Source organism: Saccostrea echinata, unplaced genomic scaffold (genome assembly GCF_033153115.1).
Source record: "Saccostrea echinata isolate AGI-Se365-2 ecotype Australia unplaced genomic scaffold, CSIRO_AGI_Sech_v1 ptg000019l, whole genome shotgun sequence".
In the NCBI taxonomy this organism is placed as follows: Eukaryota; Metazoa; Mollusca; class Bivalvia; order Ostreida; family Ostreidae; genus Saccostrea; species Saccostrea echinata.
In genome coordinates this window covers 1,721,731-2,010,088 of record NW_026889768.1, presented here as the reverse complement: position 1 = coordinate 2,010,088, position 288,358 = coordinate 1,721,731, and the positions used below count along the sequence as shown (strand labels likewise).

Genomic DNA, 288,358 nt, shown 5'->3' with positions numbered 1-288,358 from the left:
CTGAGAACTGTTTAAACTACCATGGCTTTCCATCTTTTCAATCTCATCTATTTCTATTGTGTGTTCGTCATTACTTTTCCTCAGAAATTTGACTTTCACCACTCCATCAGAAGCCGAAAGTTCTTGTAGCTTGTCCTCCAGTTTACTTGGATTAATTCTGGTAGTTTTATAACAACACCTAAGACCTTGAATTGGAAAATTCATGAATTTGGCAGGTAGAGATAATAATTCATTGTGTGACTTTGATTCTGAATTTCCATAATCTACAAACTGCACAAGGCATTTGTCTGAGGTGCTTGTTAATATCTGTGACCTATATGGTGCCTCATCTTCACTGTAATAAGCCAGACAAAATTCTCCCATTTGTGGATTACCAAGTTTTTCAGCACTACTTGTACAGTATTCTGCAATTTGACTCATTATATTGCTTAAGTCATTTTCTGTTTCTTGAAGTTGCACCCAGAATTTATTAGCACTTTCAATGTATGAAATATAACACTGATGACAAGAGTTTGTATTGACATTTTGCAATGTCATAGAACTGGGTGAAGAAATACTATTGGCCGATGGACTGTGCAGTCTTACAGAAAATCCCTGTGGAGATTTCTGAATAACTTCTACCATGTATTCTTCATTCAGTAGTCTCTCTCTTACCGCCTCCTCTTCCTCTGGTGTCCATTGACCTCTTGCTGGAGAGAAATCAACAAATACACACTTTGTTGCCAATGGTTCTACATGCTTCAGCAAACTAGGAAGTTTCCTAATATTGTCTGCACTAACAGTTTCTGTGTTGCCATAATCAACAAAAAAGATGGACAGGTCGTTGGCGCCTTTTCCGACAATCTTGCCTCTGTACCAATTATCATCCTCGTGAAATAATGCTAAAACGATTTCATCATTCCCCAGGCTACCACCTAACACTGCACAATTTCCTACACTACTCTGAATATTTTCTGCAAGTTCTTCGACAACGTTTTCCTCACACAACTGACAATATCCGTTACACACACCTGCGTCAAACTCCACGTGGGTGACAGTTCCCAAAATTCTTGAACCTGGCACTACTCTGGACATTTTGCCTTTGTAATGAAATTTTAAAAATTGTACTTAATTTGTAATCTTTCAATATGTGTTCAAAAATCTACCCCTGTCAACCACTGCACAGTTACTCCTCATATTCGTTTGTCAATTTTCTCGAACTCCCTGCCATGTTTGTTAATATGTCACGTGATCAAATATGCCGCGAAATAACGAACGTTTATTTATTATATCGGAGTCTGAGGTTTCGATCCGCCCGTTTTAAAAATCGGCTCCTGTTTTCACTTTTTTTTAATAATGTGGACCATACATTGGAATCAGTGAAGTTAAATCTTATGAAAGTTCATCACAATATTTATTTTTAAATAAGGAACTTCGAATTCAACATTTTTTTCGTTTGGGGGGTGGGGGTGGGGGGGGGGGTTGGAAGGGGGAGGGTCGTTGTACATACTTGTATATAGCTTTCGCTTTAGCGGTTACGTATATGCTATAGGTCCCTGGCTTTAGAACATCAAAATTCCTCCTTCTATAACACTAAAATTTTTTGCTTTACTCTAATTTGCTTTACTTTGCAACACGCCTAGAAATTTACCATAGTTTCGTGCGATCTAGATTTAGGCAGGCTAGGTGAGCTCAACAAAAATGTAATTAACGCTAATCAACCCAAGATCGAGTCGCGCGATGGAATTGATGTCAGCAGCTTTGGGGGAGGATGGATTCAAAATTTTACAGATTTTAAATTAAAACTAGCAAACTAATGTAGGACTTATAATAGAAAAAATAAGACGCCGGGGTGGGGGTGGGGGGATCTCACGCCGGAGTGGGGGAGGATCTCATTGTATACTCATAAATAAATATACATCAAGAAAATAAATTTTAAAAAGATATCAAAGTTATAGGCCTAAATAAAATGAAAATGAAATTCAAAAAAAAAAAAAAAAAAAAAAAATGTTCGAAACTGCGACCATTATTACTAAGTACTTCTGATGTTACTTGAGAAAGCTATCTAGATTTTGACACTCATATATATAGGTCTACCGTAAATTTGAGGCCTTTTTTGGTAACAACTCTTTTGGAATAAAAAAGTTCTCGATTGAGACGTAAAACAACATACAATCAATCAATATTCTTCTGTAATTTTACTTGTTCTTTCTGGATACGCTAGGATATATCCCGGCCTTACTTCATAGATAGTATCGCCTTTGCATTTCTTGTCCATTTCATTGCACTAAACTAAGTATATCTTAAATTCAGATTAATTTTTTTTTTAATTATACATGAATAATGTCTCCGAAACTATTTTCTTTTCAGGTCTGACGACGACGTTCCTTAAATATATGACTCTCTTTGTAGTATACCAAAATATTCATAATTATTGTCTTTTTATTTCTAAACTATTTTAAAAATTATCTTTAATGATAAAAAACACCAAAAATTGTTAAATCAGCAAATCAAGTTATTTTCAATATAGGACTTTATAAGAATTACCATCCTCTGGTATCTTGGACGAATGCCTGGTAAGGTAAACCTCAATTTTTGGTAAGGAAACTTGTTAAAGAAGCAATAGTTCAGTTATCAGATTCTTATAGATTATTGAGGAAATAACATATCATCTGACTTTAATTTATTTGTATATTTTTTCAAAGAATTAAATAATTTTAAAAAAGCCGATTTTTCGATTTTTAAAAATCAGTTCATGCATTCATTACCTTTGTCGCCATTTTTCAAGATTATTTACTTATAAATCGAAATGAAATATACAAATAAATTAATTCCATATGCAAAATGCAAAATAGAAGAATGTCCAGCAGCAAAACAACAAACTATATCAGGGGAAATGAATGCCATTATTATTAATGGCATCTGAAAAAATTCCCGGTATAGATGTATATATTTTACATACTGCTCATCTCAGATGATGACGGAATGTATTTGTGAGTGGAGGAGCAGAATAACACGGGTTGGGGAGAGAGGGGTGGGTTCATTAAGTAACATTTACCAGGGACTTATATACTAATATAGTATAGTATATAGGTCCCTGCATTTACACACAGGCTGTTGTACTTTTACTTTCTTTCATTCATGACATATTATTACTATAACATCATTGCTTTTAAGAGATATCAAGCCCCCCCCCTCTCCCCCAAAAAAGTTTTATATGGAGTATTAAAGATTCATATCATAGTAAGTCAACTGGTCAAAGTATTAAAATATTTACTATAAATTACAGTAAAATTTCTGTTAGCATGGTTAGGGTAAAAAGTAATCTTTCAAGTTGACTCACGTACCATTCCCCTTTTCATTTAATTTTCAACATCAAAAAGAAACAGTGGGATGATGCAAATTTATTAAACAATATACTGTATACATGTACATTGCACTTAGTGTTTAAGGGTTTTATTCAGAGTAATAAACTTTAAATTTTCCTGAATCTCCTTTCTAAAGACAATTCTGAGGAAAGTTTTGTAAACTGCAGCGCTAAACATGCCTGCTGGTGATCTCTTCGATGTTTAACGTGGGAGACCACCCAATCGCATTTGGCGCCTTTTCTACCTATGTTATGAAAATGGCATCGATATCATCCGCATGATTAAAAATATAATAACTGGACATATTACTTTCTAAAATAATAGTTTTATAATGCTTACATTTATTTCTACCTGGTTGAGAATATATTTTCGAGATAAATTCCATATATTTTGTGTAATATGCTTGCACTATACTTTGCGTAGTAAGTACTTTCGGTGTGAGTGGGCTTCATGAAAGTAGGAAAGCAGCCGAAAAAGAATGGTGAATACTAGACACCGAGCGGAAAATCGCTCGGAAGTCCCGTTTTTGTCACATGAAGATTTCGGCAAGAGGGACCATGAAGCAAACGTGAGATTTCATCTGATCTAAGTGTGAATTCGCACATCCTTTGATATCGAACAAAGGGTTTTCATTCATTTCGAATTTCCTCGGAAACATAGATGCTACTTATTTATTACTTTCACTTACATGTATATCGTAGCATCTTTAGTTATTGGCAAAATTAATTAAGTTAATTTATAGTATTAAATCTTGCAATGGTTAATACTTGATTTGACAGTATTTGAACCTGAATCTTGAATTTATTTTATCCGAGACATATTTATGAATGCACCCAGGGAAACAGGCTGAACTGCTGAACGATACAGCCAAAGAAAATCTGTGCACATTTATTGTGATATGTCGCTGACTGATTCACTTAAGTTGATGACTGATTCACTTAAGTTGACGTTACCACAAAAACTATGCACATTGATTCCATTACACAAATCAATGAATATTTTCACTTTTCAGGGTGAAGAAACAGATGAGAGTAGTGGTGTTGTTGATTTCTCACCAAGGAGTCTCAGAAAGTCTGTAAACCAGAGAAGTACTAGAGCAGCTACCAGGCGCAGGTAAAACAGTCACAATTATTTCTACGTTCATAGATATGTAACATTTATTTTAATGTAGAGCAATCATTTAACATTCAGTGAGTTAAAAACTTTAATATGTAGTACTTCGATTGTAGGTTTGTTATACATGATGATGACCCAACAGATGAAGAAAGTGATTATGGTGAGCACAAACATGGAGAAATTTATGGTAGATTTACAAAATTAGCATTTAAACTTATATCAGAGATATAAGCAACATATTGTGTTCATATCCATTTGGGCAAGCAGGTGTCAGATTTTCAATTTTCTGTTATCAGTGTTTATGTTAACAAATAAATGTGTGTAAATATGTATTAAAAAATAAATTATACCCCTGAAAAAAAAATCTCAAAATTATTCTTAAAAAAAAAATTCTACATAAATTTAAAATTTTCAAATTATCTAGCCAATTCTATAAACAAAACCTGGCTTTGGGGCCATAATACTTAAATTGAGCTCACTTTTGATCTCAGTCTCCCTTTTCCACTATATATTCCTTTTGTAAAAGTGAGACTGAGGTTAAAGATGAGCTCGTCTAAGTGTGATGGCCATGGACCAGATATCCTGTTAAAAGCATGTCAGCGTCTTAACTTCAGTTTGGCTCCGTTAAAAAAGCTGTTGGTAATTAGTTGAAGTGCTTGACTAACAATCTGATGTTGTTTTTGTCCTCCGTCAAAATCAAGATGGTGGAATCGGTAAAAAGTTTAAAAATGTAAATTTACCCTCCCCCCCCCCAAAAAAAAACAATATTTTTTTTCCTCATTTTTAAAGCCTTAGGAAATGTAACTACAAAAACAAAACAAAGCCAGAATGCATTTTCAATGATTCATTTTGAAGTGGGTTCTGCATAATATCAGTGTTGTCCCTAAGAACCGGCCACCAGCCAAATTGACAACTTTAATTGATAAAAATGCTGCTTTGAAATTAAAAATTTAAAATTGAATTCTTGTAAGGTCCACAGAGATTTGTTCATAAACCTCATCCCATAACCTGTTACAATTAATCTCTAACCCTTTACTTTAAAATAAAGGGAAAACACTAATATTGCTCAAGATGTACAATTTCAATAAATGTGCATACCAGTATAAGCAATAAAATTAGAAAGTTGTGTATAGTTTTCATGTTTTCTTGATATTGACTGAATCACAAAATTGTTGATTGCATCCAGCAATTAGGAATGGGTCCAGTGCTTTTTCAACTGGGAAAACATCTACATGACGTAAAGGATGAGTGCACTTAAGCTATGAGAGCTGGGTCCCGGTGTTTTGCGCAAAATAAAATTCCAAAGGTCATAAACTTTATGTTTTATAGGTATTAAACAATGTCTTAAGAGCAGGTTTTGGTATATTATACTACATGAAAGTATTAAATAATGCCGAGCGACACTAGCTTTTGAGACGGGGGTCTAACAGTTTTGTCACATTTCTATTGTTATTCATATGCATACCAGTTTTCAACGACATTGTTTACATCGAGCCGCAACTTGTCCATTGGACTCATTTGCACAGAATGTGTATTTTGATTTAAACTTCAACATATCCAAAGGACAATGTTGGACAAATTGCGGCTCATATCTAATTTTTTGAAAAAGTCTCCAAACTACGGTCGAATTAGCCACTAAATTAACAGTTCACCGAGTGTCAACGATTGATATTATAATCACTTTACTCACGTGACATTCCACTGTTCGATACGCTAAGGCTTTCATTGAGCATTTCATTGTGTTTGTTATTGAAAGTTTCTATTGTGACAGTATCTATCGTACTTTCAGCTTCAAACTATGGAAGATTTTTGCGCAAATTTTAATAGGGTTTGAAGATTATATGTCTCTTATTTTACTTTGTATTTTTCATTACGGGTGTTTTGAAAGAATTCTGGTATTGACAGTGTGATTAGTAAGTACATGTACATGTACAGGCTCATGTCGCCTCTGTATAATGGTCTGCAGGGCGAGACATCTTCCCCATCCCTAAACACTAGAATCATTTATTATTTGTGCACCATTAAACTACACATTCTCTCTCTTCTCCATTTAAATTTGCAGTGCGAAAAAAATCATATATGTGCTAATGTTTACATTCCACATCCATGCGATTTAAATGACTCCGCCTATTTGCGGATACCTTAAATTTGTAAGTGGTCCCGTTCAAATTTCCGGAATTTAAGGTTTGTATATGTTCTTTTCAATGACATTGTCTGTAATTATAGAAATATGTATGACAAAAAATTCAAGGAATAAATATCAAAAGAATATGCTTGCACAATAATCATAGATTAATTAAGCGATATATTGTAATGTAAAGCTTAAAATGGGTAGCCGAAAAGGTTCCAAATGACGTACTTAAGTGCACTCATTCTTTCTTTTCTTAAACAAAATTGTGTAGACTTCAATAACTGCACAGTATTTGACTTCAGATTGGACTGGAAAAGGATATAAGATCAAAATACAGATGTAATAATAAAATGTATCTCATCAAAATGCACAGGTGTGAGCTAAACCAGTTTTTACAAGAAAAAACTAAAATAAGATGAAAAATATGATCATGGGACTCAAAAGCATGGTCATCCAGCTAATTTCATATTTTTGGTAAGATCACTTTAGGTTGAAAGTTGCTGGGTAGCCACTAGCCAGTTCTGTAGACTGATGTAAAACTTTTTTTCAGAATCCCATAAAAAACCATCACCAAGGCCAGTACGATCTGTTCGTAGAAGTCGGCCAATTATAGAGGAGAAAGAAGAGGTGGCTGTGCGCCGCAGTAGTCGACAGAAGAATTTGCTTTATGGGACGTTTGACCCCAAGATTTTGGATAGGGCCTTGTATGTTGATAAGCAGAGCTATGATCATGGTGAGGACAATCCCAGAAAGAAAAGAAGAGTGGAAGAAACAGATAATGTATGTTATTGTTAAAGTATAATATATACAATATCAATTAAGTTGTTTTTTTAAAAGGAAACATTATTAGTAGAAGGTGGTGACAAAATAACCAGATATTACCAAAAACTTGATTGAAAATATTTATTTAGCAAAATTTAAAAAATGTTTTGTAGACTTTTTCTATACTTACAAAAATTTATAGCGCAACTGGAAAAGTGAAAGGTTTTTGTGGATTTGTGTTTAGAGCAGTTAATTTGTAGTTTGTGGTTTTATGAGACATTAAGGAATAAATGCATTGTATCACATGTTTGGTTTTATGAAACATTAAGGAATAGATTCATTATATCACATGGTTGAGTATTTGTTCACAGGTTGATGACATGGAAGAGAGCATGTATAGCAGAGTAAAGAGAGTGAGGAAACCAGTAAAGAGAGATATGTATGGAATGCCTGTACACGAGTCTTCAGAAAGTGGTGAGTTGTTGGATGGAAATGTCAAGAGAGACAAATAAGGACAGAAAAAAAATAATAAAATTCTTCCTTGCCCAACTATTGGTACCTATGGAAGGTATAATTGGAAGATTTCTTTTGAGAATTTAATGAATACTATTAACACAAGTAGATGAATGTATACTTTTACCTGTATTTGAAAAGAAGAAGCATCAGAGACTTTCAATATTTGTGTTGCATAGAGTCCAGTGAAGAAGAAGAAGAAAATGATGAAGAAGGAGATGAAGACGGTGAGGAAAATAATGAAGAGGAGGAGGAAGATGAAGATGAAGAGGATAAGAAGTCAGACAAATCACAAAGACGCTCATATTATCTCAGGGAACACAAACCTAGAACACAGCTATTTGAAGTGCCAATAGGTAAGTTTAGGAACATTTAATAATGTTAAGGTCAGTTGAATTGTAAGAGTGGTCTTTTGATTCTTCCATGTTTTGCAGAAGAGAGACGGCGTAGGAAGCCCACAATTTTTGCTGATGCCCCAGATTCACCTGTGAGACGGAAGAAGAAGCACTCGCCAGTTTATCGTTCTCCAGCACATCGACGTGTCAATATTAGGTATGTTGTCACCCTTAAAGAACACAATAAAAACTAGATAATTTGTCTAAGGCGTACAAGAATTCTTACAGGCATTATCACATGTTGTTACAGTACTCTGTTCCTTTTAAGCTTGTAATTCCTATCCATGTCCTACAAGTTGCTGAAGTAATGCTCGTTACAATACTTAACTAAAAAAATGGAGTTAATTTTACCTACAATACATGTATTTTGCATTTTCATTGCATATTTGCACAAGGATTTTAAATAAGATAGCGTCCAGTATCCTTTTTTTAAAGCAATTTTATATTTTGGAAGTGGGCCAACTAGAATCATATCTAATTGTGCAGGTAATTATTCCCTGGAGCATTAATATACATGTATAATCTGAAAATCTTCCTGATTTATAGAAGAAAGAGAGCTTTTCATGGCAGCTCCAGCACCTCTTCATCATCTTCGGGGTCTAGCAGTGATGAAGAGCACTTCCAGAGAAGGAAGGCCAAAAGTATGGCAAGGGCACGGAATCAGCTCCTGCCTATGAACCTAACAGACAAAGATATTGTTGGAACCATGAAGGACAGACAGAGGATTGGAGCCAGTCTGGCTGATATTGACCCTATGACAATTGATAAATCTGTAAGATTTTTATATACATGCAGTTTGTTGAAAACTGTCCATACAAGTAGCATATTTTGTCAAAAGTCATTCAGTGTATTTTTGATATGAATCTGTGGAAACCTGTTTAGTTTATACATGTAATTTTGATATCTAATACATGTACATGTATTTCCTTCCTGTGATATTCTGTTACTGTAATGAAGTCATTTTTCAGTGATTGTCTTCTGCAGGTAACTTTTGAGAGTGTTGGAGGCCTAGAGAAGCATATCAGAGCTCTGAAAGAAATGGTTGTTTTCCCACTTCTCTATTCTGAAGTCTTTGAGAGATTTAAGATAGCACCTCCTAGAGGATGCTTGTTTTATGGACCACCTGGTAAGGTTGCATGGATTTGATTGACTGATTTTGGAAATTTAAAGATATTCATGTTACTGGATTAATTTTACAAGGAATTGTAATTTTTCATGTAATATACAATGAATTTTCTTCAGGTACAGGAAAAACTTTGGTAGCGAGAGCCTTGGCAAATGAATGCAGCAAGGGAGATAAACGTGTAGCTTTTTTCATGAGGAAAGGTGCAGACTGTTTGAGCAAATGGGTTGGAGAGTCGGAGCGTCAGCTTCGCCTTCTCTTTGATCAAGTATGAGGGCATTTTATGTACATGTATTTATTTGATTCATTTTAACTTCAAAGTATATACCAGAAACAAAACTAGTGCAATTCTGAAACCAACAAGGAAATTTGAGGGTTGAAGGGGAGGAAGACAGGATGAAAAAGATTTGACTTTATCATGTTATGATGTACATTATACAGGGTTCTTCATCTTCATATTTAACCATGAACAAAGAAGTTTTGGTCCGAATCGGATAAAACTTGGTACACAAGTAGACTTCACTAAGACACATAATCCTGTGCATTGGTTTTTAATTATAACAAATGTCATGGTAACTAAAAATAGAAATTTTGGTGAATTCTTTCAAAAGGCTACTTCTAGTACAGTTTTTGTCCAATTGCAATTAAACTTGACACATAACAGTCTAAACCAAGGTTCATTATTTTATTTATTGCTGTTTCCAAAATTACAAGTCCAATTGCTACTTTTGTTAAGCAAAAACCAGTAGAGCTACAGTCTTGTCGGAGACTTCTGGATTTTGACATCACATACAATCCCCAAATTATATGCCCATATGTTAACTCTTTTAAATCCTATTACTTTGTGAGAGCTGTTGGGTAGATAACCAAAAAAAAATTAGCAAGAAAAAAAGAGCTTCAAGTGGTCAGTTTTGTAATTCAACTTTATGTGAAAAAAAAATCCTACTTATTGAAACTATATTCTTTTTATTACCATGTAATTGTAAATAAACATATTCTTGTCTTAGGCCTAATCATGGCGCAGATAAATTTAACCCTGATTATGATGATTCTTTGAATTTGTTACAGACTTCACAATTTTTAAATTTTATTATGTTACAATGATACAGGCCTATCAGATGCGGCCCTCTATCATCTTCTTCGATGAGATAGATGGACTAGCACCTGTCAGATCTAGTCGTCAGGATCAAATCCATAGCTCTATTGTGTCCACACTCCTGGCCCTAATGGATGGGCTTGACAACAGAGGAGAGGTAATTGTGATTGGAGCTACCAACAGAATTGATTCCATTGACCCAGCCCTCAGAAGACCAGGCAGATTTGACAGAGAATTTATGTTTTCTCTGCCCTCAAAAGAGGTAAGAATCATTGAGACATTAATGAGGAAAGCATTTGTATACAAAATCAGCAGCATATACATGTACATGTATGTGAAGTAATTTGTTATGTTTTCTGTTTCTCCTAGGCAAGAAGACAAATTCTGTCTATACACACTAAAGATTGGAACCCCAAATTACTACCTCAGTTCATCAACAGTGTGGCTGATCTTTGTGTTGGTAAGTCTTTAGTGAGTTATCTAAATTACCCACATAAACTTATAAAATGAAGCACACAACTCATGATTTATTAACCGTTTTTCTTCAAACTTTAGAAGGTAAGTTTTCTCATTAATTAGACTAAAACTGTGATTTTGTAGGCTACTGTGGAGCAGACTTGAAGGCTCTCTGTACTGAGGCTGCTTTGCTTGCTCTGAGGAAGAGGTACCCTCAGATCTACCAGTCCTCAGAGAAGCTGCAGATTGATGTGTCCAGTATCAGTGTCAGTGCCCAGGACTTCCAGGGAGCCATGCAGTCTATTGTCCCAGCTTCACAGCGATGTGTAGCCTCCCCAGGGAAAGCCCTCAGTTGTCATATCAGGCCACTGTTACAAAACATTCTCTCAACTGCCTTAGAGGCCTTACACAAAGCCTTCCCTGTCAGTATTGCTCAGATATCTCAGGACTCTAAAAGTAAGATATGAAATAGAAATATTGTGGCTTAACTGGGAGATAATAATCTGGGTCAAATTACACATTTTTTTCTGGATAAGATACTGGGCTGAAGTGTGTTTTTTTTTTCTGTGTAGCCCAGTCTCAGGGACTGTATGATGATTGGAGTGATGAGGAGAATCAGGAGATGCTGACAATTTATGAGGGAAAGAGAAGAAGTAGAGTCACAGATGAAGAATTCATGGATAATCTTATCAGGTATCCACAAGTGCACTGAAATTTCTGCACATACTGTATATGACTGATCAGCTCTTGATCTAAATGCTGTTGTCTTTGAATCTTTGAAATGCTTTTGAACCTTTAATTGATGAGAGAAAATGGAAAAAATTAAAGCACTTAAAAGTACATTTTAGGTATTGAACTAATGTATATGCTTTGAGGTGTGTTTGTTATCCTCTCTTTTAACTTTTTTAACAGTTATTCTAGCAGGAAGCCGTGCTTGTACAGACCCCGTTTGATTCTGGAGGGACCGGCTGGTAGGGGACAGACCACTCACCTGGGTCCTTCTCTGCTACATCATATGGAACACCTGTCAGTTCACCTGCTGGATCTGGCCACTATGTTCTGTATCTCCTCCAGGACCCCCGAGGAAGCTTGTGCTCATGTAAGTTTATAGAGTTCAGATGTGGGCAATTGATAGTGTAAATGTATTACATTAAGACTACATAATGCCTATATTGCTTTTTGAATTTTGATGAATGGTTTTGTTGTTTGCTCAGAATACAGTCAAACCTGTATTAAGCAGTCACCTTTGGGAATCATTAAAGTGACCTTTATAGAGAGGTGATCTTTGAAGAGAGGTTCATCTTTTTCAAGAAAATTCTTTTCCAATTTATGTTAGTTCGGTGTTTTACAATACTACATCATAGAATATTAAAGAAGGATGTGTATTGGACATCAATGGTCTCACTAAGTTTTTTTTAAAAATAAATTTTAATAGTCTCCAGATTAAGTTCAAGCTAAATTTGATGACAAAAAAAATATATGAGTTTAATAGGGCATTGCATTATCCTCCATCCAAACAATAACAAAACTTTCTTTTATTATAAGAAATTATCATGCAATGCCATGAATTAAACATAATGTATTTTTATCTAAACGGCATCTTTAAAAAAACATGTTTAGTTACGTAAAATTAACAATTGTATGTTTAAAAATACATAAATCATTGCGTAATAAACAGACAAGTCATATACTCTCAGTTGATCAAAGCAGTGCACAATACAAATTAATATCAAATTCACAAAGCGTGACTAATCCTAACGGTCGTCTTACCTAGTTGAAAATCATGAGATAATCAGGACACATTGTGTATACAAAACAGTTTTAGGGTTTCTACAAATAATACGTTTCCTAGGTGTTAAAAAATGCCTGCCATGAGTTTACACAATAACACCTATCGGAGTTGGGCATGCCAAATGTGAACTAATAATTAGGAAACACCTAAATATTTTACCCATTAATAGATAAATTAGGATGCATTGTTTTTTTTTAATATCACTCAGAATTTTTTAAACCAGATTCCAATTCCATAATGTAAGATTTTCATAAGTTCGTTTTCCTGATAACCATTTTGGTCATTAACACCCTTGTTTGAGTTTTCTTTAAACAAAAATATATTATCCAATATTTTAAACGGTTTTAATTAGGCTAATTATTTTTCCATGATCTCGCCATACTAGACTAATATTTACATTAGTGACAAAAATTGGGGGTCAACTGACTCTAGATCTGATCAAGTGATTGGACAAAATGGCCGCTATATACAAGGTAAAACGGCGATTTTAAATAAAGTTTGATGACTGCTGACCGCGTTACGCAGGTGACCGCTTAATAGAGTTACATTATATAGGAAAATTCATCGGGAGGAAATAAAATGACTGCATAGGACAGGTGACCGCTGGATAAAGGTGACCACCATGACAAGTTTGACTGTAGATTATAATGTGTGAAATCCATCCAAAATGCTATTCCTCCAAGAGTTTTGGTCTAGTTTCAATAAAATGTGGAACAAATATACTAATTCAAAGTACACACTTCTGCTTATCGATTTTTTGATTTCAGTAAATAGTTTTGCCTGATTCCTTAAAATCAGTAATATGTGAAATTCACAGAAAACACCGCTTTTCCAACAGTTTTGGTCTAATTTCATTAAAACTTGGTATTTCAACAAGTGGCTTTAGATTCGGGTTAGAAGTGTTGCAATGGTTACCTAAATACATGTAGAATTATCTCAAAAATTCAAAATACTACTACTTCTTACAGTTTTGGTTTGATTTCAAAACAATTTGGTACAAGTTTAGAGAACATGATATATATATCTAGTTTACTAGTATTATACTACTAATTATAATATACTATAATTTACTAAATGATAAACTGAAGTGAATGGTGTAAGTAAGATGCAACTTTTCCCCAATTTTAATAAAAATGGGTAGAGCTATAGTCTCATCAGAGATTTTTGGCTGTCTTACCCCATAAGATGTTGGTCAAGACCTGAGGTCCAATGTTTTTCTTCAGTTTTGAAGATGACAGTATACTGTCACATGGGTATTCATTACATATCAGGGTTTGGTATGGAAGTTAATGTGTGAATTGATGACTTATTTTCTGTTTCACCCCAATAACAGATTCTGGTGATTTGTTTTTTATAGGTATTCCGTGAGGCGATGAGAACCTCCCCATGTATTGTTTATATGCCTCGTATCAATCAGTGGTGGGATGTCTTGTCTGAGTCCATGAAAACAACATTGCTTACCACCATCCAAAATCTGGACCCTTCATCTGCTATCCTACTCCTGGCCACAAGTGAAGAACCTCTCAAACAGCTTGATCCCTGGGTATGTAGAGTCTTTGTTGACTTATCATTAATATTAACTTACATGAGAATTTATGCTAGTCTTAAAATGGCAGATTTTGAAGGTGGTATTCTTTGTATTCCACTCATCTTGTCTTTTTACTGTATGCAGAGCACAAAATTGAGAAACCCTGGTCTATTTTGTAGGTTAAGGGTATATTTGGACAGCACAGCAGTGAAGTGATTAATGTCAGTAATCCAACTGCAGAAGAGAGGAGAGAATTCTTCCAAGATCTGCTGCTCAATCAAACCACAAAGATAAAGACTGCCAAGAAAAATAAAGGTCCAGTAACTATATGTGTCATTTACTTAGAAAAGAACTACATGTATTTAATCAGAATAATTGAAGGCAAATTTAAGTAATGCAATTTTGAGTATATCTTAATACATTTTAAATAATGATTTTGCTGATTCAAAGTTATTAGAAAAACACATGAAGAATCAAACATAATACATTTATATTATAAATGGTCTGTTAATTGTTTTAATGATGTTGAACAAATTGAGATTCAATAATAAAAAAGTAGGACTAAAAACAGAAGCTGTACCTGGAAGTTTTTTGTCTAGGTGTAAAAAAGAAAAAGAAGGGTGAGATGTTGGATGTTATTAATGTTAATGGTTTGATATTTGTTTGTAATTATTACAAGTCTGTATTGACATTCTTATGAGCTGGCCACATTTTTTCAAAAAAATTCTATTTGTCAAATTCGATTTTTCAGGAAAAAAAAGGATCATAAAATTTCAATCTGACATATTTGTAGTATTCAGTGCATTTAAAAGAAAGATGATAGCACTGCAGTGAAAGATAACATTGATCTTTAAGCAATAAAAAAATTTAGTGATTCTACTTCAAACTCAAAAGTGATCAATTTTCAATGATAAATATTGGTACTGTAATACTTGCCTCGCTCTTCTGTTAAATTACAAAGTTTTGATTCAATTCCACACACCAACCATTGTTTTATTTGATTGCTGATTAATATTGTAGTAAGGGATTTAGAAGTTCTACCCAAAGCACCTCTCCCTCCTCCCAGAAAACTGACGGACAAAGAGCTGAAGGCTCTGAGGGACAAGGAAGAGAGTACACTTAGAGAGTTACGTATATTCCTTAGAGAGGTTATCAACAAAGTAGTCAAAGACAGAAAATTCTACATCTTTGCTCGACCTGTGGATATAGAAGAGGTAGGTATTTACATGCAGTCTAAGAATTAGCTTATTCTTATTGTATTTATTTGCAGACATTATACTATTAAAACATAAATTTTGAATCAAAATGAGGCTTATCTTCTGTAATATTATCTTTGTGGGGTCAAATTTTCGAGGTTCAAGGAAAACTGATTAATTCATGGGGATTTGATTTCATTTGTACAGAAGTGCTGAGTTGTTATATATTTGAAATTTATCATGTACATGTATTTATGAGTCTCTTCATATCATGAAAACAATGAAAATCATACTTCCACAAAAATTAGTGATTTCACAGTATATTTAATAATATAGTATTATCTGCTTAATATCATAATACATAAACCTTACCAAGGGACAATTGAAAGAAGCTCTTACTTTTTAGCTCACCTCGACGAAGTCGAGATGAGCTTATGCTATACCCCCGGCGTCGGCGTTAGCGTCGGCGTCCCAGGTTAAAGTTTTAGGAGCAAGTCCCATTCCCAAGTAACTATAAGCCCTACCTGGACCAAACTTGCATGGATGATGCATCTAGGGATGGACACTACCACACTTGCTTCGGATGCTGGATCTGACCTAGATTTTCCAGATGAGTGACCAGGTTAAAGTTTTAGGAGCAGGTCCATTCCCAAGTAACTATAAGCCCTACCTGGACCAAACTTGCATGGATGATGCATCTAGGGATGGACACTACTACACTTGTTTCGGATGCTGGATCTGATGTAAATTTTCCGGATGAGTGACCAGGTTAAAGTTTTAGGAGCAGGTCCATTCCCAAGTAACTACAAGCCCTACCTGGACCAAACTTGCATGGATGATGCATCTAGGGATGGACACTACCACACTTGCTTCGGATGCTGGATTTGACCTAGATTTACCGGATGAGTGACCAGGTTAAAGTTTTAGGAGCAGGTCCATTCCCAAGTAACTATCAGCCCTACCTTGACCAAACTTGCATGGATGATGCATCTAGGGATGGACACTACCACACTTGCTTCGGATGCTGGATCTGACCTAGATTTTCCAGATGAGTGACCAGGTTAAAGTTTTAGGAGCAGGTCCATTCCCAAGTAACTATAAGCCCTACCTGGACCAAACTTGCATGGATGATGCATCTAGGGATGGACACTACCACACTTGCTTCGGATGCTGGATCTGATGTAGATTTTCCGGATGAGTGACCAGGTTAAAGTTTTAGGAGCAGGTCCATTCCCAAGTAACTATAAGCCCTACCTGGACCAAACTTGCATGGATGATGCATCTAGGGATGGACACTACCACACTTGCTTCGGATGCTGGATCTGACCTAGATTTTCCGGATGAGTGACCAGGTTAAAGTTTTAGGAGCAGGTCCATTCCCAAGTAACTATAAGCCCTACCTGGACCAAACTTGCATGGATGATGCATCTAGGGATGAACATGGCCACACTTAGTTCGGATGCTGGATCTGATGTAGATTTTCCAGATGTGTACCAGGTTAAAGTTTTAGGAGCAGGTCCATTCCCAAGTAACTGTAAGCCCTACCTGGACCAAACTTGCATGGATGATGCATCCAGGGATGGACACTACCACACTTGCTTCGGAAGCTGGATCTGACCTAGATTTTCCACATGTGAGACCAGGTTTAGATTTAGGAGTAGTCTCGTTCCCAAGTAACTATAAGCCCTACCTGGACCAAACTTGCATGGATGATGCATCTAGGGATGTACACTAACCAACTGCTTCGAATGCTGGATCTGACCTAGATTTTCCACATGAGTGAATTTTAGCCATATTTTAACCAAATTAGCATGGATGATGTATCTAGGGATGGATACTTCCAGACTTGCCTTGGATTCTGAATCTGACGTACATTTTCCAGATGAGTGACCAGGGTAATTTTTTGGAGTAGCTATATAATATTATGGCCTGTTATGATTAAACTTGCATAGATGGTGCATCTAAGGATGAAAACTTCCAGACTTGCTTTGGATGTTGGAACTGACCAAAATTTTCTTGATTACTAAACAGGTCAAAAGTTTTTTGAGCAGATCTATAATTAAATCAAACTTGCATGGATATTGATCTTGGGATGTACCCTAACTAGAAAAAAATATGATGTGAAATTTGCCTTACATGTAGATAACATTCGTCGAGGTGAGCTTCGTAATCTTTGATTACCTATGTTTATGTATTTAGGTGCCTGACTACTATGATGTAATCTCTAAACCAATGGATCTGTCCACCATGATGTCCAAGATTGATATGCACCAGTATCAGACTGGCAAGGAGTTCCTGGAGGATGTTGACTTGATTTGTAGTAATGCACTGGAATACAACCCAAACAGGGACACAGCTAGTAAGATTCTATACATTAACAGACATATGATTCAAAGGCTTTTAAAATCACACTTTTACGTAAATGAAAATTATGCTGCTTAAAATAGAAAGAAAACTAAGTACACTACTATAATACCCCATCAACTAGTATACTGGTAGTTTTTAAAGAGGCCTTTGGATGGAGAGGTAATATTCTAAAACTGCAAAGTTTTGATCTACTACAGGTCGAGCCATTCGTCATAGGGCCTGTGCTCTGAGAGACACATTCCATGCCATTATTGATACAGAACTGGATCCTGAGTTTGAAAAACAGTGTGAAGACATTGTTGAATCAAGGAAAAGAAGAGGTAATGCATGAGTCCACACAAATTAAAACTTTATAAAATGCAGACATATCAAAATATTTCAATTATGTATTTTTAACAAAAAATGCTATAATTATTATAAAGCAAGTTTATGTTTATTTGGTTGATTAAAGGAGATGCTGAAACCGGTGATGTTCCTGCCTTTTATATGACCAAATCTATGATGACAAATCAAGAGAGGTTCAGTCGTCGTGTTAGAGGTCTAGACATTGAGAATCATCAGGATCTAGATCAGGTAGAAAAGAAGTGGTCCGAGGAAAAGAGGAAACGGTCTCCAGTCAAAAATCAAGAGCAAGAGGGAGAACAAGGGATGGGGGAGGGCTCCTCAAAAGAGGAGTCCATGGAAATCAGAAACACAACTTCTCCAAAAAAGAAAACAAAAACAGCTCTGTTCACTCAGAGAGCATTCACTGTGTCTCCCAAAAAACCAAAGAGGAAAGAGGTTTGGAGTTACACAAAGAGAAGAAGGTTCAAAAGGTTTGGTAGATATTCCCTTCCCTCTGTCAAAGCACAACTGAACAAAAAATTTGTGATGAAGAACAGTACACAAAAAAGTCCACTTCCACATTTAGAAACCCTGCAAGTGGATGTCACAGAACTTGAGAATAGCAAAACCCCCAAAAGTTCCAAATCACCCTCGGTCCATGCTCACATGTCACCGTCGAGCAGACAAGTGAAGGCTTTATCTCCCAGAATACTGACTACTGTCTCAGACAAAAAGGAGGACATTGAAAAGGCCAAGGAGGACCTGCCCCCAAACACAGATACTCTCAAACCTTCAGCCATAGAGGTAGACAGTGGAATCAGCAGTGCTGTAGATAGTAATGGTGATTCTGTAGACAGTGTGGAACAGGCAAAACAGCTGGCAAAACAGAAATTGATCTCTTTGGATAATATAGAAACTCCTCCAGAGAAAGGTATAAGTTTTAAGTATGAGTATGTGTTCCTGACATCAATTTTAATGCAGAAAGAGCTTTTTAAAAAATACTTATTACATTATGGTAGTTATGACATGTACAGTAAACTTGCATCTGCTTGGTCATGAAAATTAAAAGGTGGTAATATTTTAGCCCCCCCCCCCCCCCTCCCCTTGAAATGGGAAGCATATAGGGTTACCCTTGTCTACTAGCTAGTTAGACTTCTATACAGCTTTGGTTTCTTTGCAATAACTTGAGAGGAGTGGGTTGAATTACAATTTTATAATTTAGCCTTGGGTGGGCTCAGTGGATTTGAGATCATGGGTCAAAGTGTGTGGCTTCTGTGTGACTTGCATCCATGGACACTTCTAGTGTAAAAATGTTCTTAAATTTTGTGAGTAAAATTACACATGATGTTCACTACCACTGGCAGATTTATATTTCATTAATACAATTTTCTGTTTTGCAGAGCCCCCTGTATTGATACCTGAAACGGAACCAGACAAGTTGACCAAGGTGGTGATAAATAGAGAGGCTCTGGAACAGCTGTTGGAGAGGGTGGTGGCTAGTACAGAAGGATTTAATGTGGAGAGACTACAGAAACTTTACAGTGTGTTCACTCAGTGTATTGTACGACACAGAGACAATCATGATAAAGTTGCTTTAGTGCAGGTAAGATTTTTAGTGAACTGGCTATCTAAATATTTAGTTGTGAGTATTCAACTAACTAATCTAATGATATTGAAGTGCTATTATGGTTTGTCAGATTTTTTTTAAGTGAATAAAACTAACTGGTAGACTTAATTTGGAAAGTTTATGCAAATTTATGCAGAATAAGTAAAGTCAGAACACCAAGAGCTCGAGCATTGGTAGAGTATGTTGGCTGTTATTTTTTTCAAAATTCTACCTATCTTAAAGTATTTGTCAAATTTCAGTGAAACTTGATGCACAAAGATTTCATAAAAGTGTAACTTTGTTTTTAATTATTATGATTTATGTTGCCATGGTTTCTAAAATTTATACTTGATAAACTGTAAAGTTACTTTTACAGTTGGCTAGAATTGAATAAAACTTGGTACACAAAGACTATATTGAAATAAATATTACCCGTCATTTCAATTCCACCTGCATTATGTAATCATGAACAAAATCCTCTGTAATAGTTTGTCTTCAATTTTGGTTTGCCAGTATATATATATATATATATATATATATATATATATATATATATATATATATATATATATATATATATATATATATATATATATAAGCACTAAAAACCAACAACACTGTATATCCTAAGTGTCGGAAAAGTTCTGGATGCACAGGCTGAAGTCATTCCGCCCTAATGGTATTAACAAACTTAATGACTTCACCATGATGAATGTGTAAACTTTACTGTTAATTGGCATTAGCAACTCTGGAACAACCTACCCAAATATTTACAGCTTACATTTTTGTTTATTTCTTTTATCAGATTACCAAATTTATAATATATCCAAATTCATATTTTAAAATTGCCCTTCCATATTATCTTTCTTTAATTTCTTTTTATCATGTATAGTTACGCTATTTTGAGAGAATAAGACAATGTATGATTTACTGCTTGGTCGTAATTAATTAGATAATTAATTCGTTCAATTATGTAAATCGCACTTCACGAGAGTACACCCGATAGACCGGACGCAATTCATAGCGCTCCGGATTTCTTTGTTCACAACTGTTTATAAACTTCAAATTAAACATGTAACACTGTAAATATTTAGTGTTTGGTAGTTTAATAGTAGTGCTAGTTGTTTTTGTTTCTCTATTTCCTTTGTTTTTATGACTTCTTAACTTTTTTCTTTGTTCTGAGGAAGGGACAGGTCGTCCCAAAAATTTGACAGTTATTATTGTTTGTGTCGTTGGTCATTTTTAGTGCTTTATATATATTTATTATACCTCTATTTAGAATACTCAAATTTGATTGGCTTGTTAGACTCCAAAAAGTACTGTTTACAGCAATAATGACTTAGGAATCTTTGCACGTGGGGTATAATGACCCGGTCATTATAAATAATGACCGCTAAAAATGACCTGTTAATCTAAATTACATTCAAATTAAAAATTTATGCATACATTAATGATTGTTCATTACAAAAAATGCTGTTATAAAAATTTGTACAGTCTTTTTATGATACGGAATACGATTGGCCTTAAGATGCGTCATAAAATTTATCGTTTTCATTGAAACTTTCATTACAATGTCAATTCAACGAATGCAGACTCGGCTCTTTTGTACAGTAAAAGTCTGCACCAGATTGTCATTGTACTCGGGAATGGTATTTGTGAATTTATAAAAATGCATGTTACTGACAATCACAGAGTGTTTTAATAAATCGGCGGTGCAAAAACTTACAAGACTTGCAGGCGAAAAGTAAACAACGTCAATAACGAATCCCGATCCCGATGGAACACTGATAATAACAGTTCGTAGGTCATATGCAAAATTGATTATTTTAGTAATTAAGCCTACAAAATTAATTGTCTTAACTTATATCGGTATAATAAAACAATTGATTACCCATTATGAGTTCAACATGGTGAAATAAGGACCCTTGACCTGGCCCACTCGCTGACCTGACCTGACCTCAGCTGCTACGCGGCCTCGGTCAGGTCAGGTCACCTCGTGGGCCAGGTCTCAGGTCCTTATTTCACCATGTTGACCTCATAATGGGTAATTAATTGTATAATATATATATTAGGGATGTCAACGAATAGTCGACTATTCGACTATCAGTTGAATGGACCGACGATCGAATAGCAAAGTGCTCACTGCACAGCGTATTTCTTATGTCAGGGTCCTGAATTTGTTGTTTATGGACTCGCACACGTGCGTTCAGTTTGCTTGTTTGTCCTGTGTAGTATTCATCACAGGTTGGACAGGTTATGCAATAAATAACATTTTCTGACCTACTGGTCATGTTGGCATTTGGTGTTATTTTTTACAACATTTCAGAGTTTTTTCACTGCCCTCCTCCAGATATTCACATGTTCCACAGCGTGGGTCACGGCACTTTTTGACGACTTTGGCATTGTCCGATGCAAATCTTGCTCTGGTTAGGATTTTCTTTAGATTGGGTGCCTGTCTCCTGCTGTTAATTATTTGTGACTCCTTGATAACATCTTTTAAATTTTGAGACTGTTCTAAAATGGGAAAAAATCTCCTGGCTGTTTTCAAAATATTGTGGTTGCATGGATTGTGCGTTACAACAAAAGGGATGTTGCTTTTTTCACTATTATCCTTGCGGCAATTGTTCCTTAGTAAAGAAGTAGGAATGCTTTTTGCCTTTTCAGTTCCGGCATTTATAAGATTCTCCAGATAATGTTGTTTTTTGAGATATGATTTAAATTCTTCCAACCTTTTCGACCTTAAAGATGTATCAGTTACTATTGTGCATATGCGTCTTGCTATGTTGTATGGAATATTACATTTAGTATGCGATGGGTGACATGAATGAGATTCCATATACTGGCTACGCCCGTTATGCATAAATTATCCCACATTTCCAACTATTGTTGATGTCCCTGGCATACTAGCGATTCCTTATATTTCTATTCCATTATGAAATAAAATTGTAAATTTAGATTTTAAAAATGTAGACTAATAGATTTAAATAACACAAGGCCTCCCATGTCAATTTCAATAGTACCCTCCCACTGACGTCAAACACAAAGACGGCCACACGAGATTTACATCTTTACAGATGCTAAGACGGACGCACAAGATTTACATGCATATTAAGCTTCCTTAGCTCCTTGCCTATCGCTTGGCGAAATTTACATTCCGGTAGAATGATCAAGAAATCAACTAAACTAACTTTCAAAGAGTTATCACAGAGAAAACAATTAGAAATGGAAATATATATATATATATATATATATATATATATATATATATATATATATATATATATATATATATATATATATATATATATATATCTGTGTGTGTTGTGTGTTAGTCAGGGTACCAGTTAAGTATGATAAACGTTGTTCTTTGTTTATTTTCAGGAATTACAAAATATAACAGAAACCAGTGTCACATCATCCTGATACGAGCAGATCTGAAAATAAAAACGTGTAGTAGGGGCAGATAATTTCAATCCCCATTCCATGTATGAATGCTTGTTAACTTGTAATTTCTGGTCAGATTTATGTCAAATGTATTGTTCAATGATGTTTAGTATTCAGTTTGTCAGATCGTGTAAGAAATAATCATTTGATATACAGTATAAAGGATACTTTTTTAAAGTTGTTTGTACAGAACAATCTTCGTAAATCCACTACAGTCATTATGCATACAAGACTGTTGAATACATTTTATTTGTAAATATTGGAAAGAAAAGCCCTGACATTAGAAAAAAGCTGCATCAGTATGTCAGAAGAAAAAACCCAGAAGGAATATATCCCAGTGCTATTCTGATAAGTTGACTGATACATGTTTCAGCATTCAAGTTTCTATGAACAATTTAGATGAAACAGCTTGTCCTTCTTTTGATTATTAATATTGTCCTTTACATGTCCTAGTTTTGCCAGCTTAACTTTTAATTTAACTAATGTACTTTCTGTGAAAATAATTTAAAGCATCAATTGAATATGTTTATTATATTTTTGTATGGATATTATTTGTGCAGTATTTATTACTGAATTAACTTGTTGACATCTACATGTATATACAATTGTTTAGATGTGAGATTTGCTGTTCAGTTGATTGTCATTTCCACTTAATTTTACTGTGATGAGTTATACACTTTTCTTGGGTTTATATTTTACATTTCTTGATTTACATGAATGTGTGTAAATTTTCATCCAAATACATGTAAATGATATGATAAATGTTTGTAACATTTTACTTTACCATGTACTTTTAAGTACTTAATTTTTTTTAAGTACTACATGGATCAGGACGAGAATACCAAGTCTGTTAACGTCTATAAAATGCTATTTACATGATAAATTGAATTACGTATGTGGATCCACATAGGAAATTGAAGTAAATATGAAATAGCAAGACATTTAACAGAAATATGTAATTTAGACTGCAGATAAACAAAACTTCATCTTCAGTAGCATGTTATACAGCATCAAAACCTATAAATTTTTATTAATTTATGTATTTTTGGGGTATTAGGTTAAATCTTGGTATAAATTTTTTTATGTATTGTTGTATTTGTTTATTGGGTTCATGTTAATTTTTTCCTATGGTACTTCTTAGAAGGTTTTATTGCACAAATTATTTGCATGGTCTTGCATTGATGTCTTACATGTATTGTACTATACTATTTATTGTTAAAATGTGTAATAATTATGCATGAAAGATCTCCATAGTAATCCCAAAAATTAACATATTTTTGTTGCCAGTGTATAAGAAGTCGTAAATGTGGGTCATAAATATCCTTCAGTTATATTTGACCATCATTTATACGCCTGAATGTTCCATTAACAAATACATAGACAATATTACAGAAATTCAGGACTTAACATCAGGGACTTAATGTCAAGGAAAAAAACATGCTGGTTCCGCACACAGCCACGAAGTTGTGGTCCAAGTCTCAGGAACATCGCTCAGAACTCTTATTTATTGTATTTACACCAATAAATTATCAGCAATTGAACTTTTCTTGAATATATGAGGTAATTAGCATCAGTGGTAAAGTGTATGTATCAAGATGAATCAGTTTGATATGGTATATAGTTATACTTCCCGCAAATGAAGTTTTTTTTTGGGGGGGGGGGGGTATATTGGAATCGGCATGTCCGTCTGTCTGTCCATTTGTCTGTAGATGTGATTTTGTGCAGACCTGTTTTTGGAGACTATTTCTTGGATTTTGTCTGAAAATTTTTACACTTATTATTCACTATATAAAGATGTGCACCTGTTATTGGATGACTTTTCTTCATTTTAAAGGTAACAGAGCATCTCTGGCCAAGCAGAGGCTATCTAGAGCTCCTGGAAATTGGGCAGAAGGATTAAGGAAGATCTGGTCTCCCTCTTAATTGCAATTGACTGTCAAATTAAAATGCATAGTTACTAGATGTGGTTGTAATGGATCCTCTCTACCTTACCTTTTTTAGCTCTACTGGTCAGAGACCAGAAGAGCTTATGCGATAGTAAGGTGTCCGTTGTCCGTCCATCTGTCTGTCTAGCTGTCTGTCTGTCCGTCTGTCTGTAAACAATTTTTCAAAACAGTACTCCTCCTACAGTTTTGGTCTGATTTCAATATAACTTGGCACACAAGTAGACTACACTAAGATACATAATTTAAAGCATCGGATTTTGATTTCGATGAACTTTGTTGCCATGGTTACTAAAAATAGAAATTTATGTGAAATTCCTTTAAAATGCTACTCCTCCTACAGTTTTGGTCTGCTTTCAATATAACTTGGCACACAAGTAGACTACACTAAGATACATAATTTAATGCATCAGTATTTGATTTCGATGAACGATGTTGCCATGGTTACTAAAAATAGAAATTGCTGTGAAATTCCTTTAAAACGCTACTCCTCGTACAGTTTTGGTCTGATTTCAATATAACTTGGCACACAGGTAGACTACACTAAGATACATAATTTAGTGCATCAGTTTTTGATTTCGATGAACGGTGTTGCCATGGTTACTAAAAATAGAAATTTCTGTGAAATTCTTTTAAAATGCTACTCCTCCTACAGTTTTGGTCTGATTTCAATATATATTGGCACACAAGTAGACTACACTAAGATACATTATTCTATTTATTGCTGCATGTTGCGAAGTTTCAAATCCAAGTGCTACTTTTCCTTTGTTATATGTATAGACCAGTAGAGCTACAGTCTCATCAGAGACTTCTGGTTTATATAATACACCTGTCTTTTGACTTGCCATATCATGGTATGGGCTTTTCCATCTATCTAGATGTTACAGTATGTCCTAAGACCGTCAATCCATGTCAACTGAAGCATCTTTTTTTTTGGGGGGGGGGGGGGGAGACTGAAGCAATTATTATTATAATTTAAAATATTTGTATAAACATGTCTAATCTGGACACTACTGTTTCCATAGAATGTGACTGGATTGAACAACATTCCGGATTAGACAACATTTTAAACAATTTAATTTAGCCAAAGGGACAAAAAGTTTTCATCAGTATAGACTAGATTTCAGATTACACAACATCTGGAGTAAACATGTTTGTAATATACAATGCATAAAGGCTGAGTCATGGATAGAAAATGACCATTTCTTTGGGATCATTTTTGTTCCATCTGCTGATGGAAAATTGTGCATATTTTTTTAGATTGCCTCTATATGCCTTAAATGTACTTAAGTAAGCTTGGACAATTTTATGCAGAAAATTTATGACTGCATACATGTGTAAATTAATACCACACAGAAAAAAGTGCTTCTGCAATACTTTAAGGTTAGCAATCATTAGTATACATGTATATATTTACAAATGAGACTGTACCTCAGTGATTGTATTGATTTGCTTTAATAAGACCCATGAAACATCCCTTAATACATGTATGAACATTGCAAATATGAGAAATATTTTTAACTGAACATACTAAGTAGAATGGAGTCATGTTTAATGAAATAAATACAAGAATGATATTCTGTACAAATAGAGTGCTAACATTATGCACTGTAGTTCTTCCACTAGACAACACACCAGAGGAAGTCCAACATATGAGAGTTTATATCACAATCTGCATTGATCAAAGAGATTTTCACTTTTGTGGATATCTTTCTACAATCATTCCATGCCCCTGTAAATAAAGAGATGCTTTTTACACTTAATTCTTAAGTTTTAATAAGAATATCTTTGTTATGAAATGCACTGGGTTGTAACATCAACACTAATTTATACCAAGATGCAACTATTACTAGTAATCAGATTTCCCAAATTTTAATTTCGTCCAATTCCTTTATACATCAATGTCTAGTACATAAGAGTCACACTTACTATGCCCCCCGCTGCACAAGCTGCTACAAGGGCCAACTGTCCATCCTCATCAATAAGTCTATTGGCTGCTGTTGTGACCAGTCTCACCCCGGTGGCACCAAAGGGATGACCAATTGAGAGGGAGCCTCCCCAAAGGTTAAACTTTGACAGATCTGGGGTCCCTACCTGAAGTTTAATCGAAGTTAAAACTCTATAGCAATAGATGAAACAAGCATTAAACTACTAATTTTTTTTTCTATTGTTACACCCACCTTTTCAGATCTGTTCATGTGGTTTTTAGCAAAGTAGTCGGAGTCCATGGCCTTCAGGTTCGCTAAAATCTGACCCTGTCAAAAAGAGTAAAATAAAACTGTGAACTAAGGATACCAAGTGTCACACCAGCAACAAAATCACAGGTAAAACAAAACAAGAGGCCCATGGGCCACAATGCCCACCTGAGTTACTTTGGCCTTTTCACCTGATTTTCCCCCTTGTAGGACTTATTGTGGCCCAACCCTATCCCCAGGGGTCATGATTTGAACAATTAGAATCTACACTACCCCAGGATGCTTCCACTCAAGTTTCAGCTTTTCTGGCCCAGTGGTTCCTGAGAAGATTTTTAAAGATTTTTACTACATATTTCAATGTGAAAATTGGATTCCCTTTTGTGGCCCCGCCCTACTCCCTGGGGTCTTGATTCAAACAATTCAGAATCTACACTACCACAAGATGCTGCCACTTAAGTTTCAGCATTTCTGGCCAAGTGGTTCTTGAAAAGAAGATTTTTACAAATTTTTACTACATATTTCAATGTAAAACTTGGATTCCCTATTGTGGCCCCGCCCTACTCCCTGGGGTCATGATTCAAACAATTTAGAATCTACACTACCCCAGAACGCTTCAACATAAGTTTCAGCTTTTCTGGCCCGGTGGTTCTTGAAAAGAAGATTTTTAAAAAATTTTACTACATATTTCAATGTAAAACTTGGATTCCCTATTGTGGCCCCGCCCTACTCCCTGGGGTCATGATTCAAACAATTTAGAATCTACACTACCCCAGAACGCTTCAACATAAGTTTCAGCTTTTCTGGCCCAGTGGTTCTTGAAAAGAAGATTTTTAAAAATTTTTACTACATATTTCAATGTAAAACTTGGATTCCCTATTGTGGCCCTGCCCTACTCCCTGGGGTCATGATTCAAACAATTTAGAAGAATCTACACTACCCCAGAATGCTTCCACATAAGTTTCAGCTTTTCTGGCACAGTGGTTCTTGAGAAGAAGATTTTTAAAGCTTTTTACTACAAATTTCAATGTAAAACTTGGATTCCCAATTGTGGCCCCGCCCTACCCCCGGGGGTTATGATTTGAACAATCTAGAAATCTACACTACCCCAGGATGCTTCCACCAAAGTTTCAGCTTTTCTGGCCAAGTGGTTCTTGAGAAGAAGATTTTTTTAATGACCCCACCCAATTTTTGTCTTTTCTTGATTATCTCCCCTTTAAAGGGGGCTTGGCCCTTTATTTAAACAATTTAAACTCCCTTTCACCCAAGGATGCTTTGTACCAAGTTTATTTAAAATTGGCCCAGTGGTTCTTGAGAAGAAGTTGAAAATGTGAAAAGTTTACAGACGGACAGACAGACAGACAGACGGACGGACGGACAGACAATGAGTGATCAGAAAAGCTCACTTGAGCTTTCAGCTGAGGTGAGCTAAAAAGTATATCATATACTTGAACATTGTAAACTTCATGTGTACTCACAGCAAATGCCTCATGGAACTCAAACACATCAATGTCAGACATGGCCAGTCCTGCCTTTTCTAAAACTTTCGGGGTTGCATAAGCTGGACTGAAATTTATGTGACAGTTTAAAACACACCAATAAGTACACATAAAGCACCTCCAACTGTTGTACTCTTTTAAACTCGGAGAAAAAGAACATGTATCATTTGAATTTAGCAGTTAATATTTCTTCAAGAAATAAAGAACACATTTTCATGAATGTTACAGTATAACCTCTGAGGTCAGGAAATAATTATTAAGGCGGAGGCTTTTAAATTTCAAACAACATTCAAACTAGAAATATGTCCCTAGGACATGAATGCCCCGCCGAGGGTATATTAGCAATGCAACATGAAAATTTGTATTAGTGTATGAAATTTGATGAGAATATCTTGAATAGTTTCTTTAAATTGAAATTGAAATCTAAAAAGTTGGATATAGATGATAAATTCTAGCCAAATTATGTATATGTGCATAAACTTACATAAATATATCTTAAATGATTTCTTTAAAATTAAGGAAAATGCAAATCTAAGAAAAGTGAGGTCAAGATCACAGGAAAGTTCAAGGTCAAATGTTTTGATGCAGTTGAATACTTCTCACAAATACGTATCAGCATATTTAAGTTTGATAAAAATATTTTGAATGGTTTATTTAAAACTGAGCTAAACACTAATTTAAAATAAATTAAGTTAAGGTCAAAGGAAAGGTCAAGGTCAAAAATATTGATGCAGTTGAAAAGCTCTCATCAGTATGTATCAGCATATGAAGTTTGATAAAAATATCTTGAATGATTTCATTAAAACTGAGCTAAACACTAATTAAAGTAAAGTGAGGTCAAGGTCAAAGGAATGTTCAAGGTCAAAAAATGTTGATGCAGTTGAATAGCTTACATCAGTATAGATCAACTTATGAAGTTTGATTACACTATCTTGAATGGTATCTTTAAAACTGAGCTAAACACTAATTTAAGAAAAGTGAGGTCAAGGTCAAATGAAAGGTCAAGGTCAAAAAATGTTGATGCAGTTGCATAGCTCTCATCAATATCTATCAGCATATGAAGTTTATAAAAATATCTTGGATAGTTTCTTTGAAACTGAGCTTTGAACAGAGCTAAAATGGAAGGCGGACATGACAAACACTATATGCCCCAACCATATTCATGGTGGGGCATAAAAACATGATTTCTTTGATCTATGCAATAAGCATAATACAATAATACTATTTTCTTTCCAAGAATCACTGATAAATATATTACTTTCTCAACTTTCCATGTCTTTGTTTGCATGACAGCCAAAAATCCTTTATCAAATATTAGTTAAAGAAAAGTATTTTCCAATCTAAATTAGTTTCTTGCTGAGGTAGGATGTGGTTGTTTAGAACAAATTGTACAATGAAAGGAAACTAGTTTCTTACCCCAGCAAGAGCTGATCTTTAGGGTCTTGAGACACATATACAAACTCTCTAAGATAGGCCTTGGGTTTAAATCCCAGCTGTAAGGCCTTCTCTTCTGACATTATCAAACATGCTGAGGCTCCATCAGTCTGGTTAAAAGAAAAAAAATGGACTTGTGTACAGTACAGAAGTTTGCTGATGGTTCTCTCTTGGGCTCTTACACATGTAATTACCGGTACTATCAAATTTCTTGACACTTCTTTATGCTCAATTTAAACTAATTTGTATATAACCAACATAACTGTATTTGGTAAGAGCCACTGTTGACAGGTGCCCTGTAAACTTACCAGGAAGGAGGAATTGGCTGCTGTAATTGTTCCGTGGGGCTTGATGAAAGCTGCCTTTAGTTTACTCATCTGCTCCACTGATGAGGGTCTGATGCCATTATCTTTTACTACTGTTTCAGCAACACCTGTCAATATTGATAATCAAACTGTAACACACTGAACTAGAAACGCTTTCCTTTACGTGCAAAGCATCCAGCAAGTCAGAATATTTCTCCAAATAGCTCAACAGTATTAATAATGTTCTTATGGTGATGTACATGAATTTCTACTTCATATTACATGTTTTGAACAGTTTGGCATCCCATTACCTGGCACTTTGTATGGTATAACATCAGACAACAGGCCTTTTTCTGATGCCCAGTGAGCTTTGGTGTGTGATCTCAAGGCATACTCATCCTAATAATAATGGTATATAAAGTGAATTACTAGAGATATGTATGAAATTTTGCAAATGCATTCTGTGGTATATTATTTTCTGATCAAACCTGTTCAATTCTGCTGATTCCAAAGGCAGCGCATAGTCTGTCAGCTGAGTGGCCCATGACTTCACCCGTGGAGAACTCAGCCACAGCAGGAATCTACAAAATGGCAGTTACAAACTGTTGATTAAAAATAAACTATGAAATAAAATGGATTCTCAAATGAAATAAATTTTGTGAATTTTGACCACTTACACATTGGAATCTACAACATTTTTAAAAGGATTCCAGAAGATTGGATATTACAAACCTCCAGAAGATAGAGAATTACAAACCTCCAGAAGATTGGATATTACAAACCTCCAGAAGACGGGGTATTACAAACCTCCAGAAGATAGAGTATTACAAATTCCACAAGACTGAGTATTACAAACCTCCAGAAGATTGGGTTTGGTGGCCAGTGTTCTGATGAGGAGGGACAGCTGAGCCTGGGCCCCCTTTGTTCTGTTCATTTTTAGAGCCATTTGCCTAAGCTTCCTCCCCCATCTGATCGGTACATCTGACATAAACTCCACCCCTCCTGCTATCACTGCATCCATCTGTCCTGAGGCAATCATTCCAACACCTTAAATCAGGAAATAAACTATCACTTATTTATTGACATTTTGTCAGCATTTACAGTGCCATAGCAAAAGATTGATAAGATATACAATACAATGTTTGTTAAATTTAAACAAGAGGCCCAAGGGCCTTAACAGTCACCTGAGTATAATGCAACAATTTAGAGGATCCATAGAGTATAAAATGAACTGAAAGGTGAAGCTTTGTTACCCAAAAGCAAGAAAAATAGGGTGATCAGGATCAACAAAATAATTAATCTAGTATTAATTAACAGTTCATAAATTAGGTTCTAATCTGTTCCCCATTTATCACTATCACCATACAGTATATTAACAAACTTATCAATAGAGCCCCCCCCCCCCCTCCCCCAGCGAGAAACACCAGAGCCTCTCACCCTGGGACCAGAAGTTTGCCCATCATAAGTAATCACTTTGTTTATCTGCTTAACACTAAGAGCAGACAGGATTATTTAATAGAATTAATGCATTTTCACTATATTATCAAGAGCCCCACCCTTACACCAGCACATCTGACCCAGGGGTCATGCAATTCACTACTCTGGAAGAAGCATTCTTGCTCATCATAACTATACATTTAGCTTCTTTGCTTTTTAACCAGGAGAAGAAAAGAATATTTTCAAGGAAATTTTGCTTTTTCACTATATAATCAATAGAGCCCCCCCCCCCTTTTTTTCACCAGAACCCTTGACCCTGGGGCCATGAAATTCACAATTTTTGAAGAGGCATCCTTGTGTATCATAACAATGTACTTAATTTGTTAAAATAATACCCAGGGGCAGAGAAGAAGATTATCAAATAAATAATTCACCTTCACTATAGGATCTATATAGCCCCACCCTAACACCAGAAACCCTGATCCTTGGGCCATGAATTTCACAATTTTGGAAGAGGCATCCTTGCTCATCATAACAATTTACTTAGTTTGTTTAAATAATACCCAGGAGCAGAGAAGAAGATTTTTAAACATAAATGCATTTTCACTCTATAATAAATAGAGCCCCGCCCTAACACCAGAACTCCTGATCCAGGGGCCATGAAATTCTTAATTTTGGAAGAGGCATCCTTGCTTATCATAACTATGTATTTAATTTGTTTAAATAATACCCAAGAGTAGAGAAGAGAATTTTCAAAGAAATAATGCACTTTCACTATAAGATCTATATAGCCCCACCCTAGCACCAGAAACCTTGATCCTGGGGCCATGAATTTCACAATTTTGGAAGAGGCACTCTTGCTTATCATAATTATGTATTTAATTTGTTTAAATAATACCCAGGAGTAGAGAAGAAGATTTTCAAAGAAATAATGCACTTTCACTATATGATCTACATAGCCCCACCCTAGCACCAGAACCCCTGACCCTGGGGCCATGAGTTTCACAATTTTGGCAGAGTCATTCTTGCTTATCATAAATATATATTTAATTTGTTTAAATAATACCCAGGAGTAGAGAAGAAGATTTTCAAAGAAATAATGCATTTTCACTATATGACCTATATAGCCCCACCCTAGCACCAGAACCCCTGACCCTGGGGCTATGAATTTCACAGTTTTGGTAGAGTCACTCTTGTTTATCATAACAATGTATTTAATTTGTTTAAATAATACCCAAGAGTAGAGAAGAAGATTTTCAAAGAAATAATGCATTTTCACTATATGATCCATATAGCCCCACCCTAGCACCAGAACCCCTGACCCTGGGGCTATGAATTTCACAATTTTGGTAGAGTCATTCTTGCTTATCATAACTATGTATTTAATTTGTTTAAATAATACCCAAGAGTAGAGAAGAAGATTTTCAAAGAAATAATGCACTTTCACTACATGATCTATATAGCCCCACCCTAGCACCAGAACCCCTGACCCTGGGGCCATGAATTTCACAATTTTGGTAGTATCACCCTTGCTTATCACAACTATGTATTCAGCTTGTTTCAATAATACCCAGGAGCAGAGAAGAAGATTTTCAAAGAAATAATGCACTTTCACTATATGATCTATATAGCCCCGCCCTAGCACCAGAACCCCTGACCCTGGGGCCATGAATTTCACAATTTTGGTAGAGGGCTCAATGCTAATTACAATCATGCCAACAGTTTGACTGCTTGATGTCCAGGAGTAAAGAAGAAGATTTTTAAAGATAGCACTAATTTTGATGGTTTTAGCCCCACCCCTCAGGCCCCAGGTGGGCAGGGACCATGAAATTCACAATTTTTGTACCCCTTCACCCATTGATGCTATATGCCAAAATTGGTTGAAATTGGTTCAGTGGTTCAAAAGAAGAAGCTGAAAATGTTCAAAAGTTTACGACTGACGGATGAAAACAGATAGCAATAGGTCACCTGAGTGACTCAGGTGACCTAAAAAATAGTCTGGTCAAATGCACTACAAAACTGTTCAGTAATGGCACATTTTGCATCATCTGAAATGTACATGTACATGTATGTACAGAAAACAACAATCACTGATTACAAACTGGTAGACAGTGACTGTACAATGATATATATGTACAGTATATTTTTAAAAGTAACCTAGTTTACATGCCTGTAGATATAGCTTGATTGGAAGAAATGCAGGCTTGGGTCACTGTATGAGCTGGTGTCCTCTGTGAAAATCCTGCCCCCAGAGAGGCCTGTAATCAAAACCAATAAATATCATGTACTGAGGGAACTGTAAACAGATTCTATGTCTTTCATTCATGAAAATAGCCACAATATCTACTTAATACAAATATTTGATGGAAGAATTGTACTGGAACAGACCTCCCTAGCTATGTTGCTGGTGTTGACTTCCTGAATGACCGTTCCAATCACTACATACTCAATATCAGCTGTAACAACACAATTCATAATGATAAATACAGAATTTATCTACATGTAAAACACAGTTCATAATGATAAGTACAGAATTTATCTACATGTAACAACACAATTCATAATGATAAATATAGAATTTATCTACAGGTAACAACACAGTTTATAATGATAATTATAGAATTTATCTACATGTAACAACACAATTCATAATGATAAATATAGAATTTATCTACATGTAACAACACAATTCACAATGATAAATACAGAATTTATCTACATGTAACAACACAATTCATAATGATAAATACAGAATTTATCTACATGTAACAACACAGTTCATTATGATAATTATAGAATTTATCTACATGTAACAACACAATTCATAATGATAAATATAGAATTTATCTACATGTAACCACACAATTCATAATGATAAATACAGAATTTATCTACATGTAACCACACAATTCATAATGATAAATACAGAATTTATCTACATGTAACCACACAATTCATAATGATAAATATAGAATTTATCTACATGTAACAACACAATTCATAATGATACATACAGAATTTATCTACATGTAACCACACAATTCATAATGATAAATATAGAATTTATCTACATGTAACCACACAGTTCATTATGATAAATATAGAATTTATCTAGTATGTGTAACCACACAATTCATAATGATAAATATAGAATTTATCTACATGTAACAACACATTCAAAATGATAAATACAGAATTTATCTATGTGTTTGTCTACAATTCATAAAATCTCCATTACTAATTAAGTACCAAAATGTTAAAATTAACTTTTTTTGACTCTGATAGGCCTAATATCATTCATCAAAGATAGATATAAACTTACTTGTGTTAACAGCTGTTCTTTTCAGTAAACCTCTGAAAAAGATAGTGTGAAACCTTTCTTTGTTGCAATAAACTTAGTGTGTGCACGTAATTAATAGGTAAAACAGATTTAAAATAAATAATGTAAAACTTGCTTGTAGTGGGCATGGTTAAAACAATCATTTTTTTCTTCAAAATTTCATTCCAAAACATTATGCATATACATATAACAAAGGAATTACATACCTATGTCACCATTTGCTATAAGTTTTAGATAAACCTTGATTTGAAAGGATATTTTCTTTTCCAAAAAAGGTAACAAAGTTTTAATTTTTGTTTTCAGTGAAATTTCTTGAACAGACATAATTACATGTACTAACTTGAGAGCTGTTCTGGCTAGATCATGAGGCATCAGGTTTTTGTAGGTGGTACTGGACTGGAGGAAAGGTGTACGGACTCCATCTATAAGGACAATGTTTCTCCCTCCAGTTTTAGGTCTCCCTAAAAAAGTACAGCAGAAAATATTCAAACCTGTTTCCTTTATTTAAAAATATAAATCTTACCTATTGAACATGACAAAAACTGACAAGTAACAATAATGAACAAATACAACAAAATGTAATATTAATACACTTAGCCCCCTTCTTCTAATTTATCAAACCATTTAAATGGAAGTCACAATGACAAAGACACATAATTTTTTTTTTAAGATGAAATTCAGAATTAAATATCATAAATCTGGACAACTGTGCTTGCCAATAAAAAAATATTGTTGACTTCATCAAGTTTTGGACAAACTAGTATATGAGGAAAACAATGATAACGGATGCACTCTAGAGAATTACAAAGTGGCAGTAGCATTTTCAATGGCTTTCTTGGTAGCTCAGTGGGGTATACAATTTTGTCTGCCAAGTATCACATCAGATCTGAATAATGATACACCTAAGTCAAATACACTGTTGTACACTGTAAACCTAAGCCAAAAGATAAACAGAAGGAATAACCCTACAAGCTTTCTTGCCTTAAAAAATGACAAATTTACTGTGACTTCGCTGTCAGAGGTTAATTTAAATGTAGGTCCTGGCATATATTGTATTATAAATTTAAGATTGTACACAAAAATATCATAAGCCCAAGTTCAAAGATAAGAAAAAAAGTAATGGCCCTGACTAGCTTCCTTGCAAAAAGACTAAGAAATTGACTTGGAAGTCAAAGGTCAGGGTTTTATGTGAGTCATGATAAGTATCAAAAGCACAGATGATTAAAAGAGATTTCAAAAGTTCTGGCCCTGGTATCATCATAGATTTTTCCCAGAAAAAAAAATACAAAAATACAGTATCACTGCAGGCAATTTTAATTTTAAAAGAAGAAAATACGAGGTTTTGGGTCTTTATTATCCCCAAATCAAAATCTGTTTAATTTGTACCCAATCCCCATTAAAATTATAATTCAGGATAACATAAAAGGTCTCAATTCATCAAAGGATTAACACACACAGAAATACTTTCCAATTTAATTAACTAAAGGCATTCCAATTAAAAATATGACTTACGGGGAGACTGTAGAGAAGAAGTGGTGCTGACACATCTAACTGCATCTGAAAAAAAGAGTCAAAGTCTGAACAAACTACAGTGACTTCACTGTGAACAAGAAACAAGGCAATTGTTATTGTCTTTCCCCCTATTCTTTTTTCTCTCATTTTTTTAGGGGGGGGGGGGTGTCAATGAACAGGTTTTGTCTTCTCATCACAACTACCATGCCAATTTATTTTCTTCTCAAAAGACACAGTGCAAAGTATATACATGTATAAAAAAAAAAAAGCAAAAAATTGTCACCACAATGCTGGTTTGTTCTTAGTGCGAAATATCTGACATTTTCCAGGTGTTTTTCACAATTTTGATACCTGATGTGCCAGGTGCCATTACGAAAAGTGGAAATTTCAGTGCCCCAAACTGAACTCAATTTTCGATGCCTGCAAATTGAATTAAATGTCAAACTCCTAACTTATTAACAGCACAATGCTTCTAGTTCTTGCCAATATTGCTTCAAAGAAAATATCACTCCACATTTTGATTCAAGTCTCACAAGATTTCAAAATGCAAGAAATCAAAGCTTACCTCGACAGTTTGATATAAAATTTTCACCAGACACTTTATATTACAAAAGAACAATAAAAGCGATATTGGTAAGTACTAGAAGCATTGTACTGTTGAAAACATACGAGTTAGATATTAAATTCAGTTTGCATGTATCGAAAATCAACCCAAGAATGCTGCCTCCTGTGAGGCGATGAATTTCCACTTTTCATAATGGCACCGTTTCTGACGTTTTCTTGGCACTTCAAATATCAAAATCATGAAAACGCCTGGAAACGTCAGATATTTCGGACTATTTTGTTCCCATATAGTTAGAATATTCTAACTGTGTATCAGGACAGGCCCTCACCAGGTCCGTAGGACATGTATCATTTTAACGATAGAACCTTCTACTTAGTTCCCATACTGAATAAATTTTGATCCCACACACCTGGCTTGCACTGTTTTCCTAATTTGGTTGAAAAATTAAAACAAAAACATCTGAACACATCATGTTCTTCTATCCAGATTTATCAACTGCGGTTAATGAAGTAATGGTATGGAGAATACTCTACTTATGTTGAACATTGACCACTCTTCAAAGTCAAATTCTACCAATGCCATGGTTTCCATTTATCTAACTAAATTAACACAAATTTAACTCGATATATTTACAATAAAAATTTTACCTCTGAAAATGCACCTTGTGGCATTTGCATACTTCACAGCTGTTAAAACGGGACTTGCCATTATTCTTCCAACCGTCCTCACTCAATTTGTTGATGTCGTCCGTTTGCTTGCTCTTTGGACCCTAATCTAGGTTTAATAAAAGCTTGAGCACTTGTAGGAATCTTCTGTGTAAATCAAACGTTACAAGGATAGCATTTTTCCCGTACAATCAGAGTGATTTGTGTGTTTAGAAGTAATACTGTTTTATTGGCACCCTTTGAAGTCTTGGTTGTATATGATTTGAGTCCAAAGAGCAACCGGCAAGTCCGTGAAAGAAATGGCAACGTCTGTTTTAAAGGCAGTGAAGTTTGCACGACTACGGAGTCCAAGCTTCTTAGGTAAGTGTAAGGATATTGATTTTGGACAGTTGGTTGCAATATTTTCAGAACTGAATATGGACACTTTTGTATGACCAAGTTGTTTTGACAAGGGTAAATGACACCCAAGGTTACCTGCAGAAATTAGCATTGAAGAAAAATTCTTAATTTAATTTCATACAGAAAAGTTTATTACAGATAGTTGATAATGGAACCCACAAAGATACAGCTGGATTAAGAGAACTTAAGATACGTGCAGGTCTAATGAGGCACAAGTCTGTCACTTAAAAACTATCTAAGCTTGAACAATCTATATTCAAAAAAGCTTGATTTAGCTAGATGCATGGAAGTCTTTTTCACAATATGTTGATGGTGTGACTGTTGGGGCAAGCACAGTTGTGTATTACCACAGGCCTCTGAATTTCTATCAATAAGTCGTTGTATGATTGATCAGAGTGATATATATACCCCTGCTATATATAAATACAGATGTATTTATATAAAGAGGGGGTATATATATCACTCTGTTTATATATTGAGAGGGTATATATATCACTGTGTATTTATATATAGAGGGGGCACACTCTGATCAATTATATAACAACTTATTGATAGAAATTCAGAGGCCTGTGGTATTACTGGACTGTTCACTTTTAACTTAGATCCACCTCTCCAAATCACACATTTGGAATGGATGACTGGGCTTGCAATTATGATTATAATACCTTTTACATAAAATTAACAAACTTTGCAATTATTTTTTGAATAAACTGTTTAAAAAGCAATCCAAATCAAAGATATTTTCTGCTTTTGAATACTTTTAAGCAAAAGATCAGGGCTCAAAAAAATTGATAGCCCGCTGGTCTGGGGCCAGTTAATTTTTAATCGGTGCTAGTACATTGTAGAGGGCATGTGCCCTTTGGGCAGAGAACAGAGAACCCAGAGAAACCTTAGAGAATGTCCTTAGAGAACTTAAGCTATATTTAGTAAATTTAAATATCCTTAAAATCAAGCCCATGTTGAGCTATTAACATGTCATATACAAACATTTTCTTTTCCAGCACAAAGACATTGGTTGAGTACCTCATCAATTTTACAAAGTAAGATATTTGAAGTTGCGTTTGGAACAAATAATCTGTAGGTGCATGGTGCAGATTCTGAGCAATTTGATCCATATTAGCAATGCTTCTTAGCTTCAGTTGCATATCAGAGAATAACTTAAACTTTTCACAACAAAGGTAGTAGACTTCATATATTAACAAATAACAATTAAGTCTGTGTAATGATAAATTTCACATATTTTACCTCCACTTTTAGTTAAAGTAATTTTGTTGCTAATTCCATAGCAACCATATTTGAGTTTTAAAATATTTGGCTTTTCTTGAACATTAGTAGATATAGGTTTGAATTTCTTCTCTCCTCACTTGTTAATCTTTACAGCTATAAGGAATAAACAATTTTTCTTTGTCATTTATTGAGTAAAGTGAATAAGCATAAGCTTAAACATGCCAACTGCAAATAATTTTTTTTATTCAGAGCATCTCAAATATGAAATCAAAGATGATGTTGCTGTGATCACATTTGATACACCAGGATCAAAGGTAAAATAAAAACATTAATTGTAAATTAGACATTTGGAAGAATAAATTAAAGATCTATGCTTCATAGAAGATAAACTTGTTGAAGATTATTTCAAACATTTGTTTGAAAGGTGAATGCACTGTCAAGAGATGTTCAATCAGAATTTGAAGAATGCTTCAACAAGGCTTCCAAAGATCCCAATGTCCACAGTATGGTCCTCAGGTCAGGGAAGCCTGGGTGTTTCATCGCTGGAGCAGACATTGGGTCAGTCATCTACTATCACAGTGAAAAATCTGATATCTCAGTGACAGAAATTGTAAATTGTGGCTTTAAATTTCTTTAATAATTAAAGGATGCTGGAGGCATGTAAAACTGCAGAGGAAGTAGAGACTCTTGCAAAAAATGGACAGGCTCTGTTCCAGAAAATGGAGGACAGTAAAAAACCAATAGTAGCTGCCATAATGGGTCAGTGCTTAGGAGGGGGACTGGAGGTGAGTTACCATAAAATGTAAGCACTACAAATAAGTCAAATAAAACCACATGTTTTTTTCTTTATTTACTGTTTAAATAAAGATATAAATGTATTCTTACAACACTATGTAAAACACTACGAACAAGATGTTTTTCAAGGAATAGGGAACATACAAATATAGAGCAGTTATCATTTCATTTCATACAATAGAATTATGTTCTTTATTTCATATTTATGATAAGTTTTGAATAAATGAGCAAGGAAAGTTAATGTATAGATATGGTACATCTTTCCCTTCTCCTGTCTGCTCTTTGGGCTTGTTGCTATATTTGATACTCTTTTCAGGTGGCCTTGGCTTGTCAATACAGAATTGCTGTGAAGAACAAAAAGACAGCACTAGCTACACCAGAAGTGATGTTAGGTCTCTTACCAGGAGCAGGGGGAACTCAGCGACTCCCAAAACTGGTCAGTATTTGTCATCACAGGAGAGTTTATATCTAACCTGGTCAGTATTGGTCATCATGGGAGAGTTTATATCTACATGCACATTGGTCAGTATTGGTCATCACAGAAGGGTTTTACATTTTACCTTAACTGATCAGTATTCTGTCCAGTCATTTCAAAAGATTTACACATTAACTGGCCAGTATCATTCCAGCCATCAAAGGAAAGTTCTATTCTAAAACTGATACATTATTCTCTTTTGTCATCTCATGAAAGGTTGATTTCCCACTGTCCAGTGCATATCAGATTTTGTTATGAGTAAATGAATGAAATATCAAAAGATACATGTACATGTAATTCAGTATATTCCCAGACCATTGTAGGTCATTTTTACACTTTAGTACATTTTAATTTGTGTTGGCTAATTTTCCTGGATTTTTAAAAATTAAAATGTACATTTGTGTAGGGAAGTAATTTAATGGGTGAATGCCTTGTTATGAAAGACATACACTTAGGTTATAAATCAGTATTCCATGAGGATGTAATTTCTTGGTTGATGGCATCATCTCAAGCCATGGTCCGGAGTCTGCATATAGCTCTTTCCTACCCGTGGCTGCTTGATCACAAAAATAGTCGTAATCTTGAATATTTACACCTCTATGTTGTGACGTCCTGTTCAGCCAATGACAATTTTTGTTTCCATCGCAATTGAAATCAACAATTGACATCAACAGTATACAAGAAATGTTTCGTATACTGGGATGGGGTATTGAAAGGTTGCATCAAAGTTCATTATCCAACTATGCTTTACTCGCATTGGTCAGTATTTTAATGAGCTACGAAATATTCTTTTCTCATTCAACCACAGCCAGAATGGGAGAGGATCATACATTTTGGCTGTGGTTTGCGACAATGGGTTGATGGGTACCCTTGAAATCTTTGAGTTTGAAGCCAATGATATTTTAGTCTGGTTAGTATTTTCCCTAGGCCATTCAGAATAGTTTTATAACAGAACTTGCCATGAATATGTCTACCATCCCAGGAACGGTTTATCATTAAGAGAGAAAAAAAGCTTTGTAATTTAATGGATATACATGTATGTATTAGTACATTGCTCTTAATTTAACTTCTACTGCAGGTCCCAATGCAAACTGCATTAGATATGGTGCTGACTGGGAAAAACATAAAAGCAGACAAAGCCAAGAAACTGGGACTTGTTGATCACCTGGTGGATCCATTAGGTGTGTAGTGTTTAACTTAGCCATGGGAAGTAAAACAGATTTCTCTGAATTCTGCTTGTTGATATAAGATTAAGATCTTTCTTTATTGAATGTATTATGTTTGCAGGACCAGGCATTGATGACCCAGAAGTCAGGACCCTGGCCTATCTGGAAGAGGTTGCCATTGGAGAAGCCAAGTATATAAATTCAATATCAAATCATTATGAGTGTGTTCTCTATAAGCTTGTTTTACTGTACTGTGGTTTCTGTATGAAGTTATACCATGGTACATCAATATCTATTTCATCCAGAAACCAAAGTACAGTAAAACATGCTTATAGAGAATCAGTTTGTCAAAATAGACATAGAAAAAGATTTGGGAATAGATGCATGTACATTAGGGGTGCAACGATACACTAACCTCACGATACGATACGTATCACGGTATTCAATTCACGATACGATACGTATCACAATACATGACAACTGAGGTTAAAAAGTCTTTCAAGTTTGTCATCATATTTTTTTAAACTTGGCAGGGTTATACAAAATGTTCACATTTTTTAATAATAATCAAAATAACATTTTGTTAACTTGAATTGGATTGTTAGGTAGATCTTTGAGTTGTGACAACATTCTAAACCAATGATAAACATTTACAGGGAACTACGTGGACCTTTTCTAATAATCTTCCTTTTAAATTGGAATGAAAAAGGAAGACATTCATTCTTTTATTCCTTTTATTTACGTAGAAAACCGGTTGTCATATTTCTTGTGTTAATACGTTTTAGTCAACAAGACAGCGAATTTTCATCGAAATACACACGTGATGGAATATCGTGTATTACCAAAGAATACGTTTATAGATCTAAAGGGTTTATCATTTGTCTCAACATCTATGACTTATAATCACATTAAGTCCTTCTCCGTGTTAAATCTGAGGTCTGTAAGATGCTGGAGATGAGTTTAACTGCCATAAACGCGTTATCGGCGACCTCACGTTTTGCACGGAAGCCATTTTGAAATAGTAAAGAAGGAAATAAAACGGACAAAACGGATAATTCTGGACCGATTGAACCGAACCGCGATATCAGTTTAGCGTATCGTGAATTGAACCGTGGAAAAATATACCGCGATATACCGTCAAACGGTTTATCGTTGCACCCTTAATGTACATTGTATTATTAAGCATACAACTGATGTATTGAACCGTAGACCAAATATCAATTTGGATAGTCTCTCAGACAATTTTTATGCCCCGCCATGAATATGGCCAGGGCAAATAGAGTTTGTCATGTCCATCCTTCTGTCCTTCCGTCATGCTTTGCATTTAGTTCAGATCAAAGCTAAGTTTCAAAAAACCCATTCATGATATTTTAATCAAACGTCATATGCTGATACATATTGATGAGAGCTATTCAACTGCATCAACATTTTTTGACCTTGACCTTTCCTTTGACATTGACCCCACCTTTCATAAATTTGTGTTTAGCTCAGTTTTAAAGAAACCATTCAAAAAAGTGTAATCAAACTTCATATGCTGAAACATACTGAAGTTAGCTATTCAACTGCATCAACATTTTTGACCTTGACCTTTCCTTTGACCTTGGCCTCACTTTTCTTAAATTAGTGTTTAGCTCAGTTTTAAAAAAAACCATTCAAGATATTTTTATCAAACTTCATACGCTGGTACATACTGAAGTAAGCTATTTGAATGCATCAACGTTTTTTTGACCTTGATGTTTCCTTTGACCTTGACCTCATTTTTCTTAACTTAGTGTTTAAGTTCAGTTTTAAGTAAACCATTCAAGATATTTTTATCAAACTTAATATGCTGATACATATTAGCTATTTAACTACATCATAAGTTTTTGACCTTGAACTTTCCTGTGACCTTGACATCATATTTCTTAAATTTGCATTTTGCTGATTTTTAAAGAAATCATTTAAGATATTTTTATGTAAGCTTATGCAATTGTACATAATATTGTGAGAAGTTATTATCTTAATCCAAATTTTTAGATTTCAATCTCAATTCTAAAGAAACTATTCAAGATATTCTCATCAAACTTCATGCACTACAGTAATACAAATTTTCATGTTGCATTACCCTCGGCGGGGCATTCATGTCCTATGGACATATTTCTGTTGTTTTTTTTTTAATTTTGTCAAGGATTTGGTGTCAAGAATATTGGATATGGTTGGGAACATGTGTTCTCTGGATACAATGAATAGCATGTAACTGATTCAGTCATTTTGTGTTTCAATTACAGAAGGCTGGCAGTGTCAAAAACTCCAAGAGTTCCAAGAAAGAAAAAGTTCATGGAAAGTAAGAAGCTTGTGTTTGTCTTAGGGCAGGGGTAAGGGGTCGAGTAGAGAGGGAGTTCCCTTTGGGCAGGGGAAAGGGATAGAGTAAAAAGAGGTGTTAAATGCTTTGATTTTCATGAGGAGATGGGTAAGGGCTAGAGTAGAGAGGGAGTTTAAATTAATATATTTTGACTATAGTAAATCAGAACAGGATGGGCAGTAACTAGAGCTGATTATCAAATATCTGGGTAATTCAATTGCTTTGCTGGATTGCAAACATAAATATACAAGTACATGTACATTGTATATATTTATCTGCACTAAAACACTTTGGAAATGACATTTTGATAGATGTGGTTTAATTTTATGTTGTCATTGTAGAAGCCATAGATTTGGTGTTGGCTGTGCCTGCAGGGAGGAATTATTTTTTTGACAAAGCTAAGCAGGCAGTTAATAAGAAAACAAAGGGACTGTACCCCGCCCCTCTAAAAATCATTGATGTTGTGAAAAATGGCATAGAAAATCCAGCTACTGGATATGAAATGGAGGCAAAGGTAGAAAGTTATCTGCTTAAATAATTTGATACCAAGTGTCAAAAGAAATATATTGCTTAAAGTAAATTAGAATACATGTAATTTCATTTGTTACTTCATTGTTATTGAAGATTTAACTTGAGTGGACAATTTTTTTTAACATTCTGATATGATTTGTTAATTACAGAATATTATTATTATAAAGATTGTTGTTAGGACTTTGTGCAGTTGTAATAGCAGTGAGAATTGTTAAGGTTACACTGTATTTACTGTAGGCATTTGGGGAGCTGGCAATGACTAGTGAATCCAAAGCTCTGATTGGTCTATATTATGGAACAACAGCCTGTAAAAAGAACAAGTTTGGTGCACCGAGTCGTCCCTCGCAGTAAGTCAAGAATTATTAAGAAGTCAAATACAATTACTTTATAGACATAGTATTTCTTCAATATACATGTAAGTGATAAATCTTTTAAATTTGAAAGTGTCTATAAACTCTGTTATGTCACAAGTTGTTTTTTTTTCAAGTAATACTAGTGGGTTATGTCTGAGTCATATTTATATTTTTGATGACTTTTGAAAATACAAGGAATATTATGTTTTGGTGGTTTATGGGTTATATATGTATATACATTGGAGCTTTAATATTGCATTGTTTGTCATGTGCTCCACTGTATATGTATCTTAAATATGTACTTATACCCTCCTCTGATAACTTATAACCCCCCACCCCAAATCTAGAAAATTACATGTATGTATACTCCTCTCTTGTTATCTTATTTTTACTGAGATTTTAAAATATTAATCTTGTGATGGACATGAAAACTTTCTATGTGAAATTATGAATGTCTTGATTTGTAGATCAATTGGAATCCTTGGGGCAGGTCTGATGGGAGCCGGCATTGCTCATGTCTCAATAGATAAGAATATGCATGTCTATTTGAAGGACATGTCTCTGTCTGGACTGGCTAGGGGCCAAGAACAAATCTACAAAGGTTTGCAGACTGACGTCAAGAAAAAGAAGATGACTAGGTGAGTTATAGTGTCTCATTAAATCTCTCAGGAATTTAGTTTTCCAGAAGCATATCAAAGAATATAATACTTAAAGTACCTTGTAGAAAAAGGAAAATGAAATTCAGTATGCAACATGTCAAATTTTAGAGAGCATTTACAGAGTGGATGTGATTATCTTTCAGTTTTGAGAGAGACTTGTTTTATTCTAACCTGGATGCCACATTAACTTACGATGACTTCCATAAATGTGATATGGTCATTGAGGCTGTGTTTGAGGATCTGAATATCAAACATCATGTCATCAAGGAGGTGGAACAGGTGAGTATAAAACCTAAATAATTATCTGGGAGTCAGAAACTGAATATCAAACATCATGTCATCAAAGAGGTGGAACAGATGAGTGTAAAACCTAAATAATTACCTAGAAGTCAGAGTCTGAATATCAAACATCATGTCATCAAGGAAGTGGAACAGGTGTGTATAAAACCTAAATAATTACCTAGAAGTCAGAATCTGAATACATGTATCAAGCATCATGTCATCAAGGAGGTGGAACAGGTGAGTATAAAACCTAAATAATTATCTAGGAGTCAGAATCTGAATATCAAGCATCATGTCATCAAAGAGGTGGAACAGATGAGTGTAAAACCTAAATAATTACCTAGAAGTCAGAGTCTGAATATCAAACATCATGTCATCAAGGAAGTGGAACAGGTGTGTATAAAACCTAAATAATTACCTAGAAGTCAGAATCTGAATACATGTATCAAGCATCATGTCATCAAGGAGGTGGAACAGGTGAGTATAAAACCTAAATAATTACCTAGAAGTCAGAATCTGAATACATGTATCAAGCATCATGTCATCAAGGAGGGGGAACAGGTGAGTGTAAAACCTAAATAATTACCTAGAAGTCGGAATCTGAATATCAAACATCATGTCATCAAGGAGGTGGAACAGGTGGGTGTAAAACCTAAATAATTACTTAGAAGTCAGAATCTGAATATCAAGCATCATGTCATCAAGGAGGTGAAACAGGTGGGTGTAAAATCAAAATAATTACCTAGGAGTCAGAATCAGAATATCAAGCGTCATTTCATCAAGGAGGTGGAACAGGTGAGTATAAAACCTAAATAATTACCTAGAAGTCAGAATCTGAATACATGTATCAAGCATCATGTCATCAAGGAGGTGGAACAGGTGAGTATAAAACCTAAATAATTACCTAGAAGTCAGAATCTGAATACATGTATCAAGCATCATGTCATCAAGGAGGGGGAACAGGTGAGTGTAAAACCTAAATAATTACCTAGAAGTCGGAATCTGAATATCAAACATCATGTCATCAAGGAGGTGGAACAGGTGGGTGTAAAACCTAAATAATTACTTAGAAGTCAGAATCTGAATATCAAGCATCATGTCATCAAGGAGGTGAAACAGGTGGGTGTAAAATCAAAATAATTACCTAGGAGTCAGAATCAGAATATCAAGCGTCATTTCATCAAGGAGGTGGAACAGGTGAGTGTAAAACCTAAATAATTTATTTCATGTACATGTATTTGACCTTAGTCTTAAAAATTATGATTTTACAAGAGTATGTATTTCAAAAATGATGGTAATACCTAATACCAAACCTTTCTTTTTTAGTGTATCCCGGAACACTGTGTTTTTGCCTCTAACACATCAGCTTTACCTATAGCTCAGATTGCAAAGGCCAGTCTTCGACCAGAGAAGGTTATAAAAGATTATATCAAATTACCGAACCTGTTGATTTTGCATAGATTTAATGACATCTCAATGATACATATATCTCTTCCACTGATAACTGTAGGTCATTGGAATGCACTACTTTTCACCTGTAGAGAAAATGCAACTCTTGGAAATTATCACCACACCAGAGACCTCAAAAGATACTGTTGGTAAGCTAACGTGAAAAATTCAATTGTATAAAAACAGTAACACCAAAAAAGAATTAATATTTTGAATAGATCTTAATATTTCTAATGGATGGTGTTAACTGCTGCTATGGAGATTGTAAATCATTGTGAGGTTGATTTTTTAAAAGTTATGTAGGTCATTTAGAACAAAAAAAATTGTCAAGGAAATTTTTCAATGGAGATTTTTTACGGTAACACATGTGTATGGTATTCTTGAAAGTTGTTTTCTTATTTAGCACTTAGAAGTAGAAAGATATTTTTATTTTTAAGCCACCGCTGTTGATGTGGGGCTCCGTCAGGGGAAATTGGTCATCATTGTTGGTGATGGTCCAGGCTTCTACACGACCAGAATCCTGGCTCCTATGTTGGCTGAGGCTGTTCGACTCCTACAGGTGAGTAGAGTGTGATGTCTGGGTACACAATTGTGTTAGAAAATGAAATGTATTGTAATTTAAGAAAATAAAATAAAGTACCAAATTTTTATCTCTTAGCTTGCTCCATTAGTAAACTTATTTATAACATACATATACATGTGCATGTACATTTACAATTACTTCAAACTGTTGTAATCCTGAACCAAGCACTTTCTGAGTGCAGACTTTCTGTTTATGAATATTAGGCATTATGAAATAGTTTCTTGTACATGTATTGATATGAAAAGCTATGAAGAATGAGTTACATGAGACAAGTAAATTGTTCAAGTAAACATAGGACAAACACACCTTACAAAGAGAGGTAGAGTGTACTTTAAGATTGTCTGTACCTGTATGATTATTTCTGTAGGAGGGTGTCAGCCCACAGAAATAGAGTATACTTTAAGATTGTCTGTACCTGTATGATTATTTCTGTAGGAGGGTGTTAGCCCACAGCAGCTGGACAAGGTAACCACAGGCTTTGGTTGGCCAGTAGGAATGGCAACACTGGCCGATGAAGTGGGCATTGATGTGGCAGCTCATGTGGCCGAGGATCTTGGGAAGGCTTTCGGCAGTCGCTTTGGAGGAGGTGATCCTGCCGTCCTGAAAGAAATGGTAGCAGCTGGGTGTTTAGGTCTGTGTTGATTGTTTTTAGTGGAGAAATGAGTATTATGTTATGATATTATGTTATACTTCTTGTTCATTTAGAGCATTCTTCATTTAATTGACATGATATACATGTATATATGTTTTAAGCCCTTTATTCAAAAAGTTTCTCAGTACACAAATTACAAGTACAAATAAGTATGAGACTGGTACTGATAGGGAAAGACTAAATATTTGTGTATTGAAACTGATAGATACACAGGCATTTCTACTCGTTTACAGGTAGGAAATCAGGCAAAGGATGTTTTGTGTATGATCCAAGTAAAGGCAAAAAGAAGGGAAAAACAGAAAACATGGAGGCCCTAGCAATTCTTAACAGACACCGACTAGCTCCGACAGAGGCGTAAGTTGGGGAGAATTTATGGATTACTTACTTACTTATCCTCTTCCTGACCAGAGGATGCTGTTCAACAAATGATACCACCTAAGACAGTCACTGACAGAGTTTATGGATATTTTTAATTTTATAAACTTGAACCATATTAAGATATTTTATTTTTATTTACATACAATTACAGAAAGTTTGCTATAAAATTCAACTTGATAAATTGCAGATGGAAAATGTAGGTTTTATGGTAATATCACCCTTTCAGTCTTTAATTTAGTTGGTATGTTGTATTTTTACAGAAATTCAACAGAGGACTACCAATACAGACTGTTCTCACGATTTGTCAATGAAGCTGTGATGTGTCTACAGGAGGGAATTCTCACAACACCCGTAAGTTTAACTACACCAGGAGTAGCACTGTCATTAATCATAATTGATAAGAAAGTCTGATGATGAACTTTTAACACTGTCTAACTTGCCCATTATCACTAAAAAGTAACAGTAATTTTATTGAAGGAACTCTTCTTTATTTTCTGAAAATTTACATTTTATCACATTTATTAATATAGTCTTGTGTGAAAGCATTTGTACATACATTGTAAATAGGTTCAGCATATTTTGAGGGGATAATAATTTTATCTTGCAACTCTTAATGTGACTTTAGTCTATATGCTAGCATTGTGAATTCTCAGATTTACATTGTGTAGTATGTATTCTTTAGATAAATTGGGACCAGCTTGGGACATGTATTACTTTTTACATGTAGCTGGATATTTTTGCAGGGATATAATTTTGGTCGATTTTGATGATTTTTAAAGATTCACCAAAATAAAAATCATGAATTCAGGTTCTATATGTGTATACATTTGAACTTGCTCTAGGTGTTGCTTGAGATGTGTATTTGGTTTCATAGGAAAAATGCACGCCTTTGTAATGTTAGATGAAATCATTGTTACCTTCATACTTAAGAACATATTTTTTGCCACAGCTCGTAGCAGATATTATATTCACAATAAAAAATGCATCCCAAATAAATGGAATAGGATTCACCAAAATCAAACTTGCAACTCCCCCCCCCCCCCCCCCTCCCCCAAAGAAAACGGCTGTACGGTATAATCTACAATACATTGTCCTTCAAAAATGTTTATTTGAAAGTAGATTAATTCTTTAGCACTCAAAGCATTATTATTTTTAGGTGGAGGGTGATATTGGAGCTGTATTTGGACTTGGATTCCCACCATTTTTTGGAGGTAGGCATCATAAAATCGCAACCCTACGTTGTGTTTTTTTCCTGCTTAGATTTTAATGTTTCTTAATAAGTAAATTGTCTTATAAGAAGCATTGATAAAATTGTTTGCCATTTACCATTATGTCATTGGTCTGTTAATTATTCCTAGGTCCATTCCGCTATGTTGACCTTCATGGCGCCGGACAATTAGTGGACAGAATGAGGCGGTATGAACAACTCTATGGAGAACAATTCACGCCGTGCCAGTTATTACTTGACCATGCTAAAGACTCTTCTAAGAAATTTCACCAGTCCAAGTGACCTCTAGATCTAGCATAATCAGACTTGAACAAGTGATGTCATGTGACATATCATGTCATGTGACATGTCATGTGACATGAATCAGGTCATCTATTGACATAGACATTGTGATATCTGTTCTCATTGAATTCTCATTACCTGTTTGATTGTTGGGAAAACTTCATATTATTTTGCATTATGACTGATCATATATTTATGAATAAAATTATTTATAAACATTAAAAGATTCTTCATTTTCTTTCCTAAGCTCACCTCAGCAGAGTGCGCTGGGAGGGTTGTGCAGTACTCTGGTATTTTCATGGTATCAGTCAGGATCCAAGAATATATACAATTTTGGGGGGGAAGCAAACTTGTCTGAATGAAGCATCATTTGATGCATAGTACTAGGGCTAGGTTCCAGATTGTAGTGGCTATATAGCTCTATGCACCTAGAGCTACAATCTTGATTGACATACTAGCCTGTCTTTGTTGTGATTGATGCAAGAATTACTTTTAGTGAATTCTATTTCAGTTTGTGTGTCATATGATATATGCATCCTATGTCCAAATTTTTGATTGTGTGAGTATTGTGATTTTTGTGCTATTTCATTTTTAAACTGTGACCCATATGCATGTATAAAAATATTTGATATAAATAATTCACTTATAGGGAAAGGGTGTATTAAGTTTTTAAAACTTTTGCCAGATCCCAGTTGTAAAAGACAATAAAATATGAGGAACATTTTTCATGAAGAAATATGTCCTGGTACCCTATTTTGAAAATGAACAAGATAATTACTCGGACCTTCATAGGACACAACTTTCTCAAAGTCCAAAAAACATTTTAGAGCTTCCTCAAGCATATTTATCCCAGTCTTTTTATTCTTAATGAAATTTGAAATTCGACTTTTAAATATTCTAAATGCACATCTGACCAAAAAAAAAAAAAAAAAAAAAACACATACAAATAATCCGGACCCAGCTACGATATTGGTTTCGAATCCTAGATATATATCACATGGATCACATGATATTTTAATCACATGACTCAAAGATGGCAGCATCCAACTTGAAATGGTTTGTGTTCCTTTTTGCGTTTTCCTTCATCGGTGAGTAAATAATCCTGAAGGAGAAAGATATTTGTTTAAATACATGTGTGTAATTAAGTGAAATATTTTCTTAAAAAAATTACCATATATGTCAGTTCATTGGATATACATGAAGTTGACATCTCGCTTTTTAAAAACATGCATACCTGCATGTACAGCCCTCTCTTTAGTTTGAAACTCTGACAGAGCTGAAGGGGTTAATAAATACACACTCATGTAAGGTACTTAAGAGATAGTGCAAGTCAGCAATACGATAACCGAACTTAACAGGTTATCAGGGACCTATTTATACTAGACTAGTATAGTTATTATGTAGGTCCCTGAGGTTATAAATTAATGTTCTTTAAAAATTATTTGATCATGATGATGTCTTTCCATGCCATTTCAAGAGAGACTGTCCAGTGTCCTGGCATACTAGTATTAGAACAGCTGAATAATGTCAAAATGTGTATACCTGGGAACGACTTTACTTTACCGGTCCCCAGAAAAACGCGCTAAAATATAGTGTCGCTGTAGGCAAATTCAATATATATGAGATCGCGTGAGCGATTGGAAAAAAAAAAAGTAGGAGGTTTAAAGCCTTTTTGTCCCCAAAATCGAATTCTACGGTTAAAAGTTTAGTTTAAAACTTCGTTTTTAACTTCGTTCTCTGAAGAAAGTAATAAATATTGTTTATTCATTGAAAAGGAGACAAAAAATAATTGTTAACGAATTAAGCGCGTGCGGCGCATGCTTAGTGCCGTTTCTTTTGTACTAAGCCATTTTTTTCATGTAAACAAACCAACGAGATGTCGTTGAAGCTGAATTAAGATATTACAAAAAATACAGAAGCATCTGAATTTCCTAATTAATCTAAAAAAAAAAAACAAGACACTAACCCTAATCTCTCGGATGGTATGCGAGGACTAACACAAATCTCCCGGGCGGATGCTAGACTAACCCATGTGCGAGGACTAACCCTAATCTCTCGGATGAATGCGAGACTAACCCTAATCAGTCGAAAACTTGTGCAAGGACTAACCCTAATCTTTCAGGTGGGTGCAAGACTAACCCTAACTAGTCGAAAAATGTGCAAAACTAACCCTTATCAGTTGAGTGACATAAATCTTACGTCATAGTGCAATGAGCACGTGGATCTTGTGGATCTGGGGACCGGTAAAGTAAAGTCTACCCTATACCTGTATGTCCCAAATTTACTGAATACAAAATCACGTTATGATTATTTATATTTGATTTTGCATAGAACCAGGAGTACTTCACATATGCAATATTGTATTGTCTCAATTACTTGAATAAGCCACGAACTCTAAATTTATCTAAAAGGAATCAAAACATCATTCTATTATATATTTATATAGATATTAAGCCATGACCTACCGGTACATTTTTGTAGTCTGAAATCGTAATGTATGTCTTGTGAAGTAAAGGTGAAAACAAGCAAATTTCCTCAATGTGATATTTAGATAGCCTCAAATTGAAAAATTTCCTTGTAATAGATATATAAATCAGGGAAAATGCATAATGCAAGATAAAATTGTGGGTATTATACTCTGTGATTTGAAAAATTATCTGAAGGTCTTGTGAGGGTATTTTAGTTAATGTAGTAATTTATGTTAAGGCTCATGTCTGGCAGTGGACAGTGTTCGACTAATGATTCTCGGGGACTGGGGAGGTCTTCCAACTCCCCCCTACCACACTGCCATAGAAATGGGTGTGGCCAAACAAATGTCTGTTGTGGCTAAAAAGTATGGTCCAGAAGCTATCCTGGCTCTGGGGGACAATTTCTATTACGATGGAATAAAAGATTCAAATGACAAAAGATTTGAGGTAATAAAATTATTTTCACTTTCAACTTTATTCTTAAAATAATGAGTCAAAAATAGGAAAAGTTACTAAAATAATTTCAGAGCTTTATTTATGGGTTGACAAGTGGTATATTAGGTACCATTAAGTCTTTGGACGATACACAGCAGTAAGACATATTACCTATCAATTATAAAATATGCATATCTTCTATCAATGTACTACATTGTATTAGTCTTGAAGAGTTATCCTTTTGTTTTTATACTGTAGATTGGCAAATAATCACGATGGTTTTAATTTCACTATGTTCGCGATTCATCATTTTTCCGCAAAATTAAACCCATCGTGAATGCTACATTAGTTTTTAAAAACGTTTAAATGCTTATATGAAATCTAAATTCATTTCTTGCAGCGTTAAATTAAAACCATTGCAATTGGTACTTTTTGAGAAATCGTGAAATTTTAACACAGTGGAATTAAAACGACTTACAGTATTTAACTGTGTATTGTTGTAGGAGACTTTTGAGAAAGTATTTGCTGCTCAGCCAGGACTGGACTCCATCCCCTGGAATTTAGTGGCAGGTAACCATGACCACAATGGAAATGTATCTGGGCAGATTGAATACTCCAAGCGTTCCAAAGTCTGGTAACAGAACTTAAAAAGATTTATGCTCTAAGATCTTTCTGTATGAAAGTTGAATTTTTGTGAAATACTGTATATGTACTTTTTTTCCATGGGGTCATAATTACACAGAATCACAATTTCTGTTCAATCAGCAGGTAGAAAATTATTTTTTGGACTGCCATAGTATCCCTTACATGCACTTAAAGTACACTTTCACAAATTTACGTGGAAAAATTTTTGACCGCATACATCACGTAAATCAATCCCATGTGAAAAAAAGTATGTCTACGGTAGACTTAACTGATTATAAAAATATTTAGAAGGATAAATTCCCATTAATTGTTATGAACTTAAGGATAATGTAGGTTCTCTTAATTCAGAGGCTGAGATAAGTTTCTGAAAATTAGATTTATTTTTGTCATTGGAAAGGTTAGTGAGAGTAAGTGTCACATGTTACCACAAACAAATGATCATTTAATTACAACAGGCGATTTCCAAACTACTACTATCCTTTGACCTACAACATCCCAGGAGGGGGTGTGGTCCAGATTCTGATGATTGACACTGTGTTACTGTGTGGGAACACTGGCGACGATTTCCTACATGACCAGCCACATGGACCTGTTGACCTTGGGGCAGCAGATGACCAGCTGGCCTGGATCACACAGAACCTGAAAAGTAGCAGGCAAGTGTACTGTTTGTCTGTCTGACAGTTACTCAGGCGTGTTACTAATGCATCAAGGAAATGTTTATGTGCAACAGTACATATACATGTACAACTAGGATCTATGTTTTAGCTACGGTATATTGTATGATTATACTGTAAACCAACTGCTGTTTGCTACAAATGTACTGTAATTGACAATCTGAAATCACCATTTGTGACTTTTTTTATTGTCACAACTAATGAATGAAACATTCTTCTTAGGGTCTGATGACAAGTTCCTCAAAATCATTTTTGTAATAATTTTGTAATATATTATACCAAAATTATTTACTATCATTATTACCATGTGATTTTTTATGAAAATGCATCTATTCAAAGAAATATTCCTGGTAAAGTTCCTCAATTCTTAGTGAGGAAACTTGGTAAAGAAGCAATACTTCAATCAAAAATTCTTGAGAAGAGTAAGAGATAACATTGAGGAAGTCATGTCATCAGGCTTTAAATAAACAATACACAAGAGAAATGACTTCCAACAACAGATATTTGTGAGTAATTAAAGGTAGTTAAACTTGCAGATATTTTTAAAAAATAAATAAATATTGATTTACAGTACTTTCTGTACATTGGCTTTTTTATTTATTTATGTATTTTTTTCTGTCTGCAACCTTTTTCTACTAATTTTAAGGAAAACTTGGGAATCTGTTGATCTGGTTGTCACAAAATTTTATATGTATACTGAGTATGTATCATATTCCTGACAGCTATTTTAATATGATCTCAAGTAGTGGCAGTGTGTTTATAAATGTGTGGGTTTTTTTCAGTGCTGACTATCTGTTTGTGGCTGGACATTTTCCTGTGTACTCCATTGCTGAGCATGGCCCCACCCAGTGTCTAATTGACAAACTGTTACCCCTTCTTCAGCAATACCAGGCAGTGTATTTGTCTGGTCATGATCACAATCTGCAGGTAACTACAGTGACATAGCCTAGTCATTAGTATTATATTTATTTCCCAAAGAGTAGGTTCACTTTAAGCATAAAATGGCCCTATCTATTTACCAGTTAATCAGTTTTCATCTAATATTAAATTTAAATATTATTTTAAAGAAGAGACTTTATAGTCTTTCTTTACATATAAAGACAAAGTGCACCCCCTTGATTCCAAAAATACAGTAACTATTTTATCCATAAATACTTGATTAATTGTACTTTTCGGATCAGAGATTGTGCTGTATTCAAATAGTAGTTTTGAAAAACAGCTTGAAATACATGTATTGGAGATTTTGGTAGACAATTGCAGGAAATGGGAATGATAACCCAATTCATAGTGTCATAATACATCAACTAGTGGCCATGACCAAATTATGTCATTTAAATATAGATAGGTTGTCACCATGTTTCCAAACTATATCGGAAGAGCTGTCAACTAAAAGTGATTTTTACAGGGCCAAAAAGGCCCTTATAGTGAACCTTGTTCTTTGAAGAGAGTTTAGGATTATGGGAAAACAAGATTTCCATTGTTCCTTGCAAATTTTTAAGTCTTTCTGTTGCTCATAGTAATACATTGCAGAGGAAATTGCTTCTTTATTACAAGACTCCTGTGTAATTACAAAACAAATTTCCTGTTTTATCATTACAGTTTATTACACGATTTACAAATGTTGGTGTAGACCAAAGTTATTTTTTCCAGCATCTACAAGTCTCAAGGCCTGGCCTGACTATGAACTTCTTTGTGATTGGAGCAGCCAACTTTGCTGATAATAGCAACGCTCATGCAAAAGATGTCCCTGCAGGGTCGTCCAAGTTCTTCTGGGCCAAGATGTTGGATCTGGGAGGGTTTGCTTACATGGAAATCACAAAACAGAATGCTACTTTCACTTTCATCGATGGTGTTGGGAAAAATCTGTACCAAAAGTTGTTGTTACCTCGCAGGATCCCCATCAACTAGTTATACTACTGTTTAGTTGGGGGGGGGGGGGGGGGGACTAAGTCAAGATGAATGATAGCATTATTTTTCATGAAATGCTGGTGATTTATTCCACTTTGTAGATGTGCCAAAATTCATTTCATATGTACAGTATAACTCAGATATAAGGAAGTTACAGGGACCTCAAATTTTGCTTCCTTTTAACCTAGATTCTTTATATCTGTGTAAGGAACATAGTGAAAAGTATTATACAGGATTCATAAAAAATTCCTTCTAACCGAGATTTTCTTGTAAGTGAGTTCCTTATAAGTGAGTTTTACTGTACTTACATTTTATGTACAAGTTCAACTGCTCTAAGGCCTTATCAAGATATCATAATTATAGAAACACTATGCAATACATTTACCATAATCAGTAATTTTTGTTTGCATTGACACACATTAATATCACATTATGTTTAATTTTCAGTGACACACATTAATATCGCATTGTATTTATCTGCACTTTGTACATTCAAATGTCACAAACAATTTATCTTTATATATTTTTAGGTCACTTGAGCAATGGGCAAATTTATGTTGGAATACTTTTAATTACTCAACAGGAAAAATTTTATTTTTTGAAAATATAAATAATATTGATATTGTGGCCTTTTTCTTTATTTGAAGCTTTAGTATGGATTTGCTAGCAATAGCAATACAGGTGAGTGCAATAGCCCATTGGTCTTTGCCAATGAATGCCCTAGGTTGTTGTTTGTTTATACAAATTTTATACAGAATTGTGCCATATGAAAAACACAGACCGCTCTATGCAATTTTGATATTAGATAATCTTTATATGCACATGAACCTTGTAATAGGTAGAAAAATTTAACTTAATTAAGGACTGTACATAAAGCATTGTGATTACCGTAATCAACAGTTGTAAATAAACAACATTTTACGTCATCAGCTATGGCTGTGATATTGTGACAACAATTTTTTATATCAAATGTTTATATCTTTAGCTGCACATTCCCTATTTATACTACATTTTAATGCCATTATATGCACATTCTTATATATGTATATGGATATATGTTTCCTGGGATATTCTATATTTGAGATTCATTTTATATACATGTACAACTTGCCTTTTAAGGGCAGTGTGCAAACATGCTGTTAATAAATCAAATCAAAGAATCGCCATTTCTGGTCTCTTTTATGACTAATAACAATTTTGAAAATATTAGTGTAAGTGGCCCTAAAGGCAGAAGAAGTAAATGGTACATTGCCTGCTGTCTGTTGGTTTGACTGCAATCTTTAGCTCTTCTGCAATGTGGTTAAATTTCACTGACATGTCACTAAACGCAAACATTACCGGCTACTAGAGAAAAAATGCTTTGTTGAAATCTTTTGCAATGTTTAACCCCCAAAATTTTGGTTTTATTTCAATAAAACTTGGTACTGCAAGTAGTTGGAAACTTAAAGATACATAATTCTGTAAAGATGAGTCTAAAGAAGAGGCCCATGGGCCTTACCGGAGTTACCTTGTTCTTCTTCAAAAGATATTTAAAAGACCCCAACACCAAACTTACTTGAATCCACACAACACTGGGATGTTTCAATATCAATATGAAAAGAGAGACCCTTCTGTCATGGAAAAAATGTTTTTTTTTTCAAGATATTTATTTTTGTAAAATTTGATCTCCGATTTTAGTCCCACCTTACCCCCTTGTTCATGATTTAAAAACAAAACGAAACAAAAAACAAAAAAAAAGTCTGCACTTAGGAATTTTGGCAAATTTATGATGTAGTGTGGACGTAGTGTCATGAAAACAAGCAAATTCAAAGAAATGTGGTCCCCTGCTATCAGTGCCTTAGCGGTTGGGATGCCATTATTTATTGTAACTGTCTTGTTTGTGTGTCCTGTCTTTCTGTGCATCATACAAAAAAGACATAAATTATTGAATTAATAACAGTTATGGCAAAGATTATAGCTTCTCAAAACTACATCAAACTTTAAGATCAAGGTCCTGAGGTCAAATATCATAATACAATCTGAAAGGTCTCGTCACAAGTAATGCACATGTGAAAAAAATATCAAAAACCGGAGTATACAATTGGAAAGGTCTTGAAACAGGTAATGCACATGTTAAATGTAAATGCCATATCTTCTCTGAATCAAAAGTTATCGGCAATGTTAAAATTTTTGAAATTATGATTTTTTAACCTGTGACATTGACCTTCATGTATGACCTAATTTTCAATATTTAAACTTTGGTGATTACTTTTGAGTGAGATATGATATGGCGTTCTTATCTGACAAGTGCATTACCTATGACAAAACGTTTTCAAATGTACTATGATTTTTGACCCTGTATCAATGACATTTGACCTAATTTTCAAACAAATTTTAACATAGATGGTAAATTTGGAGTGAGAATAAGGGGTGTTCATATTTGACATGTGCATTACCTGCGACAAGATGTTTCCAAATGTACAATGATTTTTGACTCCATGACCTTGAAGTTTGACCTAATTTTCCAAATTTATTACTTTGAATGAGAGAAGATTTTTAAAGAGAAAAGATAGGGCATTCATATTTGACATCATGTGCATTACCTGTAACAAGATGTTTCCAAATATGCTATGATTTTTAACCCCATGACTTTGACTTTAATGTTTGATCTAATTTTAAAAAAATTTAACATTGCCGATAATTTTTGAGAGAAGATAGGGTTTTTATATTTGACATACATGTACATGTGCATTACCAGTTACTTGATTGGAAACTTTCCGAATGTACTGATTTTTAATCTTGTGACTTCAACCTTAAAGTTTGCCAAGTCTTTTTCAAAATTTTTAATATTGGTATTAACTTTTGAATGAGAGAAGATAAAGCTTCTATATCACATGAACATTACTGCCTTTCAGAATGATTTCATGACCTTGACCTAGACTTTGACCTAAATTTTGCTCCAGAGAGACAGAGCTTTCATATTTTATTCACATGTGCATTACTCATGACGAGACCTCTCAGACTGCATTATGATATTTGACCTCATGATCTTGAAATTTGATGCAGTTTTAAGAAACTTTAATCTTTGCATACTTGTAAGACAGGACACACAAACAAGACAGTTACAATATGCCATAAATAATTGCATTCCAACCACTAAGACACTGAAAGTAGAGGACCACAATTCTTTGCTTGTTTTCTTGTAAAAATCACAGCTATTGTAGCTCCTTCCTGCCCCTGGGGGCCATAATATGTCTTGTCATGACCTTGCTGTTCTTGAGATTTTCAAAGATCTTTTTCCTAAATATTTTCATGTTAAACCTTGATTTCCATTTCAATTTCAATTCAATTTTCAATTTTACTTATTGACAACACCATCATACATTGGCATATAGTCATGAATACAACAAACAATAACATACATAAAATCAATAAAATGTTGAAGTTTTTTCTTTTCTAATATTAAAGTATTTTTTCAGAAAGTTACATAGTATGTAACTTTCTGAAAATATACTTTAATATTGGAAAAGTAGTATGTCATACTTTTCTAGCAATTTTAATACTTGGAGAGTTGATAATATCAATAATAGGGTTTTCCTTCATATAACATTGAGCATTAAATATATCACAATATTGTAATCTATACTAGGACAATAAAGTATAAAATGTTTTTCATTTTCAATAAAAAGTTTAAAAGCATGACATACACGTTTTTCTGTAGGAATAGGTGGCCTTGTGGTCCAACCCTACCCTGGGGGCCATAATTTGAACCTGCACTGTTTGAGGCTGCTTGCATATTTATATGACTAATAATCATGGACTTGCTGTTCTTAAAAGGAAGATTTTTTCCTCTAAATATATTCCCATGTAATACTTTCATCTCCTATAATGGCCCCACCATACCCCTTGGGGCCATGATCTGAACAAACTTGAATAAACAAGACCTGAGGATATTTGTGTATTAATTTTAATATTAATATTAATACATGTATGAGTAATCATGGCCATGCTGTTATTGAGAAAATTTTTCCTCTGTGTTTCCATGTAAAACTTGGATCTCTTATTGTGGCCTCACTGTACCCCTGGGGGCCATGATTTGAACAAACTTGAATCTCTACTACCAAATTATGCTTGCATATTGCTTTGACTAATCATGGCATGATAATTTCTTGTGCATTGTAACATGTGTATTCCTATGTAAAAATTTTATCTTTTGTGACCCCACCCTGTGGGCCATGATTCGAATTAAAACTTGAATCTTCACCATGTCAGGAAGCTTTTACATAAGTTTAACTTTCTCTGACCTAATGGTTCTTGGGATTTTTAGGTCACTTGAGTCACTATGGTGACCTATTGCAATCTTCAACACACTGTACACTTTTGATTATTTTCAGCTTCTTCTCTCCAACCACTGCACCAATTTCAAACAATTTTTGTATGCAGTATAACATTTCTAGGTAAAGAAAAATGTAAATTGTGAATTTCATGGGCTCTGCCTCTCTGGGGCCTGAGAGGTGGGACTAAAACCATCAAAATTAATGCAATCTTCAAAAATAGTCCTCTTTACTCCTATATTACTTCAAAATATGTTTTACAACTACAGTCGAACTCGATGGGACCAAGAAAAAATTTCAATATATCTGAGGGTTCGAGAAAAACGAGGGTAAAATGCTAAAGAAATTTGTGGTTTGGACTTCCCAGTCACTTTGACATATTCATGGTATTCAAGATGTCCATGTTCGAGATACCTAAGTTCAACTGTACAATACATTGTACATAAAAGTACTAGTGACTCTTAATCAAGATTGCACCATTTGTGATGAAGTAGTACTTAGTACATATACACAGCTATATATGAGGTCCCTGCCATATGAGAGATAAACTTTCCTATGACCTTGAAAGTTACTTTTCCAAGAATTTTTTTGTCAAACTTCATGCAAAGATACATAATTATTAGGGATGTCAACGAATAGTCGACTATTCGACTATCAGTCGAATGGACCGACGATCGAATAATGAAACGACATTCGAATATTATTATAATTTAAAAAATCCAATAATAGAGTGATAACGAGATGGAATTCTCACTACTAAATTGAGAAAACTCCTTTCCTCAGAGACAATCAATAATTTTCCTCAACAAAAAACGATTGACTCCATGTACGTATAGAAAGCACAGTAATTATATGTGCTAGAATTATTTGTCAGTTACCGCCTGTGTTGTTTTTGTAATAAATTACCCACTCCATATACTGGGCTTTGTTTGTAAATTTACTAATTGAACTTGATCTTATACCAGGTACCAATTATCTTTTGTTATCTTTCTTAATTCGATAATTTTTAAAGCAATTCACTTACATTATAAACTGTTTAAGGACATTTTAATAGCCGGAGCAATCAATTATCTAACTGTTTAACAATTTCATGGGCACTGTGTGAGATCCCCCCCCCCCTTCCCCCAATTTATTTCATAATAATCTTTAAAAATATCGCCTGGCAATTTTTTTAATGCTTACTAAATAAAAAACTGACTGCATGTACTGACCGATCATACATATTGGAGAATTAGGAATCTAAATTTATTTCATATGTTACTTTTTAAATTTAACTAAAAGGTTTTTGAGTTATAAATACGTCCTGTTCCAGTGAAGTTTGAAATAAAATTTTATTTTAAGAAAATGTTCCGAATATTCGACTATCGTTCGAATAACGCAATCGAATAATCAACTAAGGATAATAAATATTTTTGACATCCCTAATAATTATATAGATTAGAGCAATTCACTGTGTCATGACCTTCCTTTAGACCTCACCCTTCTTTATTTTACATTTACTTTAGTTTTACAAAAAAAAAAACTAATCATCAAACATAATTTACTGATACAAATTGGGGAACAATTCAACTGTGTCTTTTTTTTTTTTACCTTGACCTTCCTTTTGACCTTGCACTTCATTTTTTTTCATTTTGCTCTAAGTTCCTACCTCATTGAATTCTGTAAAGGATTACATTAAACAACAATCACAAATAAAATTGTCACAAATATTATTGGGAACACAGCTGAAAAGATACACAATAAGAAGATAAAACCTCTCTGTTTATAATTTATTTCTATTGAGAAGATTTTCCTGTTTCTCTCCTAGTCTAAATCACATCAAAATCCTTAACCGCCAATAAATTATACAGCACTTGAGAAACATTTAACAGAACGTCATTAACAGATTATTACAATTCATACTCAGAACTATTTCCCTCTTTCAGCAGTATCAAGTTTTCTTATACAATATTTGGCTCAATATACATGTACTATAAATAAACACATAAAATAAACTGTTGTAGAAAAAGTGCAACATTGTGCTTATAAATGAATAAATATTACAGAAACAGTGTATTTTATATATTTTACCTGGGGGTTCAGTAACTTGGTAACTTTTTTCAATGATTTGATTATGGCACACACTTAAGACACATTCACATTAACAAAAAAATAACAAAAAACCACAATTTAGCACTTTCCTATAAACTCCAAGTAAAATATGATTAATGAGTAACAAATTACATGATATTAAAGCTTCACACTGTCATTGCTTGTAGAATAATGTTTTGAATCAGGGAGAACAGGCACTATATATATGTCAGCAGAGTCTGTATAAAGGGAAGTAACTCTTATACGAGTCAGTTATTGTATATATACAAGTCAATATCTACAGTCACTTTGGGTCAGCTGCTCTTTGTTAATACTCAAATCTACACGATTGTTAGGGTCTAATACTGGACGGAGTCACATTAAGTGGTGCATGCAGTGCCGGTCTATCTGTTCTACTGTACAAAAATCAGAACGTAATCTCAGTCACTTGGTCTTCTGTAAATAAAAAAACATTTGACAAAATATTATGAAATAAAACAGTTTTTATTCATTCCATTCAGTCATCTGAAACAATGCAACTGGTAGACTACAATATATCTGACTGATATGCTGGACTTACTACGGCATGGGTCGTCTGCCTGGATCCCCTGATCTGGAATATTCCGGATCATCATAACGTCTATAGGAAGCCTCCTCTCTCCTCTTTCTCTGTAACATCTCCTCGTATGTCGGAGTTTGGACTGGTTTGTTACTCGGTGGTCGGCTGTTGGACCTTTTTATATAAAATTTAATATTTATAAAGAGAGGTAAAAGAAAAGGAAATAGAAAAGTTCACACAAATTTAGATACGTAGCCATTAAGATGGAACTTAAATGCTGACCTTGATCCTCCAGCTTCCTTCTGCCAATTATCCTAAAAATAGTACACAGCATTTTAAAAGTAAATACAATCAACTGTTTACTTGAAACTGAAAGATCTAATATAATTTTAATTTCTGTTATGACTCATCTTAGTGTATCAAATCTGGTTGTGGATGCTGACCTTATATTTGAAAAGGTCAAGAGCAAAGGTCAACATAATTCTGAGTCTTTTACACTTGACTCAGATATACATGTACTATGACATATTTTTCAAAATAAGCAAAGATTCTGTAATCTGATAAATGAAATAGGCTTGACCTACTTCCATAATTTTGGGATCCACCCACTTGGGTCGTTCCAGGGGGCGCTGCTGTGACTGTGAGTTATATTTCTGCAAGAAGCATGCAAACAACACATACAAGCTGTTAAACCTCAAACTTCCCATACATGTATCTATTACCATTACAACCTTAATGAATACAGTGTTCCCAAACACCAGGGAGTTGAAAAGGTGCTGTATCTACTAGGGTACTAAACAAAACTAGATCAAAAGTACAATACAACTGTTTTTTTTCTTTTGGAGACAGTAGTTCTAGCAAGGAAAAGCAAAAAAATATTTGACAAATGCAATCTTCAATTAAAATATCAATATCTCTGTATATAGACCAAGTGAAAGTACATGTATAATGCCATATAATCCTTTTAAAGGTTTTTACATGGATCAAAATTTGGAGAGTTTCTCAAATAAGAAATGTAAGTTGGTGTTTCAGATCTATATTTCAGAAATAAAAAAGATACGTAATGCAATAATTCAGTATTTAGCAAAACATCATGATGTTTTAGTGGCATTAAAATTTAATTTTTTTCTAGGAGAATTTTTTTCAGGACAAAAATGCAGATTCTTTCCATTCTTGTGAGTTTATCTATGCACAACCTATTAAAAATATATGGAGTGTAAAATAATGATCTAGGTCAGCCTGTCCTTAAGGTGGCTTCACCCTTATCTTTGTGTAATCTTTCATTAATTAAACTTCTTGCATTATAAAAGTATATTTTAGAAACGTTTCCGAATTGTTACAATAACGAATACAGTAAAAGTTAGAATTTCCTGTAATTTAAAAATGATGACGAGGGCAATAACTCTTACTTGTGGTTTTTCATTTATGCATGTTCTCCAAAATATCTATGTCATATACGGTTTCTCTGATATCCACAATTTACATTTCAGGGTGGAGTTAATGATATTTAAATCCATTTAATGCAAGTGGAACAGATAAAATGTGTTTTTATCATTAACATCTAAGTAATGATACTACTGCATCACAATATATTAAAATTTAAAATGCTGACATATACATTGTATATTTATTTGCACTACAAGAAAAATTCTAGTAACTGACACATAATTTCAATGTTTTTGAAGTTCAAATAAATTCATTTTACTTATCTTCTATTCGTCAATTAAAAAAATAGGGTATACACAACATTACATGTGTAACATTAATTTAAATGAAGACTTGAATCACATATCTTTGGACAGGTAATGATGTACCACTTTCACAATGTCAATGTGACATGATTAAACCCCTTTAATCAAGTTACTATAGTACATGTACTTATGTATCAATACAACCCTAGCTGGAATTCAGTAGAACAGCACCATCACTCCCTTGTATTGGATATTATGTAAAACACTACAAATTGTCTCTGATACCTTCTTTGTTTATGCAAACATATAATTATACTAATCTACATTAATATATATACACACTATAAACAGTTAAATATTTAGACTTGTTAATGATGTCAAAAAAACTTTACCGTGATTGCTGTCTAACCTGTACCCAATTAACTGTAACTATATCTATCTAGATTGCTTACCTTCACCATAGCACATATCCAGTCCAGTGTTAGTTAATCATTTCTCTATGAATTAATTACTACTTGTTGCATTACTACTACGGTGTACTGGAATAGGCTGGGGAGGAGGGGAGGGGGGGGGGGGGGGCTAGGTCTACCTGGACACAAGTATGACAGATGTACTTCATTTGATCTCCAGACAGAGGATTTTTCATTTCTTCATTGATATTTAGGCAGTTGGGTCTAAATTTTTTTCTAAGGGACAGATGATATATATTTACTGTGATGTATGCAGACAATCGTGAATTTTACCAATTCAATCATAAAAATCTTTGAATTGTTACAGTACTCTGTCAGTATTCAGATTGGTACACAGGACAATTCTAGGTAGCTAAATGACCAATAGGGTCTGTCATGACTGTGACCAAAGTCACCTGAACAAGTTCAATGTCATAGGAATTGGAAGTGTAAAAATTCTTGTCTGATCCATATTAGCCCTGGAATTAAGAAATATTTGAAGCTCATATTTGGCACAAAATCAGAGGATGTGTCAAGGTCTTGCAACAAAGTATGCATTCTAGACATCGATCACAACTGCGCTTGATGCAGTGATGCATCCATGGGAAAAAAAACACCCTTATTTCATGTGAGGGGGGATAACAAATAGACAAGACCTGGTACATGTTCTTTTTATTGGGGAGGGATGGGGGTGTGGGGTTGTGGAGTGTTAGATACTTGTGGACAGACAGGGAGTACTTGTCTATTTTAAGGTTGGAGTGGTGTGTTGGGGGATGGGAAGTCCTAGACAGAGAGCCTGTACTCACACTTTGTAGATACTTATTGTAATCCTCATGCCTCTCCTTAGCGAGCCTCTCTCTGATCTCCTCCACAGGTTTACCCAGCTGTGACATGAAACCGATGCGATTCTCCGATCGCGTGTTGTCCTGCTTCCTGTATCGTTCTGCCTCTTGTTTCTGGTAATAAATGATCATGGTGGAATTAGATTGATAATATATACTGTACAAAAGCGTACACCAATTAACACTTTGATATTAGGCTCACATTTAAATTTTCCTTGATTACATACCAGTAAATCCGTTTATCATTGTTTTTAAGAAATTAACTTATTCAAATTTTGATAAAAATTTTTAAAAATATACTCCTATTCTGATAGTTTAACTTTAAGACAGAAAAAAAAAAATTTATTTCAATACAGCATTCCTAACAATAAACGAAAATGCTAAGTTTTAAAGATTTGAAACATTTTAATTCAGGCCTTAATAATAAATAATGCACTACTTTTTAGATACTGTAACATGCATGTGCAAATAAGTTGTATTTATTGCTACAAGTTTTAGGATAATAAGAACATGCAAACATACTTTTATTGGTAAAATATATCATTCAGGCTCTTTGAGCATGCTAGCAAATGTTTTAAGGAGTTTACATGAAAAATATCATTTGAAGGTTAAATTATGATATAAATCATTTAACCATTCCACAATAAACACAATTTTACATGAAGTTTAATATAAGCTAGTAGTAATCAAATCTGTACAGAAATGACATGTGACACAATATTTCACATACCATAGACATTTATTACATATAAGAAATGCTGAATCTTGTTACAAACAAGAGGCCCAAGGGCCTTAACGGTCACCTGAGTACAATACAACAATTTAGAGGATCCATAAACTGAAAAATGAAGCTTTGTTGCCCAAAAGCAAGAAAAATAGTATGATTAGCATCAACAAAATAATTGGTCTAGTATCTATCTGCCTATCTGACTTTCCAAGTCATTAAATCTATGAAAGTACATTTTCATTATACAATAAATTATCTTGCATAATTCTCTTATTCTATTAAGCTTTCAAATACATTATTTACATTGATTAATTATCAAAGGTGAATGGCAAAGGGGAATAACTTTGCTCAGCAGAATACAAGTTAATAGAGCCCTGGCCAGGACTAGAACTCTTGACTAAATGGTCCAGGTGTTCAAAAATCTGGTAAAAATACCCTTGCATATTAAAACTTTTACTCTGTTTGCCTTGAACATCCCCAGAAGCATAGATGATTTTCAAAGAAATGCATTTTCACCATAAAATTAAATAAATAAAGCCCCATCCTTACCCAGAACATCTGACCCATTGGCCACGAACTCACAATTCTGGAAGAAGCACCCTTTCTCATTATAACTATACACTTGTTTCTTTACTTTATAACCAGTAGTAGAAAAAATATTTTGAAAGAAATTATGCATTTTCACTATATATAATCAATAGAGCTCTTTCCCCCTCACCAGAACCCCTGACCCAAAGGCCATGAGGCATTCTTCCTTATCATAACCATGCACTTCCTTTGTTTGAAAAATACCCAGGCGCACACAAGATTTTGAAAGAATTCATGCCAATTCCCTATCTAATCAATAAAGCCCCGCCCTAACACCAGAACCCCTTACCCAGAGGCCATTAAATTCATAATTTCTGAGGCAGCCATGCTCATCATAACTATGTACTTAGTTTATTTAATATCCAGGAGCAGAGAAGATTTTCAAAGAATTAATGCAATTTTACTATATAATCAATGGAGCCCATCCCTAACACCAGAACCCCTGACCCAAGGGCCATGAAACAATTTCTGAAAAGGCAGTCATGCTCACCATAACTATGTTCTTAGTTAGTTTATTTAATACCCAGGAGCAGAGAAAAAGATTTTCAAAGAATTAATGCAATTCTACTATATAATCAATAGAGCCCTGCCCTAACACCAGAACCCCTGACCCAAGGGCCATGAAATTCAAAATTTTGGAAGAGGCACTCTTGCTCATCATAACTATGTACTAAGTGACTTTATTTAATGCCCAGGAGCAGAGAAGATTTTCAAAGAATTAATGCATTTTAACTATATAATCAATAGAGCCCCACCCTAACACCAGAACCTCTGACCCTGGGGCCATGAAATTCACAATTTTGAAAGAGGCACTCTTATTCTTCATAACTATGCACTTAATACCCAGGAGCAGAGAAAATTATTGCAATTCTACTATATAATCAATAGAGCCCTGCCCTAACACCAGAACCCCTGATCCTGGGGCCATGAAATTCAAAATTTTGAAAGAGGCACTCTAGCTCATCATAACTATATACTAAGTTAGTTTATCTAATACCCAGGAGCAGAGAAGAAGATTTTCAAAGAATTAATGCCTTTTCACTATATAATCAATAGAGCCCCACCCTAACACCAGAATCCCTGACCCTGGGGCCATGAAATTCATAATTTCAGAAGAGGCACTCTTGCTCATCATAAATATGTACTAACTTAGTTCATTTAATATCCAGGAGCAGATAAGAAGATTTTCAAAGAATTAATGCATCTTCACTATATAATCAATAGAGCCCCGCCCTAACACCAGAACCCCTGACCCTGGGGCCATGAAATTCACAATTTTGGAAGAGGCACTCTTGCTCATCATAACTAAGTACTAAATTAGTTCATTTAATAACCAGGAGCAGATAAGAAGATTTTCAAAGAATTAATGCATTTTAACAATATAATCAATAGAGACCCGCCCTAACACCAGAACCCCTGACCCTGGGGCCATGAAATTCACAATTTTGGAAGAGGCACTCTTGCTCATCATAACTATGTACTAAATTAGTTCATTTAATACCCAGGAGCAGATAAGAAGATTTTCAAAGAATTAATGCATTTTAACTAATGTATATAATCAATAAAGCCCTGCCCTAACACCAGAACCCCTGACCCTGGGGCCATGAAATTCACAATTTTGGAAGAGGCACTCTTGCTCATCATAAATATGTACTAAGTTACTTTATTTAATACCCAGGAGCAGAGAAGAAGATTTTCAAAGAATTAATGCATTTTAACTAATGTATATAATCAATAAAGCCCTGCCCTAACACCAGAACCCCTGACCCAGGGGCCATGAAATTCACAATTTTGAAAGAGGCACTCTTGCTCATCATAACTATATACTTAGTAAATTTATTTAATACCCAGGAGCAGAGAAGAAGATTTTCAAAGAATTAATGCATTTTCTCTATATAATCAATAGAGCCCCGCCCTAACACCAGAACCCCTGATCCTGGGGCCATGAATTTCACAATTTTGAAAGAGGCACTCTTGTTCTTCATAACTATGTACTTAGTTACTTTATTTAATACCCAGGAGCAGAGAAGAAGATTTTCAAAGAAATAATGCACTTTCCCTATATGATCTATATAGCCCCACCCTAGCACCAGAACCCCTGACCCTGGGGCCATGAATTTCACAATTTTGGTAGAGGACTCAATGCTTATTACAATGATGCCAACAGTTTGACTGCTTGATGTCCAGGAGTAAAGAAGAAGATTTTTAAAGATTGCATTATTTTTGGTGGTTTTAGCCCCACCCCTCAGGCCCCAGGGGGGCAGGGACCATGGAATTCACAATTTTTGTTCCCCTTCACCCATAGGTGCTATATGCCAAATTTGGTTGAAATTGGTTAAGCGGTTTCAGAGAAGAAGCTAAAAATGTTCAAATGTTAACACACGACGCACACCGCACGACGCACGACGCACGCCGACGGACGAGAACGGATAGCAATAGGTCACCTGAGTGACTCAGGTGACCTAAAAAGGGAAAAACAGAAAAATCAACAAACCATTGAAATATATATCTCTATATTTATTATGAATCCCAACACACTAATTATGATAAAATGCTATGCAATGAATAAATAACTATATAAAAGCTAAGGAATAGACAGAGTAAAAGGCATTTTTATTACATGAAGCATGAAATATGATTGGTTGTAAAAGGGGATCCCGCCACCATCCAGCCAATCTTACGCAGTGTCTTATGTTACCTCCAGGAAGTCCTGGAAATCTTTGGACCTCTCCTCTCGAACTCGATTCTTGGTGTCCTTATTATACAGTGGATCAAACAAGACGGCCCCTTGCTGCCCAAACACTTTAAGCCGCTCTTTAGGGGGAGTTTTCTGGTTAATAAGGTCAAAGGCATGGATGATAATGTGGCCAAAATTTCAATTGAGGATTTTTTTGAAATATATGTAACCACTTTTTTTTCAATGTTGTCTATGAGTTGATGTTTCCCTATTCTTTTACGTGTTCCTTGTGATAATGAACCCCCCCCCCCCTTTTTTTAATCTTGAATAAAATTTTATTTAAATCTTATTCAAATTTCAGAATTGAAGAATTAGACATTGCAGAGCCTTTTGTTTATTAAATAAAGTTTTCTAGCAAAAAACATGATCATTATTTGGTGATAAGAGTCTGGCATACTTATAATAAACAAAAATGAAAATGTGACGACCAGAAAAAAGATCTGTGTAGAAGCATTCACAAAATACAGAAAGTCAAAATGGATCAGTTAAACAGGAGAAGACAACCCAGTAAGAAAGTGAAGAACCATGCAATCTGATCAGAATTGGTGCTAAAAGGAATATCATTGCTGAAATAAAATGCAAAAGAGTGACATGCATATTGCAATCAGTTAATTATACCATTGCAAGGGACATTTAAACCAGGCCTGAAATGAAATTAATGAGATTAGGTTACCATGGATGTCACATGGCCTCAGTTTGATTAAGATTGGGCAGTTGATATGGCATCAGCAGATGTAAGAGTTTTGATTGGAGGAGAGTACCTGGCTCAGATATTCTTTGAACTCCTCTCGTAGTGCATTATTCAGCCTTTCTCTGCGACCTTTGTATTCTCCGGACTGTGGTATGGTGTGAACAGGTTCATCCTCCTTCCAAATCTCTTTTGACTTCTGAACCACAGGGTGCTGCACAAAGACAAGGTAACATTCTATCCATGTCTTTACACCATTCTCAATACACAACAGCTCAACCTCATGTTAACTCACTTTCTCTCATTCTGTTATATTGGTACATGCACCACTGCAAACCAAGCCACTTGTTAAATGCCTCGCAGATTCTGTTAATTCCACATGAATTTCCAGGCAGTCATTTGATGACTGTTTTCTACATCAACCATAGGAAAATTTCCATTATAATATTGTGTAGCATGATCATGCACACCTGTTGAAGCATGCAAAGCAAAACATTTTCACGAAAGTTAAATAAGCTGGTATCATCAACACGTGAGGATGTTTTCTATTATTAGACAAACACCTCACTACATGCCAGTGTTAGTATGAGCCCTGAATCTCTGTCGGATAAGTAAGACCACGTAGTATTACCCCTGAGTAATAGTCCCGACATTCCTCTCGCCACTGCTGCTGGAAAAGTTTCTGTTTGTCCTTGTATTCCCCGACAGGCAGGATGTGAGGGTTATCTATCTCCTTACGGTAATATTTTGCTAGTTCCTGCTCACGTTCCTCTAGCTCTTTCTTTACTATTTCATGCTTCTGTTCAGTATTAAGTGATCAGTGTTACTTTGGTTATTTAGGGGGACATTTCATTAATGAATATTCAGATTACAACTCTCTTAAATCTATGGGAATGGTTACTACGGTAACTCATGTGACCAACCTTAGCAGCGAAATCGCGGAAGTTTTTTCTCCATTCTTCCTGTAATTGTTTGTGTTTGTCTTGATATTCTCCCTGAGGGAAGATTCGGACTTTGTCCAAGTCTATGCCTTCAGATTCAATCTTAGATATTGCCTCCTCTCTCTTTCTGTGGATGTTCTTAAGATCTTGGGGCTAAGAATAATGTGTGACTTGTTATATGAAAGATACCATTTTATTTTACCAACCAGATGCATGCATGTACAGAACCTATCATTTTGCCATGATAATAATTCTGAAAGTAAACCTTATTCAAACTCCAACTAGCATTCTACCATAGATCTAACTAAATGTATTTTGTATATATATATATATATATATATATATATATATATATATATATATATATATATATATATATATATATATATATACCGTAAGTTTTGGGGTATATGTCGATGGGGTATATAGGTCGAAAGGCTCATTTTCAGCCATGATTTTTTAAAAATCCTTAGATAGGACGATTTGGAAGATAGGACGAGGCTTTGTTTATCGACTTTCTAGAGATTCTTACGTAGAAACTACGTATCAGAACATGTAAAGGTCTGTAACTTAACCCGTGATATTAACGTATGAAGAAAATAAACTGGTATTTTTATGAGTACAGCATTTTAATAGTGTTTTACACAAACATAGTTAAAACTTCCTTGAATTGTGATATAACGCATTTTCTCCAACTTGCCTGTTCAACGCCGTCGTTGTTTGACTCCGTCGTTAAACACATAAATACGGTAGTATACAACAGCTATAATTAGGGAAATACCCGAAATCAAACAATAATCATTTCCATTTTAGAACATCGTGGACACATTCTTTTATTCCAACATTATTTACCGGGGTACAATATTAAGTGCGATGACCGCCATTTTTATATTTCTTGTTCAGGGATTTGCTAAAACACGCAAATGACTATTACATGTAACAGTGAGCAATTGAAATTAATCATATTAACATGCTATAATTTGCTTGAGATATTGTTGCTAAAAAATAAATTTAATTGAGAGTACATTCGCAATTTAACAGTCATCAGGAATTTCACAGTTTTGTTTGTTCAATGATGTATAGCACTAATACCCCTGTAACGGCACGTGGATCTGTTAATCATGCCCCGCAGGTGTTTAAACCTACAGGTGTTAACACCTTTGTGTACACAGTGTATATCCCTCTATCTGTCAGACAATTAAAATTCTATTAGAAGCCAATCTTTGTATAATTCGGTGTACCCCTTGGATATAAAACAAAATAGTTATGACTAGCGGTATTTTAGGAATTTACCGGCAACAGTTTATTTCACACATTTTACATTTAAATAAATATCACAAGACAATGAAAAAATATTTAGGTATACTATTTCAATTAATCATTACAAATAAATGGTAATAAAAAAAAATTCAATTGCGATTGTGAAAACTCCTCCGTATTTTAAACTTTGATACGGTTGCGGTTTTATTTTTAGTAAACGATTGCGACTTCCAACTTCACAAGATGGACACAGCATGTTGTAAATATACTTTGAGACATTATTGATGATATAATAAGTTTTTTTGTACATCGACGGATATTTAATGGAACTTATTTTGTAAGAAATCAATGGAATAAATATTTAATTCTTTATTGTTTATTATTTTTTTCTCGGTAAAGTAATTTTAAAAAAATACGAAAATGGCACAGATTTGCTTTAAAATTGATGTAAATTTTACTGATTTTGGGGCATTTTTCGTAAACTTGGGCCTTAGATAGGTCGATTCGTTAAATAGGACGATCCCAGCGGTTCTGAGAAAAAAAGTATCGTCCTATCTTCCAAAACTTACGGTATATATATATATATATATGGGGATGGGATTCATAGCTAGATTAAACATGTAAAAGTTTTGATTGTTCAAACTAATAAAGTCAAAAGAAACAATATACTTGAGGAAAAATAAAAATTCATATAATTAATCACAGAGAAAGAGGATTACATTTTACCTACAAATGTTACTGTGAGCTATGACAAAGAAAAACCATTCAAGTGACTTGAGGTCATATGTCATATTCTGGAGGTCAAGGGTTAGACTGGAACAATCAGTATTAGTGGATGGTTAGTCTACAACAGCAATAATGATACCTTAATGTATTCATTGTACTCCCTGCGACGTTCATTGTTAAATTTCACATTAGCACTGCTGGGGTAGTCCACCCTGTCTCCCGTGATTAGGGACCCCAGGGGTACATTCCTCTGGGACTGTCTGCCTGCTGGCTCCTGTCAGGGAGAAACCCATTCACAATAATACACACAGTAGACCACTAGGAAACAACACACAATTGTAAAGAAAACACTAAGAAACAACACAGAGTTAGATTTGAGAACTCTTCCATTGCTGGCAGGGTCAGGAATTGCTCAGAATCAAAAAAAAAATTCCCAAATCATAATGGATAAAAGTGTTTTGTAGAGAAATGATATACATGTAAATACATTGTGGGCACTCTATGATGCTGGTGAAAGAGCTTTTCATTTTTTGGAACACTGGGATACAGACTTCTCATAATTGTTGCATGTGCAAAATTCTCTAAATTTTAATAAACATCAGCTAGAAAAAAAAAAATCAACGTCTGGATCTATAGTCTATGATGTATATTATTCACTTTGTCTTCATTGGCTACAAAGCAAATCTTGATACTTCTGCATTAACAAAACCTCACAGTACACAAATATTCAGCACTAAAAACAACAGATTTCCATCAAAACCCTCATTAACCATAAGTTATTGTGTCTGAATCTAAATGCAGTACAAGCAAAGATCAAAGGGGTTTAAAACAATATCTTTGCTAATTATTAACAAAACTTTTTAGATACAAAAAAAATGTACCAACAGTTTCAAGGCCCTCTATTTCTGCAAAATAAAAATGTGCCTCATACCAAGGTTCATTTGCCAATGGTAAAAATATACAGTCCAACTCAAACCACTCATTACTTGGTAAGGAGGTGAAATAAATATAAACTGGGGAAGATATGCCTGGAAAAATGACAACAACAAGCTAACCTCACAACTGCCACTTGTCTTCAATGCAAATCACACATACTGCAAACAATTACCCGATTACCAAGGTGAGAATGAAAAAAATTGCAGTGTTACCTGATCCAACATTTCTTGTCTTTTAATAGTTGGGCTTCTAAACTATACAATCATACAACAATATGTAAAACTTGTTCAAAAATTACCTACGAATCAAGATGACAATGAATTTGGGCCAAGGTCATCTCACCTGATCATGTGTTTCTGTCATCAATCCGTAAGATTGGAGCTTGCCACTGTGGGTCCGAGCATAATCACTGGACACAGCCTGAGGGGCAATCTACCGTAAAGTTCACATTTAGAGACCAACAGAAAATGAACCCAAGCCCCATATAAGCAAGCTACCATCTACATCAACCATCATACAACAACCAACAAAACCACCATACAACAACCAACAAATACAGATCAAGGTCAAGGAATACAGGTTCAAGGAATCTGGTCTAGCACCAGTGGATCATTTTTCAAGGTGCGAAAAAATCCCACAGTGAATCTCCAGATTACAGAAGCATTGAAACCCTCCACAATGTGAATAATGCACTTATCTTATTCAAAACTAAGCTGTGAAACATTTCATACAGTGTAAATTAAGCTAATCAATTCCCATAAACAATGTCTTGAACTTTAGCATATTCTTTAAATGATAGTTATATTTAATCAATAAAATTACTGATAAAAATTAACTTACTTTCAATCAAATGTAATAAATATTGTTTTGGAAATATTTATAACAAAGCTGCAAATCTGATTCTAGATGTAATTAATCAAGTTTCAAATGAATAAATACGAATGTATATACCAAAATTTAAAAACTGAAACTGAACCAACGAAAAAAAATTCAAAGAACTTGGAAGAAATAAAAATGTGCTTGACAACCAAATCTATAAAACCAACAAATTCAGGTGATCTAAAAAAAACTCTTATAAAACATAGACAAGGAGAGTTCAAAACCCAGTAAACCCAGACTATCTCAACACATTGCAGAGCCTCTAAACATGGGAGGGGGTATTTAAGGAAGAAATGATGGAAAATGTTCACCTGAGTCACATTGCTCTCCCTTTTAAATCAGTATGTACAGTGAAGCCTCATTATCCCGGACACCAATAATCTGGATGATTCACCTTTTGCCCAAAGTTTGTGAGGAACATTTTATTTTTATATTTTAAGACATGCTTACTCCTTTATACATGTGATATATTGTTTTTATATCAACAGTTGTGATGTCACAATGTTTTTGTATAAAAGCCATGAAGTCAAATGAAGTGGATTAATTAAAAATAGTGTAAAACCTGTCAAAGCTTCCTGTAAAACATGTGATAAAACAATCTCCCATTGGTTTGTGGTTGGATATGATTTTTATCCAACTCCTGTGATTCCTATCCCTATGTCAAGGAAGAAAACACATATCTCATTGGATCAAAATCTAACCACAAACCATGGGAGATCCTATATATACCAAATCTGTTTTAGTAATCTGGAAACTTCATTAATATAGAGGATTTGCTCGATAACACAAGTGTCTGGACTAATGAGGTGCAACTGTATTAATGAGATTCTTTTTACATGGCTTAAAACAAAGTCCATGCTGACGAAGACTGCATTTCTTGACACTGTGTTAATGTTCTTTAGGAAGTCTATACCGTAAATCTGGAAATTTTTGCTGTAGATAAATTTTTAGCAAATTTGCGCATGCATTGCATTCGCAAAAATATTTTTCTTAAAAATAAATCAACAACAAAAAATGTTTTTATATAAAGATTACTTTAAGATTACATTGCTATATATATTTTATGTACATGTGTGATTTGTGAAAATGCTATGAAAACTTTCAACACTTTCAAACTTTTTTATCTTATTATTGAACATTGGCGTAGTTTAATATTGTATGTTTATTCGTAATTTATTGTATGTACATACATTATTTAAAACGTTTAAGAACATTTTAAGAGCTTTTTATATATTAGTTCAAATGATGATTCGCAAAAATTTCAAACGTAAAAATTAATCAACAGACTTTTGACCCAGTTTCGCAAAAATAAATCGACGTAAAAATTTCCAGATTTACGGTATTTTTAATTAAGGAATGAATTTGATAGCTACTCATTTTATACGGTATAAACTGGGTTGGGACAGTTTACGCTTTATAAACCGCGAAGCGGTTAATAAAAAAGCGTAAACTGTTCCCAGTTTATACTGTATAAATTGGGTAGCTGTTAATTTCATTCCTTATAATTTAATTTTCATTCATTTAGTGTAAGAAAAAAAGATGACTGCCCTTGAAAATGACTTCAATTTGTACAAAATTGAATGTAACGTCAGGCAGATCGATACGTTTTTGACGCAAGTCATTGTGACGTAGGCAACCCAATTTATACGATATAAAGTTATTTTTTTAACCAATCAAATACGGCGTTACAACCAGAATTAAATTATTTAACTTTAACCCACTAGTGTCCCTGTCTTGATCTGAGAGGTAAGTGATTGTAGGTTTAAAAGTAAAACAAAAATTACATCCATACATGTGCTGCTCAAAGGAAATATAAATTTATTGCTATATGAACTCTCTTTTGTGGCACTGGGACCATGAAATCTGATATGTTATATCAAAATGAAGTTTTTTTTTATACATATTAAATTTTGTGTTTTCTCATGTAATGGTTCTATAAAAGAATTTTGAATGATCTTTCTAAAATAATCATCTCCCTTTGGAAGGCAACTCTTGTGTTACTTCTTCACTAAAGTATGCTTTGTGGTAAATACATTCGAAATTTGCTCTGTATTCCAAGATATGACAAGATGACAGACAGATGGACGATAGACAAACTTCTACCAGAGAATCTCAATTAGTTAGAGTTTATATATGTATGTCCTAGTCTGGGATCATTTTATGTCAGGAACTCTGCAAGACATGTTGGATGGCACAGAGGAAATAATACCTGTATATGTGAATTCAGATTAAATCGGGCCTGATTGTCAACGCGACTCATATATTGTTCCATCTCAGAGGAGTGTGTGCTCCTGTTAGCCAGAGGGTCTTGGAACTATTTAAAGGAAGCAGAGAGTGAATAAAACTCAATGTTTGTTCCTTCTCTATCAAATCCTACTTATCTGCCTAATTATTTATTTACAAAGACAAAAGCACAAAAGAACTTTGGAAAGTTATAATGGTGAGAGAAAAATCTTCATTGTAGATGAATGAAATTTATGATTAAATACAGTTGAATGCAATTAAATTATTTTTTAGAAATGAAAGCAATGAAAGATTTTTTTTCATTTAAATCAATCTTATTAAGTTTTACATGTACTAAAAGGCTAAATTTCCTCCAAACCAGTCTGAAGCAGCAAGCAGATCATCTTTTGCAGCAGATTTAAATGACAAAGAACTCTAGTGGTGAAGAGGGTAAGTGGGATGGAAATTTCTATTCATGTGTATGTATTGTACATGTATTTATATGTTCCATTTACATGAGGAATTGTTTCTATGGTTAACAACACTGTACTAACCTGGTCCTGGAACTCGCTTCTCATCCCTAGCTCTGGTCGCCGATTTGTCTCCGGAGGTTGGTGTCTATCAAAACCTTTCTAAAAAAATCAGAAAAAAAACATTCCTTCTGCTTGATTTGTTTGAAATAATTTTAATTTCAGTACAAATATATCTCTTTTTTATATAGATTTAGAGACTGAATTATTCCTAATTTGATATTAACCCTTAATCAAAATTATGAAAGCAACCGTTACAGTCATATGACAAGCATGAGGCTATGTTCCTATTTTTCAGACAATAATAGGTTTTGCTAATTAGCAGTATATTCAAGTATTTATTACTGAAGTTTTACTTTTCCTAGACTCGTGGTCTTTTTCCTAAAATGAATTTAAGGCATCATAAAATTAAATCTTCAGTGAAAATAGACCTGTACAGTAGTGCTTATACTGTTTACAGGGAAAATTTTGCCCCCATTTTATTTTCGTCCCTTTTGCCCTTGTTACAAGTGGGCGAATTTAAAACAAGGCAAATTCAAGAAAGGCAGCATTATCTCTTAACCACAACAGTGTCTGGGCAAATTTAAAAAAAAAAAATGAAACGGGCAAAATTGTTTGCAAGGGTGGAAGTTCAAAAATAACATGGGGCGAAAATAACCCTGTATGGTACTGTAGATTATGTTTCCTTAAATTGATGAAACTTGAAGTATTCTTTCTCTGATAGTGTTGGAAATGAACTGTTGAATTTTATACATATATTGGTTTCAGTTTCTGTTCAAGCATGCTGTTCATTAGTTGTGTAATATTTATACACCCCTTTTTTGGTGACTTAGCACCTACACCCTTGTGTGCATACAGTGAATGCATTAAGTATAGATACATACGTTAAATCTGTTCAAATATACATTATTGATTAGTTCTGAATTAGTGAAAAGTTAGATTAAACAAAAGACAGATACAAACAGATATACTACCATTTACCACAGTCTGATTTCTCAAAACAGAAACTGGATTAGAAAGTTGATTATTTAAATATATAATGGTCAATTCTATTGTAACTGCATACTTAATTAAACATTAATTATATTATTGATATAATTCTATAATTGTGATCTTTCAAAAAAAACTGCACATGGAAAATTGATTTCTTTTTATCAGTATATATATATTTTAGGAGTGTGGTAAATGTTGTATAAAATCTTACAAATTGTTGGTCAATGCAAAAAAAAAAAAATATTAAAAACTCATTGAAGTATTTATCAGAATATTGAAATAAATTATTGGAAATGTTATTTTATAAATCAAGAAGATAATTAGAATAAGTTTTCCTGTTTTCCTCATCGAAGAAATCCAATATTAAGCAAGAGACATAAATATAACAGAGATTCACAACTGTTTGAAATCTTGAGATTTCTCGTGTGCCCTATTGGTTATATAGTTTTTTTTTTCAAAACTCACACCATTTAAAATCGCAAATCTTTAAAATTATCAAGGATGACAAAGTAGAACTTTTTTTTATTCATTTTAACAAATTATTCAGAATGTTATGGTTTCATGAATTTCTTTAAATGATTAAATTCAATAATGAAGGAGAAATATAAAATAGCAACACTGGTGATCCATGGTCAGCCTTCGGAGATTTCACCAGCTACACAACCAATGATGAGTGATTTTTAGAATAATGCTGGGACTTGTCATATATTTCAGCTCTTAAAATCTCTGTTATTTCTGTATCTTGGTGAAATATACGTTGAAATTCCATACAAATTTTATATATATTTATTATAAACAGTTCTTCGTATTTATTTATATTCTATATAAAAACACAAGGCAAATCACTTCATAACAAACATTTAGGAAAAGCTTTTCTAATTATACAGCAGATTCTACGAAGCATTAAAAAGCCCTTGACCACATTTGTAATTGTCTAGTACACTTGTCAGACCTCCAGCTGGACTGGTCAATTTTAATTTACTTATAATGTCACATATCTAAAGATTGAAAAATATATATATATAGAAAGAAGGTTTGGGAACTTATTGATTGAATTTGAAAAAAAAAATCTGCAAAAATTATGTAATGAATTTCAAAGAAATGAATTAAAAATTATTGAAATGCAAAAACAATTAATTTCAAATATCTGTGAAGAAGGTAAAGATATTAGCTAGAATGACAGTGCCCATTCAAGATCATGTGCAAAGTGCCACAAATGAAAACCAGGAAAGATTAAGATAGCCAATCAAAATCCACAAAAAAGATGTCAAGTCACCGTGCCATCACACCCCGGTATACCTTTGCCAGCAGTTGGTTGTATTCCTGATTTCGTTGTTTTTCCTGCATTTTACGCATGTTATCATATTGCCGTTGACTGAGGGGTAACCCCTGTAGGTAATCTGGTGTTGGGGCTCGCTTACTTTGCTGTTCATGCTGTAACATTACATATAAATATCTACAGTCAAAACTTAATTATCCCCGAAAACTGCAGTCAATAGGTCAAGGTCATATCTGTTCTAAACCATCCCATATTTTTACACTGTGCATGTAGTTAGTGCTTTGTGCCCACTACAGAGCTGGAGTGAATTTCTAAAGCCCGGTGCTACCACAAACCATGCCTACCACTATACCATACAAGATTCTCAACCATCACCAATACTACACTAGTATATATATACTACTTGTTTTTACACTGCTGTAATGGACCTCTTTATTGGAATGAGTCTTAAATAAAATTATAAAATACATTTCTAATGGTGTTCTATTTTGTAGATATATATCAAAATGTGAGATAACAATGTCCAATTATACCATACATCAAGATGCCCAAGAGATTCACCACCAATAAATGTCAAACTAGAACCATGATGCCTATTTCCTACCACCATGTGTGGCACAACAAATGGTTACCATAATAAATATGGCTACCTTGAGATGAAAATTGTAGTCCCTATTTCTCTGTTTTTCCTGCATTTTGCGAAACTCATTGTACCTGAGCTCACTTTCTACCATAGGGAGGCTGGTAATATTACCCTTCCACATTGGATTCAACAGATCATCCTTCAGAAACACGGAAGTGGTTTATGACAAACTCTCGTATACAATACATAAACATATGCCTACCACATGTATGACAATGAATACAATAAATGTCTCTAAAACTCAATTCTCTCTCAGATTCCTTTATTCTAAATTTTTAAATCTGATTTGGTTTATTTTATTTGAGTTCCGCATCATCCACCTGAATACACCATGTTATATGCCTAAGAAATTCTTGAGTATAATATAACACTTCTAAAGCTGTTGAACACAATTTATACCTGCTTTTTCAACAACTGGTTGTATTCCATATTTCTCTGTCTTTCCATCCATTTTTGTTTGGGTATATAATGCTGTTGACCTATCGGGAGCCCATAAGCCTCTGGAGGTGTGGCAGGCTGCTATATATAGAAATCGTTTAACGTCCACCCAGCAGTTAGTGGCCCTAACCTCAACACACAGCTCTTAACATGCAGCTACTAACACTACAGACCAAACAAAACTAGACTGCATGCACCCAAACTCACAGCACTTTAAAACACTACATGCTGTAGGCAGATCTCTAGTCAATCTGCAAGCAGCATGCAGAGCAGCATAGGAAGCAAAATGCTCTCAATGATAGCATTTATGTCACACTTGTAGGTTAATTACAGGGTATTTAGTCATATATTAATGCTATCTTAATTTCAACTATGATTAATTTCACATGCAGTAACACAGTCACTTTTAGGACAATTTGGATTACCAAGCATTAACTTGGGTAAGTTAGATTGTAAGTTCACAAAACTTACCTTCGGACAGCTTGGCTATAACTATAGGACATGAATTCTACAGTTTTACAGGGAAGGATTAAGAGTTAGTCCTTTAAGACTTACGCTTTTGAGGTAATTCTGATACTCTCTGTGTTGCTGGTCTCTCAGTGCCTGCCTTTTGTGGTCGTACTGTTCCGAGCTGTAGTAGTCTCCCTTGATGATCGGTGCCGGAGCCTGTCGACGCTGCTCCACTAATTTTTGCCGCCTCTCATCCTCCAAATTTTGTTTCTAGAAAAAAAAAATCAGTATAAACCTCAGAGGTAATGAGGAAGTAATTGTGTTATCAATATTTCTGGTTTTACATAGAGGTCACATGCATCAAGATCAACAGAAGTCAAAGATTGATTCACTAAAAATTATTATTTCCTTTCTTCAAAATCTCTCATAACATCTCTAGCTAGTAATTCCTTGTATTTCATTAAACTGAAATGTATCTTAATTCTTATTGGTAGGTCATACAAATATTTATGACAGTAGAACTAATAGTACATACTTTGGCCAGGAATTCGTTGTACTCCTTGTTTCTGACTTCATGTTCAGTCTGTCTGCGGTATGATCCGTAATCATCATGGCCGATGTTAGCTTGGTGTGGGGGGGATGTTACTCTCTGTAGTTATATAAAGCCATTCAGTTTTCAAACCATTATTAATTTTTCTAAACACATGTTGTTCCAGCAGTTCAATGTAGGCATGCTTTATATTTAACATGTCACACATTCTTAATATCACATCACAAAAACACTTGTTTTTATTGAACAACTGTTATCACAGATATGGTACACAGTACATGGTAATTGTAGTCAGTCTAAATCATTTAAGGTTCACCCCCCCTCTGCTCATTAATATAAAATTTTGCTTTAATGCTTATGATTCTCCAAAAAAAAAAACATATAATTTGTAACTAAAATGTGCATTATTTCAGCATATCTAGCAAGGCAATATTTGACAGAAATGGCAAGTAAACTTGACAAATTTTAAAGGAATAAAAGTCATTTATCCCATTGAGAGTTATCTCTCTTATAAGGAGGGTCAGTGAACCTTAAGCCTCTAAAACATTATCTGATGGTAATTGTTCCATGCTCATCATAAAACTTCATCTTAGGGACTATTCCTAAAACAAATACATGTTGCAAATTCTGAAGTGGTTGCCAAATCTACTTGGGGATCTGGTAATGTGCATGTTGAAGAGGTTGAAAAAGAGGATGGCAATGGTGTTAGATAATGCATTTCTCATCAATGTTCATGCCTGTTTCTAAAATATTGTGTTCTTGTGTCAATTATGGTACAATTTAGGCCCATCAGCCACAATGCTCACCTTAGTCACAATTCTGACAATTGTTACAGTAGATAAATGAACCCCTTACTGTAGATCCCCTCCAATAAATCCATGATTTCAACAATTGTAATTCAGAGTATATGTACATATTACACTAAAGCTTGATGTCTTGTTTAAAATTGTACTTTGATGTTGTACTTTGATGTTCTTATGGACATCTTTATATTAAATTTTTCTATTCCTACATTCCTCTGTTGCAGCCCCAGGGGTAGCATTTGGAAAAAAATGAGTCTATATAACAAGGATATGCTTATTAATATTTATAGTTCTTGGGAGACTGTGGTCCCATTTTTGCCCCTGGGCCCATAATATAGGGTCCTCGAAGTAAAAATATTTACTAATTAGATAGGGGTCACGTGGAACTGAAACATCATAGGTGTCAATGGTCAATAAACATCGTAAAGCTTATCGTAAGAAAAAACATATTGAATAGATTTTTACGCTAAATGAACAGAATACACAATATGGCCGGTTGAAATTTTGTCATCGACTACATTCCTTTGGTTATGGACAGTCAATCTTTTATGTATGAACGTCTAGCAGAGAGAAATAATCAGAAAATAATTATGCTGACAATTGGAGAGGCCACCGAAGACGAAGCCGTTGAAAACTCAGGACTGCGACTTAATAGAACGAATTACTAAAGTTTAACTTCGTAAACATTTATAAATATAGGAATTTTAATTTCTCCTTCTTTATTATTTTAATTAATTATATATAAATAAATTCTGTATATCTTCTATCTGTCCCAGCAGTGAATATCATGTACTATGACATTTCTTCAATGGCGCCGTACGCCATTACGAAGTTCACAACATTCCTACTAGATTCTGTGCGACTTTTAAAAAATGTGTGTTTGTAATTTATTATTTTTTTTAAAAGGTATATTTCCTTAAAATATTTTATAGGACAGAAAAAAAATTGTGATCGATTGGGCATAAACGATTGTTCTGACTGGAGATAAAAGCCATTGCATTTGCAGAATATCTCTCGACCAAGTCCAGGAAATGTGGGGAAAAAAATTCTTCAATAAACCTTTCTTGTGCACATTTGTGCATCGTAAAGCCACAAATTATACCTTACTAGCTGTCAATTATCCAATTATCACTTAATTATTTTCTAACAGGTTTAATAGACACAAGAAATGAGCCCTTTTGTATACACAATAAGTACTTCGCTTGACCAGGGTTGACACCTATGACGTCAGAGCAATGGCGCGTAACATCGGCGATCAAAATATGCATATTGAGAAATTCAAACTTTGAATTGCTGAAACATCAAAAATATTAATTTTCTAGCGAAGATTTTTAAATATATGATTTTAATTGCATGTAAACTTTTTCATATCAAAAAATTTTGAGACGTGATAAAAACCCTTTAAGCTTTAAGCTTTATTAATAATAGGTGGCTTAATAATTTTTACATTTGAAAATAAAATCAAAGCTAAAACCCAGCCCCATTCACATTGTGTTGGAAATATAAATCAAATACATATAAATTCCACCTCTAGTATGTCTGTAGTTTTAAAAAATGATTATCTGAGTACCATTAAACATTCTATCTAGATGTCTAAAAGTATATCCATTAATGGCTTCCAATTTATTATGCAAATGATAGCTTAGGAACAATTACTCAAGAGTTCTGGAAAAACACTTGAATTTAGAGTTAATTTTGTTACTTCAATCTCATCAAACATGCAATTTTATTCAGACTCAAAGTTTTAGAAATAAATATTTGCTTTAAATACATATATGATATTTCATTAAAATTATGACCATTTTAATATGTGAGGAATATTACTGATATATATTTCAGTGAGGTCTGAAAAGGAATTACACTTTGTTCACACATACTTATGCAATTTAAAGTGCAAAGATGCTATAACATTCACCCAGCATGCACAAATCAAGTGAATACCCCCTTACTTTCAATTTTGATAAATAATTACAACATTTATTGGGGCTGAAACAATCAGAAAGGAATACTGGGTAGTGAAACTATTCTGAAACCCTGAAAAAAATTTTCAACTTTAAAAACCATATTTCCTAAAATCTGGGCTGTTTCCAAAAAAGTTGATCTTACAGTGTGATAAGGAGTGGATTAAGGCAGCATACCTTTACGGCACCGAAATTGGGCTGTCTGTAAGAATCAGGGTCCCATCTCCCTGAGGGTGGGCGATCCTGGGACAAATCAAGGGGAGGTGGGGGGTCAGAAATTGCCTGGCGACGGTCAATCACCGGAATTTCCAGTTGGTGTTGAGCTCGGTTCAGAATTTGCTCTTTTTGTTGCTGGAAGTTTAAGAAATTTATTTTTTGCAATCCAAGCTGTTTCCAGATAATCAAATTTAAAAAGATAATTGTAGTTCTAAGCAATTCATATATTATCAGAGTAGTTTGAAGATTTCCATGACATGTTTGAATAAGATTTCAATCTTATGTTATCTATAAAGTAAAAAATTAAATTGTGTCTTATCTTATAGGCTGCCTAACAAGTTTAGGGTATCATATTCCAATCAAAAGTTCAGAGTGGCAACATTTCCAATTTTAGAGACAATAACCTAGGTGAAAACAGACAGAAACTGCCTGTCTGCTAAACATGTCAACTTGCTCATTTCATTTTATATGGCATATCAACATTAAATTTCAAACACTAATTTTTCTTTGCTTTGATAGATATTATTTCTCTTTTTAGGTTGCAAAATTTGGAATCACTGCTAAATTTAGATATTTCTAAGACAATTTTTGATTTTCATTCAACCTCTGTTTTATATTTAGGAGAAGTCTTTTTTTTATATAATTAATTCTAAGTAAAGCGTAATTGACTGATTCTTAGTAGGGCAGGACTGAAACTGAGAAAAGCATGACTCATACTGAGTAAAACTTGATTGATACTGAGTAAAGCTCAACTGATATTGAGTAAAACTCAACTAATACTAAGCAAAACTCGATTGATACTGAATAAAGCACGATCTGAGTATACCCTCAGTAACTCCTCTCGATATTGCTTCTTCTTGAGCTCAGCAATTCTGTGTCTCTCAGCTTCCGTGGGTATATTGAGGCCCACAGGTGGGGTGGGAGGGGCACGGGGGGTACCATTAACCTCTTTCTAAATCAATACATTGTGCAAGTATTAGAAGTGTTATTTCACTGCAAACAAACATATAACAATCCAAAACGTGAGTTTAATGACACACACTGAAAACAATACATTTATATATTTTCAGAAAGTATGGTAAATGAAAGCACAAAAGTTATTACCTATGTTACATGCTAACATAGGACAATTCAACTGTGCACACAAGTGCAACTGTATAGTTACTTAGGCGTGCATACAAAATGATTTTACAATATACCCATGTCAACATATTATATATGTCATATGGCAAATTATACAGTTGTGAAGTTAATTAATTAATATTACTAATAATTATCATTCATATCATTTTCATATATTTTCCTAAGTCCTTATATTATTGTAACTAGTGAATTCCATTATCAATACATGTACAGAATTTACTAAGTTTATTCACTGCCATTATCATTCATGCATACATAAGGGTGAATATTCAGTGCGAGTTATAGGGACTGTGTTGAGCGGTCAAACTTTTTTCTGTTCTGGCATTTGCACATTTATACTAATGCTCATTCTCCCAGGGACTCCAACATTTGACTTCAGGGAGAGACATTCTCTCTCCCCCCAAAATACCCGTCTTGTGATATTTTTGGTTTAGAAAGTTAAAGAATAATTTTAAAATTATTTCTCAATATTCAATTATTGTTTATTGTCTTTCACACCATTTTGTTAAATCAAGTAATTCATAGATTATCCAAAATTTATGAATTTAAACAATATGCTTAAAAGTAGGGATGTCAACGAATATTCGAACATTCGAATATTCATTCGATGAGTTGATATTCGAATATAAATTTAAGATTCTAATATTTGGTGTTTTTCAGATTTCACAAAAATTAATAAATTTTAATTAGGACAGTGCTGGAATTATCCCCGTTTTATTTACTAGCGATCCCCAGATTTCTTTCACTACTTTCTTATCTTATAGATATTCTAAATTATTTCATTTTGAGTAAGGTATAAAAGAAATAAACAAGCATTTTTAATATATAATACAAAAGGTACTTTCAATAGTTTAATATGATTGGATCTAGAATCGAGGACAACGAAATGAAACCCTTCTTGAATGTCTAAGAGACGTGAAGAGTGTACTTATGAAAATAAATTTTATTGATCATTTAAATGCATCTTCGATAGAATCAGCCTGTAATACCGTAAAGGGCTCAATTTTAGAATAATGCATCAATTACTTGATTATCTCGGGTTGAATACTTAGTATATTCCTAAACTTTAAAATCATTATCGGAAAATTAATGACCTAGGACAATTGTCTATGGAAGTGTTTGTTTATATTTTCAAAACATTATATTAGATCTCTTATTAATCAGATAATTGTACTTAATTACATGTATTTAAAACTGTAGAATAAATGACAATCTTTCCCCTAGTTAGATTACTGGTTCGTCAGTTTGAACTTGCAATTTGTATACATATCATTTGTTAAAATTATATTTTGGTTTTATACTTAAATCAATTATTTATTTTAAACATTGACAAATATCAATTGTAGAATTTCTTATTGTATACCTCCAAAAGTCTACATCCATTTTACTTCCAAATACTGACGCAAAACCTGCCATGAGAGTTTGATGATGTAAATTTGAAATTAACCAGATTTCATTTATTTTATCGAATATTCAAATATATTCGAATACTTTCATTGAATATTCGAATTTGAATTATTGTCAAAATTTACATCCCTACTTAAAAGTACGAGCGAGGCGAGAAAGAATGTTCATTAATATTAGATACCTGTTCCTTTAATTATTATTTTTTCAGTCACCCTTCATTGTTTTATATTCTATATGATAAGTATACACTGAACTGAACAGTTGTTCTATTATTTCATATATATTTTACAAAGCTGTGATATACTGGTATATGATTCTATACTTGCAGATCCGAGTTTTATTTGAAATTCTTTCCATTGGAATGCATGCGCTTATGCAGTAAGTTTGGTGTGCATTTAATGAACTTAAATTTACCTGTGTATTTTCAAACTTTAAATAAGAGTTAACAAACACAAACACATTGTGAACTTGATTTATTGGGTGTAATTCTAAGAGTAATTTGTAGACAGCAGGTTAAAGCTACATTGTCATACAAAAGAATATATTGTCACTAAGAGTGTACACTATATCTATAAAGTAGAGAGATATATAGGACTATTCTATACTGGCAGTATCTTAATTAGTAATTGGTTCTTAATCATTTTTTATTTACACTACTAGAGTAAAGATTCTATAAGCTCTTATATCATACACAGAACTATGATCATGCGTGGACACCTAGCTCTCTAATTTTAAGATTTGAAATTACCTGTTCCAAAAGTCGATTATAATCATTCTTACGCTCTGCTTTTAGCTCTTCTTTAAGTTTTTTATAATCTATGATTACGTTCCGCGGAGAGCCCACTAGAGGGCGCTCAGAATCCAAGTGCCCTTCATGGCTTGGGGAGGTGTCCAATTCAAATTCTTTTGCTCTTTGCAACCATTGCTCATTTTGTTGCTATTCATTTTAAAAATAAAGTCTAATTCACTTTCAATTTTATTCTTCAAGAATTAAACTTAAGAGGAAAAAACTTAGCATGATTTCAAGAAGACCAATGAAAGATTAACTGATTGCGTAGAAAAAATGTAGGCAATTGAAATCAGTCAGAAAGATAAGCTATGAAGTCCAGTACTTAAATGACCAATCTCTCATAGAAGAAGAATGGCACTGCTGCTTTACCTTAAGCAAAGACTCCCTATATTCACGCACTCTATCTGCTTTGAGTTGATTGCGATATACATCATATCCCCCTATAGCCAGGCCACCAGGGGGAGTTACTGGTCGATGAGCGTTTTCATGCTCCAGAATCTCCTTCTGTTTCTGTTATCAGGACAAATTAAGGTTAAACAAAGCTAACTTCATGTTAATTAGCTCCTTAACCACAAGCATGATGTGATGATGCACTAATACAAAAGCCCCACCCACACTCAGGCTCCTCCTCCACCTGGTCACATGATTGTCACATGACTTTACCTGTGATGGAGTACCCAAAGGGCGATCATCCCTGGCTGGTTTTAAATCCATTTGCCTGGGATTCTCCTTTAGAAATTATTTATCATTATTGAACAATGTCAGTCACTCTCACTTTTTTACAGAGTATGAAAGGTATGCATGCACAGCACTATAGCAGATTTGAATACAGTAGGAAAAAGTGCTAATTGACAGTGAGTGCCTCTATCATATGTAAATAGACAGTATCAGTTTGATGTACGCTACAGGTAAATCAATGTATATGTACAGTTATTTGAAAATATTGTTAACATAAACCCATATGTATGTACTTAGAAATATTGATTGTTAACAGAAACTTTTGTTTGCCAACCTCTTAAAAAGATATTTATACAGTTACATATATAGAATAATCATTTGATATTCATATGCATAACAATTTATTTATTGTCTACTGTTGTAGTAACTGAGCCAGCAAGAATAATTCATCTTTCTTAATGGGCATTTCCCAAGATTTAGAGATTCTGAGAGATGATGATATGGGGTCAATTAAATGGAGACATATCTCTGACAATTATAACTGATTAATTACAGTTCCCATGCAGAAAAATAAAAAAGGAATATTAAGCGCCTACAATCAGTGTAATTCTTTCTATTTTCTATATTATTTTATAAACTTATTTTTGTAATAAACTTTAATTACACATGCAGGAATTTCTATTTGATTAAGATAAATCTTAGTTTCACTACAATCTCTGGTTATTGATGTCACCACACAGGTACGCGACCACTCACCAGGTAATCATTGTACTCTTTCCTCCTCTCCTCCCGGAGTGTCTGTGACATCTGATTGTGGTCGTACATCTCAGTCTGGGGCTGACGTGGGGGTGAGGCTTGTCGCTGCTGTAACACCTCATCTCGATGTCTGTTTACTTGTTCCTCTTTCTAGTGTGTGAAAAAAATTTATACCCCTAAATGAAATACTTTCTTTTATAAATCCTAACAATATTTTTTTTTCAGAGATTTTAACTGAACATAAACTCTGGTTCATTGAATTTTAAACTGAAAATAGTGCAGAAAAGAAGTGATAGTGTTTTATCTGAAAGAAACAAAGAAATGTGCAAAAATAACCAGACAATTTGTTGAAATAAAAATATGATAAATAAATAAACAGAAAAAAATAAATAAACCACCAAATTACCTTCATTCAGGTAGAGAACTTTATCAGTTAAAGAAACAAGAAATGTCTAGCATAAAGTATTAACTAGCACAAAGACAAAAATATGTTAATCAATCAAAGAATATACAATATTTAGCTAATAATTTAATATTGTTAGCAAACACCTGAATGAAGACCTGAAAAAGACTCTTTAGTAGAAAGTTTATAACTGAAATAAATAAAATGATAAAAGTATATTGTGCAATTGGTGCGAGTCTACAGGACTACAAATACTTTGTACATGTATAACTAGCGCACCAGTATACCTCCTTTATAAATTTATTGTAGTCTCGGTGGCGTTCATCGTTCAGAACCTTGCGAGTCTGGCCATAGTTTCCTATGGGGAGTCCCTGCTCTGGGGCTCCTGTGGTATAATACACAGGCTTTTGCTAAAAACAGATAGTATATTCCAGACTAAAGTACCATACAACCATTCGCCTTAATTTCAGAAAGAGGCAGTCTTTCCCAATAATCGGGATTTTAAGTAGACTAAAATCTTCCTCCTAGCCTTGCTCCCTTGTCTATTTTTGGAGATTCCCAGTCAGTTCTCTACCATGTCTACAGTTTATTTACTTAAGAGTTACAACCAAGACACTTGACCATGCTGATAAACCCCTAAAATTAACCTCTTCATGTCTTGACAGCAGCCTTATACAAATTGCTTGGTATTTATGTATCTGTGGCCCTTTTCATAAAAAATCTTATGACTATGATAAAAATTTGATAACTCTTAATATCTTTATTTTAAAGATTTTTTTCCCTAAATATTATTCACAATTGTAATCTAATGTAATAGAAATATAAGATTTTTTGTGACACACTACAGATGTAGGATTGGTGAATAGGAAAATTTTGTCTTAGTCTTAACTTGTAAGATCTTTTGTGAAAATTAAGGGCCACTGTTTTTAAGAGAAAGAACAGTGTTAGCTAACCTGTCCTTTGTTCCTTTTGATTTCTAACATATGTATCTACATAACTACAGATACACTTCCTAGCAAATGAGATTGTAAAATCTGTGCTAAACCTGACAAATTATTGAGGGAGACAACTCAGACTGCATTTATTTTAACTTTGATTATACGTAAGCTGATAGTTCAAAATACTTCTACATGCATACTAATTAAATTTAAAATTCTTATTCATGCATGTATTCTACTTTATTCATATCAAGTTTTCTTTAAGTAGATGTAACTGACAAAGTTATATAAGTACTCTGCATGCAGTGTGCTTATTTCAAATGACAACATTATGATGCTATGACCTTGGCTCTAGTCTCTCTCTCTCTCTCTCTCTCTCTCTCTCTTTTTCTCTCTCTCAATAGTATTATTGATATAGGGAGGATAAAGGTTGAAGCTCCCTCAAGTTTTGGAGTCAAATAAAATTTTGCCTATCAGAATATACAAAATTTTGACCTTGAATTTTGGTAACCTTCATCGACAGAACTTTCTAAACTTTTACTAAATTGGATCAATGATATTTGTAAGTAAAACACATTATAGATCCTAAATTACGTCTGTAAAGAAATATATAAACTTGTAGTAATTTGATCTGCCTCTGAGCCTGATCTAAATTATAAAAATTATGTTCTGGACCATCTTCAACATGCAATTTTTTGTTGTTGAGTTTTCCAAAATGTGATCTCATCATGCCTTAATGATCTTGTTTGAAAATTGATTTAAAGTTTGGAGTCTCTAACATTTTAAGTCCTTCAAACATAATTTCACAAATTTTCACAACCCTTCCATTTAGCCAAATTATGTAAATCTTTAGGTTAAAAATAACTGAGTAATTGTATCAAATAAACATATAATGATCTAATCAATACCCGTAGTCTAAATCCTAAACTTTGTTTGAATGCCATAAAATTCTGTAGGACTGTCATTCATTTCTTCATGCAATTAATCTGACATCTATTAATTGACTAAAAAATATCTGATCTATTGCATCACAATGAGCACATCAGTACCTTTCCCCTGGAGTCTATTGGCCCCAAAATGTATAGCCCCCCTCCCCCTTCCTCTAACCATATTTCTACCTATTTAGTAAATATGCCTGTAGTTTAAAATGTATTCAAGACACACCTAGTTCTGACACTGATATGGGGTCCAACCATTACTTTTGCATGCCCACATTTTGATTTGAAACCTACTTAATCAAAAACTATCAAAAATTGACTAGGGAAAAAAATCATTCTAATTGCATTAACAACAAGAGTGAAATGTACATGTGTTTTATAATAAAAGGTGAAAAATATATGAACATACACTGAACCATAGATATAAATGACTTACAATAATGATATTGTGAAGTGAAATATGTTAACAAATCAAAAATTTATAAGCTGAGTACAAATCAGTCTTAAATTATTCCTCTAAAAGCTTCAAAATTTGTTATACATGTATTTATGTGACAATCTATTTACATTTAATCACAGTCCTAGGTGATTATGATAAGTCTAACACTAAAATGAGATAAAGATAATTTAATCATGCTCTGACTAAATTCAACTGATCATGCACTAGATACAGAAGCATTAGGAAGTCAGTCCTCTGCCTATAGAGGGCGCCGGGAGCTACATACTCGCCGTATGTGGTCCTCGTATTCCTTACGCATTTCCATCTGTATCAGATGTTTGCGCTCTTTGGCTTTTTCATCACTTAAACTGACTATCCCAGAAGTTATCTGTAAATCATCAGCTTGTATCAAATATGCAAAGGTTTTATTTTTAAATAATCTTATATTAAACATAAAACACTTAAGAGTACATGTAACTTATGGTATTTAAGATATCTCATGAATTATTCTGCCTTGCAATTCACAATATTCAAAATGTAAAAAAAAATCTCTTTTTTACCCAAACTGTTAAATATCTAAAGCTATGATGATCAAATTTTAATATGATTGACAAAAAGGGATCAATTTTGTTGGTACCAATGTCCCCAGCTTTTAATCTGGGGTTGAGAGAGGGTAAACTAAGATAATGTTTAAAGATGGTCTTTTATAAATTCTTATCTTGCATACAATAGCTGAACCAAGAACTGATGTTAACAAAGTGTTTACTTTCCTAAATTTTAAATGGACATTAAATTGTTATTGTTTGTTAATTCTATGTAGTGTTTTAAGCAGGTTTTCTCTGATAAGATCTCTGTGTTCCTTTTCCACATTTAAAATGTTCCTTTTCAATTATATCTAAATGTTAAAATTCAATCAACACACAGTTTGCACAGAAAATCAATAGTTCTTATAATATGTCAAAAGAGCAAATATATAATGGCTGTAGATTTTTAAGCTGTGAATAGATAGATATACATAATAAGGTGTGCAGTGAAGGATCGATTCCAGGCATCTTAAGATTTCTTCCTTAAAGCAGTGAATTTATTATTATGCCATTAATGATCAAGTTGACATTTATGAAAATTACAGTCAACATTCCCTCTGTAGAAAATTGATATCATAAAACAGTTTATGCCCTCCCCTGCCAGCATTTAAAGCATCATTAACAAAATGTTCCACTGTATACCTAGCTGTGATCATTCTCAGAATTAACTTTAACATTTTTACATAAGTCTGTTAATTACAAATTCCATTAACTCCAAACAGAGTCCTCTTATGATGGGATTTACAAATCTTTAAATATGCTATTACAATAAAAGTTTCCAGAAATTAAACTTGGTATGTTTAAAAATGTAGGATACAGTAAGTCTTTCACAAATATGAAGTAATTCTTTAAAATTAAAAAATCTCATATTTTCTCCAGTTTAGAATATCACCCAATATACTATATTTTGCTACAATTACGAAGTAGATAATATACTCTATGAATGTATGATCATTACCATGAAATGTATTTAAATGTTATCAAGGGAAAAAAACCTAACAACTGTTAATCATTCAAAAAACAAATACACCAAATGAATCAGAAACATTCTTACCACTGGTGGGTCAGGGGCCCTCTGGTACTGTGAGGGTTGGTCATACCTCTCCTGGGCCCGGGGAGGGTCATAGGATGATCGGTTATAGTCCCCAGGTTGCTGGTACGAATCATAAGTGGGACGACTGTAGTCGTATGATGGACGTCCATAATCATTCTGTGGTCTGGAGTCGTACATGGACCGACTATAATCAGCTGAGGGGTACTCTGGATTTCTGTCAACCATCGCGGCACTCATTTTGCCACCTGTGGATGAATTCAGTGTCATCAATGTTTCATTTACATATCACACTTTTTCTTTCTTTTTTTTTTTTTAATTATTCACAATTAAAGGTGCTTGGACAAAGATTTGAAGTTAATATTTTCTCAAATTTTCTGTATAATTTCATGACTTGTATGTTGCTATAGCATTTCATACTAAAATATAATACAAATCTTATTTCATCTCGAAGTTATTAAAACTTCGAATTTCTGGATGCGTTGGATTGACACATCCTTGCGCTTTCATATATTTTTATTTTATTCTTAATACTTAAGAAAAGTGGCATTTTTGTTTTGTATTAATGAAAAATATTAAAACTATAACCCAGAAAATTCAGAGTAGAAATGTTCGAAAGCAAAACCCACTCACAGTATTGTAAGTCCGTGCTCAGTGGTGTGTGCAGAGTTTTACAATTGAACACACCCGGTGAATCGTAAACATTAACAATAACAGAGCTCGTGCCCTGTTTACAAAAACAGTTTACGCTTCATGGGTGTGTTCAATTTGTTAAACTCATACACATTACAGAGCACGGACTGACAATACTGGTGAGCTGGTTTTGCTTTCGAACATTTTTACTCCGAGTTTTCTGGATTATAGATGTAATATTTTTCATTAATACGTAACAAAATCGCTTCTTTTCTTAAATATTAAGGATAAAGTTAAAATTTGTGTAAGTGCAAAGATGTGTTAATCAAACGCGTCCCGGAATTCGTAGTTCCAATAATTTCCAGATGAAATAAGTTTTTAATTATATTTTCGTGCGAAATGCTATAGCAATATATCGTGATATTATCCAGAAAATTTGAGAAAATATTAAGTTCAAATCTGTGTCTAAGCACCTTTAAGAGTATTTTGTAAGGTAAACCAAACCATAATCATTTATGTTACACTCATTTTCAATACATTATAAGGTTCAAGATTAATAATTTAAAAAATCTACCTCATTATTCAGATACAAGCATGTAGTTAAGACAGAGGAATAAAGTAGATATCAACCTTTTACACTGAAAGTGCTGATAATACAAATGTAAATATTTTAAATTTGAGGCAGCATAAAGAATTATAATCTAAAATTTTAATAATTATTCAAAGATATGCCCAAAATTGGGCATAGTTTTGGTACACCTATTTTTCACTTGTTAAACTTTAGATACTTCAGGTTTACATGATCTGATCACATCAACAAACAACAATACCCACACAATAAAGCCTTGAAGTATCAATGATCATAAATGTTTAAATACCACTTAATGCTTTGTTTACTCCTAGCCAAATCTGTTTTTATCCCATTTGTGTGACACAAATCATTATGACCAGGGTATGGGAAGATGACAAAGGATTTTAAATCATTTTAATATTATATGTGCTCATTTTACAAAAGCATCAAATTACTGCGTATTAATGATCCAAAGTAAAGGTGGTAAATAATTTAACCCAAATTATCGTATTTAAATTACCTGCTATAAAAAAAGTTAAGCTCCTAAAAAAATTTCTGATTTAATGATTATGAAGACATTTACGGTGGTGAAAATATTCAAATAAAAGCTAATCTGTTGTTCTTCTAACAAATTTCTAAAAATATTCTACATATGATGTTTTATGTTAATGAAAATGAATAAACAATATGCTTTTTTTAATGATTCTTAAAGTTTTTAACCAGAACAAGTTAATTATTTCGCTATTTTTATTTCTAACATTGTTTTATATATATAAACGATACACTATATATAATACTTCTGGATTCAAACAGCGTCGATATTCTCTTCAATAAGAAAGGAATTTCTGAATACGTTAGAATTTTTAATTTAAAGTTTTTATCTATTGAGAGGTTAATTAAAAGATTAATACTGACCCTTAAGGCACGTGTGTGCTGCTCTCTACGTAAATGGAGATTGTTGACAAGGTGCGATACACAATAGCGTGGTTAGCAACAAGTGTCTCTCACATGAATAACGACCTAGTACAGGTATATTAATCAAGAGATGTATAAATTCAGCTCTTAGATAATAAAAACTAAGTGTTGTTCATCTAAGTTTGCAAACTATCACATGTATTTCAGTTGTAAATCAAATAAAATGTAACGCAGAATTAATCGGAAGTAAACAGAATACTGCAATGAATGAAAATAGTAACAGAATGATATGCGTGTAGCATATAAAAATCCGGCAAAATGTTTGCTTTGCCATGGGTGATGGAAGACGACCAAGAAATGTTTTCATATTACTGTGTTAATTTAAATTCCACTTCCTTATCACTTATATGCTGAAGTGCTGCTTATATTCTACTGCAGTTCTTACAGATAAAATTTGCTTATATATTTAACGAGAGAGAGAGAAAAAGGGGGGGGGGGGCTGCCACGTGCAGTCGGGTAAAAAAAAAAAAGACAGCTCATCACCGCGTGATGAGTAAAAGACAAGATTACCCGTGGGTATCCGACGATGAAGACGGCTGTGGATGATTGGATACGGGAAAATGGGACAAATTTGAATTCATTCGCTTTTTATTGCTTGCAAAAAATATTTAATTATTAACCTGTTTAAGTGTTTTGTTTCTGTTTTTACCATTAAAAGGAGGTGGTGAACAAGGCGTGCAGAATGCCTATAGCTTCAGATATAGAAAAATCATATTCAGTTTATGAATTATTGAAATTAATGAAATTATGAAAAACAAAACTTTTCTGAGGAAAAAATTCTCGGCAAAAATTATTCTGTTATTTAAAAAATAATGTGGTATTCGTGGGGCTCGAACCCCAATCTAATAAATTACAATCAGACTTCTTTGATCCCCGCCGTATACACTTTGCGTAAGAGTACGGCGCGGATCTAAGAAGGCCGAGTGATTTTAATTAGATTCGTTCAAACCCTATAGCTAGCAATAAAAATCCTAAGTATCATTTTCTTTTGAGACTAAACTCTAACCACTACACTACACAGATCCTGATGAATATTGGTATTTAAATCATGTTTGTGATATGACCCTTGGCTAATTGGACATCAAGTACTTCTCGGAAAGATGCGATTGCTGTGTTATCAAAATGTATTTTTAAGGTATAGTGGGTCTTTGCTCCATGTTTTTGATAACCAGAAAATGTATATTTTTACACAAACTTGGAGGATATACTTTCAAAATATGGAGCGAAGACCCACTCATATCGAACAATTGTGTTGTAGTATGAGAAAATGATCCCTTTTGCATTCTTTAGTATGTGTATGCTATTTCAAAGGCAAATAATTTTAATCTTTGTGAGGATTTTGCAAATTGTGAAGATTTTACATAAAATATACTTTAATTTTACATGAAATATCAAAGAACATTTTACTATAATTGAGATTTTTTTCACCTTCGTGCTTGTCGCACTATATATAGGCATTTCGCTGGCCCATCTTCTTTGTGCCACGTAAAATTTGTCTACAGTTGGTATAATTCTAACTTCAATCTTGGATTTTCCAAATTTTTAGGGCTTCATGCGTTTTATTTGTATACTTTGTAGCTGGAGTTGTGTTGCTGTTTTATAATTACAATGGAAAAAGAAACGGTTAAATTATGATGAAAGAAGGGGTAAATTTTATGTTTTCAAATGCAGATTGATACTTTAATTATTAAGTACATTTGTCTTTGTAGCATGAAAAAATAGAGTTGACTCAACCTATATATCAAACACCTAATATGGTCTCATTTGTTTAGATTCATTCTTAACAACTCTTTATATATCTGATCTCTTGAATAGGTATAGTTGAAATGCTCTAATGTGTGGAATTGTGTGAAGTTATCCTCTATAAAATTATATAAGATAAACCAAGAGAAATATAACCCTAGGGCTTTAAAGTTGAAAGTTATATGTAAGGTCATGGGAAAGACCAAGGTCAACAATAAATGACACAGTTTAATTCTCACAATTTGTTCAGTGTATTGAGTTTGCATAAATTGTCAAATAAGGGGGGGGGGCTAAGAAAAATTAAGTTAGAAAACCTCAAAATTAAGGTCAGAAAAGAGAAAATGAAACTTTCCATAAGGGGGTGCGCCTTTGATTTTATGGTGCTAAATATTTACGTGACATGTATATTGCTTTACAAAACAACTTGTAAATATTGACAAAGTATAGATATGTTCTTGGGTTTTTGGTTGAGTTTTTCAAGAAAGCATTCACAAGCACCTAAGCATTTGAAACCGACTAAATGGTGAAAGGGTGTGTGTGTGTCCATAAATGAAATGTTTACTGTTAGAAAATCATAGTTTGGTTTTTCAATTCAATCCTTTGTGCAAGAACACAGCTAGAAAAGTAATAAAATTCAATCATATGAAATAATACCCCCCTTTCCATATGGACTTCCATGGATACATTCTCTCTCTCTCTCTCTCTCTTTAAACTGCGCTCTAAAATTTTCATTTCTCCTTAGTACATTTTTTTGTCAATACACACAGCAAATTTCAAATAGATTTAAGCTCAATCAACAAACTTCTGGAACACACAGCAAAGTTCAAATAGTTATAAGCTCAATTCATGGGCGGATACAGGCCCCCGAAAGCTCCTGGGTTTTCGTGAATTTTAAGAGTAAAACCAGGCATAAAATAGTGGTATTGGTTAGTTATGTACACCATGATATTTCACTTTTTAGAAGAAAAAAAAAACGAGATCGGGAAACGATTTCCGGTTTGAATAATTCTGTAAGTATGCGATGATTGATAGCCTATAGGGGATACAAGGTTTCCAGACTTGATTTTTAAGAAAACCGATACTTGGTCATTAAATAAAATCACCATTTATTAATTGACCATTAATTATAAAACCAAAGTATGGCATTATTAACAGATTAATATTAGTCATGTCATACTTTGAAAATTTTTTTTTGGGGGGGGGGGGCGTGCGCCCCCCACGTCCCCCTTAAATCCGCCAATGAGCAAACTTTGGGAGTGTATGTCAGTTATGTGTGGTATCGCCCTTTTATCCCAACGTTATCTATTTAATAATTTTATTTCGAAATAATACTCTGATATTCTCTGATGGTTTCAACTATGAGTTTTGGTTGTGCGCCGTAGGACCATATGGCATAAAGTTCTGCATTACCTTTTGCACAGTTTTATAGGCCTACATTGTATTCCTTTTAACTGAAATAGTACAAGATTATTGTTGAACTGAGCAATGTAATTTACTAATTCTTTACTATTCATTGGCATATCTTTTTATTATTGTAATAATTTCATAGTTGTCTGTTCTGGGCTCTAAATTAGAAATAAAATATTCTGTTCTGTTCATTCAAGTATAATACAATCTTTATTTTGTTATAAGAAAAAAGATGTACTCAAATAGTACGATAAACCTTTGCTGAAATTTTTAGCTTAGGGCATGTATTTTTTTTTCAATAAAAATGGTTTGTCCACGTTTTAATTGGACAACTCTCTACCGTAAATGACACTTCGATGAAGTTGCAGCGTGTACAAATCGAATATTATCCACACGCATTAACCATCACTGCACATTTAGGCGCATGCGTATTCATGCGCGCCATATTTTAAGCTAACTTCAGAGAACGTCATGTAATATTTTTCATAGTGATAACTGTCAACAATGTATATAAAATCTATGGTTATCGATGGCTTTAAGTCATATGCACAGAGAACGGAGATAATTGGATTCGATCCACTTTTCAATGCTATAACAGGGTTGAATGGGAGTGGAAAATCCAACATTTTGGATTCCATTTGTTTTCTTTTGGGAATCACCAACTTGTCACATGTAAGTAGGCATGACTTGTGTTTCGACTAGTTGTTTTTCTATAAAATATCTTTATCAGGTATAGATAATCAACTTTTAATATTCGAATTTGGGTGTCTCTATAGTAAAATAAAAGAACAAATCTTGGAACAGGTACCCCCATAAATGAGATTATTATTGTAGAATTTATTTTCAATATCATACAGGTAAGGGCAACAAATCTCCAGGAGCTTGTGTACAAAAATGGACAGGCGGGTGTCACAAAGGCAACTGTCAGCATCACATTTGACAATGCGGACAAGAAACAAAGTCCTCTAGGTTATGAACAGTATGATGAAATCACCATTACACGACAGGTCTGTTGAAATCATTATCATAAACATGTTTATTATATATACATGATATTATATATTGTAAATTGTATTTGTGAGAATTATAAACAAGTGATGGTAAAAGCTCAAAATTCAGAACCGTGAAGGTGTTAGGGTTGCCAGGAGTTTTCCTGGTTTGTTTTTGGGTCCAGTTACCAGACTCATTTCCAATCCAAAAATCAGCCATATTTTCCCAGTTTTTAATCTTTTTTTTCCCAATTATATGGGTGCAGAAAGAAGTAAGTCTGGCTACTCTTACTATTTTAAATGTTTTGAAATGAATGTCATCAAAGCCATATGTAATGTGTATAAATTTGACAAGTGACACAATATAAATCAGACTATTACATGGAGATAGAATTCTTGTAATTTCATAAATATTTCTTTGTTTTTGATATAGGTTGTAATAGGAGGAAGAAATAAATACTTGATTAATGGCAGTAATGCCAACAACACCAGAGTGCAGGATCTGTTTAGGTCTGTCCAGCTCAATGTCAACAACCCACACTTCCTCATCATGCAAGGAAGAATCACAAAAGTCCTCAATATGAAGCCTCCAGAGGTATTACAATGAGGCATACATGTAATTCTCATGTCATTTTCTGAGGCAAAGCCACATTAGAATTCTTTTTAAAGTTGATTAAGCTTCTGATTTCTTGTGTTGAATTGATGTAAAATAACACACTCAAGAAGCTTGCTTTAATTCATTGCAATGACCAATCTGTTAAACCAATGCCCTTTTTATAGTCATCAATGAAAGATACACAGGGCAATCATTAGGATGAATACAGGTTTATTTTATGGCACTTAAATAATAAAACCAATAAAACTGGTCTATGGGGTGAAGAAAAATTTTTGTTTGTTTGCAATAATACACTGAGCGAGTCAGTTTACTAGTTAAATTTTCATTCATTTAATGTAAAAATAAAAAGACGATTACCCATAAAAAATGACATTAAATTGTACAAAATTTAAAGGTAATGTCAGGTGGATTGATATGTTTTTGATGCAATTCTTTGTGATACAGGCAACACAGTACATATCTGAAATATATTAAATAATCTATTCAGTCAAATGGTGTATCACAACCAGAATTAAATTACTGCACGATATTGGAAATTAAATTGCAGAATTGAAATAGATGAATAATAGCTAATGTTTGAATAATTATGTAGGGTTTAGTGTTAAATCACACATTTGTTTGTTGTTATGCCTTTATAGTACAAAATGTAAATATCTAAATCCATATTGTTATTTTTTAAAATCACAAATTTAATTGAAATATTTTTTACTTTAAGATATTATCAATGATTGAGGAAGCAGCTGGCACACGACTTTATGAAAGTAAGAAAGAAGCTGCACAAAAAACTATTGAAAAGAAAGATGCAAAACTTCGAGAAATTGACATGGTACAGTACCCCATTTATTTTTATTTAGTACTCTTATTTAGAAATGTACATGCAGTTGCTTGCATTCATAAAAGTGTAGATTAGCCAATTCAAAAATTATGTTTCTAGCTCTAAGAAATTGCATTTATAAATAGGTTTTGAAAGAAGACATAATGCCAACACTGTCGAAGTTACGAGAAGAGAGATCTTCATATCTGGAATATCAGAAAATCATCCGAGAACTGGAGCATCTAAACAAGCTATACATTGCTTACCAGTTTGTTTGTGCAGAGGTATGACTGACAAAGAAATAAACTGTACTGGTTCAATAAATAGAATAAAAAGTTTGCTTGCATTGGAATTTTAGCTGTACTGGAAATAGTCACATGTAACTGTGTGGTTTTTGTATCTTAAAAAATTCCAAGTGTTTTAGTCATTATTTTTTAAACAAATCAAAATCAGTATAGATTAACTTTGATTTTTTATATTGTAGGAAAAGAAAAAGAAGAGTGCTGAAGAACTACTAGAAATGCAAGAACATGTTAAGAAACTGAATGCTCGAATGAAAGAGGTGGGCTTTTTTTTGGAAACTTTACTGCTCTGATCTCAAGTCAGGGTTAGAAACTCCCTAAAATTACAACTCGCAAATAATTGCGAGTACCAAGAAAGTGAACTTGCAATTTTATAAGACTACTCGCAATTTTCATATAAAAGCCTTTTTAAAATTAAAATTGAATACATGTAACTTAATGAAAAAGTAACTACTGTGTAATACACAAAATAAAACTACAGTGTGACTTTTATTTATATTACTGATTTAAATTAAAAGCATTGTGTTCTGTCATTTTATATAATTTTGCTACAGTTTCAGTGCATGTTTTTTTCTCACTTAATATCTTGATAATTTATCTGCAATATGAGGAATTAAACCTATGCTACTGTATTTAAACATCTATTATTATAAAGTGACAAAGTTCTTACAAATTTTATGATAGAGTTTCACAAATAAGTAATTCACAACTGTTTTTTCAAGGGTTACATTTAACCCTTTTCCCATCCCTATTATTTTTTAAGATTTCAAATAAAACACATGATCATCATTGTTGGTGCTGTTCATTTGTTTTCAGCACCCTCTTCCTACTGCCGTTTAAAATAAACTAGCCATGCTGACATTCAAAGAAGTGGGAAATAAAATGTATAATCAAAATGAAAACTATAACCAAGAAGGAATTGATTTTTTCCCAAGGAAAAAAATCAACTCGCAAGTTTTTGCGAGTTACCTAATTTTTAACTTGCAATTTGGGAATTCTAACTTGCGTTTTGTGAGTTGTATAGAGTGAATTTCGAACCCTGCAAGTTCAAAATAGGAACATTTCAAATTTCTAGTTATCGAGCATATTCTTTGTAATATGTATGACCTCCAGTGGATGTTGAAGTACATGAGAGAATATTGTATTCATAACAGATTGATGAGAAAGTGAAAGAGCTGGATGGAGTAATCAGAGAACTAGAGAATAAAAGAGACCAGGAGTCAGGGAGTGTCATGAAGAAATTAGAGGCCACTCTGGCAGACAAACAGAAAGTAGAAGCTCTTGCTCAGAGTGCTGTGGATGTCAAAAAGGAGGGACTAAAAGCAGAAAACAAAAAGAAAAAGGAACTCGCCAAAAACATCCAAGATGTAGGTTTTGGACACATTGTTAGGAATGTTATAATTTATGTACACTAGTGAAAAACATACTGTGAAATCACTTATTTTCCTGGGGTTTAATTTTTTTATTGCTTTCATGAGATCCACAAATTAAAGTCCTTCATGCAGTGTAAAATTCCAAATATTTGTCAACCCTCCATCACGAAGGTCTATCCCCAAGAACCAATATTTTGTCTTCAAACCACGAAAATTTTACCCCATGAAAATGAGTCATTATGATTTTGAATCCCTGTAAATAATTTTTTAAGTTTAAAAAAAAAATATTCTTAAAAAATCTGTGAATCTTCGAACCATGTCTGTCAGTCAAAATAAAGAATGTTTCTAGACAAATGAACTAAGGACATTGTTTTATTTTGTAGGATAAGAAAGCCCTGGCCAGCAAGGAGAAGGACATGGGTAAAGTGGGGGAAGAATTAGAGCGCCTTCAGTCCCAGAGTAAGGTAGACCAGGAAACTCATGACTCCGCTCAGAAACATTACCAGGCAGTCAGTGCTGGACTGTCCAGTAACACAGATGGGGAGGCTGCCTCTCTCAATGACCAGCTAATGAGTAAGTGATGCTCAATGGGATCTTGTATAATTGTGTGTTGTTGAGACATATTACTCTTTAGTATCTAACATTGATCATCTTCAAAAATGATGGTCAATTGATGGTATATATTTGAAAATAAAATTATTAATCAGAATATAGATTTAGGACGAGATGAAATTTCCAAATATGAACATGAATTCATGTTGATGACATCTAATAATGACTGGTATTCGATTTTTTCTTCAGCTGCTAAAAATGAAATCAGTGTGGCAGAAACAGAAACTAAACAAGCTCAGATGAGGTAACAGACAAAAAAAAAATCCTCTCTCAGTATCCAGTTTCCACAGAAAAGGTTAAGAAATGAATTATATTTTTTTATATTTCTCATTAATAGACTGAAACATGCCCAGCAGGAAATAAAAAAGAAACAGTCAGATTTAAAGAAAACAGAGCAAGGTTACCAGAAAGACAAGAGTGCTTATGATGACATACAGAAAAATATGAAGGCTTTAGAGGTACTTTAGTCAGGTATCTGGACACTGATGCATGTTTCTTCATCAAGATGGAAAATGACAAGATTTAATACTTTTGGCATAATAATTTTAATGTAGGCTGAGATGAGTAAGCTGGGTTTTAAGGAAGGCCGAGATGAGGAGCTAGCTGCTGAACGTAGAACACTGTCCCAGGAAGTACATAAACTGCAGGTACAACTGGAAACACTAGAGGCCAGGTAATTAACAGATTCATTATAGACTTGCAATGTCTTATTCTCTAATTTACTCTGCTAAATGTTTTGTTTAAAATATGGTTAAAATGTTGAAAAGTAAAATGTTATCAATGTTTGGACTCTTATAAGGTCTAAAGAGTTGAGAAAATTATTCTTGTGTATAATTGATAATATTTAAGAAACTAAAAACAAAGGATGATGAATTCATATGTAGAAAACAGTAAAATGTGCTTGTGGCAAAGTGCCAGGGATGAACATTTTTCATTTGTTAAAAAACTTCATTCGTTATATCAGATAAGATCACAATACACCATATACATGTAACTACAGGGAATGAAAGTCACTTTGCTGTAAGCATGAATTCATTATAAGTATGCTTGCTTTAAGTGTGTTTAACTGTATGTACATGTACATTGGTGTTTTTATAATTTTTTTAAGATTTCCACAGCTGCAGTTTGATTACAAAGACCCTGAGAAGAATTTTGACCGAAGTAAAGTTCATGGCCTAGTATGCAAATTGATCAAGGTCAAGGATGTTAAGATGGCAACAGGCTTAGAAGTATCAGCTGGAGGAAAGGTAAGGATTATCCTTGGATACAATGTACACATATCTAAAATCTGTAACATCACAGAGCATTAGACTGTGATAAGTAAGGATTATTCTTGGGTACAGTGTAAATGTATACTGTAGCTATAGTCTATAGTATCATAGAGCATGACTGTGTTAAAGCAGGGCCATAATTCAACTCTTGAATTTAGTACATGAATTAAAGTGCATTTACTTTCATGTACATTGTATATGCATCCCCTTAACCTTCAACTGTCTCTAAACTTTCAAAGACGTATTGGCATAACTTTTGCAATTGAACATCTCTACCTGAGATTGAAACTTGAAATTGGTCAAGGTCATTGTTCATGATTGAACAGAGGTCAAAGATAAAGGGGGAATTTAATAAGCAGCAAGCACATTGTTTCACAAACTTCTTTTGAAACAAGTTAAGACTGTACTTGTACATTGTAGTTATATAATGTGGTGGTGGATACAGAAGTCACTGGAAAGAAGCTGATTCAGAAGGGAGAACTGAGGAGGAGGTACACTATAATACCCCTCAACAAGATCTCATCACGAAGCATAGCACCTGATGTAGTCAGAAGAGCTGAAGATCTGGTCTGTCTAGTCATAAACAATATTCATGAAAAATTCTTAGATTTTAATTTGTAAACTACTTTCATTTATGAAAATTTTGAATTTTTTTGTAGTAAAATATTGTGGATATTTGTGTCGAATACATGTACGTATACATTGCATTTTGAAAAATTATTTTAATAGGTTGGCAAGAAAAATGTGAGCACTGCTTTGTCTTTGATTGATTATAACAAAGATTTAAAGGCTGCAATGGAGTTTGTATTTGGGTCAGTATTTGTGTGTTCAGACATGAACAGTGCCAAAAAGGTGGCCTTTGATGAGAAGATCATGAAAAAGTGTGTGACGCTGGACGGAGAATCGTTTGATCCAGCTGGAACCGTGACTGGAGGTGAAGGAAAAATGAAGTTAAACATCTCTTAGAAATGAAAGATTTGTAACATTTATTTGAAATGGGGCAGAGATGATTATTAAGTTCTCAAAGGAAAGTAATTTATTCCTGTATTATATGCATGTATATAAAAACTTGATGAAACTAGAATACCTTGACATTTACAGGTGCTCGAGCCCAGACCAGCTCCATCCTGGAGAAACTTCAGGAGTTCACTGAAGTGGAGTCAAGACTTCAAGAGAAACAAAACAAACTACATCAGGTGGAGAAAGAGCTCAACTCACTCAAACATGTTGTAGAAAAGTAAGTCAGATCTACATAGTGAATTCAGTACTTGTATAAAACTGGATACAGTGTACTGTAATAGTACCCATGCAGTGAATACTTGTAAATGACTGCACAAAAAGTTAGGCCAAAGTTTTTATTTTTTTTGGTTTACGATTTTCTGTCTCAAAAAAATGCATTGGGTGGTCGAAAAATAAAAATAAAAATAATTTAGGATTCAACAGTTTCATTTTAAAATACCAGCATTGTTTATTTTATTATTTTAATAAAAATAATACACGTCAATAGTACTTTTAAGTTTTATTGTCTAGATCACATAACTCTTTTTAATATTTAATTTTGAATCATTTCTAACTTTAGACTGAATATCATTTTCATTTACATATAGTTCTGATTTTTGTTTGTCAATCAGTGCTTGGTTCATGATGTTCAACTTCTTTTTGTGCTCTTCAGTGATATGTGATGTGTTATAAACCTCAATATCCCCACAAACTAAAAATAAGGATCCAAATTTAAGTTAAATTTAGATTGAAGAAAAATACAATTTAATTGTTTAACAATATCAAAAGTAATTGACGTTGAAATAAAGGTTATAATAATTTGATCATGCAGCTATCAAATTTAATGTTCAACCTGCAGCACAAAAGCCTAATAATTTCTCAATCAAGTCCTTCTTTAAATTTTTGTTATGTACCTGCACAGTAGGCAATGCTCATTATTTACTTAGTAATTCAAAGGGCTTTGATCTCAATTGAGTATGAAATTTGCAAAGATTTGTATATTGAATTTACTTCTATAAATTAACAAATGTTTTATACACATTTGAATTCATCCAGTGAAATACCGGTCAGAGTTACTTCAACTAAGATGTATCTCTCAACACTAAATTGGCCTAACTATTATCCATGGATTTATCAGCCTATTTTGGGAAACACCATTTTTGGGGAATTGGGAATAAATTATTGGCTATTTGATGAAATTGGAAAAAATTTTAAAATGTTACTTAAATCCTGTATTCAGGGGTAATTCATTTAAAATTTCAGCATGAACTCTAATTTGGGCAACCAAACAACATTTAAATATGATCCATCTTCATCATACAAGATCAATTATGAATAATAGACTAATAAAAGTAAATTGGACTTCAATAAGTGTAAAGTATTTATACAACTTAGGGTAGTACATGTGAGTATGAGATTTCAATTTAGGTCATATAGTATCTGTTTCTGGAGATTATAAACCTCCTGCAAAAATACTAAGTACACATTTTCTAAAAGTCCTCTTTTAATATGTATTAATGCATTGAAAATATATTTTTCTATCTGAAATGATGCCTAAAGTCCTTATCATTCACTCGCAGATCAATTGAGTAGGTAGAAATAACTTAATAAATCTACATAATCACACAATATCATCTTTTTTAGAAAAAGGGAGGAAATTCGGATTAAAAGTTGGCGATGTTTTTACAGTGTTTTTAAACATGTGTTATGACTGTAGCTTTGCTAAATGAGTTAAATAGATGAAAATTACAGACAGTCTGACAATTTTACTTTGTGTTTTTTCAAGATAATTAAAAATAAAAGCATTGTTCACCAATTGGCAAAAAAATACTGCCAAATTGGGAAAAACTGAACTCATTTTCAATTGGGAATAGGGCCACATTTCGGCCTCTGAGAAGGCACTAATAAATCCCTGTTATCTATAGGTGTAACCGTGTATGCTACATGTAGGTCGATCAAGGTTGGGCATAAACTCTCCAATATTACGGTATGAATTTAGCCAATTGAGACATTGCAATTGGAGAAAGGGATCATGCATCCAAGATTTTATTCACTTTTCCATGCAGAAAAAGTTCTTTAAGTGTGCGTCATTGCTTTCAGTGAGGAATTACCTTGTTACATGACAGAACCGCCATTTTTGGTTTGCACATGTGTTTATTTACGGTCACCTAAATGTTTGTAAAGGTCTCATATATTTATAAGCGCTCATTCGACTAAGATGCATTCTAAAATTTAAAACCCACCAATTCAGATGAGAAAAATCCGGAAAAATATGTCGAAAAAAGACATTATTTTTATTTTCATGATTGGTGAAAATTAGGGTCGGCGGAATCGTAAACCAAATGAAAAAAAAACTTTGGCCTTAAAGCGTTGTTTGCTTGCACCACATGCCCTGAATACAAAGTACATGTAAGTACTAATAAGCATATGAATACAATCTTGGTATGCATAAATTACATATTTATCTTTACACTGAGTTCAAGGCAAAAAAAAAAACCTGTCCATATTCTGAATCTTGTGTGTTTAAGGAGTCATTTATATCCTGTGTTTATAAATCAGCTTTTTGAATACCCCCCCTGCCCCCTTCCTTTTTTTCCATTCAGATAGTTGTCTAGATGTATTGCTTTTATTTCAAGGTACACTAAATTTAAGCAGCAATATGACCTAAAAGTCCAGGAAGCGGAACTAGTGAAAGCTCGTCTTGAACAAGGCTCACATCACCAACAACTGGAGGAAATAGAGACTCTAAAAAAATCAATAGGTACGCAAAATGTCTGATGAATAGTCAAAAACAGATTAATTTATAATTGAATGTTTTACAATTATGTATTTTGTGGCATGTTTTAAGAAAAGAAGGCTGGTCATATTTGCAGGTGAGCAAGAGGAAATTTTGAAGAAGGCTGAAGAAACTCAAAAGAAAATGTCTAAAAAAGCCAAGGATTTGGAAGATAAAATAAAGAATGCTAAAGCGGTTAGGGAGAAGGAGCTGAAGGAAGCAGAGAGTCAGGTGACCAAGGCCAAGAAAAAGATGGAGGAATCTAGCCGCAAAATGAAGGAAAAGTACCAGGTAAAGGTTTTCATAGAGTTGCTCTTAAAAAACTGTTGAACTTTGTTATCTTTAACACTTATATCTCGAATACAAGGGATATGTCAAAGTGAGTTGGCAGTCCCAACTACTTTTTCTTTATGTTTTTAACCTTTTTATCTCAAATTCTCTGATATCTCAAAGTTTAACTTCGGTCCCATGGAGTTTGGGATAATGAGGTTTGACTGTACATGTATTTGCTGTCTTTAAGAGTGAAGAAATTGAATGATTAAAGAGTGACTTTTACAGGAAACAGACAGTTTGAAGTTAGAGGCCGAGGAACTTAAGAAAGAGATAGAGACAAATGAAGACCAGCTTAAAACAGTGGAGGAGACAATAGCTCAGTTTGAAGAACAGATCAAGGAAGTCAGTGAGAAGTCTCAGGCTACAAAGGTAACATGTAATGGGGATGCAACTATAAATCCAGAATTCCAGGGATTTGTATATGTATGCATTGCTACACAAAACCTGCATATTTGTCAATAAAGGAGAATTCCCATAGCATATCAGTGGCCCCTTTTTCTAGGAGGAATTATAAATATAGGATCTCCCATGATTTGTAGTTGGATATGATTTTTATCCAACGAGTTGTGTGTTTTTTATCCCCGAGCCTTGGCGAGGGGATAAAAACACACGAGTTGGATAAAAGTCATATCCAACTACAAATCATGGGAGATTCTTTTTATCCCATGTTTAATACTTCACAACCAATGTTTTACACTGTTTTATATAGGACTCCACTGTATTTTACTTCATCGCGCTAATGCAAAAACCATTGTGACGTCACAACTGTGGATTATGAAAAAATTATCCAATGAGTCATATCCACGGGATAAAGGGGTAAACATGGGATAAATAAAAATTTACAACAATTTGATAATTTTCAAGAAAGTCTGAATAAAACGGACACCCTTTGAATAGTGTCAGTAGGTAAATCGTTTATAATTATGAGAAATACTGCATTAATATTGGTGATTTTCTAGACCCTATAACGGCAAAATTCATCTTGGTTTCTGAGCCTTTGTTTATCAAAAAAGATATAAAGAATGGATGGGTCTTACTACAAAAGAGAGATGTGCATGTCCAAGGAATCTACCTTGTATGGCTATTATTCACAGAGGTGGTTATCAAATAGAGTTGTCCAATCTGATGAATGAAGGCAAAACATGCTGGACTACTTCATGTTTACATTTTACCACAAAGTTTTAATGTTTTAATTAGAATGGATTGTAGGAAAAGCAATTCAAAATCATTCCTATTGATTTAATTAAAAAAAAAAAAAAACAACATTAAGGTACTAAAACAGATGTTCAATGGTCACAATGAGAAACAGTTGTTTTCCCCCTATTAGATGGTTGTGGAAATTCCATCACAAAATTCACAATAACTATGAATCCAATAGTTACATTAACATAACTTGGATTTATGGTGTTCCATGAATAAATAAATTGATCAGTTCATGGAATGAGTGCTCTTAATTCCCTTACTATGTAAACTGGTGGTTTTTCTACATTTTTTTTTTTAATATAAAGCTCTTTCACGCATCTATTATAAACATTTGATGCCACGTACATTGAAAGATGGTATGCATTTTTAAAGCACATCATCTTTTACTATCTGAAAGCACAATTCATTGATCAACATAAACACTAGAGAGCATCCATATTAATTGAATATCGTTTCATGGTATATACCTATGAATATAATGAAGTAATTATTTATATATACATGACTTCACTGGCAGGCTGAAGTTAAAGAGGCACAGGATGCTGTAAACAAACAAAAGGATCTCCTGAAGGCCTGTAACAAGGACATTTCTCAAAGGATCGGGGAACAGAAGGACTTACAGAAAGAAACACACAGCTCTCAGTTAAAAATCCAGGAACTCGAGCACAAGATCTCCAAGTTCCAGAACGATTCCAAGTCAGCTGCTAGGGAGGTCAGTATTGTTTGGTTCTGATGTAAAAGATACATTCTTAACTGTTCTTTTGCAATTTAACTGATGTATTGCAAATGACCTCTAAAATTATGAAAATGAAAGCACATCACATTTGTAATACATGTGGCCATATCAGAGGAGTTGGTCTGTTGTTGAACTTTACAAATTTTGATATTAAATTTTACTTCTGCATATTGGTTGATTTTACTTTTCTGATAGATATGCATTCTTAACCCTCTTAATCCCCCTTTTTCCTTCACAGAGATAAATAATGTATCTTCAGTTTTACTGGTATAGGGATATAAATATAAGTCTTTATTGGTGTGCAGGTGGAAAGTCTACTACAGAACTATGACTGGATCATTGATGAGAAGAAATACTTTGGACAACCAAACACAGCATATGACTTCCAGGCAAACGATCCAAAAGTAGCAGAGAAAAGGATTGGAAAGTTACAGGAATCTAAAGATAAACTGTCAAAAAGTGTCAACATGAGAGCCATGAACATGTTAGGAAAGGCCGAGGAACAGGTACTTTGTAATATAGCAACTGATAGCAAGAAACATAGAAACTATTGTCATTGATGAAAATTCAAAACTTGACACATTTTGATAACATTTAGTTTTAAAATGAATGTTTCCTTCTGGTATGGATCTGAATGATAGAGATAAATTAAATGATGCAATGTATATGTACATATAGCAAAATAGGTATTGATACATTGAGAAGCATTATTTAAATTGACTTGTAGAATAATCACTATTATAAGTAATTGTTTTCTGTTATTTTACAGTGCACTGACTTGATGAAGAAAAGGAAGATAGTATTGAATGACAAAGCTAAGATAGCTGCTGTTATTGAGGAGCTGGACCAGAAAAAGAATGAAGCATTAACTAAAGCCTGGGAACAGGTTAACAAGGTCTGGTATTCCTTCATATACACTGTACTAAAGCCTGGGAATTAACAAGGTCTGGTATTCCTTCATAATCTTAGATTGGGAACAGGTTAACAATGTCTGGTATTCCTTCATTAACTAAAGCCTGGGAATTAACAAGGTCTGGTATTCAGTAACTAAAGACTGGGAAGGTTAACAAGGTCTGGTGTTCCTTCATATACTAAAGCCTGGGAATTAACAAGGTCTGGTATACCTTCATAAACTTAAGCTTGGGAACAGGTTATCAAGGTCTGGTATTCAGTAACTAAAGCCTGGGAATTAACAAGGTCTGATCAGGGTTCGAAATTTACTATATACAACTCACAAAACGTGAGTTAGAATTCCCAGATTGCGAGTTAAAAATGAGGTAACTCGTAAAAACTTGCGAGTTGATTTTTTTTGCATTGAAACTGTAACAAAATTATATAATATGACAGAACACAATGCTTTTGATTTAAATCAGTAATTTAACTAAAAGTCACACTGTAGTTACATTTTGTGTATTGTACAGTTAATTTTTCCTTAAGTTACATGTATTTAATTTATATAAATTTAACTTTATATGAAAATTGCGAGTAGTCTTATAAAATTGCGAGTTCACTTTCTTGGTACTCGCAATTATTTGCGAGTTGTAATTTTAGGGAGTTTCTAACCCTGTCTGATATTCCTTCATTAACTAAAGCCTGGGAATTAACAAGGTCTGGTATACCTTCATGTACTAAAGCCTGGGAACAGGTTAACAAGGTCTGGTATTCCTTCAGTAACTTAAGTCTGGGAACAAGTTAACAAGGTCTGATATTCCTTCATATACTAAAGCCTTGGAATTAACAAGGTCTGGTATTCATTAACTAAAGCCTGGGAACAAATTAACAAGGTCTGGTGTTGCTTCATAATCTTGGGGTTGGGAACAGGTTAACAATTATATTCCTCCATATGGACATGTCAGATGAGGGATAAAGTGCTGAAATTTAAAGAAATATTTGAAAAGAAAGTAAGCACCATGAAACTTGTGCAATCAACAAATGAAATGAATTAAAAAACAATGTTTTTCGAAAATTTGTTCTGATAACATTTTGTTGTAGGACTTCAGTTCAATATTCTCCACCTTGCTTCCCGGGGCTCGTGCAAAGTTGTCTCCCCCAGAAGGCCAGTCTGCTTTGGATGGGTTGGAGGTCCGGGTCGGGTTTGGTGATGTGTGGAAGGAGTCACTCAGTGAGCTTAGTGGGGGTCAAAGGTCAGTCATCTATATTTAAAGTACTGTATACATGGTTGTTTTTGGCCCTTGTTATTTTCACCCTTTCACACTTGCAAATTTCACCCTGTTTTAAATTTGCCCAGGTAAAGTTTTAAAAGGCATATAATGATCTCTTGAATTTGTGTAGTTTTGAAATTGCGCACTGACTATGAGGGCTAAAAGAGCAAAATAAAATGGGAGATGAAAATTTCCCCATGTACATTGTACAGTGGTGACTAAACTTGTGGGGCGAATACATCTACGGATACAAACTTGAATATATGATGCATCGAGGGATGCTCAATACCAGACTTTTGGAATTATCAAAGCTGGATCATACATTTTCTGGGTCAATCCATTCTGAAGTAACTAAAATTCTACCCAGACCAAATTTGCATGTATGATGCATCTAGGAATGCACATTACTAAAATATTTGTTTTGTGTTTGTTAAGGAGAGCTATGTTATCTTTCATAAGGTACAGTATGTTTGTATTATACATTTAAGATAAAAAAAATATTTATACTGGGATTTCTGTATATTTGTAGGTCTCTGATAGCACTGTCACTGATCCTTGCCATGCTGCTCTTTAAACCTGCCCCTCTCTATATCCTGGATGAAGTGGATGCTGCTTTAGACATATCACACACACAGAATATTGGACAAATGATCAAATCCCACTTCAAGCACTCACAGGTAAAGAGGGTTCAACTTTCTGTTACTCTAGAGAAATACTGCCTACTATTTCTGCATTTAATTTGAGACAGTATCTAAAACAATTTGTATTAGGTAATGCATTTGTGGTAATCATGTAATTACATGTAAATTATTTTTTGTTTTAGTTCATAGTGGTCTCTCTGAAGGATGGAATGTTTAACAATGCCAATGTATTGTATAAAACAAAGTTTGTGGATGGTGTTTCCACGGTAACACGTTATGTACAACACAGTAGAACAGGGGCGGGGGGTAGCAGCACAGCTGACAAGGAAAACAGTCAAACAGTAAAGAAAAAACAACAGACTGCCAAGCGTACCCGACTGGAATGACGAAGAAATCGCCCGTATCACACAAGTGTATGGCACCACCAGAATTGTGTTCAAGTCCAAAACATAAGAATTGTTTCTGAGCATCAGGAATCTTTGAATATATTTTAATACATGTATATAGATCAGTGACATTTGATATTTATATTATTAGTACATTTACCAATAAATTTAATACATGGGACTGAAAAATTTTTAATGGATCTTCTCAAATACATGTATGAATGCATATGTTAATTATTAGTAGTAAACTTGATGTTCACTACATGAGCTTGTTAACTTTTGTGAGTATTAAACCTAGCAACATGGTGCTCCTGTCATATTGTACATGTATGTACTAAACATTTGAGTATGTATATACCATATAGCTTTATTTTCTCTTTGACGGGATGCTAATTCTTATTTTAGCAATTTCATAGTAGTTTGCTGAAATTTTAACTGCTAAATTTGTACCTTTTGAACTCTAGATAGATTTCTTTGATCATTCTCTGTAGTTAAACGTAGTAGAGCTGGACAATTCTGCAATCAGTTATTCATGATTTGACCTCTTGATATCAATTGTTTCTTGGGTGGGGGGACTTTCAAGAAGGGAGGAATGTGGCGTGTTAGGCAGGTTTGATGGCCGTTGTCAAAATAGCTCAATTGGTAGAGCACCTGACTGTTGATTCAGGGGCCCCCAATTCAAATCCTGCTCTGGTCTGTTGCATTTTTAGCTAACCTCAACGAAGTTGGCGGAGCTTATGTAATATCGTCGGTGTCGGCATCCCAAGTTAAAGTTTTTGGAGCAGATTTCTTTTCAAGTACTTCTATGCCCTATATCAATCAGAGGTGCATGGAGGATGCCTCTAGTGTGTTTCATTGTACCAGTCAAGCAATTTCAGCTAAAGAATGTTTTTGGAGCAGGTTAGAGTTTTTGGAGCAAGTTAAAGTAACTACATATATAAGTCCTATGTTGACCAAACTTGTATGGATGATATATCTAAGGGCTTGCTTTGGATGCTGGATCTGACATACATTTTCCGGATGAGTGACCAGGGTAAAGATTTTTAGGTCACCTGAGTCACTCAGGTGACCTATTGCTATCTGTTTTCGTCTGTCGTCGTGCGTCGTGTGTTAACATTTGAACATTTTCAGCTTCTTCTCTGAAACCGCTGAACCAATTTCAGCCAATTTTTGCATATGGCATCTATGTGTGGAGGGGAACAAAATTTGTGAATTTCATGGTCCCTGCCCCCCTGGGGCCTGAGGGGTGGGGCTAAAACCATCAAAATTAATGCAATCTTTAAAAATCTTCTTCTTTACTCCTGGACATCAAGCAGTCAAACTGTTGACATGATTGTAATAAGCATTGAGCCCTCTACCAAAATTGTGAAATTCATGGCCCCAGGGTCAGGGGTTCTGGTGCTAGGGCGGGGCTATATAGATCATATAGTGAAAGTGCATTATTTCTTTGAAAATCTTCTTCTCTACTCCTGGGTATTATTGAAACAAATTGAATACATAGTTATGATAAGCAAGGGTGACTCTACCAAAATTGTGAAATTCATGGCCCCAGGGTCAGGGGTTCTGGTGCTAGGGCGGGGCTATATAGATCATATAGTGAAAGTGCATTATTTCTTTGAAAATCTTCTTCTCTACTCCTGGGTATTATTTAAACAAATTAGATACAGAGTTATGATCAGCAAGGGTGACTCTACCAAAATTGTGAAATTCATGGCCCCAGGGTCAGGGGTTCTGGTGCTGGGGGGGGGGGGGGGGGGTTATATAGATCATATAGTGAAAGTGCATTATTTCTTTAAAAATCTTCTTCTCTACTCCTTGGTATTATTTAAACAAATTAAATACATAGTTATGATAAGCAAGAGTGACTCTACCAAAATTGTGAAATTCATAGCCCAAGGGTAAGGGGTTCTGGTGCTGGGGGGGGGGGGGGGGCTATATAGTTCATATAGTGAAAGTGCATTATTTCTTTGAAAATCGTCTTCTCTATTCCTGGGTATTATTGAAACAAATTAAATACATAGTTATGATAAGCAAGAGTAACTCTACCAAAATTGTGAATTTCATGGCCCCTGGGTCAGGGGTTCTGATGTTAGGGAGGGGCTCTATTTATTATACATGTATAGTGAAAATGCATTAATGCTTTAAAAATCTTCTTCTCTGCTTCTGGGTATTATTTAAACAAACTAAGTACATTGTTATGATAAGCAAGGACACCTCTTCCAAAATTGTGAAATTCATGGCCCCAGGGACAGGGGTTCTTGTGCTAGGGTGGGGCTATATAGCTCCTACAGTGAAGGTGAATTATTTCTTTGAAAATCTTCTTCTCTGCCCCTGGGTACTATTTAAACAAACTAAGTACATTGTTATGATATGCAAGGATGCCTCTTCTAAAATTGTGAATTTCATGGCCCCAGGGTCAAGGGTTCTGGTCAAAAGGTGGGGGGGGGGGCTCTATTGATTATATAGTGAAAAATCAAAATTTCTTTGAAAATATTCTTTTCTGCTTCTGGTTAAAAAGGAAAGAAACTAAGTATATAGTTATAATGAGCAAGAGTGCTTCTTCCAGAGTAGTGAATTGCATGACCCCTGGTTCAGATGTGCTGGTATAAGGGTGGGGCTGTTGATAATGTAGTGGAAATGCATTAATTCTATTAAATAATCCTGTCTGCTCCTTAATGTTAGGCAGTTAAACAAAGTGATTACTTATGATGAGCAAACTTGAAACTTCTGGTCCCAGGGTGAGAGGCTCTGGTGTTTCTCGGTGGTGAAGGGGGGAGGGGGGCGGAGGGGCTCTATTGATAATATAGTGAATCTGTAGTGAAAATGCATTATTTCTTTAAAAATCTTCTCTGCACTTGGGCATATCAGAGGCAAAAAGTGTAAAAGTTGTTATAAGGAAAGGTATTTTTACCAGATTTTTGAACATCTGGACCATTTGGTCAAGTGTTCTGGTCCTAGCCAGGGCTCAATTAATTTAAACTGAAAGGAGTTATTCCCCTTTGCCGTTTACTTTTGATAATTAATCATTGTAAATAATGTACTTGAAAAATTAATAGAATAAGAGAATTATGCAAGAATTTTTATTGTATAGTACAAAAAGTACTTTCATAGTTTTAATGATCATGTGGACTTGTAAGTAATAGATAAATAAAAATGAGACAAAAATAACTTGTCTTATTAAATGTTCATCAAAGACCAAAAGAGGCCAATGTAAGAGATTACAACAAGGAATTAAAATAGTACAAAAGCACTGATAGTTTCTTAATATACTGTATGGTGATAGTGATAAATGGGGAACAGATTAGAACCTAATTTATGAACTGTTAATGAATAGTAGACTAATTATTTTGTTGATCCTGATCACCCTATTTTTCTTGTTTTTGGGCAACAGAGCTTCACCTTTCATTTCATTTTAATACTCTATGGATCCTCTAAATTGTTGTATTGCACTCAGGTGACCGTTAAGGCCCTTGGGCCTCTTGTTTTTAGCAGATCTCATTTCCAAGTAACTATAAGTCCTATGTTGACCAAACTTGCATGCATGATACATCTAAGGGTGCACACTACTGGACTTGCTTCGGATGCTGGATCTGACCCACATTTTCTGGATGAATGATCAGGTTAAAGTCTTTGGAGCAGGTCCATTGTCAAGAAACTATAAAGCCTGTCTGAACCAAACTTGCATGGATGATGCATCAAGGGAGGAACACTTTCAATCTTGCTTGGGATGCTGGATTTGACCTACATTTTCTGGATAAGTGACTAAAGTTTTTTAGATAAGTCCATTCCCAAGTAACTGCAAGCCCTATCAGACCAAAATTGCATAAATGTTGCATCTAGGGATGCACACTAGTAGATTATTAGTTTAGTGTGGGACTTTGCCTTAAAGCTGAACACAACTCGTAAATAGGCATACACCATTTTCAATATTACTATCTACAATAATCAGCACCAGGGTATACTCTTCGCATTCGTTACATCTGACTGCTTTATTGTCAAGGGTATCGGCGTGGAATGGCGACCCGTGTTTGTGCTGGTTATCTTTCATTACCTTTTGTTTACATTTTATTGCAGTTACGTGTATTTGTGTTTGTTTGTATACTGCACTGACCTGTGCAACTGTTGTAAGTCTGTTTAGTATCTTACTATCCTGCATTAGAAGTAAACAGTTATTTTTTGTCGCTACCGAGTGCTATATAGCATACGTCCATCTACAACGGTGACGATTGATTGCACTGACCAGTGACTAAGTGAGCGGCTCTATATATAGGGGCCCTCAGATATAGCGAGAGTCCAATTCAAAATATGGCAGGCAAATTTCTTTTACGAATCGTGTTCAGCTTAAAGACAACAATCGTTGAGGTAAGCTCTGTAATCTCTGATTACTTATTAGCTCACCTGAGCTGAAAGCTCAAGTGAGCTTTTCTGATCACATTTTGTCCGGCGTCCGTCTGTCTGTCTGTCTGTAAACTTTTCACATTTTCGACTTCTTCTCAAGAACCACTGGGCCAATTTCAACCAAACTTGCCACAAAGTATCCTTGGGTAAAGGGGATTCAAGTTTGTTCAAATGAAGGGCCATGCCCTCTTTCAAGGGGAGATAATTAGGAATTACTGAAAAAATAATGGCATCATTTAAAAATCTTCTTCTCAAGAACCATAGGGCCAGGAAAGATGAAACTCATGTGGAAGCATCCTTAGGTAGTGTACATTCAAGTTTGTTCAAATCATGACCCCCGGGGGTAGGGCGGGGCTGCAATGGAGGATCAAAGTTTTACATAGAAATATATAGGAAAAATCTTTAAAAATCTTCTTCTCAAGAACAGCAAAGCCATGATGAGTCATATTTATATGGAAGCATCCTCAGGTAGTGTAGATTCAAGTTTGTTCAAATCATGACCCCTGGGGGTAGGGCGGGCCGCAATGGAGGATCAAAGTTTTACATAGAAATATATAGGAAAAATCTTTAAAAATCTTCTTCTCAAGAACAGCAAAGCCATGATGAGTCATATTTATATGGAAGCATCCTCAGGTAGTGTAGATTCAAGTTTGTTCAAATCATGACCCCTGGGGGTAGGGCGGGCCGCAATGGAGGATCAAAGTTTTACATAGAAATATATAGGAAAAATCTTTAAAAATCTTCTTCTCAAGAACAGCAAAGCCATGATGAGTCATATTTATATGGAAGCAATCTCAGGTAGTGTAGATTCAAATTTGTTCAAACCATGGCCCCCGGGGGTAGGGCGGGGCCGCAATGGAGGATCAAAGTTTTACATAGAAATATATAGGAAAAATCTTTAAAAATCTTCTTCTCAAGAACAGCAAAGCCATGATGAGTCATATTTATATGGAAGCATCCTCAGGTAGTGTAGATTCAAGTTTGTTCAAATCATGACCCCCGTGGGTAGGGCGGGGCCACAATGGAGGATCAAAGTTTTACATAGAAATATATAGGAAAAATCTTTAAAAATCTTCTTCTCAAGAACAGCAAAGCCATGATGAGTCATATTTATATGGAAGCATCCTCAGGTAGTGTAGATTCAAATTTGTTCAAATCATGACCCCCGGGGGTAGGGCGGGGCCACAATGGAGGATCAAAGTTTTACATAGAAATATATAGGAAAAATCTTTAAAAATCTTCTTCTCAAGAACAGCAAAGCCATGATGAGTCATATTTATATGGAAGCATCCTCAGGTAGTGTAGATTCAAGTTTGTTCAAATCATGACCCCTGGGGGTAGGGCGGGGCCGCAATGGAGGATCAAAGTTTTACATAGAAATATATAGGAAATATCTTTAAAAATCTTCTTCTCAACAACAGCAAAGCCATGATGAGTCATATTTATATGGAAGCAATCTCAGGTAGTGTAGATTCAAATTTGTTCAAACCATGGCCCCCGGGGGTAGGGCGGGGCCGCAATGGAGGATCAAAGTTTTACATAGAAATATATAGGAAAAATCTTTAAAAATCTTCTTCTCAAGAACAGCAAAGTCATGATGAGTCATATTTATATGGAAGCATCCTCAGGTAGTGTAGATTCAAGTTTGTTCAAACCATGACCCCCGGGAGTAGGGCGGGGCCACAATGGAGGATCAATGTTTTACATAGAAATATAAAGGAAAATATCTTCTTTTGAAGAACTGCAAACCATGATGAGTCATTTTGATATGGAAGCATCCTCAGGTAGTGTAGATTCAATTTTGTTCAAATGATGACCCCCAGGGGTAGGGTGGGGCCCAATGGGGGAAGGAAAGTTTTACATAAGAACATATAGAAAAAATATTTCTTCTCATGAACAGAAAAGCTATGTTTAGTCATACTGATATGGAAGCATCCTCAGGTAGTGTAGATTCAAGTTTGTTCAAACCATGACCCCCGGGGGTAGGGCGGAGCCACAATGGAGGATCAAAGTTTTACATAGAAATATATGGGAATTTTTTTTTAAAAATCTTCTCAAGTACAACAAAGCCATTTGTTATATTGACATGGAAGCATCATCAGGTAGTTTAAAATTCAAGCCCCCCCCCCCCCCGGGTCTTTTCAATACTGAACTGATTGTGCTTTTGCCTTGCCAATGTGCTCAGGTGAGCGATGTGGCCCATGGGCCTCTTGTGTTTTTACATTGGTGCCACTTCATGTCCTGGAAGTGACAAACAGGTTAATGATCAATCTGCCAGGGAACTCTGAGGTAAGGGCCCAGTTTGATGTCTTGGGTTGAGCAGATCTTTAAAGAGGGAGGAGCTGGATGGGTTTGAGTGCCAGATTCCAGATAGCTCTATAGAGCACCTAAATAGTGATTCAGAGGGCCCACATTTAAATACTGGTCTCTTCTGTGGCATTTGTTACAATGCAAAGGGAAAGTGTGCATCTTGGTATATTTATTTGTAATTTTGTAAGTTGGATGCGTTTGCTGATGTCTGCCTTCAAGAAGGAAAACAGGATGATCATTGTCACCTCTACAACAGATTTGAGGTGTAATAAATGTACTCTGTATATCCTTCAGTCAATTCCTTATGAAATGGTATCATTTACCCACACACCCTCTAGCATTCGTCAGTACGTACGGCAATTGTACGATAACATAAAATAATATTATAATTAAAAAAATAATTATTCGGATTTAAACACTGACCTAGTAGACTTTTAGTGTTCAAGATATACTTCCGGTTAATTACGACGAAAAACATTCAATATTTTATCAAAGGTAGGTATATTCACAGGAGTTCTCAATTTTATCAATAAAGTCAATAAAAATCACTCGATTGACCAAGCCATGAGCTATGCGTTTCGCTATGCTAACGCACAGCTCATGGCTTGGTCAATCGAGTGATTTTTATTGACTTTTGATAAAATTGAGAACTCTTGTGGTATATCAGGGACCTATATACTATATATAGTATATAGGTCCCTGGGTATATTGACAATATTGTTATATTCCAGAAGCAAGAAAGCCTCTTTAGTTTCGATTACCGGTATATTACAGAATGAATACAGGAATGTAATATTTTTCCATCAATTAATATAGGTGAAATTTTATTGATTTCATGGGCTTTTGAGTATGACGAAAAAAATCGCAGGCACATGACCATGGATTCTCTAGAACCCCATCCCCCTTTACAGTTGATAAAAAATACAAAAAAAAATATTGTCAACAAAGAGGGAACCCCACTTCGAGGGAGATTTTTAAAGTAAAAACAGTATTAACCAAGAAGCACATCAGGGAGACGATTTACAAGCCTCTTCTGTTCTTACCCAGTTGTCCTAAATTCAGGATTTTTTCCCCTCCCATATGCGTGCATTCAAATGTCAGAGGAAGTTGTATCTCAAAACCACAATTACCAATTTTTGGCCATTTATAATAATAATCATAGGCACTCCCCAGCTTAATTGTTAAAAAATATATATCTACTATACTATAGACATGTTTATAGTATAGTAGATACATATTTTTAGCTCACCTGAGCTGAAAGCTCAAGTGAGCTTTTCTGATCACATTTTGTCCGGCATCCGTCTGTCTGTCTGTCCGTCTGTCTGTCTGTCTGTAAACTTTTCACATTTTCGACTTCTTCTCAAGAACCACTGGGCCAATTTCAACCAAACTTGCCACAAAGTATCCTTGGGTAAAGGGGATTCAAGTTTGTTCAAATGAAGGGCCACGCCCTCTTTCAAGGGGAGATAATTAGGAATTAGTGAAAAAATAATGGCATCATTTAAAAATCCATAGGGCCAGGAAAGATGAAACTCATGTGGAAGCATCCTCAGGTAATGTAGATTCAAGTTAATTCAAATCATGACCTCCGGGGGTAGGGTGGGGCCACAATGGAGGATCAAAGTTTTACATAGAAATATATAGGAAAAATCTTCTTCTCAAGAACAGCAAAGCCATGATGAGTCATATTTATATGGAAGCATCCTCAGGTAGTGTAGATTCAAGTTTGTTCAAACCATGACCCCTGGGGGTAGGGTGGGGCCACAATGGGGGATCAAAGTTTTACGTAGAAATATATAGGAAAAATCTTTAAAAATCTTCTTCTCAAGAACAGCAAAGCCATGATGAGTCATATTTAAATGGAAGCATCCTCAGGTAGTGTAGATTCAAGTTTGTTAAAATCATGACCACCGGGGGTAGGGCGGGGCTGCAATGGACTATCAAAGTTGTACATAGAAATTTATAGGAAAAATCTATTTCTCAGGAACAGCAAAGCCCGGATTGTTTATATTCATATGGGAGCATCCACAGGTAGTGTAGATTTAAATTTATTCAAATCATGACCCCCGTGGGTAGGGTGGGGCCACAATGGAGGATCAAAGTTTTACATAGAAATGTATAGGAAAAATCTTTAAAAATCTTCTTCTCAGGAACAGCAAAGCCCTGATTGATCATATTTATGTGGAAGCATCCTCAGGTAGTGTAGATTCTATTTTGTTCAAATCATGACCCCTGTGGGTAGGATGATCAAAGTCTTAAATAGAAATTTATAGGAAAATATCTTCTTCTGAAGAACTGCAAACCATGATGAGTCATTTTGATATGGAAGCATCCTTAGGTAGTGTAAATTCAATTTTGTTCAAATGATGACCCCCAGGGGTTGGGTGGGAGGGGTTGGGTGGGGCCCATTGGGGGATCGAAAGTTTAACATAAGAACATATAGAAAAAATATGTCTTCTCAAGAACAGGAAAGCTATGTTTAGTCATATTGATATGGAAGCATCCTCAGGTAGTGTAGATTTAAGTTCAAATGATGACCCCTGGGATAGGGAGGAGCCACCATGGGGGATCAAATTTTTACAAAGGAATATATGGGAATTTTTTTTTTAAATCTTCTCAAGTACAACAAAGCCATTTGTTATATTGACATGGAAGCATCATCAGGTAGTTTAAAATTCAAGTCCCCCCCCCCCCCCCCCCCCCCCCCCCCCCCCCGGGCAATCTTTTCAATACATGTACTGAACTGCTTTGTGCTTTTGCCTAGCCAATGTGCTTAGGTGAGTGATGTGGCCCATGGGCCTCTTGTTTAACAATTAAGCTTGGGAGTGCCTATGATAATAATCCGCTTCTCTGTAAGAGAGTTGAATGGCAATGGAATACCCTTTTTTGGCTAAAATTGCAAGTTTCCTGAAATCAGTTAAAAATATACAAATTACATGCTGCTTATCCTTTGGTAAAAATTCATTTTGATCTATTTATAATAGTAATATTTACATGTACAATGGGATTAAAAGGTTTATATTTCATCAGCTTTCTTTTGGGAAAAAAAGGATAAGCAGAATTTAATACTAGGTTCCTAACATCCTATCAGTACCTGACAAAGCAAGAGTAAATTATATGACATACAGATTTGAAAATAGATTGAATGTCTCATTCAGTGTCTCTGTTCATCTCGATAATGGATGTCTGTTCATCTCTATACAGTGTATTTATTATTTAATCTCTGTTAACAGATGTCTGTTCATCTCTATACAGTGTATTTATTATTTAATCTCCGTTAACAGATGTCTGTTCCTCTCTTTATAGTGTATTTATTATTTAATCTCTGTTACAGATGAGATTGGAGGATGTCTGTTTGCTTTTGGTCATGGTTGTCATTGTCACAGAAATTGTGGAGAGCAGGAAACAGTACGAGTTTAAACAGTATACATACAGGAAAAAGAGAGATGTATGTCATTTATACTTAAAGGTGCAGTCAGGGATTTTCCACTGCTCCCATGTAGGGCTGAATTTAGGCCCCTCCCCAACTGCAAATACCCTCTTCCCCCCCCCCCAAAATGTGTATTCAGTATATAATTAAATAAACAAGATCAAAATATGTATTAAACAAGCATGGCAGGGGCCAGGAATCAACAGAATGAAATAAAATAGAAGTCTGATTCTGGTGATGATTTGTTTATTGACATATGCTCACATTGATACTAAAACTGAATAATTAAATAAAAGATCAAACTTATTCATCATTCAATTTCATTTCTGGAGAATTGTGTGATATAATTTCCCAATTAGTGATAAATGACATTATCTTCCCAATTGAGTGGAAAATCTCATTTGATTTACTGAAACAGGAGAATAAGAATTAGAAAGTACCTGCCAAAACAAACATATAACTGATAGCCTTGCTGTCTTTTTACCTGAAAACATTTGATAAAGCTCGGAAACTTTCAGCAGCAAGCTACTGGAGTTGATAAAATAATCAAATCCATTTAAATGGAGTTGTTTACATTATCTTTCATTTCTTTGATCTCTTTCCTTATATTCCAGTAATTTTTTCAGCTCATTTGAGCTGAAGGCTCAAGGTGGGCTAAAAAAATTTAAATGAATGCATCCTCAAGTAGTGTAGATTCAGCTTTGTGCAGATCATGACTCCCTGGGGTAGGGTGCGGCCACAATGGGTGATCAAAATTTTACATAGAAATAAATAGGAAAAATCTTTAAAAATCTTCTTCTCAAGAACAGCAAAGTCATGATTAGTCCAATTCATATGAATGCATTAGAAGATATTGTAGATTCAAATTTGTTCAAATTATGACCCCCAGGGGTAGGGTGTGACCACAATGGGCAGTGAAAATTTTACATAGGAAAAATCTTCTAAAGAACAGCAAAGCCAAGACTAGTCACCTTTACATCAAAGCATCCTCAAGTAGTGTAGATTCAAGTTTGTTCAAATCATAACCCACAGGGCCTGGGTTGGGCCACAATATATACATAGGATTATATGAGAGGAGGGTAAAATCTGCTGCTGAAGAAAATCAGGGCCATACTGATTTAGGGAGAATTGTGGTCCATGGGGCTCTTGTAAAATTTGTCTCTCTTAACTTTCTTGCAAGCTCAGAGCAATCCACTTATTTCCTCCAGTCCCCTCCCTTGATCAAGTGTTCACCTATTTCTTCCAGTCCCCTCCCTTGATCATGCATTCACTTTTCATTAGCTGTAGTTACAGGACCCATCTTTGGACAATTCTTTTTTTTGGGGGGGGGGGGGGGGGTATAAAATTTAATTAGTTACTTTTTTGCATTATTCTGCTGAGTGAAGGGGAAAAAAAACTTAGTTAACTTGTGAAGACAATAAAGCAGGTGTCTTATAAATTAAAAGATCCAAAAGTTTTTAAGTCTGGAAAATTGATTTTGTTTCCAAGTTTTAACTCTAAACAAAAAGATTACAAAAATTGTTATGCACTTTACTGAAATCAGATGCTTTCTCTATAGGACAGGAAGTACAAGAATGCTAAGGCTTTGTGTGAAACACGGCCAGAATGCTTGTCCAAGTTTGGAGCAGAGCAGACAGCCTGTGTAAGAAACTGTACCTCCAGTTTCTGTTATAAGCAGATCTATGCAGACGACCCAGTATGTATATATAAGAGAAAGATAAAAGATATATTTTGTACATCTTTATTCAGAATCACATCTGAACAAACAATAGCACTATAAATGAGTATTCATGTGATTTTAGTAACTAAGACAAAAAATTAAATAATCCTTAGTTAATAATATTGCATGTTTAAAAGCATCTTGTTATATCTATGTTATGTATGGTGATGTTAGAGGTGGGTACCTGTTGTACTCCAGTGACTGAAGTGAGCACAATTTTATTTTAGCTGGAAGATGGTGAGATAGATGTGAGATTGAACTCATTTAAGGGATGTCTGTCCCAGGACAAGAATAACGAACACAAAGAAAAGCTCCCTGGAGAGGGTAATCTGGATCTAGGCATCGGATAGACAATTCACTTCCATCTTTGTCTAATAACATCAGACTAGTCTGAATAATTCTGTGAACAATTGTGTCACTTTATTGTCCTAACAAAGGGTGAATGTTTGAGTACTAAAACAATTTCAAGTCACTGTATTAAGGAGGCTGGGGGATCAACAAATTAACCATCAGATATAACTTATTTTTTTAGATATGATATCTTAAGCTGTCAACTATCATTTGGCAAACAAAAATTTCATACATTTTAGTTTTAAAATTTGATCATTTTTGTATATCTTTATATGGAGCTCTTCTTCTAAAGGAGATCAATATAGTCTGAAAATGGCCACAACCACCCAGCCCTCTTAAAATATGCACAAAATAAAGGATTATTGTAGCATTACACTATACCTCTTGTACTGCAGTATAATAACTATTTACTTTCAGATTAATAGGAACATCCTGATTTTTTTTCATCCCAATTTCATAATTTTCATTATTAGATTCACGAGGAATAAAAGAAAATTTCAAATAAAGTCTTAATGTTTGAACAATACTTAACATTCAGAGCTGAACAGCTAGTACGTGTATATGTTATGGATGTGCTCAATTTGCATATTGTCAAATATGTATGTTTTTCTCCAAGATATTGTGTATTGATGTTATCATGAGATTTGTTTAAGTAATGTAATATGAAAAGAATGGAGATGGGGTAGGAAGAAGAATTGATTTGATCTCAATAAATTAATGAAAAATAAAATTTGATTATGAATTCTAAATATGAAGTGTTTCTTACTCAGAAAATATCAGTGCCCTGCTTAAGGAAAGCAGTTTATTTGTGATGTCAAGAAAATTGTGTAGCAATATACTAATTTGTGATATGACCTTTGGTTCTTTCACCTCAGAATCAATAAGTTGCAGACTTGAATCCAGTTTATGCCATACATGAACCCATGACCTTGATCTTTCACTATTGGCCACAAAATCAGTAGGGGTCTTTCTTACATTAGAAAGAGTCATAATCTTAAGTTTTATTGCAAAATCTCAAAAAGAGCTAGAGTTAATATCTGAAAGTCATTTTATGCAATATATATTTCTGACCTTGACCTTTGCCCTCAAAATCAATAGGGGTCTTCTTTAAGTCATAGGGATTTATATTTCATTGCAAAAGCTAAAGGATTTTAAGACATATTCTTCAGAAACATAAGTGTTACGGACAGACAGAAGGGAGGAAAGACCCAAATTAATACTGCCCACTTTAAGTGAGGGATAAATATTTGATGAATGTTACACGTACTCTAAGCATTTTGAGTGTAACAAACTAGGTACACTTATATTAATTATGCAAAGCCTTTGACTACACTATATCTTTGATACAAAGACAAAATGTGAAATATACAAAAATTGTCGAATTATGGAAAACATTCTAATTTTGCATCCCTAACCAAAAATCTACTTAATATCCTTGTCCCAAGCATAGCACACAGAATCACTAAAAACTAGGGATGTCAACGAATAGTCGACTATTCGACTATCAGTCGAATGGACCGACGATAGAATAATGAAACGACATTCGAATATTATTATCATTAAATAAATTCAACAAAAGAGTGATATAAGGAGATGGAATTCTCATCTTAAAATTGAGAAACCGTCTTTAAATTTCCTCAGAGACAGTCGAAAATTTTCCTCAACAAAAACGATTGACTTTCCATGTACTCGTACTTATAGAAAGTACAGTAACTGTAAGTGCTTTACTACCGCGGGAATTATATGTCAGATACTGCTTCTGTTGTTTTTGTAATAAATTACCCATCAAATTACTGGACTTTGTTTGGAAAACTATTAATTGGGCTTGATCTTATAACCTGTACCAATTATATTTTGTTATTTTAGGATTGCTCAAATCCAAGGAACACCATAACCGTGACAAGTTTTGACACTTCTATAATCATTAAAACAATACGCTTACACTTTAAGGACATTTTGATAGCCGGGGCAATCAACTGAATAAGCTAGTATCTAATTGTTTAAAAATATCACGAGCACCTGATTTTTATTTATTTCATAATAAGCTAAAAAAAATTGTTTTTAAAAATATCGGCTGGCAATTTTTAAATAATGCTTACTAAAACATAAATTGACTGTTTAGACCGATCTATGAATTCGATTGATGGGGAAATTATACAGTTTGGAGAATTAGGTGTCTAAGTTTATTTCATATAATCATGCTATCCACACGTTACGTTGCATTAATTTTGAGGTTACCTTTTCAATAGATTTATGTAAAAGGGTTTTTAAGTTACAAATACGTCATGTACCCGTGAAGTTTAAAATAAAATTTTATTTTCAGAAAATGTTCCGAATATTCGACTATCGTTCGAATAATGCAACTGAATAATCGACTAAGGAAAATAAATATTTTGACATCCCTACTAAAAACAAAGACTCCTTTAGAACAAGTTTATCAGCAGTACCTAACAGAAATATGTTTTATATACATGTACTTGAATGATTTTTCATATGGTAGGCCTAATTTAAATTTTTCCAAGATGTAAACAACTTTTCTATTATTTTGATTTTTTATGGGAATTATGTAAAGAACTCTTGCTATATGCATGAGACTTTTTTAACACAGTTGAATTCATGTAAAGACAATTATAAATGTAAATGATTTATATCTTAATACTACAATAGCTATTTGGTAAAAGAGGCTGGCTGATATTATGGTCTGTACCCTGCATTAATCACACATTACCATGATTTCAAACTGTATTAATATTATACATCCACACAAAATCTAAATATAATACTTGTACATTCAATCTCATAATCTACTACTGTAACAACAATTTAATAAAGCAAGTCAATAGATCATAATCCTTAGGCACATTTAAAGAAAGACAAAAAAGCACCATTTTTTACCATACACTACAACCTACATAAAAAATATGACAATGGCAACATATCTGAAGTTTAAAAGTCATTTAGCATTCACAATGGAATATAATTAAAGCTTTACATATCCAAGTTAAGGAATGTTATTGACCTGAGCTAAGTTGTCCGGCAGTCTATGAAGGTTAAGGCTATGTTATTGGCCAGACCAAAGATGTTCGGTGGTCTATGAAGGTTAAGGCTAGTACAGTACTCTGTAATTAGGTTGTGGTTACTGAGAATTGACAAGCCTCCTAAGTAATGATATGCTGATCATCAGACTCTGGTCAGTGGAGAAGACTCGTGTACTCTGTGGGGCTGCCTGATTTACTTCTGAAAGAAAATAAAATCCATCAGCATTTACTGCTAACAATTCAAAATTTAGAAATAGGAATTATTGTTGTTAACAATCTATCCATTTTCTGTAAAATGGTAATACCTTTTTCATGTGACCAAGAAAATGCACCAAGAATCAGTGTCTATTGAAATGTTAATTCAGATGCAACAGTTTGTTACAAACTAGAACTTCCTTAATGGAACAAATTTGCTGTTGATTAAAGGTTGTAAAACCTATTGATTTGAGCAACTTCTTTGTGACAAGTATGAAAGTGACCTTGACAGGTTTAGTGTTAAAAAGCCATGGTCATAAGAACATTGAATTTCTGAACCACGTTACAATAAACAATGTGAAACCAAAAATGGCTAAGAATCAAGACAGGCCTCTTGATCATAAGTCATTGTTGTGCCACATCTGACCTTCAACATAAAGTTATGACTAATAATTTATCATCTGGAAGACTTTCAGAATATAACACATTAAATTATCTGACCTTGACTTTTCCTAAATTACTTTTGTTTAGAGTCATGACATATTCTATGATCATTATAAATCCTGAGGGTAGGTATGATCTAAACTTGTTACATTAGAAAACCTTGACCTTGCCATCTCAACTTCTCAGGCATCCTTTGTGCCTAGTATAACCACCTGATATTACTCAGCTTCAAAGTTATGGCCTAGGCAAGATTTTTTGAACTGAAGCTTGTGACCTTGTACCAATTGCTCTCGGTCAGGGTCAGGACAAGCAACCTTAGTCTCAGGTATAATCTTTTAATGTTTCTACATTTTGAATTTGTAGCTAGATTAATAATTTAATTTTGTTCTGCAGCCTAAACCTTATCCAAATAACCTTGGTACAGAGCTATCACAAATATCTGGTCATGAGCTTTCATGAGTTTCCATCCAGACAAAAACTTTTCCTATTCCTGCCATCTCAGAAATTGTGCTGTGAAAACTTACAAGAATTCTTTTGGCGTTGTTATTAAACCCCTATGTTGCTTTGGCAACAAAATGATGTCTATCCCCTTTCTCCAACTATATCACAGAAAATAACCCTAATGATAAAAAATTGTTTCATTATCAATTTTACTGACTTTTTACAACAGAAACAGCAAAGCAGAGACAAAACACCACAGGAGCATGTTTGATCCTCCCCTCTGTACAGCTCGGAGTCTGGTGAATCCTCACACTCATCAATAAACTCAAACAACTCACTCTTAGGGAAGCCCTGCTCATAGTACTCCTATAAAAATGTCAAACAGTTCATTCTTTGAGGATTAGAAAATAAACAGTACTACTATAAAAATATCAAACTGTTCACTCTTCAAGATTACAAAATAATCTTTTTTTCTTTTTTAGAATTCTTGGTCAACTTTTTTTAGCAATTCCCTTACCTTGATGGTTTCATATGTGTCGAGGATAACAGCAATAAAGAGATTCAGGACAGCATAAATAAACAGTGACACAAATAAATACAGGTATATCCTACTGTAGTACCACACTAAGGTGTCCTCTGTCACAGTCGCAGAAAATGTCACAAACATATCATCACCATTCACCAATGAAAACAGACACTCAGAGGTTGTACTTAAGTGCCGGAACTGTAAATAAACATAGTATCAACATGATCAAAATATAAGTACCGGTAAAAAAGTATTATTTTAATGAGAAAGAAGTCTAACAACATCTTGCAAACCCAGTCAATATCAACTGTATTGGTAATAAAAGATTCAAAATTGGTCCTAAATTGCTGCCTTCACTTACTTTGATGTGATAAGGTCCCAGCACGGCCCAGCCACAAAACATAAATCCAAGATACAGCATCATTGTAGTTACCAGAAACCTCATCATGTCCGGGAAAGCTTTCTTTAACACCACAGTTAGAATCTGTTCTCAGAAGACACAAAATAATGCAGTGAAAAACAGCACACATAAATAAGTATTGACATCAAACACTTTCAAACACTGGCATGCTTTAGATACTTTGAAATGCTGATTCATAAGTTTTAATTCTTTCCAAGAGACATTAATAATTTGAGGCTCATAATTTCCAGAAGTTCTTTTCAGTAGGATTGATCATCAAACAATGTAGTCAAATCAAAGCTGGCCAGTAGCATTAGTTCAAAATAATCATAGTTAAGACTAATTGATTACATGCAACCATGTTTTATATTGTTAAAGTCAATACAATTATCAAAAAGAAAATATACTTACATTAAAAGTTTTGAAGAAGCCTATGTATCTAATTACTCCCATCCACACCAGCAAACTTCCAGTTCCAAGCATTAGTGCACAAAGGTCATAGTTTTCTGATGAACTCTGGGCATGCTGAAAAGTGGTACAGCAACATGTAAACTAAACTGACAGGGCAGCAGTTACAGCCCTTGTATGAATTTTGCTTAATTTTTGTAGGCATACTATTTACTTTCCATGCTAGTAAAATACACCGTACCTCTTAGAAAAATGAAGTTTTCATTATAGTCACCAAGTGTGAATTACATCTGCTGGTGAAATTGTAATTAAATCACAAACTGCTCTTAGTGAATGAAAACAACTACTTGCCTGATTTAGATTCTGTTTCTCTTTTTTTTTTGGGGGGGGGGGGTTAAATAGACTTAGCTTGTTATAGTTGATCCTATTTATTTAACATTTATACACTAAAATAAAAGACTTCCTTTTTATATTGAAAATATTGAATATGGATTCATATAAGAATAAATATAATGATTTTCAGGTGACTGAAAATACATGTATTTCATCAAACCTTAATGAAAATAGTGCAGCAATGTGAATTTCTTTTTAAAAGCATTTCTCTTATGGGGAATGAACTAATCATTGAATCATTGTTTTTTATTTTGTCGGGTAGAGGAGGGGAATGTATACATGTAATTGTTTTGCTTGGGGAAATAAAAACATAAAGGAATGCAGACTAGGCTCTGTGTTAAGCTGTCCTAGAGGATTTGTTTGAATTAGTGAGTATCATTTAAAGGAGAGAGGATATGGGAAGTAGAGGGGGTGATTAAACAGCTGTGGGGAGAAGGAGCATTTTTGAGAATTACCGTCTTTGGGTCATAATCTATTGGCAGGTCATCAAAATTTGGGGCAAGGTCCTTTGATTCAAAAACAAGTATTTTAGATAATTTTAAACAAGGAATTCATACAGACACTTATGAGTAATAAGCTAGGTTATGCTACCTACCCTCCTCTCTAGCTGAATTTTGAAGGAAGATCCAACCACTGTCAGAATGTCGTTAATCACAATCAAAACATACCAAAGGTTAACAAACTCAAACTTGTCGTAGAAACTCAGATCCTTCCTGTAGCGGGTCTTAAAGAACTGCACTGTTTCCTGTAATCATAACAAAAATTATCACTAGAAAATGAAAACAACTTAACGTGCATACATAGTTGTGCTTTTGTTCTCCACGATTTCTCTTTATTGTTACTAGAGCTTCTGATATACTGTACATGTAATGTGAAAAACACTGTTACATGTGAAAAACAATTTACATGTGAAAAACAGTTTTATATATGAAAAACACTGTTATATGTGAAAAACACTGCACATGTGATAAACTAGAGCTGTCCTACCAGGCCTGATACCCTCCGTAGAAGCACAAATAAAAAGATACTTCTTCTTAAGCATCCCCAGAAGCACCAATTCCAGTATACCCCCCCCCTCCAAATCAATATGGGGGTCAAAAAAACTAATTATTTATAATAACTTTCATACAGATGTCATTAAATTCAAAATTGAGCCCTTTGACTCACCACTCTGAGTTTGTGAGTTCTGTACAGAGACCTTATACAGAGGAACGAGGAGAAAACACTGACAAGGATGACGAAAATATCAAACAACATCTGTCCCAGCTTATCAGCCTGGTCATCAGCTGTATAACAGAGGAGAACATTATCAAACAACAGCTGAATAAGAAACGGAGGAGGGCATCAATACACGGAAACAGTCTTATCTTCTAAAGACAAGATAATGATATTATTTATAACTGTCAAACTGTCTGAAAGTTAAAAAATTCAATAGACAGTCTGCCAATTAAAAAATGCGAGTAAGTATTCAGACATTCTTACACATATTTTTAAATTTTCCACTGCACTTAAATTCATCCAGTGAAGAGAAAAGATCAACAACCATCTGTCCATCCTTATTACTGTCATCAAACACAATCTGTTAATAAATGTTTAGACTGTTGTCAAACACAATATGTCAATAAATGTTTAGACTGTCATCAAACACAATCTGTCAATAAATGTTTAGAGTTAGACATATTTTTTTATAAACTTTTATAAAGTGAAATATGGAGATAACAAACAGTACAATGAACAGTATACCGTGGAGCCTTGTTAATTTAGACACCAATATTCCAGATGCTTCATCCTTTGGGAACAGAATTAACATTTATATCTATCAAATATAAGGAACATAAGAGTCCAGATTAACAAGGCTTGACTGTACTCTTGATAAAAATGGAATCGTTAATCATTCAATGATATTTTTCCAGTATATGCATCATACTTTTGAATAAAACAAAGAGAAATAAAATTCAAATATTTTCTTGGATTTAAATGGATGTTTCAGTTATCTGGACGATTTGACAAGCACCAAGAATAGGGAGGCTTGACTGTATACACGTTGCACAAATTCTAAGAAAGGAAGATCAATATCTACTGAAATGTTTTCTCAACTGACTTGATTACATCCCTTTCAAACTTGAAAGTGCAATATTATTCCGCAATAAATCATGAACTTCATCGAAAAATTATCAGATCAGAAAAACATATAAAACTTGTAAAGAAGAATTTTTAAATGTGACTTTAGAATGTAATACATATTAAGACTATATCATTGTGACGTCTTCTGCAAATCTACATGTTGTGTATTGCCTAAAATACATGTAGCTTACAAAATGTCTATTTTTATAGCTAAAGGGGCTGTATGTTCCACAGACCTCCCTATACACTTACATTCCCTGAAGTTACTGTTAAAGCAATTAAATCGACAACAGATTTTGCTATTTATAATTCATAAAATGAATTAATACATGTTGCAAGCAAAATCATAAATTATTAAAGGATATTTGTTATCCAGTGAACGCTCTAATTGTCTGCAATTCTTGGCAATCAATACACAAGTAAACAAAGAAGTTGACCCTTTGGTGTTAACGGAACAGCCAAATCACAACATGGTGACCTAATTTGTTTTTTCTATAGAGGAAACAATCAGCCATATTTTAGAGCTGTAAGTAGAATAGAAATAAAGTCCTTGTTGTCTTGGATGATGCAGGATAACCTCCTTGGTCGCCAAATGTTGTTTGAAATATAAAAGCCTCAGCTTTTCTATTTCAAAAAAACATTTCTCGACTGAGGAGGTTATCCTGCAACATCCATAAAAATGCAAACCTTATTTCTTATATATATCAGTAAAAGTTGCCCTTACCCTGCCATTGATTTTGAAACATTCCGGTTCATGACTCTTCCTCTCCAGAGCTAGTCGAATGGACCTCAGGCGGAACTTAAGAGTGATTAAAAGAATTCTGAAATTGTACAATTTAATCATTCATTAAAGTGACAGAATTCAAGATTCAGCTTAAGTAGAAAGGAGAGTTTTTAAGTATGTGGACAATGATTGTTCAACTATTGTATTATATTCATCAGTACAAGTAGTTGAGAGGAGGGGGGCATGGCTAAACTACTTTATGTATATTATATAATGGTTTTATCAAAAATCTTAATTTTAATATTCATGCCATATCATGAACATTCTATGAACAAAGTTTCAAGCAAACTAGTGGCAAACTTCAATATCTTAATTGAACCTTAAACACCTTGAAGGTTTTTTGTAAGTCTGACGAATGTTTGATGCTTAAAGAATTTCAAACGTAAATCAACTACCTATCAAAATACAAGGTTCTGTTCTGTTTTTTCAGAATGGCAAGAAGATCATATTGAAGTTCTGTACTGTTTGTTGCTTCATTATATACAGGTACTGGCTGAAGATCAAAACAAACTACAAAAGAAATCAAGAAATAACAAATATTAGTGACTGGACAGTAGGTTGTAACATTCACAGTCATCTAAATGATGTTTCATGTGTGCAATATATGATGATGCGATAGAACAGAAGCCTCAAAATTGAACCTTTATGAGAGAAACAAACTGATGAAAAAAAATGTATTTTAAGATCCCGTTCTTCAGGCTCTTACATGTCACAAAGCCTTGTTACTTTAAAGAAACAAGCTAATTCAGGGAATGTGTGTCCCTCACTTAAGGAAAAGGATGGAAGACTTGAAAAAAATGCAGAAAGAGAAAGAAAAAGGTCAACCTTGCCCTTTTAGCTTTTGGCCTTAAAAAAGAAATTCATGACCTTAAGTTTCTTTCCAAAGAGAGAGAACTGAAAACATCATCTGAAAATTATGTATGCAATATATGAATGTTTGACCTTGGTCTTTGACCTTTTGATCTCAAACTCAATTTTTTTTTTCAAATCTTATTGACTAAAGGAATAAAACTTCATTGCAAAACCTCAAGTAGAAATAAAGTTATCACCTGGAAACCATTTTATGTAAGATATAAACTTTTGACCTAGACCTTTTGACTAAAACTCAGTAAAGTTCTTTAAATCATTGGGACTTATAATACATGTAATAAAAGATTTCATGAAAAAGCTCAAGGAAAACTAAGTTATCAACTGGAAACCATTTTTTGCAATGTATGAATTTCTGACCTTGACCTTAAAATCAGTAGGGTTCTCGTTTACATCATTTGATTTTACTGAAAAAGCTGTGAAAAAATTTGTCCTCTGGAAAAAAAAAATTATTTTGCAATATATGAATTTCTGACCTTAACCTTTGACCTTCTGACCTCAAAATCACAAAGGGTCTTTTTTAAGACATTGAGAGTTATATGAAAATTCATTGAAAAAGCTCAAAGAAAACTTAATTTATCATCTTGAATCCATTTCTAAATGTATGGTTTCCTGACCTGAACCTTTTATCTTTTGACCTCAAAATCAATGGAGTTTTTCTTTAGGCCATAGGGAGTTGTAATATAAAATAAATTTCATTGTAAAAGCTCAAACACTTTGAAATATTGTCCAGTAACAGAAGTGTTACACAGACAGAATGACAGATAGACAGATGGGACAGACAGACCCAAATTAATATCCCCCACTTGCAGTGTAAGAGGGGGACAAAAAAAAAACAAGAAAGAATTCTAAGATTACAATTTGAAAGCTCACATTAATGAATGGTTATCTATAAGTGAAAGCAAAGTCTTGCACCAAATGAATGGGCTTAAAGTTACTTTAGAATAGACTTGCTTTTAAAGTTCTAAAATACGAAAGTTACTTTTGAATAGACTTAATGTTAAAACTTTAACTGGGACATCCACACTGATGCCAGGGGCATAGCAAAGGCTCCTATAAACTTCACTGAGGGAAGGTAAAAACCATTCACTATAAATATCTTATTTCGTCTCACATATTTAAAAGCAAGAAATTTTCCAAGAAGACCAAAGATTGTTAAAAACAATTGTCGATATAATGTACCTGTACATTGTATATAAAGAATACCTGTGGTGACCTTGGGATCAAATACATAGGTGTCATTGTCATACACCTTTCCCTCCCTGTACTCCTCCACACACATGCTGAGGTATTTTGTTCTGTTGGCAAATCTAAGTGATCCAAGGGTCAATTCCTCAGTACGGTTGAACTGTAAATTAGGACAGACATATTTGAGATTTTAATTTTGATAGCAAAATGTGCATGCATACTCCCTAGTTAACTTTTACGGATCACGATTGAGTGTTAATTTATATATTACATCAGAACACAAGTTACAATTTTATAGAAGTCTTTAAAAGTTACTGTATGTGTACTTAAAAAAGCAGGCTTCATATTTTAGCGGCTTTAGCGCAGACAACGATGCGCTAATTCATGAATACAGCTAATAAATCATTTATAAGTACAATATACAGCAGGGACATATATAGCACAAATTCATGATTTCGCCAACAATTCCACTCCCAGTAATTGCGCTAAATTTTAAATACGCCAATTCATGTACACATACAGTATCCATTTCAAAATATGGTAATTGTTCTGACAAAAATTTAATCTTGAAATATCCAAATATTACCTGTTTCATAGCAAAATTGATATGATCTATAAGGTCGTTTGCTTTGTAGATGGCATATTTTCCTGTGGCTGGGGGGTAAGGCATCGTCTCAAAGCTGGGATCCCATTTAAGCAGGTACATGTGTTTCATGGCAATATTGTTCAACTCCACATACTCAACAAATAAGGCTCTCTCATACCCAAACATTATCAGCTGTAAAACAACATTTTCTTGTAAATTCCTTTGAAGTATGTTTTGTTTCAATGTAAGTTAATTTTCATTTTGTATTCAAAATACAGGTTTCTTTACAATCTAAAAAAAAAGAAAGATTTCAAAAGCAAACAGGTTGGGATAACACCACTGAAGTTGCTTATTATTATGCATTTAGATGTGGCGTGTGTTAATATAATATTTATCAGCAGTTTAACTAATTTAATTTTTTTAGTATGCCTAGCCTCTCAAATAGTCACAAATCCTACACTGATCAAATTTCCTTGAATGTACTTTGATAAAAATATTTCCTACCTGAGCTGTTACAAGAAAAACTTTAAAAATCTGTAGAACAAGTTTCCAGGGACACTTTCTTTTAGCTTTAAATTTTTCATGTGGTCCCATGAAATGAAATTTCAGTTTCCTTCTCAAGCGATCCTCCATATATGGAGTATAAAATGATGCCACTCTCTTCAAAGATTTCTTTGGTGTAGGGCCTTCTGTTGTCTGCCCAGCAGTATTGTCAATGTCATTTGGGAGAGTGTTGGTGCTCGCCATATGAGTTAGCTCTAAATTATAGTGTAATCCGCAAAATTACATGCTCTGATCAATTCAGTCTGTAGTTAAAACAATTGTCAATATATATCATTGAATAAAATTATCATTACCTGTAGGAGGTGCAAGAAATTTAACAAAAAAGGTGTTTGCTGTTATCTTGTCAGACTGAAACTTGATTTTGTTCAAAAGTTAAGATAAACGTGTGTATATTCAATTGTTACCGTTTATTCTTCCAGTTGGCCGATGTAAATTAATGGTTTGTAGACCAGTACGTGATTGATGCCCGTTTCTGCGATCTGACACCTTGGAATTATCTTCCTTGGATTCTAATTCCTTGTTGTTGTCTGCCATTCAATCATTTTCATGGTCATCGAAATGAAAGTCAGCTGACATTGCCATAGGTCAGTCTTCACAAAAGTCGTAAAATTAAACAAAAATGTTAGAATGCTAAAAAGATATACGATTGGTACAAAAATGGAATATCAAAGCTAATCTCATATGAACGCAAGGTAAAAAATATAAAGGTACTATACATGCTATATAAAGAGTAGTCGTAAACATGTTCAGCGTTCGTAATATATTTCGTAAAATATTTATTCATCATCTTGATCATTTATGTGAATGTGAATCACTTTCATATTTGTGATAGCGAAAAATCCTACATAAAAAATGTACGAAACTTGAATTTGATATTTCTAATCTCCTAAGAAAAAAACTTTAGATCTTTAATCGACTAAAATCACACTCGATTTAACAAAAATCTTTGAAAATTTCTACTTTTGCTTTGTCAGAGCAGGCAGAAGTTTACCTAACCTGCTTACAGATTCAAATTCAAAAGATGTCAGAACCTGATGAATTAAGTAAGTTTTTTTTACATACAATTTACAATCCCCCAACAAATATTTTCTTAAAATTCAAGGGGTTTTAATAAGTAATATCACATGTTTCTAATCAGAATGCACAAATAATTTTTACGAATTTAATAAAATCTCTGTGCTTATGAAGAATTAATTAAATTGTGATTGATCAGATTGTTCGATTTGTAACAAAAGAACGTTTTCATCCCCACCGCTGGCCTCTCCAATTCTTACTAACATGATTAAGGTTGATAAATTATGTTTGGACTTGAATGCATACACGTGATAATGTTTAAACCCAAATGCTGCTCATTGCTCATCAAAAAATGCACAAAATAATGTACAAAAATAATGACAGAAGAATCGTATTTACTAGTCAGGTCCAGTACAATCAGTACATTTAGCTATGTAGCTTAAATTACCTACCGTAGCTTTATTTACCTACCTCAGGTAGCTTTATTTAGCTATTTCAAGGCAACTTTTCATAATTTTGCTTTTTATTTTAAAAAGACAAAAAGTCGCAAGTAAATGTCTACTAATATTTATGCTACATATTATTTAAAAAGCAATCTAAAGCAAAAACATTGCTGCGTTTGAACACTTTTAAGGAAAATATGTACAGTATTTCCATTGTTTGAGTAGCTGTAGACACCTTGTGTGTGATGAGGTGTGGATAAGCATGATTACTTCACATTGTGCTCATGTTAACCAAAACTAGTTTTCTTTATTATTTCACTCAAGAAGTAACTGTCAGGTCACAAATCAACTGTTGTATATAGCCCCAAAACTTTTAGAACTTTGATTGCAATTGCGCAGAAAAAGACACATCTCCAAGAGTGATTTTTACATGAATTGTTTTCAGATGAGTTCAAATTTGAAAATTATCACTGCATCAAAGTGTAATTTTCTGCACTTTCTGGGAAAAATGCTAATTTAAGAAATAAGCTTGATTTAGTAGCTAAATAAAGCTACTTCAGGTAGGTAAATAAAGCTACTTCAGGTAGGTAAATAAAGCTATGTAGGTAATTCAAGCTACGTAGCTTAATCTAGTGATTGTACATGTACCAGACCTGCAAGTGTATTCCAAATTAACAAATGCAGTGTTTGAAACTCACGGTGGAATTTAAGCTAGACATGCAGGGCTGACTGCCAGTGAAAGTTGTCAGCCCTGCCAAAATTCTACTAGCCCAAGAATATAAAAGTTTTATATGAATTTGTTTTAAGCGATAATGTGATTGGGGCACAATCACCATAACTTCCATCCCGAATCTATAGGCAGTCAAATTCTACCCCTTTGCTTGTTACACTTAGCTTCCGATACTATTAGTTGATTTGAGAGATATTTATCAAATATATGAATTTTAATTTATGGCAAATTTTAAGACATCCAGCCGGGCCTTGATACGTGCAAATCTGTTGGTCTGCGGCAAAATTTGCGCGTGTCGGGTGGACAGTTATTTCAAACACTGACAAATGTACCACAGCATTTAGTGTTAATATCTTATTGCAAGCATCTTTCGCACTTTTAGAATATCAATATTCACAACAATTTTTACAAAGATGTAGTACAGTGTAAAAATCACTGTCCCAAGTCAATTTAATTTTTCTCATGATACTAAAGCTTTTCTCTGTTAGGATGGACAATAATTATGATCAAGCAGAGCAAGTAAGTTATTGATTATGCAGCTCTGTTAAGGCTGCATAAAGGGGGCGGGGCCTAATTTATACGGGAAATGTCTACTGTGACATCACAGAAATATAGCAATTCCTCACAACAATAGAAAATGAAATAATTTGCAGTTTTAAGCTGCATAAGAGTGATAAACTACATCAAAACTTACCATTGCATTCATTTTTGTCGCTAGTTAAATCCCACACAGCAAGATATAAACAAGTTATTGATCGCAATGCACTTGTCGACATGACGTCATCATGGTAAAATTTGATGTATTTTATGTGCAGTGAGAGGTAGATCAAGTAATTTAACCACAGTGGAAAACGCATTTTATTATTAAACAGAATATTATTTGCAAATCTTAGGTAGACCATTGATACAAATCTGAAACCTTTGTTTAGTGCCATTATTTAAAAACTAGAGAGAAAATGTATTGAATTAATTCTACCATGTTTTTCTGTACTGGGTGTGTATGTTTCACTCCAAGGTGCCTCATTAAATCGCCTTTTCGCAAGGACATACACCTAATACTGTGGAATCATTTAAATTCGTGGGGGTCAATGTTCGTGGGCAAGCAAAATTTTATTGGTTCGTGGGGATGTAATTCCGTGGGCAGCTTGTTTATTTGGTAGATTTAATTAATCAGTACGTTGACAAAAATATTGTTCGTGGGGATGTAAATTCGTGGGTAAGGGTGACCCACGAAATCCACGAACATTGATCCCCCACGAACAATGATGATTCCACAGTAGATCTTGACCATTTTTTAAATATGCATAACGGAAACATTCCTTAACTTGAAAAGTGCTGCTGCTTTCCTGAAATCGAGAGCATTACTAAATAAATAAATAAAATACATGGTAAAGGTCACACATATTTCGACTAGAGCCAAATAACTTGAAATTTAAACTAATAAAATGTGAATTCTATTTAAAGCAGCAGCACTTTTCATAAACTGCAAGTTATATAGATACAATTTATTACTGATATTTTTAATTATAACTAGGGTATGCCCTTGTGATATTGAAATTTGTTGATGACCTACATACAGTACACATTAAATGCATTTATCATGTGACTATCAAATACTGTGACCAAACCAAAATTCCGTTCAGAGCGGGGTTTACTATGTTATTTCAATTAATATAAAAGTCATGTGATAATATACTAGCTTTACAAAAATAAATTCAGTTTAAAAAGGTATGTATTTATGCACGTTTATATTCCGTTGATTTCTTCGTAGTACGCCTTAACAGTCCTGCGTACATTTTGTGTCATTGTCACCAGAGTTGCTTCAATTTATATCATCTTCTCTTTGACACATTTTTCTACTGACAAAATTACAAGTTGGTATAATTTAAAAAAAAACCTTATAAAAACAATTCAACCAAAGAGAAGTTTTGATATATTTTAAATACAATGTAATTATCACAGGAAATATTTAACTCCGTCAATCATGATGTTTTGTTTACATTAACCAAGTACTGTAAGTCACACATCAAAGAGATTTTGGGTGTTGACAGAGCGAGAATTCAAGAAAAATGTAGGTTTGTAGTAAAAAGCTCAAAATACAGGATAATTTTCATTTACCGTGAATTTTGGTGTCCTAGAATTTTCTTTGTTCTCATGTGTCAATTGTTTTTACCATTGCTTTTGGGCTTGGCCTTTCATTTTGCTGGCTATAAAATGATCAGATTATCAACCCAACTTACCTGATTCTCAGAACATTTGAATCTTTGATGACTACTTCAAGATTTTGAATTGAATTGATTTATATAATTACTGATACACAGCTCAAGCTACATGTAGTAGTGTACCCGGTACAGTGCCAGGTAGTTTATTTTAGCATAAAGTATAATAATTATTTCTTAGCCTGTGGAAAAGGAATGTTATAGTAACAGATTTAAAAATCCAAACACAGAAAAAAATGAACTGGGTCTTTGTACAGTTGTGTGTAAGACAACTACACTGTGTACATGTTTTTAGGTCTTGTGGAGAGAGTATTTCTGAGAATAGGATCCTCTGAGTCTGATGAACAACTAGAGAGTTGCCTCGATAGATTTCTCCCTGCTGTTTTACTCAAACTCAACAGCACAGATGAGGCTGTACGGAAAAAGGTAAAATCTGATACATTACAGAATTGGCCATGTCATTGTGTCAGAGGTTGAGTTATATTTGGTTTTATGAAAATAAAATGAAGAACATGGATCAAGGTCAAGGATACATTGGAATTGTAAAGCTTGAGATTTTTTGAGTGACCCTATAGCAATGTGTAGATATTTCCTTTGCATATTTGGTAAATTTTGAAATATCTGTTGTACACCTGTGCTTCTGGGAAGTCTTTTAATGATGTTGAAGATAAGAAATTTAAATTATTGTCTTAAGGGTAAATGATATGAGGAGCAGTGAGAGCATTGTCTATGTTTCAGGTTATGGAATTATTGGTCCATGTCAATAAGAGATTAAAGAGTCGTCCTAAGGTTCTCCTGCCAGTGGAACAACTGATCAATCAATACACAGATCCACAGGCCACATCTATCATCACAGTGAGTGTATATATATATATATATATATATATATATATATATATATATATATATATATATATATATATATATATATATATATATATATATAGAAAGCACAAATGAATGAAATGTAATGAAATCATTTTTTATTTATAAAGGGATGGGGCGGAAGTGGGTATCCTGATAAAAGTGAATTTCTTTGTGCTTTCTATATTAATATTTCTTCACTTAGGGCAGTTATATTAGTTTAAGAGTTGTTGTAAAATGTGCTTTATAAATAAAAATTAATTTCATTACAACGTGTATTGGTAACGATCCTCTAATAAAACTAATGTCCAAATAACTGTATCTCACTTCCATTCTCAATGACCGTGTAGTGTAGGACAGCGCCGTGAGAATTCCATTGGCATCAAAAGCAAGTTTTTTGACTTGCCTAGATAGCCGAGCGGTCTAGTGCGTTGTTCCTACACTGCTAGGAGACAGATTCCGTAGGTCGAGAGTTCAACCCCGGGCTGGGGTGGAAGTGGGTATCCTTATAAAAGTGAATTTCTTTGTGCTTTCTATATTAATATTTCTTCACTTAGAGCAGTTATATTAGTTTAAGAGTTGTTGTAAAATGTGCTTTATATATATATATATATATATATATATATATATATATATATATATATATATATATATATATATATATATATATATATATATATATATATATATATATATATATATATATGTAACTGATTAATCAATACAAAGATCCACAGGCCACATCAATAATCATATTTGAGTTTTCAGAAAGAGCTAGGGTGTATAACTTGTTCATTTCATATTTTCTTTTAAAAGGAAAAAAAAATCAGTTAGAGCCAAAGTTGACTTCTCATATGATGTAAAAACCCAAACAGTGTTAAGTATGTGATAAATAAATATACAGTAAAACATGCTTATAGCAAACACGCTTATAATAAATTGATGCTTACAGCAAAGTGATTTTCATTCCCTGTGAGTTTAAAATATATTGTAAACTTAACGGATATAATGAATAATGCTTCCAAAGAAACAAAATTGTCCATCCCTGGCACTTCTCCATGTAGATCCATAAAGATCCATATACAAAGAGAACACAAAAAGATGTTTTTTAAACAGTTTTTTTTTCAAATATGTCATCATTAAAGCAGATAAAATACTTGTAGCTTGATCCCTATATTTTTGGAAGTACTGGTATTATAATGCTTTGAAATTATTGAAAAATTATTCATTTAAACAAAGGAAATTCTACAGTAAACCTAGCTCTTGTTCTTCAAGCGTCCTTTGTGTGTGATCGATAACAGTTCTAATTTGACACAGATGTTATGACATGTATTTACATATGAACAGTTGAAAAAGTCTCAGTGTCTTGCACAAAGAGGCTAAAAATTACACTTAGTTCACTTTTTCCTGTACAATTTTCCAGCACAGAACACTTGTGCATTATTTTCTCAATCTCTTGAATGGTAGAGACAGTTAAATAGATGAAAATTCGCTTCTCACTTTTGATATAAACATATAAGATTATGTGTCAAGTTGTTCTTTTTTCCCCTATTTTTACAGAATTTTTCCATAATTTACATAAGGATGGGTTATCCCAGACTGACTCCTGAAAAACAAGCAGAGTTAGTTCCCTTACTTCTGAAATGTCTTGAAGGCAAACCCAAATCACAACAGGACAGGTAAACAGGCTTTGTCTGCGATTCTCAGCAATCTGGAATTGATACGTAATTGTATGAACTATTTTTTTTATAATTTGTCCATATTTGCCTTATCCTGAAGTACAAATAGGTCATGGTGACCTGTTCTTCGGTAATAAAGTATCATTTACTTAATTTATCTTAATTGATTTACTTCTGAAAATGCAAATATCTATTTCTTGATGTTTTTGTTCTATTTAGCATCCTTCTTTTGATGACTCCAGCCCTGAGTCATGTTACCATGCCAACTGAACCAGAGAAGAGGAAGAGTATGTTTGTTATTGATGAGAAAACTCGGACTGACATTCTGAGCTACTTCATGGACATTTTGCTGCTTCCATATAAGTTAGTTTTAAATTGGAGATTTACCCAGATTTTATTTTTTTGAGTTTTGTAGAGACTTAAAGCCTGGTGCCAGAATTTTACCTCTATAAGGACCTTCAACACACAACATACTAAAGAATTCTAATTCCATAGTATTTTTACGTTGTTAGAGAATCTACTCTTACATATAGAATATAATAAATTGAAATCTACACTGTAGCTCTAAATCAGTATTCAATTCAAGTATTTTTTAAATTTTATTTTGCCAAAGCTATTAGTTGAACACTTTATTTGCATGTAATTTTCCCATCTTAGTAAGCAACGTCAATACTTTGTTGCCTTGAACATTTTTCCTCTGAGTAAATTGCTGGTGCCCCATGTTAAAAAATGAAGTACCGGTAGATAAACCCAACATTTTTTACTTTTTTTGATTTAAATTTTCCCAATGTTTCCCAAAAAATTTCATCAATTTTATAAAGCGTCTTGAAGAGTTGGTTTTGATTAGATATAGTCAGTCTTGGGATTATACATTAATAAAAAATACTTGTATTTAGTTGTACTGCCGTTTCATCCAGTCTCTTCTCTAATTCAATAGTGTTCAAGGTATGTTAAGTCAAATTTCACGGCCAGCAAGTGCTCCAGCAGGAAGCAGTCCAAAACCTACTATACCCCCAGCAATGAATGAGTACTCCCTGCGGCGAGTAACAGGGGACAATCCAATGTCAGCAGAAGCCTTGGAGAAATCTAAACTTGGGATTATTAAATTCCTGGGAGCAGAGTTATTTCCAGAAAATGCTGTCATTTGTCACTACATCATAGCTTCATCTGACACACGTCACAGGTATTATGACTGCATTCTTTTTGTGATCCCTATATCTCCATCTTTATAATTTGTAGTCACTACCTCTCCTGAAGTTTTAATCTGATTTCGGTGAAACTTTTTACACAAGAAGACTGTATTAAGATACATAATTCTATTTATCAGTTTTTGATTTCAAAGAACAGTGTTGCCATGGTTACTAAAAATAGGAATTTTTGTGAATTTTTTTCAAAATGCTACTCCTCCTGCACAAATAGACTACATTAAGATAATAATTCTGTATACAGTAAAACACGGTTATAGCAAATGCGCTAATAATAAATTTATGCTTACAGCGAAGTGATTTTCTTTCTCTGTTCTTGTTTAGAATTGTGATTTCTGTGCTTATTCATTGTGATAATCTTTCAATACTGTTTGTGTTCCATTTGCAGTGTTGCCACAGCAGCAGATTTTGAATTAAAGAAAATTCAGGGGTAAGATTTTGTGATGCATATGAAGCTTTGTATATTGTAAATATAGGACTGCTATACCCCGGTAATTGTGTTCGGTACACTGATAAAATTAATTATGATTACATGCTTGATTTGATTGTTTTTGTAGAACAGTAGATTGGAATGATTTGGAGATTATGAAACAATTGTTTGGCCTTTTCCAAGGAACCATGGATGTCAAGGGACAGGTAAGATCCTCTGTAGAATTTGAAAAATTCATTTCATTTCCAAAAAACTGAAAGCATTCTTATCCAGTAACATGTACTGTAAATATACTTATCCAGAAATGTGTACTGTAAACATAATTAAGTGGTGATCATATTTAAGTGCCTCTCATGCTTGTCAAATACATAACCTATAATTAAATAAACTATATTTTTGCTAAAAATGTACCAATAAAATGACAAGGAAGACTGTAGTAACTTTTGAGCATGATAATTTATGTACATTTGCAGTAATTTGGGAATAAAATATTTATTTTGAAAATCATTATGAATAGGAGATTATGCTGCAAGTTTCAAAATGAAATAAAATTTAAAAAATATGATTAAGGAAATCTGGGAAAACTTGATTTAGGAACTCTTTGATTTATGAATTACTCGCAAATGGTTGCCCAAGCTTGGTTTATCAGAGAAATGAGTTGTTTATTTTTAGCTTCCCACAAAACCAGAAATGAAGAGGGCTCCAGCCTGCACCAGAATCAGACTTAAGATCTTTCCATTCTTCCTAAAGTCACGGGAGGCTGCCGGCATGTTTCCCTCTTGTGTTCAGGTGAGATCTAGAAAGTTATATATTAAACTCTTTTTTCTAAAGTATCATATTTGAAAATTTTCTACAGTGCCAATAGTGGGCGGTACTTACTATTTTGATTTTTCAGGTTATTTTTGACTGCCTTTATGGACAGAACACAAATGCAAAACTGAAGAACCTGGCTGTACAGTTTGTCCATCATGTTTGTTTTAAGTATGTATTTCTGATGAGTACAAATGCAAAGCAAAAATGATTTTAATATATATTGTATACTGTTAGTCATTTTAATTCCACGATCTTAAAATTTCATGATTTCTCAGAAAGTACCAATTGCGATGATTTTAATTTCATGCTGCGAGAAATTAATTTAAATTTCGTATAAGCATTTAAAAGTTTTTAAAAACTAATGATAGCTTTCACGATGGATTTAATTTCACGGAAAAACGATGAATCGCGAACATAGTGAAATTAAAACCATCATGATTATTTGCCAGTCTACAGTACATGTACATGCAGTAATGCATAGCAAGTTGTGTGTCATGATATTTTTTGTTAGAACAGTAATAGATTTTAATGTTGAACTGAAACAAATGTAATGCTCAGAATCTGTGCTTCCCACCCAGCAAAAGAAGTGGAAAGTTACTATCAATATTTGCATGTTTATTTTTCCTCTGGGAAAAGATGAGACCAAAGCAACTCTTGGGGAATTATAACTGAAGTCTTAATCTGTAATGTTTTTCCAGTGGTAGTCTGCATCTGGAGATTTAGATGGAAAAGTATCATTAAACCATCCACTCTGCAGTATGTGATATTTAAGATGTGAAAATGGATGATGCTCTTATTTACAGTTGCGCAGATGCTAAATTTCAGCCAATCAGCTCTGTTCTTTTATCTGGAATGATGAAACTGATCACAGAGACCAAGGATGACTCCAGACTCCGCAGTCTTGCCTATGTCGCTGTGGGTAAAATTGTAAGACGATCTCCACAGTTGGTGAAGAAAGATATTGGACTGGCACAGAAACTCTTTGATGCCATCAGTCAGGTGAGGTGTATGTATTTTAGAGACTGGAAGCACAAAATAGAACAAATCAGAAGCCTTGAAGTAACAAGACATTGTATCACATTTAGCTATGTGACCTTGATTTCATTGTATTTTGGATTGCTGTAGATACAGATATGTAATGAAAGAACTTTTATTTATAAATAAACTTTTTTCATTACAAACTCATTGAAAGAAGTTATTGATTAAAGATTTCCAGCATATAAAATATATTTATTTGCAAATTTCAGTTGTACCGGCATATACAGCTAAACTTCGAAATCTCGAACACGGATATCTCGAATACCCCGGACATGTCGAAGAAAGGCCGCGGTCCCGACGAAATTTGCTTTATAAATGATTGAAATAAACCCCTCTATGTCGAACACGGTAATGTCGAATACCCCGGTTATCTCGAAGTAAAATCGTGTACCCATTCATTAAAATCACATGCGTTATCTCGAAGTCAGGATAATTTTCCACTCTGATGATCAAGTCCGTAGGTAAACTGAATGCTCTATTGATAACACCAACCTGTCTGTCACGCTCGGGTTACCTGTGTTCCTGTGATCAACAGATGATAGTGCGATAATTATACGAAGTGTATGTATGGCTTACCATGATTTTAATTATGCAAGCCAAAGGTTGTGTGTATTAGTCTAATGCATACGCGTGGATGACACGCTAAATGTTTTGTGGCTTGGGTACGTTTAACTTGATAATCGCTATAAATTTAATGCTATGTGAAATATGCGCGCATACATAGTTTATGCGTATGAAAGTGAAAATTATAAACATCGAAGTGAAACAAAATTCTGTAATTTAATGCAATTAGAATTTATTGTTCCCATATGAGCGTGCAGAATTTACAATCGTCCGTACACACCATCATGTGAGCGTGTGTCGCAGTGAAAACTTGTGCTATAGTACCCTGTAATTCAGTGTTGTTCTCTTGTTAGACAAAAGTGCGTGATTCTTCTTTTGCATGTGATTTTATTATGGTAAAATATTTTTCTTTTAACTGATTATACATGTATGAACATTTTTTCCAATAAAAGAAAATGTATATTTCGTTTTCATTTTTCTGACCGCGACCGGTTTTAAACTTACAATGCATAGACGATATCCGATTATGTATACATGGGAAACGATAGTAGCGGTTGACTTGCCATATTGGATTATAATTCTGTGCATATTATACAAAGTTTTTATTTTGTGAATTATAAAGAGGATGCAAAAATCTTTTTATTGCTAAATACATTTACATGTATATTAAAGAAAACGTATACAGAATTTCAAACAAGAAGGAATTTTGACATGTTTTTACTATTAAGTACATGTTCTCTGCACTAAGTTTATTTGAAGTTCATTTGAATTATAACCCTCGATATGTCGAACCCCCGGATATCTCGAAGTTCATCAACGGTCCCGTCAACTTCGAGATAACGAAGTTTAACTGTATTTGAATTTAGAGGCCTGTTCAACAGCGCTTGCGCTCAGTAACATTTCTATTAGAGATATAAGGAATTTTGGCGAGCGCTCATGAACGTTCGCTCTGTTGAACAGGCCTCAGATTTGACTGAGAATGTTTAACTTTATGTTTTCAGGAGGATTCTGAATCTCGATTGGCTATTCAAGAATCATTGTCTCTGATGTCATCAGCTTATTCTGAAATTGACCAATCAGCGTCCTCACTTATGGAGGCATTAATTACTCAGAATATAGAGAAGGTTGGGAAATATTTCTGAAGATTTAAATTGCTACATTCCTTTAAGCTGAAATCTGTATACACTGTAATCTCTCTTTCAGGATGAACCCCAGGCGAGGGCTATGGCAGTTCAGTATGCAAAGGTTGTGTTCCCAGCAGATCACGTACCATCTCGCTTTATTCTATTGTTAGCCTGTGGAGACGTGTAAGAATTTTGTATCATTTTCAGTCGGATGCAATTTTACATTACATGGTCAGTGACTAGAAATGAAATAAAACAGGTCATATCCTGAATTCTGGAAGTCTTAATTGAAACATGCCTGTACACTGCACAAGTCAGTTTTTCAAATCAAACTACACACTGTTTTTTGACAAGAACAAATGTCTACTTGGCTTCAGTAATACATTTGGCCATTACGATCTTGACTTTTTGTTTTGAGAAATGATACGGAATCGGTGTGATTTGTTGATCTCCACTCTTTGTATTTATAGCAAAGAAGACATTCAGACCGAGGCTCGGAAAGCATTATACGGTGAAAAGAAACGAGATAAGGATGGTAATGAGATAGAGAAGGACAGTGTTGTCCTACCAGACTTCTCTCAGATCATGAACTTTATCAACACACAGGTGTGTGTCATATCTTACTGTTGATAGTTATTTACTGGTATATATTATCACATTAATATTACAACTACGATAAATTCCATAAAATACAAATCTCTCGAAAAGACACACTTTGTATCAGACTATGTTCTATATTATTGTGGGGTATTTTCTGTCTGACGGATTCCCTTTTTTATACATTTGTATACCCAATTGTGAATCACTCAGTTTTAATGGTGATTTAATGCAACCATATGACAATGTGTTCAGAGTTTCCAGATCATCACACTTGGTTTTCTGAATTCATATCACCTGAAAATGATGGCTTAGTACACACATTACAAAATGATTTTTTCTTGCATATCAAAAAAAGTTCCTTTAAAATGTGATTTGTTTAATATATAAGCATTGTATGATTGATTCCAAAGATTTTATTATTGCATGTATTTAAAGTCAATAATGGAGGGAAGATAATAAATAGTAACTTGATCATGAGCCTTATTATATACCCAACTGTTTGTCACTCAGATTTACTGTTGAATTTACGCAATCACATGACATTGTGATCCAACGTTCCGGATCACAACACTGTGGTTTTCTGAATCCATATCACCCCTCTCTGAAACTGATGACATAGTACACAGATAAATGATGTTTTTATTCTTGAGCATCAAAAAATTCCTTTACAAAATGGTTTGTTTAATGGATAAAAGTTATGTAATCGATCAAAAAAGTTTCCTTTTATTATATTTTGCTAGTTGTAAAGGGGTATATAATAAATTTATCATTATAAAAGTAACTTGATCCAAAGAGCGGTATCACGCCCTGTTGACAGGCGCGGATCATCAAATCAAACTCGACTCGTTTGATCTGATGATCCGCGCCTGTCAACTCGATGTGATACCGCTATTTGGATCAAGTTACTGTTAGAATAATATATATTTATTATGTCTTATTGACAGGCACCTATCATCAGATCAAACTGGAAGCATCACTCCTCATTTGATCTTATGATCCATGCCTGTCAACTCATTGTGACCTGGCTCTTTGGATTGAGCTCCTGTAATAATAATCTGTATGTATCACTTTAGGCTGAGCAGAGGTCTGCCTCACAGAGACTGCACACGGTTGGAAGTCAGAAACTGCCATTTTCTCCAGCAGCTTATGAACAGGTCAGAATAAATTTCGGCAACAATTCCCTATTATCTCTCAGCAAAAGCTTGTTTGACTTATTGTAGATAAAATACCTGGAATCGGTTTTAAAAATTACTGAGATGCAGATGTATTCTGGTGCTATATATACATGGTGTCTATTTTTAGATGATCTTGTATCTACGTCTCTGTCTGGTCCATGGTGGGGGGATTTCCTGTGACACGGATTCCCTCTCCTCTATGCAGGAGACCTCCCCCCAGGTGGCTGTGTATGTCAGACAGCTCCTCCAGAAGGACTCCAGTGAGAGTGCCCCAGTCATACTGTACCTCAACTTTATACAGAGGCTTCTCAGTGCAGTTGGAGGTAACTCTTGAGTGTATTGGTATGGTTTATATGAGGGTTAGGTAGTTGAGCTGCTGATAATCTGTCTATTTTGTTTATGTTAGGTCCAGTGTCAATGTTTTGTTTATTGGAACTGGTTGCAGTTGCATCAGATCTTTTGGCCCCAAGATTCGTCTCACAGCTCAACTGGATAAAGGTATGAGGAAAAAAAAGTTACTTTTTTCCTTCCTTTGCTAAAACTAGGCACAAAAAATGATGCTTAGTGAGATAATTTGTTTCCTTCTGCAGAAGTAATCTGTATATAATGAAGATATGTGGGTACTCTGAATGACTAATTTCAACATTTTGAATAAAACATCCGATTTGATGTTGCAGAGCTACGTGTTTTCTTCACGAGAAGATCTGAAGAGTTATGCCAGTCAGATGTTGGCCATCGTCACTTGTTGCCAACCGGAGACAGACGTCCTGGAAACGCTCACAGACTTTTTGTCCAGAATGTCAGATAAAGTATAATTTTATGACACATTTATTTACATTTTGATTTAAAGTTTTTATGTGAGTTTCACAAGTCTAAAGAATTTTCATTTAAGCAAGAAAAGACTTAATTACATGTACCTTGTTTTATAAAGCAGCACAGTGACCTCTAAAAACTGCCATATAAAAAGATTCATATAAATCAACATTCATAAAACCTTTAACACAGCAAGACATGAATACTGCAGCAGCCTGTCTGTATCAATGAGTCCTTGTTTTATCCATTGTTGTAGAATTTTGAAGTACAACAGGGATCTATTCTGGCCCAGGGTTACTTGATAGGACGCTACCTACGAAGTAAAAAAGGAAAAATGAGTTCATCTATCACCACTGTTGTTGTTGACACCATCAAACAACTAGGTCTGTAACAGGTGTCAGTTACCGAGATACATGTCAGATAAATTGATTCAGGATTGGTCACCATTATTTCCTCTGTAAGAAGTTGTACAATGTAATTTTTTATTTTGTTTACTCTAGTGAGCATCATTGAGTCTGCTACAGAGCTTAATGTGACCCTCGTGTCCAGTGCCTGTTTGGCCCTGGGAGAAATCAGCAGGAACATGTCATTACCAATGCCACCTGGTGAAGAAAATGAAGACAAAGGGGAAATAACCAAGCTCTCTATTCTGAATATGTTGCTGAAGTTGATCAAGTCATCAAGTCAAAACAATAAAGTATGGAATGAACGTCTTTGTCTTTTCCTTGCATTTTAATACTTGTAAGTTAATTTATAAAGTATGTAACTTCTTCAAAAAAAAAACTTCAAAGTTTACATTGTTTTTTTAGGTGAAAGAGCGTGCTGCCCTTACCATGGGGCAGATGTGTGTGGGAGATGAACTCTTTCCATTTAGAAAGAAAGCAGTGCAGTATTTGATGGATTCATTTCAGGTAAATTTATAGCAATCATTACCTTTCTTACTGTAGTACATTTTTGCTTGTCAAATCGAGGGGTCAGAAAAAGCATAAATGCCAGTTACTGCACAACATGCAGGAGACAGTAGATGACCAGTTCAGAGTTTTTTATTATTTTTTTTTTTTAACATTCTTAGTATGTTTATTTTTTTACAGCCCAAACAGATTGAGCTCCACTTGACGACAGCTGAGGCCTTGGTGTTTGCTGCTATGGGAATTAACTCTCCTGCTGCTAGGGACCTGTGGACACAGACTGAGGCAGACTACCAGGTGATGATTGTATACTTATTGTATACTGTATCAATGCTAATGTACAATATGTCAGTGTTAATGATAAATTGGATAGCTACATTTACTTGAGCGAGTAATTAAGTTCTAAAGAAAACATGATGAATTCAGGAAAGGAATTATTTCTATGACAGTCATAGAATACAGTGTATTACAATTTCATTAACACAGAGTAGCATCAGTGCAGTGGAGGATGATGTGGGCTGGTACCTGGACCTCATTCTGACTAAATCTATTGTCAGTTCTAATCCTCATCTTAGACAGGTAAAGCACCAAAAGCAAATATGTGACTAAATTTGTTGTACATGTACCAGCTCATGTTAGAAATGTAGTCATCGATTTCTACAATGTACTTAAAAACTTTTATCACTATGTGAAATGCAGGAAGAGGGCACAGAAAAAGAGCATATGGACGAAACCTAATATAAATAAACTGGTGGCACAAATGAAGAGATCAATGATGTTAAAAGTTTTCCAAGAATTTAATCAGAATATTAAGGCTTCATTTCTTAATCTGAGGGTTTAAGGTTAATTGTGGACACCCTCTTAGAATATTAAACTGTAACAGTGATTAACTGTTAAGTAATAGAAATGGTACATTCCTGTATCAGTATTTTATTGAGATTTCATTAGGACTGAGGTACAATTTTGTTTTTAGGCTGCCTGTATCTGGTTACTAACTCTGGTTAAGAAGTGTGGACAGCACACTGTCGTACAAAATAAACTCAGCAACATTCAGTCTGCATTCATGGGCATGTTGACTGAGAATGATGGTAATGTAATTAAAGACATAACATATTTAACAACTAAATAAGGAATGCATTTTTACTCTGAAGTTTGTCAAGGAGTTGATTTATTTATAGCAGTGATGAAATCTGTTGTTTTATGTAGATGTAACACAGGATATAGCTTCTAAAGGCCTGGGGATGATTTACGAGATTTCTAGTTCTCAGCAGAAAGACTCTCTGGTGGCGGACCTTGTTGAGACACTGACCACTGGTAAAAGGTCAGTATCAGCTCTCTAATGGTAATGTCAATGACCTAGTTGAGACACTGACCACTGGTAAAAGGTCAGTATCAGCTCTCTAATGGTAATGTCAGTGACCTAGTTGAGACACTGACCACTGGTAAAAGGTCAGTATCAGCTCGCTAATGGTAATGTCAGTGACCTAGTTGAGACACTGACCACTGGTAAAAGGTCAGTATCAGCTCTCTAATGGTAATGTCAAGTGACTGGTGATTAAGAATCAATGTTAGTGACACATAAGAGCTGACTGGACAGAGTTAACATATGGTGATGCTTAGGTAGGATGTTGTAGAAAAACAGTGATGCAAAGTATAAACACATGTGATGTGTTGTAATCAAACTATAGATGGACTTCACAGGAGTGATGGTTAGAAATCTTATAACAAAGAGACTGGAAGACACACAGTAATTGAAAGTTTCAGAAGTGAACAGTATCAATAATTTTGACATTTAATTGCTATGATTTAGCATTTTTAATTTCTTCACAAATGTACCGGTAGTTACTAGTTATCTTTATATTTTACTGATGTTTTACGAATTAATTTCAGCACTAAGAAGGAAGTGACTGGGGACACAGCTGTGTTTGAAGAGGGAACCCTAGGGAAAACTCCAGATGGGTATTTAATTTTTACAAATATCTCTGACTCTGTCACTTCTGTCTGGAAGGCTCTGTTTATCAACTCTTCATTTATTTATTTCTTTTAAATTTATAACTTTGCATTGTTGGTGGAAGATGCATTTTGAAGCAAAAACAAAATTCAGGTCACACTGTTCTTTAAAATGTGTGTGACTTTATTATAAAAAAAATGAACACTAGATACTTATGCTTTCTTGATGTGCAGTGTAATACTCTGTTTTTCATTCTTTGCTAAATATTGAGTTCATTCAGACCTACATGTAAATTAATGAGGCAGGTTTTTTATGATGCAGTCTCATAATTCAATCAGTATTTTTCAAATGAAAAGTAAACATGAAGAATATGCTTCAGATGGAATTTTGAGATTTTTCCAATGTTTTCTTTCTGTTTTCACGTTTAATTTTTGTAAATCACACAGATTCATTTTTGTATATGGTGATTTAATGCTAACACTGTACAATTATTACATTTTAGTGATTAAAAGCTAACACTCTACTATTGTTACATTTTAGTGATTTATTGCTAACACTATAGTACATGTATTGTTACATTTTAGTGATTTATTGCTAACACTATAGTACATGTATTGTTACATTTTAGTGATTTATTGCTAACACTATAGTATTATTACATTTTAGTGATTTATTGCTAACACTATAGTATTATTACATTTTAGTGATTTATTGCTAACACTATAGTATTATTACATTTTAGTGATTTATTGCTAACACTATAGTATTGTTACATTTTAGTGATTTATTGCTAACACTATAGTACATGTATTGTTACATTTTAGTGATTTATTGCTAACACTATAGTATTGTTACATTTTAGTGATTTATTGCTAACACTATAGTATTGTTACATTTTAGTGATTTATTGCTAACACTATAGTATTGTTACATTTTAGTGATTTATTGCTAACACTATAGTACATGTATTGTTACATTTTAGTGATTTATTGCTAACACTATAGTATTGTTACATTTTAGTGATTTATTGCTAACACTATAGTATTGTTACATTTTAGTGGAGGAATATCGACCTACAGAGAGCTCTGCTCTATTGCTAATGACCTTAACCAACCAGACCTTATTTACAAATTCATGCATCTGGCCAATCACAATGCAATGTGGAATTCCAGAAAGGTTGAGTGACCATTTTATACAATGTACACCTTTAATATCATGATGCTAAAACTAATCATTGTTGAGAATATTCATATTCATAATCAGTAAAGGAAGGGTGTTTAATCCCATCATATGCAAACACCAAAACAACTGCTTTGTTTTGACACTTGTGTATGCACCCTATACAGTCATGTATATTTTTTGCATGGTAGGGTGCTGCATTTGGGTTTAGCACCATAGCAGCCCAGGCTGGAGAACAACTCCAGCCCTTCCTGTCCCAGATAGTCCCTAAGATGTACAGATATCAGTTTGATCCCAATCCTAAGATCCAGCAGGCCATGAGCTCCATCTGGAATGCCCTGGTCAAAGATAACAAAAACACTGTAAGGCTGTGTCATATTAAAGATTTTGTAACAAAAGTAATGTAAAAAAATTTCTTGATAGATTTTGATGTAGTCTTCTATATAATTGGTATAATTCTTTGTGTTTAAGGTTGATACCTACATGAAGGAGATTTTGAGGGATTTGCTTGTGAATTTAACTAGTACTCAGTGGAGAGTTCGGGAATCCAGGTAATCTTTTTGTTGGAAGTCTGAGTGTAATGTTTTTTTTTTTTTGCAAATTGTTGGGGACTAGACGTACATGTATATGTATGTGAAATAAATGTCAGCATAGTAATGGGCATCTTAATTATATGTGCAAACATCAAGAATTCTTATTATATAAATGGTATTATGACTAATCTGTAATTTTAATTAGTTGCCTGGCAGTGAATGATTTGCTACGAGGAAGGCCATTGGATGATGTGGTGGATCAGCTCCCAGAATTATGGGAGACTTGTTTAAGAGTCAGAGATGACATCAAGGTAAAAAAAAAGATTGATTTATAAGTTATTGAATTAAGGACAAGATCTAGTAAATGACTTTAGACTGTGTTTTTGGTGCTAGATCCATTATGACGTCATAAACAATTTAAACTTTCCTTTTCCCGTACTTTACAGCTCAAATAGAATTATGAAGAAAACAAAGTATTTTCATGGCATTCAATTTGAAATCATGTGAAAAGTAATCCCGATACCTATATTCAATTTTACATTATTTTTAAGAAGAGGCTAAGAACATACAAATTACCTTTTTCTGAGAAACTGTAGGTAATCTGGATACATTTCCTTTGTTTGATATGGAAAAAACTCCCATATTCATGACTGGCTTTCTTAATTTTTCATTGAAATTGACGGTTTACAAAATGATTTTTTGTCTTGTTTTCCTACAAATTATGCCCCGATACACCTTATTTGACCGAACTATAGTTATAAAGCATCATAAAAGGAATTTATTTCTCAAGTTTAAGAAATCTGTAGGCTCTTTTCATTTACTAGATCTTGACCTTAAGGGACTCAAATTTAAGTAAATTAAATAATGTAAAAGAGAAATGTCATGTTCCTGATTTGTGAAATGATTAATTTAGGGATTTATAGCAGTTTTTACATTTACATATACATTCCCCAGATCTTTCATCAAACCATCAAATGAATAACACTGTTTTAGTGGGGAAACAAATTTAAAGTAAGTTGAAATAGGAAGACTGACACATGATAGAAGATACTATACAGATGTATAGTTTGATTATGACACTATGTTAAAGTCTAGAGTCATTGACAATCATTGATGTCATACATGTGTATTACTTCTCTTGCAGTGATGCTTGTACAATATACCTGCTTGATACTTACAGATCTGTGGTACAGAATCATTAAATCTTTGTTAATCCTATGGGTTTACTTTGTTTTATTAGGGGACAGTGAGAAATGCTGCCGATTTGGCTTGTCGCTCTCTCAGTCGAGTAAGTTACTTTATAGAAAAATTGTGTTAAGTACAGAAATGAACAATTTTGCTTCTTGGATGTGCATGCTATTGTATAGAGGAAAAATTACAAAGCATATGAGAGTGCAGCAGATTGTATTCATTTTTGTGAAAATTGCACAGCCATAAAAATTAGCCATGGTAGATGCTTTGAATATTGACAGATTGACTACAGACAATTCTTATTTAGGAATTATGTATCCAATATGTACATGTATATATATATATATATATATATATTTTTTTTTAGGCCTCAATAAAGATCTGTGATGTAAACTATGGTAAAATGGGGGAGAAGGCCACAAGCTTAGTCCTACCTTGCTTGTTGAAAGTCAGTACACATAGCCCTGTTCCAGAGGTCAGAGCCATTGGGTAAGTCAAAAGTAAATACTGTTCAAAATGGGCCAAAAATTGTAATGTAATTGCTCAGGTAATAAACTTAAGTTGAAGGATTTTCTACATCAGAACATAATGCCTTTTAGGTTGTCAACGTTGTTAAAAATAAGTAAAAATGCAGGCCCCCTTTTGAAACCCCACATTGCTGTCTTAGTGACTGCCCTTCTGGAAGCAGTCAGTGGTTTGGAGCCACAGGTCATGAACTACTTCAGTCTCAGGATTGCAGGAAGTGAAGAGGCACAGGAAAGGGTAGGTCTCAAAAATCGACACTTGATTTTTAATAATGCTGCCAAAAAAAATACAAATCTTGTGAATATTATATCAAAACAGATCACTTCCTCTTCTCTGCTGAGATCCTACAGTACTTGTAGATGATTATAACAAACTCTGTAGAACTTTTTTTTTAAATTGTTTTCATTACATAGATAAAACTGTTATAGTAGAAAAATGAATATATGTTTTGCCGAAGCTAAGAGAGATATCACAGAGAGAAATTTAATTGAAAAATAATTTTGATTACACAGCTGGACAGTGCTCGTATTGCAGCTTCTAAGATGTCCCCCATGATGGAGACGGTTAACTATGTAAGTATAAAAAGTAATTCAAATAGACCAAGCTTACTGTCAAATCTCAAAAAACTTTAACAAATTGCATTGTATTGTATTGCATTAATGAAAGCTACATGTACAGTGTATATATGAAGTATCTAGAGATGGACCAAGTTCTATGGTGATGACAAAGCCATAGATAACACATTTTGTAATCTTTGTAGTGTGTACAGTACGTTGACAGTGATGTTTTGGTTGAGTTGGTTCCACGGTTGACAGATCTCATCAAGAGTGGTATTGGTATCGGTACAAAGGTCCGTAGACTTCATATTGGTCTCTAGATATTAATTCTATTAACATCAATAAAAAATATCAGAAATTTAAGAATATATGTAAGTAAAATATGCTTATTATAATGTTGTTGATTTTTTTTTTTTTCAGGCTGGATGCTCAAGTTTGGTTGTGTCCCTTGTCCATCATTGTCCACTAGACTTAGCTCCACATGCAGGTAGGTAAAGAGAACAAATTTAAGTAGAATCACAATAGATCCCCCTCCCCCACACACACCAGGGTTGTCCCTGAGAATTGAAATGGAAGGGGACATTTAAAAAGTAGAAGGGGGTCTGGGGTTCCTCTTCTAATGGGAGTTTAGGGTTTAGAAGGAATACCAAAATAACTGGGGGGGGGGGGGGGGGCTTACGTCTTTGTAGGCAGGGAAATTCCCTGACTCCTGGGTCTTAGGGACAACCCTGCACACACACAGTTCCTGATGGTTCTTTAGCTCTGTTCTTGAAGACCATGAATGATTCATTCAAATAACTTATTGCACATTTATATGTACTTGTACATCTAGCTAAAACTATTTTTAACATGCTTATGGCCAAGCATTCATGACCTATGGATATTTTCCTGGTTATAAAAATAATTTATCTCATTCTTTTAAAAAATTAACTATTTATTAAACCTATATTGCATTGTCTGTATCTCTCACATTGACTGTGTATTGCATACTGATTGTAGGAAAGCTGATGAGTGCCTTTTTATCTGGACTGAGTGATAGAAATGCTTCTATAAGGAAATCCTATTCCTCAGCACTGGGTCAATTGGTGAAGGTCAGTAAGGTCAAATGGTCAAGGTCAACTACTTCATCTTGAATGCATCATCTGGAACAAATGATTGGTTATTCTGAGTGATAATGATCATTTTCATTGATTCAGAAATATTTTAAATGTTACTTTGGTGGTCTAATACATGTACAACTTAATTAATTAGAGACCTACAATAAAGGGTTAAATATTTGATGTGACTGACTCACGACAGGTGGCCAAAGACAGTAGCGTGGAGAAACTGATCAGTCGACTGAGGACCTGGTATCTGGAGAAGGAAGGTGTGTATATGTGTAAGACAATAAGCAGGAGAAGAACAGAGATAATCTATTTACTGTTTTTCTTCTGACCAAAAGGTGCCAAGTGCTGTATACAGTAAAATACACTAACAGCAAAGTACCAGGGACAAACAATTTTGATTCATAACAAGCATACTTTGTTATATCCAATGAATTTATAATTAATTTTAAAACTTAGGGAATGAAAACTACTTCCTTGTAAACATGAACTCTTTATAAGCATTGTTCACTCACTATGTTTTATTGTACAGGATAATTTTTGCATCCCTTTTATTTCCACCCTCTTCTTAGGTAAGCAAGTTTAAAACTTGGCAAATTTAATGAAGGCAGAGTTATTTCTTTAACACTTCTGTGTCTGGGTGAGTTTAAAATGGGTCAACATACTTTGAAAGTGTGATAAATGAGAATAACCTGGGGCAAAAATAAACCACGTACACAGTATGTTTCTTTGGCTAGGATTAAAACAAAAATCATGTTAAAATGAAGGGTTTGCCAAAAATAAAGTTATATATATGAGTTATTATGGAAATGATTGTCCTAGAAATCTTGAGGGTCACTGGATTATGTGAGATTTCATGCAATTGCCAGTCTCTGTTATTTATTTGACGTACAACTTTTTTACTTTTGAACCTGGGCAAACCATTGATGGCAGCCCATGGGTTTTTGTTCTATAATTAAACGTTTACTCTATTCCCTTAACTAGAGGATTCTGTGAGATCTGCCTGTGGACTGACCTTGGCTGCCATCTCTCAGTACAACCCTGACATCCTGAAGAGACATGCTGCTCTGGCTCTACCATTGGCCTTCTTTGCCATGCATGAAAAAGGTTGATAAACAGAAGGGTTTTTTTTTTTTTTTTTTTTTTTTTAAATTAGTTTAAAATATAAATGAAGCTTTGTTAGAAAATTTTGAATATGCATAATGAATTTTTATGTGGAATCTAAATAGATCTATAAAAGTTTAAAGTTTTTTTGTTATTAAACACTTAAAGAGTTTTTTTTTAATGATTCAAGTTGCTTTTAAGCAAAACTGACTTTTCTCATTAAACAGAAGCTGAAGATAAAGAGAAAACTGAGAAGAAAATGTCAGTGTGGGAGGAAGTCTGGCTGGATGCTACACCAGGTAAACATTATACCACAGTGTGTGGAAGATATCATTATACCACAGTATGTGGAAGATATCATTATACCACAAAGTGTGGAAGATATCATTATACCATATTGTATAGAAGATATCATTATACCACAATGATATGAAGATATCATTATACCACAGTGTGTTGAAAATATCATTATACCACAATGTGTGGAAGATATCATTATACCACAATGTGTGGAAGATATCATTATACCACAGTGTGTAGGAGATATCAGTATACCACAGTGTGTGGAAGATATCATTATACCATGTTGTGTGGAAAATATCATTATACCACAGTGTGTGGAAGATATCATTATACCACAAAGTGTGGAAGATATCATTATACCACATTGTGTGGAAGATACCATTAAACCACATTGTGTGGAAGATATCATTTATATCACATTGTGTGGAAGATATCATTAATACTACAATGTGTTGATATCATTAAACCACAATATGTGGAAGATATCATTATACCACAATGTGTGGAAGATTCATTATGCCACAATGTGTGAAAGATATCATTATACCACAATGTGTGGAAGATATCATTATACCACAATGTGTGGAAGATATCATTATACCACAATGTGTGGAAGATACCATTATACCACATTGTGTGGAAGATCTCATTATACCACAATGTGTGGAAGATATCATTTACACTACAATGTGTGGAAGATATCATTGAACCACAATGTGTGGAAGATATCATTGTACAACAATGTGTGGAAAATATCATTAAACTTACATATGTGGAAGATATCATTATATCACAATGTTTGGAAGATATCATTATACCAAAATGTGTGCAAATTAAGCATTATGTGACAATATATGGAAGATATCATTATACCACTGGGTGCAAATCAAACATTATGTCACTAGATATGGAAGATATCATTATACCACAATGTGTGGAAGATCTCTAGCAAATTAAACATTATGCTACAATATCTAGATGATAGGCTACAAAACTAAACAAAAGTAGATTATAGTAACTAACTATATTTACTCAGTGAGGTAAAGACATGAGTGTCTTGATTGTAATAGGTGTGGGGGTACATGTAGTACATGCACACATTTGCAGTCATGTTCAGATTAGCCAGGATTATGCACTATGATTTTTCACATCTGCATGTTTATGTTGGACACACTTGTACATAAAAAGTCATCATAATAATTATTGTGGAATAGATAATTGTACATATACCTGAGATTATTCAGGTACTGAGGCTGGTCTTCGTTTGTACCTGGAGGAGATTGTCAGTCTATTGGGGGACACTATAACTTCCCAGTCCTGGTCCACTAAAGCCCAGGCGGCAGCTGCCATGAGTTCCGTGGCCTCCACTCTGAAGGATCGCCTGGGACCCCCACATCTTGGGCACCTGCTAAGAACACTTCTGGCTGGACTCTCAGGCCGCACCTGGACAGGGAAAGAGGCTCTTCTACAGGCCATTGATACAGTCTGTACTTACTGCAGGTAAGATGATAATGAGTTTTAAATTACCAAATTTTTCTCTTCAAAAGTTTTCTGTGTAAATCTGAATCATTTTGTGACTGTTATGGTCACTTATTCCTTCACCTTTAGAACATCACCTGAAGGTAATGATAAGAGAGAAAGAATGCCAAAAAGTAAGACAGCAATAGGAGAAAATGAGGACAAAGGATCAATAATTTAAGGGATTTTACTCTTCTTCTTTGCATATTAACATTTTCACATTATCATGCTTGTTCATTCTTGTTCCCACATATTCCCTCATATTAGGAATGTCAACAAGTATTTAAGTATTCAACTATCACTATGTCAATTACTATCAACTATCAATTATCAGTATTTACATTTGCTGTGCTTTTCTACTAAGCCAACTGTGAAATTGGTTTGAAGACCATTTTTGTGTATACTCACGCGTAAAAATATACACGGAGAAAGTCACACTAAAGTGATGTCACAATGAGGCTACAGAGACGTTAATAAAAATATGACAATATAGGGCAGCAAGAAATTCAAACATTGAGTATATTTTTGGTGCATTAAAATGTAAAATGTAAATATAATGAATGTTTTGAAGTTAAGTTCACACTAAATCTAAAAGCATTCCTTAAATAGATTCTCAACTAGGGTAAATATTTTGTTAAAAATGTGCTACATTATAGTCAGTTTAGAGATTGGGTTTGTTGTTTTTACAAATTTCGTAATCAAAAATTAAGGCAAGATTTTTATGTTTTGATAAGGCTAAGTTTTTACCTGTCGGGGATCATTTATTTAAACTGGAATAAGATGTTCAAATGGCCTTAAGTGATACTGTTAAATAATGTTTGTAAATTAACACACTCAAAATTTAGATCAATCCTCCTCTTCAATAGATTTGTGCTGTCATAAATTACCTCATTGAGTCTTGGTGCAAAAGGTGGTAAAATATGAATACAACCAAAATAAGTTAGCTTACAGTAAATCAATTACAGTCAAACCTTGTTATCTTGAACTCGATGGGACAGAGCAAAAACTTCATGATATCTGAGGATTCAAGATATCGAGGTTAAAATACATTGTACATATAGGAAAAGTCCAACTCACTTTGACATATCCATGGTATTCAAGGTATGGGTGTTCAAGATACCAAAGTTTTAATGTACATGTATTAGCATCATGTTAAGAAAAGATTAGATAAAAACAATTTAAATCAGATACATGTACATTTAGTATAGACAATTTTTACTTAATGATACTACTAAAAGGAAATAGGTTGTTTGTGACTTATAATGATTTAGATATTGTACAAAGACGTACATGTAAAGTGAAATTGACATATTGTACACAACAGGAAAGACTTGAGCATTTTTTTTTAATTGATTGTAACTTTTTTTTATAGAGAGACCTTACAGAGTGCCCCAGTAGATGGACAACCAACAATTACTGAGGTAAGAACACTCTTCTCTGATGCATTATAATGTGATATACTTGTTTTGTATAATTGTTAATGATATATATTCAAAGTTTCTTTATGATTGTAAATGATTTATTGACTTATTATGTATCATTGTTAGTTATTTATTCAGGACCTGGTTCAATATAATTGATTGCTTAAGTATAATCAATGAATTTATTATTAATTTTGTCAGGTGGTTGATGCTGTGATGAAGGAATGTAAAAAGGAGAACATTGAGTATAAAGTGGAGGCCATGAAGTGTATGGGGAATGTATTGGAGGGATACAAGGAGGATCGATTTAAAGACATGTGGGCTCTCATTACACCTGTATTACAGGTAAGTAGGTCAGTGTATGGGGAATGTGTTGGAAGAATACAGAGGATCGATTTAAAGACATGTGGGCTCTCATTACACCTGTATTACAGGTAGGTAGGTCAGTGTATGGGGAATGTGTTGGAAGAATACAGAGGACCGATTTAAAGACATGTGGGCCCTCATTACACCTGTATTACAGGTAAGTAGGTCAGTGTCTGGGGAATGTATTGGAGGAGTACAGAGGGGACCGATTTAAAGACATGTGGGCCCTCATTACACCTGTATTACAGGTAAGTAGGTCAGTGTATGGGGAATGTGTTGGAGGGATACAGAGAGGACCGATTTAAAGACATGTTGGCCCTCATTACTCCTGTATTACAGGTAAGTAGGTCAGTGTATGGGGAATGTGTTGGAGGGATACAGAGAGGACCGATTTAAAGACATGTGGGCCCTCATTAGTCCTGTATTACAGGTAAGTAGGTCAGTGTATGGGGAATGTGTTGGAGGGATACAGAGAGGACTGATTTAAAGACATGTTGGCCCTCATTACACCTGTATTACAGGTAAGTAGGTCAGTGTATGGGGAATGTGTTTGAAGAATACAGAGAGGACTGATTTAAAGACATGTGGGCTCTCATTACACCTGTATTACAGGTAAGTAGGTCAGTGTATGGGGAATGTGTTGGAAGAATACAGAGAGGACTGATTTAAAGACATGTGGGCCCTCATTACACCTGTATTACAGGTAAGTAGGTCAGTGTATGGGGAATGTGTTGGAGAAATACAGAGAGGATCGATTTAAAGATATGTGAGCCCTCATTACACCTGTTTTACAGGTAAGTAGGTCAGTGTTTTTGGGAATACATGTATGTAAGAAAGATAAACAGTGGCCTGTTTCAGAAATACAGGATACAGGGTGGATTGTGCATTGCCAAGATGGTTGCTTATACTTTTGAATCATTAGATTTTTTGGAGGTTCAATTTTCCTGGAATTCGTGTGTACCTCTCATCCATGAATTAACATCTTCCACAAATTAATAAACTATGGTTACAAAGTCATATTTCCTTTTGTAGGTATAAGAGAATACACAAAATTATGTCCCCACAAACCTGTAAAAAAAGCAATCCACAAAAATTGTTCTCCACAAATTTTAATGATTCAACACTCAATCCACAGTAGTGTCAAAATGAGATGGTCACTAAAATTTTTCATTTTATGGTATACTGGTTGAAAGCTTGAAGAGAAAATGAATGCTCAAGTGTTTCATCAGTCCACAAGTAATTTATAGTTTAAGTAGTTGTATTCAGGAATGCTTATGCAATGGTATTGTTAACTCAAATAAAAAATGACAAGTGCATTAAACAAGAAAGTATTTCAAGTTCCAACCAGTAGAGATACAGTCTCATCAGAGATTTAGTTTACAGTAATTTTTTTTATTTCAGTCAGAGGCAGAAGATGAAGAAGAAAAGAGAAAAAGAGATTTGCAGATAGCTTGTTATTATGAGGTGTTAGGACAGGCCTGGCCACATGACCACACTACACAAGGTAGGACAGATAGCTTGTTATTATGAGGTGTTAGGGCAGGCCTGGCCACATGACCACACTACACAAGGTAGGACAGATAGCTTGTTATTATGAGGTGTTAGGGCAGGCCTGGCCACATGACCACACTACACAAGGTAGGACAGATAGCTTGTTATTATGAGGTGTTAGGGCAGGCCTGACCACATGACCACACTACACAAGGTAGGACAGATAGCTTGTTATTATGAGGTGTTAGGGCAGGCCTGGCCACATGACCACACTACACAAGGTAGGGTAGATAGCTTGTAATTATGAGGTGTTAGGACAGGCCTGGTCACATGACCACACTACACAAGGTAGGACAGATAGCTTGTTATTATGAGGTGTTAAGACAGGCCTGGTCACATGACCACACTACACAAGGTAGGACAGATAGCTTGTTATTATGAGGTGTTAAGACAGAACTGGGACCTGTTTTACAAAAGAACTTAAGACTAAGAACAATCACTTTAGTTGATTGTAAAGTTTTCCAAAATTAATGATTTTGTTTAAGATTGAAAGCGTAAAAATATCTTTCTACATTCCTTTTAAAAAAGATTAAAACCATTTTCTGTTTAATGTTAATTAGAAAGTTATTAGCAGAATTAAATTTTGATCCTAGTCTTAAGTTCTTTTGTATAACAGGCCCCTAGCCACATGTTCACACTACACAAGGTAGGACAGAGACATTAAGAAGTTCTGATATTCCTTGCCTTATCACCGCAGTACACACAGTACACTCATAAAGCAAAATTGAGTCAGATGAGGTGAAACACAGAATGTATTAATGTTTTTCTATAATTACAGATGAGTTCTCCTCTCCATTCTGTAGTCTGTTGTGTGAGTCTTTACCACAACATGTATGGAAAGTCCAGCTCACCATTCTTATTTCTCTACACAAATATATTGAAAGGTCAGTCCTCTTTTAATTAAAAAAATACATGTACAGTTGAACTTCAAGATCTCAAATGCATTGGAAATGTCGAAGTGAATTGGAAGTCCCAATGTCTTATTCTTTAAGTATTAACCCTTGATACCTCAAATATTCTGATACATGTATCTCAAATTTTATCTCAGTCCCATCAAGTTTGAGATAATGAGGTTTGACTGTAATTAACTTAGTGATATGCTTTTCAGTCATGACGAAACTACTTAAATGTCATCTAAATGTATATCAGAATCTCTATCTAATGTCTTGTCTTCAGTCAAATCATTATTTGTTTCTACCTTATACACAGGTATCATAGATTTGATTCTGAAGACACCTTCAAAGGAGAGCAGAGGGAAACAAAGATCTGTGATATAATGAAAGCCATCAGACCATGTATAGGTTAGTGTCTGTGATATAATGAAGGCCATCAGACCGTGTATAGGTCAGTGTCTGTGATATAATGAAGGCCATCAGACCGTGTATAGGTTAGTGTCTGTGATATAATGAAGGCCATCAGACTGTGTATAGGTCAGTGTCTGTGATATAATGAAGGCCATCAGACTGTGTATAGGTTAGTGTCTGTGATATAATGAAGGCCATCAGACTGTGTATAGGTCAGTGTCTGTGATATAATGAAGGCCATCAGACCGTGTATAGGTCAGTATCTGTGATATAATGAAGGCCATCAGACCGTGTATAGGTCAGTATCTGTGATATAATGAAGGCCATCAGACCATGTATGGGTCAGTGTCTGTGATATAATGAAGGCCATCAGACCATGTATAGGTCAGTGTCTGTGATATAATGAAGGCCATCAGACTGTATATAGGTTAGTGTCTGTGAAATAATGAAGGCCATCAGACCATGTATAGGTCAGTGTCTGTGATATAATGAAGGCCATCAGACCGTGTATAGGTTAGTGTCTGTGATATAATGAAGGCCATCAGACCGTGTATAGGTCACTGTCTGTGATATTTGAAGGCCATCAAACCGTGTATAGGTCAGTGTCTGTGATATAATGAAGGCCATCAGACCGTGTATAGGTCAGTGTCTGTGATATAATGAAGGCCATCAGACCGTGTATAGGTTAGTGTGTGTTAAAATTACAACAGGAAAAAGGTGAAGATAATGAACAGTGATTGATCTAAAAAAAATCTATAAACAATACAAATTTGTAAAGAGGGTAAAAAACACAGACCTGTGGATATTCCAGAGGTGGGATCAGGTGCCTAGGAGGAGTAAGCATCCCCTGTTGACAAGTCACATCCGCCGTCAGCCTTATGTATTGATCAGGTAAACGGAACATTCTGTAGTCAAATTCAGTATAAAAACAAAGGCCTAACAATTGGTATGAAACAGGTTGGCCAAAATATGACCCAATGATAGGATATATTTGCTAACAAGGACATTATAACGACCATGGATTTTACGAAATGTTGACTTTAAATGACATTGTTGAAATCCCTGTGATTTAATGCAATCAAATGATGGTGGGATTCAACTTTCCGGATCACCACTCTGTGGTTTTCTGAATCCATATCACCCCTCTCTGAAACTGATGACGTAGTCACAGTATACATGATATTTTTTTTCTTTGTATCAAATACAATATAGTTCCTTGAAAAAAAATGTTTTATTTAAAGTATAAAAGTTGTATAATTGGTCCCAAAAGTTTTCTTTTAATATAATATTTTGCTGATTATAGAGGGGTATATGATAAATTTATGTCTCTGATCTGATGATCCATGCCTGTCAACTTGATATGATATGGCTCTTTGGATCAAGTTACTATAATAATGATATATATATATTTTTCTTTCCAGGCAACAAAAAATACAGTGCAATAAGGTCACAGGCTTTGGATATTGTAGAATTACTCATTAAAAAGATAGAAAATGTTGGTAAGAAACTATTGATTCATTATTTAGACACAACATAAAATAATATGTTTAAGTTTATTATAAGAGCTGTTTAGATTAAACATGTAAAGTAACAATAATGGATATAATGTGAAAAAATTATTTTTATAAAGTAGGATTTAAAGTAAAAATCTAATACATTGTAATTTATGGAAGGAAAAAAATTATCTTTGATTTCAGAAGTATAGTATTTCTTATTTCATGTTAAATACTAAAATCTTATTTGTTTAGATTTATTTAACAATTTGTATTATGACCTGTATGATCACAGTATCTCTAAGATGACTCTTACATGTATCTTCATTAAATATTGTATGACAGGAGTCAGTCCATCCTCTGTTTTGTCTGAGGTTGATTTGTCAGAAGATCTCCAGAGTCTCCCCAAAGATTTGGCAGATAGAGGGCGTTCCATACAGCAGAAACTCAAAATACCAGAACCTATGGAGACCTCGTGATAACTGTGATACTGAAGCATTCTCTTATCAATATTAAAAACTAGTTCTAAGTCTTCTTTGTTGTCTCATTTGTTTTTTGAAATGGTGCTTTGGGATCTGATTATGATATTAACTGCTTGAGTATTAATCCAAGTGTAGACAACACAGGAAAAAAGAAGGCTCAAATTACTACAGTTGCTGCAAAGTGAAAAGTAATTCATGTGTCTGTCCATCTTAAAGCACATGCTTGGTATACATGTGTTTCTTTTGCATTGGCCTTTTTATTCAAGTAAATTGTAGAATATTATTTTTTACTATCTGACTTTCACAATTAAAAAGTTGAAAGTTTATTATAATCCTGGAGGTGTAAGCATAATTTTGGGACTTGCCATTTATCTGTGGGATTTATTTTTCACAAGGGGGACAACTTGTCCATTTCAATCAATGCCAATTCCAGTTTTTCATCTATGGACAAAGAAACAAAGGGATAAAAAAGAAACAAACATGCTTTTAAATACATGTACTAGTATGCCCTGGCTATAATGTTATACACTTCCTGTATAACCTTACCTTAGATTTTGTGATAAAGGATTACCAAGTTTTTTAAAAGAATATTTTGCATTAAGTGTTCTTTTTTGTCATCCATTGCAGTTGTGTTGCATTTGATACGACAATCAAAAACTGTTTCTGAATTTAAGCGTTTTCATGAAATTTAGGTTTGAATAATTGCAAAAAGTGTGAAAGAGGACATTTGCAATTGGTAGATTACTGCACAATCTTGTCTGTCTACATAAATGTTTAAATGCCATCATGTTTCATGCAAATCTATCCCAACTTTTTAATCATAGGCAAACCATCTTAAATTATTTATGATGGAAACAAAATTTGTAGAGATATCTAATCATTATAAGAGATGAATTGTGATAAAAAAAAATCTATTCCAACTTTGTTTACCACAGGCAAGCCATCTTATTATTTATGATGGAAACAAAAATTGTAGAGATATCTAATCATTATAAGAGATATCACCTGAAATTAAGAGATCTTATCTCTAAACTACCAGGTAATGAGATATCCTGTTTTCAGAATAAACTGTGAAATAGTTTCAGTTGCCATACCGGTAATTTCATTATCACCATAATACAAGACGTCACATCATCCATCAGTAAGGAAAACATGAAGAACTACAGTGTATAGGAAGCTCCTTTTCAAACCAATCTTATACTGTGTTAGCAGAGTTCTAATTATTTTCAGAATACATGTAGTTTCAACAGGTAAAATCATACTGGTAATGCAGGTTAAACAGTGATTAATAAAGTTTTCAAAATAATTCACAAATTAGAAAAGGTACTAATTGACTTGGAAACATTAAACTTTGTCAGTTGATGCATCTTGGGTCCTCAGAGAACAACTGAAAAGTAAGTCACTGTGACCTACTTTTGAAATTTTATGACTATATTTCAATATTTTCAGGTACTAAATGGCTTAGAATCATCAAACTTTGTCAGTTGATACATCTTGGGTCCTCCAAGAATGTCAAATGAAAAGTAGGTCATAGTGACCTACTTTTGAAATTTTATGGCTAAAGTTAAATATTTCAGATACTAATTGGCTTAGAATCATCAAACTTTGTCAGTTGATGCATCTGGGTCCTTGGAGTATGTCAAATGAAAAGTAGGTCACTGTGACCTACTTTTGATATTTTATGGATATAATTAAATATTTCAGGTACGAATTGGCTTAGAATCATCAAACTTTGTCAGTTGTTGCATCTTGAATTGCCAGAGAACCTCAACTGAAAGTAGGTCATTGTGACTTACATTTTGAATTTTATGATATTTTAGTATTTCAGATGCTAATTGTCTTAAAATCATCAGTTTTTGTCAGTTGATTTATCTTGGGTTCTTAGAATGTTTTAGCCAAAGTGTAGGTCATTATGACCTATTTTTTTGATTTTCAAGGCTTGATCTAAATATACAAGATATTTAGAGGCTTCAAATAGAATTGACAGGTCGTACAGTTTATCAGAAGAGTGATTCAAGGCCCTTGGGCCTCTTGTCTTGTAAATACATAGGAATAAAGAAGATTTGAAAGATAACATGTTTAGTAAAGGTTCTTACCCTTATTATATTCCCACAAATATAGATGTCCATGAGAAAGAAAGAATTCCATATGTGTAATGTATTTTCAGTACATGAATAACCTAGTTTCACCCTGTTGCCTAAACCCAGGGAAAAGGAATTTGAAACTTTCAATAAAGGGCTACCTGCTTATTACTTTCATGCTGTTTGCTTGCTAGATGCCCATGAAGAAAGAAGATTTATAGAGATGTAAAATGTGTTTTCAATACTGTGGAATTTTCTTAATATGTGGGGAATTGAAATTTTACTGGTTGGTGAGGATGTAACTTTGTGGATTACTCATATACAGCTGAACTTTGGTATCTCAAATACTGATATCTCGAATACCATGGATATGTCAAATTGATTTGGAAGTCCCAACCCCTTATTCTGTATTTTACCCTGGATATCTTGAATCCTCAGATATCTTGAAGTTTTCTTTTGGTCTCATTAAGCTTGAGATAACAAGGTTTGACTGTATACAAAAGATATTGACAAAGCTATCATTCATGGGAATGACAATTAGTGGGGTAAGGGTGACCCACAAACCAGTGAACAATGGTTCCTCACAAATCCTTATGATTTTACAGTATATGAAAAGTTGTAGATATAGCACAGCAGTACACATTTTGAAAAGTTTAACAAGAATTTAATTAGCGCCACCAGCTTATCTACCTTAAGTACCGTAATGAACTAATTACGCATCATTAGAAGGCTTGAGTATCACTGATGACTGCGATACAATACATATCACAATACAGATGCACAAGAGAATTCTTCAATTCCATTTTGCAGAATGAAAAAAAAGGCATAACAGTTACACTCTCGATTAAGTTGAGCAATTCAATTTGATTACCTGTTAAAGTAACTATAGAAATGAATGAGTTTGTAATTTTGATATTCATTTATAGTCATCATGCTTTTGGACACAATGTAGTTTATCAAGTTATTGTAAAGTGGGGAAAAAAAGACTTCCTATATCACGACTCTTGAATGACGATACATTTATTGTATAGACATCTGATCAATGTATATTGCTGTATAGTTACAACTCTAATGTTAGTGAATCTTAATGCCAGATTTGCTGCTGTACAGTATTTCATCTATTAAATTGTAAAAATTATGTACACTACCGTCCCCATCATCACAACATCAGGGGTCCGGTGTCAACTCATTCTGTGGGACCTCTGACAAACTTCATTTGGTTTTTTTTTTTATGGGCTTGCTTCTCTCATTGAGAAGCACCAATCAAATTGAAGTAGACAGATAATGTAAACAGAATCAGCTGACACGACAAACGCATGTGCTACACATTTATCACCGAAAGGCTTAATGTAATTGGTTGAGGGATCAGAAAAACAATCCAGATTTGTACTTTTCTGGAAAGACATCACTCAGCCTATAAGATATGGAATGAAGTTTGTCAGGGATCCCTCAGCAACGAGTTGACATGGGACCACTGATGTTGTGAGGATGTAATGTCTCTACATTGTGAGGTATGCCCTTGTTAAGGCTTATAGTGTCTGAGGGTCTTGGGTTCGGGTCCCAATGTGGGCGCCAAAATGTAACAGGTGGGGAAAAATGTCGGCCAGACTGGGACTCAAACCTGGGACCTCCCGCTAACCTGGGTGCTCTAACCACTGAGCTACCAGGCCGATGTACCCAATCCCTGTTACATAAGGTGCATTATATTGTAACATTAAGACCGACAACCAAGAATAAAATTTATTTCATGCCTCTTTCTTTAAAAATTACATTGGTATATTATAAATTTTAAAATCAAGACAACACAACCAAATTTAAATATATTAAATAAGTAGAAGTTTTTATCTTCTTTAACATCAGTCACAGCTAGTGTTTAAAATGGTTTCAAATACAGTGTACTTCATTAAATAAATTGAAAGACATTAGGTGGAGAAGAAAAAAAAAACATATCACAACAAAGGATTGGTTAAAATAAAATGAGATCATCTTAAAAACTACATAACTTAATAGTTTGGATTTTAAAAATTACTGAAAATGTCTGTCATATTTCTATGATACAAAGGAGTCCATTTTGGATCTGAATCCTGATTGTAAAAAGACTGTAAAGTACAACATTTTCTGTGTGACTTGAGTGATCAAGACCAGAAAAAGAATGAATACATATCAAATGATGTGTCTCAGATTTATGCTATGCTGTGTATATACTTTGTTACTAGATATGTCATGGTATGATTTGATAGGGAACTGATTACTGGACAATAGGCTTGTAGTAGTGGTAATGTACAATGTATATTAATAAGCATCCATGATATGTATTGATAAAACAAAATCATAATTTAGAGATATAAATAAATACATGTCACATAGAAATTAATTTTAAGAATACACAATACACAGTGGAGACAAAAAATGGACAATCATATCAAGATAACATTCTAATGTATAACATAATCTCAACCTGTAAATTCTGGAACATACAGTAAGTTATTACACATTTATAAATACAAAAACTGGAGGAATCGTTCTGAAATATTTTGAGCAGAAAATATTTCACAATATAAACTAAAATGTGTAAGTTTTTCAAAGAGATTCCATGTGTGCCTATAACTAGAGACCCATGGGCCACAATACTCACCTGAGTAACTATATGGCCCTTCCGTTCTTCAGCAGCAGATTCTTTTCCCTATATAATTTGTAAAACTAAGAACACATATTGTGGCCTCACTCTACTCCAGGGGTTCATGATATGAACAAACTTTAATCGAAGTTACCTGAGGATGCTTCTGTCTAAATATGACTAAACATGGATTTGCTTTTCCAGAGAAAAAAGATCTTTCCTATATATTCCTATTTAAAACTTTGATTGCCCATTGTGGCCCCATTTAAAACTTTGATGGCCCACACTGGCACCACCCTACCCCAAAGGGTTATGATATGAACAAACTACACTTTGTCAGGAAGCTTGCACATAAGTTCCGTCCCATTGGTTCTTGAAAAGATCTTTAAATGAACCCACCCAATTTACACTATTTCTTAATTACTGTGCCTTGGAAGAGGCATTTTCGCTAGCCAATGGTTTCTGATCTTCTACAGAAGAGTAGTAGATCAGAAATCCTTGGCTAGTGAGTCTGTGGAAGAGAGTGCAGCCCTTCATTTGACCAAACTTAAATCCCTTTACCCAAAGTCACTTTGTGCCAAGTTTGTTTGAAACTGGCCCAGTGGTTCTGGAGAAGATCTGATGAAATTGTAAAATGTTTACTATGACAACAATGACAGACAATGGACAAGTTTTGATCAGAAAAGCTCACTTGAGCCTTCGGCTCAGGTGACCTAAAAAATGTACCTTTATATTTAACATAACCAATTTCATTCTATGTAGGCAACAAAATAGTTTTAAAAATAATATGTTGAAGACAAGACTATCATTCTAGCTCAATCTGTGTTAACAAACTACAGGATAGACATGTCTATTGCATCTCAATGCGTTTCCTTTTTGATGCTGTATAATCCCCCTCCTCACTTGCCTTTCTTTTCTCGGCACTGAACACAAGGCGACAACCTCCAGATTTACGCACCTTCCAGTAATGTCGAAGATCTCCATTCTGTTGGACAGGTGTGACCTTGACCTTGCACAGTTTAAGTTTCATGTCACTTTGTTGAACAGCACAGTACACATTGGACAAGGAACTATCCCTACGGCGTTTTCTATGAGATTTGACCAAATGGACATTAGGATTGACCTTTAAACTGTTTAAGTTGATCTTGATTTTTATTGGTTGTTGTACTTGTTCTTTCAGATACACATTTTGTTGGTTCTCTTTGTTTTCCAGTGAGTCTTTAAGTGGTGGGTTATCAGCATCATTGTCAGCTTTGCTTACACAAGGGGAATATGTCAGCCTTCTATTGACTGGAACCTTAGCTTGGACAGCTGGCTGTGGAGTTTTGCTGGTGGTCAGTTCAACAATGTCTTTCTCCACATGGTTTAAAATATTTGACTTTGTTGCCTCCATATTTACATTAGCTGTATGTGATGGATCATTGTTTGAGAAATCTGTTACATTATTTGGCACAGGATTAACACTGGAAGATGTGAGACAGGAGGCAGAATCCTTAGAGGATACAGTCGCTGACTGTTGAAACAGTACATTATCATCACAGTCAACACTTGACATGGACTTGGAATCACTTACTGAGGATGTTGGTTTACAGATTGGGTCAGTGGTATGCTGATGTGGACCAGAGGGCTGGATTTTGGTGTTTTTATCAAGGAGAAATGAATGGGAGTCCTTATTAGCAGTTACACATGCTGATTTGATGTCTGCCATCCAGCGGTTTGCCAGGTCTGCAAAACTAAGATTATCCGACACACAGCTTGGAGAGTGAATAGGACTAAAGTAAATACCAGGAATCTCTAGATCCTTATTGTCTTCCTGTTTGTGTGATGTTAACACATCACTTTCTTTCTTTTTATCCTTCATTTCTTGATTTTGCATGGCTCTACTTGGTAAGTCTTCTAAATGTTCACTTTTATTTTCACACCCATGTTTGTGATTGCAATCAGTTTTATTTTCTTTGTAGAAACTGACTGTAGTTTTTATGACAGTGTCCTCGACAGTACAGCTATGGAACACTTCTCCATGTTCTGTCGTACCATCCTCTCCCTCCTCTGGCACTGATGCTTGATATCCTGGTTCTTCCTTGGTTTCATTTTTATACAGTGTCTTTTCACCAAGATTGAACTTCTTTGCAAATGTTTCTAAGGATGGCAATTTCTGCATAATTTCATCTAGTACCTTGTAATTGGTGGTATCTTTGATGAATTTTAAATGTCTATCACTGTTTAAGTGCTGTCGCAGTGAGCATTTATACCAGTGGTCACATGCTTCACAAAAACCCCCTCTATTGGAGATGGACAAAGGTTGTTTCTGAACAGCATAGCGATTGACATTTTCTTTTGACTTCCGAAGTAACATAGCAGTTTTATCAAAGGGAGATGCTAACTCAGGATCATATTTAACATGTGGAAAGACATCAAAGTTCTTAATTAGAGGTTTATAATTTTTTAACATGTCTTCACACTTCACAACTGGATAGTTCTCTTTTTCTGCCCAGGTGAGAGGTTCTATTCCATCCAACATCCCTGCCTTGTTCCGACTTTTCTTCTCTTTTGAATGAATGCATTCTGTGTCTTTTAAGAATTTTGAGACTTTCTGAATATCTACACCAAGTATATGTGCATTTTGTACTGGGTCATTTGGAAGACTTTTACGTTTTGCTGCCTTAAGTAAAAGAGCTTTTCCTGTAATGATAGGAAATATGTATTCAATACTTATTTCAAAAATGCCTTTTAAATACCATTTTGTATGCATGGCATTTATGCAAGCAAAACAAAACAAACCCAAAAAAAAAAATTCATTTGCAAAATTAAATTTAAATATTTTCCTCAGTGATATAGAAGTTACACTTAACATCAATATAAATTTACACATAAGATTAAAGTAATACGTTATAACTCGGTCATAGGGAAGTCCTGAGGACTTGTGAATTTACTTCACTACATCTGTAATTTGTTATCTCCGTATGATATAAATTTGTTAAATATATTTATCTAATTCACAATATACATGAATCCCTTCAAGTATGAATACCGAATATGTTCAGGAAGTGGTAAATACAAAACTTATTTTGGGGTACGAAAGTTTTCAGATAAATTGAATTCGAAATATAAATACTTTAAGAAAATGATATCAGTTTAATATTTTAAATTTTCAGATCTTAAAAATTTGCTGTATAAAATATAAATCTTGTTACTTTTAACCTCTACAGGACACAAAATGCGTTCGCTGTAACGGTCAATTTGTTATATCAGAAAATTTTACTTGGAATTGTTAAGAATTTTGAAGGGGAATGCAAAAAAAAAGTAAACTCGCTAAATATGTGTTCATTCTAAGCGAGTTGTACTGTAATGATTAACGATGGATGTATAGGCACATAAAACGAAATTACTGGCCAATGACTTTTTTTTTAATAAAGTTAAGAGTGAGAGAGAAGAGTACATGGATTACCTCTACTAAATGGTAGCAGCTGTTTTTGTGTTACGTCTGAAGTTGGGACTTCTTCTTTAGCAATGTTATTTCTATCTGTAAGCACCAAATTCACTTCTTTTGACAAAAACTCCTCGATTTTTCCATGCAACAACAAAATTCTCTGAACAGCTTTTGCTTTGACTTTATCGGAAGAAATATCGAGATAGTACGTTGTCTGTGACGATGGAACAAACTGGAGTTTCCTCCGAGCCCCATCGTTTGAGTTCAATTTCATTTCTTTTGGCTCAAAACGACGCTCAAAAATTATCCACCATCTGTGTTGATTAAATTCGCCGCTCAAGCATGACGTCACAGATTGTCGAGGATTACTAAATAACTCGTACAATGTTTTTTTCTATCTTTTTTATCCTATGTTTTCCCAGTAAAATAAGTATAATTTCATTGCATGATAAATTTTGAAAATAAGAAGATATTAAATTTCGAAATTAATTTTTAAAAAGGTGATTAAAAAAGAAAAAAATTACGAAATAATTAAAGTGGAATATATACATCGGGTTCAATATTCTAAGAAAATTTCGATCTCAATGTAAAAAAAAGAAATGACAGGTTCCTTGTGGTTGACAGTGTGACACATGTTGTAAACATTAAACTATGGCTTTAGCAGTGAACGTTAGAAATACACTTTACAAATTTATTGGTAAGGAATGAATATAGTCTTTGTTTCAAGGGTACCATCAGAGACATATATGTGAATCTGTCGTTTTTAGTTTCTTCAAAAGGGGAAGGGGGGGGGTATTAAATTTCTACATATGTGGCACTTACACTATTAATACCACATATTTTGAAAATTCTTAAAGTATACTTTTTAATTTTTTTTGTATTTATTTCTTTAGATATAGGTGTCAATTTAACAGGTGAGTTTTTCTGACATATACATTCTCTCTCTCTCTCTCTCTCTGACTAATGTTTTATTATATAAAAAAATAAACATAAATGTTTCATTGTTCTAAAAACTTAATATTTCAGACCCCATGTTCAGAGGTGTCTATCACAATTCCACAAAACATCAAGGTATAATATATAATTAATATAATTATATTCATGCATTAATTGCTGTTCAATGTTTGATGAGCAGGAGTAGATCAGTCTGGTGCATTATTATATACTGTACATGGATACAATAAGTTTGCATTTATAATTTTTTTTTGGATTATTTTGAACCTCAGGGTTTTTTATAATAGAGGTGTTAATATTCTTTATAGATGATTTTGACGATGTAATGGCAAGAGCTAAAGATGTGGGTATGACAAAGGTAAACTATTTATATCAAATTTTTATATTGTTCATATGTTTGCTCTGTACAATACATGTTTATGTAAATCATTTATTTGTTGTCACAGATGATGATCACGGGAGGCTATCTCGAGGAATGTAAAGAGGCTTTAGAACTCGCCAAGACAAATGGTAAAGATTGCAGAACAGACTTGGATGAAAAGTTTCATCTCATCATAAAAACAGATATTTATATCTAATCATTGTGAATTCAGACAAAATACAAAGGAACTTGAGCCAAACTTTAGATTTCAATCCAGAAAAAAATTGCTTGGTTGCATTCTAAAATATTTTATATTTAAGCATTGAATCATTATTTTTTGAAAGATGTAGTCTCATTACTGCAACAATGTGGATAAACAAATTGAGTAACGTGTTAGCGCGTTATGAAAATTTGTTTGCACACGGTTGCAGTTATGAGACTATATCTTTCAAAAAATAATGATTCAATGCTTATATTTACATTTTTTTAACTCCTTGCCTTGACTGCAAATATGATTTTTATATCAAAATACCTGTATTATCCTTCGGGTAAGTTACAATTAATGGAAGAGCCATTGCATCAGCTCCTGTTCAATGTGAGCGTGAATTTTGATTTTCGCTTATGACGTTGCAATACCATGGCATTCAGAGTTTGTGATGTCACAATAAAGTGTATACCTAAACCTTTTAACCCCCGGTCCTTGTTATGGTGTTTTGAATGCTGTAGCTTTCCACACACTTTATAAGCAAAATACATTTGGAATGTAAATATATTTTAATGAAAAGGGGGTTGAAGGAGACAATTCAAGCTATAGTTGAATAGCAACTGAAGAGAATAATAATATGTACCTTTAGTCAGATACCAATTAGTCAGGATTGAAACAGTTCAAGACAAAGCTAAGATGAGGATCAAAGACTTTAACAATCTTATAGTATATGTTATATATCCACAAAAATTGATTTATTTTTTAATGCAATTTCCTTCTTTCAAGTAAATCTTCAGAATATTCCTTAACACACTTGTCTGAAAATATACATGCAAAACCAATGAATGAAAAACAATGGGGAAAAATTGATGGATTAAAATTATTGTGCTGCTGTAGACATGTTTTATTGCACTGTGGGCTGCCACCCAACCCGATGCCAGGAGTTTACAAAGAATGACTCTGAGAAATATCTACAGAGTTTGCTAGATCTGACTGTCACTAACAAAGACAAAGTCGTGGCTGTAGGAGAATGTGGTCTAGGTAGGTAATGAGCAAAGAAATCCCAATTATAGACAGGTAGGCAATTTTGAAACAAAGTGATGGAGAATATGAAGAATATTTCATTTGTAAACTTGTTTGTTTGTCTTTCCCTTTTCATTTAATGGAGGGATTGAACAGAAATTATTATTTGAGGGATAGAACAATGATTTTTAGAATCCAAAAGAACAGAAAGTCTCTTCTGCTCCATTACTACCTGAGGATCATAAGTCTCTTCTACTCTGTTACTACCTGAGTATCGTTAGTCTCTTCTGCTCCATTACTACCTGAGTATCGTTAGTCTCTTCTGCTCTGTTACTAACTGAGTATCGTTTGTCTCTTCTGCTCCATTACTACCTGAGTATCGTTAGTCTCTTCTGCTCTGTTACTACCTGAGTATCGTTAGTCTCTTCTGCTCCATTACTACCTGAGTATTGTTAGTCTCTTCTGCTCTGTTACTACCTGAGTATTGTTAGTCTCTTCTGCTCTGTTACTACCTGAGTATCGTTAGTCTCTTCTGCTCCATTACTACCTGAGTATCGTTAGTCTCTTCTGCTTCGTTACTACCTGAGTATCATTAGTCTCTTCTGCTTCATTACTACCTGAGTACCGTTAGTCTCTTCTGCTCCATTACTACCTGAGTATTGAATAGTCTCTTCTGCTCTGTTACTACCTGAGTATCTTTAGTCCCTTCTGCTCCATTACTACCTGAGTATTGTTAGTCTCTTCTGCTCCGTTACTACAAAAGTATCGTTAGTCTCTTCTGCTCCATTACTACCTGAGTATCGTTAGTCTCTTCTGCTCTGTTACTACCTGAGTATTGTTAGTCTCTTCTGCTCTGTTACTACCTGAGTATTGTTAGTCTCTTCTGCTCTGTTACTACATAAGTACCGTTAGTCTCTTCTGCTCTGTTACTACCTGAGTATCGTTAATCTCTTCTGCTCTGTTACTACCTGAGTATCGTTAGTCTCTTCTGCTCTGTTACTACCTGAGTATCGTTAGTCTCTTCTACTCTGTTACTACCTGCGTATTGTTAGTCCCTTCTGCTCCATGATTACCTGAGTATCGTTAGTCTCTTCTGCTCTGTTACTACCTGAGTATTGTTAGTCTCTTCTGCCCTGTTACTACCTGAGTATCGTTAGTCTCTTCTGCTCTGTTACTACCTGAGTATTGTTAGTCCCTTCTGCTCCGTTACTACAAAAGTATCGTTAGTCTTTTCTGCTCTGTTACTACCTGAGTATTGTTAGTCTCTTCTGCTCTGTTACTACCTGAGTATCGTTAGTCTCTTCTGCTCTGTTACTACCTGAGTATCGTTAGTCTCTTCTGCTCCGTTACTAAAAAAATTCCGTTAGTCTCTTCTGCTCTGTTACTACCTGAGTATCGTTAGTCTCTTCTGCTCCATTACTACCTGAGTATTGTTAGTCTCTTCTGCTCCATTACTACCTGAGTATCATAAGTCTCTTCTACTCTGTTACTACCTGAGTATCGTTAGTCTCTTCTGCTCCATTACTACCTGAGTATTGTTAGTCTCTTCTGCTCTGTTACTACCTGAGTATTGTTACTCTCTTCTGTTCTGTTACTACCTGAGTATTGTTAGTCTCTTCTGCTCCGTTACTACATAAGTACCGTTAGTCTCTTCTGCTCCGTTACTACCTCAGTATTGTTAGTCCCTTCTGCTCTATTACTAACTGAGTATCGTTAAAGTCCCTTCTGCTCTGTTACTACATGAGTATCATTAGTCTCTTCTGCTCCATTACTACGTGAATATTGTTATTATTTCAGACTATGATCGTCTCCATTTCTGTCCAAAGGAAATTCAACTCAAGTAAGTTTCATTTTTATTTTGCAAACCATTGTGATAAGTAAGGCTTTTTTTCCTTCTTTTTTTTGAAATGTATTTTGTAATTATATTTCAGATCAATAAAGCATGACTTTGTTGAGAAAATTTTTTATATAGATATTTTGAAAAACAAATGGACCTTGCAGAAACAACCAAACTGCCCATGTTTCTTCACAGTCGCAACTGTCACACAGATTTCATAGATATCATCAAACGTAACAGAGATAGAATGTCAGGAGGTGTGGTAAGTTTACAATGAAAAAAAAAGTGACAAATAAACATATTACATTCATAAAGATGGATTGTGTGAGGAGGCAGAGAACAATTATTAAGACTCCAACAAAGCAAAGAAATTATTTAATACACCAACTTTTATTTGCACATGAAAAATTTCTTTGAGATTCACAACTTTCCTTTACTTGTGAGTATTTCTTGATGCGAACCATTTATTTAGTTGTCTATTCATGTAAAATATTCCCTCACCTGGGAAAATTAATAGTTGCCAATTTTTTCAAAGTGACGAATCCCAAATAAAAGTTGTCATGAATAATAGTTGGTTTACAGCACATCACTGCTTAAGCACCATCAGTATGTCATCTTTAATTACATGTATTGTAGTCTATATATTCTGACATACCATTTGTGCTCTGTAAACTTGTTACAGGTTCACTCCTTCACAGGAACAGCGGCCGAGGCCAGGGAGATTGTAGAACAGGACTTATATATAGGAATCAATGGATGGTTAGTGGATAAATTACTCTAAATCAAGTCTATCATATTGTAGACAATTGAAACATGCTTTAGATTGGTTGTTTCAATTTCATCTTTTACATTCAAAAACAGCAAATGTAGATAAACAAGAGGCCCATGGGCCACAATGCTTACCTGAGTAACTGGCCCTGCTGTTCTTCACCAGATTTTCCCCCTTGTGATACTTATTGTGGCCCCACCTTACCCTTGGGGTCATAATTTTAACAATTTAGAATCTACACTACCTCAGGAAGCTTCCGTATAAATTTCAGCTTTTCTGGCCCAGTAGTTATTTGGAAAAAGATTTTTCTTTATAATTGAATATAAAACTTTGATTCCTTATTGTGGCCCCTCCCTACCCCCGGGGGCTATGATTTGAAAAATTTAGAATGTACATTACCTCAAAAGGCTTCCACACAAGTTTCAGCTATTGGGTGAATTCAAAAAAATGACCACCAAACTGAAATTTTTTGGAAAAATTCAACTCCTTATAACATATTTTTCACTTATATCATCATATTGTACATGCATTCTAGTTTAAAATCCTAAAGTGGCAATAGAATAGACAATAGGATTAAAAAGTTTCAGAATTTTCATTATTAAAATTTCTTTTGAAAAAAGAAAATATCAACACACCTTAAAAGACTTTCTAAAATACATAATCACAAGAAATTATAGTTTTTTATGTTTCAAAATGGTAAAAGGGGTATAAATGATTAAATCTAGACCTTGATTGAGTATCTTCTCTTGTATATGTAATGAAAAATTGGCTTTTTGATTGTTATTTTACATTATTTTTTCAATTCTGGTTTGAAAAGTTTTAATATGAAAAAAATGTGAAGCAATAAAACTCCCCAAAATTCACTTTTTTGTCCGTTCAAGTCAATTCTTTAAATCTAAGCCAAAAAAGAATTGTTATATTCGAGTTCTCTTACAAAAAATACTAGATTTTGAAGAGACCTTATGTTACATTATTTTGTTGCACTCCTAACATCTGATATGTATTTTATTTAACATTGTTTTAAAAATTATAACACACAATAACCCATTCTTACTTTGAAAATCAATTTGTTGTTTTGATATTTTTCATCATTTACGGCAGGCTTTTCATATTCAAAGACCTTAAAACATGATTATTTGCAAAGTGTAATATATGTAAATTGTATTTAAAAATATGTTTGAAATGATGAAAACTATTCCCTGAATTGACTGTAAAATTTCTGTAATTTGTTGATAGACATAGTGTTTTGAACATCAAATAGTATCAAACATTTTTTTCAACTTATTTTTTAGTAAAGATAGTTAAAAAGCATTAGTAATTATAAAGCAGTTTTGTGGCACTCCTGACTGCAGGAAAGTTTAAAATTAAAACCATAGAACACAAAAACTCATAAAGTGTGGGCAACATCAAGTGGTAATGAAATTGTGCAATACTTATAGTCCAATACTTCACAATTAAAACAGATGAAAGTATGTAAAATGCATTTTATCTGGAATTATTCCCTATTTATGCCAAAAAACTAGCTTAAATGTATATTTAGAAGATAAAATATATTTTATAGCATATTTTCCTTTAGAGGACAAACACAGTAACCCACCAGAAAAATTCTGCTCATCATTTTTTCTTTATTTTTATTTTTATTGGATGATTTATAATTCTAACATATTTGTTGCACTCCTGACCAAAAGATTGTGGCCTTGAAAGTAGAATTGTGAAGTGAAAATTACATAAGAACTTGTTCTGTTGTTTCAATGAAGTTGAGGAGGAATTACTTGAATTTTATGACATTTTTTTAGTGTGTTTATTTTTAACATTCATAAAAAAATCACAAAAAAGATAAAAACACATCTGAATTGATAAAATTGAAAAAGGAAGGATTTTAATAATAAAACTGTCAATAATTTAGTATTAAATTATACAAAAAGATCATTATAAATTAATGAATACATCTTAGCATGAATAGAAGTGTTTTCGTCACACTACTTGAATCTTTAAAAAAATGTGTTGCACTCCTGACCATAGAAATATAGATCTGAAGCACAGACAGACCCTGTAATTGATAAATCTATTTGGTAAAAATGTTTTTTGTGTCTTTATTTTCCAAAATAAAAATCAGAAAATCATATAATGATAATAGTTTTTTCATGCTTGGGAGCAAAACATCAAATGTTGCACTCCTGTCATTATTGGGTATGCACATATACTTGACTCTCATTAATGCTGCTTGTGATTTACATGTATATAACATTTTTATGCCCCCGGATCGAAAGATCCCGGGGGTATATTGTTTTTGTCCTGTCTGTCTGTTTGTCCGTTTGTCTGTTTGTCTGTCTGTCTGTTGTCAACTTTAACCTTGCCCATAACTTTTGATTGGTTGGAGCTATGACTTTCGTATTTCACATGTGTATTCCTTGTGACAAAACCTTTCTTTGGGTACCATCATATTTGACCTTTTGACCTTGACCTTGGAGTTTGACCCACTTTTGCAAAATTTTATGAGACTTTAACCTTGGCCATAACTTCTGAACGGTTGGTGCTTGGGGTTTCAAACTTCACATGTGTATTCTTTGTGACAAGGCCTTCCTTTGGATACCAACAACTTTGACCTTTTGACCTTGACCTTGGAGTTTGACCTCCTATTGAAAAACTTTAACCTTGGCCATAACTTTTGAACAGTTGGTGCTTAGAGTTTCAAACTTCACATGTGTATTCCTTGTGACAAGACCTTCCTTTGGATACCAACCACCGCTTTGACCTTTTGACCTTGACCTAGGAGTTTGACCTACTTTTGAAAAACTTTAACTTTGGCCATAACTTTTGAATGGTTGATGCTAGGGCTTTCATACTTCACATATGTAATCCTTGTGACAAGATCTTCCTTTGGATACCAACCACTTTGACCCTTTGACCTTGACCTAGGAGTTTGACCTACTTTTGAAAAACTTTAACTTTGGCCGTAACTTTTGAATGGTTGATGGTAGGGCTTTCATACTTCACATATGTAATCCTTGTGACAAGACCTTCCTTTGGATACCAACCACTTTGACCCTTTGACATTGACCTAGGAGTTTGACCTACTTTTGAAAAACTTTAACTTTGGCCATAACTTTTGAATGGTTGGTGCTAGGGCTTTCATACTTCACATATGTAATCCTTGTGACAAGATCTTCCTGTGGATACCAACCACTTTGACCTTGACCTTGACGTTTGACTTTTATTTAAAAAACTTTAACCTTCGCCATAACTTTTGAACAGTTGTATCTAGGTCTTTCAAATTTCACAGGTGTATTCCTCGAGACAAGACCTTTCTTTGGGTATCAACATTTTTTATCTTTTGGCCTGGATTTTGACTTGCATTTGAAGAAACTTTAACCTTCGCCATAAGCTGCCATACGAGGGCATCAGTGTTTCACAAACACATCTTGTTAAGTTCTAAAATGTATATCAGTTATTGTTTTACACTTTGCAAATTCTTTTTTGTCTTAATTTTCTTTCAGAATTTTACAATTGATGTTTTTTTGGCAACACTACATTTTATTTGTTGCACTCCTGACATGGTATAGCATTTTTTTAAACATCAGCCATGACCCCAACTTGATTAAACAGAAGTTATGACAGTCCACATTTAAAGCTCAATACTTTGAATATTATCAGGAAAGTCTTTATTTTCAACATAAACCATTATTATTTATTTCACAGATCTCCCAAAAATATTGAAATTTCAAATTGTCACAAAAAGGTGTTGCACTCCTGACAATTTCAGCATCATTTTTGGGCATAACTTTTTTGTTAAATGAGATATCAACGAGATATTTGGCAGGTTTTTAGACACTATCTAAAGACATAAGCTGAGACATAGAAATCTATTTTCATTGCCTGTATGTTTAGTGTGGGTTGATAAATATGCGTTTGGTCATTTTCTTTTTAATTCACCCTATTCTGGCCCAGTAGTTCTTGAGAAGATTATTAAATATTTTTCCTATATATTTCAATGTAAAACTTTGATTCCCTATTGTGGCCCCATCCTGCCCTGGGGGGTCATGATTTGAACAATTTAGAATCTACACTACCTCAGTAAGGTTCCACATAAGTTTCAGCTTTTCTGGCCCAGTAATTCTTGAGAAGAAATTGAAAATGTGAAAAGTTAACAGATGGAAGGACGGGCGGACAGACGGTTGGACAACGGGTGATCAGAAAAGCTCACCTGAGCTTTCAGCTCAGGTTAGCTAAAAAGTTATACATGTACTTTACATCTATATTTCATCTTCAATATTTATCTTTGACAGCTCTTTGAAAACTCAGGAAAATATAGATGCAATGTGTTCAATACCTTCAGAAAGACTAATGATAGAAACAGGTATGTGTTGTTTATAACTATACAGTTTAAATTCTTGTTAGCGAGTCTTTCTGTTAGGGAAATATTTCGTACACAAGAGCTCCTGATTTTAGTGGGATCCTGAGGCTTTTCTGTATTCAAATATAAAGTGGTGTAAGTGTCAATTTATTAGAATATTATGTAATTTCTTTTTTTAGAGAAAGAGTTATTGCCCTGAATTTGTGTCGGAGACAAAAGGTTGAGTGTTCTCTGTAATAAACTCAATAGTGAGTTTCAGGAACATTTTCAGTGTCTTATATAATGTGTAACAAAAAGCTTTGTGTACGAGTGTGTAACCAGAGATCATGCAAGGTCACTCTAAGGAAGTGTTCCATCATTTTTATTTTAACATCCTTTTCCTCCTTGTACATTTTTATTTATAAACTTTCACAAAAGTATCAAATCACAAGTATTATGTCCTGAGTGTAAATAAAACTTCACTCAAAAAACTTTTAAACTACAAATGTTACAAGCTCATAAAAGCTGAAGGGAACATAGTCCTATTATAATGCTTTCATGCACTTCATTTGAACAGACGCCCCTTGGTGTGAAATCCGCCCAACTCATGCTGGTTTTAAACATATCAAAACAACCTTCCCCACAAGGAAAAAGGAAAAATGGGAGAAAGGATTTTGTGTCAAAAGCAGAAATGAACCTGCATTTATAATGTGAGTAAACACACTATAAATGTGTGCCTGTCAGGCCAATAAGCATCTAAAACACCTTCAATACAGAAAAATAATCCTTTATATAATGAGTTTGTGAATTCAATAAATGTAAATGAATATGAGAAAAAATATAGATATTTCAGATACAACAATTATATCTCCATTTCAGTCAAGTGTTGGAGGTGATGAGTGCAGCAAGACAAACAGAAATTGGAGAGCTGGCAGAACAGCTGTATAGCAATACATGTCAATTGTTTTTTCCTTAATAAAAATTGTTATACATATTCATCCAGTCTGTACAAGTTATTATTGTTAAATGATACCATTCAGATACATTTCTAGACCAATAGGCTAATAAGACACATGGCAATATTATAATGATTAAACCCTTGTCCACTGCAGGTGAACCCACAGGGATATAGTTAATGAAGTCCTTGACCACTGAAGATTTTACACCCCCAACCCCCCTAACTTTCAAGAAATGCCTTCATGATAAAACTTTTCTGGAATATGATTGGACTGCAGACAACTGTCAAGTCTCCGTCTTCTTTTACCAATAAATGTCTACTAGTATACCTTGGTACATGTCCTACACAGAAATTTGAAACATGAAAAAATCATAGTGTTTACATATAGTTTATTAAAATAATGTAGCAATATGTATTAAAAAATCTGTACAAAATAATTTGAATATGATTCACAACACAAGCATCTGCCATTCAAATTTTTTTCCAGAAGCTACTGAAAAAGGAATGTATTCAGTTGAAATAAGAAAGATTGGATACATCAAATCAGACTTCTAAATATTGATCCAGATTTCAGACATGATTTAGCTGATAGTGGAATGTGTTAGACAGAAGACAGGGAATGTGCCTTTTTGATTGTCATTTTTCAGAAGTATTTTTACAATGGGAATGATGTGATATACATGTATATCCTGGTATCAGTAAGGTTTTACTTCTCCCAAAGAGATCAAGCACTATTATTTGGTAGCAATTTCTGCGTAGAAATTTGTTCATTGACGAGTTAAAAAAAACCAACATTTCCCCCCAGGAAAAGCAATGACTTCATTTCATTAATGCAAACTGAATATCACCGATTTACTTTGGAAGAATGCTTTATCATTTTGATACAATTTGAGAAAACAATGCAATAATCAAAATAAAGCTTATAATATGTTTTATTTATTATTTATTATTACATGGAATTGGGTAAAAGGAAGGAAGGAATTTAAAAAAATCTCATATTTTTATAGGACTTTAAAAAAGGCAATAAGGCACAAGTTAATAATTATATGAGGGAATGACAAGTGGCAATTCATACAGGCTTGCTTGTACTATGTACAAATTGATTCAAAGTGTGCAAACATGGCTAGTCTAATCAATCTATTTCTGTACAACATTTTCAACACTCAAAAAAATGGACAAGTTTGTTTGCAGAAACTGCATGTACAAAACTTTCATATCAAAATATATATAAAAAAATAGTTCTGTGTCCAAGCACAGTATTGTAGATATAACAAATGTTTGATATTGCAACAGAATCTGAAATATAGTTGATAATGATGTTCTGATTATGAATCTTGTCTAACTTTACTTGAGCCTTTTTTGTGTTTCCTGATTGAAAAAATAATTGAAAAATACTTACTCTGAAGACATAAGAAAACCCTCAAACAAAACAATAATTCTGGAATGTTTCGAGATAAAGTTAATGTAATAATCCAAAAGGCATTAGAAATCGCTAGGAATTTCCAGAGAGAGAATCTATCACACGATTTGTTTTTATCATCAACCCATCGGTTCGCCAGAATACTGGCCTTCAGAGCTCACAAAATAGTTGTCAAAGAAGTCTCGTAAATATTCAAATGTTGGTCTGGAATCAGCGTTTCTCTTCCAGCACTGAAGCATGATGTCATAGTATGGATCTGGACAAGGAACAGTTCCCCCTGTGGGTTTAGGCATTCTGTACCCCTTCTCCACCTTACTCAGCACTTCGTGTCCATTCATACCTTTGAAAATTTAAAATGCCTCAGAATCACTTTTTTTCCCCAAAAAGGTTTACATTTTTCCTCTATAGAAATACAATTATCTTTATATTTTTGCACATTTAATTCTTCAGACTATGAAGTCTCTTCACATAACATTGCAATAATGATATTTCAAGAGTTTTATACCTGGATATGGAACTCTTCCAAAAGTGATTAATTCATATAGTAGAACACCAAATGACCAAACATCAGATTTGATGCTGAATTTACGGTCAAAAGCAGCCTCAGGTGATGTCCACTTGATAGGGAATTTTGTGTCTGAAATAAAATATATGTTTGTGTGAAACTATGAAATATAATACAGAAACTTCTATAGGATTCAATTTGGCCTATCGGTACTAAATATCATCTTGACCCCTAAATTACCATGTACTCTGTACAATGGCTCTGTGGAATAGGCATATCAATTTATTTACTCAAATTTATCCTCTTTTTTGCTCCATGTGGGTAAATAATTAACAAAGGACACATAATACAAACCATTTTCCAGCCTATGGTAACAGGAAAATTTTTTAAAAAGGGGTCTCATTATCCTTAACCTTAAAGACATTAAATTTTTTTCTCACAATTTTCAAATTTACATTTAATCAACTAGTACATTTATATCTTATCAATTACAATTATTTCCTCAAATAGGGTCTTCATTTTGGCCTAAATACTTGTTAGGACATACATTGTTGCCTTCTTAAAAAAAATAGTGCAGAGATTTTTTTTGAAACTGGGCTTACGTTCATGTGCTTCATATATATCTTCCTGAATTAACCTAGCCAGACCAAAGTCTGCGACCTTGACATCGTTGTTTTCTCCTACTAGGATGTTGGCAGCTCGTAAATCTCGATGGACAAAATTTTCATTTTCCAAGTAGGCCATTCCATCAGCAATCTGTTAACATAAATATTTCATATATATATGATCATATTTCATATTCTGACTGATATTTATGAAAGCTTTTAAATTGAATATTTCAGAAATGTAATAAGTTCTCTTTCCATTACAATATAATATTATTTATCAATGAAGAGCAAATATTAAATGTATTTAACAAACATCTGAATATCAATAACATACATGTAGATTTGATAAATTTCAGACACTTAAACTCTACAGGAGCCTTGAAAATATTGGAAATTTGGTGAAAATACTGTACACTGCTCATCAAAATGTACAAAAAAGTGTACAAAATATCAACCAAAAAATCCTCATTAAAGGATCATATTTATCAATAAATTAAAAATCAACAAATGAATAATAACATGCAGTGTTATAACTTACTGCAAGCAAATTTTGCAACTTTTGAAATTTCATATTTACAACACATTAAATTTGATAGCATGAGAGTAACGCATCTCTCTAATACTGCATTAGAAAGGACAAAACCAGCAGAGCAAATAAGTTATGGACTGAATATCATGCCATTGTTACAGAGTTGGCTCTGATTCATGTTGTTTTCTCATTGATATGTCTTTCTACTGACAAAATTCCAACAAGTTATAATTGAACCCCTCCCCCCCCCCCCCCTTATAAAATCAATTTTCTCCTCAGGTAAGTTTTGATATGTTAAAACAACAAAGTAATTATTACAAAAATCGATTTACACCTTCAGTAGCAATGTTTTGTTTACATTAATCAGGCACAGTAAGTCACACATCAATCCTGATTTCTGTGTCATGTTAGCAAGAATTCAAAATAATGGCAGCTTCTGGTAAATAATTCAAAATACTCCGCATATTTTCATTTCCCATGAATTTTGGTGTCCAGATGTGATCACATGAATGGGGTAAAAAATATGAAAATTTTTTGTTACAGCTGGTACATTCATGTATCACATGTACGCTATAAAAAAATAATGAAGTGCAGAGATGATCTTGGTATAAACATTATGCATTACCTGTGATGCCATGTCCACTAACACAACAAACTTGAGTGACCTCCCCTCGTCCTTGCGAAGATAATCCAGCAGGGCTCCATTGACCATCAGCTCCGTAATGATAAGGATTGGTTCTGTTGTTGTACACACTGCCAACAGCTGTACAAGTTTACGATGGCGTAATTTGTGCATAAGCTTAGCTTCCTGTAGGAAGTCCTCTGCAGACATTGCACCTGGCTTCAGAGTCTTCACAGCAACATCTACTGTATTTCTCCATTTACCTTAATTAAAATTAATTAAATCCCTTCAGTTAAACCATTAATAAGCATACCTGCATTATTCAGAATTGTACCTGTTGATAACATCAGTCACTGAAAATACTGCAAAAACTTAAATCACCAGCTTACACACATACATGTATAGACAGTAAACACACATACATGTATACAATAAACACATATACATGTATAGACATTAAACACACATACATGTATAGACAGTAAACATGTTACATGGTGCTGTATTCATTCATTTACAAACAGACCATGAAGAATATTCAACTAAACAAGAGGTTAAGTACCAGCGTGAACGTCTCCGAAGCATCCACTACCCAGCTTCTTCATCAGTTTGACTGACTCGCGCGCAACTTCTAGTTCACGGAACTGAACAGTTGGCCTTACTTTTGGACATGGTTCAGTTAACTGGCAACAAAGACCATCTCCTACATCTGTTGTTAGTAAAAAATAGAATTTAAAATATTTAAATGAACACTGACTTATATGATTAAAAACTTAACTTCTACATAGACACTGTAATATTACTTAAAGTTTAATAAATACATATCTATCCTAAATACTAAGACATTACTTTGATAGTGATCTATGAGTTTGATCATGCTGGGGAATGTTCGTCGTGGACTGATATAAAATCCTCCATTGTCCATCTTTCTAATTCTGTAGTGTTTTACACATGCATCGTTCGTTTTGGGGTCATGGTCACGTATAGACAACACATAAGAGGCTTTATCTGAAATGAAATATGTAGGCAGTGAATCAGAAAGTTAATTCTTGTTTCACTTATTCTATTTTTATCACACACTATTACAAGTATTCCTTTTAAAGGAACTGAACTGAAATCAGGATATTCAAATTGTTTACTCCCTAATCTTAAAACATAAGAAATGGACATTTACTCAGGGAAATTATCTGGGATCAAACAATGCTGATCACAATATTTTTGACTTAAAGTTTCCTCATTTCTGCATGATATAATTTTTAAAATGAATTTTGCAAGTCTTTTAGAAATTATATTTGTCCAATTGTCAGGAAGATTTTTTTCACTATTCAATTTTTTTCAGCTATATAAGTAAAGTACCCTTAATGAACTTACCGGCCGCCTCTCGGACTAAGAAGGTTCCCACTTTGTTGCCTGGCAACATTAACTGTTTGTCAGACTCCTTACGGTCCACATTATACCACCAGCTATAAATAAAACTCAGTCGTCTGAACATTTCTACAGTATTTCATAATACTCATTTCATATTTTATAAACCAAATAAAGTCTTAAATATTTCCTAAGAATTAAGAGATTTAAGCTGTCAGCTGCATTTTGAGAGACTTACTCTTGAGTTTGTGGGGTGTCATCGTCTTTAGATATGTAGTTACTGGGGATGTATCCTGTCTGTCCTGTTGCCATGTGACGAGCCATCCACCAATCACAGTTCTGACTGTAAACAAAGAAAAGGATACATGTGTAAAACTACACAAAAAGAAAGACACAAGCTTATACATTATACTAATAATTCCCAATGCATGACTGTTCATATAGAATAATGATACTACTGTACAGCTCTGGTTGTAAAATGTTCATCAGACAATGTCAACACCTACTTCTAGTGATTTCCCTTAAATTAATAGTACATAATTACCTGGACTCCTCCACCTCCATGCGATCTCCCTTTTTGAAAGACAAGTCATCTTCGTTAATGGCATCAAAATCATACAAGGCCCTGACAATCAAGGAGTTTTCTGCAAAGAAGGAGAATATCAAATTATAAAACACATAGTATAAAAGTACTAAAAATAAAACTAATTCTTATCTAAATTCATGACTAACATATTTTGCCTACTTTCCTGTGGATAATTTGCAAAAAGGGAGAATCAAAATGTTCTTGTACCAAGGATACATGTGGTGAGCAACAAATTTACAATTAATACATACATGTACATGTACCACAAATCAAGTTAAATCTTACAGAATGCAGTTTTAAAAAATCCCTTTTCTGTGTTTTTGCAATACTTGTTTATGATGCTCCTATTAATAATTACCTGATTTGGCTGGGGGTGGGGGGAGTGGCCTCTCTGGGTTATTGATACTGACATTGATATTTGATGGAGAAACAACCCCAGGTCCATTCAATTCAGTCGCAGGAGGCGGGCTCTTCTTTTCATTTGGTTTGCTAAAACACTGACCCATATCTGAGCAACAAACAAGCTGTCTGAAATAGAACATTACATGTATACAGTATACATCATGAGTTCTGCAACAATATCCACTTGTATACTGACATTTGATATTAACCTGAGGCATACGAATAAAGGTCCCTATGTTGAAATACACATAGTAATTACCAGTAAATGTGAATGGTATTATGTAATTTCATTTGAAATTTAAATCAAAATTTCAACCATTCTCCTTTTGAAAATTGCGACACATATCAAAGCTTTCCTATTGATGTATAGAAATCAATTTCTTTCTGTAAGAAAATACATCTGCAGATGAATTTTATTTTCCACAGCAAAACTTTTTTTACTTTTTCTTGAAATATTAAATTATTACTCAGGTGGAGACCTATTGCCTAAAACTAAAAGGGACATAATGGCCCATTTAGGATATCATATCTCAAATGAGATGTACATTTATAACTTTTGGCAAGTAAGACTTTCTATAACCTTACAGTTTGAGAGACTGATCCCGAAGAAGTTTTGGATCCTCTTTGGGATCAGTAACAGGTGAGACCCCCCAATAACATGTTCACCCTGAGTGGTTTAACCTCTAGTAACTGTATGGATCTCCCGTTTTATAGTTGTCTTTAGTGTAAAATTATAGCATGAGAGGATCTGGGCAGTTTGTTTTTTGGTCTGTACCATGGAAGAGGTATTTAATACTATTAAAGTGAATCTGATTTTGCTTAATTAGATGAAAAAATGTGATAAAAGATGGAAATCACTAACTATGAGTGGTGATAGCTATAATTAGTATGACTATGCATTGCTTGTGCATATTTCATTGACAAATAGTCTACAGGAACCAAAACATTACTAGTTACTCTCTTAAAATATAACAAATGCATGTTATACAAAATAAATTTTAAATTAAAAAACATATATTTATAATTTTATATAATTACATGTATTTGAACCTACAGTATTCTGCTATAAATTTGTGAACAGCAGCAAAAATGTCATTCTTTAACTCTAAGATAGGTTTTCATTAAAATCAGAAATAATTCGGAAATGATTGGCCACTCATTATTAAATCTAAATAATGAAAAAAAAACTGCACTGATCAAATGAATTCCTGAAAGTGACCACACTGCAGAAACATTCATTACACTGTATGTTTGTGGGAAAACCATGAAGGGTGAATCCACTTGCTGCGAACAGATGAAGGGGTGAAACCTCTCAGTCAATATGAATGGGGAATTATGGCAAAATCACTAGGGATCAAATTTAAACAGTAGGGATTGCGAAAATACTTAATACCAAAAAGTTATTCCTTTTCCTTACTTAAAAGTGGATTTACAATATTTATAGCGAAATAAATTTTCTTCATTTATTGCGCTGGAACTGTATATTTTGGACGTCATTATGTTACAGGTAATGAATCTGAACTAGGGTATTCAATTACCAGAGGATATGATCAGAAAATCATAACATTCCATACCTACTTGTTGTGGTAACATTTAAGTCACTACATCATATCTATATATTATTTACTTTTAATTATACTGTATAATAAATCTCTCCTGAAATGTGTATTGTTTACGGAAATCAGTTGATAAAATGGGACAGACACGCCTGTGGCACTTGCGACGGGCACCAGTATCGGATATCATTATTGTTTTGATAAGTATAAATTAAGATCCGTAAATTGTTATTATCATCAAATAACTATACCAGTAAATCATCCAGGAAAGTTTTCCATTTTCTGACTAAAACTCTTCTTTGATGACAAGGAAGTCGGAATCCTATCCGGAAGGTATATTTCTGAAACCACGTAATATCGCGTCAAATCTCGCGAGATTTAATTAAAATGTTCGTAAACTGATTCGACTTGTGCAGAATATTTTATGACTCTGATAGCAGGGATATAGTATATCCCTGCTGATAGCACATAATTTTTAGTTGATTGTTTTTAGATAAATGAATCACATTCATTTTATGCTAACAGTATAGGTTTTATCGTGTGAGAGATTGAGACATATAACATGCTTAAAATTACTTGTCTCTGATACTATAAATTCTACCACGGGCGTATATATGTCCCAGAATCTGAAATGTTTTTGCAAACTTCTTTTCATACCAAGGGAATTATATGTAGATATTTACTTTTAGTTAAACCATTTCTATTTTTTGATAACCGATATCTATTTGCTTCTATGACGTCACAATACACTACTATGTCGTCACAAAAAGACACGTCACAATTGAAAATTATCATAATATCGTTTGTTTCACATAAGAAAGGAGATAACGATAAAATGGGTCGAAAAACAACTTTAAAGGAACTGAAAGAAGAACTTGCACTTGAAAGAGAATGGATGAACCTACATAAAAAATCCTCAGAGGGCTGGATGGGCATCATCAAAGAAATGGAAGAAAAGAAAGAGAAAGAAGTGAATGAAGATAACGAATGGAAGACCAGGTAAACATCAGTGAAATCAATGTAGATAAATTAGGCACACAATATTTTCCGACATCCAATTTTCCTCATGGCAAATAAACAAAAATAAAATAGATACAATGATAAATGAATACATGTAAATAAATAAGTAAAAGCAAAAAAAAAAAAAAAAAAAAAAAAAGAAGAAGAAGAAGAAGAAGAAGAAAATAAAATAAAAACAAATATAAAATTCAAATCAATACAATCTGCCAGTATATGGAAGACAATGCATACATAGATATAAGTGGAACACTTCAGCATACTTCTATATTTTTAGGACAGACTTCAGCTTTATAAATCTTGACTATATTTCAATACTCTTTGAATCTATAGTTTTTTTCATATAGTGCAACATTTGTGTGTGTGTGAGGGAGGGTGTGTGTGTGTGTGTGTGTGTGTAGAAGCATGTTAAAATTAGGTGTAGATAGTATTACTTTGCAAAATTTGAATGGAATGTAGTTGTGTTTGCATTTGAGAAATTCCGCATTTGGAAAAGTTCTTTCGGGAAAAGAAAGTTTACGATTTCGATACTTACCACACTTGCGTGGTCATTAACAAAAAAAAAAAAGGATAAATAAATTTAAAAAAAAAAAAAGAACAAAAAAAAAGAAAGAAAAACTAATGACAATGACTTATTTACGATTGTATCCATCAATAACTGTGTCTGATAACTTCGGTTGTGCCCGCTCCTTAAACATACATTAACATCACACTGCTTAAAAAAGATCTTTCACTCAGGTGGCTTAAAACGGGTTCCAACTAGTTTAAAGATAATAGATTGATAAAAGGGTAATTTCATAAGATTTCATAAGATAATTTCATAGGATAAAATATTCAGTGGTTTAAATATTCAGTATTGAACTGATAAAAAATGAAGGTCCTCACCAATAATATTGTAACAACTGCTCTCTCACACGCGTTATTTATTTAACATATGCTGAAGGACAAAGAACGGTATACGTCAAATACTTAATATCAAGGGGTTTATGTAAATTTAAAAAATTAAGTTACTGATCTCTCATTTCTAGCTCGCCTGAGCCAAAGAGTCAGGCGAGCTTTACTGATATGATTCAGAATTGTTCAAATAAAAGACTATGCCAAATTTAAAAAAGGAAGATAATCAAGAAAAGGTAACATTAGGGTGGGGTCATTAGAAAATCTCTTTCTAAAGGAAAACTACACGTATATCAGAGGGTAGGGTTGGGCCTGCCCTGCCAAAATAAGGGATTATAGTTTTACATGCACGTGCATAAGGGAATTCATAGGAAAAAAAACTCTTTGAGAATCTTATTATATCTTATTGTAGACCCATCATATATAGGGACCCATTTTTTGAAAAAAAAATATTTAAGGATGATTGAGTATACAATATGACTAAATCTTCTTAAGAGAAAAAGTTTTACATGAGAATATATAAGAATTCATTGAAAATCTGTTACCAAAAGTATTGATGGGTCATGATTAGTCATAATAATATGCAAGCATCCTCAGGTATTGCAGACTCAAGTTTGTTGTAAATCATGCCTCTATGGTTTATAGGGAGGTTACAATATGGATCATAGTTTTACACGGGAATACATATACATGTATATACAAGTACTATATAGAAAATTAAAAGATTGCATGTATACAGGGGAAAATCTTCCCTAGAACAACAAGACAATGTTAGTCAAATTGACATTGTAGCATCCCGATATTGTATGGATTTAAGTTTGGTTAATTCATGATCTTTTGAGGATAGTATAGGCCACATTAATCTTTCGTTTCAAATAAAGAGTGGGGAAAAACCATTTTTTCTTTTCGGAAGAACAGTAGTGCCAAAATTTCTCAGGTGAGCGTTGTGGCCCATAAGCTTTCTTTATTTGCCCATCCAGACCTTCATATATACTGATATCGTTAAACATATCCCTCTTCTCTGTCCCTGTAGATATAACTACCAGTGCATGTACAACTCCTCTCTGCGGAGACAGATAAAGAAGATGAGATCGGAGGCCCGTCAGCTACGGACCGGAGTATCACTGGCACAGGTCAGCGCTAAAATGGACCGCATGTCCACAGCCAAATGTAGACAGCACATCAAACATCTAAAAACCGAACTCATATCTCTCAGAGGTAAGGAAATAGCTAATCAATTAGGTACAGTCGAATTTAAAACATAAATTTTGTTCTAATTTTTTTTAATTATTTACAACAAATTCTGAATAAGTTGATTCAGCTTTGCATACATCTCAATATATTAGCGACCTCATTTCAACTTCTGTTAATCAGGACTGTATATTATTTAATTACATCTCTTCTGTCCTTTGGAAATTTGTATATGTCATATAATAACATCTCTACTTCTGTCCTATAGCTATATTTGTGTGTATGTAATGTAATCACACCTCTAGTTCTGTCCATCAGGACAACATATCATTTAGATCTACATCTGTCATCAAGGAAAGTGTTATTGCATTTTTATGTATCAGGTCTGTGTATGTCATGAAATCATATCTCTACTTTTATGTCTCAGGTCTGTGTATGTCATGTTATCACATCTCTACTTCTGTCCTCTAGGACTGTGTATGTCCTAGAATCACGTCTTTACTTCTGTCCTCTAGGACTGTTTATGTCATTAATCACATCTCTACTTCTGTCTTCTAGGACTGTATGTCATATCATCACGTCTCTATCTGTGTCCCTTGGGACTGTGTATGTCATATTTTCATGTCTCTACTTCTGTCCCCCAGGACTGTGTATGTCATGTAATTACATCTCTACTTCTGTCCTCTAGGACTTTGTTTTATGTAATCACATCTCTACTTCTGTCTTCTAGGACTGTGTATGTCATATAATCACATCTCTACTTCTATCCTCTAGGACTGTGTATGTCATGTAATCACATTTCTACTTCTGTCTTCTAGGACTGTGTATGTCATGTAATCACATCTCTACTTCTGTCCTCTAGGACTGTGTATGTTATGTAATCACATCTCTACTTCTGTCCTCTAGGACTGTGTATGTCATGTTAACACACCTCTACTTCTGTCCTCTAGGATTGTGTATGTCGTATTACCACATCTCTACTTCTGTCCCCTAGGACTGTGTATGTCATGTAAACACGTTTTACTTCTGTTCCCTAGGACTGTATATGTCATGTAATCACATCTCTACTTCTGTCCCCTAGGACTGTGTATGTCATGTAAACACGTCTTTACTTCTGTCCCCTAGGACTGTGTATGTCAAGTAATCACGTCTCTACTTCTGGTTTCAGGATTGTGTTTCTCATGTTATCACATCTATACTTCTCTGTATCAGACCTATGTATGTAATGGTGTCAGATCTCTAGGACTGTGTTTGCCATGTAATCACATCTCTACTTTTGTCTATCACGACTGTATAATCATTTAAATCCCGTCTCTAATTATGGCATTCAGAACTTTGTCATGTAATTACATCTATTCTCTAGGACTGTGTATGTCAAATAACCATCAACTGGACGAGGAGTCGGCGGCCTATATCAGAGCTCATGAGGAAATCCAGTCGATTGTGAATGATGTCTGGTTTAAACAGGCGACCAAGATAGAAGAACAAGAGAGAATGGACAGGGCATTGCCAACCATAAATGTCCAACCACGACTGGATAGTAGCTCCAGTGTTCAAATCAAAAAGCCGGACAAACTGCCACCAATAACAAAAAATCCTCTCCAGAAAAAGTCCTCTTACTTACAGATGTATGAAAAGTCTAAAGCCAAAAGGCACAACAACAAAGCACAACACAAATCTGCAAAAAAGAAGGTTCATTTCTCAGTCGAATCGGATCTCGTTTGATTCCTGGACGAGGTCCCATGTTGTATTGGAGTTGGAGTGTTGATGGTGTATTACAGCCACCAATCTTCTCAGTGGTACTCCAGGCTCAGAAAACAAGTCACTCCCCGTATCCCACTCACGAGAATCACGGGAGCAGTGACAAGCATTTTTAATGATGAACTCCCGATCATTATACACTTTTCCCCTAAATTATTTCCATCTCATATTCTATGGTTCATGTTTTTTTGTCTATGAAATAATGAATCAAAAAATTATATAATAAATATTTTACTGTACAAAACAAGAATAATATTTTGAACAATATATAAAATACACACATAAATATATCAACTGATTAAAGCATCGTAATTTACAATATGGCAATATTCGGCGCCTTCTTTGAGTAACAAAGAAGAATCAACGAAGTCGCATCAGTCCATAATATACTTTGCACCGTCGTGAAAATAATCTTGGGGCACATTATTTACTAGAGAAAAGCTGCATCTACAATGAAGTCAAAAGATTTGAAAATCATCTCATTTAATTTCTGCACAAATTCAATTAAAACAGGCCGGAGAACGCGAGGGGGGGGGGCTTTTTCTGAATATAGCCTTATGCTCTAGTTTGGAAATTTGCTTTAGATGCTGGTTGCCCCCCCCCCCCCTTTTGTTGCTGTAAGATAAATACTAGCAAATTCCAGCATTTGAAAAAAGGTACCAAAATGTTAGAGACCCCCCCCCCCCCCGAAAAAGGATTTTCAAGTTTGGGTAGTTTACTTTTTTCTTTTGCTTGTCAATTTTTTTTGGAGCCCCCCCCCCCCCCCCGTTTTAAAAGCGTTGCTACGGGCCTGTCTAAGAGATAAAAAATGCAATATTAAAGTAAATATACAATATCTGTAATTGTCATACCACAGTGTCTCCTAACGCCTGGAAGCTACCGCGCCGTGGCGCTGTATGTCTGGGTTCAGAAAAACTGAACAGGCTTCCTGTGCTGCTTTTCCGCTCATAGCGTTCAGAGTCCTACGATACAAATGCTGAATTTAAATATTTTTTTATGGGTAACACATATTAAAGATTATTTTTGCGTTACCAAAAAAGTGGAAAAAAAAAAAAATAAACCAACCCGTTGACCATGCAGACAACTTTAGTCTGGTACCCTTCCCACAATTCCGTTCGCGCACTCTCTACGTGCGCGAACGGAATTGTGGGAAGGGTACCAGACTACAGACAACCTTTGCCATTTCCAACTTTCAACGGGAGAGTTCTTGTGGTAGTTGGTCTAGGTAAAGTTTACAGTAAAACTTGTCTAATCCGGACATCACTGGTTCCAAAGACACTGGCCAGATTAGACAATATTCCGGATAAGACAACATTTTAATCAACTGAATTAGGGACTTGAAGGATTTTGGAACACACAACAACATCCGGATTAGACAAGTTTCACTGGAAATGGAAAGATCGCTGTTCTAGCTATGTTAATCTATAGTACAAGTATTTGGTAATAAAAATGGCATTTCTCAAGCTTGGATAAAGAAAAGAATTGCATTATTTCAAGATTAAATATAAGCACCACAGTGACAAACATGCTGAATAAAACAGGAAAAAATTAATTTAAAAAAATCAAAATCATATTTGAACTCTTTGACAACTAATTAATTGCAACATTTTAGCTTAATGAGCTCATTATTTGTGAAAGTTTCAGATGAATTCGTTTATGTGTTTGTTTCGTATTTTGTCAATTCTATTCAATGTACTTACGTGATTATACTGCCCCATGTTTTGGAGACTTGGACGTCGGTTTCTGTCTATGTAACCTCCATCATCTGGAGTCAGATTAATGGCAGGGGTACCGCCACCTGGCGGCACTAAGCTAAACCTCCGCAGCGGTTCCTTGCTTGACACCGTCAGCATTTCTTTTTCCTGTGATGATATTTTAGACCATGGTATGACTGATTTAATACTTACATAATGTGATAAACAGCTTACTATTAAAAAATCCCAAAATATGCTATATATTTACAATGAAACTTCTGTATGACGATCAAATGTAACTTGGTGAATAATATGCTGAATGATGACAGGTTTTGTTATGAAACTTAAAACTAAGTGGCGGATTTAAGGCGACACCCATCCCTAAAATTTCCTCTTCATTTTTTTTTTTGGGGGGGGGGAGGGTTAAAAAATAATCTTTTGATAAAAAAGAGTTAAAAAATATACAATTTAAACAAGAGTTTAAATTATAAGCAACAACTTCATACAATCCCAAAACAGACAATTTATATAATGCATTGTATTTTTGCAAGTGAAAATATTTGACCCAACTACCCCCATATGGAAATCCTGGATCCTAGACTAATGAGTAAAAACTCCGTCAAGGACACAGGCTGAAATGCTTTTAAAGTTTTGTTTTATATCTACAAAAATAAAAATATTAAAAAAATAATAATAATAAAGAGGTGAGCTTTAAAAACGATATACTAGTATTTCCTGCTTTTACGGAAATAGCTGAGTTGTATTGGAATGAAAACGTTTATTGCAATAAGGATAGGGCTTGAGGTCGGTTAATAGTGAAACATATACTTCCTAGGTAGATCTGGGTCGTTTTTATTATCCGGATCCGACCATCTGTATGGTGTTTCCTGTTACACTTTGAATTTTCCATGATTTACAGACAACGAATACGTAGACTGTCGTTATTGATAGAAATGAATGCAATCTATACAACAGACCGAGTGACCTTTGATGACCTTTCAAACAGCATCTACTCACTTACCTTTTTTACATTTGAAAAAACATAACAAGTAGTAATCATTAATACGTTTTTGACATTTTCAGTACAAGGGTCAATTTATGTAAATTTTAATGGTATTCGTGTTTATCTCATTACCTTTAACTTTGAGAGCTCTGGGCTGTTAGGCGCTGAAAAAAATTGAAGGATATTACTTTTTATGATTATACCCAGAAACGTATTTGACAATTTCATTTTTGCTCTTTAATTGCAAACTATTGAAATACATTATCAAAAATAGCATTTACTGTAATGAAGTAGTAAAGTGTACACGTAAGTAATCGTTCTTTGCTAGGTCCACAAGTACATGTACATAATGGTATAACGTGGCTAAACCATACTCAACAAGTTCAATATCATATATAGTCTTAGAATTTAAGCCAGTCATCTCGAACGAGACTGAAACTGCACTGGTATCAAATCAGAAACAGTCTTACTTGAGCTTCTAAACATTAAATCATTCTGTGCGTTTTCCATGAAAAACTTTGGGGGAATTTTCATATTCAAATAATTTTAGGAATAGATACACCTAATATCAAAATTAAAAAAATATTCGAATGACGGATAGAAAAACATTTTAAAAGCATTTGAATTATTAGTATCATCTACGTAACAGTGACAACACAATTCATTATTACTAACTATAGAGTGATTAATGAACACTTCACATGTCTAGCTCAAAAGTAATCCATATAATAATGGAAAACTAAAATTATATTTAAAATCATAAAATTAAGTCAAATGATTAATCTAAAATAATAAACTAGGAATGCTTAAACAATTATACACACACATAGTAGTTCTCTGTTGATATGTTTCCTTATAAATCACAATGCATTTAGAATGGATTGGCTACACTATTTTTTTTAAAAATTAAATAATTACATAAAAAGTTGCTATTCTCTGGAAAATTTCCACATATATTTTATAATTGTTCTTTCACTTGTCGTCTTCGACAAGCGACTTTCGAACGGAGATAACATAAAGAACCAATCTTGGAAGAGTGTAAAACCTAAATAATCAGATCTTACTTTTTGTTGTAGAGGAACTCGAAGTTACAGAAAGAAAAATTCCTTAAAAATACCCTAGATGCAATTGTGTTAAAAGACCAAATCTGAATCCTGTGTTTGCGAGATAAAATTCAAAATGAGGAAAATACAGTAAAACACAGGTTGTAGAATATCGTGTGGGACAATTATTAGCATAAATTAGCTATACATGTATCTGTGTTCAATGAAAAATTGTACAGTTTAGCGTAATTTGCAATTAGACCCTACGATGACGAATTCATCCCAGCCGATGACAGTCTTTGATTAACAACATTTTCAGAGGTAACAATTAGAAAAAATTTCCAATTCCCCATATCTTTTGCTGAATTTTCAAGATTTTTCGTAAAGAATGTAAAATTATTTTTCGCTAAATCGTCATTTATATCTTTGGTAAGTTTTTATTGTTACACTGTACATCAGTATATTTTTAAGCGTGTGTTGAGTGGTTTTCCAAGTATTTTATGTGTATATATATTTCGATAAATCTAACTATGATTTATCATTCATTGGTGCTAAGAATTTTTATCATTCTATTTTTCACCTTGTGCTTCCAGCCTCAAAATCTCTGCTCATCTACGTCTTTGGTAAGTTATTATTGTTACACTGTACATCAGTATATCTTTAAGCGCGTGTTTTCCAAGTATTGGCACGTTAGGATGTATATCACATGAGTATATCATATGAGTATATAAGTGGAGATAATCAATAATAACATTTCAGAGATCATATTCACCAAGAAAATTCAGTAATCCTATATCAATCATACTAGCACACAGTGTTTAGGAATATTAAAAGATGATTAATGCTTTTCCAGTATATATTTACATCGATTTAATGTGAATACCCGTATACACTGAATTTGGCTTTTTAAATTCATATATTTTTTTAAAATTTACATTATTTTTTTTTTTATCAGTGCTTCATATACATGTAAGAGAGGGAGTTCTAAATGTACATATACAATCGAACACGCCATGCCTTATAATGGTAAAGGAATAATATTTTTGTAAAGGAAAATCTATTTTGACTAATGCATATAACATATAACAAATCTGTACACTGCAGGTAATCATGCATTCATAACGTTCCTCTAAAATACATCTCTGGTAAAAAAGCTTTAATAATAATCAAAATTCCGAGAAATAATAAAGTATTCTAGCTAAACGCCAGCACAAAGCAGGCGGACAAGCAACAGAACTAGATCGTCTGGTTCTATACAATCTGCATTCTCTACGGGAAAGGTCACGTGTTACCTTCCTGACTTGAGTTTCGGGAGAGTCTGCCTCTAGTCAGTGATGAAATGGAGCATTCTGGGAAAGGGAGAACTAGACAAATATGGTCACGGTCTGGTGATCAGTAGCCATGACAACACTCACACGCACAAAGTATTTATTTTGTTAACAATCATAAATATTCTTTATAATATAATTACTAATAATGTTCAAATCATGTTTCAAGGACAGAAAAAGCGAGCTATAGCGCAGTTGAACTTACAATGGAATTATCACTCTTAAATAAGAATCTCTTGGAAAAGAAGAAACTCAACCAACCTGTTCGGCTTTTCTGGATTCCAGAAGGTGAAGAATTACCAACAAACAGTAGATTTTTGTCACTGCCCCCAGACGGTGCCAACCTTTCCCTAAATATAATACAGTAAATGTTAATTTTATCATAGTACCCTACCGGTGAAACACGTTTCCTCCTCGTCCGTCTGTCTATCTGTCCCACTTGGTTATCCGCACTTTTTTTCTAAACACTTGCAGATATTGAGCTGATTGTTAGTATCAAGTTTGCATTTCGTTCCGCTTTGATGATTTTTGATGGGATTACGGCCTTCTTAACTTTCACTGGAAACCAGGGGGTCGTAACATAAAGGGTACTTAAGTCTAAGACCATGCTTAAGTAGGACTTAAGTACAGTCTTAAACTTAAGACCGTAACTAGAAACGTGCTAAGATTTGACAATCTTAGCAAAACTTAGGCGGCCGGTAGAGGTGACTTAAGTATGTCTTAACTTTCTTAAACATATATTAAGAACTATTTAAGGTTGACTTTCTATGTTAAAACATTCCTCTATTTATATTTTGCATTAAAAAATAATTTCCTATATTTAATATACCGGTATAAGAATTTTAGTTTTTTGTTCGGGGTGGGGGGTGTTATTCATCACTGATTCTAATATCACTCTCTAAATGACATATACATGTAAATGCAAAATATTATTTTTGGGATACGTTTGAAATATTAGTGGGACCTAGGTTATAAGCACTAATCATTATAAGTAAATTGTATACAGTAATCATGGATTTGTTTGTTCTCTGTAAAAAAAAAAATGAGTTGAAATGATTTTAAAAATTGTCGGTGAATTAAAGGATGATGACTAGAAAACAAATAAAGATTTTCTGTAAATTAGATTGAATGTAGAACGCAACAAGCGAGGATTCAAACAGGGTTCACTACCATTCACTAACGTTCGAGTTCGAGAGAGAGAGAGAGAGAAAAATTGTTGATGAGTTGGAGATATACGAAAAAATTATTTTCTGAAAACAATTCTTTTCCATCCTTCATTAAATTGTAAATAAGTATATCATAAAACATCTGCAGTCTCTGCTTGCTGATATGGGAGGGAAAAAAAATCAAAATGTCCCTTTTGTTTTTCACTTTTTTTTATTAGAGTTTCAATTTCAAGTACATAGACGTTCGGTTATGTCTGCGAGAATGACAATTTGAAAGCGAGTGAACATTTGTCAAACGAAAGAATAACAACAAACGGTAAACTGAAAACATCGCAGTCTCGAGTGATAAACAATATTCACGCATTTAAAATGAACCACTAGTGCCACTTTGTGACCGTGCAATATTTGTTTTCAAATACATTGTATTTCAAATAATTTAAACAGAATCAACTGTAATTAAATACGAAATCTAATCTAACCTAGGTAAAACTGATAGGTAAGGACGTCAGCTTTAATATATATGTGATTAAAAACGTAACTAAATCATTATTACAAATATATATATAAATAAATTGAAAAACTAGGATGATTCATAACAAATATTTTGAACATAAGTTTGACTTAGCTAAGACCTAGCTAAGTCCGTTTTATGTTACGTTTTAAGACATACTTAAGTAGTACTTAGGCAGGTCTTAAGATTGCACCTAAAACATACTTATGACCCTACTTAAGTCAAAAACTTAGCAAGCTTTATGTTACGACCCCCTGATTACACTTACCGGGAGGGGACTTGTTATGCTTTTGTTATACCTTTAAAAAATGTTCCTAATTGTTCCTATACAAATCAGTACTAATAAAAGTCTAACATTTCAAATTTTTTACTGAGCGGGTATAAAAAAAAATCGATGTTTGACCGCGGAGTGAGATATTGGACCTGTCGATAAGATGTTGGACCGCTTACGTCACATAATGGGCGGGGTCAGCTAAATCTCATTTGCATTCGTTGGTGTTCGACATACATGTTTGTCAAAAATAAATAATGATAAAATAAATAAATTAATAAAAGGTATAACAAAACATTTATTGACTGTGTTCTCGGGAAAAATGCGTTTTGTCGACCCCTTGAACCAAACTGTTTGCCTTCGGCCTAACAGCCTCAGGCAAACAGTAATTGGTTCTTGGGTCCGACAAAACGCATGTTGCCCTCGAACACAGTCAATAAATGTATATTTATTTGACATAAGAACTTAATGAACATAAGGGCTAAGGTGGACAGTATTCTACCTTTGGGGTGTAGAACTTTGAGTGCCATTACTTCTTCTGTGTTGTTCTATCAATCCAAGCATATCATACAGTACGTCCATCATGATACTAAACTGAAAAAATATAAACAACAATTTACATGACTTTTCTTTGTTTTGTAAAAATATATAGTCTATATCCGGTGACGAACTTTACCACAGATAAATCAATGATCCATAATGTAGTCCAACTAAAGTTAATCCTTGGACTAGCAAGAAAATTAAATCATTTTTAATAGATATACAGTCACCAAAGGGCCAAATGATAAAATTTACAGGACCAAAAAGGCCCTAAATAAACTTTTTGATCAAATAATTATCCAGCGACTGATGTAAGCGTTTGTCTGGTTAAATCTAGTCAAACATGTGCCTGGTAACTGCCGCCATTTATTGTTTTCAAGAAACATGTGCAGTTTACAGATCTTTTTATGGAACTTAAAATCGGTGTCTACTAAACGACCGAAAAACAAGAGAATCGCCTCGTGTCCTGGCAGAGGTTACGGTCACTAAACCACTTTTCTAGCGTCAGCAGCTTGAAGCAAGGTTGATCACAAGTGCCAGACATAAGAAATAAATCATTAAAAAGTTGTCATTATTGAGTCATTCATGCAGTACTGTGATAACAAAGGCTTACATTTTCCCATTAGAAGTATATTTTCTATGGAGAAGAGTTCATAGATTATGAAATAATCGATGCACAATTGTTGTATCTGTCGCAAGCGACAAAAGACACGGCAAACTATTATGAAATGTTCAACCGAGAAAACATCGTAGAAAGAAAATTTAAACCTCAGTTGCATAAAACACTGATGTTTCAATTTCTTGCCAATAAGTCTTATTTTCGATGGATCAGATACGAAGATTTAGCTTCATGTCATCGCAAATCTTCTTATAATGAGTTAGATGTCACTTAAATAGATTTATTCCAGATAGTTCAGTCCAAGCATTGCGTGTTTGGAATATCTATGCTATAATTGAATCGCCTCATATTTCGAAACACTATTAATAACACACAAAACTTCCCTAATCCTCAGCCGGGCAGGCGATAGTTCCGTCTTGGGAACACTTTAAGGTGGCAATGTTGGACTGATTTTTTCCAGAGCTGTACTGTGAGACCTCTACCACATTTTCATTCATTGGAGATTGTTTGCCAGACTATTACACCCAACTCCTTTACTTTTTTAATTTACAACTCCAATTAACAGACATTAGCTGGGAGGAGCATGTCGTCGTCAGTACTTGATATTTATTCTACGCATTATAATGTACACTCTCGAAGACTGATATCATACCAGAAGTCTCTAACCAGACTCTAGCTCTACTGGTTCAAACTTACAGAAATTTATTCCAAATGTGGATGGTGATTTCAGTTACAATTTTAACGAACGTTCATAATAATGCCGTGGTTAAAAGCACACGTGGTTTTGAAAAAAAAATTATAAATATTATACAATTATTGCTGTTTTTTGAGGTCAATACGATGGTTTAGACACCTGAGGAGTACAATATTCACCGAGCACGGAGGTGTCTAATTCATCGTATTGACCTCAAAAAACAGCAATAACTGTTTTATTATAAAATTATCTATTTTTGGTCCAATGTAGAATAAATAATTCCTTATACTGACCTGGAAATAATTCCTTATGTTGACCTGGAAGGTCACGTGCAGGTCAATATAACGTAGTATTTTTCTAACATTATTGGATCTCAGCCAATCAGAGAGAATTATTCAATTATATAATAACGCTTTTTATCATCAGAGGACAATGATCCCCCTCCCCTACGTCAAGGAAACTGAGAATTTGATACACCAAATAAACCTACATGTACATTTGAAATAGGCGAATCTTACTTTTTCTGAGTTAATATTTGCCAAAACAGAGTATGATTGTTACATTTGTATTGTCCATTACAACTATATATTACTTCTACAGTATAACACGAATCACCTGGTCTGTACTGAGTTCTGGATCCACGGTGTGTGGGAGAAGAGAAGGCATTCCACTCTGTGCAAGAAAGATCCTGGTTAACACGGAGTCCCTTTTATTTAACATATGCTTATATATACCTGAAATAGAATAAAGAGCTCTAAAGCAGGTTATCTCTGTTTAAAGGCAATTGATTTAAAGTCAAATATAATTTTCTTACCAACAACAGCCAGTATTACTGATGCATCTTGGTAGTTGGCAATGTCGACCAAGAATGGCAGGACTTCCTCTCTGACAGTGAAAGGATTCATGATGCTCAATAAATGTTTGATACACGACAATATTATGAGCTTTATCTGGAAATCAAATATAATATGAAATGATTGATTCCATTTTAAATACTAGTATTTACATGCATACCACAGGTGTTCTCCTTTATATACATATATGACGTCACAGTGAGAAGAAAATATACAGTCAAAAACGGCTATAGCGAATCGTCAGGGACAGATACAGTATACACAATTCACGATATTCCAGTTACCAGGATATTTCAGTACTGGATAAAAAAGATAAGCATAAATTTGCTATTTCTGTGTTCACTGAAACATGTTTTACTTTTTTGATTTAAAATTAAATTTCTAATGCCATACATCGTGTGTATGTAACTATTCAATTAATATACACTACCGTAACATGGATGAATACTAGTAGTCGGTGCTTGAATAACCAACTGTAAGGATGAAGGGTAATTTTAGCATGCAGAAAAAAAACCGTAATTGAAAGATGATACCATACACAAATTGGTAAAGAAATCAATATGTGTGTATTTTTAAGGCATGTATATTTTAAATCTTTCATCTCAATTCACTAAGACACTAAAGTATGCAAAACTACAACATTTTCTAGGTCATTTATTTTATGGCCGCTTTGATGTTTTCTGGTAAAGTGGCTTATATAATAACAACACTAAACTTACTGTGATAAATGCGTAAATATTTGTTAGCTTGCCTTAACATCGGCCGTCTGAAGAAACTGTTCTTTGGCACAGGGAAGAACGGTCGATTTAAGAATGGCGTCGTCCAGACATTCTTTGACGACCAATAAGGCATTCAGGGCAGCTTCCTGAGGAAAAAAGGACCTCGCTGATTTACAATACATCTACATTCCCTTTAATTACTTTTTAATTTCAAATCCATGAACACACATAAAAGGCATTGATTAATTCAAGAGAATAATTGATGAATTTTTAAAAGAATATTAATGAAAAAAATATATTTGGAAGTAAAAATTGATTTAATTCATTAAGCTTTCAAGTTTGATAGAATGCAAATGATTGAAAGACCCCTGGTTATAGGTAAATTAAAAATAGACCACAATATAGAAATGTATCTGGAACAAAAAAAATCTATAACGTGGTAGTATGGACGGAAGTCATGCTATAAAGAACAAGAGTTAGTTAGACTTAAAACTATGTACAGTGCAACGCCATGTCATTTTAATGCAATCATTTCCATTTTATTTTGCCTTAATATTGTCACTCTTAAGTGCCCCATTTGCATAATTAGGAATGGAGAATTTTATAGCTTTCGAAGATTCTAATTACCTGTATTCTAAACGACTCGGATTTAATATGTTTCAAGATGAATGGCATAACATCACTTCGAACTTGGTTTGTGGTGCATTTGGATATTATGAAATCGATTTTATTCAGAAGATACACAGTGGCCTGCAAAAAAAAAAAAATTAATTAACCTGCAGCTCGAAAGTCCTCAATGTAACATATTGCGTCTATAAGGAAGAAATCAGACGCATTCGCCGAATTATGGTTGTGTGCTGAAATAGCAATAAAGATACCTTAATTTATAATGTCTCGAAGGAGAGAATTATATATCAAGCAGAATTAGGATGTAACTTCAACGGCGTATCATTAATACTGACATTCACGCCTACAGCTAAGGGAAATGTCACTGGTAGAATTCTGAAGTTTTAAAATGTAGTGATTATGTTCCAAAAAATCCCCATGTATTTTAACGGTTCTGAAGGGATGGTCTGAAAGGCCGACGACTTATTACTGTTTTGAAGGCTGTAATGTAATTTTGCCCGTAAAATATTGATAAAACATGTTTTTGTATTTGTTGGCAATCCCTGTCATTTTATATTTGCATTTTGTACGAAATCTAACAAAAAATTGAAATTAGTTTTTTTTTCATTATCTTCGCAAGCCACAAGTTTTATGTCCATTCTAGAATGCACACAAGACCCGTGACTTGAGACAATGTATTTTCTGCACACATAAACTCCATATACAGTATATATTCAAAACTTAGCACAAATCTCTTAGGAAATTGATATTTTTCGCAATCAAGAACAAGAACCTCCAATGTTTTAATGAGTTGCAACAAAATTAATATTTATTGAAATCGCACACCAACGACTGCATATGCGCTAAAAGTTTTAAAATCCAGCCAAAATTAACAACACTTGATTAATATTATTTTTCTGATGATTTGTTTATCTCTGTATATTTTACCTGTTCGGGTTTTGAGCAATTGAACACAAAAGTTATTTCTGGAAAGACATATTGTGAGAACTCCTCAGAAGATGAATGCTGAACCAGCGATAAAAGGGGCGGTAACGCTGTGACGACAGAGTCACGTGACGTAAACTCCTGGTGCAGGCTGGGTAAAAGGCGGGAACAGCGAATTGCCTATAAAATAGACTTGTGCATTTTATTAAATTGATGAGAAATTTAGTAAGTAACTACTAGTAAGTAATATATATGTATCTTTAAAAACTTAATTACTACTAGTATTATATTTAGATCTGTATATGGGTTTAACTGACCTTTGGAAGAAGTGGAATGTTCTGAGAAATCACACTGAACACGTGGGATTTATCGGAGGGACTCTTTAAGTGGAGGTTGTCGAGCTGCTGTAGCGTAGAGACCGTGGGGTCATGGAACATCTTCAGCTAAAATAAAAGTACAGCTAAAACATATGTAGCTATCTTAAGGACAGAGGATACAAACAAAAAATGGATGCCTGGATCGATATATATATATTTTTGGACCTACATGTATTCTTGGCTGTAAATGATGCAAATAATCAAATATTGGAAATTTTAAGAAATTGTAGACTTTCGATGATGTTCAAAAGTCTACCTTTCTGCAATCATCCTTATAAATCTAGTCAACTTTCTTCTACTTTATAGGATATTATTGTGAAACTAGGAATGAAAAAGTAAACATTTGCGGTTAAAAATATTCACTTTACTTATATAAGGGGGCCGACTGGGGTTTTCGTTGCGTAATATTTTGCGCAGCATAGTAAAATAAAGCGTATTTACTCTTTTAAAGCAACTATTTTTAAATAATTTATAAAAATTAACAAATTAAGGAAATATCAGGTTAAAAAATCTAAATAGTTTTTAAATAACTGATTTTTTAAACGATTTTTCAAATGATGGGTAGATAGATGTCGTAAAAGTGTGTTTTTTGACGTTATGAATAACTGAAGTTCTTTAAGCGGGGTCATTAATTATGTCATGAAATAAAAGGTATAAAATAGATGATCTTGAATTTTTAAATATAGGATATTGAGAATCTCAAAATCATTTTTATTATATTTTTTTATGTAAATTTGTGGTATCTGTCATATTTTGTTGTACTCCATAAAAACAGGAAAATATCATGAATTTTGAGATGTCCCTTCTGGAAACCAGACGGTAGATTTTTGTGTTTCTTGCAAAAAATGTACAATATAGTATTACCCATCAAATAATATAATTTGAGCGAAAAGTCTATAGTAGCATTTGTATAATTTGCTCCAAAGTGCGAAAAATGGCTTTTTTCTATATAATCCTATAGTAAATATACCTGTATTTTGAGATGGTCCCTAAAATATAACCAGAAGGTAGATTTTCACTAAACTTTGCATATATACTGAAGTCAATGTAAGGCACTTATGGTTTCTCTATAGTAGTTTTCACACAATAAAACCCCAGTAGGCTCCCTTAAGTTATTTTTATGGTTTTTGAAAAAAAAAATATTTGTTTCCATCATCTGTCTTTAAAAGAGTCCTCAAAACATATGAAATCAACACGTTTAATTATTTTTGTGGGAAAAAGTAAAATGTAGTACATTCCAAACACAAACAGAATGACAAACATTTGAAATGGAAAAATAAAATATGGTAAATCTTTTATAAATTTTAAAATAAGAAGAAAAAAAACTTCAATTGAAAAAGGTAAAATGGGACATCTTCCAGTGGCAAAGAGCAATGAAAAAAGACAGTGGAACATGTTTTTTTTTTTTTTTTACATCGACAAATAAGTATTAAAACACAGAAATTTAAATGGAGACCATCTTGGATCGACTAAGAAGAACACTGGACATCAAAAAGTGGAAAATCACCTTTTCAAACAAGAATCATCTGCATCACGAAAGTGAAAAAAATGAATATCCTCAATTGAAACGTTCCGGGAACACAATATCTTAATGAATTTAGAGTGTTCAGTGTGATTTGACATTAAAATATTACTGAAAGCCCTCAGTTACAAGTTTCTGACATTTCGAAACTTGATAGGTTGCAATTAAGTCTACAAGCTGAAAATGTGAAAAAACATATTCTATATACTAGTAAGGTATTCCAAATATGTTTTGCAGTGCACTGTACTTTGAGGTGACAAAGTTTTGCCTGTGTACGCCATAAAAAAATCATATCTTTGTGATAAAACACAGTTTAAATAAATCAAAGAAAACTAGAAACTTTGCTGTTGCAAGCGATTAAGTATGTCACCCCGAACTGACTTTCCTCTGTTTCCAACGGTGGCCATTTTGAATGCACAACTACACTTGATTATTATCATGACTATAAAATTTCATTAAGATTGTCTAAGCCATCCATTAGAACTCCTGCAAACAAAACTAAGTGGTACAGTAACATGTCCCCCGACACACGTTACCTCATAAACTCACACATATGGAGCTATACTCTTATTCCTTCAATATTGCACATTTCTGTGTGATAATCATGTATTTCAAAAATTTATGTCTTTTCATTTTCTCTTGAAATATGGAGATAATGAACAGTAATATAACTCAAAAGTCCATTGAAACAATACAAATCTGGAGCAGAGCAAACACGGACCTCTAAAGTAAAAAAAAAATCAGAGGTGGGATCAAATTCCATGGAGGAGTAAGCATCCCCTGTCGACCGGTCACACCCGCCGGGTGATCGGGAAACGGAAAAAATCCGTAGACAATTCAGTGTGTAAATAATGGCCTAACAATAAGTTTAAAAACGTCATTCAGCATTCTACTTAATGAAAGACTGTAATTGTAATGATAAGGTCACTGTATCGACCATAGAACTTGCAAAATGTTGATTTCAAACGAGACTGTTGATATCCTTGTATCATCAACTTGTTTGTCAATAGCTTGCCTCGTTTTAGAAATTGTTCGCACGTAGGGCATGCTCTTCGGTATGGAATCAACTGAGAGACATAAACTCCATATGTATGTGGAAAGGGTATATTGCTACATAAATAAGGGAAGTTCACGTCATATTCTAGTTAAATATCCAAATATGAAACAGACGTGTCAGACTCTGTGCTATCTTTTGTTTTAAGTTCACTGGGATATATCGAGTCGACATATGAATGGAAGTAATTACTGTTCATTGATAATAATTGAATGCCACAACAAGTGTTTTCGTCTTCTCATGTAGAAGTTTTTAAAAATAAATTCTGCTTCATATGAATATAAACATAGGTCTGCTAATAAAGGGGCGCAATTAGTACCCATGGAAAATCCGACAGATTGTTGGAAGACTTGATCTCCAAAAACTACATAGATATTGTCAACCAGAAACTCATGCATCGCTTTAATATCAACTTGTGTGTACAATCAGAAGGTTTTTATCAAAATAATTTTGCAAATGACCAATTACACTGTAAGTTAATTTACGAATTCCATTTTTTATTGAAAAAGAGCTGTCTATAATGTCAAAAAGTCTGGACTTTAATTTATCTAGGGGAATGGTTATAAATTATACTGATATTTACGTTAAAGTTTTCTTTCTACGTATGCTTATTAGTAAGACTTCTGATTGATCGAAATGCAGATTATTTAAATTATCAGAGAGATTTGACAAATGAATTCCCACAAGGGTTCAGTAATCGGTGGTTACTGACCAATGAGAAGAGCTGGGCTGTGGGTCGATAGCGGATATCCCTGTTAATCATCTTTTCCACCGGGTCCACCAAAGCGGGGGGCATCATGGGAGCAATGTCTCCAAACTTCTGAGTCAGCTTTAAAAGAAACATGAAAAGAAAATGAAGAACAATAGTACAAATAACAATCGTCTGCTTTTTACGGCATCGCCATTCTATCAAATATGTCACACACGGGAGCTCTTATCATGGTCGTCTGCTATCATTTCAGTGTCATCTATGTTCGATTTTTTCAGTGCAGAATTTTCAAGTTTTTGTTTCCTTAGGAATAAAATAAGTTGATAAGGAGAAAAGTACACGAGCAAGAGGAAAATAGTATCAGAATCGCAATCGCTGGCGAGGATAATTGCACAATCCGCTTAATTTGTCATTCATCATCACGCAGAACGAGAAGTATTGTTTCGAAATCTCACTGCCAGAGTTATTTAAACAGTTAAATGTCTGATCTGGATATAACTGTAGCACCATTGTAGGGAAAAAAATACATCTCTGCTTATATAAAGGTGATTATCAGTCTCTCGAATATGGGGGATTTTGAATATCCTGCTTAAGTACTAGTATGTCGAAATCGATCGAAGGTTCCGCCCTCATTCTCAATATATAATGTGATTTTAAAAAAAAAAATTTAAAAATCCTGATATCTCGAATACAATAATTTCGAACACTCTGCTATGTCGAAGCATATTCAGGGTCCCAAGTCCTACGTCTTTCGTTTATTCATATCAAGTAAATCTTATATAGTAAGTATGGAGCCCATTACAATTCATAAAATGCATGTATCAATTGAGTCCAGAGTCCTTATTCCAGTTGGGGCCGAGTTGGTCATAACGAGAGAAACTTATGATACTCAGGTGACCATCGAGGCTTATGGGACTCTTGAAGTCTAGAGCAGTAACAAAATTGTGAATTTCATGGTCCCTGCCTCCTTGGAGTCAGAGGGATAAAAATTCATGCAATCTTGAAAATTGTTCTATTTTATTCCAAAACAACTGCCAGGCAAACCTCCCGCAATGTTATATTGAACAGCTACATCTCCATATAATTTTGAAATATTTGATTTCCGGTTCAAAAGTTCAGGCCTCAAGGTGGTGCTAAGTTGATTACATATATGTAGTGAAAAAAATCATAACAAATTTGAAAATTTCTTTACTCTTGGACATGTAGAACGGTGCTAACATTCTAAGAATATCAAGATTGAAGTGAGCAGCAAATACATACCGTGTCTAATTGCTTGACGTAGACTGTAGGGTTATACTGAGCGTCAATTAGAGAGTGTCCATTATTGTAAATTGTACAAATCAACATCCCAAACGAGAACATGTCGCTGACGTACGTGCATACTTCCGTTGTTTGAATTTCCGGAGCAATATAATTCAGATCTGGTTGTGCCATCTTTGAAATCTTTGGGCTCCATGCTTTACATGAAAAGGATTCCTAAGGTATGTATAACCAAGAATTTAAGTCTTAAACAAGGCATGAGAGAGAGAGAGAGAGAGAGAGAGAGAGAGAGAGAGAGAGAGAGCTAGGAATCGTATTTAATCCGAAAAAAATGTTTATACAAATTAATGAATTCAAAAATGCAGAGTTTGAAAGCCCTACATTTTCATTCATTTTGTTTAAAATACTTCTAAACACCTTTGTTGAATTTAAGATATCCTGACCAAAATTTTTAAACTTCTTTTTTTCTAAAGGACTTTTTTTTTAAACAGCCTAATACATATACCAATTTATACTGGTTTGGGTTTATATACCCTAAAGTCAGGAAGAACAATAATAGCAGTAAAGTTGTAATTCATAATAAATTGAATTATTAATATTTACCCTTCCATCTTGTGTTTTCTCTGCAAATCCAAAGCAGGCCAATTTCCAGCGTCCTGATTGGGTGATAAGAATAGAGGCGGGGTTAACGTTACGATGGATCATCCGCTCTACACCATGGACATACATTAAAGCTTCAGTGATCTATGTTAATTTAAACAGGAAAAATTGAATTGCTGACACCTTTATTCATTTATATTTATATTTTAAGTTCCTGTAAGAAATTTAATAGACAAAAATATTAACTTTCAAAATTTCTTCAAAAGGCGTTTTCTGTGTTCTGTGTTTTAAATCTCATTATAATATATCCGCTTTAAGAATTCGTATGATTCAGATCATGTAATTTCTTAAAAAAACAAAACAAAAAACGTAACATTGCTTTAAGTCACAATTTTCTAAATTTTCCATAATGCTTTCATCTTGCACAGATTGATACAAAATACGTACAGAATTTCGATTAAGATTCGCCAAAATACCTGATAAATTCCACATTGCACTTCATGTTCCATAAAGCCACATGTCTGCAGAGATTCAAAATAATCAAATCAGAGAAAAAGTCAGAGTATTATTCAAAGTATTTCATTTTGAATATATTAAAATTCTTGGTTGTCTTTTAAAAAAGAATACAGACCGTGTTGATGCTCTGAGGAGACGTTTTGTCAAATCTTTCTAGAAAATTTGCTAAACTTCCGGCGACAGGTTCTGAAGCAAAAGACAAACTGTCCCTATAAAAACAAGATTATTTATATCAATTAAAACAATTAAGGTGAAAAAACCCAAGAAGTAACTGTGTAAGGCTTGGTTATATAGTATGTAATTTTAGCACTTTTCCAACATGCTTTGTGAATTCAGAGAGTAAAATCGCATCTACAATGTATTTCGTCTTGAACATCAAGCTATGTTACTCGAGATTGCTGATGAACTAATACACTTGTATAGTGAATGTCTAATATTTTTATACCTGCAATGGTTTTTAATGTACAAAAGTTTTTAAAAATTCAAAAATAAAAAAGGATAGATAGAAATATTGCTTTTCTTCTTTAAAGGGAATGTAAAATGACGACTTGAAAAACGGACAAGAACATAGCTATGTACTAAGTGAAATACAGACGAGTCCTATTACTCGCTGATTTTTCTGGTCATGATCATCTATGATAAAGTAGAAAAATGAAGAATTAACTTGAGATTAGTTCTCTGTCTATGATAGCTCTCTGTCAATGATATACACATACACTGATATTCTACTCACAATTAGAGATTAGTTCTCTGTCTATGATATACACATACACTGATATTCTACTCACAACTAGAGATTAGTTCTCTGTCTATGATATACACATACACTGATATTCTACTCACAACTAGAGATTAGTTCTCTGTCTATGATATACACATACACTGATATTCTACTCACAACTAGAGATTAGGTCTCTGTCTATGATATACACATACACTGACATTTTACTCACAACTAGAGATTAGTTTTCTGTCTATGATATACACATACACTGACATTCTACTCACAACTAGAGATTAGGTCTCTGTCTATGATATACACATACACTGACATTCTACTCACAACTAAAGATTAGTTCTCCGGCTTGGATATATACATACACTGACATTCTACTCACAACTAGAGATTAGTTCTCCGATTTGGCATACACATACACTGACATTCTACTCACTTGTCCTCCTGTAGACCATGATATATAGTAAGGACGGAGGCGTTCGACATTTTGTTCAGTAGTGTGACGTCATGACGTAGGATCTCGGACACCTGCTCTCGCCGTCGAGGCTTGTGAAGTTTGTTAGCGATTTTCTTGTTGAAAATGAAGACTGAAGCACCCTGGAATAGAATAAAGATAATTTTAAATTTCGAGATTACATTTCAATTATGTGGTTTTGAGAAATACGCGCTCTCTGAGTGACCGCTGATCAAGTTAAGATTCAAAATTTCTGAAAAAAAATCAACTTGTCTTTACTTCGTAAAACATAAAGCAAGCAGTTGGTTTCCTAATGTGACTAATGTCCGTGTAAGGAATGTCTTTTCCTGAACATAGTGTATATGATTTGTCGTCGTAATATTTTGAGAATACAATATTGCTGAGTATCCTATTATCCACAGGAAAATATTATGGAAAAACGTGCAAAGACGGTGTTAGACGATACTAATGATCATACGACATGTTGAAATACCCTGCTTTTAATGTTCGTAGAGAAATGATTGGACATTAAGACAGATTATCAAATATCAAATGTCATACGAACATGTACATACAGGTAAGTCATCCTCGCAAGCCAGGGGTCCTGAGTCAACAAGCTGCCGTCGCAGGTAGGTTAAGGCTTCCCGTAGAATATGACAGTGCACTCTGTGCCTTCACAACTCTGAACTACCAAAATATGACGTCATAATTGAAAATGACGTCAGGTCACTACAAACTTGAGGTGTTATGACGGGGAGAGTGTCATGAACTTTACACTTTATTTCAAACTGCATGTAAAATGCTAAATAGCTATTGCAAAATTCACGACTCGTTAAAGGTTTTTTGAGTCTTATATGTCCGAATATTTTAAAAATACACCGCTTACCTACCCTTGATTGAAATTCATCATGTTCAAAATGCTTATGAAAAATATAATTTTGAAATGTACTCTGTTTTATACCCGTGGTTGGAGGTAGAATTTATTTTGTGTGTATAAAAGAGTCTGGCGCAGGTGATTAATGAGGATTAATCTGAGAATTTTTGCGGAAATCTGTAAGAAGAGGTTGTTCTCTAACTGAATCTTGCTTGGGAAAAATGTGTGTTGGCTTTGTTTTAATACAGATTACGATATTGTGTGGAAAATACCCTCAAATTTGTAGGTAAGTTGAGTTTCTCAGGAAATATTTTGTACCCAAGTAATACTATGACTTTTCCCAAGCACATTTCGGATACACAAGGATACGATGAGTTTATTTACATAACAAAATGTTAATAATTATTGTGTTAATCAGCTGCGCCGAAGCGATTTATATGAAACACTTCAAAAACTTATAAATGACCGTCACGTGATCAACAAAGTCATGTGATATCATAACAAATATGCTAATATATAGCCGAGGAAACCCTTTATATAAATTGGAAGTACTAAAGTTCAATACTTATAAATTTTAACCAAAACCGACCTCGCAATGACATATTATGTTTTGAGCGCATTTTAAAGCTTCGGGAAGCCTTAACATAGCTGCGGTTGGACCCCTCGCATATTTCATTCAATATTTGTGGGCTGACTGTGGCGACGTCTTTCGGAAAAATTACAAATCTTGATTGTTTTTCTTATCTCTCAACCAATCACATCAAGCCATTCTATGATATTTGCCATGATGATTAAGCCATTCATTATACTGTAAATTAAATCATATTTACTGTCGGTGAGGGTGTGTCGGTGAGTGTGTGTATGTTCCCCTGTTTCTCTTTTACAAATATGTGCTTTGATTATCTGAAAAGATGATGCCTATCACTTATTATGATTTCTATTTTATTGCTTTTTCTAAATTGCTACAAACTAAATAAGTGGCTCAATTAAAATAGCAACGGTGAATTGTCAAGGTTTGGCAACAGGTACCAAAAGGCAGGATGTTTTAAATTATTATAAGAAAAAGGGTTACTCAATTCTTTGTTTTCAGGATACTCACTTTACGAAAGAAATAGAACCTTACGTTGAAACACAATGGGGATATAAATGTATTTTCAATTCGTACAAGTCAAACTCAAGAGGGGTATGCATTCTGTTTAATAACAATTTTGAATTTCAGATTCACAGGAGAAACAGGACGTTAATGGTAATCTATTAGCTCTCGATATGACAATCGAGGATAATAAAGTTACTTTAATAAATATCTATGGACCAAACACAGATAATCCAGAGTTTTATGAGTTAGTAAGAGAAACTTTATTAGAGCTTGACAATGATTATTTTATATTATGCGGTGATTTTAATTTGGCTCTTGACCCATCAATAGATACAGAAAACTACTGTAACGTCAACAATCCAAAGGGGAGAGAAAAACTTTTAGAAATTATGAATGATTTACAAATAGTTGAGTATTTCAGGATTTTGAATCCAAACTTAAAAATGTTTACTTGGCGAAAGAAAAATCCAATGAAACAAGGACGTTTAGATTATATTTTAATTTCTGAAAATATGTGTAATTTGGTTGAAAACTTAGCAATTAAACCAGGGTACAGATCGGACCACTCATCAGTGGTTCTTGATATAAAATTTAATACCTTTAAAAAAGGAAAAGGTCTCTGGAAATTTAACAACTCTTTACTTACAGACAAAACATATGTTAACAAGGTGAAAGAAACAATAAAGTCTGTTAGAAAACAATATCAAAAGAATAATGCGCTTATAGATGATATGGATAACAGTACATTTCTTGAAGTTCTCTTAATGGAGATTAGAGGAATTACAATCTCATATTCGTCATATAGAAAGAAAGAAAAAAATAAAGAAGAAGCCTTATTAATTGCACAAATAGAACAATTAGAGGCTGAGAACATACTGAATCTACAGTTAACAGAAGAGAAAAAAACAAATCTTGAGAATTTGAGAAAAGAAAAGCTACAAGGTCATGTTATAAGGTCTCGAGCCAGATGGGTTGAAGATGGAGAAAAACCATCTCAATATTTTTGTAAACTAGAGTCCCGTAACTATTTAAATAAGATTATCAAAAAGATTAAAACAGACAATGAGGTAATTTACAATCAATCAGAAATTTTAAATAGAATTAGGACGTATTACAAATCACTGTATACTTCTGCTGATGCAGAACTTCTCGATATAGATCTGGCAGAAATTATTACAGTTACTGAGGTTCCAAAACTTAATAATCATGTTGCCAAATCACTTGAGGGAAATATTTTGGAAAATGAAGTCTTACAGGTGTTAAAAAACATGAAAAACAATAAATCACCGGGAAGTGATGGTTTCACTGCTGAATTTTTAAAAAAAAATTTTGGTCAGATTTGAAACATTTTATAGTACCTGCCATAAATGATTTATTTCAGAAAAAAGAACTCCCTATTTCTCAAAGACTAGGGATAATTACATGCTTACCAAAAGGTGATAAGCCAAGAGAATTTCTGAAAAATTGGCGGCCTATTACACTTTTAAATGTGTTTTATAAACTTATATCAGGTTGTATTAGTTATAGAATAAGATCCACCCTAGACAAAATTATATCAAATACTCAACTTGGATTTTTAAAAGGAAGATACATAGGTGAAAATACCAGATTTCTTTATGATCTTATGGCTTACACTGAATCTAGAAATATACCGGGGTCACTTGTACTTATAGATTTTGAAAAAGCTTTTGATTCAATATCCTGGACCTTTGTGTATAAAGTATTAGAATTTTTTGGATTCGGTAAAAACATTATTGAATGGGTAAAAGTTTTAAATACAGAATTTTGTGCATCTGTTCTTCAATGTGGATTTTTATCTGAACAGTTTAATATCCAAAGAGGATGTCGTCAGGGAGATCCTATAGCACCATATCTGTTTCTTCTTTGTGCGGAAATTCTTACAATTATGATTAAACAAAATCAAAGCATTAGAGGAATTGTAATTAACAAGACAGAACATAAAATATCTCAATATGCAGATGATACCTGGCTTGCCCTTGATGGTTCACCTGAATCACTTTTTGCAGCATTAGATACAATTGATTTTTTCTCAAAGTTCACAGGACTTAAAATTAACAGCTCAAAAACAAAAATTGTTTGGAAAGGTTCAAAAAAATTCTCTCATCAAGTTTTTCACCATTCTCGTTGGAAACTTGAATGGGGTTGCACAACTTTTAATTTACTTGGAATTAATTTTTCAGTAGAACTAGATAAAATAATTAATATTAACTATAATGTTCAAATACCAAAAATCAAAGCATTAATTCAACAATGGAGAAGAAGAATTCTTACTCCTATTGGAAGAGTCACGGTGCTGAAAACATTGATTTTACCAAAATTTAACCATCTTTTTATATCCTTACCAAGTCCAAGTAAATAAACCTTGTCATTTTTGAACAGAGAAATATTTCAGTTTATATGGAAATCAAAATGTGATAAAGTAAAAAGAAAAATTATTACTCGAGATTTTCTACAAGGAGGATTAAAAATGTTGGATATAAATAACTTTATTATCTCTCTTAAGTGCTCCTGGATTAAAAGATTAACAAAAAGCAATCAACCATGGTTTGATATCTTTTTGGCAATAAATGGTAAAGACATATTGACTGAACTTTTTGATTTTGGTGAAGAGTTTGTATCTTGCTTGATTGTAAAAAATAATGATTTTTGGAAAGATGTGTTTACTTCATGGCTATTTTACATGAGGACATTCAATGACAATTCATATATGAAAACTAAGTACATGTATCTGAATTTACCTGTCTGGTATAATCCCAATATAAAAATGGGAGATAAAATAATGTTTATAAAGACCTGGTATAAAAATGGTGTCAAAAGTGTTTGTGATTTCTTAAACAGTGAAGGAAAATTTTTAACTCTCATTGACTTTGAAAATAGATTTCATTTGTTTAATGTTTGCATTATGCAATACAACAGTGTTATCTGTGCTATATCCAGGTATTTAAAAACAATGTCTATAGATAAAGCATCTGTTAAGAGACAATGTACACCTTTTATTGCTTTTTATTTTGAAAATATTATTGTATACGAGAAATGCACAAAAATAATTTACAGATATTTGAATAGTAACCTTGTCACTCCTACATCAATATTTAGATGGAACCAGGAACTGTCTGTGTTTTTGGAATCTGATATTTGTGTTCAAGATGTTTTTAAGGTTTGTTTTAGAACAACTATGGATACTTCTGTTCAATGGTTACAGTATAGAATCCTTCATAGAATCCTTCCAGTGAAATATTATTTGAAGAAAATAAATATTTTATCTGACGACCACTGTACATTTTGTAAACAGGAGATAGAAACAATGCAACATATATTTTTGAATTGCACAAAAATCTCTTCATTATGGGGTAATCTTAGTATGCACATTTTTACAAAAACTTCTAAAAGAGTTGGGTTTGACATGTGTAATATTATTTTTGGTGAAACTCCATTATCTTATCATAACAGGGTGATGAATTTCATTATTCTATATACAAAGCAATATATATTTTCCTGCTTGAAGCAAAACAAAATACCTATGATTAATGGGCTGCTACATTATTTAAATCTTAAGTACAAAATAGAAAAATGCATATCAATTCAAAAATTTGAAATGAAGAATTTTGAAAACTTATGGTCACCATGGATTAATATTTTTGAGTTATAAACATTTATAAAAGCACCAACAATAATTATTTTTTCAAATGGAATATTTGTATCTGTTAATAATTTTCTTTTCTTTTATTCTTGTTTAAAGTCAGAAGGGAAGTGTGAATGTGTGAGAGAATGTGAGAAAAAAAAATTTCAGCATGTTACTTGATATGTCTCTTTTTCAAATAAAAAAAAAAAAGGAAAAAAAAGCCATTCTATGATAAAAAAAACTTGTAACACGTGCATTTGAGGTGTCAACTGAATCCTTATCTAACTATTTATGAAAGCTTTAATTTGATTGGTGCTTCTTAATGAGAGAAGCAAGCCCACGAATATTGAATGAAATATGCCAGGGGTCCAACGGCAACGTGTTGACTCAGAACCCCTGGCTTGCGAGGATGAGGTAAGTAAACTTTAATGGTAAATTAAACCTTGGAGGCAATGAATAAAACCCAAAAGTTTGGTTTTGTCAATACTACTTTTCTTGTCATACCTGTATCATTTCGTGGACAGAGCGTGTGTTCGTTACAAAGAAACAAGACCTAACCAGGGTTTGGCTTATATCCATGGCCAGTGTGACCGGTCGACAGGGGATGCTAACTCCTCCATGGCACCTGATCCCACCTCTGTTGTTTTAAGAGGTCCGCTTTCGCTCTGCTCCAATGTGCACTGCCTCAATGGACTTTTGAGCCTGATTACTGTTCGTTATCTCCATATTTCATTCTTTACTTAACAAAGGAAGTACACCATATTACAAAAATCTCCATCGTTATACATTATACAGACTTTTATGGAGTTGGGAATGATAAGGACGTAAGTAAATGATTACAATTACAAATATTTCAGTATTAAAAAATCATCTTTCTCTGCCAGTGATTTGTCAAAATACATTTGATATCAGGTTCAGGACCACATTTTCCTTGAAATAATAAACTACACAAATTATATTAGGAAAACTTGCATTATCGTGGAATCATTGCATAATATGTGCATGAATTCTAAAAATTGTCTAAAACAAACAAATATATAAAACAACTTGATTTAGAGGGGATAGGTTTTTCCCCCTAATTAACCGTTTGTTTTAGGTCATAAAAATATATTTTATGAAAGAAGGTCTGGGGCGATGTAGATTTTTCTCTTTTTCTCCCTTTGAGGTTAGGAAAAGACAGCTCATAGGAAGTCTTAGGCTTTGAACAGTTTTTTTAGAAGCAGCGTAAGTTAGTATGGTTTCGAGAAACTATCTTAGGACTAAGATGTGTCGTAAGATTTGTCTGAGAGATATTGTAGTCTTAAGATATAGCTTCATGAACATGCCCAACGGATCGGGGGGGGGGGGGGTCCTGATGCACCAAAGGTACTTGATATCAGCATCTTTGGGGTTATTTGCGATGTAGATATCGGTCTTTTTTTCTTCCTCTTTAAGTTAGGATTAGACAGCTCTAAGGATGTTAGGAAGTTAAGACAATTTTTGAAATATATCGTAAGTTAGGATGGCTTCGAGAAACTTAAGACTAGGGTGTGCTGTAAGATTTATCTGAGACATATCTTAGTCTTAAGATAGTATGATGAACATGTGCATAGGTCCATGTATCCGTCAAAAAATTCTTTGAAATAGTTATCTAGAGGGCCCGTATTCTTAATAACTGTTTTAGCAGTTTCAAAACGCTGATAATCAGGCTTTGCGAGGTGACGTTTTGTTGTCTACAATGAACTAACGATAAATTGAGAGAAAAAGATTCTCTTTTATGTCAGATTCCATATATATAATTGTGGAACAGATTCATCATACAGTGATTTGTTTGTAAATATGGAAAGTCCGATATTGTAAACTGTTGTCACGGTCTTATTTTTAAAATCAGAACAATAATTCGTTATCCTAAAATTGCAGTTTGCTAAAGAATGGTTTCATTTGATATAAACTGTGAAGAGCAAATTCACACCATTAAACTCAAAGCTCAGCACAAACAAAAGATTTACTTGATAACCTGTAGCCATTTAGATTCTGTATTAGCATCGTGTCTCACACATTGCATCTTATTTTAGTTTCAGAAATGTAATAAAGTATCCTTATTAGCGGCGTTCATTCTCTGTAGGAATAAACCTTGAATCAGTGATTCGCCGATGTCTCTGATGGATTCATATAGCTATAAATTGGATAAAAGAATCGTAAGCATGTGAAGTAGCAGGAGGAATTCTTAAATGCGTGTCTACGAGAAAACCATGCAAAATCCAAATTTTATTATGAAAGGCATTGTGATCATTTTGACTGATTTTATTGTTTCTGATTAGCATCATGTGTCCTCTAATAAATCACGGTATCAAAACTGTCAGGTACCTTTGGGGATCCCTATTATAGCCCTATATTCTATTTTTAGCACATTTTATGAAAATATTTTGAAAAACACCCAGAGATTAAGAGAAAAAAATTGCAGGAAAAAATGCACTTTTATTCAAATGTTACATATTAAATAAATTTAAAGGAAGTGCTCTAACTAGAAATATTTTATTTAATTTCATTTATCAACACTGATTCTGTAAAAGTGGGGTCTAAAATTAGATTAAATCAATGTGTTTAAAATACCACTATCTTTATAATGCTGTAAAAACCCAAGAAACGCTTAAAACATTATACATATCAGTTTAATTGCAAAAATCCTTCAAAATCAATATATAGTTAAAAGGAATTTGGTTGCAAATGGCATTATGCTAATTTAAAAATAGAATGAAGTTGGCTGAAACTATTAGAAAAATTATCTCCCTTAGTGGAACTCTCCTTATTTAAAGGAATTAAAAGTATGGTGTCTTAATGGCAGACGAAAAGATGAAGTGTTGATTTGACGATAATATTATGATAAAAGATCTCTAGCTTTGTTGAAAGATTGTAAAATAGATTCAGCTGAATATACAAGGTATTTTAAATGCAGCACAGAAGACATTTCTGTCCCTGAAACGCTTCTTATCGTTAACCATCTTGAACCATGCAGCTGTTATGGGACTTGGACAGTCTATTTTCTGTAAACATACCTACATGTACATGTATGTGTCAAACACAGAAATATACTTGGTCTACACTGGAAAAGGAAAAAAAGAACATGTTGTCACCCATACCTGATAGGGGAGACGCTATTATGCAAACCCGTTAACCGAGAGGGTCAAGCTGAATGAGGTTTTGCCTGTTGGAACTGGTAAGAACATTATGCAGTTTTTGTGTGTCCCTCAAGGAATTAAAAACTTAAGGAATTTTGCTAAACCATTGAAATTAACTTAATTTCTGACCTTAAAGTTTTCAGAGAGACACTGTACATGGTATTTGGGTTGTCCATAAGAAATGAAACAGATTTTTTAAAAAAAAATTAAAGCATGTTGGGGGTTCCTCCCCTTAGTGAGGGTTGAGAGGGCAATACCAGAGTATTTGGGGAATTATGTCATTACAGGTGAAGAAATTCCCCAGTCCCACAGGTCTTAAGGACAACCCTATACATGTAAATATAATATCACAAAGTGATATCATAATTGGAAATATTTACTGACTTTGTCTTTATAGTTTGTGAAAACCTATTGATATCAAGTTTATACAACTTACATGTCCAATCTATTATAATGATTTATAATAATGATTTATATTTATCAACTAATTTGATTCCTAATTGTTACAGGTATATGCAAAAGATGTATAGAAACACACACTAAAAAATCAGTATGGCAGTAAAGCTGAAGGAAGAGCTTAAAGGTATATACTATGTGTTTATAATTATATGTAAAAGTTTTATCAAATTATTTCTGAAATTCACTCAGTAGCTTATACATCAAGTTTCACTTATGAAGCAAAATTACCTGCTTTTATTATTTTATAGCTGAAATACATGTAAAAAGTGAAAACTCTTGAGCAGCAGTCCACTTGTTAATTCTTGTTCTCATTCGAGTATATTTAGTACTCACATAAATTAAGGATTCTACAGTAAATGTTGATGAATGGTTTTTACACTCAATAGTTTCATAATATTGATAGATTTCACATGTAAATGATCCAATCCTGTTTGGAAATAAAATTTCAATTGCATATTATTTTGAATTAGTTCTAAAAATAAAATCTCAAGTATGATTTCTGTTTTATTTTATGTGTACATAACTGGTTATAAGTATTCATGTAACTATGAGGATTATTAAGTATTGTATAGTTAATATTAAAATTAATGTTTATTCTTTAGCAGAAATGTGTTCCTATTGACAAGGCAACAATTGAATCAAACCAAACAGGTGATCACTTACTGTAATATAATATTTTTAAGGTACTACATAATAATATAGATAATGTCAATGTTTAATATCTCAAAAAATAAAATTAACAAATATGTTTCATTTCCACACTGAAAAATATAACTAAGTGGACATTGTTATCATGAAGTTCAATGACATGAACCAGAGTTTGTACATGTGGTTAACATTTTATAATGTATACATACAAGTTACTATAATCATGATAATATACATGTAACTGCTCATTCACATTACTGATAAGTAAAATAACAAAGAACAATTTATGTGAAGTTAGGTCTAAATGGTGAAGATGCCTGAATATGTGAGTGATAAACTGAAAAGTCCAGTCCATATAGTTCACGTTTTGAGCTTTCAAATTATTTAATTATGATTCATTCAAAATGTTTCACCATTAGCAGTTTTAGCATTAACTGTAATGTATAAGAGTATATATACTTCATGGCTTTTTCAATTATTTTACAGAGCAAAGAGTGGAGGAAAATGGAAGAAGTCATGGACATAACAGAAAACATATGACCTAATACCTGTAGGTAACAGCCTCCTCCCCCCCCCCCCCATAAATGTTTATCAATTATTTATAAATAACTTATACAGGCAAGTATGTGTGTTTTTATGTAAACAGTTTATTTTGTTGTCCCTTATTTGTTGTACTGTAAGTGGGGATATTAATTTTAGTCTGTCCGTGTGTCATTCTGTCTGTACATGTATGTACTATAACACTTTAATTTGGGAACAATATCTCTTGAAGCCTTTGAGCTTTTGCAATATCATTTCATATCACAACTCCTTACAGCCTAGAGAAGATCCCTATTGATTTGAGGTCAAAAGGTCAAGGTTAGAAATTCCTACAATACAAAAAAAAATTCAAATAATAACTTTAGTTTCCCTTGAGCTTTTTCTGTTAAATTTTATATCATAATTCCCAATGACTTAAAGAAATCCCCTTTGATTTCTAAGTTAAAAGGTCAAGTTGAAAAATTCATATCTTGCAATAAATTATGTCCTGGTGATAATTCTGGTTCTCTTTGAGGTCTTGAATTTATTTCTTTAATAAAAAAAAGACACCAATTGACTTTAAGGCCAAAAGCTGAAAGGTTAAGGTTGACCTTTTTCTTTTTCCATCTGCATGTTTTTTTGTCCAGTTCTCCCATCCTCAATTTTTCCCCATAAGTGGGGCCACAATTCTCTGAATTAGCTTGTTTTATATTTGGATCATTTGCAGGTTTGCATTAAACTCAAGTAGCCATTTAAGGCATTTGGATCTCTTACAAAATAGGAAATAAAGGTGATTCAGGCTAGCATTGCCAAGGTCCCTTTGTTGTAAAATTGAAATTATTCCCTAATTCCCAATGTCATTTAGAACATCAAAATACATGCTCTTTTGCTTTTGGGTATAAATGAAAATTTATTGTACTAAAATGTCTTCTTTGATTATCATGATTATTGCAATATCAATTATAAACTTTAATTCAAACATCAATTTGTCATTGCTTTTACAGATTTTGAATTCATATCATCAGTGCATCTAAATTGGTCAAAAGATGAAAGATCTCAGCATAAATTGTTCAATCATGCAAAGCATATCCTGTCAAATGAAGATTACCCTCCCTTAAAGTGTCAAGTATCTCAGAAATTGGACTATGCAATACTGTACAGGAATATTTTACATATGTCAGCACATTTAGCAATAGGGCCTGTTGCACCATGCCAAGGTACAAAGTTGATGCTTCAAGCTGTCCACAGCATTCCAAAGGAAAAGGATGAAACGTTTTTTAGCTCACCTGGCTGAAGGCTCAAGTGAGCTTTTCTGATCGAAATTTGCCCCTTGTCTGTCGTCATCGTTGTCGTCGAGTAAACTTTTCACATTTTCATCTTCTTCTCAAGAACCATTGGGCCAATTTCAACCAAACTTGCCACAAAGTATCCTTGGGTAAAGGGAATTCAAGTTTGTTCAAATGAAGGGCCACACCTTCTTCCAAGGGGAGATAATCATGAATTTGTGAAAAATTGATGGCATCATTTAAAAATCTTCTCAAGAACCACTGTGCTTGAAAATAAGAAACTTATATGGAAGCATCCTCAGGTAGTGTAGATTCAAGTTTGTTCCAATCATGACCTTCCCCCCAGGGGTAGGGTGGGGCCACAATGGGCGATCAAAGTTTTACATAGGAATACATAGGAAAAAGCCTTTTAAAACCTTCTTCTCAAGAACAGCAAAGCCATAATTGGTCATATTTAAATGGAAGCATCCTCAGGTAATGTAGACTCAAATTTTGTTCAAATCATGACCCCCCCCCCCCCCCCCTGGGAGAATGGGGGGCCATAACAGGGGATCATAGTTATACAAAGGAATACAAATGATATATCAATAAAAATTGTCTTCTTAAGAATAGATTCAAGTTCAAATCAACCCCCCCCCCCCCCCCCCCCCCGAACCACTTTTATATCAAAACTTTTCAAGACTGAACTGATTTCTGCTTTTTCCTAGCCAGAGTGCTCAGGTGAGCGATGTGGCCCCTGGGCCTCTTGTTTTTTTTTCATGACAGTTTTGGGACTCCTTGATTTTCCTAGACACTAATTAATGTTTCATATATTTTGCTTTCTTTCAGTGTAGTACCTTCAAATGTGTTTTTATTTTTTGTTTTTTTTTTTTGTGGACAATTTAAAATTAGAGATCATCTAATTAATAATTTTTTTTTTTATAATGTTGCTGTCTTTAAATTTTCTATGTAAAAGTAACATGTACATGATACATTTGGTATTTTTCAAATGCAGTTGAAGGAATTTAATTGAGCATTGTCAAATACTTCATTTAAATACTGGTTGTGTTTTTATGACTTTATGGTATTAAAAAAGACATAAACTTTGTTCTGTTCATTCATTTGTATAATTTTAGGGCAAACAAAATCAGCATTTGTATAAAATGTGTTGCATGTTTAAAAACAACTTTTGCAGTGAAGAACTGTATGAAATTTGGGCAACACTGTGAAAAAGTGGATTTTATTTACTGATGTGTTCATACTTTTGAACACTCTCTCTGTTAAACTTGCAATTTTATGTATTTGCAGTTTTTGCAAAGTGCATTTTCATGCTAAGGGATCCTGTAAAATGAGCCTCATAGCTACATGTATAGCCAGTTCATTGCTATAATACATTAAGCCTTGTCAAAAACTCATGATTTTTAGCTCTAGTGGCTAGAGACCAGAAAAGCCTACGCTAGGGATGCGCGATTTTATTGGTATACCATATATTGCGATTTTTTAATGCGTGATACGTATCGTGATGCGGAGACTAAAATACCTGTATTTGGTACATAACTATAAATTCCGGAAATTATTCATTTATTTGTTCAAACTATTGAATGACAATAACAGGAAGTGTAAAAAATGTTGAAAACAGTTAAACAACGGCATCAAAACATGCTTTATATTAAATAAATGAAAATTTAAAAAGTAAAGTTATGTTTTTATAGCATATTTTTAAGAAATATTATGGAAATTCATTTGAAATTGTAGTAAAATACGCGTGTAAAAATATCACGATTTATCGTGATATTTTTGGGAAAAAATCGTGATATATCACGATACGAAATTTTTGCCGATACCCATCCCTAGCTTATGCGATAGTAAGGTGTTGGTCGTCTGTCTGTCTGTCAACAAAAGCTACTCCTCCTATAGTTTTGGTCTGATTTCAATATTACTTGGCACACAAGTAAAGTATACCGAGATACATAATTTTTTTTTATCGGATTTTGATTTTGATGAGCGGTTTTGCCATGTTTACTAAAATAGAAATTTCTGTAAATTTTTTTTAAAAATCTACTCCTCTTTTAGTTTTAGTCAGATTTCCATGAAAAGAGACCAAATCAAGGATCATTATTCTATTTACTGCTGTTGCAAAGTTTCAAGTCCAACTGCTACTTATCTCTTCCTTTGTTAGACGTACAAACCAGTAGAGCTACAGTCTCGAATAAGACTTCTGGTTAAACAAATATTCAAATCATGCATCTTTGTGACATTCTGGATAAATATAAGCTAATTTCAGTCATGAAGATTGAAGGTCATGTGCCTGAAATGATTTAACGTTCAAAATGTAATCACTCCAGTAGTCCAGTATGCTTTCTACCCAGATATAGTGTAATTTTGCTAGGATGAAAAAATCAACTAATTCAAATCTGCCACCACATTGCCTGTTATTTTTACTAAAATATCTTAAAACAAATATTTTTTGATAAAAAATATAATCACTGAAGTGTCTCTTGAAATTCTATGCCTGTTTTTTCTACAGAATATCCCTTAGAATTATTGTGACCTTTTTGCACTTGCAGTTCTGCACTTACAAGAGTGAAAACTCCATCAATTTAAATTTGCAACCAAAATCCCATTAATACTAAATAAAATATTTAAAAACAATCACTTTTTAAAAATATGAAATCAATGGAAGCGTTTCTTGGAATTTTATAGCTGTTTTTCTGCAGACTATTCAAATATCCTTATTCCTTACAATTATCGTGACCTTTTTGCACTCGTAGCTCTTCACATTCAAAAAGGTATGTGAAATAAATTCTGTAAATATTTTTCTCAAAGGTTTTAATTCCTTAAATCCATTAGTTTTGAAGATATTATGGAAATTTTTTATACACAAACAGAATATGTACAAAAGGTGTTATTTTTCCATACTGGGTATAGAAATAGGCTGACGATAAACTAATTCTCCCTGTATCCATGGTAACAAATCAAATGACGTCACCAAACTTACGCAGTAAGTAAGTGACCTTGATCTCACTTTGTATGCAAAGTTTCAAGAAATTTTGAAAAACTTGCTTTCATAGCATTCTGCATGGTTTTCTCGTAGACACGCATTTAAGAATATCAAATAACTACTGATAGTATATCAATATCAATGTCCATCGTAGCATATGTTCAGCGCTAGAAATCATTATATATGTGGTATATAACATCTGTAACTATGCTATTACATACGTAACTATGCTATTGCGTCTGTAAATATGCTATTTTATCTGTAACTGTGCTATTATATCTGTAACTATGCTATTATATCTGTAACTGTGCTATTGTATCTGTAATTGTGCTATTATACAGAGTAAAGAAGAGAATATTTAAGGGTGTTATGTATTTTCAATATATGACCAACTTTTAAAACTTAGCACCACCCTGGGGCCTGAAAAGGACATGAATCTTGCAATTTTGATGAAGGGGTATCTATTCATTGTAATTGTTTAATCAGTTTGCTCATTAGTTGTCCTAAAGAGAAAAAAATTCAAAGATGTAATAGATTTTTAATATATGACCAACTTAGCCTCATCCGGGCCTGAACCACGGACATAAGGGCTATGAATTCTGAGTTTTTGTAAACGGTTGAAACTCGTTATAATCTGGCAAACAGGGTGCGAAAAGTTGATATTCAAATTCGAAATTTATTATTTATATAGATGCAAAAAATTGGAATTCATATTCGATTATCTTGAGATTTAGAAGCGATAATCTTTTGATTTACATGCGAAATTTTGTTATTTGTATTAAAAGAAATTGTTATTCATATTTGAAACGTTATTTATATGCAAAAACATGTTTCATATTCAAATAATCTTGTGATTTATATGCAATAGTTTTATATGATTGATATGTGAAATCGTGTTATTTATATTATATATATTATATATAGCGGGTTCCAATAAATGTTCTACCAAGCCTCTTTCTTTACTCCTTTCTAAAATATTAATAGTAGTGAAGGAGAAACTTCAGGAGCACTCTGCAACTATATATTCGAGAAGTAGTGTAAATCAGATGTGGATACTTAAAAAATTCTAAGGAACTTTTGGAAAATTTGAAATCACAAAATTTTACTAAAATCAACAACATAAAAACTTACGACTTTTCAACTTTATGTACCATTCTCCACGATAAATTAAATCCAGGCTTTTTGATATCATTGACAGCTGTTTTTTTTTCAATAAAAATGAAACTCGTAAATTTCCTTGTCATTTATCATTTGCAAAATCATTTTGTTAAAAAAACATTCTGATTGTACACACAAGTACCCTGAAGTTGACATTAAAAAGATGCTTGAGTTTCTGATTGACAATATCTATGTGGTTTTTGGAGACCAGGTCTTCCAACAATCTACTGGAATTCCCATGGGAACCAATTGCGCCCCCTTATTAGCAGACCTATGTTTGTATTCATATGAAGCAAAATTTGTTCTAAATCTTATACGTGAAAAGAAAAGAAAAAAAAAAACACTTGCTGTGGCCTTCAACTCGACATTTAGATATATCGACGACGTATTGTCAATTAACAATGGTTATTTCCATTCTTATGTCGATACGATATATCCCAGTGAGCTTGAAATAAAGGATACCACAGAGTCTGACACATCTGTTTCATATTTGGATATTTTACTAGAAAAAGACGTTAATGATAATCTAACAACCAAGCTTTATGATAGACGTGATGACTTTATTTTTTAAATCGTCAACTTCCCTTACTTATGCAGCAATATACCTTCATCACTTGCATACGGGGTTTATATCTCTCAATTGATTCGATACGCAATAGCATGCTCTACGTATGAACAATTTCTAAAATGAGGTAAGTTATTGACAAACAAGTCGATGAAACAAGAATATCAGTAGTCTCGTTTAAAGTCGTCATTTCGTAAGTTCTGTGGTCGATACAATGACCTTGTCAGTAAATACAATTTATCATTAAGTCAAATGCTGACTGACGTTTTTCATATTAATTGTTAGGCCATTATTTACACACTGAATTGATGGATTTTTCCGTTATTTCCCGATCATGACAAGGAGCACACGGCGGATGTGACCGGTCGGGAGGGGATGCTCACTCCTCCATGGCACCTGATCTCACCTCTGATGTTTTAGAGGTCCGTGTTTGCTCTGCTCAGAAATTTGAATTGTTTAATGGACTTTTGAACTTGAATACTATATTACATCTCTATACATTTCATTATATGCAATATAAGTAATAAAATTGACGAATATGAATCCCAAGTTTTTGCATATGAATAATAAATTATGAATATCCATTTTTTTGCATATAAATTACAAGATTAACGAAAACAAAAGGGGTTTTTTGGCATATAAATAATAAGTTTTTGAATATAAATATCAACATTTCGAATTAAAATCCCAATATATAGCATATTTATAAATCACAATTTTACGAATATGAATAACAATTATCCAATATAAATCACACAATTCAGAATATTTTTCAAGTTAACGAATATGAGTAACAGGTTTTTGAATATAAATAACAAGCTGTTGAATATAAATTACGAGTTTTAATAAATATTACATGAAAATTTGTATCTAATAATGTAACGTTTTAAAAGTCACAGACTACTAAATCTTTCCATTTACATTATCGGGTAAAAAATCTTTTATGTATGTACATTTTTCTTTGATTTATTTGATAACCTGTAAATTGCGTCAAACATCTTTCAGCCACTGTCACACAACCATGACAGGCCTATGTGATTCAGTTAATGACATAGGGACTATCACAACAAAAACTTTAATTCACAGTTGTAATCTCAATGAACATTTTTGTAGTTCTTTGGTCTGTAAACATACCCCCCGCCCCACCCCATCCCCCGCAACTATAAGCTACTAAATCATAACGTGTAATACATCGAAAGGGGATTTTTTGTGTCATAAGGGGAAGCACATTTTGAGAATATTCTTCCATATATTTCTTGAGTGAAAAACCCGAGTTTAACCAAATTCATACAGCTATCTTTGCTTTGCCAAATAAGTCTAATTTTATGAAAATTAATATAAATATCTCTATAAATTTAAAAAATCGTGCAAATATAACTTTTAAAAGTTTTTTTTTAACTTTTGAAAATCGGGTCGGAGGTAGGCAGCTAAACAATACTTCTTTGATGGTTATAGCCACTACCTAGGGGACAGAAAAAATGAAATTTAAAATTTTTATTCCCAATAGCCCATAGATGTTAGCTATAAAATTTGGCTGAAGCAAAATAGCATAAACTCAATCCAGTTTATATACAGCATAACTCATAGTTTAATTGATGTCAACAAGGTGTAGAAAATAAGACAATCCCCGACCCCTACCCCCACCCCCCGAAAAAATGACATTTAATTGATCAAACTTTAAGTGTAACTCTTTGCAACCAAAACAGATGTCAATAATAATGCCATACTAACTCACAAAGAAATGTAATACTGTTTTTGTTTGTTTGTTTTTAGTTCTTTACATGCAGACTTTTCATTCCTCCACATGAAATCCCGTCTGATTGCTTTTGCTGAATTTTAGTGTTGACCGACAAACATTACTGCTAGTATTTATCAATTTAATTAAGGTGTATGGTTTACTTTCTTAATCTTTTAAAACATTACTTGTTGTAAATCAATGTAATGTGAATTAAATCCATTAAATGTGATTTTGATGGATTTTCTACATTAAATAAACATGGCTGGTCTCGATAGGAGGTCTTGATAGTCTACCAGTCGTTATCCACAGCCGATACAATAGCAATTTCTAATCGTAAAATGAAGTCATCTGCGTTTAAAAAAATTAATTGCTCTATCTTTATGAAGCACCGAACAAATATATTTTTTTTTCAACAGTAGCCTACTGAGTTGACATAATCAAATCTGGTGATGAGATTTCCAGCCGTAGTCAATAATGTTAGGTCACTATATTGACATATAGCGGCTATGGAAAGATTGAAAATCTTCCATCTCTTCCGCAACATCCGGGACCTTAGATTCAATACAGCATTTAGTTTTATGTAGCTAATGAGAAGGACATTTTCTCCTGGGATTAAGCGACAATTTGTCTTCAGAAAATACTAATATCTCATGGCTAACCCTAGCATTTATTTCTCCGCCATCACATGGGATTGAGGAATTACAAGAGATGTCTGCTTAGCTCCGGGGCCACGTTGGAGACAAAATCGTTATGATATGAATAATTACAGTTAGAATTAGTCATAATATATTCATAGTGTCTGCAGTTTATTATCAAAACTGATTTAGGATGACATGTCTTGATCGTCGATCGGAGTGAGATGACTATTTTCCGCCAGATCTGGCGAACCTGATCAATGTTTCATAAGATTACACTCCTACCTGCATGTCACTACTCTTTTTAAAATAAAGAGCAAACATTAATTTCATATTCCTATTAATATGCGGTAAGTCTGAACCATGATTTATAAAGATTTGTAGAAGATTAGTACATAAGGTGCAAGTTATTTGAAAAATCTCGTGAAGATCCTGAGTATTTTTATAAACTACTTTACATTAAGATTTCAAACGATGGCGTAAGAAGCAATAACCTGCACAACATAAGTTGTTTAATTCATTATTTATTATTTTTAATTTCATGTTATAAATAATTCACACCCTCACACACACCCTATCACGAACATACACACCCTCACGATAACAAACAGTGATCGACATCCAAAAATCTAGCAACAATACAAATCTGTAAACAGGGCATAAAAAACGGACCCCGGAAATTCCAGAGGTGGGATCAGAGGCCTAGGAGGAATAAGCATCCTCTGTTGACCGGTCACACCCGCCGTGAGCTCTATGTATTAATCAGGTACACGGAACATTTAGTATACAAATTCAGTATAAAAACAAAAGCCTGACAAATAGTATGAACCACGTTAGTCATGATAGGTTATATTAACAAGGTCATTATAACGACTAAATAATTTCCGAAATGCTGAAACGAGGTTGTTGAAATCCTTGTAGTATCGACTTATCTGTCAGTAGCCTGCATCGGTTTAAAAATTGATCGTACTCAGCATGATCTTTAGTATTGAATAAGTTGGGAGACGTAAACATCATATTCAGGTGAAAGCGGAATTTAGTTTAGGTAGGGTTTCAGACAGGCATACGGAGACATACATGTATTGTACATCATCCAGATACATTGCAAATTACCTCTCTCCAATACCATTTAGTTTAGGTAGGGTAGATCGATCTCACCTTGGTTAACTGGAATGTTAAAAATATTAAACACTGAAATATGTTTTGAAGAATTTCATCCTTAGAAAAGTGAATTGTGAGTATAAGATGGATTTCCAGATATAGAATTAGTACTAAAACAAGTTCTTCTATAAAATACAGTTACGAATAATACTGACCCTTACAAACAAAGACGATATTATAAGAAGCCTTGTCTCCTGGATCCATAAGATACTGTTCATGTAGTCTTACTAAATCTTTTATCACCTGCGATTTAGTGAAAAAGGAAGGATAGAAGGTTCGCATGCTGCTTTTTAACTTTCTAATACGGTTCTTCAATATATTTTTAAAACACTAAATCCATTCTGACAAAGTGTTTAAGCCCCAAGACCATAAAGTGAAAACACACTTAAGTCAAAATTTCAAATCAGTATAACTTTTAAAATAATTTTGATAATGAAACAAAATTTGTGTATATACAAGCCTGCTGTAATATTATTGGAAATAAATTGGAAATAATATGTTTTATGCATTCATATGTATCTAAGGCATAAAATTTTTTAGGCACATATTCAGAATCAAATTTTTGACTTAAGTCTGTTCTCAGTTTATGGTATTGAGGCCAGGTCTTCCCTTTCATATTTAGCCCAATGTCTGCATAATCTACGACATAACTCATAATACAAAATATGAAATAACATCATTGTATAGATGTACATTAACTATGCTTTTTAGTTCTTCAAATTGAAAATCTGATCTTGGACATTTTATCAACACTTTTTCCACAAGCTGAAAATCGTTAAATTCTTCTCTAATCTACATTGTAATCAGGCGATAAGGAATTACATTATTACGCCTAGAAACCTGCATCATGGAAGAGTTCAGTTTATTCACTCATAACCATGGAACATGAGGTACAATTAGCATACAATGTATATACATATAATACAGTGGATCAAACAGAGACTATTTTAGAAATAGCTGGGTACTTTTTTTCATCTTTTGAGTTTATGCCTTCACAAACTTCATTATATTTGGTCCAGAGCAAAATCTCTGATTCAAGGTTTTCTCCATTTAATAGGATTTGATTTTTACCTGTGTGATGAAAACGAAAGAATTATGTTTTTTTAGCATTTCAGCGCAAAAGAACACAAGAATCTTTAGGACTACAGCGCTCACCTGAGTCATATATCACATACTAAGAAATTAATGCCTAAAAAATGAAAGCATTCCCGTGGTCCTAATCTTGAGGCTTAAAGAGACTTCAGTAAATTTCACCGATCGTATATTGATTCAAAGTACAGACTTCTTATTCTATATATGTCTTACATATATCTTTGAACTCTATATAGTTGTCCAATCCTGAATCCAAATGTCATCACCACAAATTTAAATTATTTTAAGGACCGTCACAGGAGTTCGAAAACCTATCAATTTTACCGAAATTTCTATCAAATAAAAAAAAATACATAATACCTATAATAATAACATTATTATTATTATTATAGGTATTACGTATTTTTTTTTATTTACTAAAAATTTCGGTAAAATTGATAGGTATGCGAACTCCTGTGGGACCATTAAGGAGCCTGATCTCCAAAGTCTACATAGATATTGTCAATGAAAAACTCAAGAATCTTTTTTTGATATCAACTTCAGAGTACTTGTGTGTAGAATCAGAATGGTTTTAACAAAGTAAGTCTGCAGATGACCAATGAAAATTAGGAAAATTCGCTGCCCTATTCTTATTAAAAAGAAAAGAAACTAAAACATGGTCTACAAATGAAAATAGAAGAAAACAAGTAGTTAGATCGATCACTGACCAAGGACTGTCAACAACAGTGTGATTAGATGATAGATCCCCGTGATTACACCCCTCTTAGAGCCTGTTTGTATGTATAAAGTCGCTGAAATGGACCTTTTGCATGATGGCTATAGAAATTATATTTTAAAATGTAGTTCATTATAAATTTGCACTGGCTGGTATCAGTGTTTGAAATAGTTCTTTTAAAGTATATTTATTAAAGAATAAAATAAAATCGATGTTTTCATTTAGAATATTTTTTTTGTATTTTTCAAAGATTTATTCATACATAAAAACCTTCCTTCTTTCATTTTTGGAGGAAATACTTCTTTTATTATGAACAAAATTCGGTTGTTGAACTCTTTTAAAATTAATCAAAATTTCGAAAATACAAAGGGTTCAATTCAAGAGAAATATAAATGGAAAACACAATATATAATGTATTTCTAGCATAAATTTATAGTTTTATGTTAGGTGTATTTATTTTAAAACAATAAATTGTTTTCTGTGTTCTCTATATGGGAATGCAATGATTGCAATAGTGGTGCAAAAGTGAAGGAAGTACATGGTATATTACATTATCGATCTGTACATCACATTAAAAGAATTACCTTGAAACTGTCTCAAAAAATCTTTCAGACAGATGCATGGCTGAAATAAACAGGATGATCTAACTAATTTAGAAGTAAGATATGTTAATTGCTTCAGAAAACAGCAACCGGTTTTCATAAGAAATAAAGGAGAACATATTTAGTGGATGTACTTCATGGTTTTATGTCAGTAGTATTTATAGAGGATGTTTCATCACATCTGCATTTTTACATGGTGGTTAACATAAGTGGGACATAGATATACATTTCATCACATTACAAAGTATTCCACCTATTAGTAACAGTATTTACGAGTAGCTCTGGTTTAACCATTTTCTCTCTAAAACAATTGTTGTGATTAGTTAAATTAACTTCAAAAAGATCTTGTTTTTTTTCTTTTGCTCTTTAAGATCCTATCTTATAAAGCGTTATATGTTCCTCCCCGGTAACAGTTCAGTAAAATAAAACTTGAAACACATTTAGGCAATGCTGTTTGGAGAATGCTTTCATCTAAATATTCTTTGAAAGCCTGTATCTGATCTGATGAATTATGTACATGTGCCTGATTGTTTTCAAACTGATCGATTTAAAGATGAAATCGATAACAAATATCTTCATTTTCTTAAATATTCAAGCTAAGCATTTGTAATTCAATGTACGTGCTCAAGCTAAATCGAATGTTCTCTGTCATCCTAGATCAGCATTATGTAATAAAATCCTGGAGCATTAGACCTGCTATAAAAGTAGTAAATATTTAATGTCCAACATCAAATTCATACAATTTAGCAGCTCTATACAATTTAGCAGCTCTGTTTTCCTAGTCATTGTGTTGTTACAAAGCATCCTTGCCATCATGTTTTATAAAGCGTCTTCGAGAATTCTGAGGAATTTTGACTTCGCTTCTCAGTATTTCTCATTAGTGGTCAAACTTTCATCATCGATGTACCGAGAAATATCTGAAACTAGAATATGATCTAGGTCTTCTCCGTGTTTGTTTCTCTTTAATATCAGAGAGGAATGGGATAAAGTAAAAATGATACCTCACCACCGTCCTCTAATTGATAACATCTATACCTCATATGAAGAAATAATAATCATATCAAGAAGCTATCTCTGGAATATTTTTGGAAAACAAAATTCGTAAAAACTTTCCAAACCTTTCTTCGGGATCGAATACATAGTTAAAAAGAGAGGAATATTTTTCTTCTTAAATTAATTACATATTCAATTTCTCATTTATGAATGTTGCATTTTAATGTCTTGAAAACAAGAATTGTAGAATTTCTTCTCCCTAAAATTATTTTCCCCCCTCGCCTTGTGACTGGCCGTGGGAGTTCATAGTTGAAAAGTTCTAAATTTAGCAAGATAAATTTTTAAACACTTATTTGTTTGTTTTGATTTTCTTCTTTCTCTTTTGAAGTTTTACGTCCTTTTTAGAATTTGTTTGTGATAGTTTATCTTTTTGTAATGTCTTTATTCATTATATTGTTTGATTATCGTTGCTTCTATCAGAATTCTTTTACAATTAGTAAGTTTTTTTAAAGAAATTGCTAATATTTTCATGAGCCACTATTACCAAATCTAAGAATGTTTTCCCGACCCTGAATTTATTTTTAAGTCAAATATTTGTACACTGTTCATTAATTTGCTCAAAGTTAATATAATCCCCTGGGGGTATTTTGTCATCCATCAACTAGCGGATCTGTCATATTCCGACATATTGGACTTCACCCAGGCATACAGCGACGTATTGTACATCATCCAGATACATATCAAATTACCTATCTTCAATACCAGCCTGTCTTCATTTGGATCAGATTATAGCCTCATTACCGACAACAGCGCTGTCTTATCTCGGGATAAATAGAAAGTTTATTTCCTGTTTACATTGTTGCGTAATATATGTTTTCATGTTTACATCATTTCAGAATTTTGTTGTGATCCTTGCGGGAAGTCTAGATTGCTGGGAAATTAATATATAAATGCACTTTCCATTACGGTGCCATAACTTTCGAACGGTTGATGCTAAGGTTTTCATATTTCATATGGGTATTCCTTGTGGCAAGACGTTTATTTGGGTATAACCATTTTTAACCTCACAACCTTATCTTGGAGCTCGACCTACTTTTGAAAAACTTTAACCAAACTTTAACCTTCGCTATAACATTTGAAGAGTTGATGCTAAGGTTTTCATGTTTCACAGGTGCATTTCATTTGAAAAGTCCTTTCTTTGGATACCAAATTTTTTACCTAATGACCTTGACCTTGGGGTTGTCCTATTATTGAAAAAAACTTTAACCTTAGCCCAAATCTTCTGAACAATTGTGCTAGGGCTTTTATATTTCATAGTTGTATTCCTTATGACAAGAGCTTTCTTTTGGGTTCCAACATTTTTGACGTCATGGCTTTGGAGTTTGACATATTTTTGAAAAAAGTTAACCTTGGACATGACTTTTGAGTGGTTGGTGAAATGGCTTTCATATTTCACGTGTGTAATCTTTGTGACAAGACTTTTCTTTGGGTACCAACCTTTTAAACTCATGACTTGAATTTTAACCTATTTTTGAAAAAAACTTAACCTTAGCCATGAACTGCCATACTGAGGCATCAGTGTTTCACAAAAACATCTTGTTTTGCATTTGTATTTTGTTAATTTACTTTTCTATGTAAAATGGAAAGGCATATAACCTTATTATATTACAACCTTGAATAAGCAACAATTTATATAATTCTTTAGAGTCCGTTATACCTTATTTTAATTATTATTTTCTACTATATGTATATCATAAAATTACCAGAAAAGTGCTGTTACAAATTATTGTATGATAAGATATAGAAGGAATAATAACAAAAATTGTACATCTTAACAGAGAAAAATGGTGACCATAAGAAAACGATTTAGAAACAGATAATGTCTCATGCTATTCCCCTGACGACCAACTCATTACAGCTTTCATGTTACTCTACGCTTAGTTTGACCAATGACATTTTCTCATTTTTCTGCAGTGATTCGTTACTTGCCGTCCATTTAGAAAACGCAGTGGATCTCTTTATACTGTTTCATTTTCTCTTCGTCAACAAAGAGCTAGCCACAGTATGTTTCTAACAACATAATGGATAATCAGTGGTCACGCGGATCTTCCTGATAATTATACCAGCACTTCATATTTTTTATGTCAAAAAAAAAAAAATAATAAATAAAAGTAAAAAAATAAATTGACAAGCTGCTTTTTAAAAATAGCTTCAGTTATAGTGTATATTTGAAAAAAAAAAAAACAGAAGAACATTAAAAGTGAGAATTTCCTTGAAACGTATTAAAATCATCCTCAAAGTACTGTCCAAAACTCGAATTTCAAGATCTTAAGGTTTTTTGTTTAATAAAAAATAGAAAACCAATGTTGAAAACAGTGATATGAACAATGTTTGTAGTTTGAGCTCAAATCGTCCCCGGTGTCCCTCTGATAAAAATTCAATGTCGACCAGTAAATGAGGAATTCGAAGCTAGTTGTGAAATTGTCCTTGGTAAGATTTCCCTTGACGTCGACTTCATTGTAAATAAATAAACACAAAGTATTTTTCTTCCTTTTTCTGATTTCTTCTTCTTCTTCAATATCTATTTTTCTTTTTCTTCAATATCTAATGATAGTTTGGAAAATTGAAATACAATATATAAAATTTCAAGATTTGATATCTAAATCTAAAGATGATATAAAAAATACTGTCCGTATAATACAATATTCCTTAAATTTGCCACCATGAACTCAAGTAGTTATTATTATTGATGCATTGTAATGGACTTTTATACTCTGGATGCATTATAAGTCCCTTAATCGCCCTTAAACATTTACTTACAAATTGTTGTTTTTTCTTGCACAAATCAAACCTTCAAACTTATTCATCAGCTAAACTCAGTAATATTCCTTGTTCAAAATTTGAAAATATGGCTCTCTTATTTTCATGATAAAATCTTCTTTCACTAAGAAATAATTAGGACTTAAACTAAGAATGATGAATTACACTTTCCATATATAGTCGTCGATGAAATTAGACATACTCTGATCCTTTGAGGACGCATATACAGCATAATTAACGTTTGAGAGAAACAAAAACGATTTACATGATTTATGTGAGGAACTCTGAGCAAATTCAGTGAAAGATTTGACCTCGGGATCAACAGCCATATTAATTCCGGAATATGGTGGTTAACCTCCGCCATTATCCAATATGTCGTTACCAGACAGGAAACGGAAGTGAAGCTATTGTGAGACTGCTGATTTAGTAAACCACTTAAGATATCCAGAATGGCCTACGATTTACTTAATAACGCCAATTAATTCTGTGCTGTGAGCATGTATAAAATAACAGAACTCAGCGAAAGTCACTCTCTTTTGATTTCCAACATAAGAAATATTTCTAGTGACTTTTGATTGTAATTTGATTGATCTCTGTTTTTCTGAGACTTTCAGATAATTTTTCCTTCATCTTCACACTATGAGAATAGCGTAAATTGATGTTTGAAATTCAAAGCCTTTTTTCGGCAACTAAACATACTCAATGGGCCACTTCGTTATTCTACATATCAATATATTCTGTGGAAATTTTCATAAATACCATTCATTAGAATATCCCTAATGAATTATGAGTTCATAACACAGATATCGTTAACACAATTTCCACCCAGTTTCTTTCGTGAATGATTTGTAATTGTCAAGCTTCAAAGCCTCAAACAAAGATTATTATTAAATAAATAGCTATATACTTGCATAGTTGTTTCGACTTGTCGATTGGACCATGCTGTGTATTAGTATTACGGTGCGTGTCTGAGAAAGTTTATAAATAACATCGGACATTATCGACTTCCTGTGACCAACCAAGAATTAAAATATCTCTCGGGAAGAGATTAGCCGAATATTAATGACATGAATATGGCAGGAGAAAATAATTTCTAAGCATATGACGAACACGAATATTGAACTGTAAATTATACCCATGTCCTTCTGACTTTCATTTACTATAAACAACAATATGTAGAACGTTTAGTTTCAGCCTTGGTCAATAGAATTCAGATTTACCTCGCTCTCCGTCCATGTGCTTTACAGAGCGCATTATCATGCGTTTTGTTCTTTACAAAGTTCATCATCGATACATGTGCAACTTTTACGTTATAATGCTTATCGCTATGCGCCAACTGATTTACAAAATTTAGCATTGTTATTCATGCAAAGCAGTACAAGACTCTATGCACTTCAATTCTTCGTATATTTTTATACGTCCAGAACGTCACAGAGCCCTGTATCGCAATCCAACTTGAATTACTTTTAAAAGATCTTCACCTACATGTAACCAGTGTTTTATAGTTTTAAAAAGTCCACACTGATAAATATATTCAGCTTTGCAAAGCTCTCTGCATAGGGTTTCCAACGCTAAATTAGAAAGAACTGTATCGGTATGCGCACAATGCTTTCCAAAGCTCATCACTATTAGGTAACCAGTGCTCTACAGAGATCATTAAGGTTATGGACCAAGTTACTTAACAATACTTTTTTTGGTCACACATCGTAAGGCACCTATTCGTAGTTTCAAGGCTATGCATTCTTAATGTACCTTACAGATTTTAATTGACCTGCATCCTATGCTTGATAACATCTTTATCCCTTTGTGTTCCCTCTTTAAAGAGCTAGCTGTCGCTATGCGTCCAGCGCTTTACAACGTTCATTACCGCTATGTGTTCAGTACTTTACAAAGTTCTTTACCGCTATGCGTTCAGTACCAGTGCTTTATAACGTTCTTTACCACTATGCGTCCAGTGCTTTACAAAGTTCTTTACTGCTATGCGTTCAGTGCTTTACAAAGTTCTTTACCGCTATGCGTCCAGTGCTTTGCAAAGCCCTTTACAGCAATAACCACTTCTTACAAAGCTCGTTAAAACTATGTGTCGAGTGCTTTACAAACCTCTTCACCGTTAAACGTCAAGCTTTACAAAGCTAACCGGTATGCGTTCACTGTTTAACAAAGCTCTTTACTGCTATGCGTCCAGTGCTTTACAAATCCGCTCAGAGTTGATCCTTACGTCGCGGGTTCGAATCCCACTGCGGGACGTGGAGACCGGTCCTTCGGTGAGACCGAATAAACCGAGGTCCCGTGTCGCAGTAGGTGCTGACACGATAAAGATCCCTCACTGCTCAATGGCCCTAAATGCCGAGTATATAGGTCTAAATTGCAGCCCTCCACCGGCAAGTGGTGGCGTCTCGATATGAGTGAAAAATTCTCGAAAAGGACGTTAAACAAACAAACAAACAAATCCGCTCAGTGCTTTATAAAGCTCCTTACTACTCTGCGCCCAGTGCTTTATAAGGCTCCTATTACTGCTCTATACTTTACAAAGCTTTTACCGCTATACGCCGCCCAGTGCCTTACAAAGCTTTACCATCACCGTAGCTCAGTAGAGAGCTGCTCAAAGGCCCTTAATGCCAAGTATAGGTCTAAATTTGAGGCCCTTCACCGGCATCCAGTGACATCTCATATGAATGAAATAATCTTGCAAGGGACATAAAACTACAAACAACCAATCAATGCAAAGCTTTTTACCGCTATGCATCCGGTGCTTTACAAAGCTCGTTATTGCTACGAGATCAGCATTTATTCAAGCACAAGCTACCTTTCTTAGGTTATATATCACCGATATAATCGGTATGTCCACTTTTTCAAAAACCGCTTCATCCCTAGGGTCCAGTGCGTAACAGAGCCCAGTATCAATGTTTGCCAATGAAAAATACCAGTACTTTTCAAAGCTCTACCTTAATATGCGTCTCGTGCCATAAAAGTGCGTTTCCATTTGTCCAGTAAGAGACTAAGTAAATGAACTTCCACTGACCACTAAATTGACGGAACGCAATGATTCGCGTGTCTTCGTATTCTTCTCTGCAATTGCAAAAGTTGATGAACCATATTTAAAGTCTAATTACAGCGTTGCTTTGTAATTGAAAACGGCGATTGTGATTGCTGCCCGCATAAAACACTGAAAATATCTTCACGGAAAAATCATACGAAGGAATCATACGTTTCCAAGTAGGGGCAGAATGTTGATAGAGTTACCAAATTCACACAGCGCACAGAGAAAGCTGTTTAAAACTTTTCAATGATATAAATAAATTTTCTTCATTTTATCAGAGCCTATTTTGTGATCATCTGTTTCACTACTATCACCTAATTATTCAGTGGTGTTAAATTTTCGAGAGTTTATTCAACGATGTGAATAAATAAGGCGGATCTCAAATTCTTAGGCCACATATTAAGGAGATTTTTATGAGAGATTCGTTTATTGACTGCACTGTAATTACACGTGGTTGACGTGGTTTAACATCGTTATTCTGGCATTATTTCCGGCGAATCGAACACGCGTCAATTTAAAACGGCATCCAGTTTCCATTTTATTTCTTAGAAATCAGTTCAGTTAGTGGAAGTTCAGTTCCCTAATATCATTTATCTAATTTTTCAGGAGAAAATATTGCCTTTACATTCTATAAAAATATTGTTTTCCTTGTTTTTGTGGTCAACGCCTAGGTCAAGAGTATCAGAGAGCGATTTCAGCACTGATTGTATTGATGAGAATAGGAGAGCAGATATAAAGATAAAACCTGTAGAACTAACGAAAAGAAATCAATTGATGATAAGTTAAATATTTCACCGTAACTATGCCTTGTTGTCATGAATGAATTTTAACACTTTTTTATGAGTTGGAGATGAGTAATGCATTTGTTTAATCTAGACACTGAAGTTTCTGTCACAGCGGATGTTACAGAATTCGCTCTGGCATTCCATGCTCATCACTTTACTTCAAGCATTTGTTAATTGTTGTCTTTGAAGATAAATCTTCAGAGTAAAGTAGAACAAAACATGCAATAAAAATGTAATAGCATGACGAATCCAAACAGGCTGCAAAATGATATCTTAATTTTGATCTCAAATTGAGCCACTATATCGAGAGCTTCATTCTATATGGGGTTTGATCACACTGACGTAATGCAACACTCAGACGAATCTCTCCCATAAAATCCCTGTTTATAACGTTTTTATCTTAGAACAGTACTATATCAATACAATGGCTTGACTAACTAAATAAAGTGTTTATAAAGGTATAACTTGGATAATTTAAACATCATTTCTTGAGTCTTTAAAGTATCAATATATTCTTACATTTACATTAGATGTGATTGCAAATGATAAGATGATTATACAGAAAATTCTATATTTAAAAAAAAGGGTTCAAGGGATTGAGGAGACAAAGTAAACTTTGTTGGTGTTTTCTTCCGCAGACATTTATGAAAAAGAGATGGCCACACTCACCTTTTCTTCTTCAATGCTTTCTGCTTCATGTATCCGCCACAACATTTCCTGTCCACCTGTCCCCACCTGTTGCCCCACCCTGTAGAGCCGGTGGATGGGATTGGCGTCCTCAGACGCTAGGGAGCTTTTAATAAGAGAGAACATTTCCATGGTGCTGGGTCACTGTCCCAAAGAAGGGTACATCAGACGTAATCCATTCACATGGCACCATGCGACAGTCTGTTAAAATAAATCCCCAGAGAATGGCAGTTCTGCAAACCGTCAGAGAACATCAGTAAACATTCGAAAGAGGAGTATAATTAAAATTTCCCAAGAATGGTAAATGAGGTTCGTGGTCCGTTAGTGGGATAACAGGGTATTAAGGACATGTTTTTCCAATCACCGACAGTCCGAGGACAATGTTTGGAACAATAAGACCACTTAGTCCGATACCAAGGGAGGGTTCATACTCTTTGAAGGGAAACTACACGACTGAAGTCTGCGATCACAATCCAATAGTTAAATTTGTATTGAACCTTTCATAACGCAGGGACGTGGAATCATCTGCCTGCTTGTCATTATATGCATATCACGGCAAAAATCGCTATTGATTTCAAATTCTATTCGCGTGAGTACTAACAGAGACTTATTTCGTCAAATCTCTATCATCAGTAAACAAGCATGTACTAATGTTCTGCTGGATCAGTACGTCTTGTCAACATGTACAGCTCCATGTCGGGACGAGCGGGAATTCAGGCTTTACAACAGTATATCTACAGAACATCACAATACTGAACCACTGCTGGGGATCCCCTGCGTCTGATGTTTGGTGTGACCAATGTATAACTGTCTGTATATACAATCAGAACGAATCACAACTGACTCTTAGCTCCGGTTCGATACTATAGAATTTAAGCACTCTCGGGCGCTATTTCCAATTGAACGAATTGTGCGCTTTGAAAAAAAATGGAAACAGTAAAAAATTGTGTCTTTGAAAAACACAGTGACATTTTAAAAGTTAATATTAAGCTGTACAATCACGGTTCTGAATAAAAAGGGTATAACAACTGAATAAAAAGGGTATAACAATTACATTGTAACTTCAAGCAATAAAACTAGTGAGAATAAAAAAGTTTTACTCACATATTTATTATTAAAAATCTATTGTCATTGTACATATTAACAATCCATGACCATTGCACGACGAAACAATATTCTGACGAATATTTTATTTGTAGGAATTTTAATTTTTCAATGGCCATAAAAAAGAAAAAATTCTTTACGTAGGATAGGCAGTAACATGCTTATAAAAAAAGTGCTTCAAAATGCGACACAATGCCAAAAAAGAAAAAAACCAAACGATTCAACACCAGAAAGAAAACGCAAAGACAGGCGGTCCAAAAAGTTTTAAAATCTTGCAGAATACAGTATCAATGTTACAAGTTAGGGGCACTCATAGCAAGTACCATTAAACATGTTCACAAATTGTCTTAGGAAAGACACATCAAAAATAAATGCGCAAAAAGAGAACTTAATTTAAAAACATGAAAATATACTCTACATATATTTTTGGTCAATTATGTCAACTTCATACACTAATGTACACATGGTTAAAGTATCAAGGTCATACACTATCTATGACAGATAATAATTATTAACATCAAACTGTGATGGTGTTTATTATGCTTCGTGTGAAAGAAAATATTCCATACAGTCAGTTTAATTTGAGCTTTCTCTCCAAATGATATTTCTTTTAATTAAATAAGGATTCTTTTTTGACATTTGCTTTTATTACTGTTAGCCAACACTCATATCCATTCTAGTATTTGCACAATAGTAATCTCACACGTCACGACTTGTCAACTTACATGGTTTTGTAGTCTCAGTTGAAAATTCTACACCAGGTACGACCAAACACTTAGATTTTAAAAAAATCAGATTGATAGATATCCTTACCTCATTTATCTTAATACTGTTTAAAAAATATAAGTAGTCTAAATGACATATGTAATTTGGACCATTTACTAAACACCCGCCTGGGATCCTGTTTTTCATCATAAGCCAACACTGGAACGTAGAATCACTCAAATGCAAATGTGAGTAGATTTAAGTTCTAAATCGATAGCTGAAATGTGACAAGAATTACAATGAATTTGTATTTAGCATTTTATCAGGAATTTCAACATGGCATTTATGCGTTTGATAGTTAATAGAGACTTTCGTATTATCAATCATTTTCAGGGGGAAAAAGCACTCGGGAAGAAGTAACTTGTCTCCCACGTGTTTGTGTTTCTGGGCACGTTTTCTCAGATAATGAGCTGACTTGCGAAAACTCTTAAGGACTCCTAAATCATGGTAATGAAGAAAGAAAATGGAAAGAGAGAACTTCTTTCTCCATATCAAACAAGAGACAACGATTGTAAACCAAAAGATCAATTTAAAAAATGCCGGTGATGTCAGTTTGTCAACGACAGGATGTTATCGGTTTACAGACAGCGTGTTTCAGTCGTGTTGGTTCAATGAGAAATTTCAATAAAAACCTAAAAATTACATCGTTATACGGAGATCACTGAAAAATGCTAAATGCTATAATATTTCCCTTATTGGGACAGAGAAAAGACAAATGCAATGATGTAGCAGTCCATTAACAATAAAATAGAATTTTAAAAACAAAAATGTGCATATTGCAGTATAACAGCGGAAGGAAGAATAGAAGAGATAAATATCCTGACTTTTTATGTGTATGATATTACCATAATCTTCTGAAACAAAAATCATTTTTATAAAATACCATCAAAGAATTGAAGTAAATCAAGATATGCTTAAGATGAAGTGTTGCATCCAGCAGTCACTTTCTTAATCGATTATTTACATTTCTTTTTGAATATTTGAGAGTTATAGAACAAGCACGAGAGAGAGAAGAACGTTATAATCAATTTCATCATCGCATTTTATCCAAAATAATTATGTCGATTGTTTTACTCAAGAAACTTGTAAATGTTCTCATAAAATCGACAAACACATGTTAAAGCGGAGATTATGTCTAAGAAACGTTTAGGAAAACTTTTATCAAAGTCAAACAGACACAGGATATAATAACTTAATGTACAGATGAAACAGATTTTAGAAGGATCCGTTCAAACGTTTCAGTAACAATTGTCTGCAGCAGTGCTTGACGGAAGAAAAAAAAATGTGGAGAAAATAAAGTTCGTCAACATTTGTTTAAGATTTGTTTTTGTATTTTGTTTATTAATTTTTTTGTTTCGTTTTGTTTGGTATTGTTGTTTTTGACTGTTTTTCCCCTTTTTTTGTTTTCGTTTCTGGTTTTTGTTTTTGTTTGTTTGTTTTTGTTTTTGTTTTTTTTTTGGTTTTTGTTTGTTTGTTTTTGTTTGTTTTGTTTTGTTTTTTGTTTTGTTTGTCTTTTTTGTTTGTTTTTTTTTTGTCGGATATAGAATGTTTCTATAGTTTGCACAGGTCAACAATAACATGTAAATGTTATTCAGAAGATCAATTGTAAAATCAATGCCACTCAGAGACGCACTATTCTGCAGACTGGAACCAAGGCTTCCTGGAATAGATTTTAAATACAAACTGATATTTTAGGTCGCATATTTTGTTTTTCTAATTCTCAGTTGAAAATACTTTGTAATCTTATATATCCTTTCAATTCACAGGTCTATCAACAATTAAGCGGAAAACAATGAAACCACGGTGTCGTTTAACAAGCAATTTTCTTCATTTTTTTATGAATACAATGGATACATTGCTGTGAAAATTGTTTCTCTCTTCGGTAATTAAGGGGTTAATGAGCAACGTAGACAGTTCATTGTCTGAGTAGGACTGTTATCTTCATTTGCATTTGATACCTCATTTCCATCACAATATCACATTGTGTGAATACAACAAAAACTTAACGTATTATCACTTACAGATAAAATTTCTCTAAAACCGAAGCACATCCATTAGCAACCTAGGTAAGGATAAAAACACGACTTATGAGAAAGATTTAACTTTAGAGAGGGGAGAAGTGTCGAAATCGGTAAAAAGGAAACTAATTGTATTGATCAAGGAGTCCGCTATGTATCGGCCATTTATACTTCTCTGTAGGTAAGATTTAGTGTAAATTTTAACAGCAGCTAATTGTACGCAAGATTTATTACCAAATGGTGATTTATACTGAAGAAGTTCAAACTCCTTCAAAGATATTACAAGAAGTTTAGCCGCGTTATAAACACGCAGCAAGATAACATTGCGCAGATCCTGTAGGAATTCCACAAGAGACTGGTGGGTAAACAAATCGCCAACGGCTGTGTATTGATAACCAATTACAATCAGGGGAAACCACATCGATCTTGCTTCAAGTATCATAATTCGCAACAAAAGCGATATCAACTTTTTTCTAGGGTCCATGAATATAAATAGAATTGAGCACTTCAATAAAAAAGTTATTATTATTTTTAATCTTTCTACTATTCAAGATGAAATATACGTCATTTACGTTTAGTCTTTCTCAAATCGACAAATATCTCCTTTGTTTTAGGGCATAGTTCTTTAAACCGTAAATTAAAGTCGCCGACTTATAGGAAATGGACCAGAAAGCGTCACTGAACACAGGAAATTGAAAATCAACTTTTTTCAGGTTAACACAGTGTGTCAAAATTGAAACTTTCGGGTGTCCGGGATAGATTTCTCTGCTGTCAATAAATTCCGTCGATCAGCGTCCCTCTTTTAGTACAGTCGTTATCTGGAAATCTTTGTGTCTGAACAAACACCGGCTACATTGAAGAGTCACTAGGTCCTCAGTCAAATGACGTAATAATATATCAAGGCTCCAGAAATAGACGTCCCCACCGTCATACCAGAACTTTCCAGTGAACTCTGATATATTACAGGCGTGGAGCGCACAAAACAGATTTAACATTATCAGTTTGCCTAAAGTCGTTCTATTTACATACAGAATGTTCCGTTTTGGGAATAATGTGATGGACGAAGTTCTTTTATACGAAGTGCTACAATTTTGCATTATGGGTTTGAACTAAGCCCACTCAACCAAAATGAAATATATGGAGATAACGAACAGTATTCAAGCTCAAAAGTCCATTATACAATACAAAATAGGAGCAGAGCAAATACAGACCTCCAAACATCAGAGGTGGGATCAGGTGCCATGGAGGAGTGAGCATCCCCTCCCGACCGGTCACACCCGCCGTGTGCTCCTTGTCATGATCGGGAAATAACGGAAAAATCCGTCGACAATTCAGTGTGTAAATAATGGCCTAACAATTAGTATGAAAAACGTCAGTCAGCATTTGACTCAATGATAAATTGTATTTGCTGACAAGGTCATTGTATCGACCATAGAACTTACGAAATGATGACTTTAGACGAGACAGCTGATATTCTTGTTTCATCAACTTATTTGTCAATAATTTACCTCATTTTAGAAAATGTACATACGTAGAGCATGCTCTTGCGTATCGAATCAACTGAGAGATATATACCCCGTATGCAGGTGATGAAGGTATATTGCTGCATAAATAAGGGAAGTTGACGATTGAAAAGTTAAAGTCATCACGTTTATCATAAAGCTTGGTTGTTAGATTACCATTAACGTCTTTTTCAAGTAAAATATCCAAATATGAAACAGATGTGTCGGACTCTGTGGTATCTTTTATCTCAAGTTCACCAGGATATATCGTATCGACATAAGAATGAAAATAGCCATTGTTAATTGACAATACGTCGTCGATATATCTAAATGTCGAGTTGAACGCCACAGCAAGTGATTTCTTCTTTTCACGTACAAGTTTTTGGACAAATTCTGCTTCATATGAATACAAAAAAGGTCTGCTAATAACGGGGCGCAATTGCAATTGCAATTGCAAAACTTGCTTTACTCAAAAAGCCAATTATGGTCAAGGATTGGATTGTGAAAGATTGTTCTTTTGATGCTCTAAAGGGTCGAGATTTGACCAATTTCTAACACAGAAGATGGTCGCCGATGAACTTAATTAGATCACTACTTGTTGACCATTTAAACTTTTGCAGAACAGCATCAATGCGGATGGAGTGCTGGTACTGGAAACATATTTGGATGCTAAGCTCCTTTTCGCTCGCGGTATTTTAACTTTTTGTTGGCTAACCTGAATACCAGAATCCGTAAGCGGTTTATGTAAAACAAATTCTGCAATGGCTGCAACCGTTAATCCCCGTACTATTTAAAAAAAAAAAATGTCTGAATAAATAATCCTATATAAAATAAGTGTAAGTACATATTGTATTATTTATTTATATGTTTCATTGATTGAAAAGCACATTGCAATAAGAAATATACATGTGTATACAGGTAACTTGAAAAATCGGTTCTAAAAGTTAACAGGCGTTTGCTGATTGGTGAAAGCAGTGGTTTTCATAATTGACAGCTGCTCTTTCAATAAAAATGGAACTCGTAAATTTACTTACCTTGTCATTGGTCATTTGCAACATTATTTTGTTTAAAAAAAAACATTCTGATTGTACACACAAGTACTCTAAAGTTGACATTAAAAAGATGCTTGAGTTTCTGATTGACAATATTTATGTAGTATTTGGAGACCAGGTCTTCCTACAATCTGTCGGAAATTCTCATAGGTACCTATTAGCAGACCTATTTTTGTATTCATATGAAGCAGAATTTATTCAAAATCTTATACATGAGAAGAAGAAAACACTTGCTTGTGACCTTCAACTCGACATTTAGATATATATGACGAAGTATCATCAATTAACAATATTTACTTCCATTTATGTGTCGACTCGGTATATCCCAGTGAGCTTGAAATAAAAGATACCACAGAGTCTGACATATCTGTTTTATATTTGGATATTTTAACAGAAAAGGTGCCAATAGTAACCTTACAACCAAGCTTCATGATAAACGTGATGACTTCAACTTTTCAATCGTCAAATTCCCTTACTTATGGAGCAATATTCCATTATCACATGCATGTGGGGTTTATGTCTCTCAGTTCAGTTGATTCCATACGATAGAGCATGCTATACGTACGAACAATTTCTAAACCGAGGCAAGCTATTGACAAACAAGTTGATGAAACAAGAATATTAACAGTCTATCAGTGGTCGATACAATGACCTTGTCAGCAAATACAGTCTCATCCTCACAATGTCAGGGTTTTGTGATTTCGGAACTCCACACAAACCCTTGACATAAGGACTGGAACCAATCCGAAAACAGCATTTATTGTAGGTAAGTTTTGTAAACAAATATGACTCGTCTTTAAATTGGAAAGTGTTGATATTGTAGGATTTGTGACTAGTTACATTAAATGAAACATCGGGGATTACTTTTTGGAAGATCGCCCTCCTAACAATCACAAAAGATGCTCTGGAGTTGGGCCATTTGAAAACGACGGATTTGAAAAATATATTCTCATTGGTTAGTTTATAATTACCCACTACGTCATGTGTAACCACAAGTCCAACTTTTAAATAGCGACTTATGTCAAGGATTTGTGTGGAGTTCCGAAATCACAAAACTTTGACATTGTGAGGATGATACAGTCTATCATTATTGAGTCAAATGCTGACTGACGTTTTTCATACTAATTGTTAGGCGATTATTTATACTTTGTATCGTCTACGGATTTTTCCGTTTTTCCCGATACAAGGAGCACACGGCGGGTGTGACCGGTCGGCAGGGGATACTCACTCCTCCATGGCTCCTGATCCAACCTCTGATGTGTGCTCTGCTCCAGATTTGTTTAAATGGACTTTTGAGCTTGAATACTGTTCGTTATCTCCATATTTCATAAAGGAGAAAATCCTCTGTGGATGTAAATTTGGGCAACGATACTTTGGAATGCCGACAGAAACCAAGTGAATTGTATCTAGGTGATTCTCAATTCAAAAATAAATCTATAATACAAATATATTACAATGTTAGACTATCATCATCTCTCTCTTTTTTTATTATTAGTACATGCTTAGAAAAATCAATAAAAAGTATTTGTCCTCCTTTTTCAAAACACAAAACGAATGTTAATTGACAGACAAGTTTTTCACGATTCACTTAAATATTATTTCTTGTTAACTAAAGTTCTTACACTAGATTTAACTCCACGTCATCTGCCAGATGATGTACTAGTAAATTGGGGGATGTCCTTTCGGAGACAGGTTTTAATCATGTTTCTATAATTTCTTTGATTTTATATATATATATATATATATTACTAGTCTACATAAATAAAATTGAACTAAATTCCCGAAATTCTGGGCTGAGTGTGATACGCTCCGGATGTATCTCTTCATTGTGCTCACGTCACAGACACCTAAGAGTTGGTTTAATCTTTGTGTTGTCTCTGTGATCTCAGGCTAATTTCCGTCCATTTCCATTCCCTTTCAGTCTTTGTAAATTGAGCAGATATAAGATGCATTAAAAACAAAAACAAGCGGCTTAAGGTTCCTGAAATAGCGCAGGAATTCTTGCTGAAAAGAGAAGCGGAGACGAACGGGAGCCAAGCTGTCAACAGCTGTTATTCCAGGCAGCGGTCAATATCGAATCCAAGAGGTGACCCGTAACGGATTTGAGCATTCTTATTGTATATTAATGTTATATATATATATATATATATATATATATATATATATATATATATATGTATATATATATATATATATATATATATATATATATATATATATATATATATATATATATATATATATATATATATATAATATATATATAATTATGTCAGAATTGGTTGCGCTTTATTTTGAAAATAAACATTACAAAAGATGCAAGTCATTCGTTTATTAATTCTTACCATCCTTAGAACAAAGGTATCGTCCATTCAATTTATCGAAATAAAAAGAAATAGATACTTTCGTAAGACAGTGATATCTACATGCTAGTGTTTGCTTCTAAATGCACTCTACCCTTGGCATAATGCACTTGCAAAGAAACCACAATAATTATTCTATAATTTACATAAAGTACGAGTACATGTTTTAAATTTAGTATAAAATACTAGAGTGAGCACGATGCCCATGATTATGTCTAAAAAGGAGTTTTGACAAGAAGGTTTTTGTGTTTTAAAAAGTCTTTTAAATTTTCTGCCTGTAATTTGTCCCAAGGATGAATGCGAAAATTCTGAAACCGTACTAAACATCTACAGGACACCATAACTCGTATTTCAGAATATGGTTTGGCTACTGTATAAATTGTAAGAGGAGTTCTGGGTTCTGGTTTTTGTAATAAATAAATAAATAAATAAAATGACCCCAATAGGCATCTGTATGAATATGAAAAGTCTTAAATCTTATTGCATATCAACAGGACACCACCAATCATATTCCAAAAGTGTGCAGAAAGTACGAAAAGTTCTAGGATGTAGTGCTTGTAGAAAAATATTGTTTTTTTGGCCCCATATTGGCCTCCCGGGTGGAAAAGAAAATTCTTAAACCTTATTGTCCCGGTGCCATGTTTTGAATTACAATGTACATATAATTAGAATCTATTCTATCTAGGGATGCTTGCGAAATCATGACCCTGCTGTTCTTGAAAAGATATTCTCCTACGTGTACTTACGCAAGACTTTAATCCTATGTGGTTGTCAGGCCTAGGGATCATGATTTTAACAAGCTTGAATCTAGACTTCCTGAGAATATATTGACTAATCATTGCTTTGCTATGACTTTATTTTCATGTAAAACTAGAACCCTTATTGTGCCCCCCCCCCCCATCGGGAGAGGAGGCTGGGGGGCTTTAATGTGAACAAACTTGAATCTGTACTGCCTGAGACTGTTTGCATAATTATGTGGATAATATAACTAAAAATTGACCTGTTTATAATGAGATTTTTAAAAGGTCTTTTCCCATGTATTCCCATGTAAAATGTTGTTGAAATTAGACTAAAACATATAAGAGAATTAGCATAATTTTAAACAATTTTCTACTTTTAGAAAACATAGCAAAACCGTTCATCAAAATGCACAACTAGTATATAGAATTACTTGTATTTATCTTAATTAACGTACTCTGCTTGTGTACCAGGTTTTATTGAAATTGGACCAAAACTGCAGGAGCAGCGTTTCGAAAGAATTCACAAAATTTTCTATTCTTAGAAACCATGGCAACACCGTTCATCGAAGTCAAAAACCTATATATATAGAATTACATGTGGACAGGGAATGCTTACTCCTCCATGGCACCTGATCCCAACTCTGATGCTTTTAGAAGTCCGTGTTTGCTCTGCTCCCGATTTGTATTGTTTCAATGGACTATTGAGCTTGATTCACGTTCGTATTCTCCATATTTCATGTATGTATCTTAGTGTAATATTCTTATGTACCATGTTTTATTGAAATTGGACCAGAACTGTAGATGTGGGTCAAATCCAGTATCTGAAGCAAGTTTGGTAGTGTGCATCAATGAATGCATCTACAATGTAAGGTTGGTCAGCATAGGGCTTATAGTTACTTTAGAATGAACCTGTTCCAAAAACTTAAACCTGGAAAATGTAGGTCAGATCCAGCATCCGAAGCAAGTCTGGCAGTGTGCATCCTTAGATGTAACATCCATGCAAGTTTGGTCAACATAGGATTAATTGTTACTTAAGAATGAACCTGCTCCAGAAATTTTAACCTGGTCATTCATCCGGAAAATGTAGGTCAAATCCAGCATCCGAAGTAAGCCTGGTAGTGTGCATCCTTAGGTGTATCATCCATGCAAGTTTGGTCAACATAGGGATTATAGTTACTTAGAAATGAGACTTGCTCCAAAAACTTTAACCTGCTCAAAAAAATTAACTTGCTCCCAAAACATTAACCTGGTCATTCTTTGGCTGAAAATGCAGCATCTGAAATCTGGACTGATACAATGAAACATACAAAAAGCATCGCCCATGCATCTCTGATCAATAGAGGACATAGAAGTTCTTTTAAAAAAAATCTGCTCCAAAAACTGTAACCTGCACGCCGACATCGATGCGGAGGGTATTACACAAGATCCCCAACTTTGTTGAGGTCATCCTCATAACGTCAGAGGTCCTGAGGCAACTCGTTGTCCAACCGCAACGAGTGGACTCAGCACCCCTGACGTTGTGAGGATGCGTTGAGGTGAGCTCAAAATTGATTAAAAACAGACGGACAAACAGGCAGACAGACAGCTGGACGGACACCTTACCATCGCATAAGCTCTTCTGATCTCTGACCAGTAGAACTAAAAATGAAAGCTTTTTGATGCGCAAGTCTAGAATTTAAAAAAAGTCCAGCTTAAAATCACAAATAAATAGTTCTCTGCATTAGACTTAATTACCATGAAGCATGGAGGAAAGTCTAGATCGTAATCACTTGATGGATATAAGATCATCCGAGTATAAAGAAAACGTGTGCAGCATGCTTCAAAGGTAGAACACTACACTGGAGATGTTTGATGTCTGTATTAACATGTCTTCAATAAAGAACAACTCGTGAACATGTAATAGGGTACACTCTATACATTAGCTCTGTTGTTAGCCTTCTTTGATAACCAGTGTCAAGGATACAGTGATTAAAGTTAATTAAAATTCTTTCAGTCGTTTGAGAGTTCGTAATGAAGATTGTTCTTTCAACACTGACAGATTCTCATTTTGATTTTTGTGCCTGATAAGGTATCGAAAATAAAAACACTTGAAATACTTCAAAAGGACTGCAATGTTTCGATGATTGGGATCCGGGCATTCCTCCCTCCCTCTTTTTATCTTCGGGGGTATATAGTTTTTGCTCTGTCAGTCCGTCTGTCTGTTTGCCCGCAAAAACTTTAACCTTGCTCATAACTTTTGATTGGTTGGAGCTATGGCTTTCATATTTCACAGGTGTATTCCTTGTGACACGACCTTTCTTTGGGTACCACCATATTTGGCCTTTTGACCTTGGAGTTTGACCCAGTTTTGCAAAATTTTACCAAACTTAAACCTTGGCCATAACTTTTGAACAGTTGGTGCTAGGGCTTTCATACTTCACATGTGTAATCCTTGTGACAAGATCTTCCTTTGGATATCAACAACTTTAACCTTTTGACCTTGACCTAAGAGTTTGACCTACTTTTGAAAACTTTAACCTTGGCCATAACTTTTGAACAGTTGGTGCTAGGGCTTTCATACTTCACATGTGTAATCCTTGTGACAAGATCTTCCTTTGGATATCAACAACTTTGACCCTTTGACCTTGACCTTGGAGTTTGACCTACTTTTGGAAAACTTTAATCTTGGCCTTAACTTTTGAACGGTTGGTGCTAGAGCTTTCATACTTCACATGCGTAATCCTTGAGACAAGACCTTTCTTTGGATACCAAATACTTTGACCCTTTGGCGTTGGAGTTTTATCTACTTTTGAAAAAATTAAACCTTGGTCATAACTTTTGAACGATTGGTGCATCAGCTTTCATATTTCACCTGTGTATTTCTTTGGAGAAGGCCTTTCCTTGGGCACCATTAATTTTGACCATTTGACCTTGACCTTGATGTGTGACATACTTTTGAAAAAACTTTAACCGTATCAATATCTATTCAATGGTTGCTGCTAGGTCTTTCATATTTGACAGGTATATTCCTCGAGACTATAGACCTTACTTTGGGTACCAACATATTTGATTTGCATTTGAGAAAATTTAACCTTTGCTATAAGTTGCCATACGGGGGCATCAGTCTTTCATAAACACATCTTGTTCTAATATTGAAGAATCTGCCACTTTTTTGTTTTTTTTAAGGTAACAAATAATGGAGAGCTTACAAGTCACAATTTTCATCTGAGGAAGCATAAGAACATGATATGTACAGAATGTATGACAGGCAGATCTAGAGATCTAGAGACACGCATTTGTAAGGCCATGGGAAATACACTGAAAACGACAGTTATTGTTACCAGCGTTGTGAGCAATACGAATGATTTACTCCATTAAGAATTCAAAAACTGAGTATGTATTTTAGCGGTATTTATATTTTCACGATTTTGTTGGTGCGCTAATTCGTAATCAAGGACAGGACAATCACAATTTGTGACTAAATATGAAGTCATATTGGAGAACATCTATAAAAAGAATAATACGTTGCAGAAAGGTACAAGATGTGAAAAGGAGCAGCGGGTGGCCATACCGATACTTTGAAAAGGTGGTCGCTTATAGTATTTTGAAAGAAAAACTAATACGAGCTTAACAGCCTTGTATCAATTTCGATTCTGTTTCAAGTCCGAATAGCCATAATAAGTTTAATAATGGTTTTGATTGGCTCCTTTTCACAATTATATCGTGAGTCGTGATAAAATGTTATTGGCTGGCTTTAACATGCGACCGTCTCTGAAACGGTTGATCATTAGTGATTGGCTCTTTCTACTGATTTGCTCGCTGATACTAAATTTGGCTCATTGATTCTAATAGTGGTCACTTGTAGATGGCTCTTAATTTTAGAACCTAACACACCCGAATCAATCGAGCAACTGTGGCCACTTAAAGAGAGAAAAAAATTGTCTGATTTTTTTTCTTTCTCTCTCTCTCTCTCTCTCTTTTTATGATTGAGAATTTGCAAGAAGTTCATACAATATTTTGCTGTTGTTTTTATAGTTGTGATTTCTTTTTAGTTTTCGTTGACGCATTTTTACAAGAACTGGGAAGTCAAACATTAATAACATTGGTCTAAGAACATATTTTCTTTTTCTACTTTATGTCAGAATCACACTTATACGGCTGTACTATTGATTATTTTTCACCACAGGGAGCCGATTCTGAACTATGGCTTCATCAGATTATATCAGTTCACGCACCTCGGCATAACGATACATATAGATCATAACAATGAATGCTATATAAAATACCTACTTTTACATTAACACAATTCTGGCAGGTTACAGCCACCGCAACTCATTTCCAGACAAAGATTTAAATACACTTATATTAGTCTTTTTTGGAAATGTTTACAATGTATACAAAAGGTGTAGCAGGCAACGTTATAAAGCTCAATGACTGAAGCAAATTACATACAGAAGTCTCTGACGAGACTGTATCTCTACTGGTGTGTACTTATAATAAAGATATATCAATTGGTCTCTGACCACTTTTTAGTAGATAGAGCTTAAAATTTCTCTTTTTTAAAATGATCCTATTTTTTTTAAACCTATACCTATCTGCATTTAATTATATTTTTTTATATAGGTGATATACTCTATACTGTTGATACAGCCACAATAAGGATTCCATTTGCAATAAAGTAATGACCAAGAAGAATTCAAATACTGAACACGTACTGTTTTCGCAGGATTCATATTTTACTGTTACTTTGCTGATTTGTAAATGTGTACAAGTATTATACGTACCTGTATACATATATAAATGTGTACAAGTATTATACGTACCTGTATACATATACATCAATAATGCTGATTCACAGCCCATATATAAATGTGTACAAGTATTATACGTACCTGTATACATATACATCAATAATGCTAATTCAAGAGTACACATATTAGTACATGACCAACGTTTTAATTTTGAAAACAAAAATAGGTATATGCAGAGTAGATAAAAAATTCCATAAAATTAACATTCTCTTTTTACATCAATTAAGATTGTCTAATCAATCAAGCCATTCAACTTTACAGAACATAAACTTCTATATTGTCAGATTAATTAGATTTTCTGAGAAAAAAAAGAAGTTTAATGTTTCTCATTTCTAGGTCATTCTTAATGTCAAAAGTCATCTATTTAGACAGGAAGTACAATATGTGTTAGCACCAAACAGTCATCTAGTATTGATGAAACAGACAGAGGATATGGCCTATAGTTCACATAATTCACAGACACTAATTACTAACATTACTGTCATGTACTATTTTTATTTCTGTGTAAATCTATAATTATATCAATATCTCACAAACCTAGTCATCCCGAGCTTTGTTACAGAAAACAAGTTCATCAATACATGCTTTCACATTACACACAGTATATAATTATCTAACAGGACCATAGAGAATTGTTAACTTCCAATGAAATAGTTACTTTGATATGAAATCTCTAACAGGACCACACAGAATTGTCAACATCCAATGAAATGGTCACTTTGAAATGAAATCTGGTCTTCTGTTTACATTTGATCATTGTTCAGAGGGCTATCTGGTAAGCTCACAAAGAATTCACACAGTTAATCCTGGCTAACTTTGATTTTCCAAGTCAACAAGCTTTAAAGCCTCTTTCATACTCAATTTCTTTGCTCTATGTTTCTTTATATACTGGAAGAATAAAAATAAGAACATAGAAGTGACTTCAGTTCTTGGTTGTCATGTAATATCAGACAGGTGACTAAAACATGTAAATGAATCAGATGTAGGAGTGACATGGAATATTCTTATTTGTCTCCTCTGTCAATTATAATTAATCTGTGAAGGTGGGGATCAAAACTTTTATGAAAATTTCACTGTTTATATTTATATATAGACCCTGTCCTAAATTCTGTCCAATTTATTAGTGTCTTCTATTGAACTGAAGTGATATATTCATGTTCTGGTATGGTGACAGCTGGTGGTGATATTGAAGAAAGTTTGAAGATTCTAGATTTTAAAAATAATTGACAGTCTTACAGTATTTAACATTGTTCTTTGGAAAAAATTGAGAAGTTATCCAATAGAAACTGACATTTATTAGTTACTCGTCAAGTTAGTCAACATCTTTTCCAATTTTACAGCATTAACATGTACAAAACTGGTATCCTGAAGTGAAGTGACATATTGATTTTTGTGAGTTAAAGAAGAGATTATTTGCCAGATTTCTTTTTAATATCCACTGGTATTATGCAACAATATTTAATTAGTGTAGAGATAATTTACTAGTGGTAATAGTATGTTCTAGTGTTGTGTAGTGATATTTATGATCTGACTGTACATGTACTAGTGTTTTGATTATTTACCTTTTTAATGTCCTCTAGTGTTGTGTAGTGATATTTATGATCTGACTGTACATGTACTAGTGTTTTGATTATTTACCTTTTTAATGTCCTCTAGTGTTGTGTAGTGATATTTATGATCTGACTGTACATGTACTAGTGTTTTGATTATTTACAAACCTTTTTCGTGTCCTCTAGTGTTGTGTAGTGATATTTATGATCTGACTGTAAATGTACTAGTGTTTTGATTATTTACAAACCTTTTTAGTGACCTCTAGTGTTGTGTAGTGATATCTATGATCTGACTGTACATGTACTAGTGTTTTGATTATTTACAAACCTTTTTCGTGTCCTCTAGTGTTGTGTAGTGATATTTGTGATCTGACTGTACATGTTCTAGTGTTTTGATTATTTACAAACCTTCTTAGTGTCCTCTTGTGTTGTATAGTGATATTTGTGATCTGACTGTACATGTACTAGTGTTTTGATTATTTACAAACCTTTTTAGTGACCTCTAGTGTTGTGTAGTGATATTTATGATCTGACTGTACATGTTCTAGTGTTTTGATTATTTACAAACCTTTTTAGTGTCCTCTAGTGTTGTGTAGTGATATTTATGATCTAGTGTCTCTGACATTGACCTGTACAGATTCTGTTGAGAGGCAAGGAAGCTCTTGGTCAAGTCTAGCTGTTGTTTTAACATATCATGTAGGGCCAGCATACATGGACTGTAGGTAGTCATTGCTGTACAAACAAAATAAAATTTAACATACACATCAAAAATGTTGGCAGAAAACAGCACACAAAAGTAGTTGAATGTTTTTTCCCTTTTTCCCCAAGTCACAATTAAGCTTGAAAACATGATTTAGCTGATCATAAAATTATATACCAGACCTAATAATTCCTACTTTTTTCTTGTTATTACTCTATATTTGTCCTAGAATATACTTACCCTCTAGGGCATCGGGGCCAATGACATAGGAGGCTATAGACGCAGGGTCTATAAACCCAGGACTGACGTTAAACCTGTAGGTGAGGCCTGGTTCCTCAGTCTGAAGTCCTACCTCTGTTGTCCTCAATCTCCTCCCCTTGTCCTCCCAGGCTGGCTTGATTGGCTTTTGTCTGTAGAGAGAAACACCAGTGTTTACAGAGTCAATACCTCAGAATCTATTTCTACTAGTGAATGGATTGATTTATTTTTTATCTTGTTGGACTTCTCTGGTTCTGTATTTGGGCAGATAAGGGACATTGATGGAATCTGAAGGAAAATGTGAATTACCTGAAAAGGCATATTGGAGGATTTTGCTCTTGAAAATACAGAATGCAAACAAAACAACTCCAGCTTTGTAATAAAATATAAAGTTTGAATAACTTAATACGGTAAGCCTCTATAGTCTCTATATAGAGAAACAGTCAACATAATTGATATTAGTTCCTCCAAAAAATATTGATGGTCATTTAATTTTTACTATTGACCAGCAAAGGGAGTTTTCCCACAATATTATAGATTTGATTTGAACATATTTTATTGTTTATTGTATAATACATACAAAAGAATTGGATATAAGTTCTTTCAACTTAATTAATCCTCTCCTTGTTATACAAACAATGAATACAATATGATTGTCATAACAAATAAATTGAGATAATTTACAAAAATTTATGTTGTACATGTAATATATATGAAAATTATAAAGACACATACTCTGCATGAGTGATCTACCAGAGCTCTAATGTTACATATATACAACAAGTACAATGTTCATTGAACATTGAACAATATTATTGATTTTGATTCTGATTAAATCAGTAGATTGATTTATTGTGATGTAATGATACCATCATGACTTCCAAAAAACATAACGTCACAATAAAAAACCCAAGTAACACAATCATGGCAACTTGAAGATGCGCTAGCACTACAATCAATGTGCAGGATAATGCACTGGATACAAATGAGTTGCTGAATTTTAATGAATGAAATCAACTGAAAGTACAATTTTAATGATTTGTTTTGTTTTTCATATCATGACACACAATTAGGTCAGATTCATTATAAAGGAGGATTTGAGAGTTACATGTATAGACCTGATATGATTTTGTGACATACAGTAGAAGGAAGGATGGACAGAAAAAAGACATACAGATAACCATGCCAAAACCAATCAATATACAGTTGAACCTCGTTATCTCGAACTAGATGGGACCGAGAAAACACTTCGAGATATCTGTGGGTTCAAGATATTGAGGGTAAAGTACTTAAAGAAAAAGGGCTTGGGACTTGCCAATCACTTTGACATATCCATTGTATTCAAGATATCCATGTTCAAGATACCAAAGTTCAACTGTTTATTTTATCTATTTAGGGAGATATAAGGAGAACAAACCTTTCTGGTTTCTCTGACTCCTCTGTTTCTGTGGCTGTTCCGGACTCCTCTGTGATCTCAGACTCGCTCTGAAATGTCTCAGTGTAATCGTCAATATCTGTATTCCGTGAGGAAGGTCGACTCAACCTCCTGTGTGAATCTCCAATACGCTCAGATATTGTATCATCAAAGTCATCAGAATAACTCCTGCGTAGACTGGTGAAATCCTGAGTTTTAATTTCTGACTCGAGGACAGAATGAAATGAAGTTGTCTTTCTTTTTGGAGGACCTATCTCCTCTGGGATATCCTCTGACTCAGTTTTCACTTCCTCACTGGCCACACTAGGTGGGCGTTCCTCTGGAATTCCCCCCAGTAAATCCTCCACCGTCTGAAGTCCAAAAAACAAGTCATTCTCCTCTGATTTTTGCTTTTTTGGTTTTGACTTTTGGGATTTGAATTCAGTTTTCTTGGTCTTTGATTTTGCTTTGGAAATTTCCTTAGTTTTTGTTTTGGAGTCTGAGTCTACTAACACAGGTTCTAAAGCATCAATATCCATCAGATTAACTGAAATAAGACAGTAAAACTTTGTTCTTTATAAAATCATCATCATTATTACAAATTCACCATGTAGAATATATACTTTAAAATTTAATTATTTTGCTATGTTTCGAAAATTTTGTGATTAGAAAATAATTAAAAAAAGTATCTTTGCCCCATGTTTATCAAGAATACAGATAACTAGATAAGACAATCTAACACATCAAAAGCCATTATGCTATAAATTATGAAATAATAACTTACATCTGAAGGCATCATCGGAGCTCTCATCATATTTTTCACTTTCTAAGATGTCTGATTCTGCAGATGAGGACCGAGAGGAATGAGAGCGATGGAGTTTGGGGGACCTTCCTCCTCTTTTGTGAGGGACAGGGGAGGGGGATCTCTGGTCACCTGGAGAGTGTGATCTGAAGGGGCCTGGGGATCGAGATCTGAAGGGGCCAGGGGAAGGGGATCTGAAGGGGCCTGGTGATGGGGATCGTCTGGCAGTGGGAGGTTTTGAGTCTGGTGATGGTGAGCGTGGTATTGTTGGGGAAGGTGTCCTTGGTCCCTTCTGTAATATAATTAGAACTAGTGGAGTATGGTGCCATTATCTTTATGTCATACATCATATCAAGATGTATATTTGGAAACAAAAGAGAATAAATAAAATTCATATTAAACTTATAATTCTTATCATGAAAATTTTATTTATATGACAAAGTAAAACAAATATTACTGCTTCTGGACAGAATAATAACCTTATGTTTTCCTTTGCCCCCTGGAAAACTTTCTGAGGAATCTAATCCAGCCATAAACTCTGCCAGACTCTCTTCACCAGACGACAGAACTACATCAGCTGAAAACCTTGTAGGGGCTGCAAACAACAACTAGATGATGAATCACATCTTTTAATGCAAGAAATTTCAGAAAAATTAGGTCAGAATTTCATTTTTTCTGAGGATAAAAAGTAGGATATTTATTTCTCTCTTTTCATTTAAGATTTATTGTTCCTTTCTTTATACTGATGTATAAACATCTCCATTGTCTTACCTTTTTTATCCTTTGCCTTACCCACTGGCGTGGGGCTCCGTTTCCTCTGTGCTTGTTGTTGTGAAGAGGGGCTTTGCTTCCTCTGATTGGTTTGAGGAGATGGGCTTCTATTCCTCTGTGGCTCTGGTGCTGGTGTTTTCTTTTTCATAAACTTTGAGCCATCTTTACCAATCTTCATACTGTCTGAATCAGCTGATCTTGACCTTTCATTGTAACTACCCAGAGCAGACCCAGGCCTTGGTGTCTGAAGGCTCTCACTGCTATCTGTCTCCAGGGTGAAGACTTTCCTTGTTTCTGCTGACCGTTTGGCAAATTTATTACTGAGTGCTGATGCTTTACTGAGAGCAGAGGAGGACCGGGCAGAGTCTCTGGGTTTGTTTGTCCTCACCATGTCCCCTGACACAGTCGGTACAGGACTAGCATTTGACACTTGTGGCTTCTTCAGATACTTTGCACTTGGTTGTGAGGTCATCTCCGTTTGCTTTTTCTTTAAGAATTTGTTCCCTGATGTTATAAGTGGGCGTTTTTTTGCATGTGAAGAGCTCGTCTGTGTGTGAGTATCGACATCACTGGAGATAGAAATTTCCCCATCCTCAAAATTGACTGTCTTCTTCTGTTGGTGGGATGTTGTTTTCTGTGTCAGGGACTTGATGTAGGCCTAATCAACAAAAGTGACATATAGTCTCAATATGTTACCAAAATACTTTTTCTAAGGGTTCCAAACACAGTTTTTCTAGATATCTTTGGCAGTATTTCTCCATAGGATTTTACACAATTGTATAAAACAGATGGCAACCAAAGAAAGAAAATTATTTGTATATTACTGATCAATTTAATACCTCTCAAACTACCACAGTATGTTTCATACCTTTTTTTTTTTTATTTTTCTCTAACATATAAGAAAAACCCTAGTGATTAGTTGCCATGACATCATAATGGTTATTTTATACTTCTCATATAATGACACCCCATTGTAATGCAAAATTTTAGGCTGTAAGAGATCTGTGGGAATTCATTTTGCAAAGCGGGATACAGGTTCCATAATGGGCTTTACAGATACCATTTTAACTTTAGCTCTTGTTCCCTTCAAAATTGTCAAAAGATAATTGACAATCCTTGGCTTAATGATCAAGGAACTCGAGATTGTCATAAATGCATTCTGTCTTACACAAGTAATACAACCTATATATTAGTGACTGGTAAGCTGTAATAACAATTATTAAGTGACAAGACAAGAGTCATACATTGAGGTCATCCTCTTCCTCCGTGGCCTTGGACACTTTCTCCCCCCTCAGCTGAGACTGAGCTTTCTGTAGAAGGGCACTGGTAGACCCTCTCTTGATCATCTTGTAATCTACAACCAAATCCAAATGATTAAAAAAATTATTTAATATTTTTAACATGCCATCAAGCATGATAAGGAAACATCAAAGTTGACAATGAGAAGACTAAATGGTCTATATATTTGTACATTTTATTCACATGTGTACATCCAAAACAGTGTAGGGATACAGAAAAGTCTGTTGATTCTAAGATTGTCAGGTCAAAAACTGTGTTAGGTGTCAACTGAGTTGTTGACATATAAATTAAAGAGTACATTTGACATTTCAGTTTCACATTTGCTCAAGAAGACATGAGCAAAAGGCATAGTCATTCCAGGTTCAGAATGTCAAAGTTCAAGGTTAAAGACAGCAAGTGATATCATTCACTACCCAAATATCTCATATGGTGAAACTGTTCAGACAAGATCAGTAAGCTTTCTTAATACATGTACAAGTAGCAAGCTCTATCAGCTATGATAATGTATTTGAGGAAATCTACATATTTTTCAAGGAAATTATGAGAAGTCCACAAGAAAAAAAATCATAAAACTCTGAATCCTCTAACTTGGTAACAACATATTGGATAGAGCATAGAAAAAAAACTAAGTGACTGACAAAGATTTACACACACACAAAATATGGAATCTCTGCCACAAAACTCATTATGCAATAATAAGACTCTAACCCCCCCCCCCCCCCCCCTTCCCCAATTTTATTGGAAATGTTCAACAGTTATCAATTTGAAAGAAGTCAGGAATCTCCAAGTTACAGGAATCAAATGGCTTCCCTAATTTCCTGGCCCAGGTTTTACTACCCATTTTAGCCACATTCTAAGTAGCACTTCATGCTCACTATGAGTGTTAATCAGGTACAGTACAAAGACTTTTTTTTACCTAGCTATTAATAGCTAGCTAGGTAATTTAAACCTACTTAACATAGCTATTATACCTCTACCTACTTTTCTCTGTTTTTGAAAATAGAAATGAATAATAAAGGCACATCTTTAAAACAGGTTGCTCTTGTTGTTTATCATGTTGTGCACTTGTACAGCAAAATTCGGGGTGTTATTTGATAACTTTACTACAGTGGAGAATGGAGAGGAAACACATGAAAAGTTGTTAGTAAATAAAAGTGGGTGTAGTTATTGATGCAAAATTCCTTATTTAGAAAGTAATTATTTTTGGCCTTAATTTCTGTTTCTGCATTTGGCCACAAAATGCAAGCAAAGCAAAAAAAAAAGGTAAAAATAGCTATCTGGAGTAGGTTTAAATACCTAAGTAGCTATAACTAGCTACATAGGTAGAAATAGGCTTTGGACTTGACCTGTTATGCAGCTGCAGGTACATTGACAAGATTTAACCAAGGGGAAGTGAAAGTTAATGTAAATATAAGTATATGGAATTATATTATACAGGTAGATACTATACAATTCCATAGACTTCCAACCTTCCCTAAAGAGATAGGCTCTTTGCAAGTTTCAACATTGCAGTCTTTTTAACACTGGATGGTTTTAGAGAATGTATAGAGTTGTAATAAAATGCTCTGCTGCAATTACAATTCGCTGAAGAAAAGAACTAAATGAACATACCTAATGATATGCAATATCACATCCTATATTGAAAAATTGAATTAAAATATCGTTAAAAATTATTAGTTACTATGTTCATACATGTTTCATGGCGAATATGTAAACAAATCTGATTCGTTAAAGCGCTTATAAATTCTAAAACAGAAAACAAGCACGGTTTCTTTTTTCCGGAAATACATTAGCGTGTGTTTGGGACAGGAGGGAGGGGTCAACTAGTACCGATACCAGAGATATTGACACCCCCTTTTGGCCTGTCAACTTAATTTTTAACCCCATTTGATTTCTCTGTTTAATCTCAACCCAAATCTTAGGGAAAAAAAAAAAAAAACTTCTACTGATCTGATATTCAAATGCATTTTTTAAAGAAGTTTAAAGTACATTGCAATATCCTGATTGTTCCAAAAACAAATTTTAATGATTTGATCAAAATAAGTCCAGGAAGTCACCATTTACTTCCTAATGAATATGAATACAGATGAATGAAACCACCTACCTGCTTATATACTGTGGTATGTCACAAAGTCCACGATTTCAACAATTTTAATTTACAGTATATTGACGCTTAATGTCTGCTTTACAACTGTCGCCTTCTTCATTTTAATATATTTCTGTAAAATAATATGGCTCCAACCTAGCTAGTTCCCACTTTGAATCTACATTACATGGGATAATGCACTTCAACTAACTAACTCTGGTCTAAGACTGAGCCCCTGCTGTCTTAGATGATTTTCAAAAGATTTTACTAGTGTGTTCTCATGTAAAACTTCCACTCTAACAGCTTTAACCCCCTACCACTGTCTACTGTGGCCCCCATCCTAATCCAAGGGGTCATGATTTGACAAAGATTGTATATCTACATTTAAAAAGATTAAGCTTTCATATGTGTCTTCTCTGGACCAGTGGTTCTTGAAAAGAGGATATTTCAATGACCTAACCTGTTTGTGTCATTTCTTTATCATCTCCCTTTGAAAAAATGAGGTGTACCTCTTGCTTTGAATGAACTTTAATCCCCTTCAGTCAATGATGCTTTGTGGAAAGTTTTGTTGAGATCGGCATTGTGATTCTTAAGAAACTGGAAATATGGAGAGTTTAAAGATGACAGACAGACAGAACAACATACACAGACACTCTGCCAAAGAAACATACTTGATCATTTTAATGCAGGAATCCCAAATCTCAAAGGAAATTATTTTCAGACGTATTTTATTACAACATACAAGTATACATGTATACAATTGTACATGTGTAAGTCAGATAGTTAAAAACAGTAATATCAAATATTCCTGACTGATTCTACAAAACAACATAAATATCTCATTGTTTTCACAAATATCCACATATCAAGTTTATATTGCAGCTGGTAAAAGTGGTATTATTCATCCATGTAGTTAACATCTGTGTCCATGTCGACACAATTATAGGCAGCATAATGGAGCTTCTCCTCACAGACCTGGGCACTGAAACAGCAAAATGTCATACACCTATCAAAAATCTTACTTAGATTTCAAACTATAGAAAGCCCATGATATTATAGATATCATTCAAAATCAATATAATCTTTGCATAACAATATCCCATTTTATAAAACACTTGAAATCTATAACAGGACAGCACTGATAAAAAAAAGGTCTTACCTGGTGTAATTTGGCAGGTACAACATGTTGGCACAGGTAGAAGATTCAGGGAGACAATCAATAGCATCACTGTCAAAAAAAGACACACGGGATGTATTGTCCAGAAAAATTCAATTTCTTTCATCTAATTACAGTCATATTAATTACTTGAAATAATATGTCTATAAAATCCAGAAATGACACCATAAAATTATACTGTTTGATAAAGCAGGTTACAAAGTTTTTGTTTTTTTTTTTGACAAAATGTTTTGATATAGCCTATTACAGATCACCTAGTACAGCACTACAGAGTAATATTATTCTGACTGAGTGCAATTTGCTATGGATAAAAATAGAACAATTTTTCTGTACATTATCTACCTTACAAACTTGAGTATTCACACCTGCTGTGGAGTAGAGGTGTCTCCTAGAAATCAATGCTTACCTTTTGCCAGAGGCTATATATACAGGAGCCGGTAATCGTCGCCGGCCAGTGATAAAGCGTAAGAATCGACTGCGATCCTCATTGGTGAAATTGGTGAGAGCAGACCACATGTATTTTACTCTAGTATCTTTCTCATCTAGATCATCATAATGAACTGAAACAAAAGAGTACCAAGTTATATAATACATGTATAAAGTGATATATGTACCATATATTCCTATATTTGTAATAAAATATTCAGGGGTTTGAAAAACATTTTCACAGAATACCTGTTTTCTGTATAAACTGACAAACTCCAAGACATTTTATTTTTTCTTAAATCATGCTTCTGTAGTCTGAATTTTCTACCATAAGTTTTAATATACTACATCAACTGTACTTATGAAGATGTACCTTCCTATGTCATTGACTTAAAGCTTAATTACACGTACTTCTGCCATCTTAGACTGAAATCATCTCTCTTTGTCATTAAATAACAATTTTATACTGAAACAGAGAACTATTATTTAAGCACCACTTGCAATCCTTGAGGTAAATTCTTTATTATAATTAAGACTACCTGCAATATTCTACCGTATAAGGTATAAGTATATTTCTTACTAGACCGTCGGAGTGCCTCTATTGTAATATCTGGGTCACCACTCACACGGTGCTCCACCTCCTGCCATGTCAACAGATCAAGCACCGCCTGTGGCACCACCTTTAGTAATCCTCTCCTGAGGGCCTCAATCTACAATTATAAGACAAATTTCTTTTCTTACGTATACATGTACATGCACAAATATAAAGTAATACATATTGCAATTCTCTTGTAAAATTGTAAAAATAGATACATCTTGTATTCTGAGCAAAGCCATAAATTCTTAAAACAAACATCCAAATCTACAAATATCACACAGTAAATTTTCATTTAAGATTTGATTTTTAGTTTATATATGCTGAAAGAGATTTAAGAACTTTTTGTCTGCATCATACATATCTTTCTCTGTTACCTCACTATTTCTTTTTACCTGAGAATTGAACTCATTCATTCTGATTTCCTTCACCGCTACACAATAATCCTCACGGTCCTCAAACTTCAGCTCTGCAGGATTCCCGTCCGTGTCCATCTTAATGGTGACTGGTGTACCATCGGCACGGGTCACGCTCCAAGTTCTACCGAGAGCACTGAAGTCCTCCTCCTTCATCTGCAAGAGGCTGTCGATGAGGTGAACCTGTACAAACAAAAACTGCATAATATCACCAATTCAAAGCTACAGAAATTCCATCTCTAAAAAAAAAGTTGCTAATCTAAGAAAAGAAAGAGATACCCCCCCCCCCCCCCCAAAAAAAACCCCCCTATTTTACATGCAATCTTGAAACTCTAATTCTGGGCTAAAATGGAAAACATGTCACAGATTTTATTTTTTTTTTCATTTTCAGAATCCTATGACATTGCTCTATTTTGCAATCAACCACGGCACTGAGAGTGGATAAATTTTTATTTTAAAGTAACAAAGAATAAATTTTAAAATTTCCTGGATGTAATTTGTAATAGAACCATTCTTCTACAATCAACAATGGCAATGAGAGTGAAAAAAGTTTTATTGTAAAGTAATGAATAATAAAATTTCTGAGATGTACTCTGAAACAGAACCAAACCTCTGCAGCATCTACAGACACATAGTCTCTGGCCCAGTTAGTCTTCTCCCCTGATAACTTCTTCCACACAAATGATGGCAATGATAAAATCTGAAAGTAACAACACAGAGCTTGTGTCAAAGCTAGCACTGTACTGTAATAACAGCTTTTGTCCTTATTGTCTAAATTAAGTTCAAGATAACTTCTCCATCTTTTACCAGGTTTTCTTTTCCTCTCAGACACGCCCCCATCAGCTGTCCGATCCACTCGTACTTTAGAAATTCTTTACAGGCTGGATTTGGAATGTAAGTGTCTCTGTTTACATTTATATCTTCACAAAACTGAAATTTAACACAACACTTTAGCTTCAATTCTGATGATGCAACAGATGTTAGGCTTGCATCTCTCTGCAATCATAGCTGTCGATCCCTTGTTAATAGTAATATAATATTTATACAGGGAGAATGATACTTTATACACTAAATGGGAATTTTTCTGTAATGCTGAAAATTTTCTTATAGAACATTGTCAAAAATAAAATATAATTCAAAAAAATCTAGCCCAATGAATTGCACAAAATTTTTTGAAAAATTATTGCTATAGATGAAAATTGTATAAAGGAAACATAAATTAAATCAATTGTAGACTTATTTTTCTCAAGACAGGCCTTCATAAAAATTATAGAAGCAAAAACAAAAAATCACTATTTGTGAGCATTTTATTTTTAGTGTAATTACTCTAGAACCCGCAAGTGAAAATTTTCTTTTCATGTATACATGTATTTGTATACCGGTAATTCAATCTGACTAAAGCCAGACCTCTTTTTACGCTATGCGATAGCGTAAATAGAGGTCTGGATTTAGTCAGATTGTGTATAATTAAATAACTTTATAGTAAACTTGTCTAATTCGGACATCACTGGTTCATTAGAAATTGGTCAGATTAGACAACATTCTGGGTTAGACAAAATTTCGAACAATTAAATTTACTGAAAGGGACTAAAATTTTACATCATAATAAGCAAGATTTTAGATTGAACAACATCAGGATTAGACAAGTTTTCATGTATAATAACAAACATTTGTGAAAATTTTGACTTGCTTATAAATACCAAATAATTTTCTCACAAAAATAAGATTTTGTGAAAATTTGTTGTTCTACAGTATTTTGAAGGTGACATGACAGTGATACTGACCTGGTTTGGTGACCTGATGAAGAATGGAAGAGGGACAGGGGTGTCACTACTTGTGGGGCAGAGTTCCTCAGCAATGTCAGACAGACTATCCCGGAATCCCCCTCCCTGATCTATCACCCCCTCTGACATAAACTTACACTCCCACCACTGGTCATACCTGGATGACCACCTGTCAAAGAGAACCAAATAAATACCTTTAGAGAGAGATATACATGTAATATGGTATTCATCAAAACCAAAGTTAACATGGATTGGTGTGATGCAGCATTACCTGTAGTTTAAGAGCTTCGAACTTCTATCCTTTGGTTTTAGTCCTTCATAAATCTGATTAAAAATACTGTGTTTGTACTCAGGATCTAGACTAGGGTCACATCGATGTTCCATTGCTGCTCGACGATTTATAAATAACTTTGGCATCTCTATAGGTCTTCTGTAAAATTATTTCAAACATTATTTACACATTTATAAGTAAAGCATGAAATAATTCTTGCCAGATACATATATTTAGAGTGTAATTACAGGTCAGAACAATTTAATGAAGTTAAAGACATTGATTTGTCAAACTCACTCCAGACATGAATCCTTCAGAAACATTTCAATCAAGGTCAGTCTTTTTTTGGACAAAGGAAGCAGTTGCCTGACATGCTGAAATGAAAGCAGATGACAGGCTTGGGAATGTATTGGATTGTTAATGTAAAAATGGAAGTTGCTAGATGGAGTTACAGAGAACAATTATTTACCTCCATGGAACTGTATGACCCCACGGTGTACTCCCATGCGGGTACAATAAACTGTAGAACGCTGTCTAAAATCACCACAAACCTAACAAAATTAGTAAAAATATATTGATTTAAAGAAAACAAGCTGCTAGCAAACTGCTTTTCTTTAAATTCTGCAAAAAAATTGTAGAAAATATATAATTATGTATAAAATGTGCTGTGATAGCTTATATAATCACTGGCAACTGAGGAAATCTTCACCGAGTCTGCAGAACAAGACATTTACCTGAATCCTGTATAAATCTATCTACCTTGTATAAGCCTCTGTCTTGTATTGGAGATTTTTCTCCTTTCTAAAACAAAATTCATGATAAATTGATGTCAAAGAGAATGTTTTGTCTACCTTTGGAGTAGCTGGGATCTTCTATATAGCTGGTCTGGAGAATAGGACTCAAGTTTAGGAAATCTAGACAAGTTCTCTCCCTTGAAGAAGTCTCTATCGAATCCCAGATATCGTCCCTCAGATGACTGGATCTTAAGCCCCCTCACTCGAGTGTCTATTCCTCCACCTACAACACAGTTATAGTGGCATTAAATCCAAGTTATTCTTCTTTAAAATGTCCAGTTGAAACATATGCATTTAACATTGTAGGAATTCACTGTGTTTCTTTTGGGATAATATAAAATAAAGAACATCAGACAAGAGTTTATTCATTGATTTGTTACTGTGATACAAACTTTAAAATAAAGAATCCTTGAATACATAAATAAGAAAAGTTTCAACTTTAAATGTGCTAATTTTGATGTATAATCCAAGTTCATAAAGAAGAAGGAAGAGGGAAGGGGCTGGCATGTGTATCACTTTTTCTACTCAATTTAATCCAGAACTTAACCTTTACATTCCTTAATATTTATGGTAATGACTGGAAAATGTTCTGTCATATTCTCTAGTAATGTGATGTCCTCAACATCTGAATATTCCCTAAAACAGAAATAAAAAAAAATAATATACTGTAAATGTATTTTATTTGGCATGTACGATATTTGATTTTCAACAAGTCAGCAGAGATTTGATTTTAAAACTCTCTGAATGTGCTTTACTTGAATACATATACACAAGACATTTAGCAATTTACTTGATTTAGCAGAAGCTGCTTTCTGTTCAAGACTAAATAGGAGACTTAAAACATTCTGTATGTCCACTGTATTGAGTGACTAAATGTCTACTCACCAGTCCACCAGTCTACATTTATTGTGTTGAGTGCCTCAATGTCTACTCAGTAGTCTACCTTCATTGTAATGAGTGTCTAATTGTCTACTCACCTATCTACCACTACTATGTTGAGTGTCTAATTGTCTACCTACCTATCTACCACTACTATGTAGAGTGTCTAATTGACTACTTACCTATCTACTGCTACTATGTTGAGTGTCTAATTGTCTACTCACCTATCTACCATTACTATGTTGAGTGTCTCATTGTCTACTCACCTATCTACCATTACTATGTTGAGTGTCTCATTGTCTACTCACCTATCTACCTCCACTGTGTTGAGTGTCTAATTGTCTACTCACCTATCTACCTCCACTGTGTTGAGTGTCTAATTGTCTACTCACCTATCTACCTCCACTGTGTTGAGTGTCTAATTGTCTACTCACCTATCTACCTCCACTGTGTTGAGTGTCTAATTATCTACCCACCTATCTACCTCCACTGTGTTGAGTGTCTAATTGACTACTCACCTATCTACCTCCACTGTGTTGAGTGTCTAATTGACTACTCATCTATCTACCTCCACTGTATTGAGTGTCTAATTGTCTACTCACCTATCTACCTCCACTGTGTTGAGTGTCTAATTATCTACCCACCTATCTACCTCCACTGTGTTGAGTGTCTAATTGACTACTCACCTATCTACCTCCACTGTGTTGAGTGTCTAATTGACTACTCATCTATCTACCTCCACTGTGTTGAGTGTCTAATTGTCTACTCACCTATCTACCTCCACTGTGTTGAGTGTCTAATTGTCTACTCACCTATCTACCTCCACTGTGTTGAGTGTCTAATTGTCTACTCACCTATTTACCTCCACTGTGTTGAGTGTCTAATTATCTACCCACCTATCTACCTCCACTGTGTTGAGTGTCTAATTATCTACGCACCTATCTACCTCCACTGTGTTGAGTGTCTAATTGTCTACTCACCTCCTTGGTGTTGAGTGTCTAATTGTCTACTCACCTATCTACCTCCACTATGTTGAGTGTCTAATTGTCTACTCACCTATCTACCTCCACTGTGTTTAATGTCTTTTGATTGTCCTGCTCTCCACCTTGAACAACAATTTTAGATGGCACATAGTTATCATCACTTCCATCTATAGTCAACTGCAACTTCCTGTCATTGAAATTTAAATGAGCCATGCTGAATATTACCAAAAAAGGTACAGAAAAGTGAATGAGTGAGTGTTATTTCAGAAGCAACATTCAACAATCTTTTTATGGTAATTTGAATTTGTTTGAATAAAAAAAAAAACTTAATTACTTCTTTTCAAATTCAAAATTCTGTCAGTTTTGTTTGCTGATAATTAATAAATATAGAAAACATACTGAAGTTTACTGTAAACCAACTTTTATTCGCGTGCGAGAAATATTCACGAGTTTTGCAACCTACTTTAACTCGCGAATATTAATCGCCGTGAACCATTTATTTTGCTTTGTATTTGTTTAGAATAATTCCTGTTGCAAAAATTATTCATCAAGGATTGATTTCAAACTGACGAATCGCATATAAAAGATGACGCAAATAATAGTTGGTTTACAGTATTCCCTTGATTCACCACTTACAGTATGACAGTTCCTTTCTTCATTTTAAGTCGAATCCAGTGGTTGCCTTGACTTCCATCACTTTCCCAGTATGTGTCTAGTAGTCCATCAGTCAGACAAGATGGTCCTGTATCATCATCCTGTATTTCAATATTTGATATAATCTTACGTAAAGCTTGTTTGATGCCATGCCATTTGTAAAAAGAATTTGTTTCCATAACTGAGTCTAACCTTTAAAATTCTATAGCATGCAATCTTACAATGATCTTGAAAAATTAAAAAAAAATAACAAAAGGAAAAAAATTCCTAAAACTACTTCACTTATAATAAGTGTCAAAAAAATTATAAATGTAAACAACAATTCACTTATTTTATTGTGCAACTCACTCCAAAAGTAGACACATGGACTGATTCTACAAAGTTTTTGATGCTGCCCAGATGGTCATTTTCAGGAGGTATGTGTTGGGACATGAGATGTACGAGAGATTCGTCATGATCCAGGGTCCAGTTAGGGGGAATCTCTCGTAACAGAGCCACACATTCCTCCTCAGGGGAGGTAATTTTGTGTTTACCTGGTACAAGTTGTACAGAGAATCGCTGCTCTATAACATCTTCCCAACTGTTTAGAAAATAGAAAATAAAAAATCAGCAAACATGAAAATCCTTCCTTCAATACCTGAAAAAACATTAAAACTGACCTGTTGATGACAATCTTTTTAGGATCTTTCTCTACAGGTACAATTGCAGGTGAGTCATCAGATACCGATTTGTTGCTGTATTGCATGGTCCAGACATCTTTATCAAATACTAGGTATTCATCTGAGGCATTTATTTTATACTGAAATATAAAGATGACAATAAATTACTTTTAATAGCTACTTTTTATGATGTTGCTAGACTACTCTTGTGGGTCTCTAGTTCTTTGTCAGTATTTTATTTATAAATCTCTACCACTTTTAATCATAATGTCTTAACTGATTTTATCTTTACAAAGTAACTTTGGAGATTCACTTCTGGGATTTTTACATTAAAAATCTTCATGATATACATCTATTTTTGATTTACAAAGTTCCCAGGAAGGATCCTTAGAATATTTTTGCCAAATGTCATCTCAAATCAGGACCTTTTCAAATAGATGCCAACAAGAAGACATGGTCTGCATATTCATCATCAGAAGATGATGGAATTGACTTGGCCATGTGCTTCGAAGGGACTCTAACAGCATCACTAAGATGGCTTTCTTTTGGAAACCAGAGGGCAAACAGAAAAGATGAAAGTCAAAAATCACCTGGCATCAAAGAGTGAAGGTGGAAATTAAAGAACAAAAGAGAAATTGAGGCACTGTCAGGCACCCTCCAGAAGATGGCCAGTGACAGACAAGGATGGAGAGTTCTCCTCACTGCCCTATACACCAAGGTATCACGGGCAGTAGGTAAGTAACTAGTGTGGCGGTAAAGCATGGATTGGATTTCCACAACAAAAATTAGTCACTTCAAAATCTGCTGCACTTTACGCTGGTCTTCCTTAACACATACTAAGTACATTACCAGCCCTGCTTTCCTTGAAATTTCATTACACTCTATTCTAAGAAATCTTACATAAGACTCTATATACCATGCAAAATGTGGCTGCTCTTAAACAATTAGCTGGAGGGAGTTAACAATGAATTTAGGGCCTACAACTTAAATTCTATGTTCTCAGACTGAGCTGAAGGGTTTACTTATCCCATGAGCTGGACCTTGAATGAGCAATGCCTAGCTAGCTTCCAACAAAAAACATAAAAACAAAAAACAAAAAAAAGTTTGTCCTAATACATGTATAATAGGATTTGTTCATTATGATTTTTGACGTCATTCTAAAAATATGCCTCTATTTAATCTTGTTCTCACCTTTCTCAGTTTAAGCCACTTGCCCTGATTGTCACAGAACTCCTCTCCAGTGGCCATAAGGCGGGACTCTGTGGTCAGTTGTAGCTCCTTGGGCTGGAACCCCGTCAGTTTCTTGGTTTTCCTGGGTTCGGGGTACAGTTTGATAGTCGTTTTGCACTGACTCCGATACTCAACTTCTGATGCCACATAACAGAACGATTCTGGCAACGACTTCTTTTCGTGAAGACACTTAACACATTCCAGGAGACATCGGATCCGAGCAAGGCGTCGTCTTGGTGGACCTAGACCGTTGTGGGATTCAGTCAAATTCTTGGTTTGGGACATGCTAAAAGTTATATCAACTAGCCTGGATTAGAATAATATCAAATGTCATAAAATCAACAATCTAACATCCTTTCTTCTCTTCTATACTTTTTCTTATTTCCCTTTTTGTAATAATAACCGAATTATCTCGATCTGTCGGCAGATCGAAAGATTTTTTGAATACCGAACTCGATATAAATTTGAGACACACAAAAATAATCAAAGTACTGAAAGTGTTCGTGGTAAATCTTAAAATATAATTGCTTGGTCCCTTTTTGTCCCTTAAAAGTTAGATATAACAATAGGATATTATCGCCAATCCCTTAACACTACCCTAACTCCGTCACTTTAGAGAAACTCCGCGTTGTTTGTATACGAATGCGATTGTGACGTCATGTTTTGCATGCTGAAAATATATATCGATATACACCCCCCGATTTCTTTATATTTACATTTGCAAATATTTTTCTTAGAAGAACCTATTGAAGAGAAAATATGTTCAATTCTGTATAAACTTTTTAGGGGGTCGGAGGTCATAGCGTGATCGAATTATACAGGGCGAGATGATATCTTGTCTACATATTTCTGTCACGATGAAACTGCTTTCGGAACTTCTAAGTTGATAGCGATGAAAAAGATAAAACAATTGAAACATATGGATATTTTTCATTCAACAGATGTTCATTAAATTTTCCTTTGGTATGAAGAATGTTTTGAATTCTATAATTAGCCTAAAATTGCACTTATCTTTTTAACCCAAATTCCTTTGAAGTTATGTAAACTAAAACAGGACCACCGCTTTTGACTTCACATATATAAAGAACTCATAAAATAGTATGATTATTCTCAGTAGCAATCATTGTTCTTTCATTATAAACAGAAATTTACTGAACTGGACTGCTGAACATCAATGTAAATATTCAAATGTTGGTGCGACGCGAACTTTCAAGACCAAACAACTTCTAGGTCATTGCGCATCACAACATAGCAATACGGCGGCCAGTTCGTTTAATGCATGCAGTTTTACTCGGAATATTCGTCTCAAATGTAAATATAAGTAATAAACAACAATGTTAAAAAGCTCACTGGGAAATGAACTTGGTTGGTACGTGATCAAATTTAATGAGAAGCCCTTTGGGCTTCACAGGATTTGATCACGTGACCAACCAAGTCATCCTCCTGAGATGAAGACATGAGGGAATTTTGGACTGAAAACACTCGGAAATGATGACCATCCATCTTATCTCGAGAATCACTGGAAGAAAACATGCATATTTCATACAACACTGACTATTTTTTTTTCGTTCATTTCCCAGAGAACTTTTTAACATTGTTGTTTATTTCTTAAGTAAATATTAGGCCGACCATCAAGTGTGATTTCTAAGGAAAGGAAGGACTCTATCTGTATATAATTGCAGGCCAATCATTTATTCATATAATCATTTTAATAGGAAAATTATATTTTTTATGTCAATACAAACCCTCAGATCTTTGAATCAACCAGATGCGGACCCCTCAGCATGTTAGACTACCAATTATATGTATTTATCTTCATAAAAACCTTTAT

The 288,358-nt window shown here is 33.9% G+C and overlaps 17 protein-coding genes across 21 annotated transcripts in view; 8 read left to right on the top strand and 9 right to left on the bottom strand.

The window, feature by feature from the left end:
• LOC133189557 (uncharacterized) overlaps positions 1-1,108 on the bottom strand; it is a 26,602-nt gene extending 25,494 nt beyond the window's left edge. Inside the window, exon 1 of the mRNA XM_061324925.1 lies at positions 1-1,108. This exon is cut by the window's left edge and continues 1,090 nt beyond it. Within this exon, the coding sequence (XP_061180909.1) occupies positions 1-1,074 (1,074 nt within the window). The 5' untranslated portion in view covers positions 1,075-1,108.
• Positions 1,109-3,760: 2,652 nt separating this feature from the next.
• On the top strand, positions 3,761-24,737 carry LOC133189551 (ATPase family AAA domain-containing protein 2-like). Its single transcript, XM_061324913.1, has 24 exons — positions 3,761-3,915; positions 4,360-4,460; positions 4,577-4,623; positions 7,145-7,374; positions 7,728-7,830; positions 8,049-8,225; positions 8,304-8,421; positions 8,811-9,036; positions 9,249-9,390; positions 9,507-9,655; positions 10,497-10,745; positions 10,853-10,943; positions 11,084-11,395; positions 11,512-11,632; positions 11,852-12,038; positions 14,089-14,274; positions 14,439-14,574; positions 14,859-14,879; positions 15,280-15,473; positions 17,655-17,814; positions 18,020-18,142; positions 18,274-19,077; positions 19,547-19,749; positions 23,134-24,737. The coding sequence occupies exons 1-24, from the start codon at positions 3,826-3,828 to the stop codon at positions 23,173-23,175; spliced, it is 4,212 nt and encodes a 1,403-aa protein (XP_061180897.1). The 5' UTR covers positions 3,761-3,825; the 3' UTR covers positions 23,176-24,737.
• Positions 24,738-26,575: 1,838 nt separating this feature from the next.
• On the bottom strand, positions 26,576-38,201 carry LOC133189550 (trifunctional enzyme subunit beta, mitochondrial-like). The gene is made up of 15 exons (XM_061324912.1): positions 38,071-38,201; positions 36,859-36,903; positions 35,687-35,807; positions 35,329-35,360; positions 34,395-34,462; positions 34,177-34,264; positions 31,426-31,616; positions 31,058-31,150; positions 30,881-30,968; positions 30,573-30,697; positions 30,247-30,374; positions 28,810-28,897; positions 27,320-27,394; positions 27,069-27,233; positions 26,576-26,871 (listed from the first exon to the last, which is right to left on the bottom strand). Exons 1-15 carry the CDS (start codon positions 38,129-38,131, stop codon positions 26,833-26,835), a joined length of 1,407 nt encoding a protein of 468 aa, XP_061180896.1. The 5' UTR covers positions 38,132-38,201; the 3' UTR covers positions 26,576-26,832.
• Positions 38,202-38,312: 111 nt separating this feature from the next.
• LOC133189553 (trifunctional enzyme subunit alpha, mitochondrial-like) lies at positions 38,313-51,112 on the top strand. The gene is made up of 21 exons (XM_061324915.1): positions 38,313-38,448; positions 39,489-39,527; positions 39,964-40,028; positions 40,139-40,272; positions 40,361-40,499; positions 40,826-40,945; positions 42,063-42,165; positions 42,272-42,341; positions 44,418-44,473; positions 44,833-45,005; positions 45,260-45,369; positions 45,843-46,013; positions 46,178-46,313; positions 47,643-47,729; positions 47,827-47,914; positions 48,203-48,324; positions 48,784-48,979; positions 49,234-49,354; positions 49,639-49,729; positions 50,535-50,589; positions 50,737-51,112. Exons 1-21 carry the CDS (start codon positions 38,388-38,390, stop codon positions 50,886-50,888), a joined length of 2,289 nt encoding a protein of 762 aa, XP_061180899.1. The 5' UTR covers positions 38,313-38,387; the 3' UTR covers positions 50,889-51,112.
• A 787-nt stretch (positions 51,113-51,899) lies between these two features.
• Positions 51,900-57,041, top strand: LOC133189552 (tartrate-resistant acid phosphatase type 5-like). The gene is made up of 6 exons (XM_061324914.1): positions 51,900-51,976; positions 53,595-53,803; positions 54,295-54,425; positions 54,892-55,089; positions 55,893-56,037; positions 56,761-57,041. The coding sequence occupies exons 1-6, from the start codon at positions 51,922-51,924 to the stop codon at positions 57,016-57,018; spliced, it is 996 nt and encodes a 331-aa protein (XP_061180898.1). The 5' UTR covers positions 51,900-51,921; the 3' UTR covers positions 57,019-57,041.
• Positions 57,042-63,093: 6,052 nt separating this feature from the next.
• Positions 63,094-98,006, bottom strand: LOC133189659 (trichohyalin-like). The gene is made up of 27 exons (XM_061325058.1): positions 97,757-98,006; positions 95,641-95,885; positions 94,289-94,390; positions 91,975-92,097; positions 91,285-91,434; positions 90,220-90,360; positions 89,809-89,997; positions 87,337-87,462; positions 86,472-86,645; positions 83,516-83,629; positions 83,086-83,250; positions 82,100-82,231; positions 81,470-81,604; positions 79,202-79,279; positions 78,634-78,738; positions 75,888-75,977; positions 75,758-75,799; positions 74,749-74,886; positions 72,606-72,776; positions 72,314-72,481; positions 71,756-71,896; positions 70,956-71,087; positions 66,907-67,056; positions 64,545-64,613; positions 64,243-64,274; positions 63,982-64,134; positions 63,094-63,857 (listed from the first exon to the last, which is right to left on the bottom strand). Coding segments are annotated over exons 2-27 (3,258 nt in total). The 5' UTR covers positions 95,878-95,885; positions 97,757-98,006; the 3' UTR covers positions 63,094-63,856.
• A 3,446-nt stretch (positions 98,007-101,452) lies between these two features.
• Positions 101,453-116,441, top strand: LOC133189548 (structural maintenance of chromosomes protein 2-like). Its single transcript, XM_061324908.1, has 24 exons — positions 101,453-101,638; positions 101,824-101,973; positions 102,389-102,550; positions 103,287-103,397; positions 103,532-103,669; positions 103,870-103,947; positions 104,842-105,054; positions 105,444-105,633; positions 105,862-105,916; positions 106,010-106,130; positions 106,227-106,345; positions 106,781-106,919; positions 107,364-107,510; positions 107,673-107,877; positions 108,045-108,180; positions 110,579-110,703; positions 110,816-111,009; positions 111,277-111,420; positions 112,772-112,966; positions 113,296-113,496; positions 113,760-113,885; positions 114,983-115,134; positions 115,682-115,829; positions 115,976-116,441. The coding sequence occupies exons 1-24, from the start codon at positions 101,471-101,473 to the stop codon at positions 116,177-116,179; spliced, it is 3,621 nt and encodes a 1,206-aa protein (XP_061180892.1). The 5' UTR covers positions 101,453-101,470; the 3' UTR covers positions 116,180-116,441.
• Positions 116,442-122,833: 6,392 nt separating this feature from the next.
• Positions 122,834-129,137, top strand: LOC133189549 (uncharacterized). 2 transcript variants are annotated; one of them, XM_061324910.1, is made up of 4 exons: positions 122,834-122,866; positions 126,222-126,335; positions 127,876-128,013; positions 128,265-129,137. In XM_061324910.1, exons 1-4 carry the CDS (start codon positions 122,840-122,842, stop codon positions 128,385-128,387), a joined length of 402 nt encoding a protein of 133 aa, XP_061180894.1. In that variant the 5' UTR covers positions 122,834-122,839; the 3' UTR covers positions 128,388-129,137. The 2 variants fall into 2 exon arrangements, with proteins under 2 accessions (XP_061180894.1, XP_061180895.1); XM_061324911.1 differs by lacking the exon at positions 122,834-122,866 and adding an exon at positions 123,364-123,382.
• Positions 129,138-130,342: 1,205 nt separating this feature from the next.
• Positions 130,343-140,921, bottom strand: LOC133189547 (mucolipin-3-like). Its single transcript, XM_061324907.1, has 14 exons — positions 140,751-140,921; positions 140,287-140,540; positions 139,783-139,974; positions 139,215-139,356; positions 137,537-137,651; positions 137,082-137,178; positions 135,716-135,812; positions 135,401-135,519; positions 134,829-134,978; positions 133,844-133,957; positions 133,394-133,516; positions 133,024-133,230; positions 132,724-132,872; positions 130,343-131,625 (listed from the first exon to the last, which is right to left on the bottom strand). The coding sequence occupies exons 1-14, from the start codon at positions 140,878-140,880 to the stop codon at positions 131,580-131,582; spliced, it is 1,935 nt and encodes a 644-aa protein (XP_061180891.1). The 5' UTR covers positions 140,881-140,921; the 3' UTR covers positions 130,343-131,579.
• Positions 140,922-141,302: 381 nt separating this feature from the next.
• On the top strand, positions 141,303-172,597 carry LOC133189546 (proteasome adapter and scaffold protein ECM29-like). The gene is made up of 48 exons (XM_061324906.1): positions 141,303-141,389; positions 145,048-145,178; positions 145,491-145,607; positions 147,177-147,295; positions 147,515-147,658; positions 148,233-148,478; positions 148,889-148,930; positions 149,058-149,136; positions 149,603-149,719; positions 149,826-149,911; positions 150,547-150,742; positions 152,347-152,469; positions 152,549-152,652; positions 152,940-153,075; positions 154,143-154,223; positions 154,372-154,567; positions 154,651-154,742; positions 154,922-155,053; positions 155,314-155,440; positions 155,558-155,754; positions 155,867-155,968; positions 156,149-156,262; positions 156,452-156,544; positions 156,939-157,053; positions 157,172-157,286; positions 157,856-157,924; positions 158,975-159,092; positions 159,287-159,457; positions 159,567-159,646; positions 159,834-159,939; positions 160,869-160,916; positions 161,187-161,308; positions 161,419-161,581; positions 161,857-161,916; positions 162,105-162,194; positions 162,322-162,388; positions 162,901-162,992; positions 163,201-163,267; positions 163,989-164,111; positions 164,336-164,407; positions 165,656-165,911; positions 167,302-167,350; positions 167,552-167,695; positions 169,118-169,220; positions 170,046-170,151; positions 170,477-170,568; positions 171,993-172,070; positions 172,410-172,597. Exons 1-48 carry the CDS (start codon positions 141,368-141,370, stop codon positions 172,541-172,543), a joined length of 5,436 nt encoding a protein of 1,811 aa, XP_061180890.1. The 5' UTR covers positions 141,303-141,367; the 3' UTR covers positions 172,544-172,597.
• Positions 172,598-178,076: 5,479 nt separating this feature from the next.
• LOC133189731 (protein DBF4 homolog A-like) lies at positions 178,077-181,020 on the bottom strand. The gene is made up of 2 exons (XM_061325131.1): positions 180,693-181,020; positions 178,077-179,926 (listed from the first exon to the last, which is right to left on the bottom strand). The coding sequence occupies exons 1-2, from the start codon at positions 180,946-180,948 to the stop codon at positions 178,095-178,097; spliced, it is 2,088 nt and encodes a 695-aa protein (XP_061181115.1). The 5' UTR covers positions 180,949-181,020; the 3' UTR covers positions 178,077-178,094.
• Positions 181,021-181,291: 271 nt separating this feature from the next.
• On the top strand, positions 181,292-191,154 carry LOC133189543 (deoxyribonuclease TATDN1-like). The gene is made up of 12 exons (XM_061324904.1): positions 181,292-181,371; positions 181,568-181,588; positions 181,701-181,745; positions 181,937-181,986; positions 182,075-182,138; positions 183,092-183,235; positions 185,015-185,057; positions 185,190-185,316; positions 185,737-185,813; positions 190,110-190,180; positions 190,734-190,866; positions 191,036-191,154. Exons 1-12 carry the CDS (start codon positions 181,326-181,328, stop codon positions 191,130-191,132), a joined length of 918 nt encoding a protein of 305 aa, XP_061180888.1. The 5' UTR covers positions 181,292-181,325; the 3' UTR covers positions 191,133-191,154.
• Positions 191,155-191,486: 332 nt separating this feature from the next.
• On the bottom strand, positions 191,487-199,040 carry LOC133189542 (tyrosine-protein kinase SRK2-like). Its single transcript, XM_061324903.1, has 11 exons — positions 198,959-199,040; positions 197,108-197,277; positions 196,708-196,807; positions 196,402-196,506; positions 196,170-196,261; positions 195,648-195,806; positions 195,361-195,507; positions 194,802-195,061; positions 193,642-193,795; positions 193,040-193,171; positions 191,487-192,874 (listed from the first exon to the last, which is right to left on the bottom strand). The coding sequence occupies exons 2-11, from the start codon at positions 197,253-197,255 to the stop codon at positions 192,654-192,656; spliced, it is 1,518 nt and encodes a 505-aa protein (XP_061180887.1). The 5' UTR covers positions 197,256-197,277; positions 198,959-199,040; the 3' UTR covers positions 191,487-192,653.
• Positions 199,041-199,526: 486 nt separating this feature from the next.
• LOC133189544 (uncharacterized) lies at positions 199,527-203,798 on the top strand. Its single transcript, XM_061324905.1, has 3 exons — positions 199,527-199,706; positions 201,652-201,836; positions 203,173-203,798. Exons 1-3 carry the CDS (start codon positions 199,543-199,545, stop codon positions 203,532-203,534), a joined length of 711 nt encoding a protein of 236 aa, XP_061180889.1. The 5' UTR covers positions 199,527-199,542; the 3' UTR covers positions 203,535-203,798.
• On the bottom strand, positions 203,786-254,074 carry LOC133189541 (SCY1-like protein 2). Of its 3 annotated transcripts, none has more exons than XM_061324899.1 (20): positions 253,428-254,074; positions 222,774-222,934; positions 221,717-221,810; positions 221,562-221,606; positions 221,089-221,229; positions 220,486-220,701; positions 219,229-219,345; positions 215,881-216,006; positions 215,567-215,743; positions 214,640-214,762; positions 214,045-214,158; positions 213,254-213,389; positions 213,055-213,173; positions 211,089-211,180; positions 208,900-208,988; positions 208,603-208,674; positions 206,400-206,431; positions 205,271-205,432; positions 204,422-204,532; positions 203,786-204,017 (listed from the first exon to the last, which is right to left on the bottom strand). In XM_061324899.1, the coding sequence occupies exons 1-20, from the start codon at positions 253,575-253,577 to the stop codon at positions 203,994-203,996; spliced, it is 2,301 nt and encodes a 766-aa protein (XP_061180883.1). In that variant the 5' UTR covers positions 253,578-254,074; the 3' UTR covers positions 203,786-203,993. The 3 variants fall into 3 exon arrangements, with proteins under 3 accessions (XP_061180883.1, XP_061180884.1, XP_061180886.1); XM_061324900.1 differs by having other exon boundaries at positions 208,603-208,659; XM_061324902.1 differs by lacking the exon at positions 208,603-208,674.
• A 13,834-nt stretch (positions 254,075-267,908) lies between these two features.
• On the bottom strand, positions 267,909-274,625 carry LOC133189540 (uncharacterized protein C19orf44-like). Its single transcript, XM_061324898.1, has 8 exons — positions 274,519-274,625; positions 273,275-273,932; positions 272,983-273,098; positions 272,486-272,795; positions 271,705-272,248; positions 270,270-270,439; positions 269,898-270,061; positions 267,909-268,667 (listed from the first exon to the last, which is right to left on the bottom strand). Exons 1-8 carry the CDS (start codon positions 274,618-274,620, stop codon positions 268,590-268,592), a joined length of 2,142 nt encoding a protein of 713 aa, XP_061180882.1. The 5' UTR covers positions 274,621-274,625; the 3' UTR covers positions 267,909-268,589.
• A 2,809-nt stretch (positions 274,626-277,434) lies between these two features.
• On the bottom strand, positions 277,435-286,888 carry LOC133189538 (E3 ubiquitin-protein ligase HECTD3-like). Of its 2 annotated transcripts, none has more exons than XM_061324895.1 (18): positions 286,489-286,888; positions 285,298-285,437; positions 284,987-285,218; positions 284,621-284,739; positions 284,058-284,171; positions 282,670-282,758; positions 282,180-282,345; positions 281,798-281,879; positions 281,626-281,702; positions 281,329-281,487; positions 281,058-281,226; positions 280,081-280,203; positions 279,884-279,973; positions 279,253-279,456; positions 278,843-278,972; positions 278,243-278,396; positions 277,819-277,887; positions 277,435-277,641 (listed from the first exon to the last, which is right to left on the bottom strand). In XM_061324895.1, the coding sequence occupies exons 1-18, from the start codon at positions 286,810-286,812 to the stop codon at positions 277,557-277,559; spliced, it is 2,526 nt and encodes an 841-aa protein (XP_061180879.1). In that variant the 5' UTR covers positions 286,813-286,888; the 3' UTR covers positions 277,435-277,556. The 2 variants fall into 2 exon arrangements, with proteins under 2 accessions (XP_061180879.1, XP_061180880.1); XM_061324896.1 differs by having other exon boundaries at positions 282,676-282,758.
• Between the last annotated feature and the right edge of the window lie 1,470 nt (positions 286,889-288,358).

Excerpts from the sequence above, each read along its gene's own strand:
- LOC133189551 (XM_061324913.1), top strand. The coding sequence starts at position 3,826 with ATGGTGAATACTAGACACCGAGCGGAAAATCGCTCGGAAGTCCCGTTT. Across the intron at positions 15,474-17,654 it reads GACCTGTGGATATAGAAGAG|GTGCCTGACTACTATGATGT; the intron begins GTAGGTATTTAC and ends TTATGTATTTAG. Across the intron at positions 19,078-19,546 it reads AGAAACTCCTCCAGAGAAAG|AGCCCCCTGTATTGATACCT; the intron begins GTATAAGTTTTA and ends TCTGTTTTGCAG.
- LOC133189550 (XM_061324912.1), bottom strand. The coding sequence starts at position 38,131 with ATGGCAAGTCCCGTTTTAACAGCTGTGAAGTATGCAAATGCCACAAGG. Across the intron at positions 36,904-38,070 it reads CACAAGGTGCATTTTCAGAG|ATGCAGTTAGATGTGTCAGC; the intron begins GTAAAATTTTTA and ends TCTTTTTTTCAG. Across the intron at positions 30,375-30,572 it reads CAGCCAATTCCTCCTTCCTG|ACTGATGGAGCCTCAGCATG; the intron begins GTAAGTTTACAG and ends TCTTTTAACCAG.
- LOC133189553 (XM_061324915.1), top strand. The coding sequence starts at position 38,388 with ATGGCAACGTCTGTTTTAAAGGCAGTGAAGTTTGCACGACTACGGAGT. Across the intron at positions 39,528-39,963 it reads TACCTCATCAATTTTACAAA|AGCATCTCAAATATGAAATC; the intron begins GTAAGATATTTG and ends TTTTTTATTCAG. Across the intron at positions 42,342-44,417 it reads GTTGCCATTGGAGAAGCCAA|AAGGCTGGCAGTGTCAAAAA; the intron begins GTATATAAATTC and ends TTTCAATTACAG.
- LOC133189552 (XM_061324914.1), top strand. The coding sequence starts at position 51,922 with ATGGCAGCATCCAACTTGAAATGGTTTGTGTTCCTTTTTGCGTTTTCC. Across the intron at positions 53,804-54,294 it reads CAAATGACAAAAGATTTGAG|GAGACTTTTGAGAAAGTATT; the intron begins GTAATAAAATTA and ends GTATTGTTGTAG. Across the intron at positions 55,090-55,892 it reads CAGAACCTGAAAAGTAGCAG|TGCTGACTATCTGTTTGTGG; the intron begins GCAAGTGTACTG and ends GGTTTTTTTCAG.
- LOC133189659 (XM_061325058.1), bottom strand. The coding sequence starts at position 95,877 with ATGAGTGCCGCGATGGTTGACAGAAATCCAGAGTACCCCTCAGCTGAT. Across the intron at positions 90,361-91,284 it reads AAGAGTACAATGATTACCTG|AAACAGAAGGAGATTCTGGA; the intron begins GTGAGTGGTCGC and ends TCCTGATAACAG. Across the intron at positions 71,897-72,313 it reads GTCGGGACTATTACTCAGGG|CACCCTGTGGTTCAGAAGTC; the intron begins GTAATACTACGT and ends GTCTTTGTGCAG.
- LOC133189548 (XM_061324908.1), top strand. The coding sequence starts at position 101,471 with ATGTATATAAAATCTATGGTTATCGATGGCTTTAAGTCATATGCACAG. Across the intron at positions 102,551-103,286 it reads TCAATATGAAGCCTCCAGAG|ATATTATCAATGATTGAGGA; the intron begins GTATTACAATGA and ends TTTTACTTTAAG. Across the intron at positions 106,346-106,780 it reads CTGGAAACACTAGAGGCCAG|ATTTCCACAGCTGCAGTTTG; the intron begins GTAATTAACAGA and ends AATTTTTTTAAG.
- LOC133189549 (XM_061324910.1), top strand. The coding sequence starts at position 122,840 with ATGATCAATCTGCCAGGGAACTCTGAG. Across the intron at positions 126,336-127,875 it reads CATACAGGAAAAAGAGAGAT|GACAGGAAGTACAAGAATGC; the intron begins GTATGTCATTTA and ends CTTTCTCTATAG. Across the intron at positions 128,014-128,264 it reads AGATCTATGCAGACGACCCA|CTGGAAGATGGTGAGATAGA; the intron begins GTATGTATATAT and ends ATTTTATTTTAG.
- LOC133189547 (XM_061324907.1), bottom strand. The coding sequence starts at position 140,880 with ATGGCAGACAACAACAAGGAATTAGAATCCAAGGAAGATAATTCCAAG. Across the intron at positions 139,975-140,286 it reads TTTTTCTTGTAACAGCTCAG|CTGATAATGTTTGGGTATGA; the intron begins GTAGGAAATATT and ends GTTGTTTTACAG. Across the intron at positions 131,626-132,723 it reads TGCTGTTTCTGTTGTAAAAA|AAGTAAATCAGGCAGCCCCA; the intron begins GTCAGTAAAATT and ends ATTTTCTTTCAG.
- LOC133189546 (XM_061324906.1), top strand. The coding sequence starts at position 141,368 with ATGTCAGAACCTGATGAATTAA. Across the intron at positions 154,743-154,921 it reads CACAGCTCAACTGGATAAAG|AGCTACGTGTTTTCTTCACG; the intron begins GTATGAGGAAAA and ends TTGATGTTGCAG. Across the intron at positions 159,647-159,833 it reads TGGAGAGTTCGGGAATCCAG|TTGCCTGGCAGTGAATGATT; the intron begins GTAATCTTTTTG and ends AATTTTAATTAG.
- LOC133189731 (XM_061325131.1), bottom strand. The coding sequence starts at position 180,948 with ATGAAATTGAACTCAAACGATGGGGCTCGGAGGAAACTCCAGTTTGTT. Across the intron at positions 179,927-180,692 it reads GCTGCTACCATTTAGTAGAG|GAAAAGCTCTTTTACTTAAG; the intron begins GTAATCCATGTA and ends CTATCATTACAG.
- LOC133189543 (XM_061324904.1), top strand. The coding sequence starts at position 181,326 with ATGGCTTTAGCAGTGAACGTTAGAAATACACTTTACAAATTTATTG. Across the intron at positions 183,236-185,014 it reads TGTAGGAGAATGTGGTCTAG|ACTATGATCGTCTCCATTTC; the intron begins GTAGGTAATGAG and ends TTATTATTTCAG. Across the intron at positions 185,317-185,736 it reads ATAGAATGTCAGGAGGTGTG|GTTCACTCCTTCACAGGAAC; the intron begins GTAAGTTTACAA and ends AACTTGTTACAG.
- LOC133189542 (XM_061324903.1), bottom strand. The coding sequence starts at position 197,255 with ATGGGTCAGTGTTTTAGCAAACCAAATGAAAAGAAGAGCCCGCCTCCT. Across the intron at positions 193,172-193,641 it reads TATATATGAAGCACATGAAC|ACACAAAATTCCCTATCAAG; the intron begins GTAAGCCCAGTT and ends ATTTTATTTCAG. Across the intron at positions 192,875-193,039 it reads TGGAAGAGTTCCATATCCAG|GTATGAATGGACACGAAGTG; the intron begins GTATAAAACTCT and ends AAATTTTCAAAG.
- LOC133189544 (XM_061324905.1), top strand. The coding sequence starts at position 199,543 with ATGGGTCGAAAAACAACTTTAAAGGAACTGAAAGAAGAACTTGCACTT. Across the intron at positions 199,707-201,651 it reads GATAACGAATGGAAGACCAG|ATATAACTACCAGTGCATGT; the intron begins GTAAACATCAGT and ends CTGTCCCTGTAG. Across the intron at positions 201,837-203,172 it reads CGAACTCATATCTCTCAGAG|GACTGTGTATGTCAAATAAC; the intron begins GTAAGGAAATAG and ends TCTATTCTCTAG.
- LOC133189541 (XM_061324899.1), bottom strand. The coding sequence starts at position 253,577 with ATGGAAATGTTCTCTCTTATTAAAAGCTCCCTAGCGTCTGAGGACGCC. Across the intron at positions 216,007-219,228 it reads CAGCCCAGCTCTTCTCATTG|CTGAAGATGTTCCATGACCC; the intron begins GTCAGTAACCAC and ends CTTTTATTTTAG. Across the intron at positions 213,390-214,044 it reads TTCAGACGGCCGATGTTAAG|ATAAAGCTCATAATATTGTC; the intron begins GCAAGCTAACAA and ends TTTGATTTCCAG.
- LOC133189540 (XM_061324898.1), bottom strand. The coding sequence starts at position 274,620 with ATGATCAAGAGAGGGTCTACCAGTGCCCTTCTACAGAAAGCTCAGTCT. Across the intron at positions 272,249-272,485 it reads CTCCGATGATGCCTTCAGAT|TTAATCTGATGGATATTGAT; the intron begins GTAAGTTATTAT and ends GTCTTATTTCAG. Across the intron at positions 268,668-269,897 it reads CACTAGAGGACACTAAAAAG|TATATAAAGAAACATAGAGC; the intron begins GTTTGTAAATAA and ends TTATTCTTCCAG.
- LOC133189538 (XM_061324895.1), bottom strand. The coding sequence starts at position 286,812 with ATGTCCCAAACCAAGAATTTGACTGAATCCCACAACGGTCTAGGTCCA. Across the intron at positions 285,438-286,488 it reads AGTGGCTTAAACTGAGAAAG|TATAAAATAAATGCCTCAGA; the intron begins GTGAGAACAAGA and ends TTTATATTTCAG. Across the intron at positions 284,172-284,620 it reads AAGAAAGGAACTGTCATACT|GAAGTTGCAGTTGACTATAG; the intron begins GTAAGTGGTGAA and ends TTTCAATGACAG.